The sequence below is a fragment of the Castor canadensis genome, chromosome 13 (genome assembly GCF_047511655.1).
Source record: "Castor canadensis chromosome 13, mCasCan1.hap1v2, whole genome shotgun sequence".
NCBI lineage: Eukaryota > Metazoa > Chordata > Mammalia > Rodentia > Castoridae > Castor > Castor canadensis.
The window spans coordinates 69,930,032-70,191,543 of NC_133398.1; the positions used below are offsets into that span (position 1 = coordinate 69,930,032).

Below are 261,512 nucleotides of genomic sequence, written 5' to 3' on the forward strand. Positions count from 1 at the left end.
TCAACAGTTACAATGTCTCCTACTTCAACTACTCACTACTAATTCAGACTTTAGACTCCCTAGGCTTCCTTTTTTAAATCCTTGTAAAATATTTTTAAAGATCTAGAAAAAAGATAATACATGAATGCTCACAAAAATTTCTAATGAAGTAGAGTAGATGAAATAAAGAGGGAACATTTTCATTCAACCTTCTTCTCTATATCCAATCCCACTCCCAGTGAAACTACTATTAATAGATTGACACATATTCTCCCAGCCCTTTTGTGTATTCATAGGCACTCTAGACATGCATTGGATTGTATTGGAATTTGCCTTTTTCACTTATAATGCCTTAGAGACTTTCTATTTTTGTACAAATAGAACCACTTCTTTCTTTTCATCTGTACATTGAAATCCAAAGGACACATGTGCCACAATTTATTTAAATATATCAGCTGGTTCTAATATTTGACTCATACAAGCAGTCTTCTACAAACTACTTAAAATGAGCACTTGTACATTTATTTTGTCTACATATGTGGGTTCAGCATATGAGTTTTTCTAAAATCCTTGATATGGATTTTCAATCTTAGCCCCCATCAAGTTGAACTCCAAAAAGGATATATGCCAATTTAGAGTTCTATAAAATGTGTATAAGATTTCCCATTTCCCCAAAACAGTTGCCATCTGATAGACATATGGTAGGCACCTCATTGCTTCTGACATATCTCTCCTAAGTTGTTACTTTTTTTTTCCTATTGGTTTGTAGGAGTTCCTTATTATGTCAGCTCATTGTATCACATAAAGAACCTCAGGGATTTTAAAACTTCCCTTGGACAGAATGAACATCTGTATCTATAGAGTATTCTCATCTAGAAATGTATCTTCTTGCTATTATGAATACTTTTTTCTATTCACCTTATTAGTTACTGTTAAAATATAAGACTGCTAAGAGTTTATGCATATTATTCTTATGTTTGGACACTCTCCTAAATTCCTTTTTCATTCATTCTCATAAACTTCCAATTTATAGACCAGGGTTTTCATGCTATAGAATTAGCTCATATATTAGTAACTGTAGTTTTTTCTTTCTTATTGTTTTCACTCATTGCATTGGCTACCACCTTCAAATGTTGAAGAATGTTGGCTCCTTGCCTCATTCTTGGCATTAATGGGAATGCTTCTAATATTTCATTGTTAAGTATGTAACCAATCACAAGTTTTTTATGTATTATCTTTTTCCACCTTAAGAACCTTGCTTCTACTCTTAGATTGCTACATATTTGTTGCAATGGGAATGGGTTTTGGATTTTACCAAATGCTTACTTTATGTCCATTGGGATGATATTGTGGGGAGGGAGAACACAATGAATTACATCAAGAGGTTTCCTAATAATGAGAACTCCTTACATTCCTGGGATATATTTGCATTGGCTTCTGATGCAATGCAGATGTCAGTACAGGACAGACTTGAAAAGAGGGGAGATTTGGAGAAGAACTTGGGAAAAAAATGCATTCTTCTGGGCCCAAGAGAGGAGCAGGCTTTAGTTAGTTTGCCTGAACTACATTGATAGTCAGGATTCTTTGTCCTGGAGTAATACAGCTCACAGGCTTAGTCAGTAAAATTAGGTCATGGACCTAGTTTACTATCACACAGCATTATGTAGGGGGAAATGGGAAAATAATAAAGCCCATGGAAAATGTAAACCAGCACAAATCCTACCCAAGGAAAGACACCACTCAACTTAGAATACCACTTGCAGAGCTGCCTCAGTATTGTGACGTTCCCGGAAACATTCTGTCCATTTCAAGGTTCCCAATTAGATCTCTTCTCAGCATCAAGATCTCAAGGGACTTAGGTCAAATTCAAACTGAGAGAAATCAAAATGTAAGTTATAATTGATGCTTTCAGTTTCAAGTTGTGATGATATCAGAGAAATTCAGCAGAAAGTTAACCCTAGCATGCTTCTTTGTAAAGCCAAAGAGACGAAACAAACATGGGAGAAATAACCTTGAAATAGCTTGTGCTGAAGTGGACATATTTGGCAAATGAATGTACAGGATGTTCCATTAAATTTGAATTATCTCCTGCAGTATCTGGCACATACTTATAATTTTAAAAATACATGTTCCTCATCTGAAATTCAAATGTAACTGAGTGTCCTATATCTCCTAGGTTGAGTTCCCAGTTAACTTGCTTTAATTTCTACCCTGATCTCATCTCTTAGCAGCCATGTAACCCTCATGTTAGGGACACCTCTAAGCCCAGTTTTCTTGATGGTGAAATAAGCTACTTTTAGTATTAAGTAACTTGAAGCATGTAAAGTGCTTAGTACATAGGAAACAATAAATAGTAGATGAACCCTAGGATTGAAGTAATGGTAGAGGGCTCAGGGAATAGACAAAAGAGTACTGGACTGAGAATTACAGAGACATGTGTTTTCATTCTTGACCATGTTTGGAACTAGCTATGTGCCCATGAGCAAGAACCTTAACCTCCCTGTCTCAATTTTGTTATCTATAAAATAAAGAGGTTGAATTAAATGGTCTCTTTTCACTCTTAAGAGTCTCTGATTCCAGGAACCCCTATTGCTAGAACTTTGGAGAAATACATAAAAGTGTTGTCAATTCCCCTTAAGTAAATTCTTTCCATGGAGCAGGGTATGATTAATATGTTCTGAATACTATTGAGAGTAAAGGTATGCTGAGTTGAGATTTTAGTAGCAGTTACTTTGAGGAATACAGGTGCAATTGGTCATACTTATTTTCAGGCAACAGTCCATGTGGTTTCATGGTTTCACCTCAAGCTATAAATCAAATCCTGGAGTCTGAGCCCAATCCAACACCCTGCATGTGAGTTACAGCATCTTCATCTTTAACACAATAAGCAATATGGTATCCTTGTTGTCACAGCACAGTGGTTTATGACAGTCAGAGGAATAAATTGTAAGGTTTCCACATAAATACATGCAATGTGCCTTTCAAATTAAACAAATACCTTCCACAAACTTCATTTTAATTTAACTGAGGATAAATTTTGGGGTTCTCCTTCCATAAACTACTAAAAAGCTCTTGATTTTTATGGTGATCATTTCTACCATTGTCCAGTAGGACAGAAGAAATAACCAGATCAGCCCATAAACAACTGGAGAGTCATTTAGACCCATATGCGCATCTGATTTTCAGAACCTTAAAACCACTTTCCCATCTATCTACAGAATAAGTCAAATGCATACACACTCCCATCCAATGTCTCAATCAAAATTCCCATTATTGAAAAAATTTATGGATTTTTACCATATAATGTTAGCACAAGAGGAAACTTAATTATCTAGTCTGCTCCCTTGTCAGATGAGGAAACTCAGCCTAGAGGAGTTAGATGAACTCTCCAAGATCAAAAAGCAGCAAGGCCATTTTTCCTCTGATATTCTCTTTATCCTGATGTACTCTGTCAATAGTATGTTGCCTAATCAAAGCATTTAAGGTGAGTGAAATTATAACAGATAACTCTGGGAATGCCTTTGGAAGCTACCAGCAAGAGTTTCTGAGCAGCTACTTATACTGGGAACTATAGTAAGTACTGGGATATTAACAGTGAGTAAGATTACAGCTTACCTTTGGGAAGATAGTTGTTCTTCCCATCAACAGAAGAACTGACAAGCCATGCTACCTGTCCATTTCATATCCACAGCAATCCCATGACAAGAATCCAAAGGTACTGTGTTATCACGTGCCAGAGTCCCTGAGATAATTGGAAGCAGCTTCCAAAAACACTATGTGACAACCTATTCCTGAAAACCCAGTTTATATTTCAAGAATTTCTCCTGACAGTTTATAATTTATGCTACAGGTATGTATCCAGGTAGCATGGTACCATGGAAAGAAATATGAACTCTACTCCCAGACCTGCCACTAACACATTGGATTGCTAGGAATCAGTGACTAATTTCCAATTCCCAGTTTCCCCATCTGTGCCATGAGGAGCTAGACACCAGGACTCAAACTCTCCTAGAGTTATAACATTCCAAGGTTCTATTTGGGATATAGTATACACAATCAGCACAAGTCATCAAATAGTGGAGAGGGTTCAGAAGAATTTTGAGTGGAACTGAGACTGGACTTGCCAACCTAAAGTTCCAAGGTAGGACATTAAAGATAGGATACATAATTCCTTCCAAGTCTCATTCCAGAGTGAGCCCAACAATGGAAAAATGTTCTTAGGTATAAGCAACTTTCTCTACCTCTGTTCAGGGTCTCATAAGTAGCCAGAGCCTTGTTAATTGATGCTGTTAATTAGATATAATGGGAGACTGTTGGTGCTAAGCAGTTGGTAAAGTACCCTGGAGTATAACAAATATATCCTTTTAGGAGAGGACTGTTTGGCAGACCATTTTCTTCTTTGTGCTACTATTCCAGGAAGGTACATGATTTTCTCAGCTCTTATGCTTCCCACCCCCAACCCAAGTACTTCACATCTGACCTCAAACAACCAAAAGCAAAGCTCATTGCATCAATTGCTACAGATTCGGCAAGAAGAGACAACCACACTTCAAGATGAGGAGCTGGATTTCTTGTTGATTATGGCCAGAGGCAGGCTAGGAAATCTTGCCAATGAACTCCAATTTCATTTGCATCGTAATAAATTTCATCCTCTAAAAAAAACTGGTAAGCATAAATATTAGGCCACTGACACTTCTTGTCAAGAGCAAAAAGAAAAACCACCACTCTGAGTTTACAATATAAAGTGGTATGCAAATGTCCAATGAACTCTTTGCTATAAGATATATGGTCATTTTAATAGGAAAAGGGGAACAGGTACTAGAGAAAAGGTTAGATCAAAAAGAATTAACCTAGAAGGTAACACCCACGCACAGGAAATCAATGTGAGTCAATGCCCTGTATAGCTATCCTTATCTCAACCAGCAAAAACCCTTGTTCCTTGCTATTATTGCTTATACTCTCTCTACAACAAAATTAGAAATAAGGGCAAAATAGTTTCTGCTGGGTATTGGGGGGGGAGAGGGAGGGGGCGGAGCGGGTGGTAAGGGAGGGGGTGGGGGCAGTGGGGAGAAATGAACCAAGCCTTGTATGCACATATGAATAATAAAAGAAAAATGAAAAAAAAAAAGATATATGGTCATTTTTATAAGAGATTGGAATCGGAAGGAGAACTAGACAAGCATTAGCCTTGAGATCAGAGAATCTGGGTCAAGTCCAGCCCTGGAAGAAGTAGCTGTGTGACTAAGTGAGCACTACGCCTCTAGAGCTTCAGGTGCTTCCTCAGTTAAGAGCTGGACTGTATGATTTCCAAGAACCCTCTCACCCACCTCGTATCTTCTGAGCCCATATTCTTTTCTCTCAGTCGTTGGCTAGTAAATTACTGCTTTGGAAGATGCATTAACTTTCCTAGACCACTAGGGTCTGATTTAACTCATTCCTGATACAATAAATCAGCAGTCCTCTTTTCCCTTTGCATTAGCCTTGTGCTTTTGATGTTTCTCTGGCCATGGAGGATTATTAAAGAACAGACGCCTCTGGAGTTAACAGCGGGGTGAGTCCTGGAGCTGGGACTTCTGACACTGGCTCCCTTACCAGTTTTCCAGGTAAACTGGAATCATGACATAAGCCTTATCCGTGGCTAAAGCAGAAACTAACTCTGGCTCCTATGAAGTAATGAAAAATTATCTAATACCCAAATGGGAACAGGAAGATGTGACGGCATGGGGTCTTCATTCAGAGAGGGTTCCCTTGCATTCATTCACCATTCATTCACTAATTCATTCTCCATTCATCCCCAACCCCAGACTCAGGACTGACTGCATAATTTTCAGAACCCAATGCAAAATGAAAATGACAGGTACGTTGAGAGAGTAAAGAAGTGTCATTAAAAGTTCTGAAATAGAAAAGATTATGCTGATCCTGTCTTCTACAGTCTTCCTATTGACCTATCGTGCTTGATTTGGTTTTGTTTGTTTGTTTGCTATTTAATGTCATATTCCCTCAGGCACAAGGAAATATGAAAGAAGAGTTCTAGTCTATAGATTTTGGGTAAATCTGGCACATGTGGGGCCCCCTGGCTGCTAGTCTCTCTTCATCCAGTTCTGGGGCACTGCTACTGCTTCCCCAACCAACAGTGGATCACTAAATGCCAAGGACATTGCAACAAGTGTCTGGATGGGGCAGGGGCACAAGAGTTTCGGCCCCACCAAGTCGCCTGCAAGATGCACTGTGGTGCTGCCAACCTGGGGAAGAAAGACTTTACCATATCCTACTCAGGACAGACACAACCTACTCAATCCTCTGCACCCACACGCAGGCCCCCACTGAAGCAAAGGGAAGAAGCCATTACTGACCAGCGGAGGAAGACAGAAAGACAACGGAATGATGGGTAGAGCCTGTGGTTCCAGGACACAAGAAAAAAGAAGGAGGTAGCCAAGATACACTTTGAAGATCAACAATATGCGTTAAGTAAGGTGTCTTTAAAAAGAAACACAAAATAAAGCTGCGTATAGATTAGTTGGTGAAAATACTGTAACCAGAAATTCACAGAACTCACAGTTCAGGTAGCAATCATAACAGTAACTGTTGTAATTATCTATGGCTGCATAAAATCACCACCACCATATTACGCTTATGGATTCTGTGAGTCAGGAGCTCTGGCAGGCACATGGAGGGCCCAAGTCTCTCCTCCATGATATCTGGTTGCTTCTGCTTCCACCAAGAAACAAAGATCTGCTTAGGAGACCTGGTAACTGCCATCTTGTGAACATTTTTATCTAGGCCCAGAATTTTCCATGTGGTAGAGACTGGGCAATGACACACATAATACAAAGGAAAGGTTTGAAAGACAACAAAGGTACACATGATTTTGAATGAAAATGCAGGCATCGCTTTAGAAACATTGTTGTTTCTTTAATTTCAAAATCATCTATTGTGATCCTTCCTTGTGAAGAGGTAAGTGGCAGATTGGGACAGTCATGCTTCTGGAAAAAACTACTCTGAAACACACACATAAATGGACTCTCTTCCCATAAAGCCCAAAATAAAATGCCTCTTCTGCCAGGTGATGGATTAGAATATTCCAGCATGGACTCATGCTGTCAGCTCAGATCAGTGCAGCACAAATCAGAAAAGATTACTCTGGCATTGTCAAGATTCTTGTCCAACAATTACACTTTAAAACTTAAAAGTATGCTGTCTCACTCTGTATCAACATTGGTGTGCAGCAATGTTGAATAAATAGAGAATAAATTGTATACAGAGAATAATTTTTGACATGCGAGTTTAAATACAATAAAGGAAAACCTTTTAAGATGTCACTGCATTCAGATAAGAAAACATGTCTTTTCTCACCCTGACCATGTGCATGTGGATGCTTTTAAGTATTAAAAACCTCTAGGTAAAGATTCTAATTTTTAAAAAATAAAGGGATTGTTAGTTCACGAAGGGAAAAATTTCACCTTTCACCAACTTAATCCAATGTGCTTTAGAACGTTCGATACTTTGATTTGTGGTTTTCTTAGTGTCTCCTTCATAGAGCAAAACAAAATACATACCTATGCCAACAGAAATTGGGTATCTTGTTTCTGAAACTCCTGAACACCTTAAAGTTTCAGAAGTTGAACTCTGGCTCCTGGAAGCAGATTTGGATCATTTTACATACTTCTGTCCAGGTATAACCCCAAATAAAGTATCTCAAGCGAGAAAAGAGAAGAGACGTCCCTAGACTGCCAAAGTCCTGACAAAGAATCACTTGGGAATTCACCTGACTCAATAATTCTCAACTTAAAAAAATATCTCTAGTTCTCAAGGGCCCACAGGAAAGGGTCTAAATTCCTCACCCTGTTCCAGAAAGCCTCTTACAATCCAACCTCAGATTCCCAATTTTATCCCATAAGAAATCCTTTATTGCAGCCACAATTATACTGCAAACATCCCCATGGCCTTTTGGGAGAGTCTCAGTCTTGCTGATCTCTCTGCCTGGAGTTCCCTTCATTGATTTCTCCAGCACAAACATGATCTCCTCTGTGAGGACTTCCTTTTTTCACCTTTCTGATGAGCCCAGGCCCTCTCACCCCCCCAGGCAGTTCAAGGAAGTGTGCCCATTCTCTACACTGCCAAAGCCTTTGCCTCAAGCCTCTCATTTGAGTGTTTATCACACCGGTTATAATTGTTTGTCTCCGCCTCTCTGGAATCATGGCGTACTCACCTTCAACCCTCTGCTGCAGGACAGCACCCTTCAGCTGTTTATCCAGAAATATTTAGTGAGCATTCATATGAGGCACTGCTCAGCTCTCTGGGGATATCCTGAGGGCTATGGAGTCCAGAGTGCATCACGTGGTTCTCCTTCCCTTGACAACATCTGGAGGGAACATCTGCTTAAAATGAATAAGGGAAACCTTGGAATATTTTCACGGTTGAAAGGAACACTAGAAATAATCCAATATATCTTATTTTATAGACAAGGAAACTGAGGCCCAGAGAGAGGAAGCAATGTGCTTAAGATCAACACAATGGAGAGAGATGATGGGACCAATTTAACCCATACACGATATAAGACTATTTGGAATTGTGACAATGAATACCTCCACCCCATGCAATGAGTAGATCCTAATAAAAAAAAATTAAATAAAAAAAAAAAGATCAACACAGCGAATGAGTGGCAGTTCTGAGGCTACCACAGATACACCACTTGAATCCGACCAAGTTCAGTGTCTTTTTTTCTCATTTCATTATGATGCTTCTTCCCAACCACCTATAGACATCCAATCTGCCCTTACTGAGTGAAAATGTTCAGGAAATTTCAAAGAATGTGCCTCCAACTCTATAGTTTCCTCCAAACAGGACGGCAAAGAATAACAACATAACTGCCTATCAATTAGGACTACCGGTTGTAAGCAAAAGAACTGACCCTGACTGATTTGAGAAAAGAAATTGACAGGATTTAATGTAACTCATAGCATTCCCAGGACGTCTGGAGGATCAGGATCAGAAAATAGGAGGGAACAACATAGATTAGGAAGAGCCAGAATGGAGCCAAAATCACAAAACAGAAACCACTCAGGAAGGACACTGCTGCCAGCCCTAGAGGCTACACAAGGCAGCCAACTGCTGCTGCCCTGGACATTGGATGTCACTGCAGCCCCCACTTCCTCCATCTTCATCTTTGTTATTTATTCTAGATTTAAAGTCCTGGGCTGATTGAATGTTAGATAAGTCATGTAAACTGACTTTGTGGCCAGAAGGACAGATGCTGTTATCATCAATTGCTGCTTACAAACCACCCCCAAAACAGGATTCTTATATTTGAATGGTGGACTAGTTGGAGACCTAACACTCAGTCCCAGGATATCAGTTGTCATGGCTGTTGACCAGAGCAAATACACATGGCCTATTCATGGGCCAGGCCTGGGCTTCTCTCATGGTAGGGTGGCTGGACTCTGAGAGGAAGCATTCTGGAAGCAAGCCTTACCAGAGATGAAAGCAGAAGCTGTATGCCTGTGATGACATAGGAAGTCACATAGTGTCACTTCTATCACATTCTTCCTGTTGCTTACAAGTGAATCATGAGTCCAATCCAGATTCAAAGGGAAGGAACCACATAAGGATGATAAGTTAGTCAGGGTTTTCCAGAGAAAAATGACAAGTAGGAGGAGAGAGGAAGAGAAAAGAGAAAAGAAGAGATGGTAGATATATTGAGAGGGGGAGGGAAGAAGGGAGAGAGAGAAGAGAGAAGACATTTACCATCAGAATTAATTAGGTCTATTATAGAGACCAAAAATTCAGTCCTCTAGTTTGTAGTACTTTGTTATGGCAGCCCTAGAAAATGGTTACAACTTTCATTACCCAATATTTTATATCCTGGTGAGGATGAATTTTATTTCTCAACAAATAGCTATTTAGGAAGAATTTTGGGAAAACTATTTATTATGGTTGGAAATTAGAACAAGAAAGAGTGAATGAAACTACCATAAGAAAGGGACTGAGGTAGAATGAAGAAAATTAGAGGAGATAAACCAATTGAGGTTATAATATACACATACATGGAAATATCACAAGGAAACTCCCTGTGTAGATACCTTTATCTCAAGCTAAAATTTCATGTTTTTCATTTTATCTTTTCTCCTTTTTTCTCCTACAAAATCAGAGAACAGGAGGATGGAACAAGTCCTGCCCAGGAGGGTACCAGTGGGGAGGGGGTGTTGTGCAAAGGGGGTAGGAGGGTGAATATGGTGTAATAAAATGTGTACACATGTAAGTAAATGCAAAAATGATACCTATTGAAACTACTCCAGGAATTGGGGGAGAGGGGAATGAAGGAGAATGTTTGAGGAGGTGAATTCATGTATAATAAATTTGATACATTGTAAGAACCTGTGTAAATGCCACAGTGTACCACCACCCATCACAACAATTTTTCAAAAAAAGGTGAATAAACAAAGGAAGAATGGAAGGCCATGTGGTGGACAGAGTGCTCTGAGGGAAGGAGAACACACTTTGAAAAAGGCTACAAGAAGGAGTGTGACATCAATAATTAAATCTGCACTTTAGAAAACAAATCAATGTACAACATAGATAGATTAGAAAACAAGAGTAGAGATAGAGACCAGTTAGGAGACTGATAAAATGATCTCCACAAACCAGGAAAATGGCAACCCAAAGAAACTGAGGAGCAGTAGATGAGGATTAGTGATAATGGGGTGTGAGATTAATAAGACACAGTGATTGGGTCATTAAAATAAGTAAAATAAGCTAGACACAGACGGCAAATGCCACATAAAAATCAGGGAAATATCAGGTATAAATCTAAGCATATTAATAACATTAAATGGAATTAGATTCAACAACATAATCAAAAGTTAGATATTATTATTAATTTTTTCAAAACATCAAAAGCTCTCTATATTTTGAATAGGAAGATATACTTTATAGTCACAGATACAAATAGGATGAAAAACAAAAATGAAGGAAAAAGATATACCATGAAAACAGAAGATCTGGGAAAGCTGGAGTAAATATACCAATACCAAAGTGAGTTTAAAACAAAATTTAATTAAAGATAAATGAGAACATTTCAAAATGAAAATGGAGTTAATGTATCAGGGAGACACAATAGTTATTTTAATTATTAGATTATAATAAATAATAATAATTATTATAATAGTTAAAATAATGGCATGTGTACCTAACTATACAGATCAAAATGTGTGGAGAAAAAATTGACACAAATGAATGGAGAAATAGACAATTAAATAATAACAATACCTTACTTTTAATAATAGATGCAACAAGTAATAAGAGAAACATGCAAATGGAAGACTTTAAAAATCATAAATCAACTATACCAATAGACACCTATAGACATGCAGAGCACAATACCCAACAGCAGCAGAATCTAAGGTGTACATCAAACACAAGTCTCAATAAATATGAAAGGATTAAAATCATACAAAGTACCTTCTCTAACCACAATAGAATTAAATTAGAAAAACAGCAAAAACAAATTTGAGAAATTTATAAATATGTGAAAATTAAACACCACACTTCTAAACAATCTAGATCAAAAGAAGAATCACAAGGAAAAGGGAAATTTGAACATATTTGGGGATGAGTAAAAACAAAAATACAACATACAAAACAGACTGTTTTACAATGCATAGAAAGAAATATATAGTTGCAACAGACGGTATTTTAAAAAGGAAAAATCTCGAATTAACAACCTAACCATCCACCTCAAAAAACTAACACTAGCACAAACAAAACCTAAATCAAGCAGAATGAATACAATAACAAACACTGCAGTGAAAATGAATAAACTGGTGGATAGAGCAACAATTGGGAAAAATCAAAAGCAACCTTGGACTGAAACCTCTGAAACTGTGAGCCAAAATAAATCCTTCCTCAGTCAAGTTGTTCTCTCAGATATTTTAGTCATAGTGACAAAAAGTAACTAATAGACATTCAAAATCAAGAAATGCACTAAGCACATCAACAGTATAAAACCACAGGATTATCTCCATAAATGCAGAAAAGGCATGGACAAAATTCAATGTGCGTTCATGATAAAACCAGTCAAACTAGGAATACAACAAAATCTTCCTCAATCTGTTAAAAAGCCATCTACAAAAAACTCAGAGCTATAATCATGCATGATGATTTTAAAAGAAAAAGACTTTCACCTAAAATTAAGAACAAGACAAGAATGTCCACATTCTCTACTTCTAGTAAACATTGTACTGGAGATTCTAGCCAGGACAATTAGGCAATAAAATTAAATAACAATTTTTCACACTAGAAAGGAGAAGTAAAACTATCTGTAACCACAGAGGACATGGTCTTGTAGATAGAAAATCTTATATAATCCACTAAAAAACTGTTAGATCCAATGAATGAGTTCAGTAAGTATTGTAGTATACAAGATCAATATACAAAACCTGATTATATTTCTACATAATTGCAATGAGCAACTCAAACATGAAATAAAGGAAACAACTCTATCTAGAACAGTATCAAAAAATACTTATGCTGGGCACAGTGGCTCAAGCCTATAATCCTAGCCAAGTACTTGGGAGGCAAAGATTGGGAGGTTTGCCATTCAAGATGAGAGATGGAGTGTTAACAAGACCCCATCTCAACCAATGGCAGTGGCTTTCACCTGTCATCACAGCTATGCAGGGAAGCACAACTAGGAGGATCGTAATCCATGCCAGCTCAGGCATAGAAGGCGACCCTACCTCAGAAATAATCAATACAAAAAGGACTAGGAGCATGGCTCAAGTAGTAGAGTACCTACCTAACAACCTTCAGTACCACGAAAAAAAAAAAAACCTATGAATAAATTTAACAAAATAAGTATAAGGCTTATGTTCTGAAAACTTTAAAACACTAGTGAAAGAAACTTTAAAAAGACCTAAATAAATGGAAAGACATCCCATGTTCATAAATCAGAAAACTTAATGTTGTAAGATGGCAATACTCTCCAGACCGAAGGGCAGTCTCAACAAAATGTCTATCAAAAGCCCAATCCAGGACAGAAATACTCATGAATCCAGTAAGCAAGAAAGAATAGTGGGAGAAAATGTTGAAAATATAAGGTAGCATCAGACTTGGAGGCCCTCAAAGACCAGGTGGAGATAGTTTGTGTAGTTCGCGGTTGATGCTGGGGACACGTGGATGTTACATTAGCTCTGCAACATTTCCTCCCCTAAATAAACACAGCAGTTTACTTTCCAAGGCAAACTAGAAGAAGCTGTGACCAGGGTTGAATCATCCTTCAGAAAAAGAGGACTTAGTAAAACAATCTCCCTGTTAAAAAGTCCATTCTCATAGTTATTTCAGGTTTATTTCCCCTTACACAGCTGACTACATTCTCCTAACTTATGCTTTCCCCATAAGGTTAAATACTGCAGAACCTATTGCTTTGAAAATAGTGGGTTTTACTTGCGCTGAAATTGAAGAAACACAATCACTAGGTGAGAGAAAAAGATTTGTTCCCTATCTTCCCTTTCTTCCCAGCCCCCAATACTAAGCTAAACTACATTGGCTTCATTTTCTTTTACCTCCCCTAAGAAATACCACTGGTCATAAATATTGTGGCTGTCCCCTAGACTCTGGCTGACATTTCATGCAAAATTCATTTTAGAGAACATCCACCTTTTAGTGATTTATAGCCAAAGTGTTAGGGATTTCAGAAAGCAAAAGACTTGAAATACAACCAAACAAAGACCTCACCTTGTCAGTCACTGTGTGCTCTTTTTCCGGTGGGTGGTGGTACATTGGAGACTTATTGTTCTGAAATTAGAAACAGAACAGAACAAAACCTTTCTGTTCTTGAGGAAGGGATTTCACGGTCATTATATGAAAGACAGAAAGGAAAATGCCTGCCTGCCATGCTATCAACATAAGAGATGAACATTTCAGTATGGCAGAAACACCACCTCTGAAGGGGACCCCAATTATAACTGAAGACAAGACCCAACTACAGCATACTTAGTGGGAATTTGCTCAACTTTTGTTTTACTAGGGAAGTCAAGGTGAAAGGGCAAGGCTGAAATATAGAGACAGAGCCTGGAAACTGAAGCCCAAAGACCTCTTGTTTCCACTTTGGACACTAAACCAAGTAACTTTGGTCTATCAGCTTCACCAGACCATAGTCCTCACCTGTGGAATGCAAGTCATCACCAAACTAACCTATCATATGTTGCATAGAATAATTTAGAGAGAAGGACAGAAAGGTACCAACATCCAGCAATCTAGAGAAAGAGGCGATGTGCTATGGGGAAGCTCTGAGCAATGCTAATGTACACTTCAAGAGCAGTTTGAGAGCGGGGTGCCAGTGGCTCACGCCTATAATCCTAGCTACTCGGAAGGCAGAGATCAGGAGGATGGTGGTTCAAAGCCAGCCTGGGCAAAGACCCTATATCGAAAAAACCCATCACAAAAAAGAGCTGGTGGAATGGTTCAAGGTGTGGGCCCTGAGTTCAAACCCCAGTACCACAAAAAAAAAAGCAGTTTGAGGAATATTTATATTTTCATACACACATATACATACCCACTCTAACTCTGAAAAGTTATATTGAGGACATTCAGAAATCCCTAGCTATGAAAATCCATTTATGTAACCTTCTTAACCTTGACTTGACTGTCACTTTAAATACTTAGCCATTAAAAAAGCACTTGAACACCTGCAGTACAGAGGCATGTTTGATTTCCCTACTAGAAAAACAATCAAGCAAATTTAAATAAATCACCTTAGTGTATCGCCAGCCGTGGACCAGCTGCCTGGTTATTTGTCCCTGACATGCCATTACCCTTAATGTATCCCTGCCCAGAAGATTTATCTAACAAAATTACAATATGTCATTGATATTCTTTGGCATAAGGAAGACACTGGGAAAAACATAGCAGGAAAGAGGAAAAGTGACTTGCTATCTGAGAGAGAATCTCTGCTTATACTGATTACAGTGTGTCTTCCTACTGTCTCCACACCATTTTCTCTCTTCCATCTACAACAGAATGCTGATGTACTGTGGTTCTTTAAGTGAGGTCACCAGACAAGCAGCAGCATCATTTAGAAACTTCTAGAGGTATAAATACCGCTCCCAGCACATTCTAAATCACAAACTCTGTGGTTTAACAATCCCTCTAGGTGATTCGGACCCACAATCAAATTTGAGAGTCACCTGGGCAATGAAAGATCATCATATATCACTCCAATTTTCTTTCCAGGAATGTCACAACGTTGGTTGTAGCTATCAGAGGGTGCCTTAGCTTGGGAAATTTTGTTTGCATTTGTACAGTGGTGATGATTCTTCCCAGAAATCTAAAGCTGTTAAGGTTTTGCAGGGTTTGGGAGGGGTTCCTTTTAAAATTCATTCGTCTCATATACTGTGTAGAAATATCAGGATTCCCTATCAAAAGAAAGGAGGTCATCACTTGCCCTGACTCTGAGCATGGACACAAAAGATTCTCTCCAGGATCACGGCCTCTTAAGCATCTTCTAGCCTAGATGTGGGCCTGAGGAGGAAGGAGAAGCCTGCTCCATTCACAGGCGTCACCTAGTGGGCATTGCGGAGAGGGAAGGGCCTGGGAGCAGTCACCACAGCCTGATGTGCGCAGATGCAGCTGTGACTGCTGAGACCTGACTTAGCAGCAAATCATCATGAGGCAGGGAGGGCCGGCCAGGCTGACTACAGAGGGAAGCTGCGATTCTAACCAGGCAGTGCAAAATTTCCCTGAAGTAAGCTGGGCAGGTTTGAAAGAGTATCTCTAAAGAGGAGTGCACTTAAAATAACATGTTTTAAATGCTATATTTAAACCAAAATCTGAGACATTCATTACACACTAACTTTTCAGTGTCAGAAGCAAGGACTATCAAAATACAGACATGAGTTGGTCTGGCTTGAGTCAACTGACACAGCCATGGCTTTGTATCAGTGTTTGTCATGTAAGGATGGTCAGATTGGTCTGCTTACTTGGCTCTTAATGTGTTTAGGATACCATGGTTCCCCAGGGGTCCTGGATGTGGGTATCATTTCATGACACCCAAGCCCCTGTGACTCTTAAACTGAGATCCCCATCTGGCGTTTTCCTCTTTATGTCTGTTGCTGGGTCCAGCTCCTGCCCAGGTCTCTCCGTCTCCCTGACTCATCAGTGCTATAAACCAGATTTTACAGTACCACCCAGACTCAGCCCCAGTCGTGTGAAGGAGGGCAGAACATTCTTGGATGATATTGCAACTGTTTTATGTGAAACTCTGGGGAACTCCCACACAGGTAATGAGGGAACTCCCACACAGTAAGATTCACACTGATGAAGTGCGAGGTTTCCCTGCATGTACCACAGTTCGTGTCACCAGACATGGCCGTGGGAATTAGGAGGGTGACATTTTATACTACCAAATTCAATTTTCAGTGCCTGCAAAAGCCTATTCCCTATTCTCCAAATTTGCAGATTAGAGTGAAAGTGAATTGACATTAATGTTTGAGAAATCTTTACTTTTTTTTACTATCAATAAAAAACTTTCCTAAAGAATTGGCTGAAATTTATCATATAATATTAGCATTATTAAAAAAATAAGTATTGGAAGACAGGGTGAGCCCCTCTGTGGAAAAAATAACTCCAGCAAAGACCAGGAAGAGACCTGGGCAACGACTTGTGACCTTCATTGCCTCGCACTTTAATGAAAAGAACGCAGGCCTAGAAGACAGATGGAACCAAGCACAGATTCCTGCACGCTACTTTCTTGAGCAACTAATTTTCTCTCTCCTGGCTTCTGTTTCCTTATTTCTAGCGTGAGAAGAAAATCTACTTTGCAACACTGCTGGTAGTAACTAGTGCCATCAATGACCTTTTTAATTTATGCTAAATGTTGACTAGTACAGAAGAACATAAGTTATTTATTATAAGTATTTAAAAAACAGGACAGGTGTAGTGATGCAGGCCTGTAGTACCAGCTACTAGGGAGGTGGAGGTAGAAGGATCAGATTGCCATCCAAGGCTAGCCCCAGGCAAAAGTGCCAGACCCTATCTGGAAAATTATAAACTGAAAGCAAAAGAACTGTGAGCATGGCTCAAGTGGCTTGCCTAGCAAGCATGAGGCCCTGAGTTCAATACCCTATACTGGGAAAAAAAAAAGTGCACCTTTGAAATGCCCTATGTGCCCTTCTCTGTCCACCTTGGGTACCTAGAAGCTGTTCTCTCTGCCCTGAGTGTGCCCAGTCATCTGGACTAACCAGTTCTGTACTTTGGGGCAGGCACCTGTAGTAAGAGGAGTCAGTCTCACTTCAGTTTTGAGCTCTCTCATTCCTGGACACCTCATTTCATTCCAATTGTTTTCCCAACCTTTGACCTGCTTGCTGACCCACTGCCTTCTTGTGAGCACAAAGGTCAATGTGTTCCCTGCTTTCTTCTGAGCACTTCCTGGTCTCCGCATTCCTGGGGCTGGACCCTGACCACTCACTTCCACCCTTGCCTCCATTCTCCCTTGCTGAACCCAGCCACCATCTCTGTCCCAGGTTTCAGTATGCCACCTATCAGAGGTGAGTAAGCTCCACCCTCAACCTGTCGATCAGAGATGGGCACAGTGGGAGAAATGGCCCTTGGAGGAAAAGAAAGGTTATGAAGTCAGGGACACAGGAGATAATCTCCCTCTTTGGGGCCTGTTAGTGTGAGGACCGTGAAAAGTTAACTTGAGCCCAACACCAGTAAGACATTGGGTCAGATTTCAAGTCCACCATTCCAAAATGGAACGCCACCCACTTATTTAAAAAGTGCAAAGCTATACATAGATGTGTTGTTTTCAGAAGGAGGGGGCCTATGTCTTAAGGACAACAAACATGGCTGTTTTCTTTCCACATTTACTTGCCCCATCTCTCCATCAAGCCACAACTCACTCATATGTCCTTGTAGCCATTTATATGGTGCCAAGTCCACACAGTCAAATGAAACCATCTGGTCCACAGGAATGAAGACAGCTTGTCTTCAGCACCACAGGACCAGCTAGGGGAAGGAGGAGTCCTGGCCTATACCCAAGAGATGGTTGCAATATGCAAGAGAGTAATGGTTGACCTAATCAAATATGACTGAGAGTACAACATACAGCACTGAAACATATATGAGACCAGTTATGACTGTGTAGCTATTAAACCCTGTGGCAAATGTTCTCAAAGTGTGGTCCCCAAACCAGGAGCATGAAAAGCACTTGAGAACTTATTTAAAAGGCAAATCGTCACCTCTTTCTAGACCTACTAACTCAGAAATTGAGGGAGGGGAAAGGAGAGAGTGAATAATCTGTGCTTTAATAAGCCTTCTAGGTGATTCTGATGATGTCTATGGGTGGAACTCACTGTTCCAAAAGGGGGGTTCTCAATCTTGAGACCACTGACACCTGGCATCAGACAGTTGTGGGTGCTGTCCTGTGCCTTGTACCATGTTTGGCAGCATCGCTGGCCTCTATCCACCAGATGCCAGTAGCCACCCATCCCCAGTCATGACACAAAAAATTTCTCCAAACATTGTGAAATGTCCCCCAAAGGGCAAAATCGCCCCAGTTGAGAACTATTGCTTTATGATATAATGTTCCCTGGTGTGACTGGAATTCTTATGGACAATATAGATATAGATCAGCAATGACACATAAAACAAAAGTTGGGCTTTTTTACCATACCCAAGAAAGACAAAGTTCAGTAAAGATCTTCAAAAGATATTAACTCAATCACCCTCTTGGGAAAATCCCTGGGTAATAAGGTCACAGGTGACTGTCATCTTCTTGGTAACCTTTTAAGTTTTTGTTTACTAAATGTTACACTCTATATATGCATTACAAACATAACAGAGCAGATGAATTAAAAGAAAGAAAAGAAAAATGACTGTAATAAGCAGATACTTTTTTTCACCCAAGTATTTTTCCCTTTACTTCAATCTATAAGAAGATGATAAGATGCAAATATACACATGCCTTCTCACAAATCTGCCAAAATCTAAATAGATAACACTTGTACATAGTGCTGTACAAATTATCACTTGCTTTCATATGTGGCCTCTTTGATTATTGCAACAACCTTTTTTAAAAACTGGATCACCAGGCTCCTGTCACTAGTAAGTTTCAGACCTTTAAACGTCGAAGTCAGGTGATGGGTCCTGGCATTTTCTGGGCCTAAAATCATAACCATCTTTCCCATTATAACAACTAAGAAGCTTGATGTTCTTGGTAGCCCACAACAGATCTAGCTTGCTAAACAAAGCATGGTCCCCAGACTGGCAGAATCACATCACCAGAGAACTGGTTAGAGACATAGGATCTCAGGCCCACCCCAGACCTACTTAATCAGACTCTGCACTAGGAAGACTCTCCCCAGCTCATTTCCATGCATAACAAGGCTTGAAGAACACTTGTCTTGAACTTCTGGGCTGGGAAAGGTTGGAATCAAATCTTATTCATCTTCATATTTACTAATCTAATATACCATTTAGTACTTGCTCAGTGTATTAGTTCCTTGCAGACGGTATAACAAATTACTACATACTTACTGACTTAAAAGAAAACAAGTATACCTTAGAGTTCTGGTAATCATAAATCAAAACTTGCTTTCACTGGGCTAAAATCAAGGTGTTATCAGGGCCCTGATCCTTCTAGAGGCTGTAGGAAAAAATCCACTTTCTTTCCCACTTAGTTTATAGAGTCCACCTACATTTCTTGGCTTACCCTTTCTCCAGTTTCAAAGCCAGCAATACAGCATCTTCGTGTCAAATCTCATGCTTCCACTCTCTCCTTTTCTCTCTCCCTCTTTTACTTACAAAGACACTTGGAATTATGGTGGGCTCACCTGGATAATCCAAAATAATCTGTCCACCCCAAAATCACTAATTTAATTAGGCCTTCAACGTCCCTTTTGCCAAGTGAGGCAACAATTCACAGCTTTCAGGGGATAAAGCATGGACATTTCTATATATGACACTTCACAGATGTTCGCTGAACTTAAATGGGTAAGCTCATGTACAGTGGCTTTTTCAGGGACATCATCTGTTATAGACACTCAGTACTTCCTAAAGTCAGTCATCTTCCTGTCATTGTCTCCTTTTCCATTTTCATGTCTGCACCACAGCACCCAGTACTGGCTCCCTTCTGCTGCCTGCCATTCAGACCTCTCAACTCTATATTGGTGTGCACTCATTTCCTCCCACTCCCATCTCATCTTCCCACACCTGTCCACTAGCTACCACCTATGCCTCTTCTGCTCTTTCCCTTCCACTGCCTTCCCCAGGCCATCCATGCTCAAGGCCACCTGACAGCCATCACCTGTTGGCCAAGCGAACATCCCCCCTTCTTTCAAATCTCCCTGAACATTCGCTTTTTCAAAGGAGGCTTTTAATATTACTTTCTTGGTAAGACATCATTGCTTTCTCCACTCCCCCTCAAGCTCATAAGAAAAGTGGAAAAGGAGAAACCACAAATCAATGCACTATTTTGTGACTATGGCACATCTCCAAGGTGATTCTCAGGAACATGTGCACAGAACTTCATTAGTGCCTCTACTTTCTGGTGAGTGGATTAAGGGGCTAAGAAAACCGTTAGCCATTAATCTCTGATTGAAAACAGAGACCAAAAAAAATTGTCCATACAGTGATGGTCAAGGGGTATTTTCTATTTTCTTTTCTCTTTTTTTTTTTCTTTTTTCTTTTGCTTTTTGGCTGTAAAACTGAGGCTTGAACTCAGGGCCTTAAGCTTGTTAGCTAAGTGGCAAGCCCCCAGTCCATTTGCTTTTAGTTTGCTTTTCAGAAAGGTCTTACGTTATTGCCTGGGCCAGACTCAGACCACAATCCTCCTGCCTCCACCTCCTGAGCAGCTGGGATGCCAAGCTGTACTACCACATCCAGCCCCAGGGTATGTTTCCAAGTTTAAGCTCCTCATATATTTTTTCCATCAATCATCAGTTCATCTGATTTCCTGGGTCACCACATAGTGCCTGGAGACAATGGGACATGGGAAAGGCTAGGATATTAACTGGGAAATTTGAAAAGCACTGCCATTTTCTGAGAGGGGGCAAATGTGATGTGGTTTGGGGTGGCAAGGGACCCAGATGAAATACTTCTTAGCCATGCTTGAAACTAGAAGTGGCTAAAAGATAGCTCTGGACATTGAAGCATAAGCAGAAAATGCTGAGAACTTCTGGGAAAGTTCCGCTACCCTAACATAAATACTGAATTGTTTTCTTTTTTTTTTTCTCCTTCAAGGAAAACAGATGTAATGGCTGGAACTGAAGTAGCTATGTTGTACACAGGAAAGCCAAGAAAACTGCAAATCTCAGTACTGAATTTTTAAGCAACTGAACCAACGCTGTATTATGACCTTGGACCTCTAGGATTCTTGCTACAGGAGAAAAAAATGAAGACCCTAGTTATCTAGAGATGTACTATTGGGCCTGTTCATTGAGTTTTTTTCCTCCCTTGTAGCCAAACAAAAATCCTTACCAAAGCTTCAAAGAAGAGTCAGAACTATTCCTTGCCAAGCTCATGCCTTGGGTAAACTGAACTTTTCCTTCCTAGCTTCACTTCCAAAATTTATCTCCTTCTTGATACACACTCCTCATTCGCCCTCTGCTCAGACCACCAAGCCCAGGAGAGTCTAGTAGGGAAAAACGTGTTTTGTGAAACACTTTGTAAGACAGTTGTTCCCATTCCAAGGCATTCATGTTTTTATGTTAGGACTAAACTCAGAGAGAAATGCTTCTTTGACTTTAAATGTCCAGTTGACTCTGAGTTCTGGAGTCGTTATTGAAGCCATCGTGATGGGTGCTATTCACACATCTGCAATGGTTCAGTGTCTACCACGTGGTTTACTTTCAAACCTCATTACTGATAACCTTGCCAAGAGCCACCGTGCACACCACAAGAAGGTATTTTACCATCCTGCATTAACACTGCTGTAGGAGCAATGTTTATGAAATGTTAGGTTATTCTTTTGTGCTGTCAATTGCAATAACTGTTATGTAGTTACCTTCTGGATGAGTCTTTTGTTTCCTCAAGAAAGCCCTCAGACTGTGTATTAAATTTCCACATTCTGAATATTATAATGCTGTGTCTGTTCCCACAGAAAAATCATTTGCAAGTGTGTGTCTTGAAAATATCTTCTTGTGTTTGTGTGTTCATGTGGGTTCTGTCTGAGATCAGATAAGCTCTGGAAGCTTCCTTGGGAATACCTGCATGTGACTACACCTAGGTTACCTGGGCAGGTCATAGGGAATCTGCCCTTAGATGAGGTGGCTAGAAGCTAAAGGTTCCTGGACTCCACTTGCTGTGTGTGTACTACATCTGTACTTGAGAGAAGTGGGGTGTTCCCACACCCCTGCATTTCTTGTGGTTGTGCTATTACTGGTGTAAAATCAAGTGCCTTCAATGCTAAGCACTTAGAAATTTTTCTTAAACTGACTTCATGTCCTATGCGAATGTTTTCTACAATCTGTATAACCGGTACTTTGTAAAACTTGTTCACACTTCAATTGTACAGGGAGAGAGAGAAAGAGGGAGAGAGAGAGAAAGAGAATTCGTCTATGTGGAGCATTGTAAAATGAAATGAAACATCTCTCTTTTGAGCACCATAACAGCTGAACAGAGGTTTTCACTGATTCTGTTTTTCTACTGTTATGATAAGCATGTCACACTGACTTTATCCTACATATAGCTTGCATTTCAAATGGTTTGTATAGAAAAAAAAGAAAGCATGGCCAAAGGTTGACTGCCAAGACTCAACAATATTGTCGATAAAGAGCCACACTGATTTTTTCCCAATTTTCTTCAATTCTAAAATAATTTCATACTTGCTGAAAAGATGTAAAAATAATAGAGACCTTTCATTTCCCCTTTATTCAACTTCACTAATTTTCGCCATTCTGAGACATTTGTGTTCTTGTTCTTCTATCTATATGCTTCTTTTCTTAGTCCCTTGAGAAAGCCCCTTTTCCTCTCAACTCTTCAGCATACATTTCTCAAGAATAAGGGTATAATTTTGCATTATTAAAGTAGTCCTCAATCTGGGAAATTTAACATAGATACACTAGTTTAATCTACAACCCAGAGTCCAATTCTATCAACTATACAATAATGTCTTTTAAAATGTTTCCCTCTCCATTACATGATCCTATCAAGAACCACACAGTGGGTTTTAGATGTCATATCATTTTCCTGTTTTTAAACCTGGAACATTTCCTCAGTCTTTCAGTAGAGGTCGACTATTCTATAGAATGTTCCTCACTTGAGGCTTGGTGGATGTTTGCTTTCAATTGACTTCGGTTTACATATGTCCTTCCAGATGCTACATAAAGTGACGTAGTATCATTCTCAAAGCATCACATCTGGAGGCACAGGAGCCCATCACTGGTGATAGCAGTTTTTATTACAAGGTCAAAGTGTTGTCCAGTTCCTCCAATGTATGCTTACTGCTTTCCTTCCTTGCACCTAAAAAGTAATCAATGAGGAAATATTTTGAGACCATGAAAATATGATCTGCATCTAAATTTATACCCTCTATGGAATATTCATTGATGAGTCAAGCCAAAGACCATCTTTGTTTTCCGACTACCTCACTCCCTCCACATTTGGCAGTCGATAGTCTACCTTCATGAAGAACCTTTTGTTCTCTGTTTTCATTTATTTCTTTATTCTCAGTATAGAATCAGAGATTCTCATTTCATCCAGTGAATTTTAATGAATTACTGTTCTTATTTCTTTCCATGATCAAATTTTTCTAGATTTGGCCAGCCGGAGGTCCTTCTAGCTGGTTCCTGTAATTCTTTTCACAAGTCTCCGTTACTTTATATGAGGACCTCTTTACTTTCTGGCATAACTAAACTCATCTCTTGTTTTTTAGATTTTTTTTAAACTAAAATTTATTCAAATTAATTTATAAAAATTCTCTATTTCAGGTAAGATAAAGATCATGTTCCTGAACATTTTTTATAACTTTTCCAAATCTAATTTTTATTGTGTTGTGATTTTTAATTGTGTTTTATATGAAGGAACTGTCATTTCTACAACTGTATATAATTACATTTTCTCTCTCTTCTGGGTAAAAAAAGGAAAAAATCTACGAATGCTCACCTGCAGCATGCAAGTTACAGATAATTTCATTATTTTTAATTGTGCTTAGTCGCAGGGACCACCTGCATCAACCAAGCCCATCTTGTGTCTTCTTGGTTCTAGTCCTGGAAACACTCATTTCTCAGAGGAGCTCTGGTTCTTTTTCTTTATCCCAAGTTGGTAAAATATTGAGATGTCACTGTTTTTGCTTTGTTTTGCTTTGCTTTGCTTTAGGTTTTGATGACTTGACTAGTTTTCATTTTCACATCTTAGTCATCTAAGGTGTCACCATCATTGGACATCTAAGGACGATAATATGACATGGGAGGAAACCTTGAGCTTGGGAAAGAGATCTGAGTTTGAACATTAGCTCTGTCGCTTGGTAACTACAAGAACTTGGGCAAGTTGCTGAACATCCGTAAGCCTTTGTTTCCTCATCTTAAAATGCATGAAATAATGTCCACATCACAGGCTTGTTATGAGGCTTAAGATCAATAGCTTTCAAATCTCTCAACACAGCCTAGCACGTAATAAATAATAAATTTACATTACTTTTTCCTCCTTTAATCAAAGCATTACACAACTGTAATGTGATTTTTCTCTCTCATAATGCCTTCAACTGCTTCCCATGAAGTCCCTATCTGTTCATTCCTTGTTGAAATCTTCCCGTTATCTCCAATTGGCATGTTAGATTCCCAGGATTCTTTGGTATAGTATATAATATTAAAAAGTGTTCAAACTCTTTAACAAACAAAAACACTCAAAAGAAAAAAAGGCCAGTAGAATGTAAAAAGTTAAAAGATGGAATTTCAGAGATGGCAGAATGTATCAAGATGGGAAATGTGGTATACTATTGAGGACACTTGTTCTAGAAAGCAATGTATGCTCTTTCTCTCTAAAATCATTCTGAGTCTCTATGTCAGAGAAATTCATAAGGATTTCACAACTTCATAAGGAGATCTGTGGGAGATCATTAGTTGTGGTGTAGTTTGTGGTAGTGGGTCTTGAAGACAACATCAGTGTCCATCAGTAGGGGAATAGTAAAATACAGAGGATGCAATGGTGATTTCCCAGGGCTGGAGGTGAGGAGGAATGAGGAGTCTAGTGTGCAATAATTAGAAGTTCAGTTTGGGAAGATTAAGAAGTTCTGGAGATGGATGGAGGTGATGGTTGCAGAACAATGTGAAGGTATTTAATGCCAAGGACTCTACACAGAAAAGTGGTTAAAATGGTAACTTTTTATTGTGTGTATTTCACCACAATTTTTAAAAGATTTTTAAAATGCACACTATGGAATACTTTACAAGAGCTAAAAATAATGAGCTAACTCTAGTTATTGCAACATCAATCTTAAAAATCAGATTGGCTGTTAAATGAAAAACAGAAACATGTTCTAAACAACACTCAACAGTTTACCAGGACACATGCATTTTTAAAGGTTCATTATCAGCACATTACCTTGGAAACACAGGGACAGGGGACTAGGAATGGAGTTGAGGGATAAGGGAAAAATATAAGAATGAGAAGGGTATTCCATAGTGAATGACAATGACAATGATGAATGGCAATAAGGTATTATGAACTGAGAAGTTTCCACTTTGGACTAAAAAGAAATGACATCATGCACACTAAAAACCCTTTGAAAGGATATAAAGTTTTACAGTTTATAGTTTGTTATTTCCTTCATTTAAAGTGGAGTTAAAGAACCAAAATAGATTTTATTCCTAAAATTTTGGATCTTCAGCATATTCTGACGAATGGTGATTTACACACTGGCTAAGCATCACACTTTGGAAGTTTATCTGTTTTATGAGCCTTTAAATATCTCTAGTGGCCTCTCATTACCACAAATGTCTTTGTTCCCCTTTTTTTACACTTTGCTCCATGCAGATCCAGATTAAAGGGTGGGTCAGACAAGAGTTGCCTGGAGTCCTACTATTTAAGAGGTGCTAAAAATATCACCAGAATTATATAGCAAGATGGAAAACTTATTTTTTCTAGCACTCCTATTACAGAGAACACTTTGTAAGGTTAAAGAATCTGGTAATAAATTGCGTGAGGTGGGTCCCTGTGTGTCCCCTTTCCCAGGAAATATATGAATAATAATAAGAGTTTTTGAAATTTATGGCCACAAGGGCCAGTGTAGAACTGTACACAACTCCAGCAGAGGTCCTTAGTGACACCATAAACTGCCTCACGATGAGGGTGACTTAAGCATTTCAGTGAACAAATACCCGCCTCAAGCAGAATGCAGAGCATTTATTTCATGCATTGAATAATCAGGTTTGAGACTGTAGTTAAATTGTTTGGAGGAAAAGCAGAGAAGCTGAAGGTCACTGCTCATCCTCCCCCAGGACAACCTAACTAAATATGGAGTTCACATGCAAAGACTACCAAGGCGTCAAGTTCTTATGCTGCCTGGGGAGCTGCCTGTTTCTGTCTGGTTCTGCTTCCAAACAAGACAGGACAGAATTACAGAAGTTCCCTCATCCTAGAATGGTGAGGCCCAACTGTCAATGTGTGGAGGCCCTCCAGCATCTCACTATGCCCATCATTCTGCCAGCCTAACTTAAATGGAAAGAAGAAGTAGGAGTAATGGATGGCGGTGAAGAGGTTCTCTGTAGATTTCATTTGCTAACAGACCAAAGCTATTCCTGCCTAAAACCAGGGCAGGAATCTTGTCCTCACTCTACAAAAGGGTATTTTTAAAAAGAGGTACAAGTCTTTTTTATATTATTAGGAAAATTAAATGGACTATTAAAATCTGAAGAGCAATTTGAGACTATCAAGAGAATTGTTGTGTCTGGCTGAGGTGGCATATTCCTATAATCCCAGCTAATTAGGAGATGGAGAGAGAAATTATCTTCTGTTTGTTGAGAAAATTCTGTGGGTCTAGCAACCCATGATTCTGTAACTGCTGTCCTCCACTCATCTAACTCATTTGACACAACTTCATCCAAGGTGTAAAGTGGGCATCTAAAAAAGTGTTTTCTGATTGCTGATAGTGAATAGGGTCCCAGCTGTATTCTCATACATCAATTTGTAGTTTTCCTTAATATGCCAATTTTTTTCACTCACTTCACATATTAAGCTGCTTAATAACCTGTATTGTGCATTAATCAGCTCACAATATTATATTCATTGACTCTTTGGAAGAACTTAGAAGCTGAAATACAGAGCAAAAAAAAAAAATTTCTGGTGACATGTCTAGCATGCCTCTGTTTTATTTCCCTACTGAACAAATCAGCATTGAGTGTCAGGCACTGTAGCAGGGGCTGAGTATACCTTCGGGGGCCCTGCCCTGGTGGCACTGGAGCAGCAGTAGTGTGGTTTCCTGGAAGGAACAGAGTTAGGACTGGAACATGCAGATATCTTGGGCTACTCTGCCCATCCTCTCCTGAGAAACCCATCTCAAAATGAAGGCATTGGACTACCTGGTTCCAAAGATCCTTTCCAGTTGTTAAATTTGAAATTTTCAATGGCACTTTAATAAATACTTTACTATCTTTCTTATATGTAATGAATTCTAATTGTAGTTTTAAAAATACCTTAATTGGAGCAATGGGCTAAGCATTTTCCAGGCAGTATTTTCTCTTTTATCCTCTCAACAGGCCTCTGAAGTCAGCACTTGTATCCCTAGGTTTCAGAGCAGAGAACCATAAAATACCTTCTCTACGATCACAGAAGGAAGGTGGAGCACAACCAGGTCCTCTGAAACCAAATTCAAGACCTCACTTACTCTGTCTTTGCCTTTTCTCTGAGATGCGTTCCTAATTATCAACAGTATCTTCTCTAGGCCACTGCTGCGTCCAGGCCGTTTATCTTCCTCCCTATGAAACACATGGCCTCCTATGGAGGATTCCTTTGCACCTCCAGCCAACAGAGCCAGCCAACCTAGAGGAAGGACTATTCCCAAGATGGATGGAGCACAGGATGGTCAACGGTAGGACCCCGCATGCTTCTGAAGGCGTGCTCATACTTTCCATGCTCCATTTGAAATATGGATGCTGAAGCACCAGAATTATACATCTGTTCTCTTGACTTCTTAACCAAAGAGTGCTAGTTTATTGCTGAGATTAAGGATAAAAGAAGAAAGAAATGAAAGTTGGGTTTGTTTTTTTCAAGTTTCCTCCCCACTAAGTACAATCAGATGTTGGATTCTCAGCCCACTGCTGGGCGGATGCTCACTTTGCTTTGCCTCTCAGTTTATCTACTCATTTTTTTGAGGTAAGGCTTTTCATCACAAAAGAAAGGAGAAGGGCCCTATACAAATATTTTCAGTTAAATGCATCAAACAGCCCAATGTTGTGGTGCCAGAAAAAAATAAAATAGGAATGATATCTCAACTGATTTATGAGGCTTTGTGAGGAAACAACTGTCCTTTCATCTCTGGATACACAGTTTATCTTTGACCCTGGAGTACTTGCTGGAATGCTGGACGAAGGGCACCTACTCAGAAATAATCTATCCAAGACCTGAGTTCCATCATGGGCCAGAGATCAAACGCCTTTTATGTTCCTTCTGGTCCAAGGTTAAAACTGCAGACCTATTATATTTTAATACGCAAATAAAGAACCAATTGGGGAAATCTGCTGCCTCAGCAAACACTTGCATCCAAAAGAACAAGTTATTTGTGACATAAAGCCCAGTGAGTGTCTCTGTTGTGGATCTCAAAGATGAAGAGAAGAGATGAGACTTTTCTGAAGGATAGTAAGGTACATGTATGAGTTAGTGGTTTGACATGTCTTTCATGAGCAACAGAAAATGTCAGAGTGCTCATGTTTGCCCCTGGCTCTAAGAAATGTGTGTTCCTTTGGGATTCATGGCATAGGAAACTTCTCTACACCTTTCCCACACTTTCTCCTTTAGCCAAGAAAATCTTCCTCAGGGCCAGAGACTTAAGAGTTCCTCCAGGTCTCCACTCAGAGATCAGCCCACAAGGATATCACATAAGGTACACATAGTTTTTACAGGAAATGTGAAAAGACACTGGTGCATCTGGATAGAGCTAGGACCAGCACACTATGGTGGTCACCAAATTGGGATCTACCTGGCATGAGAGTCTCTTTTGTGGTCTCCAGCAGTCTTGCCTATGTCTTGTGTCTTTATCTTCCTAATGAAGGTTGATTGGTCCAAGGATGCTACTTTACCCACACCTGACCAATCAGAGTTCTTTACCAGGATTTTTAACAAGTATCAGAGCAGAAATCAGTATTCTCAGAGGTGCTCACTATTAAATATGATGATTGGGAAGGAGTCGGTCTACAATGAAAAAGAATAATGGAAAACCAGACCAAAGAAGGTGACAGGTAGCAGGTGAGAACAATTCCTGAACAGAGATAAATGTTCAGCTTTCAGAAGTTTCTTTGCCTTTTCTCAGATTCCATTTCCACATCTTTCTTTAATTATATTTTTGAACCCCTTATATTCCAAACATTCTTCATTTTTCCTTAAGCTATATGCTTAACAGTTGAGTTTCTGTCACTTGCAACCCAAAGTATTCTAACATTGCATTCAATACAGAATCCTATTGGCAGGAAATGGAATGGTTATTCTTCCTAGCTCACATCAACTTATGGAGGGTGGTGATGCTGCCACAAACCTGAACTTCCAATATGCACTGTGATAGTAACATTTTCCTAAATCCGCAGGATCACAGTCAGAATTATTCAAGATAGACAGGTTTTTGAGGACCAGCGTAAACGGGTTATAACCATGCCTTCCTCACATCCCGTCCCCCTCCCTCAATGTGTCCTAGATTATTTTATATTATCAGAGTTTAAGTCTGTCCATGAATTTAAAAAAAAAACTAAAGATTATAGGAGCAGTCTGGATAAAAAGTCTATTTCCATCATGTCCTGATTTGGCAATACTTAATTTCTGACATTCTCAGATTGTAACCCATTTTCAATCATTAATTCATTAGCAGAAATTTAGATATCGAAAGAATAGAATTGTTCTGTTCTTAGAAATCCAAGATTTTCTAGTAATAAATTATGGGAAATTGTCATTCTATATTTTTTTCCTGGACAGAGATTGAAAAAAGTCAGGGTTGAATTTTTTTAAAAGACAAAAATAATATAGTATGGGAAAATGTATCCTGCTTAAAAATCAGTAGTAGGTTTGGATTTGAGCTGTAAACCTATTCATTATGAAAATGTTATAAAAGGATCTCTTGAACAAAAATGGGTTACAAGCTAAAAAAATTATTACAAATAGAAAAAGCAGGTTAGAAGACAGACTATAACTGCTAGGAAAATCTCTTGGAAAATGACAGACATGGAAATCAGCAAATATTCAAAGTTAGCAAGTATTTATTGAGTCCATGCAATACAAGTCCTAATTTAATCTGAATATAAGGATTTCAATTTGTTGACAAAAACAAAAAAGAGTATGTGATACTAGAAGTTTGCACAAAATCATACAGGAACTGTGTGCAGCACAGTGTATCCAAAGGCCCTGTACAAAACAAAAGCTTCCTGGAAGACTCTGAAACCTTCTCAAAGGCCTGGAACCCAAACCACATTTCTCTGATTCATTTTTGGATTTAAGCAGGAGTTTAAGGTATGCTAGTGCTTAAAGAAAATTGAAGGGCCAGGTGCAGTGGTTCACACCTATAATCCCCACTACTTAGGAGGTGGAAATAGGAGGGTCACAGTTCAAGGCCAATCTAGACAAAAAGTTAGCAAGACCCTATCTCAAAGAACAAGCTGGGCATATTGTGTATGCCTGTAATCCTAGCTATGAAGGAAAGGAGAGGCAGTTCAACGCCAGACCCTGGCAGAAGCAGCTATCTGAAAAAAATAACTAAAGCAAAAAGGGCTGGGAGTGTGGCTGAAATGGTAGGGCCCTGCCTAGCAAGCATACAACCCTGAGCTTAAACCCCAGGACCACCAAAAAGGAAAATCGATATAACCAAAATAATGATTGAAAACAAAAATTTATGAAACTTTTCCTGGAATGTTTGTTTCTTAAAATCTTGCTCGTTTTTGAAATTGCATTAATAAATTATTTCATTTTAAAAAATAAAATAATAAAAATTATGATTTCATAAAGAGCTTAATTGGAGGGTGGGGAGCTGGTAGAATGGCTCAAATAGTAAAGCGCCTGCCCAGCAAGCCTGAGCCTCTAAGTCCAATCCCCTGTGCCTAAAAAAAAAAAAAAACAAGAAAAGTGATTCAGTTGATTTCATGAGCACAAAAGTACTGAAGATATTTAATGTCAGAAGAGTAAGAACACACTAAGCAGGCCAACCAGACCTGGCCAACTTAACCCTTCATCCTGAGTGAGGGGTAGAGCTGCCACCAGCAAGCAGCTCTGTGGCTACAAAATTATAAAACCAGAAAGAAGTTTCTGTGGTGCCAGCACCTTGATCACTCTCTACAAAGCTGTCACATGAGGAGGATCTAGCCCTCTTCTTCATGGATGGGAGGCATCTCTACAGTGTGTGTGTTCCATGAGACTAAAGACTTTTTTCGGGGGGTGGTACTGGAATTTGAACTCAGGGCCTCAAGCTTACTAGGCAGGCGCTCTACCACTTAAACCATTATGCCAGCCCTTTTTTGTGTTGGGTATTTACAAGATAGGGTCTCAAGAACTATTTCCCAAGGCTGGCTTTGAACCACAATCCTGATCTCTGCCTCCAGAGTAGCTAGGATTACAGGCATGAGCCACCAGTGCCTGGCTGAGACTGAAGACTTAATATTGATAAAAGCAGTTTTGTAGAGTGGAAAGCATGTTAATTGACGTTCCCAGCAGCTATTTGATCCACCAGACCTTAGCAGTCACCCCTACCTGGTAGCAGGTGGTGGTGGAAAGTCAATAAAAGTTGTAAGTTATGAGGACCCCAATTTGTAGCGGAGTCAATGGTAGAATTAAACTTTAAAATGGCCGTGTATCTGAACAGGAGTGTCAGGACCAGGTACTAGCTTTTGGAATGTTGTCCATCACCTTCCACTCTAAAGTCCAGTGGTGGTATGCCTATTCATTGCTATGTTGCAGGACAGAACTATCTCAAAGGAGAACTGGGCAGCTCGTACTTTTGATGGGGTTTGGGGGAAAAAAAAAGCCAGCCACCTATTATTCCTGACAAATTTATCTTTAATTCACCCCAATGGGAAAGAACTAAGCATGCTTTTTTTTTTTTTTTGAGGTATTGGGGTTTGAACTCAGGGCTTCTCGCTTCTCCCTACCGCCTGAGTCACACCTCCAGCCCTTTTTGCTCTGGTTATTTTGGAGACAGGATCTTGCTTTTTGCCCAGGCCACCCCGGACTGCCATCCTCCTGCCAACAGTGGGATGACAGTCATGTGCCATCACACCCAGCTTTTTTCTGTTGAAATGGGGTCTCATGAACTTTTTGGCCCAGGCTCGTCTCCAACCATAGTCCTCCCCATCTCAGCCTTCTGGGACACTTCGGATAATAGGTACAGGCCACCAGCACTAAGCTCTAAGTATCCTTCTTCTTAAACCAGGTTTTTTTCAAGGTGTCCTTTACATACAATAAAAATTTTACTAATTTTAGTGTACAATGTATAGGTTTTTTAATGTGACCTTCTTTAAATTTTACTGAGCTATGATTGACATAAAAAACTGAACAGGTTTAATGTACTACAACTGAGTACAGGTATATACCTGTCCTCAGATTCCTAAAATCCACATACACTTATCCTCAGAGAAAGTGCATTCTCCTCTACAGATTCCCCAAACCTGCAAATTATTTCATAGTTTGCATAAACCACCTATGCCATGAACCTAGCCAGCACCTCCAAAAGCTTCCTCCCACCTTCTTACTTATTATTATTGTTGCTATTATAATTTTGTGATAATATTTAAGATAAAATCTACCCTTGGCAAATTTGAAGTATACGAAACTATTGCAAACTATCCACAGTAGCTGTACAGATCTCTGAGACTTCATCTTCTGGTATAGCTGAAACTTTGTGCCCTTTGACATATACCTCTCGATTTCCCCCTCTCTCCAGTCCCTGGCGCATATATGTATGTATGTATGTATGCATATAAATAAATAATCAACTTTATATTTACTATTACAATCATCATATACACAATTCATGCCCTTTACAGTCAATCAGCAATCCCCCATCCTTGACCCCTGGCAACCACTGATCTATTTTTTGTTCCTGTAGTTTTGCCCACAAGCTACATAAGCAACAGCTAACATCTAGTAACCTGCCTGCTCTTTCAGAAAGATGAATGATTTTTTTTGAGTTTAGTGAATCAGGACCCCTGTGGAACTTGTATCCACTTAATGTTTCTCCTAGGATAACTATATAATAAGTATATGTGGATTTTAGGAATCTGAAGGAATCTGTATACTTATTCACCGAGTGTATGACATTACACATGTATGGTTTTCATAGGTCTTTTTACGGTTTTAAATGTGATATTGATTCCCAGTTTGAAAGATGAGGGCACAGCAATTGGAGATCCAGCCAGTTGTTGAGGAATACATTGATTATTCAGTAAAAAATGCCAACAATTTATACTTCCATCCACAGTGGACCATGTAAGTCATGGTACTTTCAAATAAAAGAACGAATACATTTTATATACTAACGTGAGTGTTCTCAAAGATATGCTGTTAAATGAGAAAACACGATGAGGGAGGATCATTTTCTTTCATTTTCATTAAAGAGGAGTAAGAAGAATAGAAGTATTTTATATGTGCACTGAAAACTCGTCTGGAAGAATGTCTGCACCTGGGCAGATAAACCAGGTAGCCAAGAAAGACGGGTAGGAAATGAACTTTTTTTTGTTTTTTTGTTTTGTTTTGTTTTTGGTTTTTTGTAGAACTAGGGTTTGAACTCAGGTCTTTGCACTTGTGTTCTACCACTTAAGCCACACCTCCAGTCCATTTTGCTCTGGTTATTTTGGAGGAGGGATTTCATGAACTATTTCCCTAGGCTGAGCAACCTTGAATTGTAATCATACTGGTATCAGCCTCCCAAGTAGCAAGGATTACAGGTGTGAGCCACTAGTGCCCAGCCAGGAAGGTGAACTTTCATCGTATACACTTTCATATGCTTTGGAGTTTGAACTATAGAAATGTATTATTTGTTCAAAAGTGTTTGGTTAAGTACAAATAAAAGAATATATTGTGTAACTGTGGCATACCAATTGTTAGCTTAGAACTTACTGAGATGGTTGGTCTATTTGAATTGTTTCCCAATTTTTATAGCACATTTTGCCCCTACTGTTTATTAAGCTGTTCATCATGTTTTATTTCATATCTTTAATTTTCCAGAAGTAAGTGCTTAAGAAATTTACTATTTTTTTATTTTGTCTTATCTATTAAAATAAGTTATTGATTCCTAAAATAGATGTACTATTTAAAATTTTATGTTTTGGTTTGGGTCAAACTTGTATCTATTTTTTAAGTTAGTTCTAAATTATACAAGTAATGTGCTAATACTTTACCCTTATAAAATAAGTGATGTCACATTCAAGGTAAAAATTCCCCTCTACTGCTTTGTCATCTTCCCCCAGGATAAGATGAGGTCATTACCACCAGGTTAGGGGGCTTTTCTATCTGTACACATGCTCTCTGCCAACACATAGCATTATGCAGGCGGTTTTTCTTTTGCCTAATATTATAATGTATGCCTTATTACATAGCACTTTCACTCAATGGTATTTTTCCACATTTGTCAATCTCAAATTTTTAAGTCCACATGTTATTTTATAGCTTAAGCTATTTTACTCATCTATTTCTTATTTATGGACTTGTAGACTTTTTCTCAATTATTTGGCTTTTATGAACAACCTTTCAATAAGCATCTTAGGTATGCCTACATTCCTGAGTACACTTCTTTCTAAATTCCGTAGTACCTAGTCTAGTGTCCTCTAAATAGTAGCTTTTCAACATCTTTTGACTGATTTCCTGACATACCAATGACATATTGATCTGACCTTAAGTGCAAAACAAGTGGCCAATACCTGTGTGTGTTAGGTGGTGATGTATTTTCCATTTCTGTGTCATTCTGCATTTTATGCGGTGTTACTATGATGTGTGATCTCAGTTATATTCTAATATTTTCTTCAGAGAAAACAGAATTTCAGATACAGGTAGTTTACATGTTGAATATTAACCACAACATTAAGTGTTGAAATGGATTTGATTTTTCTCACATTATTCCTAATAAAATGTACTGTTGCTTTGAAAAGTTTCTTGTGAGGTTTCATCAGAACACTTTTTTTTTTTTTAACTCCCTTTTTTTTTCATTTTTCTTTTATTATTCATATGTGCATACAAGGCTTGGTTCATTTCTCCCCCTTGCCCCCACCCCCTCCCTTACCACCCACTCCACCCCCTCCCGCTCCCCCCCTCAATACCCCGCAGAAACTATTTTGCCCTTATCTCTAATTTTGTTGTAGAGAGAGTATAAGCAATAATAGGAAGGAACAAGGGGTTTTGCTGGTTGAGATAAGGATAGCTATACAGGGCATTGACTCACATTGATTTCCTGTGCGTGGGTGTTACCTTCTAGGTTAATTCTTTTTGATCTAACCTTTTCTCTAGTTCCTGGTCCCCTTTTCCTATTGGCCTCAGTTGCTTTAAGGTATCTGCTTTAGTTTCTCTGCATTAAGGGCAACAAATGCTAGCTAGTTTTTTAGGTGTCTTACCTATCCTCACCCCTCCCTTGTGTGCTAAAGCTTTTATCATGTGCTCATAGTCCAATCCCCTTGTTGTGTTTGCCCTTGATCTAATGTCCACATATGAGGGAGAACATACGATTTTTGGTCTTTTGAGCCAGGCTAACCTCACTCAGAATGATGTTCTCCAATTCCATCCATTTACCAGCAAATGATAACATTTCGTTCTTCTTCATGGCTGCATAAAATTCCATTGTGTATAGATACCACATTTTCTTAATCCATTCGTCAGTGCTGGGGCATCTTGGCTGTTTCCATAACTTGGCTATTGTGAATAGTGCCGCAATAAACATGGATGTGCAGGTGCCTCTGGAGTAACAGTCTTTTGGGTATATCCCCAAGAGTGGTATTGCTGGATCAAATGGTAGATCGATGTCCAGCTTTTTAAGTAGCCTCCAAATTTTTTTCCAGAGTGGTTGTACTAGTCTACATTCCCACCAACAGTGTAAGAGGGTTCCTTTTTCCCCGCATCCTCGCCAACACCTGTTGTTGGTGGTGTTGCTGATGATGGCTATTCTAACAGGGGTGAGGTGGAATCTTAGTGTGGTTTTAATTTGCATTTCTTTTATTGCTAGAGATGGTGAGCATTTTTTCATGTGTTTTCTGGCCATTTGAATTTCCTCTTTTGAGAAAGTTCTGTTTAGTTCACATGCCCATTTCTTTATTGGTTCATTAGTTTTGGGAGAATTTAGTTTTTTAAGTTCCCTGTATATTCTGGTTATCAGTCCTTTGTCTGATGTATAATTGGCAAATATTTTCTCCCACTCTGTGGGTGTTCTCTTCAGTTTAGAGAACATTTCTTTTGATGAACAGAAGCTTTTTAGTTTTATGAGGTCCCATTTATCTATGCTATCTCTTAGTTGCTGTGCTGCTGGGGTTTCATTGAGAAAGTTCTTACCTATACCTACTAACTCCAGAGTATTTCCTACTCTTTCTTGTATCAACTTAAGAGTTTGGGGTCTGATATTAAGATCCTTGATCCATTTTGAGTTAATCTTGGTATAGGGTGATATACATGGATCTAGTTTCAGTTTTTTGCAGACTGCTAACCAGTTTTCCCAGCAGTTTTTGTTGAAGAGGCTGCTATTTCTCCATCGTATATTTTTAGCTCCTTTGTCAAAGATAAGTTGCTCATAGTTGTGTGGCTTCATATCTGGATCCTCTATTCTGTTCCACTGGTCTTCACGTCTGTTTTTGTGCCAGTACCATGCTGTTTTTATTGTTATTGCTTTGTAATATAGTTTGAAGTCAGGTATCGTGATACCTCCTGCATTGTTCTTTTGACTGAGTATTGCCTTGGCTATTCGTGGCCTCTTGTGTTTCCATATAAATTTAACAGTAGATTTTTCAATCTCTTTAATGAATGTCATTGGAATTTTGATGGGAATTGCATTAAACATGTAGATTACTTTGGGGAGTATCGACATTTTTACTATGTTGATTCTACCAATCCATGAGCATGGGAGATCTCTCCACTTTCTATAGTCTTCCTCAATCTCTTTCCTCAGAAGTGTATAGTTTTCCTTGTAGAGGTCTTTCACATCTTTTGTTAGATTTACACCTAGGTATTTGATTCTTTTTGAGGCTATTGTAAATGGAATTGTTTTCATACATTCTTTTTCCGTTTGCTCATTGTTAGTGTATAGAAATGCTAATGATTTTTCTATGTTGATTTTATATCCTGCTACCTTGCTATAGCTATTGATGATGTCTAGAAGCTTCTGAGTAGAGTTTTTTGGGTCTTTAAGGTATAGGATCATGTTGTCTGCAAATAGGGATATTTTGACAGTTTCTTTACCTATTTGTATTCCTTTTATTCCTTCTTCTTGCCTAATTGCTCTGGCTAGGAATTCCAGTACTATGTTGAATAGGAGTAGAGATAGTGGGCATCCTTGTCTGGTTCCTGATTTTAGAGGGAATGGTTTCAGTTTTTCTCCGTTAAGTATGATGCTGGCTGTAGGTTTGTCATATATAGCTTTTATAATGTTGAGGAACTTTCCTTCTATTCCTAGTTTTCTTAGAGCTTTTATCATGAAATGATGTTGGATCTTATGAAAGGCTTTTTCTGCATCTATTGAGATGATCAAGTGGTTTTTGTCTTTGCTTCTGTTAATGTGGTTTATTACGTTTATTGATTTTCGTATGTTGAACCACCCCTGCATCCCTGGGATGAAGCCTACTTGGTCGTGGTGAATAATCTTTTTGATGTGTTGCTGAATTCGGTTTGCCATTATTTTGTTGAGGATTTTTGCATCAATGTTCATTAAGGAGATTGGCCTATAGTTCTCCTTTTTGGAGGTGTCTTTGCCTGGTTTTGGGATAAGTGTAATACTGGCTTCATAAAGTGTGTTTGGCAGTTTTCCTTCCCTTTCTATTTCATGGAACAGTTTAAGGAGGGTTGGTATCAGTTCTTCTTTAAAGGTCTGATAGAATTCAGCAGAGAATCCATCAGGTCCTGGACTTTTCTTTTTGGGGAGACTCTTGATTGCTGCTTCAATTTCATTTTGTGTTATAGTTCTATTCAGGTGATTAATTTCCTCTTGGTTCAGTTTTGGATGATCATATGTATCTAGAAATCTGTCCATTTCTTTTAGATTTTCAAATTTATTTGAATATAGGTTCTCAAAGTAGTCTCTGATGATTTCCTGGACTTCCATGGTGTTTGTTGTTATCTCCCCTTTTGCATTCCTAATTCTACTAATTTGGGTTTTTTCTCTCCTTGTTTTAGTCAGGTTTGCCAGGGGTCTATCGATCTTGTTTATTTTTTCAAAGAACCAACTTTTTGTTTCATTAATTCTTTGTATGGTTTTTTTGGTTTCTATTTCGTTGATTTCAGCTCTTATTTTTATTATTTCTCTTCTTCTATTTGTTTTGGGATTTGCTTGTTCTTGTTTTTCTAGGAGTTTGAGATGTATCATTAGGTCATTGATTTGGGATCTTTTAATCTTTTTAATATATGCACTCATGGCTATAAACTTTCCTCTCAAGACTGCCTTAGCTGTGTCCCATAGGTTCCGGTAGGTTGTGTTTTCATTTTCATTGACTTCTAGGAACTTTTTAATTTCCTCTTTTATTGCATCGATGATCCATTCTTCATTAAGTAATGAGTTATTTAGTTTCCAGCTGTTTGCATGTTTTTTGTCTTTACTTTTGTTGTTGAGTTCTACTTTTACTGCATTGTGGTCAGATAGTATGCACGGTATTATTTCTATTTTCTTATATTTGCTGAGGCTTGCTTTGTGCCCTAGGATATGATCTATTTTGGGGAAGGTTCCATGGGCTGCTAAGAAGAATGTATATTGTGTAGAGGTTGGATGAAATGTTCTGTAGACATCTACTAGGTCCATTTGATCTATTGCATATTTTAGATCTTGGATTTCTTTATTGAGTTTTTGTTTGGATGACCTATCTATTGATGATAATGGAGTGTTAAAGTCTCCCACAACCACTGTGTTGGCGTTTATATATGCTTTTAGGTCTTTCAGGGTATGTTTGATGAAATTGGGTGCGTTGACATTGGGTGCGTACAGATTGATGATTATTATTTCCTTTTGGTCTATTTCCCCTTTTATTAGTATGGAATGTCCTTCTTTATCTCGTTTGATCAATGTAGGTTTGAAGTCTACTTTGTCAGAGATAAGTATTGCTACTCCTGCTTGTTTTCGTGGGCCATTGGCTTGGTAAATCTTCTTCCAGCCTTTCATCCTAAGCATATGCTTATTTCTGTCAGTGAGATGAGTCTCCTGTAAGCAACAAATTGTTGGATCTTCTTTTTTAATCCATTTTGTCAAACGGTGTCTTTTGATGGGTGAATTAAGTCCATTAACATTAAGTGTTAGTACTGATAGGTATGTGGTGATTCCTGCCATTTAGTTATCTTAGTTGTTTGAAGGTTTGATTGTGTGTACCTAACTTGATGTTACTCTCTACTGTCTTGCTTTTTCTTATCCTGTGGTTTGGTGCTGCCTACCTTTTCATGGTTAAGTTGGGTGTCACTTTCTGTGTGCAGGATCCCTTGCAGAATCTTTTGTAATGGTGGCTTTGTGGTCACATATTGTTTTAGTTTCTGCTTATCATGGAAGACTTTTATTGCTCCATCTATTTTGAATGATAGCTTTGCTGGGTAGAGTATCCTGGGGTTGAAGTTATTTTCATTCAGTGCCCGGAAGATCTCACCCCACGCTCTTCTTGCTTTTAATGTTTCTGTTGAGAAGTCTGCTGTGATTTTGATGAGTTTACCTTTGTATGTTACTTGTTTTTTCTTACAGCCTTCAATATTCTTTCCTTAGTTTCTGAACTTGTTGTTTTAATGATGATATGTCGTGGAGTAGTTCTATTTTGATCTGGTCTGTTTGGTGTCCTGGAGGCCTCTTGCATTTGTATGGGAATATCTTTGTCTAGATTTGGGAAATTTTCCGTTATTATTTTGTTGAATATATTACGCATTCCCTTTACTTGCACCTCTTCTCCTTCTTCGATGCCCATGATTCTCAAGTTTGGTCTTTTGATGGAGTCAGTGAGTTCTTGCATTTTCTTTTCACAGGTCTTGAGTTGTTTAATTAATAGTTCTTCAGTTTTTCCTTTAATTACCATTTCATCTTCAAGTTCTGAGATTCTGTCTTCTGTTTGTTCTATTCTGCTGGATTGGCCTTCCGTTTTGTTTTGCAGTTCTGTTTCATTCTTTTTTCTGAGGTTTTCCATATCCTGGCTGTTTTCTTCTTTATTGTTGTCTATTTTTGTCCTGAGTTCATTTATCCATTTATTCATTGTGTTCTCTCTTTCACTTTGGTGTTTATACAGTGCTTCTATGGTTTCCTTTATTTCTTCTTTTGCTTTTTCAAATTCTCTATTTTTATTGTCTTGGAATTTCTTGAGTGTCTCCTGTACATTTTGGTTGACCCTATCCAGTATCATCTCTATAAAATTCTCATTGAGTACTTGTAGTATGTCTTCTTTTAAATTATTCTTGTGGGCTTCATTGGGTCCTTTGGCATAGTTTATCTTCATTTTGTTGGAGTCTGGATCTGAGTTTCTGTTCTCTTCATTCCCCTCTGGTTCCTGTACTAATTTTTTGCTGTGGGGAAACTGGTTTCCCTGTTTTTTCTGTCTTCCCGTCATTGTCCTTGGTGTTGTTACTGTCCCTGTACTGTGTATAATTAAGTATTTTCTAGCTTGTAATAATAACAATGGTAATATTGAGAATGGAATAGTGAGCTGAGATGGAAAGCAAGAAGTTAAAGAAAAGGGGAAAACAAATATACAGACAAGAGGGAGAAAGCAGAACAAGGTATCAGACAAGAGAGTTTCAAAGGTATAAACAGGGAGTGTTAGTGTACTAATCGACAGTAAGCTGAACAGACAATAGAGAGACAGAGAGAGGATTGAAAATCAAAGATAAAAAAATAAAAAATAAGTATATGAAAGTAATATCTATATATAAAAATGAATTAAAATAAAATGGAAATAGAAAATTAAAAAAAGAAAAAAAAAAAAACTTCCAAGTTTATATGCAATGCAATTTCAGTCTTAATAATTTGGATGTCCGTCTCAATCTCCAGTCCTGGAGTTGGTGCCTCAGATGTTGTTCTGTAGTTGTCTCATCAAAGGTGATGCATAAAGTAGAACAAAACTACACTCACACACACACAGAAGAAAAAAAAAAAAAAGCCCCACCAAGTGTCCCCAGTTCAAATGCAATACAGTTTCAGTAAGTTTTTCGGCTTGCAGGTGTAATTCGGTTGTTCTCTCATCAAAGGTAGGGAGAAAAAGAAAAAAAAAGCGTCTGGAGGCAGTTCTGAGAGTGGTATCTGCAACTGTGGCTTGCCTGCCTGCTGCTCTCCGCCTGTAGCTGGCGGCGTTATTTATGCAGATCTCTGGGGTGAGCTAGCACTCACCTGGTCCCACAGGCTTTGTTTGCTCAGAGTTCTCCTGTGTGGGAGCCTCTGCTACAGGCTTTCCCCTTTCCAAGCACTGGGAAAGGTGACACTGCCCCACGTTGTCAGGCCTGCGTGTTTATTTACAGTTCACGTGGGAAGTGGGTCTTCCCTCCTCTCACACGCGTCCCCGCTCCTGGTTGCTGGGCGTGCGCCCCGCTCCTGCCAGAGCCTCTCCGGCCTGCCTGGCTTGTTTATTTACAGACCCAGGAAGGATTCCCTTCCCCCAATCTTCAGTGCTCAGGGCGCCCCACCCTCTTGCAGCGTGTCTTAACTGTTCTTATTGCTTAGTACTCAGTTTCTTTTTTTTACCCGGGTGGAGGTCAGTCTGTCCAGGGGGCTATGCTGCTCTGGCCCAGGCTTGTCTGTGGGGCTACCGCGGTACCGCGAAGCTCACCTGGTCCACGTCTTCCCAAGCCGTATGGGCGCCGGCCACTGGTGGCCCCGGGGGCCCTCCTTGGTTCTCCGTTTAACGTGAAGTGGAGATTCTCTGTGCCGGCTCTAGCCGCCATCTTGGAATTCTCTCTCATAAGAACACTTTCAATCATAGGACTCCTAATGGGGAATATATTTTTTTAGAATCTAAGTGCTTGCCAGAATATTCCCCAAAGTCCTTTAGCATTTGCATTCATTTGCAAATAAACTAGTACACACTCCCAATCCTCATTCGAGGTTTCCCCATTTTCCCAGCGTGTGTTCTGTTCTGTTACGCATTGTAACATAAGAATCATCAAAGCTATTTGCAAAATGCAGATTCCTGGGCCAGGTATACACCTGCTGAATCCAAATGTTGGGGAGCTGCGTGCCAGAAACCGCATCACAAACACAAATATGAGGTGGTTTTTATCTATCTGAAACAATCTGTGATTTAAGGATTCTAGGGGGGTGCTGAGGGGTAAGGCACCGTGTCGCTTTCCAACTCCCCTGTTTTTCCACTGACTTTCAGCTATGGATCAGTACTGTTAACTCATTGGAAGTTCAGCTGGACGTAGGATGGAAATCTACCTCTTTATCCTAGCTCAGATACTACATATACAGGCTGATGTGTGTCCATTTATTTTAAAGACCTGGGAATAATAAGAAGGAGTGGAGCAGTAAGGGCAGTCATACAGAATAGGTGACAACTTCCGGCTAAACATTAGCTATCTTCCATTGACTGGCTTTCTCCACTGGTGGTAGATTAGATCACTGTTTACCAGATGTTGACTTCCTCCTCCTGTCCTTCCTCCTGCTCCTTCGGAGGCTTTTCACACAGGCCCCCTGAGTTTGGACTTGACCATGATTTGCTTTAGACAATAATATGCAAATAATTCCCAAAATCATCAAGCAGAAAATAAATCAGTTTGGAAAACAAAAACTTTGGGTTTTAACTCTAACTCTGCTATTAATCAGCTTTGTAACCTTAATGGTATGGTTTGAGTCACATGACACATCTAAGGTCCCTTCAAGTTCTGACATTGAATGAGGCTATATGTAATGCCTATGATATCACGGGGAGAATTTCCCACTGGAATGGGGGTAGAATCATCACTACAGCATAAGGACTAACCGGGACGAAGTGTGCAGTCTAACACAGGACTGCTTTAGACTGCTGTCAGCTTAGCTCTTGAATTTTTTTCTAAGGAACCAGTTTTTCCCTCTACCTTGTAGCAAGCATGCTTCCTTCAGCTCAGGGGAAGAACCAAGACCAGTATCAGGAAAAGCACCTCTTTCCTGTTCTTCATGGCATTACCTCCACCTCCCGAGTGTGCTGGCTCTCAGCCTCCTTCCTTTACCTTCTCTCAGTACTGTACGTCTAGGTCTTCATTCACTGTAGGCTGACGCTTAGGGGAACCAGAGACCTATCAGAAACTTTATGTCCTGGTCCCTGATCTTCTATGTCAGAAAGTTCTAGAGGGAGTCCCACAAATAAGAGTTTTGAAAAGTTTCTTGGCAGTGCTGATGATTGGCAGGCTCTAAGGACTGACTTCCCTCCTCGAGCAGAAGTCCAGCCCAGCATGAACTCACTTTGATCGGCCCAACTATCCCGTTTTTGGAAGTCAGAAAGTTCTTCCAAAAACTGAGTTTCTCTGGAAGTTCAACCCACTCCTTCCAATTCCATTCTGTGACTCCACAGAAAGAAAAGTTATTTCTGCTTCCAGAGAAACTCTTCAGATATGAGAAGGCTGTTGCCATGTTCTTTCTCACTTGCAACAAGATTTCTAGGTCTTTTTTGGTGTACTTCTCCCCTGGATTTGCCCGGTTGGCCAGGGTTCCCTTTAAAATGTTTTGCTTGGTACAAAATGGTATCTCAAAAAATAGAGTGTAGTAGACAGTGCCAAGTTTCACTCTTCTTAGAGATGCTAAACTTTACACTAAAGCTAGAGGTGAAAGTTCAGAAACTAGAGAAAACAGAAAATTTGAGAATTAGGTTGACATTTCCAGTGCCTCCCCAGATTATGCAGGGTTGGTAGGGGACCTCTATCTGAGCCAAGACATGCCCAAAGTTATGCCACCTTCCTGGAAGCCTGCCTCACCAATTCCTAACTTCATTATAGGAAATAGCAGGAAGCACTGAAGCAGTTCAACCGAGGCTCTTTGTTCTGTCTCCAGACTATCCAGAGGGAAGCCCATCTCCTCCATAATTCACAAGACATGGAGATGACAACTCTATCAAAACAGAGGCAAGAAGAAAACAGCAAGATCTCAGGGTCATGAAAGGCAAAGAAGAGCCTCAATCTCAACCGCTGAAAGTCTCACCATGGCAGCTCCGGATGGCCTAAGACAGCTTCGTGCTTGTTCTAATTCCCAAACACTCACCTGAAGGAAGGCCATTTATCACTGTGTGATGTACAAAGATGCCTGACACTGTCTTTCATTAAAGAGGTAAGATATCAGTGGCAATAAATTTAATACAACCATGGGTGGCATGTTCTGGGGTCTAAAAAGAGAAAATGGGATACCAGCCAAACTAACAGGCAAGATGAGTCTTTATAGAAGCAAAGCCAGTTAATATCACAGTGAGAATACTTACAAGACTGGGCCTGCAGCATGAAGTCATATGTTATCACCACATCTGGAAGCTGCTTTTGACCAATATCCCCATGGGTCAATCTTTCCAGCTAACCTTGGACCTCCCAAAACACCATAATGTGTTCTTCTGTCCAAAAAGTCAACAAAGTAATCTGTTTTAGAGTCAGATAATAAAAATCCTTAGGAAATCACTTAACTATTCAAGCCTCACTCTCTTCACTTATATCCATTACACTTGTTATAAATTCTAAATGAAATTTGGTGTATTGTGAGCATTAAATAAATATTAGCTAACTCGTCAGCCCAAGGTGCTCACACACAATTGCATGTGCACACACATCCACTCATACACAGCATGATGACATGGAAAGCTCATTGGAATAAAAATCAAGAGACCTGAAACCTTGAGCAATTCACACCTCCATAAAGGGCCTCTGTGTTCTCATCTTCTCAATCAAGATTGTACAAAGTCATCTCTAAGAACCGATCCAGGACAAAGAGTCCAACATTCTGAGCCCACAATAAAGCAGCTCATCGAACTGGTAGGGAATATGCAAGAAATTAAGATGCAGAACTGTGCCCAGAATAGACTCTCATTCATGTAGAAAGAAGAGGCTAAGTGAGCTACATGTTCACAGCCTGTCTCAAGAGGTACAGAGGAGGAATTGGCAACCACCAGTGGTTGCTTCTGCAGAGAGGATTCAGGGCACAGGAGGCAAGAGACTTATTTTGCTCTGTATACAATTTGTATACATTAGCTCTCACTCTTAGATTTGAAGGAAGGATTCAGAGTATGAGAGGACAATAGATAGTAGAGCAGAAGTCAAAAGATGTACACAGAGAATATAGTGAAGAGAAGCTACAAAGGGAAGGAAAGTAGAGAAGAGTGAATAGAGACCACGGGAAAGGCAGGTAGAGTCAGTAGAAGCCCCTTTAGTTTTCAACTGCTTGTAACCAAGGCCCAATGGCAGTGACTTCTGTATATAGAGTTATTTGTCTCCTATAAAACATGAAGGAGCAGAGGAAAGAAATCCAAGGCTGATTTGGAAAATCCTCAAAGTTCTTAGGCATCCAGCTTCCTCTGATTTCTCTGCTCCAACTGTTTTAAACATGGCTGCCAACCTCAAGGTCAGAAGGTGCTAGAAGAATTCCAATTCCAGGAAGAAACAAAGCAAAACAGAAACAAGTCAAAAGATGTTCCTCCTTATTTAGGTCTCCTTAGAGAGGTTTCCTGGAGTCTCACCCACGTCTGTCCACCTGCATCACACTGGCCACACCTAAATGCAAACTAGGCTGAGAAATGCTCCCTTTCACCTGGGCACATCGCCAGTTCAAATAAAAGTAGCACTCTGTTACTAACAAAGAGGAGAGTGGATACTGAATAGGCAACTAGCAGTTTCTGGTACTCTCTCCTGGGCAAGTGTTTAAGCTGCCAAGGGACAACAAGGAAGCAAGTTTGCTGGACCTGTACTGAGTCATCTTTTAGTGCCCAGACCAAGTTCTAGCCTTGGTCCTGCTAAGTGTTGAAATTCCTTTTCCTTATTTCTGTCTCGCCCTTAAACCTTGGGGTTTTTTTTTTTTCTACTTAAAACAATCTAAGCAACACATAGACGCAGTTTTGAGCATGTATATGGCACACAGTTTCTTAATAAATACTCATTAAACTGAACTGAATTCCAGGAGCAATCACAAAGCTAGCTCTATTACTCCCCTTCCTGCCTTCTGCCTGCCCTGGGCCTTCAGACTCATTGCCTCAGAACACTATGCTGGTAGTTTTATGGTTATTTTCCACTGGGATTTTGCAAGTGTTTCACGTAAAAATCATCATTATTAGCAAGCATTTAGGTGTCTTCTGGCTTATAGATCACATTCCATCCCAAATGCATTAATGTATGGGTCGAAGGATGACATTTGTTGATTTTATGACCCTTGTCACCAACCTTGAGTTTCATAGCAAATTGGGGAAACTGAAGCTAAATCTACTACTTCTCTGTAGGGAACTCCCAAATTCATAAGTTTCATTGAAAAAGCTCTGAGCACAACAAAACACAGAGAGAAAAGCAGAGTGCAAGAGAGCTGAGTCACATCCAAACAAGTCATGCCTAAAATAACAGGAAATAACTGTGGGCGTCTTCAAGCTGGATTTTTTTCTTTTTTTTTTTCTTTTGGCAGTAATGGTATTTGAAATCAGGGCCTTACACTTACAAGGCAAGCACTCCTACCATCTGGGCCACTCCACAGTCCTCAAATAAGATAGAGATAGAGAAAGATGGGTAGCAGAAATGCTCCCTATAATTCTAAAGGGTATGGACGGAAAAATGATCACTGTAATCTCCATTAGCTTTCCAGATTATAAATTTTGAAGGCCATATCTCAGCTGCACAACTTTACAGAGCTTAACATTGCCCAGCCTTGTTAATAAATATTTATGGAATTAAATGACAACAGTCACTCAAATTTAAAAAATCAGATTTGCAGATTTATCTAAACAACTACAAATAGAATTGAATTTTAACTTCACATGCTTGAATAGTCTCAGACTTTACCTAAAGTGAAGGTAAACTAGAGTGGCTAAAATGGAAGAGAAGACATTTTTAGAATTCAGTATTATATGAACACTGATCTTAATCTAATTAATCCCAAAAATTCATGTATAAAGTTAATTTTATTCAAAAGCAAACCAATGGCTAATATATAAATAGAACCTTTCATGCCACTAAACCCCAAGAATATCACAAGGGGAAATGTCAACAAAGGGCATTTGTCCAGCTAGATATTTGGGAAATTTTTATTACTTAAATTGGAAATCTATGCAAGAAAGAGGCACTGTTCTTATTCATAGTGATGCCTGATTTAAGATCTTAAATGAGTTGTTCTTTATGGCACATTTAAATTAAAAGTTTTATGGTAAAACACCTAAAATCTACTCTTAGCAAAATTTCCAGTAGGCAATACAATATTACTAGTTATAATAATCATGCTATAATTAGATATCTCAATTTATTTCTACTACATAGCTGCATTTCACCACCTTCCCCTCTCTAGCTCTATGATCTTGAGATTTTTTTTTATATTCCACATATAAGTGAGATCTATGCAAAAGGATAGTGTTAATTTGCTTAACTCTGTGTATTTCAAAATATCATGCTGAATGCCTTAATGTACAGCATTAAATATATACAACTTTTTTTAAAGTAAAAATTTAAAAATAAGAGGAATAAACTGGTGGTGTGGTCCTCCTGAGCAGTTTGTCTAGGAAGAAAAGAAGTCCTTCATCTAAAATTTGTCATGTAATTAGGAATTATAGGAGTTGAAGAAGATTCCTCATTTAGCAAACACTTCTTGACACCAGGTGTGTGCTGGGACACGAGGAGGGAAGATAACAAGAGCAGCCTCTGCTTGCTACTTAATCTCATGCTCAGTGCAAGACTGTCTTCTTTGTTACACATACATTCTTCCACAAGTCATGTATGAACAAGTTGAAAGATAGTCCTCCTTTTATTGTGTTTATCTGCCACCACTCCCCACCCCCACCCCTTACATCCTCTTCTTAGCTGTGTAGTTTCTTTTAGAGACTCTCAAAGGACCTTAATTCCCCCTTCAAAATGACATTTCAAATATACAAAGACACAAATCAGGCTCTTTCTCTAAAGCTATCACTTCTCGGGGCCACATCTCCATCCCCCTCAACCATGTGGTTAGACATGACTTACAGTTCCTCCACCATTCTCATTGCCAAATCCATCCATCCATGACCTATTAAAAATGTAGTGTTCAGAGCCAGTCACCATCCATCTATGATCTGAAGCTAGGCATTCAAACAGCTACAAGTCCCCTTCACTTTACTGTTATCTGTTTGAAAATTCCCTATTATGAAAGACTCTGTTAAGCCTTACTAAGTTGGGATATAACTTATCTATGGCATCCTCCCGATACCTCTGCAGTAAATCTATCAGAAAAGAAAATGTTTGACTTCTCAGCCTCACCGTATCTCAGGTGCCTCCCTGTGATGACCTTTTATGGTAACTTTCCATGAAAATGATTTGCTAGTGACTGGGAGAGGTAGAATACCCTCTGAGGCCATGCTACTTAATAGCATCAAGTGATGTACTCATGGAACAATACTTCAGAGCTTACCAACTTGCTATCTTGAATGTCTGAGTTTCAACTGGGATAAATGATGTCATTTCTCCAGGTTCCTTTTTTATTCTAAAAAATGAACATAATCTTCAAACTAGTTAGCACATCTAAGTTAATCATGCCATTCTCTGTGTCCTAGCTTGCATCTTCAGCAATGACTTACATACTCATCGCAATCATCAAATTTATGTATATTGAGTCTTTGGCTGGACCTCAATTTGGAGAAAAAAAAAAAACAGTAGCATACATATTAAATAAAAGGATGGAAGAAGAGAAACTTACCTAAAAAGGACATAGGTAGCTCTTCCTCTTCCTTTGTCCTTCCTTTCAAGAACCAAACTGTGTACAGAAAATGCAGGCTGCATTACTCTTCACATCATGGAAGGTGAGGGGAACAGGTTTCTAGGTAGAGATCTATGTAATTTGGGGATTTGGTATTAGAAAGTTCCCTTGCTCCTAAATATAAGTCACCTTCTCCAATGTAATGGTAATCAGTAATAGAATACATAGGAATATTCCAGTCTCCAAATGTCTTGTGTCTTGATTGATGGTCACCCCTGTCCATCTCAGACGTGGAACAAAGGTGCTAATTTTCAGCCTCACCAAACATCTATAATAGCATACTTGGATGAGGAGTTCCTCAGTTAAGGATACCTCATAGAGGTTTCCCATGACCCAGCAGAAATGGTTCTTTGCTAGCAACCCCACTCTACTCAGTCATCTGCTGGAATGCAACAGTGGATCCAGAGCTGTGACAAGCTGGGGCTGTCAGTCAACAGCGTTTCTTAGGTAGGTTCGCTTTCTCATTCCTTATCTCGGTTGGTCTTTCAATCCTATAAGACTGGGGTATGTGTGTGTGTGTGTGTGTGTGTGTGTGTGTGTGTGTCTGTCTGCCTGTCTGTGTGTAATTTAGTGGAGATAGAATGAGTATGCACATGTTTTTACATTCAGAGATAAGTAGTTGTACAAAGTAAAATTATGCATAGATAGTGTATCTAATGTGTTTTATATATTTATAAATATACAGTACATTTACATACAAAAGTTTAGAGGTAGAGTAGGCCACATTCATGAATGTTGTACATGGGAAAATCTTCAAATTTATGGAGAGAGAGATTGATTCAACTCAATACAGCCAAATTTCTATAGAATTTATCTGATTAATATGAGACAATAAATGTGAAGGTGACTTATACATTGGAAGACAGTAAACGCGTTAATTATTCTTTTTTTTCTGTTTTTTTTTATTTATTCATATGTGCATACAATGATTGGGTCATTACTACCCCCTCTCCCTCCACCTCCCCACCCACCCCCTCACTTCCAGGCAGAAACTGCTCTGCCCTTATCTCAATTTTGTTGAAGAGAGAATAAACATTAATAAGGAGGACCAGGGGTTTTTGCTAGTTGAGGTGAGGATAGCTATACAGGGAGATTCCTAGTATTGCCTCCATGTACATATGTGTTACTTTCTAAATTGATTCTTCTCGAACTAACCATTTCTCTAGTTCTTGGTCCCCTTCTCCTATTGACCTCTGTTGCTTTAAAGTTTCTGCATTAGTTCCTTTGCATTGAAGACTTTCTTATTACACATCTTTACACCATCCCAACCTATTTCCAGGTGTATCTTCTAAGTATATTTAGACCTAACAAGTTAGTAAGCCAAAAGAACCAAAGGGAGCTGGGTGCCGGTGGCTCACACCTGTAATCCTAGCTACTTGGGAGGCTGTGAATGGAGGAGTGTGGTTCAAGGACAACACAGGCAAATAGTTCTCGAGACCCCACCTCCAAAATAACCAGAGCAAAAAGGACTAGAGGGGTGGCTCAAGAGGTACAGTGCCTTCTCTGCAAGAATGAAGCCCTGAGTTCCAACCCCAGTCCCACCAAAACTAAATAAATAAAACAACCAAAGGACCAAGCAGGATAAAAGTGTAGTCATTAAATTAACAATTACTCTAGTTATTAAAATAAATATAAGTGGGTGCCACAGGCCTAAGTTTATATCATGCAGGGTCCAGTCATCTCAAGAACTATCAGCCCTACAAATTGGACCCTAGTTATGAAAATAAGCCTAAGTGGTAGACCTAGAACAGAAACTAAGAAAATTAATCCAAAACTAATGAAATCAGATGAACTGTAATAATTCAAGTCCCAATTGAAAACCCAGCCTTGACATTAAGTGATGTCTTTAGTATTCTTCAAGGACTTGTGAATTCTTCATATTTCTTCATCTTGACCTTCAGCCATTTCTTTGCTCTTTAGCTCTTCTGAGACTCTACTTAAGGAATTCTGGAACATTTCTTAATACCAGTTACAGTCTTTCATTACACAACTGGAATTTAACATCTAAGTGCAGATGACCTGATAACACACTTACGCTCATAGTTAAAGGTACACAACTGGTATTGGAGCCTCTCTGGATGACACCAATGTCGAGTGGAAATGTCTCACATGCTGAGGGAGAGAGAGCGTAGGAAGGATGTGTACCTGTGAAAATTCAGTTCCTAAAGATAGGAAGCAGGTAAAATGGGCAGTGAGGATTGAGTGAGGAAAAGGGGACCACATATACCCAAATAAGTTGAAAGTAGCATTTCAAAGATATGTCTGCACACTGCTATGGTTTGGATATGGTTTTACAGTTTGAATGTGTCCCCTGAAGGTTCATGTGCTGGGAACTTGCTTCCCAGTGTGTTGGTGTTAAGGTGTAGGCTCCACTTTAAGAGGTGGAGCCTAATGGAAGTTGGTTAGGTCACTGGGGTCACCATCTTCAGAAGATAGTTCTCATGGCCTCCAGTCAGTTCATCATGAGAGCAGTTTGTTATAACATGAATAAGCCTGTTCCCTGTAGTTCTTTTGTCATTTGACTTCTCCCTTCCTCTTGCATGTGCTTCTACCATGATACTGCACACCATGTTGTAAAATAGTCAAAGGCTGACCAATCTTCGACTTCCAGTCTCCAAAATATGAGATAAATGAATCTTTTTTCCTTGTACATTACCAGTCTCAGGTATTTTGTTATAACAACAGAAAACACATTAATACACTCATTTTCATAGTAGCACTTTTTACAATGGCCAAAATTTGGAAGCAACCCTAGTATCTTTTAATAGATAAATGAATACACAAAATGTGGCATTGTATGGATGTGTGATGTGTGTGTGTGTGTATGTGTGTGTGTCTGCAATGGAACATTATTCAACCTTTAAAAGGAAGGAAATTCTGACACATGCTACAACATAGATAAACCCTGAGGACATTATGCTAACTGAAATAAACCAGTCACAAAGAGACAAATACATTATTCCACTTACATGAGGCACTTAGAATAGTCATATATATACATATTCTACATTAGGGAAAAAAGGAAGACAACAGTGGAGAAAAGCTTGTGTACTGTATGTGTTTGCCAGGTCTTATCCTACTTCAGCTACCAAAGGGTTAGGAGAAAGGGAATTCTTTTAATATTCATGCATATTAAATTATTCATGCTAATAATATTGTTACTGGATTAGAACCCCAAATCCACAGCAGATTGCACTAACATGCATTAAAATAACAGAAATGTAAATGTTTGCTACTTGAAGTGTGGTCTGAAGACTGGCAGCATCAAGAGCTAGAGTTTGTTATGCACACAGAATCCCAGACTCATCAGTCCTAGGGAATCAGAATCTGCATTTTACCAGGATTCCCAGGAAAGCTGATTGTCCTTCAAGTGTGAGAAGTACTGACGTCAACTTTTGAGACCCTCAAATAGAGCAAAAAATAACAATCAATTGAAATGGGAGGAACCCAAGTCATTTAAGCTGCATTATTGTATTATGAGTTAAATTAAGGAAAAGGTGCATGTTTTTGCTATCACTTATATTCTCAAAAATGATTAAAGCCAAGTCCATGTACTGCCTTTAGCATAGAAAATACTTAAATTGAACCACAATTTGATTTAATATGTAAATGATAGCGTTCTTTGAAGATTTTCAAAGTCTTTCATGGAAATACCACAATTTTAAAAAGCAAAGGGTCAAGTACAAAACTCTTATGAAGTGCCTGATGGTAGTTCTGATAGGTTTGAAATTTCAAGAATTCATTATTACAGCAGAACTAATGCATAGTATATTAATGCATAGTTTATGAGGGATGAACTCTCATAAATGTTCAAGAACAATAAAATTCAGGTCACCAGTAATGTGAGAAAAAACAGCTAACTGGATTCACTAAATGGAATTAAAATTATACAGAAACAGGACAGAAAACAGGTCTCAATATATTCACTGAATACAAAAGGGAAAATCCGACAAATACAAGTATACAAAAAAAAGGAGTAAGAAAGCACACAAAAAGTGGAGTAACACGTTTGTTTTAAGAACACCTTCTCACTGGGATTTTTTAAATTTGTTTATTTGTTTGTTTGTTTGCTTGCTTGCTTGTTTTGACCAAACTGGGCTTTACACTTGCTAGGTAGGTGCTCTACTACTTGAGCCACACCTCCAGTCCTTTTTGCTCCAGTTGTTTTGGAGATAGGGTCTCACTCTTTGCCCCAAACACCCTGGAATGCAATTCTACTATTTCAAGCTTTCTGCCATCATAGGGATGACAGGCACATGCCACCATGCCCATCTCCATTGAGATGGGGTGTAGCAAATTGTTTTGCTCCCCTTCCCCAGATGAGGCACACTCAATTATTGGTTGAGATGGAGTCTTATGAACTCACTGCCCCAAGTAGCCTTGAACTGTGATTCTCCCAATCTCAGCCTTCCAAGTAGCTAGAATTACAGGTATGAGCCACCAGCACCCAGCTTTTTTATGTGGTTTTATTCTAATGTGTTTCCCCTCATTATTTCTGAAGTAGTGTGACTCAATGCTAAGCTTATATTTAACACTTAACACAATAGATAAATTTCCTACACAAAGACAAAAATTAGTGACTATACAGATAAAGCAGAAATGACTGGGAGGGAAAACTGGAGTTAGATTTTTGTCTCTAATGCCAGGGTATGCTTGGCTGGAAAACACTTTTTCCACTTAATGATAATCTTCTAGCTATTGGAATCTCTGTCTGCTTTCATTTTCTTTTCCTCTGGCAAACTTCCATTCCCTTGGCTCTTGCAATAGTAAAAATAAGTAAATTTGACTCAACAAAACCAAGTATTATTTTACAAGTACAAACTGAAAATCAACCTAAGTTTTGGCTTGTTGGTTTTGAAATTGATGCTAATTTTAAGCAACAATTCAGAAAACCCCTGGAGGTTTACATGAGCTCATCAGTAGCAAACCCATCTTAAAATAATTTTAAGTGCTTTCAAGAGCAAGAAAGAAAATCCTTAAACTGCTAAATAACTTGGCACATTCCACACACCCCCACTCTAGTGTTCTGGTTACCCAGACCTCCCCCATGACAGCACTAAAGGTGAGATATTTGGCTCTTTGTTTTCTATATTGAGATGAATATCACATCTTAGAACTTTATTTGGGGTCCACAGGTGAGATTTTTCTTGTGGTACTTGGGTTTAAACTCAGGGTCTTGTGCTTGCTTGGCAAGCACTTTGCCACTTGAGCCCTAACTCCAGCCCTAGAGATGTTTGTTTGTGGAGTAGGAGGTAGGATTAAGTTGCTCCAAGGTTGGTTTGGTTTGATTTGGTTTTGTTTTGTTTTGTTTTGTTTGAGAAAGGGCCTTGCTATGTAGCCCAAACTATCCTCAAACTCCAGATCCTTCTGCCTCTACCTCTGAGAATAGGATTAAAGGCATGGACCACCATGCTGGGCCTCACAAGTGAGATCTTAAGGAATGAATTTAATACTCTTATAAATGTCTTATTTTATGTAACAACAGTTAACATTTCATTGAGCAAAACAAGAGGGTAACAGGAGCTTAAAAACAGGGGAGAAAGAGGTTAAGACTCCCTCATGCTGTGATGAGCATCTGCATGCTTCAGCAACTGTCAGCTAAAGCCATTTGGATAAGAAATATTTTTCTCTCAGAAGAAAGCTACATTGAAAACCTTGACAATGGTACAAACGTGAGAGGCATAAACTGGTACTCAAGGACTAGCTGAGAATTGTGACTTGGCCTGCATCTAAATGCCTGCTGTCACCAGCCCTTCTGAAACAGTAAACTAACACAAGAGCACGCTGGCACCACTGTGATCTGAACCAACAAGGGAACCTACTTAGTGACTTCCACCAACCTAAAGTCATAGAATTCTCAAAGGAAGTAGAAATGTTCAAAGGGATGTTCCTCTTCCAAGAAGAAGGCTTGAGGGCATCCGTACTCAGCCCTACCAGAGGAAGAAACTGGGCCCCAGAGAGTTAAAAGAAATCTATGCCAAGAACATATGAATGAGATGTTACATTTGATTTCCCTCCAAATTAATTCAGCTTTGTCCAACAACATGAAATTATGATTCTATAAACACGCAAACAGCCCCAACAGTCTTCTTAAAGCTTTTTGTTTTGTTTGTTTGTTTTTGCCTCTAAGTCCTTCAAAATGCAAAAGGAGGACTGTGGATATAGCTCAGTGACAGAATGCTTACTCTATCTATGCTACCGCACCCACACCACTGCAAAGGGAAAAAAAAGTGCAAAACTAAAGCATTTTAAGAGTTATCCTATGACCCCAGTGACCATTAAGATCACTTGAAAATACATAGAATTATAGAAAAATAAAGAACATTTCAAGGACATTAACCTTTTCATCTAGACAGAGACATGTATTTGCTTCAGCAAATCCTGGGTCATTAGAAGATAGTGCTGAATTTATTGCTTTTTGAAATGCTGTGTAAAGCATGGAACTTTACAATTTGCACATTAAGCAATTTCTAACTTTAAATATATTTATGTGATAAGAAAAGGTACATGCAGGTGAATACATAGAATTTGTAGGAATCATCATCATTTACATTAGAAATTTCTTTATACAAACATCTTAACTTTAAAAAAATAAGCATATGGCAGGAATTCTCTGAGTCTACAGAAAATCCAGCTTCCCATGTAAGCAGCAATTCACTGAGAGACATGAGTGATGGCAGATGAAGGCCTCTTAAGAATAGACTCAACAGAAAATGACAGCGGTTCATTCACAGAGAGTTTTGTTCCAACTTGTTTGGCTACAAAAAGGTCTTTTGCACATCTATCTATTGTAAATGTGTATTTCTGGTTCTCCTTGACCAAACACTCTCTGTGTTTCTTTGGGGTCTCTTCAAAGGCCTCTTTGACAAATGGTGTTTTCATCTCAGGACCTGATTTGTCATTAAGCGTTTGCTGGAATAGTGAGTGGAATGGATTATGTTTAAGTGGCAGGGGGTGCCTGGTGTTTTCTTTGCTGATCTTGGTTAAGACGTGCCCTTGAGCTGCCAGAGAGTCCGTGTCAACAATGGGAGAGAAATTCTGTCCGGGTGGGGAGAAAGCAGACCTCTCTGGGACAGCCTGGTGACCCTGAAGGTCACTTCTCGAGGTCTGGACCTCGGGAGTGTGAGGCAGCACCAAGGAACCTTCCAGTTTCGGAGACATCATGTCATGTTCTGCACTGAGCCCCTCCTGGACTCGGGTTCCCTTCAAGTCCCAGCTGGCCCCAGGTTTCAGGGCCTGAACTGAGGTGGTGGCATTGAGCAGACACTGCTGGTAGAGAAGGGTATCACTAATGGGGTTGCACTTAGGCCAAACTAAAAATCTTGAGGACAATGGATATTGTCTATAAGTCGTGGCCACACTGACATTAGAAGAAATCAGTTCCATATTCCCAGACCCTGAATACTGCATGGTGAAATCAAGACAGGTGGGCAAAAAATTGCAGAAATCCTTGCTTGGCTCCCCTGGTGTGGGGCTGTAGGCACTTTTATAGGAGTTGTATTCAGATCCAGGTACCATTCGGTTGGGCAGGAAGAAGGCAGCAGCTTGGGAAGTCTCCAACATCTCCCTCTCTTTATATTCTCTCTCCAGCATAATGTTCTCCAACTCTTTGTCGGCAAAGGCCCTTCTTTTCCTCATCCTGTCACTAACTGGGGGAGGGAGAGGTAAGGTCCCTCCCAGGTAAGTCTCCGCTGTTATGGGGCGATAGCCTAAAATAAGCAAACATTGCATAGGAAAGATGTTAACATCAAGGGAAGAAAAATCTAAAAACCCAGCAGGCAAAAAAAAAAAAATCACAAAGAGATTGAACAATTGTTTACAATTCTATAACACTAATATTTTTTATACAGAAAGAAAAATATAGGCTCAATTCATGATGGTTTCCTTTGGAGGAAAGATATCCATATTTTAATTTTTTTGTTACTATTGTTTTTATTGGTATAGTTTTGTTTGCTTGCCTGCTTTGACAGGTGTACTTTATTGACTGATTTAATAACAGGCTACCCATCTGGCTCAGTCAATGTTTTATTATCCATGTCAACTTTTTTCAGTATTAAAAAAGATAGCTATACCTAGAGCTGATGTCACTTTTATTTTCTAAAGGTGCGTCATTATGTACAGATTGTTACAGTTGTAGAATAATCCAAGGAGAACTAGGAAAAAAAGAAAAAGAAAGTTAAAGGAGTTTAGTGGAGGAGAAAAAGAAAAAAGACTTAAGGAAACAGAGAAGCACAGAAAATTGAAAAGAGCTGTTAACTAGTCAAACACACTCTGAAATGAACAATTTAACCAGGCCTTCCTCTGACTACCAGTACAAATAAAGCAAAACAGAACAAAATGTGGAGGGAAGGTTCCCTGCTCTATTGAAAATAACAGATTTAAAGCATCTTTTTCCCAAGCTCCAACCATGTTGGCCAGATACCATAATGGTTAAACAAGCAATCATTAGACCAAAGATTAAATCGTCACACATTTCATGAATAGAGATGAAGTCAAAAACAAAGATTAGTGTAACATAAATAGAATTTCTGGTGGCACAAAATACTTTGAGTATTTCATCATTCCCAAACACTCACCACTATCAAATTTGTTTAAAGGATCCATTATGATATTTGTGTTTATATAGTGACAAACCCATTGTACTCATTTGCAAATAAAATAAAATTTGAAAATTAATGTTTCCATTTCTATGCCAAGTGTTCGCCAGGAAGTTATTTACTTGAATTTACTATTCATTTAGTCCTCAACCTTCTCAAATTGCTTTGGCAAAATTTCAATTTATCAACGTGGTTCCTATGGCTATAAATCTGCTTACCCGGTTTGTAACCAAACTCATTTTAAATTTATGAGAACCCTCTCCAAGGTCAGAAGTGCACAGAATGGGGTGAGACACAAACTTTAAAACCTATCCAGAACCAACTTAATTCAGAACCACATAAGAAAAAACAGAACTCAAATGTCCACTTTAAGAAAAAAAATCTACTTTTCAATCTGAACTTTATGAAGTGGCAGTGATTAAAGCAAATATAAACTTTCTTTTAGATGAATGTAAAAAAAACTTAAAGAAGTCAAAAGAAAATGTATTGAAAATACATTCAATATATTACTTAGTAGGTCAATAAATAAATTCCATACCTAAACTGAGATGTTTAGAAAATCAGTAATGTATTAAGAAAAATTAACAGAACAGGCTTTCCAGAAAGTGAAAACGTGGAGAGAATTAGACTTCACCCAGCTCAAATTAACCTCTACCTTGCTTATTTTATTTAAAGTCGTTTTCAGATTCTACAACCTTGACTGTCAAAGATGGCAAACAAAGTAAAATAATAGCAATTATCTAATTATTGAGGAAGGAAAACAGTACAATGAAAAAGGGTGGAGTCTGAAGTTGAGCCCCCAGACTAGAAGTGTTCGTTGATCTTGGGTAGCTGTTACCTCCTGGCTTGACTTTTACTCCCACTACAACTAAGGAAAGTGCATATGCCTAGCTAGGTTAGGGTTTTAATTAATTTCTTTCATTCCAAAACATTTGCTCTAGGATCACTTGGTAGTGTACAATATGTCCTTCTCAAAGGAGCAAATTTCACATGCACTCTGTCTTAACCCATTAACTAGGAAGACAACAAAATTATCAAGATTCTTAATGGTGACAAAAACTTTAGCAGGCAAAAGAGATGCATTTTCCTGAATCATAGTTTCCTTCCTAGAGGAAAACTTTCTAATAAAAATTACTTTCCCCTAAAGACAACCCCTTCACAGTTTAATAAATACAGCATGTGCCCAAATGAGTGTTACTCAGCTTGATTTAAAGGCTAAGGAATAATTTGGCGTTGTTTTACCTTCCAAAATGCTTTTGGCCAGCAAACTGGGTGTCCTGACTTGCCTCTGGTACACTGCTTTGCGTTCGAAATTATTCTGTTTCCCAGAAAGTCCCTTTTTGTCCTGTAAATACAAGAAACATAATTAATAAAGCCCTGAAAAAGGTGTGAGAAAGAAGGAAGGGGCATTGGTAAAGTATCTAGAACCCTCCTCAGCCTAAATGTATTTATTTCGCCATCCCATGTGAAAAATTATTCCAACCAAATTAATATGAGCACCCCCATTTAATCACAGGGCAAACAGCTGGTGGCTCCCTTGGAAGTCTGTCACTGGTGAGCAGGGTCCCTGGCTTTCTCTAGCAGTAACCCTATAGCCTCCCAACAGAAAACCTGTGGTGAAAAATAAGGTGACATCAGGAGAGAAGACCTAGGACCTGCCTTTAGGCAGTAAGACAGGATGGGTTTCTTCCAAAATAAGACAGAGATGATGGTGTGCTGGGGAGTGAGCAGAAGCTGGTCCTCCTGTGTGTGCATGTAAAATCCAATGGAACTCAGAATAAGGGGCCCCCCTTCTCCACCCACCCACCAGTGCTCCTGTCACCACCAGGTCAGCAGGCTACTGGGACCTTCCACATCCAGGTCCAACCCAGTGGGCTGCAAGAAAGCTTAGGAGCGCAGGGCATGTGACACCTAACTCCTCATGCCCAACACTGGACCAGGGCCACTTTGGGGTTTTGCTTGCTCTCTGGGGCCCTCAGGAAACTTTCATTTGGAGACACTTACTTTGTTATATATAGTGACCTACTTCCCAGCCCCTCGGTGCCAAAAAGGTAAAATCAAAAGCTTCTCCCTGGGGCTGGGTAAGTAACTCAGTGTCAGAGAGTTTGCCTAGCATGCAAGAAGCTCTGGGTTCCATCCCCAACACCTACCTGGAATTTAAAAATAAAAAATAAAAATCTTCCCTGAGTCTGGGGGAGGCTCTGCGAAGCCTTCCTGACCAAAGAATTCCTTGTGCAAGAACGCACGGAAATATAAACTCCCAGCCTCTCTAATGAAGATAACCTTACAACCAAAGCCCCAGATGGAGGCGGCAGAGGGTCCCCCACGCGGGTTCTTTGGCGGTGCGCATGGACGGTAGCGCTTGACCTCGAACGCCTAGCTTCTCACGCACTTTTTGTCTCATCTCTAAAAGGGGCAGGCGACAGTGGACTACTGAAGGCACCGAATGCCGCGTGCGGCTTTTTCGCGATGCAGTGACCAGGCTCGATCTGGATGCTTCAAACTGTGCCAACCACTCTCCTCGGCCCCTGCCTCCACAAAAATTAACTTTGAAATATGTATTTTTAAAAATGACCTTCTCATCCGTCCCAAGTGAGCCTTTCCCTCCCTCCTGATGTTGCAGGTCTGCATGGGCACAGAAGACAACGCACCACCCTTCTCAGGAAGTGCCAGGCGCCGCGAGACTCTAAGCCACCGAGGAGCTGGGGTAAGCTGCCCCATCCAGTCATTTGCAGCTCCGCACACCCACTGTGGCCCAGGACGCACGGGCGCGGCGCACCCCGGGTCTGGGGCGGGTACGCACCTCGGTGGCCTGCTGCCTCCGGAGCGCCACCTGGGCGGCCATGACGCGCTGGCGCTCCACCACGAGTAGGCAGTTAGCGCACTGGCAGTCTCGCCAGCGGCAGAAGCGCTTGTGGCCCTTGAGACAGGACACCACGCCGTGGTTGCGGCACCGAGCGCACTTCGGCGTGCGGCTCAGCTTGCGCGGTTCCGCGCTGCTGGCCGCGATGACCCCGCGCTCTGGGGGACCCGCTGTGGCTGGCAGCGCCAGAGGCGTTGGCGATGGCCTCGGCGGCAGTCCTCCTTGCTGCTCTGGCTCGCCTGGCACCCCTGGCGACGCGCCCGCCTCCTCGCGATCGCCCTCCTCCTCTGCGTCCTCATCCTCGTCGTCGTCCTCCTCCTCGTCCTCGCCATCCTCCTCCGCAGCCGGTGGGCTGGGTCCGGGAGGCGATGGCAGCGGCGGCGCCCCGCAGCATTCCTCCTCCAGCTCCAGGCTCTCCACGTCGATCTCCCAGTCCCCGGCTCCCGGGCCTGCCAGCCGGTCGGCCATGGCGCGAGGTGCCTCGTTCGACTCAGCTGCCCACGCTGTGGGGAGACACAAAGACGCTCAAAGACCCGCCCGCCGCCGTCAGGACGGTCCCTGAGTCTTGGGCCCAGAACTTCTAGTATGCCCGCTTCCTGCCTTGACTTACCCTGTTCTCTACATGTCCCTCCCCTCCAGGCCACACGCGTCTTTCTTGTATCTCTAGGGACCCCAGGAATCCACAAGCCAACAAGAGTTTTATTTTATTAATTCCAAGTGTTCTGTGAGCACCTGACCTCAAGTCCCGAGTAACTTACTGACTTCCCGTACAAAAGTACTGTGTCCTCCTGAGCCGGCCTAGGCTACTTGTCAAGCCTCCCCATACCCAACTAGTATGGACATGATGAATATAACGACATAAATGCTTCTGATTACAAAGGATCCTTCAGACCATGTTTCCCGAAAGCTCCATTTGCCAACACTACCACAAGGATCCTGACGAGGTCTTTTCATAATCCCCCTCCCCCCAAATAGTCAATTGAAAACCAACGTACTGCTGTTCATTAAAGCCCCAGAGGGACACTAGGCATAAAGCCACAGACGCCCACGGCAGCATCAGGGACTTGGGCAGCATAGGGCTGAGTCGCGCGGGCTCTGTGTACATGGAGCTTGTTTTCATCTTTTTTAAGCAAGGCATCCATGTCAAACAAAAATAATAAAGAAAGATGATTCAAACCCTTTGCCCTCCCTGACACCCCAGAGACATCACAGCACTCACCAAGACTTTGAGGCCCAGTCTAGCAGCTGAGTAAAAAGATATCCAGCTTTGGGATCTGGCTCTCAGGCTGCAAACTGTGCATGCAAACAGAAATCGGGATCGCCACCCCGTGCCAGAAAATCGGGGGCTGACAGTAGGAGACCCAGAGCCCACTGAATTGGGGTGGGAGGTAAGGGGCAAGGAGGAGGAGGTGGATCAAGTCCTGGTCCGGCACATCCCGAACTCTGCCAAGTTCTGTTCTGTCCTCTGCAGCCTGGGGCGTTTCACGTCGCTGAGGCCGCTTTGGACTTCCTGTGACCCAAGCTGTACGGGAAGGGTCCGGCAGCCCAGGCCTAGAACAGATCGCGGATTCTTGCAGCTGAAAGACGCTGCCAGCCGCACGCAGGGCGCAGAGACACTCGCTGCAGTTTCCAGCCTCTGTTCCCCTTCCCAGTATTATCCACTCGCCCCGCCCCAGCTCCGCGCCCTCTAATTGGCGGGTTGTCAGGCGGTGTGCACGCTGATTGGCCGAAGCAAGCAGGCTGGGCGCCCCCGCCCCCCCCACTCCGGGTCTCTGCGCGCCTCCCTGCTGCGCTCGGCTAGAGTGCCGGCGGGGCCTTCGATGCAGCGGGGTCCCTTGGTCCAGAATCTAAAACTGAACTGTGATGGCGCCTGCGGAGGAGAAGTCGCAATTTATCTCGCGGACTAGGTAACAAGCAAGGACACATTCTTATGAGTCACGTTATCCACAAGAGAAGGTAATCAATGATGAGGCAGAGATCAGAAAGGCTAGTATGGGTCTCTGTTATTATGATCCATCGCCATTATTTCTGCGACTCAATCATTGCAAAGCTGGGCGTCGAGATGAGGCCACTAAAGCGGCGCACAGCGGCGTCCTTCCCTCTGCAAGAATAAATCGATGTTGTCTTGCACCACAACGCCTAGTTAGGGTGCAAATGACCTGTAGGTGTTTTTGTGGATAGCACCCCTTATCCTGTAAATACAAAGTAGTTCCCGGTTAACTTTCACCGAGCTTGTGAGGCAGGTGGCCAAGTCAACTACAAGTCACTGACATTTTTCTGCTATGTCAACAGCTATCACAATTAATTTGGGAAAGCATGGAAATGCACGCCGGTAACAAATGTAGGTACAATATATTCACTCTAAACATGCATTTGAACAAGGCTCTTTTAGAGGGGGGAAAAGGATGATTGCATTTTAGTGTGCATGAGTTTATTTACAAAGAAAAAGAACTTTCTTCCGTCTTCCTCAGAAATCCTTCACACACAAAAAAAAATGTTTAAAAACAAAGTTAAATTTCCAACAAATCGAAAAAAAGGAGTTAGTTCCCTAATTAAGCGCTGCATCTATTTGTTTAGTAATCTTTTTAATTTAGTTTTTCTACTTGCATCTTTTAAGACATCATGCCCTCTCAGGTAGGATCGAACGAGGAAACATTAGGAAATTGAATATCAATTTACTGAGCACATAGTAGGACGGCAATGAATATTTGTTAAGGAAGAAAATTGCTGAACCGATGCTCACGTTACTTTTCTTCGGGCCCGTCAGAATGTTAGAAGTTAGCCAGGCTCAGAGATGTGGGAACAAAGACAGCTGAGGAATTACCGCAAATCTAAGGCTACCAGCCGGAAGCGCAGGTATTTTCAAGTTCTTGGTGATGTTGGGAAGTTTTTCCCTTGGTGACCAGGCACCGGATTCTCCCCAGAACCAGTGGCAATGCTGTCCGTGAAGGAAATGAACAGCCCTGCATAAACCTGCACACTGCTCTAGGGAATTCAGAGGGTGATTTGGGGACACACCAAAGTCGCAGGAACCATTGGATGGTTCTGCCTTGGCACTACCCTAGTAACACCAGTAAGTTTTACTTTTTGTATAGTTTCTTATGTCATCAAAGCGCGGTTTTTTCACCGCCATTGGAGCGTTTGGATTCTTGACCACAGCAGAAATGTGATTTTATCCCGTGTGTGTGTGTGTGTGTGTGTGTGTGTGTTGCTTTTGAGATAATTTATTATGTAGTAGCCCAGGCTGGCCTCAAACTCCTGTCTTTGCCTTTGAGTGCTGGGATTACAAACGCACACCACCACACCCGGCTTATCCCCGTTTCTTCAATGATAAAATGGGTTCAGAGAGGAGCCCGAGTCATCCAGTACTTCTGCAGGGAGAGCACCTAGGTCCTAGGTCGGCCTCTGCTCTGAGGTCTCAGAACCAGTCTCAGCTCCCAACCGGAAACACTAGCAAGTGGGTTTTCCTGGCTTTTTTATTTTTTCCAAACTCTCCTGCACCCTTCTGATTTTAGTACCTGGAGTTGGGAGCGGTTCCACCACAACAGAATCCAGCACTTTTTGTTGTTGTTGTTGTCAAATCATTCTGGGATTTTTTTTTTCCCCAGCATCTCCCTCTGCTAGCTACATTTTACCTTTGCAAACAGGCATTTTGGTGCTTCTGACCCAGGACTGCAGACAAACTATAAACCCCCATGGCCACTGGCTGTGTTTCATTTGTTGCTCTTCCAGCAAGGAGGAGTGAGGAGATGAAATCATTAGTAATTTTAAATATTAACAAAGTCAATGAAACAGGTTTCCTACCTTTGGATAACTTAGATTGAGAGGAAGGGGGAACAGAAGGAAACAGAAGAGGGGAAAAGGGTGTAAGCAGCTGTTTCCTAAACTGAAAGTAAACTAGATCCGAGCAGCCCTTAAACTAGCTCGAGCTTTAAAAACTATCTATGGAGGAAACACGTAGCACTGGTGTATGGTAAGCCACGCTGAAGCCCAGACAGGAGCTGGGGCTGGAGGGGGGACCCCAGGACAGAAGAACTGGCTTCTGAAGCTTGGGGCCTAAGGAGGCAAGGAGGCCATGACAGGTTCTGGCAGGGGCCAGCTGGCCGTTCCCTTAAGTTCACTCCGTGAGACCCGGACATGGCAAAGGTGGTGCCCTAGAGCCTCCAGGGGGAGTTGGACCCCCGGATTCAAGGTGGATGGGTCCAGGATCAGTTCTGCTCCTGCACTCCCTCAACCCTACCTTCAACAAAAACCGCATTGGTCTCTCCTGATGTCCTGCCTACCTCCATGCGCCTCCTCCCGACCTGTCCTTTCCTCTCTCCACCCCCAACTGTGCACTTGGGGACACGCAGCTGCAGTCTTGGTCCTGTTGAATTACACTCCAACCCTGAAGGCCTGCAGAGTACCCGCTCCCACCAATGGCTGGGAAGTGAGGGGTGGGGGGAGAGAGAAGTTGCTTATCCTGGGACAAACCTCAGGAAGTCTGAGAAGCTCTCATACTAAACACGAAATTATGTGGACTTTTCCAGGGGGGAAATGATCATACCTTTGATTGCATTGTCAAAGGACTCTAAATATTCAGAGGAATCGAAGGTCGGACAGCATGGGCTCCAGCTGTTTGTCCACTGGCTATGGGACCTTGGTCAGTTATTTTTCTGAGCCTCAATCACCTCATCTGTAAAAGGGAAAGAGTCGCGGGTTTTGGCATGCTCCTAGTGAAAACTCAGTAATAATGAAGTCTTCATTTAATAGGAGCTGCGTAGCGACACTCTTTTTCCTCCTTAGTGGCAGCGCTTGCAGTCCGGGAGGGCCTGGCCTCAGAGCCTTTCCCAGCTTGGCTGAAAGACTTGGGCACAAAGAATCCAGCTCCCCTCTCGAGGTCCCCTTCTTAAAAGGGGTCAGGCTGTGACTGAGGATCTGTTCGGTGAGGAAACAGAAGTCCTTTTGGCTTGTAAACTGACACCAAATTACAAAGTGTAATTCGGAGTTCTTCTTGTAAATTACAAAGCAAAGGGGCCGCTGTTGATTCTGCCCAGAGAGCTCCACCGGGGCGCCTAGGGGATTGGTGGAGGTAGCTTCTCTCCCAGCTGGCCGGGTGGGCGAGGGTTGGGGTTCCCTTCCAACCTCAGCCATACCTCGCTCTCTCTTTTCCCCCAAATCTCTCTCACCCTGCACCCCTTCCAGTCCCTGCGCTGCTCAGACCCACCGCGTGAGAAGCAACCTTTAGCGAATCCAGCAAGGAAACCTGAAATAATAAGAAAGGTGTGAAGGCGTTTTTCTTCTATGGTAAGAGTGGCTTGTTTTCTCCAAACACCTGCCCGAAATTTTTTAATTAAATTAGAATATATTAAATAAAAAGAAAAGAGTGTTTCAAATTAGCTCCGGCTCCTTGGCCCCGGAGCCAAGCAGCTCGGCTGCCTCCCTCCCGCGTGGCCACCTGGGCTCCGATTGTCTCACTCAAGGACATCTGGCTTCTCCAACCGGGCCTGCCACCTCCCTGGAGCCACACCGGCCTTCCGTGGGCTGGTGTCCCCGCCGAGGTCCACGCGGGCAACGCTCCTGCAGGCGGTGCGCATTGGGACCTCGGAGCAGTTCACGAGGTTACAGCCCGGGATCTGCCACCCCCTTAGCTGGGGCATCCGGAGAAGAACACTCAGCCTTCCTTGTGTCACCTTCCTCAACTGCAAAATGGAGTTAACCACCCTGGCTTGGTGCCCCGCCCATGGCGAGTATTCAGAACTTGAGAATTATTTGTATTATTTTACTGTTATCATTTATCTCGACGCACTGGCCCATAGGGAGCTCGCTCCAGGTTGGGGAAAATTCGAAGGCTGCTTTCCTCCTGAACCCGCCCAACTTCCCAGCCCGCTGGCCTATAGGTGAGGAAGGGGTCCTGGGTGCCCGCTCCACCACCAGCTTAAACCTCCTCCTGGCTAAATCAACCTCCTGCGTGCCCAGGATGGTGACAGGTTTGGACCTTCCTGGGCATCTTGATCGAAGGGCTGTCATAGGGCTAGTTCTAGCCCTGGTTTCTCCAGAGATGACCTCGAACCCACCTCCTCTCGTGGAAAGCTACTCTTAACACTGTACTGTCTCGCGACTTTGACCGGCTGTGGACACGGAGAAATAAATAATCCCAGATGGGACTGCGAAGATACGATTTCCCAATTTACTTTGCGTAATCAAATATACGACCTGTCACAATCAATGAGGGTGGAAGTGAGGGAGAGGAGCTTTCTGGAGATAACTGTTCTCCACCAGGCTGTCAGAATTCTGCCTTTCCCTGCTCTGCAAAGGACAGGGGTGGTTCTCCTGCTCTGTGGGAACCAGGTTTTAAAGCAGAGTCATTTAAGACACAAAGAGAGGCGCTTAGTCCACACCCCTGCTTTTAGAAAAGAAGGGAAAATTGAGAGAGAAGTTAATGGAGCTCTTACTAGGCAACACACAGCTCCATAGTGGCTGTACTGAACCAGAGTGGTCATTCACTTCTCCAGCTCAGTGCCTCCATATAGTTTTTTGGGGGGTTGGGTTTTGGAGGTTTTGTATTGTTTTTAATGTGCCCTTTGCAGTGGGAGACAGAGTCAGAAACACAAACTGTGACACAATCTGCCTACATATCAGCAGGATCCATCTGCCAGCCTGCCTGACTCAACCCCCAGGCAGCTTCCATTCTCCAAGCTGGGAGTCATGGCTCAATTCTCTTAGGGGTCATCTATTAACCAGGATATGAGGCAACTGCAGCTTCCTTGTCTCTCAGTACCCATTCCAAATGGTCCTCAGGGGAGGTAGAGGCTAGGATTGTACTCAGACCTGCGTTCCACCCCAAGGGTGGTGGCTTTGCTGTAAAAGGCAGCCATGAGCGAGTATGTGGCTTGTTGTCACATGAAGAGACACAGAGGGGGAGTTTCCTTGCAGGCCTCAGGACTTAGAGAAACAGTAAACCCCTTACCCTACTCTCATCCCATATTGGAATTTGACATTTGCAGAGGCAAACTTTATCCACGCTTGAATCATATTTTCACAGCAGTCAGCAGTCCAACCTCTCCACCAGGGAGAGGAATCGAGAGAGGGAGGAGGAATCAAAGTGTTGGTGAGACTGGCAGAGGTGAAAATATAACTTCTTTCTTGTGTATGAGCCATTGAGCAAATCTTTGCTCCTTCCTGTGCCTCCAGGAATAAAATTCAATGATTTCTACTTTCTTTTAAACATTAAAATTTTTAAAGTCATCTCTTGGACTACCATTAATGGCATGAAGAAAGTCAAAGAAGGACAAAAGGAGGAAGAGAAAAAGGAGGAAGAAGAATAGAAACAAGCTTTGGCAATGATTTTGACATTTTTGTGACAATTTCTCCTCCATACTTCTGCTAGTGGTCCTCTCCAGTCAAAAGCCTCAGTCAAATATGTGAAAAAACAAATATGTCAACTAGTGAAAGGGTAGATAAGTGGAAGTTTCACAAAGATGAAGTTCCCTGGAGCTTAGACGCAAGGAGACTTCATTCAAGTGACAAAAAATGTCCCCACAAATCACAAAGGCCAATGATCCCAGGGCTTTTAAATTAGGTCTATCTTGGCTGAATTTTAAGCAAAAAAAAAAAAAAAGTTACCAAGTCAATTAACTCTCTAACCCCATCCCCATCCTGTGTGTTCCTCACTCTGGAATCTGAGTTTAGGCTTTGGGGAGGATCAAAATATTTTCCTTGCCATTAGACCCAGGAAGTGTCTCAGAAAAGTGTTCTCCCTGAGAGAAAGGGCTTCCTCCCATTTTCTGTCAGAAACATCCCCATGCTCAACTTTTGCTCCAGTCTAAGGCATGGACTCATCGCTCTCATCATGATGAGGTGGGTGGGAGAGGGTATTAGAAGAAGAGATCAAACTGTACGCAAGTGACTGTCCATGATATCAGAGTGACTGAAGTGTGATCCTGGGTCTTGAGGCCAAGACACAGGATCCAACTGGCAAAACTTCAGACCCTTTAAAGAGTACTGACCTGCCTAAAAGTGATTCCTTCCATCCAAGAGAAAAAGAAGAAAGAGGAGGAGGAGAGAGAGAAAGAGAAAGAAAAGAAGAGGGAAAGGGGAAAAAAAGGGAAGGAAGGGAGGGAAGAAGAAAGGAAACCCCTCTAGATGTTCTTCTATTCTCTTCCTGGTTTTGCCAAATAAAACAGCCCTTGACCTTGGACCATTTTTCTCAACTTCTTTTATAGCTTCTGCAAAATGAAGTGGTTAAGTGGAACCAAATCATCTCTAAAGTCTTTTCCTAGTTTTTTAATCTGCTAGGTGGGATGAAAAACGGAAAAGGCTTGCGTGAGTGTTTTCCCCTGGGGATTACAGGGAGGAGACAGAGGAGAGACCAAAGCCAGCTGGAGCGTGCGCCCTTACAACAAGGCTCTACATAAACTTTAAGAGCCAGAGGAAATAATCTCTTTGAAAGCGCTGACCCCAGAGAGCAAGCGGGCGTTCCAAAGGAGGTGACGAGCCCTTGGAAAGGGGAGGGCTAAGGGGAGATGTCACTGGCTTCACGCTGATTTAACGCATCAGGAGCGCAGGTGCAAGGAACTCCCGGCCCCTTCTCCAGGCCACGAAGAGCCCCTGAACCCTCCACCCCTGCCTCTCCTTTTGCAGAAAATTTATTGACGAGGTGAAGCCAGGCTAACAAAACTCCAACCTCAGAGCTTCGGGCTCTACAAGAATGCTTTGATCCCCCTCCAGTGTCTAGTAGTCCCCCAGCCGATTGGTTGCCAAAAGCCAGGGATCCCTGCGGCGGGTAGTGGCTCGTGGATCCAGCTTACTGGAACCCAGCGGCCTTGGCGCAGCCTGAGAAGGCCGCGCGGGGGCGCTGTGGGGCGCGCGCCGGGCCGCTCACTAGAGTCCCTTGTCACTCGCACTGCCTCGGGGTTAAATCCTTGCCCTCTCTGGACCGCTTTTCCAGGCAGGGTTGGAGGAGGGAGGGAGGGGAGGAACGACGAATCTGATCACTGCTCCTTCCAGCCCTGAAGCATGTAACGTGGAGGGCTACTTCTTGCGTTGATTCCTTTTTGGTTTTTGTTTTGTTTTTGTAATACTGGGGTTTGTGCTGCTAGACAGGCGCTGTACCACGCTTTTTGCTCAGGCCAGCTTGGACATCTGTCTTCCTATTGATGCTTCCCTTGTAGCTGAGATGACAGGCATGCGCCACCACACCCAGTTATTGCTTGAGATGAGGTCTCACTATCTTTTTGTCCAGGCTGGTCTTGAACCTCTCTCCTCCTGATTTCTGCTTCCTAGGATTACAGATGTGAACTACTACCTTGTATTGATTGGGGGGATGATTTTGCCAAGAAGGAAAAGGGCAAGAAGGAATTACAATTATTATGGGCCCACATTTTGTCAGCTTCTGTGTCCGATCCTTCCAGCTTTATTAAATCTTCACAACCCTTTATTTTCACAGCTAGGAAAGCAGGTTCCAAGACGCCCTCTTGTTCAGGCCACAGGACAAGGAACAACAGAACGCAAGTCTAACTTTGAGGTTATCACATTCCAGCACACTTCCCAGCAGGAGTTAACGAGAGTGGCCCTGAGGAAAACAAGCCTTGGTCCCTACCCGCTTCTGCATGAAACCTATCCACAACCTTCCCCACCTCTAGGTTTTTCTTCCAGAAAAAGCTAACTTGATCCCCTGGACACTAATTCATCAGGCTTTCTTCTCAGATCTGCCACTGTCTACCACCATATCCCTTTCCCAGCCACACACTCCACTCCTGCAAATCTCTCCAGCACAGACTTCCCTGAGGAGCAGAAGGAAATTTCAGTGGGAAACAGATTGTCAGAATTTTGCTTTGTAACCAATGAGGAAGACTAAAGATTGGTTGTAGGGAAAAACTTAATGACGAATCCATCCAAAGAACAGATCATAGGAACCTGTGTACACCAGCCTGGGCTCTTAAATGTACAGGAGACCCCAGATCATTTCTGGGGCCTCTGAATAGGTCTGCACAATTCACTTAACCTCTCTCTGTCTCCATTCCCTCATTTACAAAATGAAGATAACATTTTTCCTTGGCTATATCAGTGGTTTCCCAAGACCACAATAAAAAAAAACACAAAAAAGTGACTGAAATTCTTCAAAAATCAGAAAGCATTCTGAGTATAAGGTATTAATGAGGTCTCCCTTGCCTTATTTTGCTTGTTTTCAATTAGGAATGGCATGTCTTGATTAACAAGTTGATAAGCTGAAAGAAGACAAAGTCTGTGATGTGCCATAGAGGGAAATATAGGTGCTGTTTTATTAATGATTGCTCAAGCAATGCTTGCCTCTCAAACAAAGCTGCCATTACATTCTTTCATCAGCCAATTAAAAACCCAGAAATTTACCTCTTTTGTGGCCAATGGGAAACAAGACTGTCCAAAGCTCATATAGATTTTCATATCCTTTTTACATTAAGAAAGGAAACGAAGAAGCTGATGAGTCCAGATGCTTTACATTTCTCTCCCAAAGAAACTTCATTTTACTGTGCGGGAAGAGATGGTCTGGCTTCAACTTTTTTGTCTCAGTCACCAAGACTGGTTTCCCACTAAAATTATAAGCTGGACTCTTCTTTTCCTTTCTTATACTTATTCCTTAATTATGGAAAAATTTAACAATACTCAATGCTAGGCCAAATTGCATAAGGTCCATCAATATAATCCACTAGAAAAATCTGTGATATCCATATATCTAGATGGATAAATGTTGTCTATATATTCATTAGCCAAATTCAATATATATCAAGGGCAATTCTCCTGATCTCCCCACTTCAGGAAGTTCACTGCATTTCTGTCCTTCAAAACCTGTAGCCTTGTTGACCAAGTGGGTAAATTTTAATTATACCAATTAAACAAGATTTCTAGGGCCCCAGGTATGACGCTTTCTGGAATTTGCAACCTTTCAATAAATCATTTGGGCAAGATACTCATTATCTGAGCACTCAACTTGATGCCAGTGCACTGGGGACAGAGATGCATGTAGCAGAAGTGAATTATTTGCCTAGAGTGTAGAAACTGAATTCTGCTCAACATGGTTTTCTAAAACGACTTGGGAGGTGCCCTTGTCAGATACACAGTCATGAGTCATTCATATGGATTAGGATTGCTACCCTCTATGGCACTAGAATTTGTTCCTTAGACTTGATCTCAGCTCCGCCTTTACAACTGTGAACCTGTTGAACTCCTCCCCACCGAGTGGCTTCAAATCTGCCCAGAAGTAAAAATACCTTTGTGAGGCCAGCAGACTTCTTCAATTCCATTGCATTCAGAGCAACAGACACCTCCCAGAATCTCAAAGATCAGCATTTCCATTGCTTTCTTTGCTTCTTGTTTTTTTTTTTCATTTTTCTTGATCTCAGTTTGCACAATACATGCAGACATCTGTACGCTTAACTTTCATCCACTTACGAATTACAAAGCCAGTAGACTTGGCTTATCTTTTCCAAAAGAACCAGTTCTGGCGTCAGTGTGCAGTCCAATACATGAAAGCACATAATCAAATCTCCAGTTATGGCGTTCTCTGTAGTATTCCCAGATGCGCTGTGTTGTTTGGCAAATCTATAATGTAATAAATATTAATGGTCCCCTCACATGTGGTGTTAAGATTTGCTCAGCCAAAAAAACAAAGTGGTTTTTTTTTTTTTTCTGCACTTTCTTTTAAAAATATGTCAGTGTTGTTGTCCTGAAATTGGTTTGTACTCTGGCAGCTTTATTTAAATGTCAACCAGATGCAAAGTTTCATTATAATGTTTTTCTATTTTTTTTTTTTAGTTTTTATTTGTCCCTGTGGATCGTTGGTGTTTTAAAACATTTTTCTTTAAAAGTCTTTGTCTGTTCTCAACTGAAAGATAAAATCGTTTAGAAGTCAGTGAACTTTCTCACATAACACATGTTTTAATTTTCCTTTCGGCTTACAGGATCACGGTTCCTGAATTTCAAACGCTTCTCTAGTCAAGGCACAAGTGGAGGAACAGCCTAATTGAGTGTAGCTTAACATTACTGTAATGGTGTCTTTTGCACCACAGACGGGACCTGTCAGTTACAGCCTTTTTGCCCTGCAATTGCAGTCACACACACGCTTCCATTCAAAGCTCCTGTTTGCGTTCCTTTCCAAAAATATTATCCTTCTGGGGTGAAATTTTTCACGCGTAAACTCAGCACAACCAGTGATATTTTTCTTAAGAAAGTTTGTGAAAACTACTTCTTAGCTCTTTAAAAATGTTCATTCACTGGTTTTTAAACCTAGATTTGTGCATGTTGGTCATTAAAAATTGAAAGAGAAGAGTCCATGTGTTTAGATTGCAGTGAGAAAGATTCCCAAGTTCTTTGGAAGTTACCAAATACTTAGTAAAAGCAAATATGGTTTATAAATCATTTTAGATTGCAGATTCTATATTCATTGAAAGTTTAACATGACAGATTTATTTCCATTTCTCTGAAGGGCCATAATTACAATAAGCATTCATTGCTACATGAGTATATGTATTTGGTAACTCAGATAAACAAATATAATTTTATTATCACAGCTATAGGAAAGGTTTTGGTTGCTGTTTTTTAAGCAACTCCTCTATTTTTTTTAAAGTAGAAAAATAAATGCAGTTTTAATCCTGTGCTGTAAACATGAAAAAGGAACCGGTTATTTAAGGGTGAGAACACAGCTCACAGCCTGGCATGTGTGAGACCCAGCGTTCAAGGTTCAACTTCAGCACTGTGTGTGTGTGTGTGTGTGTGTGTGTGTGTTTGTATCCAGAAATTTTACAATATTCACTGAAAAACTTACATTGTGAATACATGGCATTTCTGGGAAGATATTCTTTAAAAAAATTTTTTTTGATGGTTTTGTGCTTGCTAGGAAGATGCTCTAAGGTTTCATACAAATTTTTGATGAATTAACATCAGAATGGGATTGACCTCACCTTTTCTTTAACTATATATTTGTAAAGCATGAAAATTTTATTTATCAAATTTCTCATATTTAATATAAATCAGAAAGACAACTTAAAGACTTTTTAAAAGTACAATTACTTGTACGTTAATTAGAAAGTAAAAAAAAATTAACTACAATTACCTCTTTTTTTTTTTTTTTTTCTACAGTGCTGGGAATGGAACCCAAGGCTTTTGAGCATGCTGGGCAAGTACTCCACCACTGAGCCCACCCCCCAGTTCAATCCCCCAATTAAACTGACATTAAAAATACTAAGTCAATGATACCTAGTTTGGGGAAAGAGAACTCTCAGTAGAGCCAGCCATTTAATTTCTACATTTTATTAACTATTTGCAAGTTTTTTAATGATGACAGCCAAAATAGACTATTTTAAAAGTTATTCAATAATTACAACATTCTAACAAAGGAACTTGGGAGAGCAATTCATCATGTGCACTGGAGTGGCACAGGAGTGACAGGCAAGGATCGCGTGGGATGCTGCTTTCTTTGTGCTACTGTGTCATCTGATATCCTCCAGCAGAGACTCCAGTTTCAGTCCTACCTTCGTTTGGAGTCTCATCCAACCAAGAAGTAATTAATCTCAATGCAGGTCAGCCCTACTAAGCTTCAGCAGAGTCATGTTGAAATGTGGGACAGCTGCCTACGGAAAAACCAGAATGGAGAGAAAAGCTACACATAATACATTACCACTCATTTCCTCAGTGAACAGGGATTTATCCTAATGGTGTTTAACAGCATTTCTATGAAAGTGTTTCTTTTTCTTCTTTCTTGTGTTATCACCTCTATCTACATAATAGTGAAAGCACTGACGGAACTTCCTTCCTTTGTATGCAATGAGGATTTTTTTTTTCCAGAAGTAAACTATCAAAGAAATTTTTAAAGCCAAATTTAATGGCAGTTCAAGATTCTATCCAAGTCTTTCTAATGTCTTTGAGAAATTAAGTTCACATCCACCACATAGGCTGTTACCAGAACACCCAGAAGGCTGTTGAGGCAACAAGCTAGGCAATTCAGATTCAGGCTACTCTGCCTCTATCACTTGGCTTTTGGAAACTGGGGCACAGGCCAAGTCTTCATACAGGCATGAAGAATTCTTACAGGCATAAACAGAACTCCACTGACCTGATAGGGCCTCAGAGTCCAGCCACACGTTTAACTAGGTCTTGCCAGTGGAGTAGTTTCTAAGCAAAACATACTTGTAACATGTATTGTTACAAGACTGCTAACATAGTATAAGGAACAGAGTCTTTGTCTCTGGCTCTGGTATTTGGGACTCATACAGGCAGCTGGTTTGAACTAGCCTTGCAAAGCACAAAGTCTGCTGTAATTAATGTTTATAAAATATTACAAAATTTCATCAAAGTAATGTTTAGAATGTTTGTTTTTTATTTCTTTATTTTTTCTGGGACTGGGGTTTGAACTCAGGGCCTTGCTCTTGCTAAGCAGCCACTCTTCCATTAGAGCCACACCCCAATCCTAGAATGTTTATTTTTTCAATGTTTATAAAAATCACTACATGCAAATCTTCCCTCTACAAACCAATTTTAAAATGGGAGTTGGGAAAGAGTCTAAAAACTAGGGGTTTTTTTCCCTCATTTTAATTTTTTTTCATTTTTCTTAGCATATATTCTTTGTATAGGGGGAATTCACTGTGCCATTTCCTAATAAACTTACATTATTTTTTTAGTTGTTTGGTTTGGTTTGGGGGGGCTTTTTGGTGATGCTAGAAATGGAACCCAGGATCTCATGTATGCTAGGCAAGTGCTCTACCACTGAGCTACATCCCCAGCCCAGTTTCATCCTCTCTATCTGATTAAAGGCACCATGAACCATGAAATGACCAAAAAATTAAACATTGCTATAAGAATGATGAGAGAGAGACAGAGAGAGAGAGAGAGACAGAGAGAGAGAATGACAATAGACAATAGTTCAGCATAGGTTCCAAATTCTCTCACCAGCCTATATGTAATCAAGTTCATTTCAAAGTCAACCTTCCTCTCTGGTGTTTGGCTCGGTATCTCAGACCCTCAACTTGGCCAATTGCCATAGCCTGATCTGTTAGCAAGCCTCTCCCATTTTTGCTGTCCTATACATATCAGTCAGGTACATCATCCAAGATATCACTATCGTTCTCCCTCCAACCCTATCACCATGCCAGTGTCACCAGTCCAGGGCCACCAGCCCTAACTCTTATCTAGCTTGCAAAGCCATCGACAACCTCATTTCCCACTTTTGTCTGTGGGAAGCACCCGCCCTAGGCTGGGATGCCCTCTAGCACCCCTGCAGATTTTTACCGACATCTCATCTATACCCTTCCACCACTGCCAGCCCCCAGTTCTCCACCAGTCACAGTCTGCTATCTCTTAGAGATTTGCTCAGATCTCATGCCAAACCCTCTCTGCCCACCCCTTCCAGGGAACACCTTCCTCCTTTGACCTCTGCTTTGTCCGTCTTAATGTCTGGACTCTCTATAATCTACCATCTGGGTTCTGAGGTATTTACATATTGTCTTATTTGGTCTTTTTCATTTTGGCAAGTCATTCTTCCAAATCTAGGTTGTTAGTTTATTAAAATCCTCCATGTTCCAACAGCATCTATAACACTATCTTGAAAATATATGTTATCAGTGAATGTCTGCTGACTAAATGAGTAAGTCATTTAATCTGTGAGTGATACATCAAGGTCTTCCATTCATTAACCCAACAGACATTTGTTAAGCACTTACTACATGGTGAGTCTAGTTCTAAGTTCACTGGGGACTTAGCAGTGAACAACACAAAGTCTCTCCACCTTATAAAGGGAAGGCAGACAATAAACAAATAAACAAGAAAGTGTAAAATATGTCAAATGGTGATAAGTACCATAGAGAAAAATCTGAGGGCGGGGGATATGGCTCAAGTGGTAGAGAACCTGCCTAGTAACCATGAAGCCCTGAGTTCAAACCCCATCCTACAAAAAGAAACAGGAGGAGAGGGAGGGGAGGGGAGGAGAAAGAGGAGGAGGAAAAAGGAGAGAGAGAGGGGGAGGGGGAAGGGGAGAAAGAACTTGACTGTGACTCAAGCAGTAGGGCACCTGCTTTGCAATCATGAAGTCCTGAGTTCAAACCCCAGTACCATTAAAAAAAAAAAAGAGTGGAGGAGGTTGAGGAAGAGAGACTATGGAGGCAATGTAACTAATGTACAATATAAATCTGATCAGAATTGTCACTATGAATCCCCCCTCCATATAATAAATATATCCTAATTTTTTAAAAAAGCAAAAAAAAGAAAATGAAGAAGAAAAAACCTGATGGGGGGGTATTTTATATAGAGTGACCTCGTCGTTAAGGAGACCTTTGAGCAAAGACTTAAAAGAGGAGTTGACATCTGATGGATGAGTAGTCTAGTCAGAAAAAAAAATAGCAGGTGCAAAGGCCCTGAGATAGATATATGCCTGGTATGAGCAGAAAACAGAAGTGGCAAATGCCGCTGGATTAGAGTGAGAAGGGAGACATGGTGGTGAGCATGTATTTGGGGGCAGGGATAGACAGATCATATAGAGCATAGAACTTTTGCTCTGAAGGAGCTTGAGAGCCACAGGAGGGCTAAGGCACAGCAGTATAATGTCACTTTTCACATCAACAATCTCCAACATTCAGTACAAACACCAATGTCTAAGACCAAACCAGGACTCAAGCTATTTGTGTCAAAAGAAAATACTTCAATATGTAGAGAGTACTTTCCTAGGCCAGATACATGAATAGATTAACCGATCTGTCTCTCAAAACAGTACGTGTGAGACCCTGGGTTCAATTCCCAGCACTGAAAAAAAAAAACCACAATGCTCTGAGTCAAGTATTATGTCCATTTTGTAGATGAATGGACAGTTGCTCAAGGTCATGAAACTGATCAGCCTGGAGCTCAGACCCAAGTAGATTTTACTCCAGGGCCCATTCTCTTAACCACTGTGCGTGGAATGGCAGCTACCCTCTTCCATCTGAGTGATCTAGTTCAACGTAGATGGCTGCATTCACCTCTGCTTCATCGTTATCCCTTGTGAATATGGATATAGATTGTTGACAGGTAGCTCTACACAGATAGTGGTAAACTGACACCAACTTATTTCTAGGAATTCTCTCATGCAACTGAGCTGAATGGAGGCCGGGCTCCTACAGCAGCCTGTTACTGCAGACTCTGTGCTAGCCTCCTCAGTTCCCAATGGGGCAAATACTGCATCCACCACCCCCACTACATTTGGTACATATGGAAACCACCTATGAATTTCTGTCTCCCCCTGCCCCCCAAAAATATGCTCAGACGCACACACACAGGATGTACAGATCTGAAGTGGGAAGCTGGCTTTAATGCCCATCAAAATTAGAAATCACAAAGCCAGTGAGTTCAGATGTCTGGTAAGGTCATGGTATCTAGGGAGTTTATTCAACTTGGACTTAATAGCTGAAAGACTCACTAGATAAATATCTGACAATTTATTTTTTTCCTTTTTTTATTTTAGAACCATAAAATATTGCACCAGCTAAATGAACTTCTAACTCCGTATTTGGATCTAGATTGTAAAAGGAGCAAACACTAACAAGTACTCTAGCCAGGCATGGTGGCTCATGTCTGTAATCCTACCTGTGTGGGTGGGGGAGGTTGGGAGAATCATGGTTCAAGGCCAACAAAGCAAAAAGTTTGTGAGACCCCATCTCAACTAATAGCTGGACATGGTGGCTCACACCTGTCATCCCAACTACCAGGGAAGTGTAAATAGGAGCATTGTGACCCAGGTCAGCCCAGGCATAAACTCAAGATCCTATCTCAAAAATAACCAAAGAAAAAAACACTAGAGGCATGGCTCAAGTGATAGAACACCTGCCCAGCAAGCACAAAGCCCTAAGTTCTAACTTCAGTACCAAAGTTCAAACCTAGAGCACCAAAGTATTCTAATAAATGAAATGTGAGCAGAAAGTGTTATCATTGCAAAGAAAGTGACCCACTGTCAACTGGATCCTTGAATCAGAAAGCAGTGATGGCCAGTGGCAGAATGGCAAATGGATTTCAGTGCCTGTACCAACCTAGATTGACAGTGGTGGCCACTGGAGCGACCATGTTGTGGAAAGGATTCTGAAGCTGGGCAGGGAGACTGGGGATCGACCAGCAATGTGTGCCTGGATGTGCAGAAAAAGCAACACCGAGAGTAAAGTGGGAATTATCGTGCTTCAGGAACACATCCTGCCTGATTTAAAAAATTAAGTGACCAAAAACATCGAAATTTATATTTAACAGGTAAAGTTCCATCTGTTCTCTCTGCAACCACAGGACATTCAGATAGGATCTCAATAGAAAGCCCACTCTTTGTCGTTTGTTTTTGTTTTGTTTTGTTTTGTTTTTTTGTGGGACAGATGTTCGAACTCAGGGATTCTCACTTGCAAAGCAGGTGCTCTATCGCTTGAGCCAAACTTCCAGTCCATTTTTCTCTGGTTATTTTGGAGATGGCGCCTTGTGGACTATTTGCCTGGGCTGGCCTAGAGCCAAGATCCTCCCAATCAGCTAAGATTACAGGCATGAGCCACCAGCACCCAGCTGAAAGTCCGGTCTTATGTAATTATTTGTTAACTAACCTAAACAATGCTAATAAGTAAGAGGAGGGATAAATGTCATTGTCACGCAATTTATCAAGCTTATCGTGGTTCAAGTATATCATGACTCAGGTCTTCCGTAATTAGCTAATCCTCCAATAGTGCATGTACTGACACTGTTATTCTTAATCTAATGGGCTATTTATTCAACTTCTGACTGCTTCTCTACTATGAGCTTTTACCCTTTTTTTTTTTTTTTGAGCCTGCAAGTTCAACGTTTTTTTTTTTCGTTGTTCCTAAGGCCTGTTTTTGGTTGGTTTTAATATTCATTTGAAGTGCCTATTTGGGGTACAGGTCAATAAACAGATTCTTTGATGAAGAATATGTTAAAAAGAAGCCATCATCTACCAAAGTCCCAATCTTTAAAAATATTTAGACAGGGAAGGACTCATGCAACACAACTCCTACAACTGTTTTCATTTTTCTCCTATTTTTTCTAACTATCATATAATTTTTAAATATTGGTCAGGTGCCAGTGACTCACGCCTATAATCCTAAGTACTTGGGAGGCTGAGATCAGGAGAATCAAAGTTAGAGGCCAGCATGGTTAATAGTTCTTGAGAACCCATCTCCAAAATAATGAGAGCACAAGGAACTGTAGGTGTGGTATAACCAGTAGAGCACCTGCTTTGTAAGCATGAAGCCCTGGGTTCAAACCCCAGTACCACCAAAAAAAAATTTTTTTTTACTACTGTAATATTGTAGACAGATATCATTTCCTATTTCTTTTTTTTTTCTTTTTTATGGTGTTAGGGATTGAATTCAAGCTTGGCAAGTGCTACACCACTGGGCTACACTCCAGCCCTCTGATTTCCTATTTCATATAACTCTTTAGTACACAATTTTTTTAAATATTACAATATCTTACAAACTATGATTTTTTTCCCTACAGGACATGCTTCAGTGTGAAAAGATTTATCATTCTGGAAATATAGTAATGAACATCTCACATGATAGCGTGTACTCCTGCAAACACATCCCAAAGATAGACACATAAAATTGAGATTTGGGGAGGAGGCATTGGAGACCATTGACTCAAGAGACTTTAACAGTATTTAACTCAAGAGCCCTTTCTACAGAATGCATCACAGAAGGTCCCAATACGCAACAGTTAAATCTGAGTCTCCCTGATCAAAATAGAAATGAGGATCCCGGGCCACTCAGCTTCTGGCCTCTCCCTGCGCAGCTCCACCCAGCACAGTGGTCCACCCCTTAAGTCAAGGACACTGATTTAAGAAAGTGAGGCTTAGTCACACACAATATTACACATCATTTGTTTGTGAACATTTTAACCCCAGACTGCAGACACTTTACTATGTGTCCCTGGAATCATCCCTCCATAAGAGGCCTCAAAACAGAAATTTTTAATATTTTATTAACAACCCTTGCTAGAATGTATCTCTCCAGCCTGAATGGGCTTTGAACATGCACTTTTTTAGTTTTAAAAATAAACTCTAAGTTCATATCCGTAATCATTTACATTAATGAGAATAATGACCAGAACTTCTGACACACAGGATTCTGAGTGTTATATTTGCCTCAGTATCTATTGCTACATTATCATTTCTTTTTCTTTTTCTTTTTTTTTGGTGGGACTCAGTTTGAACTCCAGGCTTCTCACTTGCAAAACAGGTGCTCAAAACATGGCTTGAGCCATGCCTCTGGTCTATTTTCTTCTGGTTATTTTGGAGCTGGGGTCTCACGAACTATTTGAACAGGCTGGCCTCGAACTCCACGGATCCTCTCAATCTCAGCTGCCCAAGTAGCTAGGATTACAGATGTGAGCTCTTTAACTATAAGACATTCAGAAACTCCTGGTTTATTCAGACAGGTAGCTGCAAAAGGTCATTTTGAAGTGCCTTTATTAAGGAAAAGGTTACATACAATGAAAAGCCCAGGTGTCAGTTACCATCCAGCAATTTTCAACAAGTGCATATAATCACATAACAAATATTCCAACGAAGATATAGCTGAGTGTATTGCTGCTTGGCTGAATTTGGGATGGGAGATAAACACTTGCTGTAGAGTGTGGGTAAGCTAGTTCTCGCTCCAACAGACGGCCTTCCTGGGAGCCTTGTTTAAGAGCTGGGAACCGGGCAAGCCCTGAAATCCCAATGGGAACAGTAGCCCGGTAGCCTCAGGGGTCAGAGAAATATCCTGACTCCCACCCAAGCACAGCTGGGATGCTGCTGCCCCAGCCACAGCCCTGGGAACTCAGCACCACCCCAGAGCACAGACACCACACTGAGTGGGCACCCGATCGGTGGTGCACAACAGTACTTTTTATGTGTTTGGTGGTGGGGAGGCAGGTCAAGCCAGGGAGAAGGGCCGGAGCTGCTTTTCCCAAAGTGTGCTCCGTTGGGGCACTAGCAAGATTGTTATGAGAGCGAAACCAGAGCTGGGTAATGTGTGTAGGATCTGTGGCTTTCTTGTGTCCCTGCTATGTTAATTAGTATTAGGAGCATGATGGATTGGCAACACGTGTGCGCTCTGAGTCTTAAACCAGCCCTGAGAGTTTAGCACTCCATTAGTTACACATCGCAGAAACCCAGGGGATGTTTACTCAAAAAGAGGATCACTTACAGGAGGAAAACATGTTAATTCATTCCTGATACTGTCTGGGGAGAGGGACACCCCATCCGTTGCTCGGTGAGCAGTATAACCCGTCATCCAAGACAGAGATGGAATTAGAGTCCCAGCGGGAAACTACAGAAAACCCTGGCCCCCTGGCCTGGGAACCCTGAAATCTCAAATCCTCAGTTGTTCCTGTGTGAATCCCTCTAAGACAGAAGTTCAGAGAAGGCTCTGTGCTGACATTTCAATTCACAGCCCTATAGCAGAAGCAGGGCGCACACAAGGCCCACGCTCCCATACCCAAGCCAGGCCACAGAGAAGGTGACCCTGTGGTCCTCCCCAGTCTTCCAGCAACTGCTGCATCTCAGACTTGGACCAGCTGTATGTCCCCCACCACCGTGCAGGAGTGCCAAGAGGGCCCCTGTGGGATTGTCTAAAATCTAGGAACTCCTTGGACACAGGTGATTGCTACTGACTTATTTATTAAAAATTAAAATCATTAAAACTCTTATTTGTTTATGAACTGACAGGGCCTCTGAGAAGATAAGCCTCCAAGCCCCCTTCTGATTCCAAGTTCTGGAGTTTTCATGTTGTCAAAGCAAATTTGTAGACATGAGAAAATACAGATATGGCTTCGTGAGTGGCTCTGCACTTGAATGGTTTTAAATGAGCAGTATACTTTGTGTGTAATATCTACTAAAATGTATAATGTATATCTATGGATTCACATTAAACAGCGGTGTGCTGGTCAGTGTTTAACAATGGCTGAAGCCATAGGGAGCGGGCAGAGCCCTGGCTGCAGTTTTCTAGTCCCTGGTGTAAATATTCCCACCATGGAAGAGTTGCACCTCCCAACGTGACATTGTGGAACACAGAATTGGGTAAAGAAGATGTTTACAACTGGCCCTGGCAAGCCAGCAGGCACAGGACCAGCACAGCAACACAAGTCAGAAAACTGAAGTGAAATAAAAATTACCCTGTTCCTTTCTTATCTGCAAAGTGTAACTTCCCCCTCTTTCCTCTTATCTTCGGCCTTAAGATCAACTATGCTACTCTATCAAGTAATTATTTTTCGTTAATACACATCATATAAGCCACATCCTGGAGTCAGGCCAGAGGGTAATTGTAACTTAATGCTTAAAATAACACAAGAAAAAGTAGGCTCACCAGCTGAAGAAGATGAGTTTTGTATCCCTCAAATTCCCATGTGAATTGCCTAGACAGTAGTTCCCAGCCACTGGGGAGTTAAGACAAGTGCCCTGTTTGATTAGGTGGCAGCCAGCACCATTCGTGCCCTGCACGCGGTGACCACAGGAAACACTGGAGCCCCATGGAGAACTGAAAGCCAGGTGGGAAGCCCAGGGGACCCAGGCCCTCCAGATTTCCATGGACCTGAGTTGTTCAAGTCCCTGTGTTCTGCTTTTTAGGTACAGCCCAAAAAGGACTAGCCTAACATTTCCATCTTGCTTTAATGACTTTCTTCCCTTTCATGTAATAAGTTCCACACTGGTGCCAGCACAAACATTCCCACTGTGTAAGACCCCCTGACTCAACCCTCTCAGTCTTGCTATGCCAGAGCCAAGAAATACTGACTCCATCCTTCCTCTTTCCCATATTTTCATTTAGAAAGTTCTTCCAAAGGCAATTCACTATGATAGTCCCCTTCCTTCCTGCAAACACTCCAAGCAGCTGCCTTTCTCCTCTCCTGCCTTCTTCATAGCTCCACAAAGTGAGTATGGAAGGAGGCAGAACAGCGAGCCTATTGCCTCTTTACCCATTGATCCCACAAAACAAAGGCGCAACGCTAGAAATATTGGCACTGTATCATTTGCTTTACGCTATGAACTAATCAAACTACTGAGAAACCCCTAATGTAAATAGGGAGCAAGGTATAATCTAGCCAGTAATCTAAAACCAGAGAAATCCTCCTACTCATATTTTAATTCCAACTTTCCTGGTATTCACATTCATGGTTTATAAACAAAAAGTAAAAGAGCAAATCACAAGAAACTACATGAACATCCAAACAACTGAAGGAAAGAAGAAAGGGAGAAAGAGAGGGAGGAAGGATAAAGAAAGAAGAAAGGAGAAATAGAGTAGAGCAAACATTCGCAGGAAATGGGATAAAAAGTTAATGGGATGAGTTGGTCAACTGATAGCTGAGAACAAATGAACAGAACTTGCAAAATAATAAACACAAATAGTAATCAAGTAAGAAAAACAGCCAGCCTCATTGGAAATCAAGGATTGCAAAGTTAAAATACCAAGATATCATCATTCACCTATCAAAGTAGCAAAAAAAAGAATAGTATATGAATATCTAAAGCCAGTAAAGGTAGGGTGAAAGTGGCAGTCAATATGACTGGGGACTCTAGCAATCGGGACAATCCCTGAGCAAAGCAGTTTAGAAATCCATATCAAGCACCATAAACTTGTTCATACCCTTTAACCTAGAAATCCTAATTCTGGAAGAGGAAATAACCCAAAAGAAAGAAGAAGCTTTCCACAGAAATATATTCAAGATGACATTATTTATGTATTTTTTAGTGGAAGCAACCTAAAAGTCAAATGTTAAAGAATATCTAAATAAAGTGAGTCCCATTTGTCCTTTCATTTATCAACCAATATTTACCAATTGACTCTCAATGCATTAGCCACACCTTCTAAGGGTTATCACTGACAGGAGAGATAAAATATACATTTAAACTTTCCTTCATTTAAATCAAGAAGTGGCAGCTTTCAGTGGTAAAAATGCCACTCCCAAATCACCAGTGAATAAAATGCCAAGTGTCAATAACAAGGAAATTGATGGCAATTTGTGCTGGAGGCCCACTTAACAATTTAAGGCATCTGAGCTACCTTAGGAAAATCATGACAGACAGACAGCTTTGCCAAGGGCTCCCAGTAGCCCAGAATTCACCTTCCAGTGTTTTAAGAGACTTCGACTCAGGTGTCCTGGAGTCCTAAAGCCTGATCAACCAGTGACCTTCAAAGAGTTCCATAAATGTTTACATGAAGCCTGATCTCTGGGGCAGGTGACAGGCAGAAGCAGGTGATTAAATGGTCTGGCTCCCCAGTGGGGGTCCCTTCCTCCAAACACACTCCCTTGGCCCAGACTCTGTGCCAAACCCAGTACTGTTAGCTCTCCGGAGACCCCACTGACTGTCCAGAAAGGTCAGCAGACACAGGGCAGCTGATCTGCCTTAGGGCCACTGGCTGCTTGAGTCCACCTTGCCAGAGTCAGGGCTTCCACTGCACCCACCACCACTCACTCTGAGAACAGCCTACTCTCCAAGACTGGGTGCCCAGTCACTGACATTGGACATAGATGCTTGCTCCAGGAAACAAATCAAGGTACCAGCTAAGATGCATCTCTCTAAAGAAACCACTCTCCACTTCTCCCTAAAACTTAGGCACCTTTGAGAGGAAATAACCCTTCATTTCATAATTAAAAACCAAACTTAAGACCAGCCCTCCCTGAGATGGGCAAGGTATGCTGTAATTCTAGTCCTTAGGAGGCCAAGTCAGGAGGACCATGAATTCATGGTTAGCTGGACTACACAGCAAGACCCTGACTCTAAAACAGCAAAATAAATTACCCCACCCCTGGCAAAGATAAGAATTCTTTATCATCACTACAATTTAAGTATTAGAATAATAGTTGCTATGTGCCAGATATTATTCTAATTACATGTAGAATTCATTTATACAAACCTGTGAGCAAAGTACTATTATTTTCAATCTCGTTTTATAGATGAGGAAACTTTTGACTCAGTGATTCCACTTCTGGGAATAAATTAACCCATAAGAGTAAGAAATCTCCATATGCAAATATACTTACAATGGCATTACTTACCAAGGGGAAAAATAGAAGTAACCTAAAAAGAGCAATGAGTGAGAATGGCTAAGTAAATGCATTCATTTATCTATACCAGGCACTGGCCTCTCTCCAACCTTCTCCACAACTTTCTGAATAATGATTTTTCTGAGGCACAAACTTAAATCAGACTCACCTCGCAGCTGGTGTGGACAGGAGTCCTAGTCTCTTAATTTCAGCCCCTACTTGAGCGCCCTGTGGGTGCCTCTGAACCCTCATCGTGGCTCCCTTCTCCAGATCTTGAATGCATTGGATGAATCAAGGGAGGATATTTATACACAGGCTCTCATGAAGGTCAAAGGTTGTACCTTCAGATGCTATCAGGCAGCTTCTTCAGTTTTTCACTGTAACAAAGGAACCAGGGCCTATGTCCTCATTTCTTGTGTTTGGTATGGGTGGAGATAAGGGATTTGGTGTTGTGAACTCTGTTCCCAGCACTACCTGTGTGGATCGCTCTATAAATGCCTGCAAACCAGGGACTCTGGGCTAAGGAAAAGAGTTCAAAAGAGCAATGGGTGACTCAGGATCAGCAAAGCAAAGGCAGTCAGAAAGGAAAAAGAAAGTGCAAGCCAGTAACAGTGATGGACTCCTTGATTTGAGGACAGAAGTGGGCCACAGTCATCTGTAGAGAAAGGTTTCTATTATACCACAAAGCACAGATGTGATGACAAACATCTCAGCTCTGTTATTGGTTATAGCATCTCTCTAAGCCTCAGTCTCCTTATCTGAAAATGGGAATGAGAAAAGTGCCTTCCTCACTGGATTATTATGAGGGCTCAATGAAAAATGTGCGTGAACCATTTAACACAGTGCCTGGAAACTAGTAAGTACTCAGCTAACATCAAATAGCATTTTTATGATCTTACTATGGGTTAGAGAAAGATGAAAATTAGAAATTTTGGCTGGACACCTGGGGCTCACGCCTGTAATCCTAGAGTTGTTACTGCAGCATCACCTAGACTAGCCTAACGTGCCCCCACCTCAATATCCTTAGTGACTCCAAAGGTGCAGTGGAGGCCTGATAGTATTTTCTGTAGGCTATATAAGCTTAAGAAATGTTTTTCCTTTTGGAGGAATCTGACCCATGTGGTATGGTGCCACTACTCAGCTTTCAGACTGCTCTGGTGTCACAGGCTGGTTGTAGTATATGTCACCCTCTTGGGTAGACACGAGATTTCAAAATTTTGGATCCACCAGGAGGCTCACACCTGTAATCCTTGTTACTCAGGAAGCTGAGATCAGGAGGATCATAGTTTGAGGCCAGCCTCGGCAAATAGTTCACGAAACCCCATCTCCAAAATAACCAGAGCAAAATGGACTGGAGGTGTGCCTCAAGCAGTAGAGTCCCTGCTTTGCAAGCATAAAGCCATGAGTTCAAATTCCAGCCCCACCAAAAAAAAAGAAAAAGAAAGCTATTTCCTTGCTACTTAAATGACCACTTTGTCCTTTGGCTGCTTTTGGTTTAAAGGTCTATTTTCTCTCTCTGATAAATGCCTCTGCGACGCTACTCCTATGGAGCCAGAGTGACCTCCAGTGTCCATTCTCTAAGCCTACAGCAATAAGCAGGACCTACCTTGAGGATATTAAATAATTTTAATCTTTTGCGGGGGGCAGTGCTGGGGTTTTAACTCAGAGTCTTGTGCTTACTAGGCACCCCACCACTTGAGCTATGCCCTCAACCTTTTTTGCTTTAGTTGTTTTTCAGGTGTGTGTATTTTGCCACTGTTCAGCCTCACACTGTGATTCTCCTATCTATGGCTTCCCAAATAACTGGGATCACAGTTACTCACCACCAGGCCCAGTTTAATTGATTGAGATGGGGTCTCATCAACTTTTTGCTTAGACTAACTCAAACTGCAATCCTCCTGATCTCTGCTTCCCAAGTAGCTGGGATTATAGATGTGAGCCACCATATTTACCAATTTTAGTCTTTGCTGGAAGAGAATGTAAGGGCCAGGGAGGACTAATCTCTTGGCAGATGGCTCACTAATAAAAACCAGGATGCTTCGGAAGGGACAACCCAGAAACATGGCAGACCCTCCTCCTGCATCTGGGAACCGTTTTTGTAATAGTATTAGCTGGAATGCTGTCTCTCTCCTCACAAAGAGTGTCTTTTCAAGTCCAAATAAAAATATTTAGCTCCAAAATTAGAAGAAATACTAGGTTTCAGAAGTAATTACATAGTGTTTTCTTTAAGGGATCTCCAGTGTGGGACCAATTGCTAGTAAGTGAAGTCTTGATCAATATCCCATATATACACTGAAAGGAGCAAAGCTTTTAAAACCCAGACTGGTTCATCTGAGAGAAAATAATCACAATGTATATATTGGCCAAAGGGCTTGTGAACCTTGCAACTCAATAATAACCAGGCAAGTCATCCAATTTAAGGAAAAAGTGATAGATTTTAAGAGAAATGTTATCAAAGATACACAGCCCGTGAAAAGATGCTTAACATGCGCCACAGGCAATAAAATGGCTAAGGTTTACTTTTTAAAACTGACCATACCAAGTGTTGATGAAGATGTGGAGCAACTAGAATGCTTACGCACTTTGGGGGAGAATTAAAAATGAAAACACTGCTTTGGTAAATTTATGGGGACTTACTTATAAGTAAAATACATACTAGCATACAGCTAGATGTTGCCCCAAACTGGAAATAAAACAAATGTCCATCAACAGGTGAATTGATGTCTTAGTCCAGTTCATGATGTTACAACAGAATACCTGAAGCTGGGTGTTTTGTAAAGAGGTTTTTTTTTTTTTTAGCTTATAATTTGAGTGGCTGGAAAATCCAACCAGCATGGATCCAACATCCACAGTGGCAAGATCCCTGCTGCATCACAAACATGATGGTGAAAAGGAATTCAAAAGAATCAGAAGGGATCAAGCACAGGGGGTAGCCTTGCTTGAACACAACCCAATCTCTAGAGAACTAATCCAGTCTTGCAAAAACTACATTATTCCTTCTGAGTAGTGTTTTCATAACCTGACACCTTCTACCAGACCCCACCTTTTAAAGACCTCTGAATACATTTGGGACCAAGTTTCCAGCACATAACCTTTGAAGACAAACCGACCATATCCAGATCATAACAATGAATAAACAAATATAATATGGAGATGTCTCTGCTGTGGAACACTACTCAGCAAAAAACAAGCTGGTATACCCAACAACATAGTTGAATCAAAAAACCATTATGTTGACCAAAACAATCCAGACACAGAAGACTATGTGCCATATTCTTCCATTTATATGACACCCTAGAAGACAGCTCTAATGGACAGTGACAGCGGTTGCATGAGGCTGGAATGGGAGAAACTGACCAGGAAGGAGCACAAGAAGCCTAGTGATTCTCAGTACATATGTTTCTTTAGCTTTGAACATATGCATCATTATTCCTTATCAAAACACTTCCTAGCAAGTTATAAATGTGAAGACATTGCTAGTGAGAAGTTAGTCTAAGAAAAGATTTTTCCTATTGTCCAAAATGAAATAATAATAGAGAAAATGTACATGATACTTAACTTTGTGGCAAGACCCTTTCTAGACAATTCAGGCATTTTCTCCTCTCTGGAACCTGTGAGGAAACTGAGGTACAGTGACTCTGCCTCAAGTCTAAGTGTCTTGGCAGCTCGATGGCAGAAAGAGGATTAAGGTCCCGGCAGTGTGACTCCAGGAGTCTGCTTCCTTAACAAGTGTGAGGCCCTGAGTTCAAACCCCAATACCACCAAAAAAAAAGAGGTTTCTAAAAAAAGAAGAGTTCTGCATGCCAGAAGGGTGGGGGGTTTCCTAACGAGGACAAGCAGATTTTCCTAATAAGAAGACTTCCAAAGGGGGCTTTCAACTCTCTGCAGAGGTCATTTTTTTGGGAGGCAGGAGAATGGCTTGAAATAGCCTCCAAAATCCCCTACCCATTCCTTGCCTCCACTAGAGTTTAGAAGAAGGTTTATCTGTGTCCTGGGTAAAAGAGACACGCAGCTGAGCAAATATGTTGATTCCTAAACTAACTAATCCAACAAAGGACATGAAAAGAAACTTGAGGAAAATATAGCGAGAAAAGAAGAGTCCACCCAGTCCAGGGGATGGGAAACACAGCCCATTCCTATGAAGAGGCATCTGGTTATTTGTGCACAGGGGACTAAGTGGGAAGACAATAAAATGTCAATGCCACTTTTGTAGAGCATATAAAGCTTGTCCTTGGCTGCTTCCTAGGGACAGGGATCACAGGAGGCTCACAACTGGTGCCCGGCCTCATTCCAAATATCCACTAAAATCACCTGACCACAGACATCTTCCTAAAGAAATCAAGCCTGAGGATGAACCAGCCCCTTCCCAATGCACACAAGGAGGAGGAACTCCAGGGAACCCCAGTTACCAAAAGTCTTGACTCACAATTACCTTAACAGCCTCCTCCCCAAAAACCTGAGGTGCCCCTGGCTGTAAACTCTTTTTTTTACAATCTGATTCTGTCTTGCACACATATTCTACTTTTCATTTCCCACGGGAATAAAAACTCTTTTAAGGCAGGGACCCTACCCCAGCGTCTCCTATACATTAGCTAATGGAACGTATTTGGCAAAAGAAGGAAGGAAGGAAGACAGGCAGGCAGGAAGGAAGGAAGGAAAGAAGGAAGGAGAGGGAGGGAGGGAAGGGGGAGGGAGCAAATGAGTGAATAAATGAAAAACAAAATATATATATATACACATATTAGTGGTACTGAGGTTTGAACTCAGGGCCTTATGTTTGCTAGGCAAGCACCCTACCGCTGAGCCATGCCTCCAGCCCCTTTTGCTCTGATTATTTTTCAGATAGGGTCATGTATTTTGGCTGGGGCTAGCCTCAAACTGTAATCCTCCTACTCTACCTCCTGAGCAGCTGGGTTAATGGTACATACCACCATACCCAGTTTATTGAATGAGATCGGGGGGTCTCACATTGGTTGGATCACAATCCTCCCAGTCTCCACCTCTTGACATATTTTCTTAGAATTCAGCAGTAACCTGTGATACTGAGAAGCAAGCTTCCCCAGCTGCCAGTGTCCCACAGAGTTCATGAAGTTGAAACACCGCTATGACTTCACGTCCTCCAGAGGCCCCATCACTTCAGGACAGATGACGACTTCTGTTCTTGTGTTGTTAGTCTGCCACCCCAACCCTGGCTAACAGATAACTCTTTGGATTGTCATTGGTGAGTAATACTTTCCAGGTGCCAAATGTTGGATAAATACATTTGTCTTCCTAGAATACTCAAGAGGGTTGGTTTGGATTTTTTGTTTGTTTGTTTTTGGGTTTTTTTTGGTTTTTTTAATGGGAAACTGTAAAACTCCAAATGGATTTGCTTCCACCATGTCTGTCCTGGTCTCGGAGCATCCTTAGCCCGGTCTGAGTAACAAGATCCAGATGAACTGTAATGTTAGTTCATTTCTCTCTGGACCCTGGTTTCCTATGAGACAGAAGGTGAGTGACATTTCAAAAGAGCTGTCTGTGATTTATGTCCTGGTATTCTCGGAGGTCTTATAACCTGCGAAAGCTCCTTTTGTCTGCCTTTGAACCTGTTTATTAGCCGAATAATTTTTGTAGGCAAATTGAAAAAAGAAATAGTCTTCAAGGAGAAATACAGAGAAGCTAGAAAAACGAATAAATGATTTATGGGTTTGCAATGGTAAGAAATGGTCTCACTTGAAATATACATGCACACAAATATACATAGATGTGTTATGATAGGCATATGTGCATGTGTGTATAACGTGTGTGTATGTGTGTGCGCGTGTAGGAAGAGACCCTAGTTGTACCATACTGTGTTACAGAGAACACAGATAAAACAAACCAAAAATGAATTGAACCAAAACTTAACTCCTACATAAATCACACCTTGCCAGGCCCTGTGATATCATGGCACAATGCTGGTGGCTCTGATGAGAACACGAAGAAGCCTGGTGCCCTCCCTTCTCTGAAGCATCCACTGTCTTCATGGAGACACTCAACACACGCATAGAATTACCTGATCATATCATTCCTCCACTGAAAGTCCTAGAATGCTTTTTTCCACGGGAAAGAAAAAACATTTAGCTCACCAAATCTTTCAGTCTCAACTTAATGCTCCCTCCGTGTTCACCACACACTTTAGACTCTTCAGTGTCTTAAGGGCACCAAGCTCTCTGTGACCCCAGGCCCTTAGCACCTGCTGTTCTCCCTCCAGCCTTCTTCTACCCACTCTACTCCCTTCAAATCTGTGCTTAAATGTCCCATACTCAGAAAAGCCTTCTCTCAATAAATCAGTCCTCTATCATTATCTTACTGCACTCTTTGGTTATTTTTTTCCCTTCAGAAGTTTTTTTTTTTCTTCAAAATTGCCAGTTTGTAATTTATCTTTATTCAGATTTATATCCAGATTTATGTTTACTTGCTGGTTTTCCCCATTGGACAGTAAGATCCATGACCCCTGAATTCCTTTGTTCCTTGCTGTCTCAAATTCCTAGCACCATGCCAGACACACAGTAGGTGCATACTAAATATTTGTTGATTGAATTAATAACAGATGACTTTGGAAGTTCACTAGCTAAAGGCTAAATGCTGGGAAATTCCCTGAAAGGTACAGGTCAGCCACAGTTTCTCACTTTGTCATGCGTGCTTTATCTAGCTTTCTTAGTATTTTTCCTTTTTGTGTTCTTAGGGAATGTAATGATGTGGGATACAGACCCCACTGCTCAGGTCACATGGCTGTGTGTGCAGCTCCCCACCTGCAAAGTGTCAGGCTCAACTCATGGCCAGAAGTCTTCCCTCTAGTGGCTAAACACTCCCTACTAGCACCCATTCTGCTTTTTGCTCCTTAACTGGGGCACAGTGTAGCAGAAGAGTGGCTGAGAGCCCCCTAATCAGCAGACGAAAAGCCGTTATGGTTGTAAGTGACTACTGAAACACAGGTCCAGGAAAGACACTCCTAGGAACATCATTCTTCCTATTCATTAGGGTAGTGGTATTTTTGTCTTGTTATGCTTAAAGACAGAGACTATAAATACCCATTTTACAGAAAGAAATAGAAGTGACACATGCTCAAAGCTACACAAGAAGTCTACAGAGTATTTAAGAACAGCCCTCCTGGTGGATGAACATGGGGCCGTACTCATGATGTCTCCTTTGGGGAAGGAAAAAGCCATTTTGCTTTAATGACCCTGGAGCAAGTGACACCCCATTAGAACCCAAGGTGGGGGGTGGGGAGGGTTAGCTCTGGGGCTTCAGCAGAACCACTGGAGTTGGAGCAGAGCAACTGCAGCCTGCCAGGCCAGTGTTCCCTTCTGCCACAGAAAACCAGGACCTGACCACTCCCCAACTCCTGGTCCTCCCCAAAATTAAATATATTTCAGATCAAACTCTTATATTCCTATCTGGGTAGGGAGTCATGAAGAGGCAGTGTGTGACCACAACTCCTGAGTGAGGTAATGTCTAGTTCAGAGAATCCAAGCCCTGGGGGGTAGGTCAGAACCAGTCATTTTAGGAAGGAGACATCTCAGCGATGAGCAGTCCACGGGAAAGTGTGGGTCGTGTATGAGTAGGGGTCCTGGGGTCACAGAGGAGAATGCTCTGAAGGGGCTATGGTAGACCCTTGGTATCCGAAGAGCCCACCATCAGGAAACCCATGCATGCTCAGGCTACTTAGAGTTCTGCACTGCATTGAGAACGCTGGATTCCCTTTTCCCATAATGCCACCCAACTGCCACTAAACACTTTCAACAAATCTTAAATTAAATCTAAAATTGAAATCTTAACTCTTTAATTAAACTAGTTAGATTAATCTTAAATGAATCTTTACATTATGTGCTCTTTTTAGTTTGGGAGGAGTAACATAACTTTTACCTGACTTTTGGGGCACCATCTGCTTTTTTGGGAAGCAGATTTTCACAAAATTAAGAGCAGGGAAATGCAAAGCAGATCCTACAAAGATTTAAACACAACTGGTGACAATGGGGGACTGACAGAGCTTCTCCATATCAGCTGAGATGCGTTTAAAAGTTAGGGGTTTGAAATTTCTTTTGATTTTTTTTTTATTTATTATTTTTTTCACTGTGCTTAGCCAAAAACCATGTGTAACAAATCTGCAAATGCTGCAGGCTTAATGTATTTAAAATGTGGAACTAATGGTGCTGAGACACCTAGATACGTATATGCAAATGAATGGAGCTAAACACCTGTATTTAAACCATGCACAAAAATTAACACTAAAGGTGTAAAAGCTAAAACAGTAAAGTCCTTAAAAGAAAACACAGGAGTAAACCTTTACAGCCTAGAATGAGACATAACCTTAAATACAACACCAAAAGCACAATCAAGAAAAGAAAAAATAAACCAACAAATTGGACTTTGTCAAAACTAGAAACTTTGTGCTACAAACAAAACAATAAATAAAGTGAAAAGAAAACACATAGAAGCTGGGCGTGGTGATGAATGTACGTAATTCCAGCACTTGGGTAGCTGAGGCAGGAGAATCACAAGTTCAAGGCCAGCCTGGGCTCCAGCGCAAAAACCTGGCTCAAAAAATTAAAAAGAAGAAAAAACAAGGCCCATAGAATGGGAGAGAATGTTTGCAAATTATATACCTGATAAAGTATTGGTATCCAGAATATATAAAGAACTCTCACAAGTCGATGATTTAAGTAAATAAATAAATAAACAACACAACTTCAGAACAGACAAAAGATTGAAATAGATATTTCTCCAAAGAATATATACAAATGGCCAATAAGCAAAAAAAAGACACTCACCATCACTAGCCATTAAATAAATGAAAATCAAAGTCACAATATCACTTCACACTCATTAAGATGGCCATAAATGAAGAAAAACTAAAAAGAAAGTCAAAAAAGAAAAAAGAAGGGCAGCAGTTATTTCTGGAGTCGAGATCCCAGAAAAACCTGCATGGAGAGGTGGTTGTGACATTTACCACGGTCTCCAATGTGACATTTCACATATTTTCCAATATATAACTGGTGACTGAGACTGAGGCACTGAGCAGAGCTTTTCGGAGCTGGGAGACAAAATTGGGGTTTAGGAGGAGAGGCCCTGTGAAACACCCAAGCTTTTTGCTGGGTCTCCTGAAACTACTACTCTACAGGAAGGACAGTGAACAGTACAGACACACAGAAATCCAGGGCCCAATTAGCCCATGGGGGTCTGGACTGGATAAAGTCATGCACCCCCACCCAGCCCAGCAGCTGGCAGAATCAGATGGCATGGCTGTGGAAGTTAAATACCCAGAAAAACAACAGGTAAACCATCAGGATTAATAAGTGAATTTAGATGGCTAGGCATGGTGGCTTCTGTAATCCCAGCTACTCAGAAGGTGGAGATCAGGAGAATAGAGGTACGAGGCCAACTTAGACAAAAAAAAATAGTGAGACCCCCCATCTCAATAAAACAAGCAGGGCATGGTGTCTTGTATCTGTGATCCCAGCTATGCTGATGGCATAGGTAGGAGGATCATAGTCAAATATCCTGGGGAAAAAATGTGAGAACCTATCTGAAGAGTAATCTAAGACATGGCTCAAGTGGTAGAGTGCTTGCCTAGCAAGTACAAGGCCCTGAGTTCAAACCCCAATACTCTTCACCCCCCAAAAAAGTGAATTTAGCAAGGTCGCTGGATAAAAGGGCAACCTCCAAGAATCAGTTGTATTTCTGCATATATCAGTCAGGAAACATTTTTAAATGAAAAAATATTAAACTGGACCATTCACAGTAGCATCAAAAAAGTCAAACATATAAGAATAAATCTGGCAAAATATAAGACTTCTCTAGAAAACAACAAAACATATTAAGATAAAGAAGATTTAAATAACAAGAGATACATCCTGAGTTGGGAGATTCAACATCATAAAGATATCAGTCCCCCCCTCTTTTGATACATAAATACTACTTATTTCCAATCAAAACCCCAGCATAGGACTGGGGGTGTAGCTCAGTTGGAAGGGCAGTGCTTGCCTAAGGCCCTGGGTTGGATTCCCAGGACCCCATTTTAAAAACCGGAGAGAGAAAAGAAAAACAGCAGATTCTGTTTTTCTGATGGAATTGGTAACTTAAATCTGAAACTTATAGAGATACACAAATTACCAAGAAAAGTCAATAAAAACTTGTGATTGTTTACTTGTTTGTCAGAACTGGAGTTTGAACTCAGCTCAAAGACTTGAGCTTATACCTCTGGTCCATTTTGGTCTGGATATTTTGGAGATGGGGGTCTCATGAACTATTTTCCCAGGGCTGCCCTGGAACCACGATCCTCCTGATCTCAACCTCCCAAATAGCCAGGATGACAGGAAGAAGAAATAAAAGGAATTCAAATAGGAAAGGAAGAAGTTAAATTATCCCAGTTGAAAAGTGAATAAGCTGGTGAAGTGGCTCAAGCAGTAAAAGCGTCTGCCTAGCAAGCATGAGGCCCTGAGTTTAAACTCCAGTGCCACAAAAAAAAAAAAAGAGAGAGAGAAGTCAATAAAATCTTAAAGAACAAAACTGAAGGACTTACATGGCAAGATATCAAGACAACTGTCTGAAGGGAAATTGTAGTAACTAAAGACCATATAGTATTGCAGAAGGATAGAACAATTAAGCCATGGACCTAAAATTGTCCAGAAACAAACCTTCAAGTAGTGACTGGATTTCTGACAGTAGTGCAATTCACTGGATGAAAAATGGTCACTTCAATAAGCAATATTGGTTAAATTTGAAATCTATACAGAGAAAAAATGAATTTTGAACCTGCCTCACCCCTCACACTCAAAAATCATTCCCAGATGGACAGCAAATCAAAATGTGAAATAGAAAACTTCTAGATGAAAACATAAGGGGTATCTTCATAGCCCTGGACTCCATTAAAATTAAGAACTTCCATTATTAATACACCCAGCAACAGACTTGAACTCACAACCCATAGAAACTAATACTGATCATTAAGAAAAGAAGGATAGCCAATTTTAATGGGAAAGAGAGAATATGTAACGGGTTAATCGTCATGTGAGAGAAAGAGTGATGAACGGCATTAGTCTTCAGGGAAATACACATAAAATCGCACTGAGCTAATCACTAAACACCCACTGGAATGGACAAAATTACAAAGACTGACAGTAGCAACTGTTGGCAAGAAAAGGGAATGTCTGCAGCTTTCGTGCACTGCTGGTGGAAGCATAAACTGCTAGGGACTTTTGGAGAACCCTTTAGCAGTATCTATTTAATAAGCTGAACAAACATATATCTGCCTGAGCCATTCTACTTCTATGAATATACATAACAGATATTGTTCACCAAAAGCCACCTGTAAGAATGTTCACAAGAGCAGTGTTTTTGCAGCCAAAACCCAGAAACAGCTCAAAAGTCCATTTTCAGTAGCCTGAGGAAACTATGCTAAATTAGTATGCAGAGTACTACCCAAAAATAAACACAAAGGGAACTGGATGCAACCATATGAACAAGCATGTTGCAGGGATGATGATGAGTGAAAGAAGCCAGTCACAAAGGGAGGCCAGCTGCATAATTCCATTTTTATAAAGTTCAAAAAAAAAGGCAAAACTAGCCTTGTGTAGGTGGCTCACACCTATAATCCTAGCTACTCAAGAGGCAGAGATCAGGAGGATCACAGTTTGAAGCCAGCCCCCAGCAAATAGTTCCTGAGATGCTATCTCAGAAAAAAAAAACTCACCTCACCAAAAAGGGCTGACAGAGTGGCTCAAGTGGTTAAGAGCTCCTTCCTAGCAAGCGTGAGACCCTGAGTTCAAACCCCAGTGCAACCAAAAATAATAATAATAATAATAGGCAAAAACAACCTATGGTGTTAGAAATCAGACAGTGAGAGTTTGGTGATGCAGCTCAGTGATACAGCGCTTGCTTGGCATGAGTGAGGCTTTGGGTTCCATCCTCAACACTCAAAAAAGAAAAAAAAAAGAAATCAGCGAGCCATGGTTGCTCATATCTGTAATCCCAGATAATTGTGAGGCAGAGATAAGATTGTGGTCAGAGGCTGGCCCTGTTTTTGTTTAGTTTTCATAAAACTAAAAAGCTTCTGTTCATCAAAAGAAATGGTCTCTAAACTGAAGAGAACATCACAGAGTAGAAGAAAATATTTGCCAGCTACACATCAAAGGACTGATAACCAGAATATATAGGGAACTTAAAAAACTAAATTCTCCGAAAACTAATGAACCAATAAAGAAATGGGCAAGTGAACTAAACAGAACTTTCTCAAAAGAAGAAATTCAAATGGCCAAAAAACACATGAAAAAATGCTCACCATCTGTAACAACAAAGGAAATGCAAATTAAAAGCACACTAAGATTCCACCTCACCCCTGTTAGAATAGCCATCATTAGCAACACCACCACCAACAGGTGTTGGCGAGGATGCGGGGGGAAAAAGGAACCCTCTTACACTGTTGGTGGGAATGTAGACTAGTACAACCACTCTGGAAAAAAATTTGGAGACTACTTAAAAAGCTAAACATTGATCTACCATTTGATCCAGCAATACCACTCTTGGGGATATACCCAAAAGACTGTGACACAGGTTACTCTAGAGGCACCTGCACACCCATGTTTATTGCGGCACTATTCACAATAGCCAAGTTATGGAAACAGCCAAGACGCCCCACCACTGACGAGTGGATTAAGAAAATGTGGTATCTATACTCAATGGAATTTTATGCACCCATGAAGAAGAATTAAATGTTATCATTTGCTGGTAAATGGACGGAATTGGAGAACATCATTCTGAGTGAGGTTAGCCTGGCCCGAAAGACCAAAAATCGTATGTTCTCCCTCGTATGTGGACATTAGATCAAGGGCAAACACAACAAGGGGATTGGACTTTGAGCACATGATAAAAGCGAGAGCACACAAGGGAGGGGTGAGGATAGGTAAGACACCTAAAAAACTAGCTAGCATTTGTTGTCCTCAACGCAAAGAAACTAAAGTAGATACCTTAAAAGCAACTTAGGCCAATAGGAAAAGGGGACCAGGAACTAGAGAAAAGGTGAGATCAAAAAGAATTAACCTAGAAGGTAACACCCACGCACAGGAAATTAATGTGAGTCAACTCCCTGTACAGCTATCCTTATCTCAACCAGCAAAAACCCTTGTTCCTTCCTATTATTGCTGACACTCTCTCTACAACAAAATTAGAAATAAGGGCAAAATAGTTTCTGCCGGGTATTGAGGGGATGGGGGGGAGAGGGAGGGGGCGGAGTGGGTGGTAAGGGAGGGGGTGGGGGCAAGGGGGGAGAAATGACCCAAGCATTGTATGCACATATGAATAATAAAACAATAAAAATTTTTTAAAAACTACTTAAGTCTACAGAAAACTGAAACTGTGGAAAGGGAAAGCATAAATAAGGGGACAGAATTTTGGTATGCACTTTTGCTATAATGGTATGGACTTTTGTCTTTTGTCAGTTAGGGACTTAAAGGAATATGCTAATGTATCTCACTGCTATTGTTTAGATCTTTTTCTGTACACATTACAAATAGTTTTTGCATTATAGTTGTTATTTGATGCATATAATTTTACTACAGTTATTTATTGAAGCTTACGAGTCAACAATGAAACAGTAAATCTCTTTGACCTATTTGTTGATTTTTATAAGAGTATAAACCATTCCTATGTTAAAATTGGAACTGTAATTTTTTTGTATGTATTTGCACAGCATATTTCTGCTAATTCTTTTATTATTAACCCAGCATCTAGAACAGTGCCTACACATGGTAGGTACTCAATAATTCAGTTGATTTTCTGAATCAATAAATACTGATCAAACTTTCTTCATTAAAAAAAATAAAAAATTAAGTGTTGCTAATCTGAATTTTACTGGTTTGTTTATACTTGCAAAAGAACTATGATGATATAAAAATCATATCTACTTATGTTAGCAACACTTAAATCACATTATAAGAAAATAATTAAAGAAGATAAGGAGTGGAAAACATTAGTATGGAACCAACTTTTAACTCCTTGATTAAATTTTTAAAATGTTGAATGAGGTTAAGTATAAAAATCAGGAAATTAAACTTCCTAAACTTCCTTACCCCAAACTTCTGTTTTTGTTGTGCTGTTCGTTACTAGTTTTGTCTTACTTTGCCATCTTGTAACATGTATGTCCTAATGAGTAATCATAAATCTCACGGTTGTTTATTCTAACTTCTAATTTACCTTACTTCTCATCTGATGAAACTGTTGCTGATTGTTTGGGGGAGGCTTTACTGGAGGTAACCCCTCCTTGACTGGTTGAATTTTGGAAGGGAGGTGCTAGCACTGATTGGTTGGCTCATTAAAGCAGGTTAACTCAGTTGCAATGTTCTTGATATTTTAAAGGATTTAAAATCAGGATGCATCTCAAATGTGTTTAAGATATCACCACTGTATTTTCTTGACATTATAACATCTCATTTTTGGACTGTTTTTTTTCCTTTGGGTGTTTTTTCCTCTAACACCAAATTATTAATCTATCTTTAAGTGATTGGTCCTTCTCGCTTCTTTTCTGTGGTATTTTATACACTTATGTCTTTTCATCATTTTCATGCTGCATATGGGTCATGTCATCTAGACATTCTGTGTGAAAGATCACAAAACTGATGTTCACAAAATATTTATTCTGTGTGGTCTAGAGGTTTATTTTCCTTTCTTCTTTTACAAAATTCACATTTGCTGCCAACATTTAAAAATTGAAAAGTTTCACATAAAATTTCAGAAGTGCAGCTTCCATTAAAAAATATCAGAAAGCATGACAATATAGGACCTCCATTCTCAGATAGCAACAATTAGCTAAAGACCTTTTTACATTGGCAGTTCCTAAACTTCAGCAAGCATTATTACCATCTGAAGGCCATGTTAAAAACAGCTTTTCCTGGGCTCCATCCCAGTGGGGTGTGTGTGTGTGTGTGTGTGTGTGTGTGTGTTAAGAAATCTGTTGTTGTTTTTTTTTTAGTGTGTTAAGGTGAACACTTTATTTCACTCTCTTCCATCTACCCAAGAAAAAGAAAAGACACTCAGATATTTGGCTCTAAATCTCTTCATTTGTCATGCTTGGGTTTAGCTGTTGATTTTTATAGCTATTGGGAGGGCAAGAAAGCGGAACCACATGAGTCAGGGTGGAAAGAGGCACACTAGGAAAGGATCAATAAGGGCTCAGAGTCCCATTTGCAGACCTCAGGGGACAGAAGGGTATGGTGCTGAGGGGTGGGCTGAGGCAAGGCGTCCACTCTGCTGATGGGGCAGTCCTGGGGGCAGAAGTCCTTGGCCAGCCGCCCCTCCTTCTTCAATGAGCAGGCCTCCTGGCAGGGGGGCAAGATGGGAGAACTGTAGCGGAGGAGTGTTCATGTACCTAGATAACTGAGGTCTGAGTCAGAGTCATAGGTACTCAGGTCCCCACAGTTCATAAAAGGCACAATGATGCCGGTGGGACCATCCAATTGGTTGAGATTGTAGGAGTGGTAAAGGAGGGGTTTGTTCAGGTCTGCCACAATGCCCTGAAGGGGGCCATAACCCCAACAGACAGCAAAGGCCTCGATGCTGGCTTCCTGCTGCTTGTGAGCTCTGCACAAAGCACGTTGGAGAAGAAGACATGCAGCTGGCTGTAGAGCAGTGTCACATCCCGGCCTCAGAATATCTTGGCCAGAAAGCAGCCTCCTGACCTCAAGGCATGGGTAGCAATGTTCAAAGCAGCTAGGAGGAGCTGGACCTGCATATACTTGTCCACATCACGAGGTCGGCAGGGCAGCACTCAAGGTGCTGGATGATCTTCTTGGTGATGGAAAGCTGTGTGATATCCCTCTAGATCTGTATCACACCTGGTAATGGAGCTATCGCCTGCAAGTCCACAGCCACCAAGTGGCCAGACCCCTGACCCCTGATCTTCTGGCTCAGAACCTGGCTCCAGCTGCCCAGGGGGCACACAGGTCAACTGCCCGGGTCATACCGTGGAAGAACTGAAATTCCTCATTGAGTTGTAGCAGCTAGAAGGCACTCTGGGCTCGCCAGCCATTCTCCTTGGCCAGGCAGTAGTAGACATCATGCTTGTCCTTCGATGACTGTCCCATCTCACGCACTGTTGGCCTAGCAACCTGCCAGCAGCCAGTGGACACCGTCCTGGATCAACAGCCAGAGAAGGAGGCCACCACCTACCTTAGCTCCTGGGGACAGAGAGGTACAGGAGGAAAAGGCCAGCAGCCCGAGCCTCGGCCAGAGGTCAAACCAGTGAGAAATGACAGGTGTCTGTAGTTGACTGTAGTTGACTCGAGAGGCCTATCATGCATGCCTAACGGTCATCGCTTGGTGTGGCAAACACTCAGGCTGGAGGAGGTTTCAATCCCACCTGAATGAGCACATGACTCCCGTCATCTTGTGTAGACAAATCTGTTTCACTCAAAGCTCTCTGCAGTTCTTATAAATTCCTTCTGCTGTTGATCCAGGGACCACATCAGAAGAGCCATTGCTTGAGACAGAGCTGTTAGCCTCAGTTTACCAGGGACCCTACACTCCCTATGGTTGCACAGCTAGCCAGCATCACTAATGTATATAGCACCTGGCTGGCTCCTGCAGGTAACTGTTTATAACACCTGTGACCATAATTTTCCTTGTTGGCCTGAAACTTGGTTGTTTGCAGTGTCCACTGCTGTTTGAAGACTGCTGTAGTGTGTGTCTCCCATGTTCCCCAGCCTAAGGGTGCAGAGAGCTCTGCTGGGCTGCACAGGTCCTTGTTGAAAGTCCCAAACTCCCTGTCAATGCCACTGTTTATGCAGATCCCATGGAGAAGAATCTATGTCTAGGAGAGGATTTTTCAGAGACCTTTACCCAGTTCCAGTACATTTGTAGAAAAGCACCCAGGTCTCCAGAACTCACAATATACTTAACTGTTCCCTTACGCTGCCTGTTGCTCTCCGAACTTCTTCCCCTTGCATCAGTGGAGATTAATGAGAATTCTTGGATTCTGTCACCAAAAGCAGAAATTCTTACATTCTGCTTTCTGGGGGAACACCCTCTGGTGGGCAGAATGGGGTAAGGCAGTGCCTCAATCTGGATTCTGAATCAGGAGGACCAAGGTGCCAAGAGTCTGCATTTCTGAGCAGCTCCCAGTGCTGGTGCTGCTGGTTCTGAGACCACACTGGCAGGAAGGGCGTGGAGCTAACATGACTGATGCTCTTGCTCCCATACTCTTGATCCCTCATGGCCTCAGACTGACAAAGTGGCCTCATGCCATCCCCTCTGAGGGGATGCCTGACACAAATACAGTAATGGATTTAGATTGCACTTTTTGAAAATTGCTCGGGATTTGTCTGGAGCATAAGAGAAGAGAAAAATCTCACATTGGGTCCTGTTGTTGACTAGTTTGAATTAGAGAGACCAGAAATTCACAAAATTTTTTGGTAATACTGGGGTTTGAACTCAGGTCCTCACTCTTGCTGGGCAGGCACTCTACCACTTCAGCCACTCTGCCAGCCCTTTTTTGTGTTGAATATTCTCCAGGTAGGGGCTCACAAACTATTTTCCTAAGCTGGCTTTGAACCATGATCCTCCTGATCTCTGCCTCACAAGTAGCTAGGATTACAGGCATCACAAATTCTTTGGGTTCCAGGAAGGATATATAAAAGAAGTATCACCTTAAATCCTACTTTAGAACAGATTTGTGTGGTTTTTAGCTGGGTACCTGGCATTTGTCATTACTTGCTGTATTGATACATAGTCACACAAAGAAAAACAGCATTTTCCGTGTGGCACCAACTGCCACAGTGGCAGACACAGGAGTGAGGGGGTGCCAGGAAAAAAGGAACAGGAAAAATATTCCATCATTTGAGAAGCTGATAGGAGCCCAGGCACCCGACTGCACTTTCTCCAGTAAGCATGAAGGACTAGAACAGGTCACTGAAACAGAAGTCCTGGGAACACTGTGCAGTCTGTAGATACAAATCTGAGACCAGGGCCAAAATGTGTTAGCGCTATAAAGCCACAAGATGGCGCCATTGACTTAAGGACCACGCAGTGTCTGCCCTGCTGCTGGTTGTGGATGTTGCACCCTTACTTTTTGGAACCAATCAAATCTTTGACAAGGGGAAAGATTCAAGGACTGAAAAAAGCAGGACTGCTTGAAGCTACTTTTCATCTGGCAAGAAACCGTTCACATTTAGAACAACTTTACCAATGTCTAGAGGGCACTCAGTGCTGGGGGCCAACCAGCTCACTCGTGTTTGCAAAACACAAGAACCCTGGATTAGTAAGGATGGAATCTTTTCTGCCGACAGTAGGAGAATCCTTTTGTGAAGTGAAAAAAATTCTTCCTTTTTTTTGTTTTTACTCTTACTTGAAGTTTTTATATATTGAGGGCTTTTGTGAGTAGAAATGAGTTAAGTATTTAAGTCCATTATGTCACTTAATCATCACAACAATCTGTGGCCTTATTAATTACCCCCACGTCATAGGTGGAGAAACTGAGGACTGACGAGCTTAAAGCAGCTCACCCAAATGATCAAGCCTGTTTGGTCTGTCTCCAAAGCCTGTGAATTTAACCACCACACTCTATTCCCTCCCAATCAAGCTTATTTATAAATATGCATGTCCATTCTGTGACTTGCAGCAATACAGTGTGATATGGGAAGAATGGGTACTTTATGTGTCTGTGATAGAACCACCTAACTCATCTCGAGCAGTAAAAACTTCCCACAACATCTTTGTCTCTCTCCCTCCTCCTCCTATTGCCTCCTTAAAGCACAAAATGCTGTCAGCTGCCTCTACTAAGCAAAAACAGTCTTCTCACCACCACACAGGCAGTGCCTTGCACTTGCTCTGCTTGCTGCTTCTTTCCCAGGCTGGTCTCTTTCCTCAACCAACTCCTAAACAAATACATTTATACTCAACAGCCTAATCTATGAAATGGAAAGCAAGCTGTGTACATTAATTGTCATTGAAGTATACATGACTTATAGTCACTGTAATATGTTATGCAGTAATATTCAAATGGGAAGTGTTTGACTTCATAGCTAAAGGAATATTTAGTGATAGTTTGGTCAATATGCTTGCTTGTATCTCAGTACTTTGCTTATTTGAGGAGAAAGATGCTGAAGGACAAAAGGGTAGTAGTTTAAAAGAATCAATCAGTAGTTACGAAATTCCACAAACATCTGGTGCCAAACATTCAGTGATAATTAAAAAACTAACACAAACATTATCTCTTTCCTAGACTAGTTCCATGGTCTGAACATGAATGGTTCCCTTCAAATTTTAATTTTTAGATCTTTCTAGGCTAGTTAAGAAACATGAAGAAATCAAAGGCCATTTTAAGAATGGGGCTGGAGGCATGGCTCAAGTGATAGAGTACTTGCTTTAAGCACTGATTTCAAACCCAGTGTCACCAAAAAAAATAATATAAATTATTCCAGTGTAATCAAAGCCCTAGTTTTCTTTATCTAAAGAAAAATCATCTAATAAATGTGGAAGGAATGACAGAATTAGAAAACCCTCATTTTTCACCCCTAAAGAAATAACAGATGTAGGCAACATAGTCAGTAGCTAAAGTCATGTGAGAGGCTGACAGGAAAGACTGAAGTAGGGTATGACAGTGGAGGAGCCTAGAGGACATTACTGACCCCACCAAGCTTGCTCGGTAGAATAAAACACTCTCTCTGCCCCTCCTAAAGTGATATGGTAGGAAGGGGCTAGCATGTCCTGTGATGAGCTCTCACTCAAACCTTTGAACCCATGTCAAATAGGCCTCTAGATGTAGTCCCCCAACCAAGAACCCAGGACAGGGGGCACAGAAGCAAACTGACCCCACAGGTGCAGAATGGATTGCGTCCTATGCAGCAGCTTCCTCAGAGAGGTGGAGTCTGCTCTGAAACAGACTGAAGAACTACAGCCGAGTCAGGGTGTGGACCCTGAATCCCACAAACCAGTGGGAAAGGAAGAAGGAGACTTGAGACACCTAGTGACATTACTTGCTTCAACATAAAGGAAGAAAAAAAAATAGAACTGATGAATCAAGTGTAGCATAAATTCCATAATTACTTAATGTTAGTGGTGACACATATACTGAGGTGTGTGCACTGTTCTCCATATTTGTGTTATAATTTTTTTCAGAAAAAGTGTGTAATAGTCAAAAGAAGACATATGCTAACTTCAGTGACATCCAGTAGAACAAAAGAGAATTCTATGGACCAATGAGGTCCTTTGCCTTTGACAGGACACATTCACAGCCCGCAGAATAGCTCCTCAGATCAGATCCCAGTGTCCCCTTACCAAGTCACATTGAATATATCATCTCAGAAAGATAGATGGCGCCATCAGCCTGGCTAGGCATAGAAGCAACCCACGACAACATTTCAAACAAGAATACATTACAGAGACAGGTAAGGTCCTCCTAAGACATTCAGACACCAATTCTCGTGGTCAATGGCTGTGGGCTCTACCAGTCTGAGCCTGGTCAGGGACTGTCCAAAGCCAAGAAAGCCAGGCAGGAATGCTGTTGAGGTGGGGACACTAAAATCTGAAGACACTTAGCCTCATTCATAGTGAGAGGACATATAGAGTAACATACTGCTAGCTGAGTGGTAGAGCACTTGTCCAGCATATGTGAAGCCCTGGGTTCAACTCCCACCACTGCCATAAAGAAAAGAAAACATCCTGAGGGGTTCCGGTTGTGGTCATCAGGGATGTGGATATTCACAGACAGTTTTGTAGGAGTACAAAGAAGAACATAACTGTAGGGGGACAGCTTGACCAATGTATATGTCCTTTTGCCTGGAAATTTCTCTTTTATGAATTTATGCAGCTCACATCTGCTCCTACCTCAAAGCATATTCAACTAAGGTTATTCATCGCTATATTGTTTGTAACAGATGACTTGAAAACATAACATCCTAATCAGAAGGGGACTGCTAAAGAAATTATGAGACAGCACACACCATACAATGCTGTGTACATGTTTTTAAGTGAGGAAACTATTTCAATAATTATATCAAACTATCTTTAAGACATAGTTAAGTGGGTGAGGGGAAAACACACTAAAGCAACTGTGTACTATCCAGGCACTAGTGAATCAAAGAGACAAAAAACACTGACGTTTGCATATGCATAAACTTTTTCTGGAAGTGTCCCCAAGGCATTAACAACATTGGGTGCTTTCAGTTGCTGGGAAGAATTTTCAGGAAGCTGGAGAATTTTCACCCTGAACCTTTGTTTTTTTTTTCCATTTCCCTTAGAAACTCTGTAAGTGCATGACCTGTTCAAAAAGTAAAGGTGAAAAATTTCCTAACCAAAATAAGGAAGTCAGTTATTTTTTAATTCAGGTAGAGTCTGAGCTGGGGCAAGTGCCTGGAGGAATGTAGGCGTGGTGCTGAAAAGCTCCCTGTAGGGGCGCTCTAATCTACTTTACATCACATTAAAACTGGGTCACCATAGCTGGTCTAGCCAATGCCAGCGCCACGTTGCACTCCGGCTTAGCTCTCCAGATGCGCTGGTCTCTGTGATCATGAGGAGCCCCTGGAAGCTGTGCCCGTAAGCCTGGAGATCCAGACTCAGTCTCCACAAAGCCTTGCAGAGCCAGGTTCTGTCATACATTTCGGGGGAGGAAGTCCATTCCAACACCAACTACCCATGACCCTGAAGTGACTTAATGAGTGAGCCTTCTTCCAGGTGATACACAAACAAGGAATGAGTCACCGAGACAGTGTGCACTGTATGAAGCTCATTTTTCAAATGGGTCATTTCAAATAAAAACACCCTGGTTTTTATGTCTCTAAAAATACTTCCTCCAAAAACTACAGCATAGAAAAAAAAAAAAAAAGCCTACCTTGTAGGGCTGTTGTGAGGATAAATGAGTCAGTACCTGCTCATGGTGAGACTTAACGGTTAGCTATTGGTACTGGGAAGGAGATGTTCAAAGACCAGAATAAGCTGTGCTATCCTTTCTACTACATGGCTATCAGTCATCCCAAATCAGGAGCCAGTGCTTCCACAAATCACACCTACAACTGCTCTGAAGAGTGACAGAATGTAGGATTTGGGAGCTGAAATGGCCCTTAGGCCATCACATGTCCTCTGGTGGGGACTCTTCTGTACACTCTGCTTTTCTCTTCTCCTTCCCAGGCACAGCCAAAACTACTTGCTTTTAAGTGAAGCCACGTGACTGGATCCAGCCAATGGAATGTGAGCAGAGGTAAGACCTGGAAAAGGCCTTGACCACTCTTCCCCTGCCTGAAAGCCACAGGTAGAGATGTCAGCCACAGGAGAGAGGAAAACTGAATCCTGTGTCACTGCCTACAGCACTGCCAAACCCATGACCGATTCTGCATTGGGCTTAAAATAAACTGTCATATGTAAAGTCACTGAAATTTGGGAGTCTGTCATGCAGCATCCCCTAGACTAGCCTGACATGTCCCCACCTCAACCCTTAGTGGCTCTAAAGGTGCAGTGGGAGCCCTGAAAGTATTTTCCATAAGCTGTATGGGCTTACAAAATGTTTTTCCTTTTGGAGGAAATCTGACTCATGTTTCATATATATATGAACGTCATACTATGACTATCAGATAACGTCATACTAAATAGGGAAAAACAAACAATTTACTCTAGTGTCAGGAACAAGACGAGGGTGTCTACTCTTCCCACTCTGATTCAATATAGTCTTTTTTTGGAATTCCTAGCCACAACAAGAAGATAGGAGGAAGAAATAAAAGGAATTCAAATAGGGAAGGAAGAAGTCAAATTATCCCTATTCGCAAATGATATAATCTTATACCAAAGCCCCTAAAAAATCCACCAAAAAACTCTTAGACATCATGAACACTTTCAGCAAAGTAGTGGGATACAAAATCAATATACAAAAGTCAGCAGCTTTTCTATACACCAGCAATGAACAGACTGAGAAAAAAGTTAGGAAAACAATTCCATTTACAATAGCTCCAAAAAACACCTAAGAATAAATTTAAAGAAGGAAGTGAAAGACCTCCATCCACAATGAAAACTGTGAATCACTGAAGAAAGAAGATATCAGAAGATGAAGATCGCCCATGCTGCAGAATCAATATTGTGAAAATGGTTATACTACTAAAAGCAATACATGTTCGATGCAACACCCATCAAAACCCTCACAGAGGTAGAAAGATCAATACTAAAGTTCATATGGGAACACAAAAGACTTCAACTAGTCAAGGCAAGACAATACCTAACTTCAAATTATACTCCAGAGCTATAGCAATAACAATAGAATGGTATTGGCCCAAAAACAGACACAAAGGCTAATGGGACAGAGTAGAAGACCCAGACATAACTCCATGCAGCTGCAATCATCTGGTTTTTGACAAAGGAGCCCCAAACATACGATGGAGATAAGGTAGCCTCTTCAATAAATGGTGCTTGGAAAAAATGGATATATGCACGTAGAAAACTGAAATTGGATCCCTGTCTCTCACCCTGTACTAACATCAATTCAAAGTGGATCAAAGACCTTAATATAAGGCCTCAAACTTTGAAACCAATGCAGGAAAGATGAGGGAAAACACTGGAACATACAGGCATAAGTAATAACTTCCTTAATAGAACTCCAACAGCGCAGCAACTAAGAGAAAAGATTAACAAGTGGGAATACACGATACAGAAAAGCTACTGCACAGCAAAGGAAATGGTCACCAGACTAAAGAGGCAGCCCACAGAATGGGAGAAAAATCTTCTCCAGCTACACATCTGACAAGGGATTAATAACCCAAATTTATAGGGAACCCAAAAAACTCCCCAAAGAATCAATGACCCAATGAAGAAATGGACAAATGGACTGAACAGAAATTTTTCAAAGAAGAAGTACAAATAGTAAATGCTATTTAACATCCCTGTCCATAAAGGAAATGCAAATCAAAACCACATTAAGATTTCACCTCACTCCAATCAGAACAGCTATTATCAAAAACACAATAACAAATGTTGGTAAGGATGGGGGGGAGGAACCTTTATACACTGCTGGTGGGGATGAAATTAGTATAACCACCCTGGAAAACAGTGCAGAGTTTCCTCAAAAAACTAAAACAAGAATTGCCAGGTGATCCAGGCTCACCACTCCTGAGCATATAGATGAAAGGATGTAAGTCAGGATACAATAAAGACACCTGCACGTCCATGTTTATTGCAGCACTATTCACAATAGCCAAGCTACGGAAACAGCCCAGTGTCCTACAAATATAAATATAGATAGATGATAGATAGATAGATTGATATTTATATAGATTACATATACATATATATATATATATATACATAATGGAATATTATTCAGCCATAAAGAAGAATAAAATTATGTTGTTTGCAGGTAAGTGAATGGAACTAGAGACCATCATGTTAAGCTAAGTTAGCAAGGTTCAGAAAAACAAAGGTCATGTTTTTTCTCATCTGTGAAGATAGACCCAAAATATAAAAGTATACACCAATACAAGCATGATCATTCATATATCTATATGAATACATATATATTTCCAATATATTATATATATGCTCCCAATATATTTTGCGTGTGTGTGTGTGTATAAGATTTCCAATAGTGGAACTGTTTGACTAGAAGGAGGAAGGAGAGGAAGTGATAGAGTGAATAATAGTGAAATGCATTGCATGTGTAGGAAGGAGGCATAAGGAAATGCTCTGAAAGCTGATGAACAATATGAGTTAGGGGAAAGGGTAGAGAAGAGCAATAGAGGGGTAGACTAATTAAAGTGCAATGTATTCACAGGTGAAACCCCAAGGCAAAACCCCTTCGAACAATGAACATACATTTCCACATAAAGGACAAGAATGAAAACTAGGTTAGGGCAGGGTACTAGTAGCGGAAGGGGAATGGAGAGGGTAAAGGATGGTGAAGATGGCTGAAGTACTTTATATCCTCGTATGAAAGTATAATATTGAAACCTGTCAAAATCACTTTAAGTAAGGAGAGGGGGATGAGGGAGAAGGATAGGGGGGTAAATCTAACTAAGATACATTGAAAGCATATACGGAAATGTCATAATGAAACCCCCTGTACAACTAATATATGCTAATAAAAGTGTTTTTAAAAGAAAGAAAAGCATGAATCAAAACTGATTAAAATGGTCAAATTTTCGGGCAATTTGATTACTTGCAGTCAGAGAAGTGATTTTAATTACTAGTGAAGTTTTAAAAAATTGAAAATATTTTCAGAAACTTTTTTTAATGTCACATGCTAATTCTTTTTACTTGGGATTTTGTAATTTTAGCTCAAGATAGAAATATCTTCACAAACAGTCATGAGACTCCTGAAATTATTTGTATTATTTTATTGCTAAAGTCATTGTGGCATGATTTTTGTATTTGTGCAATCCTATTACAACTCAAAAAAAAAATTCACAAAATTAGATTTTAAAAAATAACCAGAGCGAAAAGGGCTGGTGGTGTGACTCAAGCGGTAGAGGACTTGCTCAGCAAGCGGGAAGACTTGAGTTCAAACCCCAATATCCAAAAAAAAAAAAAAGCAAACAAAAAAATCTTTGGCTCCACAGAGGCACGAGACTTGTCCCAGGCTGCATACAAACCCGTATAAAGAACACTGTACTAAGTAGAAAGTCACCCTGGGATTTTCAGCACCGATAAAAATTCCTCCCTCACCTGGGATGAAATTCAGGAAGTCAGATGCTTTAGACTCTTCCTTCCCAAATTCTGCACAGGCAGGGACGTGCAGGGACGTGACTGTTGTCCCAGCTACGGTCAGGCCACAGAGACCGTGCCTCTCCCGGGAGCAATACAAGAATTAGCAGTAAAAAACACAGTTTTACTGATGTCAGATAAACAATGAATAACTTTTTAATATAAGTACCTATAGGCGATAACTTACATTGTAGAATGTAAATGAAACTGACCCATAAAATGGCAACTTCTTCATTCCTAAAAAGTATTCAAGCATTTTTTCAGGACATAGGCAGGCACAGAACCCTAGGACTGAACCTAAAATGTCCTTGAGAGCCAGTTGGAACCAAAAGTGTGGAACCTGAAGAACAAGAACAAGGCTTAAGGACATAGATTAGAAGCAAGCAGTGCCATCAAATGCTACAGGATTAAGAGTCGGGTGTGGTGGTATATGTCCGTAATCCGATGCTAAGACAAGGAGGATCATGAGTTAGAGGCCAGCCTGGGATACACAAAAGACCCTATCTCAAAAGAGAGAAAGAGAAGGATCAGAATAATGGAGAAGCTGGAAACTTCCCAATTATAAGCATCTCCTCCCCACCCCACCCCCACCCCCCAACCCCACACTCTTGTACCTGGTGCTGTTTCCCTTTACTATGAGCTGCTTAAACACCTGCCTACCATACAGCTGGGGAGACAGATGTAAGCATGCTTCCTGGTCAATCGACCCGCAATAAAGCTCTTTGTTTCTGCAAAACACGGTGCTGAGTGTTGCCTTCTGTGTGCATTGGGGAGCAGTTGTATGTCCAGGCAGTATATAACGTTCTTCTGCCCTACAAAGACCTATACATACATGTATATACATATCACACACCCATATATGCTTATACCAATATTGCCTGGGACATATTACACTAAAAAAAGATTCATTGCTTATCTAAAATTCAAGTTCAGCTGGCATTATATATGTGAACCAAGACAGCTCATTAACGAGCTCTCCTTTCTTTGGCCCTAATTAGCCAAGAAATCTGGAAAAGGATGGTGTTTGGGAGCAGGTCGGCTCAGAGAAGTAGCCAAAGCTCTTAAGTGTGACTGACTGTCTGGGACGGTACAGGAAGTACCCAATCCCACCCTCAGAACAGCAAGTGACTGCTGGGACTGACTATCTGGTAGGGCTCGCTGAGCAAGCTGGTTTCCCCACAGATGGATGGACTATGCTTTCCTCTCTCCATCCCTTCCATCCACTGCCCGTGTGAGGTTCCTCCCAATGCTGCATGGCTCCGCCAGTGTGGGGATGGTTGCAGTGTGATTCTCAGATCCCAGGGCACAGGTGCTCATCTCAGCTGCCTCCTAGCCCTCATCACAGCCACGAGACCTGATGCGAGCTGGTGCTATGACTCTCCAGGACCCCTACTCCCTGGGAGAGTGGCATCTTTCCTGATTGCTGCAGCCTGAGATATCTCACATTGCCTCTGCTGTCCACTGGTGGAACAAAGATCCCAGACCTACCGCCCCAACCTAGCTACCATGGCACAGCCACTCCCACAGTTGGGCACGACTGGAAGTGCACTGCCACAAAATAGAAGCCAGATCTGTACTAGAGCCTCAGTCTTCACTGCCTCTCCCCTCTCCCTCCTGCTCCCAGCTTCACAGGTAACCTCCTGTAAGGCAACTGGGTCCCCCACCTATCTTTCAAAACACTCTGGGTTTAAAAAAAAAAAAACTAGCAATTTTCTCTTAAATTTTTCTCGTAGTTAATCAACCTAATCCCTAACTGTGAAGGTCAAATCACTGTCTTTTCAGCCCAGGCACATGGAAGTGATTTACTTAGTCCGGAAGGTTGCTTCTGAGCCTTGATGGTTCCTTGAACTCACACCTTACAAATGTAGTTTGGACAAATTCACAAGTGCCCTTACCCTGAGAGAGTCTCTCATTCACCTAGGTAGGTACTTTAAAGATGCGCTCGCTATGCAGTGTGATTAAATATTATGATGAATAGACTTGCTGTTTCCTACCTTACCAGAGGGCTGCATTGGGGTTTTCAAAAACCTTGAGGGCTATTGTCTGGACAGGAGTGGGCTTCAGAGGCTCTCTTGGCAGATGTGGGTTCCTGGAGGGTGGGGGATGTCCATTCCCAGAGGTTCTGATTTTGAAATCTTGCATCTAGGTGCATTAACAGACTCTTTAGGGAGATTCCAAGTCCAGGGAGGCATACACTACACTTTGAGAAATTTGGGTAAAATGGTCTTCCTGATTTTCTACCTATGATCCAGCAGGTTTAATAAACTCTCGGCTTAAAATTATATTTCTTTCCTGGTGGCCTTAGAGAATTCATACTTTAATTTAATCCAGGAACCATTTTACTGGATATCTCTACAGTCAGCATGCATATCCATCCATCCAAGAGGCAGAAACTCGTAGGTGGAACTGTTTGCTGTCAATGGGGTGGGGCCTCTCAGACTTTCATTGAGTTCTCCTATGGGACTGACATGTGTGAATGCCATGTCTGTAGTCACAGTCATCCTGGAAGACAGATCCTTGAGTTCAAATGAAAGAGAATATAGCAAAGATATTTTCTAAATAGCCTCACACCTTCCTTGTTTGGCCATGGGATTATGACCAGCAGAGAAAATACTGGTTTCACACATTCACCTCCACTGACCTCGAGGGGGCAGCAGAGCCAGGAAAAACAATAAACCCAGGCGGTTGTGACCAATCCTGCAGTACTTGACTGGCTGTGATACACAAGGAGGATTGTGGTTGCTCTAATGCCCAGAATTCTGCAGTCACATCCTGTCAGGCTCCCTGCGTCTGTCCCCAATAGTCACACTGCAATTGCCACCTCAAATGGAGAAAATGAGGTGGTTGGACAAAGGCCCAGGAGTGCTCATGAAGTCCAACCCTGTAACAGAGCCACACTGCTGAGACTAAAGCCCATATCCACCACTTTCAGGTAGTGGACCTTTGGCAAGTGATTTCTTTCCTTCTTCATCTGTGAGATGGGAATAGAAAATTACCAATGTCATGGTCATTGAGAGGACTAAATGAGTTAATAGATGTTAGTAACTTAGAACAATGGCTAGTGCAGAAAAGGTACTTTCTAAATGCTTGTTCCTGGGTCACACAATGCCAAACCACTTGGGAGAAATACAGTGTTCTGTGTAGAACTGGTTTTCAATAAATTAATTTGCATTTGGATTGGATTTGCATTATTAGATGTTTCAAAATAATAATATTGGGAGGTACTTTGAGTTGCTAACTTGAATAAATCAGTGTTAGATGGGTCAGATTTTCTCTAAGGGTATAAGCAGCCCTATATAAAGCATGTCTCTAACTTTCAAAACTCTAGATGTAATATTTTCAGACCTAAGTCATAGACATTAGACATAGTGTTCCTTGAAAATGCAGGATCTGCAGTGACTCACAGATGGATTGGCTCACAGAGCTCTCTTTGAGACTGGAAACTAAAACTACATACACTGCAGGCATTTTCATACAGCCACCCCAAATGACATCTGGCCAACTGAGCTGGTTTTAGGGCCCAGGCCATACCAAGTTCAGAATGAAGAACTAATCTGGGCTGGGACTGTAGCTCAGTGGCAGAGTGCTTGCCTAGCATGCATGAGGCCCTGGGTTCGATTCACACCTTTGCGAAAGGAAAAACAAATGGAAGGATAACAGCAGATGCAAACACTCGGTGCTCAATAAAGATTAGTACTCAATTCCCTTTCCAACATTTCCCTGCATTTCTAACCTCAACTCCATGTAGTGAGGTTTTTTGAAACTCTAAATTGACTGATACTATTTCCCATTTCCTCAAAGGGGACAGGCCAAGGGACATGGGGTGACAAAGATTTATTTACCCATGGCTTCCATAACTATTCCTCTCAATGTTCAACTATTCTCTTTTAGGTCATTCATTATTCTTTGTCATGCTTCCTATGTTTCCTTAGAGCTTCCACTAGGCTTTAGTGTACCTTGATGAAAAGTAGAAAAAGACTCCACAGCTGAGCATGGTTGCCTGTGTCTATAATCTCAGCACTTGGGAAGCAGAAGCAGGAAGATGGAGAGTTCTGGGCCAGTCTAGGATAACAGAACAAGATAGGGACATAACAAGTCCCTATCTCAAAAGAAGAAAAAAGAAAGGAAGGAAGGAAAGAAAGGCAAGCCTTTTCCCCAACTAGCACCTTCTCTGGTCTGACAAATTTGAAAGACACCCACTTGGGACTGGAGCCCCACTTGCCCCTGCCATGGGCTCCTTGATGCAACACACAGAATCCATAACCACCACAGCAGCCTATGGCCCCCAGCAATCCCCATGGCAGAAGCCAATCAGATGAGAAAGGCAGCTTCATGGAGAGCCAGCAGCCTGCTAGGGAAGACAGAGCCCACGGCTATCTCCCTAGCAGTTCTGGGGCTGAGGAGGGTGCCCAGACTAACTCTCCTGCCCTTCTCCATAGCAACCATCAGACATCTGGTTCTGCCATATTTGGCCAGGAAGCAATGGTTCCTTCTTTACTCCCCCCACAATAGCCCCCAAAAAACTTTCCACAGACCTTTGGAACCTTTCACGTAAATCTCAGTGTAAGTGTGAGGTCGTGGGTCTAAAACCACCAGGCAGTGACTCAAGTCTTCTAAAGGGACAATTTGCCTCAACAACTGCTGAGTTTACTTTTGGTGAGGTCCAGTGGCTTTGCCTGTGGGATATATGAAACTCCTGACATAACCCAGCAACCCCAGCAAACTCTCAGAAGCCAATTATCAATGAACTCCATTGTAATGTAAGGAAAAACCACTACCCTTGCTGTTTACCCTTGACACTGAAATAGTAAATGATACTGTGGGAACACTGGAGCACATCCTGACCAGACCACCAGCAAAAGGCATGATGGCCTCTTCTGAAACTCCTCTGCCCTCTAAGATTGGAGTCTGGGGAGGATGCATTCGGAAATGATTTTTTTTTCCCAGTAATGACAACGCTCACTACCACGTAAGAAATGAAATTGAAGCATTGATCTTATTCTTCAAATATAAGATAGCTTCAATATTAAAATTAACATATAAATTTAGCATCCATCTTATTTTCGACTTGCTTCTGCTGAGTAAATGCTCATATAAAGAATGAATCACTGAAACAGTATGCAGTGAAATCAAGTTCATTTTTCAAATATGTCAGCTTGAATGCAGTCAGAGCCTGTTTTCTGGGCACCCAACAAATGTTCCCAACATTCCCCCCTCCCGTTGCCTTTGGCCTGATCTATCCATGGGGCAAGCTGGGAACCTTGGGAGTGAGTCCCCAAAGAGCAAATCCTGTAATATCTGACTGCTACTCTTCACCTTCCTTAGACCTATTTCTTTTCATATATTTTATGTTCTTTGGCTCTTAAAAGCCTGCCGATTAACTTAACAGCCTGGACCAGCGTTCCAAAATCACTGCCCCGTTCCTTGGTACCTGTTACTTGCCTAGTCACTCTCCTATTTTCTACCTCAGTCATTTACCCGACTAACACATGCCTTGCTTCTGGATTCATCTATGAAACTACTTCCCCCCCCTGCCCCCGCCACCATCACCACCATAAAGAGTATTGATATTCCTTAAATCTCAGAGCTCCTGGGCAAAACTCATTCTCAGATGTCAGTAACAAACTGGGAATCATAGAACAGGTAGAAGGTCCGGCAGCACCAAAAATCCCAGCCCTTCCCTTGAGGTAGAGGTTGCATATCTGTGCTATCTCTGGTCCTTTACCAACCAGAAATTTCCAGAAACAGGCATTTCTGTTCCCAAATGTGTACTCAACCTAATAACTGACCCCGATGCCAAAGTCAGAGGCACTAGATGTAGGGTATGTGCTAAGATTGCTTACATGGTGAAATTTACCTTGCCATATAAAAGTAGGTAGGAGTATAGGGATGATTTAGAAATTCCAGCATTAGTTTCTATCCCTCAGTTCTTTTGCTTGGCATAGATCTGAGAAGCAAACCAGACACATGATAAAGAGGGAGTCATTCTCTAATGACCTTGTTTACAAATTATCTGACGAGAATTATAAAAAGCTACCAGGAATTCTGACTGCAGAAGTGGGGCCCAGGAATCTGCACTAGAACGTTAGCATCTGGACTCCTGACCCACTCATAGCCAGAATGATCTAGAACATAACTAGCTCACCCCATGCTCATAGCATTTTAGATAATCAAAATAGGTAACTGCTGGGTGCCTGTAGCTCATGCCTGTAATCCTGGCTACCCAGGAGGCAGCGATCAGGAGGATCTCCGTTCAAAGCCAATCCCAGGCAAATCATTCTCGAGACCCTATCTTGAAAAACCCTTCACAAAAAAAAGGTTGGTGGAGAGGCTCATCGTGTAGGCCCTGAGTTCAAGCCCCAGCACTGAAAACAAAAATTAACTAAGACTAGTAGTTAGCACTTCCTTATAAAAGGGAAGTACTGTAGTTTAATGTGAATTCACTTCTGTGAGACTGGACTGACTCCCAGGTCAAACACGAATCCATGAAAATTGGAAGCATACAGCCAAGCACCTGGAAGTTTTGTCTGTGTGGCAGCTGTCATTTAACTTGGAGTTGGGAGATTTTGTTCCCTGTGCATCCAGGTGTTCGGTTCCATGTGAGGAAGTAACAGAGTGCCTGCAGGCAGATGAGTATTCACTTCCCTTGACTTCTACAGGCTGTGGCAGGATGTCTTTGAGAGCTGTTAGAATCTAAGAGTTTGGGCCACAGAAAAACCAGAGAGAGATCAGCCATCAGGCCTACAGAGGTACCAAACCTGGGGTGCTGGTGGCAGGACGTAGAATCTGAGCACCTGATTTCTTACTTCAGACCCCTGATCCCTCTGATCCCACCAAAGTGAATCTTTCTTCAGAAGATGATATTTAAGAGCAAGCACACCTGCACTACCTCTAGCTCACAAGTAGACTAATCACCAATAATTCCATTCCATCATGAAAAGTCAAGGACATCAGTGATCTCCAGGTGAAGCCAAGCTTCCAGGACACACATCAGTCAAGTCTTGCTCAGTCTGGGTCATTCAACCAAGAGAAGTGACCTCTAGATGTAGACTTTGTATCAGCTTGGTTCACACCCTAGGTTATCACTGCTGATTGTCAAATAAGTGTGAGCAAATATGGAGATGAAAATGCCCTAGGTAGGCCCAAACGTGGCCACATCTTTGTCACATAATGTCCTTAAAATGAGGGGAGGAGGGGAGAAAATTATTCTCTACTTCCATTTCTCCTTTACATAAACATTAAAGTTTACATATAACTTCACCTACAACCATATACTTACTTTTAAACTCTGGTATGTAATTATGTCAATTAAGTAGATATTAATCCAACTAATGCAAGGTATTTTTCCCCTCAAAGATTTCTCATTCTGGAAGTGCCCTTTGGAAACAAAACTGAGAAGGTTTTTTAAGACCCTCTTTCCCCTGGGGCTAAACTAGACTGGGCAGTATGTCGGGGTCAGAGCTTGCCCCTTTCCCTTGAGGTACTCCCAATTCCTTCAAGACTTATTCTTGTACTGGGAGCTCTCTCTGTATCTTTATCATGTAGAGGCTTTTACTTATTTGCTTATTTACTTCCCTTTCCACATGTATGTTACTGCCTGACCTACGCAGTCATCACACCTTTCAAGCATGTTGAAGAATGCAAACAGTAAGTCAGAGAAGTGGTTGGAGTAAGCACCACTGAGTACTACTGTTTGAAAATTCTCTCTAAAAAGCTGTCAAGTTTGCCATATACAGAACCCCCAAGAATGCCTTGCCAGTAAAGGAAAAAGTCCTCAATGGTTTGCCTCAAACTAGAAGGCATGGTATCCAGGTGAGAACGAGGAAATTCACATCTATATTCTGAATGCAAAGTTGCTGAAATTACAGGAGTGATAGCTTTCATGAATCTAGCACTTTCTAGGTCAGTTACCCTGCTAAGAACCTTACTTCCTTCTCCCACTCAACTATACTCTAGTTTCTGGGGGTTTTTTTGGGGGGGTGGGGGGTTGATGTTGTTTTTCAATTTTTTTGGTTGGCTGGCTGGTTGTTTTTTGGTGCTAGGGATTGGATTGAACCCATGGCTCACACATGCTAAGCACTCACTCTACCACTAAGCTACACCCCCAGCCCTTCACTCTTTTTTTAATGGGATTCTCCATTATAATCACTGCTTATCTTGGACAATACATGTTCTCTTATACCTAGCAGATGCACTCTGTACATATCTGTTAAGGAAATGAATGGCTGGATAGAGAAAATGAATAAACTCTATTCTTGACCAAATTTTCAGTCTTTCTGATGGCAGCCCTAAAACTTGGCCATTCGTATTTCTCAAGGAATGTGTCATTTAATCGGTATCTTGGTTCCTGACGGGCATTAGTAAGTAGCTTTTATATCAAGGTCCTATTTTTAGACATCCTCTTTCCACAAGTAGAAAAGACATAAACCAAGATCATCTCCTTAGTTTATTTTTTTTCTAGAGTCCTTAGCATGCTACATTAACCTGACAGCTTAATCTTGTGTTCATTTCACAATACATTTCATGCAGTTCACAGCTGTGATTGGTTTTACATTGACATTACACATGTTTCGATTCAGCCATGTGAAAAGAATAACTCTGAATGGAGTTTGTCTCTGAAAACTGTCCAAGCTTACGCAGCATCTGAGCAGTTCGCTATTCTGAAGTGCAGTCTCTCTTTAAAATGCAAGACGGAACTTTTTAGAGTAAGAATACAATGTCCCTGTTTAGAGTTCATCAGCAACCAAACCACTTCCTTTCGGTTTCACATATCCTGAGGAATCCTCTCTTTACAAAACTGCATTCAAGTATATTATTTGATTTAACATTCCAGGTTGAGTTTAGGGGCAAGGCTGACCTTCAGCTTTCCCTTCCCAGCTAACTCTCCAGGGACCCCGCCTTCCCAAGACTATTCATAGCATGAGACTCTCTATACAATAAGCAATCAGCACGAAAGCCACAGAGTAGAGCTATTTGGCATTTTCCAGTGAAGTGCAAGAAATTAAATAAGTTATGTTTTTATTGCTAATGTATAGAACATCAAGCACAGTCACTTTGTCAAATAGAAGGAAAGAGTATACAGTAGAAGTGGCCTGTCCTGGGGTGTTCCCAGGGTTCAAATGCCCAGAAAGTGTCACCTAGTCACGGCCCATCCAGTATCACTTTAAGATGATGTGTTGAGTATTCGAGAGTCCGAGGAGTCAGACCTCTCATCATAGTCATCCTCAGTGTAAATGGACTGCTTTGTCACAATGGGACACCCATCCTCAGGGATGGAGATCCGAGGGTCTTCCGTGGTGCGGGTGGGGAGGACAGGCGAGCTCCTGAAGACACTGGTGGAGTTACTGGGGAAGGGACTGACATACTGTGACCTCAGCTGGTACTGCTGCTGCAGGGTCATGGTGTTCCACAAGGTGACATCGTTGGGCAAAAAGGGGCTTGACTGGTTTCTCGCCAAAGTATTCCTCAGCATCAGCGGGTACCGGGGTGGCTGGGGGAAAGGGTGCTGCAGAGGGACGGCCAGGGGACTGGGGACAACATTACTAGAGTCGGCAGAGAACCGCAAGGTGTCTGGGACTCGGAAGGCTGAGCCCACGGACCACTTGGATGAGGAAATGGGGTAGGAGCTCAAGGTGTGTTCAAAGATGTGCCCGTTGGAGGGGAGCACGAGGCTCTCTGCTTCTGCAGAAGTTCGCTCAGCTGTGCTCACCGATGACCGGCTGGACAGAAGGACTTCCACGGCACTCACCAGGTCGCCCCCACAGCCCTTCAGGATGAGCTCAAGCACCGTGGGCTTCTGGTTGGGGAAGATTTTCTTCAGCACTTCCAGGGGCGGTCTGTTAGCTTTCAAACTGAAGGGAAGAGAAACTGTCCCCGACGGGCCCTCGATCAGGAGGTGGTTCTGCTCTGTGTGGAACTTGGGGCTGTCAGGACGGCTCTCCGGGTTGCCTCCATTTTTCTGGATCGCATACCCCCCTTCATCCACAGACACTACCTCAGGGCTCTCAGGAGTGAAGCAGCTCTTACTTTTGCCCACATCCGGGGAGCTCCTCTGGTCAGCATCTTTGTCACTGAAAGCCTCTGCATTGTCTGCTGAACTGACATCCCCAAGTCGTTCTTCAGTCAAATCTGAAAGGCAGAGAACAGCTGGGTTAATCCTTTCCTGGTGTGCATAACAAGAAACAGATGTGCTCACAAGACTTCTTGGAAGAGGAAATGCAGCCAGTGGGTTATAACATACTGTCAGCCTTAACAAAAAGAACTCCAAACTATGTCATTGGCAAATGGGAAGAAACAGAAACCAAAAAAAGGATAAATGAAGATCTAGAATGTTGTGTGCATGAATGCAGAATGGCTACACAATCCTATAACCACAAAAGACCTGGCTTTCATAGCAGTAACAGTCACACAGGGCCTATATGAGGCTGGGGTCTCATAGGGGAGTACAGCCAGGGAAAACCAGGGAAATGAGCTCTGGCTTGTTTTCCAGCAATTCTGCAACGAGGTACACCACCATCAGGGGTGCACAGCCCTCATACCCACAGGACATGTTAATATTTTAAATCGGCTCACCGATTTTGTGTGAAGTACATCTTGTAAACCAGACAATGTGTTTCATCAGGTGACCATGTATAGCAGCTAGCTGAGATAATTTTCAGAGAGAAAGAAAGACACCTCCATAGGTTGAAATCTTATGTAAAAAGTCACCCAAGGGCCTAGCAAACTCAGTGCCTGTGACTTGCACTAGAGGGCAAACAAAACCAGCTGTGAATTCTGGACAGCAGGACAGGTTGCTGGAGAAGAGAAAGAAAATGGCCAGAAAAGGTTTGTGAAACTGCACAGGGAGTCTTGTCCATCAATGAAACATGTCAGCAGCTCAGGACCATGGGTAGCAAGAGGTGGATATGTTTGTGTGAACTGTAGAATTTTTCAGAAAGACCTCAAGAGAGCTTTTCAAATTATAGTAAAAAGAGGAAGACAAAAGCTTCCCAAATAAAGCTGAGACTTGCTATGAAACAAACCAGTTGCAAATTTGACATTGACCTAAGACATTATCCCCAAAAAATTAGTATCACTAACCCTCAGTCATTAGTACTAAGCAGGCAGAAAGAAGTAGGTAAGAGTGGTTTGCAGTTGTAAATTCCAACAGACCTTTATAATAAAGGAACTTTTTTTTACAAGAAAGCTATAAGTAAATAGATTTTTATCTTTAAAAAAAATGTACTAGTTGTGTCTGCTCAGTCCAGAGTAAATGATCTGAAAACGAAAACTCTTAATGATGTAGTTGTCAGATTGTCAGCAATCGCAGGCCTGTGTTTTCTACTGCCCTACCTGAATAGCCTCATTGTGGCCCTCTCTGTGAGCACACCTGATTAGGTACAGATAGCCAGCGGTGAAATTTCATCAAAGTAGCTTCTAGAAACCATCTCCTCCTGCTTGTTGTTGTTTACTTTAAAAGCCTTCAACAAAGGCCCATTTATGAACGTTCTTCCAATACAGTGTGTATCTTAAGTATAACTGAAAAACCAAACCTCAGCTCTTCACAAAGCAAAGCAGTGTTGCCAAACATAAGTAAATATGTTTTTAAATACTCTTAAATTAGATCAGAGCAACTATCAATCATAAATCTGATATAAATTATACTTATTCCAAGTTTGCACTTTAATTAAACTGCTTCATTTTTCAATACAAAATATAAGTTTCCAATGTGTGGTCATAGCATCCAGAAGATGAAGCCATCTTTGCTTTCTTTAAAGTACACAAAAGACCTATTTTTATAAGAAAATTTGACATACTCTCTCCTACAACTTCGTAGGACAGGGAACCCAGCTTTTGCATTCTAGGTATTGTGGTATTTGAACTCCATGTCAAATACTCCTTGAACCAATAACAGCAACAAAAAAACTTGTACAGATTCACATCCTAATCAGACCTATTTAGGGTTCCCTGACTCCCGGCCCCATATGTACCTCTCGGCTGCTACTCTGTTCTTAACTGCTTGAAAATGTTAGCCAGACAGTATGTTAACTCAGCGCTGGAATAGTCACACCATAACCCTCGTTCAGTGAAGCTTGGGAACACAAATCAAATACTCTCCCCATGTAAATATGGACATAAAATGTTTTAACCACTACCACCTCTAAATGCTTTTCTCATTTAAATTTAGCTACTATTACCTATTACCAGCATCAAGTATTTATATGCTGTAGTATTCAACACACCAAGAGAAACAGAATAAAGGGCAGAAAATGTCAGGAAGAGTAAGACCCAGCCCTAAGGTGTGGGACTTGTTATCTTCTTGGTGAAATAAGATGTACATGGGCAGGTGTGGGTGTGGGTGGGGAGCAGGCCGAGGCATCCAGGCAGGATTTGCTAAGCTTCATATATGATGAGTCTTGTACATCAGTGTTCTAGCAGTGCTATTCAGAATAGCCTGAAGGTGGAAAACCCAAATGTCCTTTAATTAATAAATGGATAAATAACATGTTTCATATACATACAATGAGTATTACTCAGCCTCAAAAGCAATGACATTCTGATAAATGCTGCAACATGAATGAACCTTGAAAACATAACGCTAACTGAAATAAGCTAGATGCAAAAACAAACCATCAAAACCAGTTATATGAGAAACCTAGAACTGACAAATTCATAAGACAGAAAGCTTATGAATCTGTGGAGGGCAGAAAAGGAATGGGGAATTATTGTTTAATGGATATGAAGTTTCAGTTGGCAGATGGAAACCTTCTGGAAATGGAGTGGTGATGTTTGTACATTGTCATTGTCCTTAATATCACCTAATTATACACTAAAATGGTAAATTTATGTATATTTTACTATAATATAGAAGAAAAATATGATACACAGTGCCAAAACAATGTAGGAGACATGAAGAATTTTTTAGCAAGAGGAATGACTAACCCTTGGGAATAAAGGGTACGTCAGAATAGATAGACGGCTCAAAACTTAGTTTTTTTTAAAAGAAATGTGTGAACCTAAAAATAACTTCATGTTTTAAAAGGTAAATTTTGGAACTGGACGCATGTCTCAAGTGCTAGAGTGCCTACTTTGCAAGTGCAAAGCCCTGAGTTCAAATCCCAGTCGCACCAAAAAGGAAAAAAAAAAAAGAAAGAAAGAAAAGAAATTTTAAAAGGTAAATTTTATTCAAACACTGAAATTATTTCAGGAAAACTTTTTGAGCTCTATTAACCAAATTTACTCTTCTACAGCACACTTGGGGCTCCAGAAGAAAATTATTCAAAGGGCAGAAGGTTAGTGAAGGAGAATTAGGGAACAATGTTCTGATTAACGTATCTACATTATAAAAATGCAGTATTTTTTCAGCGTGACAAAAGATATATTTGTCCCAATCCACTGCACACTGAATGGCAGAATTCTAAGTCTGACAGCATGAAATTCCACTTTGGTACCTAATTTCCTATGTTCTGCAGAACACCTATCAGTGGAAATTTAAATGGCTGCCATCTTGTTTAGCAACTGTGAGGCCCCAGACAGCAAAGCCACATTCCCATCTGGTGTGCTACCCTTTGTCCCTGTACTCAGACAGGCCAGTGTACCCTGCACTGTGGTTACTCCTTAAGGCTGGTGATGGAGTGTGCTGACTCATCCACACTCTCTCTGCAGGCTTCTGGGCTGCTCAGCCTCTCCACCTGGATGTCCAGGCTAGGGCCAAATAGAAATGCTCACAGGATGTCACAGAAATCAAATATACAAATTCAGGGCATTCCAACCAACCGAGCTCAGTACTGTGTTCAAAGAAGAAACAGAAGCCTGTGAAAGAAGCAAGGTTTATGCACCTGGGCAGCACAGAAAGTCCTTCTAAGATGTGTGTGGTGAACAGAATCCCCACAACATCCAAGACTGCTGGGGGTTCAAATGTGAGCAAAGCAAGGAAGACTGGCCTCTGAATTTACACCAAGACCAACTCTTGACCCAAAAGTAATTTCTGAAGAGCAGACGTACACTTCCTGCAATTGTGTGGTACTATGATATCTAGCGCGGGTTGTGTTGTTATCCCTAAACTAGATGCATTGTAAATTATTCTGTTATAAATGCAGACTGTCATAAGTAATTACAGAGGGTGAGTTTTAAGATCCGTGCTAAAGTGTAATTTAATGACAGGTGTTTCTTTACATCTCTAGATTTTTCTTAAATGAACTTTACAGATCATTCATGTTGGTTTAAAACACAAAGGCCTTTCTAGATATAGAAATATGAAACTGCCAACTAACAAAACGAAACAGGAAATATTCCCGAAATACTTTATCCCCTTTCTTCTTGAAACTGAGACTCTAATTCCTAGAACATAAGGAACAAGAGTGTATTTCAACTGATAATATTTTTAACTCTATATGGGTATAGAAAGTCAAAACTACTAATCAAAAAGCAGAAAGAAATCATTTTTATTTGATATTACCAACCAGCAATTGAATGTGCTGTTTCTAATGTAAAATGTCTAACTAGTTTAAAATATTACTAAATATTCATGCTTCAGTTTCATATTCATGAAGCAGAAATACCTATAACTATTTCTGAAATAAACCTCCCACAAGGGTAAAGGTTTTTTTTTTTTAAAGAAATAGATGTTTGATTATCGAGGAAATTTTTTCCATGAATAACAATGCTACCAATTCCAAAAAATACTTGCCATAAGTCTTTTTATCCTGAAGAACTTTTAACTAAAGGGAAAAAATGAACAGAACATACAGAAAAATGAAGTAAGAGTTTTTGAAATCTTTCTCTGGATTTTTTTTCATATGAAAATGCAGCTTAGTTTAAAAAAAAATCTACATTCATTTCAAATATTTTGAGAAAGTCTACCACATATGTGAAACTCCAAACACATAAAAATGGAAAAATCTTTCTGACTAAGATGTCATGGGTTTTATAAATTCTGCCCAATTATATCTACAAAACCAAAATATAGCTAACATCCACCATGAAAACATAAGAACTCTGGCAGAGAAGAAATTCTTGGCTCAGAAATCACGGGACATGCCCCCCCCACCACCACCCAGTCCTTTCAAAATCATGGCATGCATTTTGAAACGCAGATTGTCATGTCCTCCTCTGTTCACTTGAGCTTTGGGGAACACACCTCTCAGCAAGACCCTAGGGGTTAGTTTTCAAAGCACACCAATCTTAGGGCAGTGACAGGAAGAGCCCAGGCAAGAGGAGGGGTCTTCCTGCAGACACCACTGCCAGTCACAATTCTAAAAGAAGCTTTCTGTTGTTAACCTTTATTTTACTCTAGAAGTGATGAATCATAAAAGACAGAATGGTTAGAAATCTTAAGTATACCAGGGAATGTACTTTGCTCTAAAACTTTTCTTCCTGGGGTTGGGGGCTATGAAAGTAACTAGTTATGCTTTGCTTTTTAAAATCATTAACAACTGGTATTGATAATGTATGAAGTAACCAAAATGGTTCCTTGTGCCTGGCATTGTGGCACTTGCTTGTAATCCCAGCACTCAGGAGAATAAGGCAGGAGGATCAGCAGTCTGAGGGTCTCTGGGACCAATATTTCTGAGAGACACTGGTATAGAAAGGGCTGAGCTTACGGAAGTATACTTTGCAACAGTGAACTTCATATGTCTTGCAAAATTTTAATTTTGATCTCTTGAGTCAGAAGGAAGCATTTTCAAAAGGTTGAGGAGGAATGATCTACAAATCTACCTGTTTATTTGGTATTTACAAAAATACAGCTGGCTACTCATTTATCCATCGACTTAACAAATACTCTCAAATTCCTTCCTTTGCAACCAGGTACTATGCTAAGTAAGATTAATCCACAGATGACTGAAGCACTGCCTCCCAGTCACTAAGGCTTAGTTTATGAATTACTGCAAAGTCTTAGTTATCTGCTCAGTTGTTCATATTTCACAGTGCAGCCCAGCAAAAATTCAGAGGCCAGCAGATTGGCAAACTCTGGGGTCTTCACAGGAGGGAATATGGTTATAAACATTCACACACATAGAACTATGGGTGCTACAGATAGGCACTGAACTGAACAAAGTAGTCATCAGTGGAAGAAAAGATGTTGATTTCACCTTGAAATTTACATCTGCCTAGTAACCATAATCAAGAGATGATACATTCTATAAACAACTGCTGTTCTGAGTTGTTTTTCCTGATACACTATGCTATTTGGCAGTTAATTTTGTTTTATAGCTGTTTAATTCTATAATAAAATGGAAAAGCCCACCTACTTACATTTTCGATTTCCTTCTGAGAACAGTAGTGTGTGTTGCACAGGCAGGGGGTAGCTCACAAGGTAATTGGTCTGTGATAACCAGAGGTCCCCTGTACCATCTGGTCCAAGGACACCAAGTGGCTAATAGGTAAGTTGGCTGCAACAGGTTAAAGGATGAAAGAAAGGAAGAGAAGGAAAGAGAAAGCAGGCAGGCAGGCAAATGGATTTTCACTGGGCTCAGTCTTCCTCCCTGGCAGGGAGAGTGCAACATTTCCAGAAGGGGCTCCAAGTCCTCTGGGGACTTTGATTTATGAAGATTTACTCCCTCTCCCTTTGTGAAGCTGTTAGCAGAAAATGCTGACTGGCTGCAGCAAAGAATTTCTCATCAATGCTCTTTGATTGTATTTTGCAAACAAAATGCCTGTTGCTTGGTAACATTTCACTTGAGCCTGACCTTCTCTGAAAGTTATTGCTATAAGATTCGATTTACACTGTCCTCCTGTGATTACTGTAATCTTTTAAACCTGGGAGTTCATCCATCAGGGAAAGGAAAAGTTGGTTGTATAAGTGGAGAGCAGGGCCATCCTCCAGATTTACAGCACCCACAGTATGCTGGGGATTCTCTCCCAGAGGGCCATGGACTCTGGGTCCTAGTCCCCAGTCCTCAGCTGCACAAGAGGACCCCAGCGACATCCCACACTCCTCCCTGCAGCTGGCTCCTCACAGAGAACCGAGCCATCAGGCAAACAGGAGCCCAGGTCTAGCGTGGCCAGATCAAATGACGGACATCCAGTTAAACTTGAGCTTCAGAAAAATAACGAAGGGGTTTCAGTATAAGGATGGCCCCTGCTATATTTGGCACCCCTGTTTTGTGGTTTTGCTAAAGCTAATAACTCACATCGCAGAGCTCCTGCCTTTGGAAGCTCCGGGAGAGCAAGGAGGGAGCTGTGGCCCAAAAGCCCAGGAGGAAGGGCTCCTGCCACCTGCTCCGTGCCCAGTGGCAGGTAATGCTGGCCCCAGTGGTAAGCCCCCGGACGGAGGAGCAAAGGGACCACCGACCACCCACGCTGTGGCCCCAGCCTCTCCTGAGGTCCCCATCAGTCCATCTAGGGAGAGGAAAGGTCTGTGCCTAGTGGCCAGGGTCCCCCGACCTGGGTCACCAGCTCCTGGTACCCGTCCCAGCGTAAATTGCCCCCTCAAGGCCCAGGTTGACTACCCCCACATCCCACTCCCAGAGCCAGCTCTGGACCAAGGTTTGGCGGTGACAGCATTGCCATTTCTTTTTATCTGTTCTTGTTTAAACCGCCCCCCCCTAAATCAAGCCATCTTAAAATCAGACTAGTTTTTCACTTCCTAGGTACACTTTACAGATGACTTTTAATTCTACCCCATTCCCTCCTACCCAGTCATAGATGGTTTCCCTTCCTGGCTTGGATGAGTACAACCCTAATACCGAGGAGCACGTTTTTCTCTTTAGGAAAAAAAGAATGAAGCAAAATTAAAAATAAGGAAGAAGACCGTGAAGATGCATTCACGATGGAGCTGAAAACTCCAGAGCAAACAGGAAGATGCCAGAGGTAAACAATAACATAAAATAAAGGCAGATTTCCAAAATCTCCCACCTCCTCCCCTTGTTCCTACCTTGTTTGCCCCTTTCATTAAATATGAGGTCCTATTTTCTTATTCAATCCAGCAGTCTGTTATGTTTTCCATTTACTTTTCCTTCAAGGACATTGAAAAGAAATTGCACAGATATTTATTTTGATGGCAGATGCTGACCCAGGAAGAATGTACAGCCACCATAGCCTGTGGCCACTCAGGATACTCTTCTGCAGGAAAAGTCTGGGGGAAGGAAGGGGGCCACAACACAGGAATTCAACTGCAGCTTCTCACCTTGGCCGTGACCCTTAACTTCCCTCAACTCTAGAGCCCAGGGTCCTGAAAGGCTGGCTGGGCTGGTGGAGAATGCTGATTCAGACACACCAACAGCTGAAAGATGTCTGTGCTTCCTACGCTGTTTCCGTCAGGGAAGGGGTATGAGAAGATTGAGGGAATTTAGAAGAAGAAAATTCCATAGTATATATAGAGAAGATCAAGTTAGAATTTGGGGCTCAATCAACAAAATCCAACAATTCCAACTCAATCACAGATAGTTATCAAGGAGCAGGAGAAAGCTACAAAAAATAATTCAATCCATAGCTAGAAGTAATAACCAATAAGCTATGGAAATTCTTAAAATCACAATGGAATGGATGCTCAATGATGCTACATCTTTACATAAAATAACTGCTGTCCCTTTAAAGAATCTGAAGTGGAATTTGGGAAAGATTTCTTCCAAGCACAAAACTGAGTTTGGCATGAATGTGTTTTCCTTCAATCTGTGTTTTTGTTTTGTTTCTCCACAACCCTCCCCCACCCCACCCTGCCTGGGATGCGCAGTGAACATCCTTCCTAAGCCATGTGCTTTTCTCAAAGATTTCTTGAGGAAAAGACGCCATGTGCTGATGCACCTGCATTTGTATCCAAGGGGGAAAAAAACTTTCCATTGCTATGTACTAAAGGGACCTTTTGCCCTACAAAAAGTCCAATCAGGTTTTAAAAATCAAATTCGCAAAGAAGTAGACCTACACAATTTGCCAGCAGACATTTAGAGATTCCTGATGGTCTGAGCATTTACTGTTCACATGGACCTACCCGTCAAACAGAGCTTCCTTTACTCTCCACACACAGTGAGCTTCTTCTGCAGAAGTATATTATAAGAACAACAACAGAAAAGGTATCAGGCATTCTGCAACAGGCAGCCTCAACCAAGAGTCTTCTTTAATTTAAACTTCAAACAGACTTTCTCCTTACATAGAACCGATACACTTATATGCACAGATTCCTAGTGGGAAACAATGATCTGTTCTTTTCTGATCCCCCTCCCCCATCACTGGATTGGTGACTGCTAATTTTTTTAAGAATGGAATTATGAGGAGGGGTAATCAAATCAATTGAAAAAAAAACCCTTGTGTAAATGAATTTACAAGTGGTATGACTACTGCTAAAACTGAGCCCTGTTCCTTCACAGAACTGCCACTCGAAGCCTAGTCCTGCTCTAGTCCTGGAGGAAGTAGAGGCAGAGAAACTGGAAATGGGAAACGAAGAAAAGACTCCTAGTATGGTGGCTGGTGGTGCACGTCTGCAATCCCAGCACTTAGGAGACTGAGACAGGAGGAACTCAAGTTTGAGGCTGGCCTGAGCTATGCACCATGTCTCAGGGCAGCCCAGGATACATAGCAAGACCCTGTCTTAAAAAAAAAAAAAGAAAGAAAGAAAGAAAGAAAAGGTATTAGCACAGAATCCATTTTAGAGCTGAGACCAAAACTCTCCTAGTTACTTTTCTGTTCCAAGTTGGGGGGGCGGTAGTGGTACAAAACACAAAACTAGAAAATCCTCTTTTCCCCTGTAGCAAATCCATAAATATAAGGATATGAGAGACAAAAGGGGTAACTGGGGGTATGCCTCAGAGAAATGTTTGTATGTTCCCCTGTACTAAATATCCACAAAACCTATGTTCAGCAAATTCTTCTGTTCTTAAAACACCAGTGCTGCCTCTCACATCTGCTGTTCTCAGTGCTTCAGGCCTAGAGAGCAGAACTGAGTTCCCAATTAACTCACCCCAAATCCAGTGAGTGAGTTTCTCCAGTGCTCATGAAAGCCACTGCTCTCCAGAAGTCAGGGGTACTGTCTTTTGGTGGGGAGGAAGAGCGGGTGTGGGCAGCAGCTCTACCTCAGGAAGGCCCACTTCCCACCTGTACCTCATGAAAGGAAAACACCAAGTTCAATAAATTCCAAGAGCCATCAGGGGACTGTTTGGGCTGGGCAGGATCAGGACAGAAGCTAGAGGTTTCCCAAGAAGAAAGAGTCTTAAGACTCAACTGAGGTGAGCCCACCTCAGGAGGCCCTAAGGAAGAGATCGATGGAAGGGAGGCGAATACCCACCTCCAGGGCTCAGAACAGACCCTTCTTCCTAAAGCACTGCGGAGGAGGAGAGAAGAGAGAAGAGGGGAGAGGAGAGCAGAGGGCAAGAAAACCCGTGTTCCAGACCTTGGCTTTGCAGCTGAGGCCCAAGCCCTAACCTAGTATAAAGGGCTTGCCAGGATTCCTCAACCAACTTTTGTTTTTATTTCTTCCAACCACAACGACAGCAGAGATGGCCTAGGGAACTGTATCCTGGGCAGGCTAGGTTCTCGGTCCTGCTATCAGCTTAGAAGACTTTCGAGACCTTTTAACCAAATTGTAAGTCTTGGTAGCCAATGAATACAACTAAAAACTTTACAGCTGCTCCCAAGTTGGAGAAAACGCATCCTGGCTCCAAAGTCTCTGACACGAGGCAAGAAGCAAGTCCCAACCCCAAGTCAGTCAAGCATTGGGCCTTGTCTCTTAACTGGCACCCACCTACTCCAACCCCAAATGTGGGGCCTCTAAAACGCGCAGCCAGGAAAACCCGATCGACAGAGTTTGTGAGAGTGAGAATTAAAATTTGGTGGTGTCCGGGCCTCTTTTACGGCTCAATTTGACACGTTCCACTTAACCAGGAGAAGGCACCCAGCAATCTCGCCACTCAGTCTCGCCTTTTAGCTCGCCTTTCCCATGGGCACCTACGTCCCAGCTGCGCCAAGTCGGGATTCAAGGTTGACTTTTCCCGGGAAAGAAAGAACCAGATTTATAAGGGTTGGGGAGGTAGGCCTGGCCAGGCCAACTTCCCAAACACCTGCCTCTGGCAAGCACTCAAAGTTCTCCAGTCGCCTGGCCGAGTTCAGGCACTGCAGACGCTCTTACCTGGCTTGGCAAGCTGCGCCTGCAGCGCCCCGGGCTGGGGCTCAGTGGCCCAGCGCAGCGCGGCGGCTGCAGCCAACTCGACGGCTGGGCGAGGCGGTGGTGGCTGAGGCTGAGACGGCTGCGAGGCTGGCGGCGGCTGAGGGGTGACAGAGGCATCTCCAGGCGGCGGGGGCCCGGGCAGAGCGCGCAGCGAGTCGGGGATGAGACTCTCCAGGCTCTCGTTGGCTTGCTGCCGGCGCAGCGCCACCTGTGCCGCCATGACCCGCTGCCGCTCGATGATCAGGATGCACTTCTCGCAGGTGCAGTCCTTGAAGCGGCAGTAGCGCTTGTGGCCCTTGAGCCAGGACAGCACGCCGTGGTTACGGCAACGCGCACACTTTGGCGTGCGCTGCAGGGGCGCTCGCGGCGGCTGCGACACGGGGCCGCCCATGTACAGGTAGGGAGAGCCGTAGCCGTTCATGCCCAGGGCTCCCGGAAGAGTTGGCGGGTCGCAGGCGGGAGCAGGCCAGAGGGCGCTGGACCGCGGGGCTGGGAGGCCCGCTCGGGGGCGGCCTGCGAGTGGCGCGGCCCCTGGTCCCGCAGCCCCAGCGGCAGCGTGCGTTCCGGGACGGCCGGAGGTACAGCTGCAGTCTCTCCAGCTCCGGAGGCGATCACTGCCTCGGCTCCCGGCTGGTGCCCAGCCAATCCCCACGAGGGCCGCGTCTCTGCGGGCTGCTGCTTTGGGCACACAGCCCTACCGGCACGTCCTCCTACGCCGAGGCGCTGCGACCGCTGCCAGGAGCCGGCGGGAGCTCTGATTGCGGTCTGAGCTAGCTAGTCTGCAGCTCGCGTCGCGTCTTCGCTGGCCGGGCCCAGCACCTCCTCCGCCGCCCTCCCCCAGCCCCTCCTCCCTCCCACCGCCACCCCCACCCCCGGGGTCTCGGTCTCCTTGCACTCGCTGCCCCACTCCTTCCTTCTTCCTTGCACCCTTCGGCTCCGTGCACTTCACTTTCCTTGCCACCTGCAGCCAAGCCACTCTCGCGGGGGCGCTCACGGCCCCCTCCGCCGAGCCCTCTCCGCTACCCCTTCCCGCGGCAGGGGACTGCGGCGCTTGGAACACCGAGAGACTCAAGGGGCGGGGAAGGGGAGGACCGGTGGAGTGAGGGTGGGGGTGCCATCCGGAGGCTGGTCTCCGTTCTCATCTCCCTCCAGGCCCGATCTGGAGGCACTGCGCTCCAGGCCACTTTTATCCCAACATTTGGCCACAGAAACTCGGCTTCTCAAGGACCGGAGCTTGCGAGAGCGTTGCGGGTGCACCCAGGACCCGGCGCGGGCTAACCAGGTTTCAAGTTAGAGGCGAGTCAGCCACCGCGGCCACTGGCGGGTGGAGTTGGGGGAAAGGGGTTGGTATGGATTCGGGAAATTTTGGGCTGTTTTCTTGATTTCATTTGCAACGTATTTTTTTTTTCCTCTATTGTGGCTGCAGAAGAAAATGAGTATTTTTGAAAACCTGCCCGCCTAAGAAAACCCATTTTGAAGGCAAATTTTGTTTTTCTACCCTATTCCCTCCGTTTTTAAATTAAAAAGTCTCTGCCTTGTAAGGCCGGGGAAGCGCTTGAGTTTTGCTTGGGCACGGGAGTCTAAACTTTCAGAGAGCGGATGCAGAGGCCACTTTAGTATCCCTCCAAATTACCGATATGGTCTCCTCGTCCTCCCCATCCCCAATGGAGGTCTCGCATTACCCAATTCAAATCCCCACGGACGCGGCGATGGAGCCAGCCCCAGGCCATAGACCCCATCCAGAAGTGAGATGCGAAGGGACTATTGCACGAGTGACAACATAAAACTTTTTTTTTCCTATACAGACTAAAACTTTGTTTACACTGTTATTTTGCCTGTTTCCAGTCGCTGTGAGTACGGGTTTGGTCTAATGCAGGCCACATGCCTATAGGAATGGCCAAAGTCCCCCCCCCCCACCTTCAACAAACTGGTGTATACTTTAGGCGCTGGGCAGTAAATGGCTCTGGACGAAGGGGAAGGCGGCAGTTCTGGACTCGTTTGTTCGAAGCCCTTGGGGGCCTGTGCTAAACTCGTCTTCTGGCGGTGTGGGCGAACCCAATGATAGATGAAAGCATACAGAGAGTGTTACAACGCCAGATCCCTGGGCTTCGCAGAGGCCCTTGTCCTCTCGGGAGGCCGCTTTTCCCTGCGTTGGGAGCCAGCAAGCAACACATGTTCCTCCCAGTTCGCTGTGAATTCAAGTACTGCACGGTCTAGAAGGGCGATTTAGGAAGGGAAGAAGTTAAAAGGGAAACCCGGGTGTGTGCGTTTTCCTTGAAGCCCTTAGCCTTTAGGGTTTCAGACGTGTAGGGAATTGGGGTTTGCCGAAGGCTGACCTGGTGGGGCGTGGGCAAGAAACGCTTGCAGAAGTGCTAACCCTGGGACAACTTTCCCGAAGCCTCCTCCGGCAGGGACCCCTGGGCCTTGCCCCTTCCCCCACCCTGTTAATCCCTCCTCTCCTCCCACCTTTCGCTAGGAAAACAAGCCCTAAAACCCTACAACTGGAAGGAATTTCGTAAGCTCTCCAGACTGGAGGCAGAGGTCACCGCGGCCCGGTGGGCCTAAGGCAGGGAAGTGGGAGTGACAGCGAGTCAGTTCACGTGACGAGAGGTATAGAGGTCTGCGAATGCCCGAGAATCTGGGAACTTTGGCCCTGAATTCCCCGGTCTCTTGGAAATTCGGTAACCTGTCTTTTTACAAAGCCAAATTTCTCCAAATGGTTAGAGAAACGGATAAGAAAGTGGGAATAAGTAGTTATTGTTGTTTTGTTTTGTTTTAAAAGGAACACAGCAGAGTTCTGCACCATTTGTGGGGACATTTTCACTCTCAAGGCAGCCCCCTGGCCTTCCTTGGTCACCTAGCCACCCTATCCGATGCCACTCACACAGTATGGCATTATTTGGTCCCGGGGCCCCGTTTCACTCCAGTGCACATCGGGGGCTGAGATCTAAATACTCATTTGATATAGCGCAGTAATCCTTGTCTCATATTTGATGGGAATGTTTTCCATATCCCAGTATTTGACAACATCTCCCTATAGGGACAGGTTTGTATTTATGTTGGTAAAATGTCCCCTGCCTCAAAGTCTATTGTAACCCAACACCTGACAACCCCGAGTCCCATTTCTGTTTGCAGAAAGGGTTTATTCAAGCACATAATGGGATCCCAGCAGAAAGCCTTTCAGAACAGGGGACTATGGTAAACTTCACCACATGAACTCCGTTTCCAGGGCTATTAAGCTTTTAATTGGAAAATAGCAGAGGAAATTTCAAGGTGACTATAACGTGTTAGCAGTTAGTGCAGAGAAGAAAAGCCGATGCGGGAATGAATGTAGAAAGCATATGGTCCAAATCACACTTAGGACAAGCGGCTCGCTTCTGCTAAGTCTCGGCAGCTTATGCACTTATGGGAAAAAATCATCAAAGACATGGGGAAGGGAGGAGGGCGGGTTACAAGTAAATGTAACCTCGCTTGAGCAGACCACTTGAGCTCTCATCTGGGTGGTGTGATTGTGTTTTCACACCACAGTTAACTGGGTAGGATTGTGGCAGGTATTTCATAGTGACAGGGTGAACGCTAATGTGCACATCCACATGGTGCGTGTGTTTCTGAAGCAGGTGCCCTTGATGAGAAAGTGAGAACGTCTGACTCCAAATCTGCAAGTCCTGGTCCCCCAAGCAACGAAGTAATCAAAAGGACAGTTTCAGGTTGTCCAGGATGTATGACATATCAAGAAAATTTCTGCTTTGCTGGATTCTCCTGGAGGGGAAGTCGGGGGTTCTTATTTTGTTGTGTATATCGCGACCTTTGTGACGTTGGTGTGCAGAAAGCCACGTAAAGACTGAAAAACGTGTCCCCTCTCGCTGAGTGGGAACATAGGAAGCGCGACTAGGCACTCGCCCAGTCCCGGCCTCATGGCATCGCCCTTTGGCTAGCTCCAAATTGAAAGGTGGTGTGGGGGTGGGGGGGCGGGGAATGTCTAGCCCGGCGGTAGAGCGACCAGCAATCGATTTCTGGAGGTGGCAGTAATGTCCTTGGTCTCCCTCTGCTAGTGTGTATGTGGGGGGGAGAGGCTCGAGTGCACCCATCATGGGATCCCTGAAGCCTCCCTCTGGCACGCGAGGTAGAGGGCGACTGAACCCGTGTCGGGCAGGTCTGCGTGTCATCACTGGACAGTCATGTCCCCACAGCATTTTGGAAGAGAAGGAGACAGGTTAAAGTGGGAAGCCAGCTCCGGATGTTCAGGAGCAGAGGCCGTGTAGATCAAATCGCCTGTGACCCCTCTGGTCCCTGCAGGTGCTGCTAGGTCCTTCAAGTACTAAACTTACTAGAACTGTCTTGTCAAGACCCACAGAGGCTCAGCCTGGAAGCACGCTCGACCCAGCCTGGACTCAGACCGTGCCACTAACACCTGGGGCTGGGGTCGCTCCTGTGTAGCTTTCTCAACCCTGTGCTTTCCAAGAGACAGAAAAGCGACCACTTGCTCCCAAAGCCGGCGGCCTCCCCTGCCTATTTGGAGAGGGGGAACCTGCTTGATTTATGAGAGAGAAGTAAGGAGAGGAGAGGAGAGGAGGGAGAAAGGGAGAGAGACTTTTCTTTTGCAAGGTGAAAGCAGTACCGACTTTAAAACTGTTCGCTTATATAACCTTTCTCCTGCGACTTAAAAACAAAAGGCTGGCGGGTCATGATTCCTTTAATGAAGCGAAGAGGACGAGACAGGAGGATCACGAGTTCCAGACCAGCCTGGCTACTCTTGGGCTGGAAGTGTCTCAAGCTGTAGAGCATCTGCCTAGCAAGTACCGAAACAAAACCCAGTACCGAAAAAAAAAAAAAAAAACCTAGGAAATCGTGTTAGGTAGTTTGAGCAACATTGAAGGGGCTAAGAAGAAGGTTTCTTTTCCCCAAAGCCTTCGATGGGGCGCTGAGTACACTACCCCAAGAACACCCACTTTTTCTAGAAAACTCTCCAGCCTGCTCCCTCCCTTGCTGTTTCTGCGGGAACGGCGCACGCACGTGAGCAACAGAGGAAAAGAGTCCCTGGACTCGCGATCGAGGTGAAAGGACGAGCGGCGGGAATCCGCCGCGCTGCCAGCATCCTAGGGAGAATGGGTGCAAGCTCGAGGCGGGAAAGCTACGCAGCTTGGCTATGTCTGGATGTGGGGACAAACGGTAAGGGGGGGACAAACGGTAAGGGAGGCCCACGCCGGACGAAAGCAGGCCGGCAGCCCGCCCAGGATTGCGCTCCCAGCTCTGGAGCCGCCTGGGCGGGGCGACCTTCCGGAGCGCTCTCGCCCCGCCTACGCAGGACGACACGCCCACTGCCCTGCTCGCCCCGCCCACCCCGGCCTCGGGGCCAGCAATTTGGAAGAGTAAAAAAGTTTACTGGTTGTTTTGGGCGGGGTGGGCTCGGGTGGCTGAGTGGGGACCCGAGCCTCTTCCATCAGGTGGGGGGAGGGGTGTATTTTCCAAGGCGTGAATCGCGTGTTCTTGGTGGCGGCTGAACTTCAAAGGACAGGGCGCAGTGGGCAGCGGGTCCCAGGCCTTGTCCGCGTGTGCGTGGAGGGCGAAAGGACAGCGCGGGCATCGTGCCAGTTTCCTGTACAAATTTCCCAGACCGAGTCCAGCCGGCCTGGCGGACAAGCCAAGGGAGCTAAGGACTGTCCCCCAAGCCCTGCCCTTGACTGGTGGCCCTTCAGATTTCTTTGTAACGTAAAAAATGGCATATTCCAAAAAGCAATGTTAGCGTGACTCCATGCACCGCGTGGAGATGCGGTACAACTTGCGTGTGCATGGGAAGCCGACCTAGCACTGGTGTTTCAGGTGTGGGAGGGAGCCTTGTTTTCCCGGGGGAGAAGACAGTGTCTGCCTGGCGGGTTTGGCCCACGCCCCCTGCTACAGACTGCTAAGTGCGTGGAGGCTGTCGGTATGACGGTGGTTGTGGCAAACTCCGGTGCCAGGTCTGCAGGACACTAGTGGCGTGAGAGCCAGGCCTGATCCCTGGGGCAGGCGCGCGAATCCAGCGGCCCCGGCCTGGTGGGTCGCTGGCCCTCATGCCGAGCGCAACCGCTGGAACCTGGGATGGTCACCTGCGCCCTGGCCACTGCCTTTTCCCTGGCAGCCTTGGGAAAAGGCCTGCACTTCTTTTGCTCTGTGCACCTAGTGGCATGGTGGGACTGGAAGACCAGGCGAGCCTGCCTCGATTTCCCAGCGCCAGAGCAGCAGGTTCATAAGGGCCTTGCGGGCCGCCGGGGTACAGACCGCCCGACGCGCCCACGATGGCGCCCACGTGCCACGCGCACTCACACCCTACACACGCAGCAAAGCCCTTTGGCCCGCAGGAGGAAGTGGCCTTGCCTGCTCGAGGGCAGAGCTTGGAAAAACTGCTTCTCGAATGTTTATTAAAAAGACAGCTAAAATCCAGCAGTCAAGATTTACTATGTTCCACCCTGTGTCCAAAACTAGGTAAGTTCATAACGCGGTCCCCTGGCCAGGCCTCTGGCAGCCTTCTCCTTAGCCACTTGGGCGTCACTCCACCCCCCACGGGGATATTTCGCAGAGAGAACTGCCAGGCTGCAGCTCAGCATGGCCCGTCACGTCATGGCCTCTCCCCCGCTGGGAGTGGAGAGGTCTTTCTGGGACCGAACCCCGATAGGTGCCTCTGTGCCGTTGCCGGGTGCGCATCAGACGGGCAGGTGGACGTCGAGGCGCCTTTCTGAAAGATGGGCGCTGCCCCTCTACAGACCCGGCTTCGGGGCTTACCTGGAGTCTAAGGGTGCAAAGTCAAGGCTAAGCGTGCTGGCATGCTTGCCCCGGCTCTGCCTGCCTAGCTCTCCGTAAGTGCTGGATCCCCGAGCCGTCAGGGCTAGGAGGGTCACTGCCCCATTGCAGGCTGCTCGAGCTTCTGCAACTACAGAACCGCAGAGCTGCAAGATTCCTGGACCCTCAGAACCCAGGATTACTCAAAGGGAGGGGCCTGGGCAGTGGGCAGGTGCCGCGAGCACGGGTGAGCCAGAGACCCTCATCTCTGAGAAGGCCACCAGTAACCCCTTAGAGGTGGTGGCTCCGCGGCCCGGTTCCCTTCCGTGTGCCGCTGTCACAACAGCTACAGCCGCGGGAAGGGCACACCGCTGCAGTAGCAGCAGCCTGACAAGTGTGATAAAATGATCTTCCTTAACTAAACTCGTAAAGCACTGGGCAATAAAACTCAATCTTCTGTAAAATCCAATTAAGTCATTATCTGACTGATTGTATCTTTAATTGAAAACAGAAGTGACAGTAAATTTCTGTGATATATCAGGATCAATCGATACCGCTATACGATTCAGCCCCAAGAAGTGATTTATAATGTCAAACCTATATAGGTAACTCCACATTATTCTCTCTAAAACCACTGGTGGATGAAATTAAGAGTAAGTGCATTTAATAAAAAACAAGATGGTCAGGTTATTGATTACAACAGATGGGGGTGAAATCAAATAGATGTTTTCAAAGCACAGAGCGAAGAAAATACAAGTAATTTCTTTTTTTTCCTGTTTAATACTGCTCACCAAATATACACACAAGAAAATTCAGTCATCAATAACATTTTTATTTCAGGTACAGCTGCAGCGACACAGAACAATGAATTTTTTAAGACTAGTTTCATTTCAGGATGGCTTCTGTTACATAAGGAAGTACTCCATACCCCATTTTTTTTTAAACAAAATAATGAACTCAGAAATCTGTAGTAACTTTTAAAGATGTACTTATTTCCAAATCAGATTACATCCTAAGGTTACAAAATAGTGTAAATTGCATCCATTTTTTTCCTGTAGTAGAAAGAATGTGTATGTTAAACTCATATTATTCTAGACACACACATAGGAGTGTTGCCTGACTGGGTTACTTTCAGTTGTATTGTTTCAAATTACCCTTTCAGGAAAAGTAGCGATTCAGAAGGGCTTTAGTTTTTTTCTCACTATATTTCAGTTGTTTTGTATTGGGGGGGTGGTAATGGCTATTTCCATCAGCAACATAAACACACAGTATTTCCACTTACTTTGACCTCCTAAATAATCGATAATTTTGCCTGCTCTTTTTCTTCTCACTGGTCAAGTATTTGGCTAAATTTATATTTTTTGCAGTTTTATTAAAACACTAAAAAATTTAAGACTCTTAAGGCACCTAAGATTTCATTTTAAAACTAAAAGTAACATCTAATTATAACTCTAATTGAGAAGCAAATATATGGCTTTACTTCAGTGAATTATTGTATTTCTTGAAAACTGATGTTGTAAAACAAAGGGGGGGGTACTAGTAAACTTCATGAGCAAGGCACTTACTTCCTACAGATGATAGTCACAAACCCTAAACTATGATAAGTGTGTTTCAGCCTCTGGACTAAACTCTTAAGGAATATCAACCAAACACGTTCTCAACAGTGAAGTCAGCAAAATAACAACAAACCCTGTGGATAATGGAATCAGCCTGCTATTCCAAGTGACCTGCCAGCAGCAGCCAGCGTGCTCACTCATCCTCCTCCTCTTCCTCGATGACAGGAGTGACCGTGAAGCTGCTGGGCTCCGAGGCAGGCTCACATTCCAGAACCCCCTTTGTGCTCTCATTACTCATAGGAGAGCTGCTGGAGAGGGAAACCAAGCCAGAATCTTGACTGCTGGGCGGCGAGAATACTGGGAAGTGGGGAGAAAGAAAGGGAGAAAAGGATCCGTTAAAGGTGGCTGCTCTTTCTGCATTCCACAGATACATGATGAGGTTCCAACAAAGAGAGAAGCACTTGCCATTTCTATTCTGAGTTGCAAGCGTTTTGTTTGTTTTTGTTTTTCAACAGATACTCATTAAAATCTCCAGTGCTTCTTTAGAATTAAAAAGAAAAACATTCTACACAGTGCATCTCCTTAACTGGAAGAGAAAGGAAGGAGAGTTCTAGCTTTATGTTCATTTACAAACAACACAAAACCAAAAAAAGTCTGCCCCACCCTCTTTGGGAGACTTTTTCCCTCTCCCCTTTGTGTAAAGGATGCTAAAATGAAACTTGTCTGGTCAAGTGCTCCAGCCCAGAGAAATTATCCCCAAGCAAGACTCCACCCCTGTATGTCCAGCACTGGACAGGTAAGATCTAGCAGGTGAGGTTGATATTAGTATTATCAACTTTATTATTTCTCTTGGCTACACAACGAATGTGGGGGGTGTCACCTTACATAACTTTTAAAAAGTAAAAAGGCAGTAAACAGGAAAGTTTTTTAAAACTGAAGATGAATTAGATCACACTAAAACAGAAGTCAAAGAGTTTGAAAACAAACCTATGAACATAAAAACTCCACTGGGAAACAGACATTAAATATGAAGAAAGCTAAAGCAGTATGTGCTGAACAATTTTTTTTTGCAAGCTTAGAACCCACAGTAGATACAAAATTTAAGCAAAAGGGTCTCTGACCTTCTTAACCTTAGCTGAGTTTAGATCCACCCCCAGAACTCCCTTCATGCCTAGTGTGAATGTAATTAAGGCGAAGCTGCAGTGGTAATTTCTCTCCTCATTAACTTCCTGATTGGTTTCAGCCTCAGGATTCTGCAGGGCAGTAGTTTGTCACCAATTCCAAATGGCCAATCGTTAATACTAATGTTTGTGTAACTACTGCCAGCCTCTGCCACGGCTTCTTGTACAACAATAATGGTGAAAGGGTACATTAGTGCTCCTGTGTTAATTCAGCCTGTGTTCATCAATAGGGAAATCTATGATGTAATTAGCAAAATGCATTGGGAGCTGAGTGCTGAAGTCATTTGTAGAGAACTAAATCATAGTAGAGGCTGTACTGGGTCCTGATGTGTTTGCCATCAATACTTATTATGTTTGGAATTTAATAAGGTATATTATGCTGAAAAGAGACCTTTTTACAACAGAACACTATTTACACTTGTTATGGGTTTGGAAAAGGTTTGTTGCAGCTAGTGGAACCACACAGAAATAAAAGAGCAGAGCTGCTATTTAAGAAGTGGACCTTTAGCCACTCCATTGGACCAAATTATTTCCACATCTATATTCTGACATAGAGACAGACAGATGGGTAGTTTTGTATAGCTACCTCAATAGCCAATAAGGAAAGGATTGATCAGAAAACTTAGTAAGTAAATGAATTTGAAAAGCAATTTAGGCAAGTTGTACTGGTGATGGTATTTGTTAGTTAACTTAAATAAAAAGGAATGAGTCTGTAAGTTTTTAAAAAGAAGGGGGGTCATTAAATAGTGTTTTAAAGATACAAAAAAAGAATATGCAGATGCATACATAAACATAACCAAAAAAAAAATCAAAACCTGGGAGCCTGAAGTCTTTATCTTATTGCAGGACACAATGACTTCTTACTAAATTTGAGTTGTTACATGGATTTCAAATTCCCTACAAATCCAAAGTGACGTATGAATTGTGTGTACATGCTACCTGGAAATACAAGAAGAGACAAATGTTCAAAAGGCAGTTGGCTTTGCTCTGACATCTTGCTACTATACAGATCTGGAGCAGACTGGAGAGTCTGAATTAATCTGCATACCCTCAACTCCATCCCAAACCAGTGACAGAAGCTTCCTCTGTATACAAGCTGTGAGGAAGGGAGGGAACATTTTCTGTCTGTTCTCTGTGTGCCAAACTGTATGCCACTGGTTGAGAGAATTACTCTCCTGATTCTATACACGGGATCCTGACTCTCTGACATCCTGTTGCCTGTGTGCCATCCCCACCCCTAGTCACCACACTTAGAAACTGGCCCCTGCACCTTCCCAGTCCCTGTGTAAGATTAAGCGGGCAGTGTAACCAACCCTGTCGGACAGATGCAAAGGCTATGTAGGAAGAAGCAAGTGTTCTCCTGACATGTTCTAGGCCTGGGTCTGCCTTCTGCCTACAATTACAGGCTGAAGGAGGAGATCCCCCTCACCACTCACCAATATAGCCAATTCTGGACTAAAAGGGGGTGAGTGGGAATTTTGCAAAAGAAAGGAATTTGGGAATAGCCCCGTTTGCTCTCATTTGCCTTGTATTTTCTTGGAAAGGGCCTGTGTCACTTGGGGCGACATGTGCAGAACGTGTTACCTGCATAGCTCCAGGCACACTTAATGCATGACTGAGCTCCAGAGAAGAGCCAAATAAATGAACTCAACCTATTTTGAAAAGCACCTGAATTTTTTTTTAAAGTGTTTCTCCACTCAAAATTTAAATCCATGTTGTTTTTACCTTTGTTCAAGGCTTAGTATTGTCTTTGCATAATAGGCTGTTGAAATTAGGGAAGGTATCTGTTTAGCACATTTTGTATAGCACCTCATAAAAGTTCTAAGTGCCTACAATGATTTAGTAGGTTTTTTTTTTAAGTGACTAATGCTCAAAGTCTATTTTCCTACCATCCTTAAATGTTGTCCTTCAACATACCTCATCTATTTTAATGCAATTTCATTAAACTTTTTCTGGGGACAAGAATAGCAATTATCAATTATTTAATGTCAATTAGAAATTCAAAACCTCAAAATAATTTTTTTTCCTTTTTAAGGTGACGCTAATGGGTCCTGCATGGTGCTAATTTCAACTCATAAGGTTTGTCTAAATCATTTTGTAAAAAAGGCTAACTCTTGGTGTCAATGGCACTATGGGGAAACAGATAGTACTGGTCTCACTAGAAATTGGTTCAATCTTTCTGGACAGCAATCTAGTGACATGTAATAAGAACCGCAGAAACTGTTCAGCCCCTCTGACCTGGTAATTCCACTCTGGGGAATAACCCCAAAGAAAGAAAGAATAATTGGCCCAGAGATGCTCAACACCCGGCTTATTGGCCTCAGTGAAGATGTTAGCGTGGTGCTCTGGGGCTTGGAGGAGGAGAGGGGGGCAGCTGCACTGGAAAGGGGCAGGAAGCATTCACAGGCAATAACCAATTAAGGATTATGCTACCCTATAATCACTGCTAGCCTCCCGGCATTTACAGAAATAGAAGAAATGCTTCTGGAGACTAGAATAGAGACTGAACAGCAAATGAAAAGGAAAACTTGCTCATCTGACTTTTTCTTGTTTTACAAGGAAAGGTGGTAAGCCAGGGTCTGACCCTTTTTTGAACCAGCAAGTCTGGTACCCATTTTCTCTCAAGTAGCCTATAGCAACTAAAGGATGTTCCTTTTATTATTACTGAAAAACAAACAAAAAAGCCTTACACATTACATTCTTACCAATGTGGCAGGGAAACACATTAGGTGATTTTGGTAAAGATCTAACCATCTTATTCTTTCTTAAAAAATACTATATACTGCCAAAAGGAAAAAGAAAAACTTTTAAAAATTAAAAAAGAAAAAAAAAACTACTCTAACTGCTCAATCTTTTGACACTGCAGAGACCCCTGACTTTTAACTTGAATGATCTGTTGGAAGTCAATGGACTAGAAGAAATAATTCTCTTCCAGTGATGTGAGAAAACACAATATTCATGCTTGAGGAAAAAAAATGTTCTTCCTCTATCTGTTAAACACTATTAAACTCCTACTAAGGAACCATTTAAAATGAAACTCGAGTAGCATTCTCCAGGGGTTAGCAGCACTTCGCCTGGGTGCCCTGCCTAGGAAGACGTTTCTAGTGGCAAAAAGCTGTGAACATTTCTTAAAACAAATTCTTCCGCTTCACAATAACCATAGTGTTTGGAAATAAAATCACATCCAATCAATACCACTTAGCAGATATTTAATGTTTCACAATAGAACGCTTTTCCAGAGTGGAACTGCCGCCCTTCTCACTAACATGGAAAATAATTAGGATTATCTCAGCTGCCGAGGCTTGGCAGGTTCAACTTGTACTTTCAAACAGTGTTAATTCTTGGCACTCAGCACAAGGGATAAAAGGCAAAGATATGAATGGAGAACTTTATTCCACCTGATCTATCATGGATTAGCTCATTCTCTTCCAGTTCATGCCTGCACTCTAGTTAAGAGAAAGGCTGAGCTGTAACTGATGTAATTAGAAACCTCAAACTGAGAAAAAAATAGGCCCCTTTAAATCTCCCCCATTTACTATAAATTTACTAAAAAAGTAATAACCTTTGAAACAATTAAATGTGTTTTTTCCCTCTAAGTGGAACTAAAGCGTAGTGACAAGAGACAGAGGGACTGTATTGGATAGTGCTTTCCTTAAATCCATATCTTAATTGTCAGTTCTAAAATCTAACACGTTTTGTAAGGAGTCAGCTCTGCACTTGGCATACTGAAAAACGAAGCAGCAGTGCCATGGTAAATGACAGCTAGAATCAGGGAGTTTATCAGTGCTCTCCTCTCCATGCAACTATACCACCACCTTTGCAAGCACAGGGAAATACAGTATTTTAAAAACCGGGTGGATATAGAACAGGAAGTATATATTTATGCAGTATTGACGCATGTCTTTCCCTCCAAATTTCACGTTACACGAACATGCATACACAATTCACAACATGATAGAACAACTTTTTAATTTGAAAACAAGCAGTCCTCCCAAAGGGCACCATCCTGGGAGTCTGCAACCTGGGCTCACAGCCTGGGCAGCTGTGCTGCAGACTGGTTTTCCTGCAGCTTGAGAAGCTAAGAGAAACTCCACTTGCTCCTTACCCACCTGCGGAGTTCAACTGAAGCAAAGGAAAGATGCTTTCTTAGTTTGTTTTAGCACAGTACACAAAAAAGGGAAAGAGAGAGAAGGGATGTCAGTAAGCCTTCCACCCCACCTAGACCCAGGCATTCCTTCTCCACCTCCACCTTCCCAATCCATCCAGGACAGACCCTCCAGGATCACAGCATGGTAGCTTCTGGGTCCCCCATTCCTTCCTTGTCACCACAATCAATGTGAGTCTCTAAGCCTGCAGGTAATCTATGTGCCTCTTGGCACAGCTTTACCTTGATGGGCTCTCAGCACCCAGTTTAACCATGCACCTCCAAAACACCCTCTTGTCATCAGCAGTGGAGGTGCTCAAGTGTTCTCTAGCTCTCCTGCCGCCACCACGACCACCAAAGTTATTATCAGTACTGGGGACTTTCCTCTCAATGACATTTTTTCCTAGACCCTATTAGAAGTAAGCAGATGTACAGGAGAGGGGTTAACTCATTATTATTGATTCAATTGCCTTATCTCATCAGGAAGACAGCATTTGGTGACACGCAACTCAAACATTCAAGGCTGCTCTAAAACTACATTGTAGTCAAGATATTCTCAGTCTTAGAACCCAAACATGCAGTGGTTTTTACATCTCTTTGGTAACATCACACTGTGGTACCCCACCTTGGCTAACTCTTCTCCACTCTTCTCTACCATGATGTAACCACACTCCAGACTTGGAAGAGGTCCCCTGTACTATCTGGGAAACCAAGCCTGTTTCATCCTCTGTGAAATGGAGCTAATGACAGATGGTTGTCAAGATTACTGGATTTACTCAGTAAATAGTATTGTTCTTACATCCTTTGTCAGTCATTTACATCTCAGAGTCTTACGTTAGAAAATTTCTGCTTTTGAAGGTGCCAGAATCAAATTAAGATTTGGTATAAGGTCTGTTTACACTGGGGATGTATCTCAGTGGTAGAGTGCTCGCCTATCATGTGGAAGACCCTGGGTTCGATCCCCAGTACTGCCAAAAAAAAAACAAGTCTATTTGTTCCAGGATACATAGGCATGGCCTTTTTGAGGGAACTAGGGACTGGGTGTTCACGTGGAGACTACATAACAGCCAGGTGTCACATCCAGGTGGCATAACAACCTATGCCTCGTTTGGACAACAGGTCCATTGTTAACATAAGCTCTCATGAGCTTTTTTCATTTTGAGGGAGGAGGTAGAAAATGGCTCGCATCAAGTCCAATCAAACAGCAGAATGTGGACATTCTTTGTCATTTTTTTTAAATGGTACTGGAGGTTGAACTCAGGGCCTCCTAATTGCTAGGCAGGGGTTCTACCACTTGAGCCACTTTGCCAGCTCCATGCTTTGTAAATTATATAGAAAATAGTATTACCATTGATCAAGGAGACCATCCCTTCCTTACTAGTATTTGGAGGAAGAATCTCTTGTTTTTGAACCTAAGTTTAGTCTAAGACTTGGAAACTCTAGCCACAGGTGTTCCAAAAGAAGTAAGAGTTTTATCAGTTCCTATTCCACAATTACTGGCTACCTGGGAGCCCTGGCAGATGAGACTCAGAAGCTGTCCCTTGGGTTAGGTGAGTGAACTTTGGAGGTGGATCATCTCTCTCTTAAAATGTGAAGATCTTGGACAAGTCCTTCAGCCTATCCATGCTCAGTCTCATCTATAACATGGGGACAGAATAAAGCACAGGGGATGGTTTCTATGTAACTGCTGCAGCTGAAGAGCCTACCTACAGTACAGTACAGCTTCCCCACTGGGTCCCACTGGGTCCCACTGGGTCCTGCACTGGTGACTGCTCTAACTCCCAGCCAGGAACCACAGCCATGTGCAAAGACCAGCTCTGCTGCCAGACCCTGGCACCTCAGCAAATGCCTTAGGCCTCATTTCCTTCAATTGTAAAAGGACAACTCAAGAGGATCACAGTTCAAAGCCAGCCTGGGCAAACAGTTTACAAGACCCTAGCTCGAAGAAACCCTCACAAAAAATGACTGATGGAGTGGCTCAAGGTATAGGTCCTGAGTTCAAACGCCAGTACCACAAAAATAAATAAACAAACAAATAAATATGTTTGTATTGAACCTGTATATGCTGTTATTATTCCTTAAACAGTAACAGCTGTTTAAATAAAATTTTCACTATATTAGGTATTGTAAATAACATAGAGATGAATGAAAGAAGCATGTGTGTAAGATATAGACAAATAGGACACCATTTTATGGAAGGGACTTGGGTATCCAAGAATTTTTGTGTCCTGTGAGGAGGGATGTGTGTCCTGGAACCGATCCCCTGAGGATTCTGAGAGATGACTGTAATTATTTGCTCTGAGGTTCAACGAGACAAAACGGTTTGCAAACTCTAAGGCCCCACACATTTGCTAGTCATTGTTTTCTGTCCTCTCTCCTCTAGCACAACCTGCACTCTTCTCTAAGGAAGAACTGTGAGTTAGTATCTGTACCTCACTGTTTAACACAGGACCAAGAAATTAAGATTTTAATTAAGCACTGGATGGGAAAGATGGCAACACAGCTCAAACCTCCCTGAATGTTCTCAGACAAGTTTCAAATCTGATGTTCAGAGAATGTGACTTTTAATTCCTTTATCCTTCTTCACACACTAGAAGACTGATAGTTAACATGAATTTCAAACTGAACCCCCAGCCTACGATTTATGCTTTTTATAGCATCATGTAGAAAATTTCAGTTACATTTAAGAATTCCTAAGGCTGAGCCAACAGGGTAAGAAGATTTGAAGTGGGCTAGGGCAAAGAGCCATGAGAACACCTTATGGCAGAAGAGAATGAAAAGTCTGTCTGCAATCACAATACAGGGCTAAGTCACTCAATGGCAGGCATACTTGACTGGTTTTAGTCAAGTCTAAAACCAGTTCTGAGGCTCTGAAAGCGTCACCTTTATTTACCGCACAGTGACCCTATGCAAAGCCTGAAGAGTGAGGCTCTTAATGAGCATGGGAGGCGGTCACGCTCCCTGGGGACTCTGTGCAATGCAAACAAGTCTCAAGTCACGTATACATACCATGACTGGTTGGTCACATACATACAACTACACTTGAAAACAGTGAAACATACACTTGATCATCACAGTCACTACAGCAGGCTGGGCAAAGACGTCACAAGTCTACAAGTCACCTGGAAGAGGTTTGCCATTTGATTCTGGGAAAGCTGTTTTCTTAAGTCCAAAAGGAATTGAATCCATAAAGCAAGCTGTGACATTTGCCTTTCTAGAAAGTAGGTTGGCTCTGTCCAGGTAGTCTGCCACAAAAGGAAATTTTAGAGTAAGCTTGCAAAAGAAAGAATTATAGATGGTTCAACCTTAAAGGTAAGACAGGATGGAAACCCCAATCTGATGGGCAGCTGCTATGGCTAAAACAAAGGATTAAAATTTTGGGGCAACACCACTGCCACAGGAGCTGGTCACAATGACGTGAGTACTGCCCTCTAACATAGGGCCCCAAATGGGCTGGGCTTCTGTTTAATCCACATGAAAGGCTCCTTGTCCTCTCATCTCCTTTGAATTTACATCATCTTTGAGAAAACACACTAACAAAACATTTAAGATGTGAAGCTTAGGATTTTAGGAAGTTTTTCATTGAAAAATATTCTGACACTTTCCAATTAAGTGGGTATGAGAACATTCACAAGCCATTTTTCAAGTGGAACGTGTATAGAATTTGCAGTTTATAAATTGAAAATAAATATTGTGGCCCAGGAGATATAAGAGTAAGCAGGGTAGAGGACTGCATGAGACTTTTTTTTTTTTAATACTAGGAGACTCTCCTTTGGAAAAAGCAATTAGTATTTCTGGTGGATGCTACTGTATGATGTATTTGGCTATCATTCTATGCCAAGTGGTTCTAACTAGTATTACTGGAAATGTCAGATTAGTAATTATTGATATTTTTCTCTAGTACAGACAAAGGAAGCAAACACTAGAGCACATCTAAATAAAACATACACCAATTGAAATCTGGACAGAAAATCTCAGGCATTCCCAGACAGGAGAATACATGCCTAATCAAAGTCACACATGTTATTTTGCCAACTAAATACAACACAGACATCATGGATGGGTAAGGCGGTTCAGATTACAGGGGCAAGCACACACTTCTTTGGAATGGCTTGAGTTAAGGGTGAACAGAAATATGAAAATAATAGTAGAGATTCTACATTTTTTCCCAAAAGAGTATTTCTACATTTTGTATAAGACCCTAGTCACAAAAGTATTTTAATATACATAGTCTTACTTGGTTTTTTTGTTTCAAATGCTTTCTGTCCAATTAGCTGCCAAGAAAGGCCTCCAACCCTAAAGAGGTTTAATCCTGGGCAATAGAAAGCATTCAGAGAATGTTGTCCGTTCCCCTCCCCAGGTGTTTGTGATTTTTTTTTTTTTTAACTGTTTCTGGAGAGGACAGTTCTTGTATTTTAGTTTGCCTTCAAAAAAAAAAAATAGGAGAAAATAACTTAGTAGTAAATGACTAGCCTAGCATGCATACAGCCCAGGGTTTGATCCTCAGAACTGCAAAGAAAAAAAAAAAAAAAAGCTCACTTTTCTTTCCCAACTGCAGCCCATCTGAAGCCAAACTTAACTATGGCCTTCCCTTGAGGGACTTCTCAGAATGACCGTCTCTGGGTTAGAAGCTCCCAGACAAGGCCTATGGGTGCCTGGTCAGTGGAGCTTGGCTCTTCACTCAAGGAAGAAAACCAAGGTGTGAAGGAATTTAACTACAGCATGAGACAAAAGTTTTATTTCTTCCTTCCCTTGGTCAACAATTTGGTTTCCCTTTTAGGATTCAGTTTTCTGAAGGTGGGGGTTGGGGTTTCGGTATCTTTTATTGTGGTAAAATGCACTTAACAAAATTTATCATCTTAACTATTTTTTTTGTTTGGAGGTGCTGAAGTTTGAATTCAGGGCCTCACACTTGCTAAGTGGGTGCTGTACCACGTGAGCCACTTCACCAGCCCTGTTTTGTGTTGGATATTTTTGAGATAGTATCTCTCAAACTATTTGCCCAGGCTGGCTTCCAAGCTTGATCTTCTTGATCTCTGTCTCCTGAGTAGCTAGGATTACAGTGTGAGCCACTGCCACCCAGCATCTTAACCATTTTTAAGCTGTGTAGCAGAAATACATTCATCCTATGGTATAACCATAACCAGCACCCAACTCCACAACTTTTTCATCTTTAGAAATGAAAGTCTGTATTCACTGATCACTAGCTTCCTGTCCTCTCTAGCCCCTGGCAAACACCATTCTTTCCTCTGTCTCTGTAATTCTGCTCCTCTAGGCACCCACATAAATGGAATCATATGAGTTTTCTTTTGTGCCTGGCTTATTTCACGTAGCATTATTGTCCACAAGGCTCATCCATGTTGTAGCATGTGTCAGAATTTTATTTCTTTTGAAGGCTAAATAACATTCTACTGTTTTGTAGGTAGCACGGTTTCTTTATCAAGTCACTTGATGGCCACTCGAATTGTGTCCACCACTTGGCTACTGTGAATAACACTGCAAACAGGAGTGTGTATTTGTATCTCCTCAAGAACCTCCTTTCAACTCTTAGGGGTAGATGTCCAGAAAGGGACCTGCTGGCTCATGGGGTCATTCTATGCCAGACAGTGTGACACAGAAGCCATGCCATCTCACACTTCCACCAGCAACATAGGGTTGCAACATCTTCACATTCTTGGTCACACTTGTCATTTTCTGCCTCTTGTTTAATAATAGCCATCATCGTGTAATACACAGAATTTAGGCTTTTGATCTTTTGATTTCAACCCTTTCCTTCACTTCTTCTCACTCTCCTCCAACCCTGACCTACTACGTCCTACCTCTATTTCTTACCCCCAAATTCAACTGAAAAATCGGCCTTGACACCAGTCACGCCACAAAGCCTGGCACACTGGTCTAATTCCCAGAAGAGTATCCTTAAGCCCACCCATGACCTGCTGGTTACCATAGCCAATAGCCTGCTCTGGTCTCTTCCTCCCCTCCCACACCCTCTCCCCCATCCTCCAGCCACGGGACCCTAGAGTCTCCCTTCCCCAACCTAACCTTAAACACAGATCTTCTTCAGGCTTTGGGACTCAGTCCTCTTTTGTCATGAGGCTTTGGTATCACTTCAATAGAGATGGCTTTATATGTGCTATTGCTTGCTCTGACTGCTGTGTGTTAAAACATTTGCTGGCCAGGCCCAGCTGGATGGGCTTCCCACAGTGCCAACTCAGCTTAAAAGGGAGCCTGCCATCCTCCTCCTTCTCCTCCAAAAACAATCCTGATCCTTGCTGGTCTCCTTGATCTTGAACTCACCTACCAGCTTGCTTAGGTCCAGCCTGTGCATTCTTAGGCCACCTACTCCCTCCTGATGCTAAGTCCTGTTCTCTGTCTTTCCTGCTCACTCTTTGGCACCGAAACCCATCTGATTTTGGGCCCCAGTTATCTTATACCTCATCTGCTAGTACTAGTCACTCTATCTAGCTTCTTGTCTTTCTGCTTCAGTTTCCCCAGGATGGCCATTACTCTTCCAAAAGTGTCTCTAACATCTTTCCACCTTTGGTGGCTTCAGAAAAAGGTGCAAACTCCTTGGCCTGGCATTTGAGAAACAGCCTGACTTCCATTCCTCCCTACACCTAAGCCCAATTCTAGCCTCGCTCCTGCTCTGGATCCCAGCACAACCTATAGATCCCCTGCCTCACCAGCTGCCACAGGACCACACCTGCCAGCCTCTCCTAACCTCTTCAAGCAGGAACAACCTGCTCCTTCCCCAATGCCCAGAGTCCTGCACCTTCCTTGTGCCACTATTACTTTCACCCTTCTATCATAGACCAGTGACTCTCCTATAAGCCAGGAGGGACCCTGTCATATTTGCCTCTAAAGCCCTGTGGTGACCACCAGTGAAAAGCCTTACATGTGGCCAACACTCAGTAAGTAGCAGTCAATGACTAAACAAGAAGTAACTGTCAATGGACAAAGCCAGCTGGTCTGCTTCCCAGATCAGTTATGATCACACATTAGCGGAATGCTGGACAGGCAGCTCCAGTGAGAAGAGAGATACCAACCCCACATCAAGGAAAAGGTGAGGTACACTAAGAGCCAGGAATACAATAATCCAAATGACAATTAACCTGAAGCCTCCAGAGAGCATCAGCATCCTGAGGGCAAGTAAGAAGAGAATGGCAGGTTGCTACACACACCTGTAATCCCAGCTACTCAGGAGGCAGAGACCAGGAGGATCGTGGTTGGAAGTCAACTCTGGCAAATAGTTTAAGAGACCCTATTTTGAAAAAAATAAGGACTGGTGGAGTGGCTCAAGCAGTACGAGCTCCTATGTAGCAAGGATGAAGTCCTGAGTTCAAATCCCAGTGTTGCCAGAAAAGAAAAAAAAGAAGAGAATCCACTTAATACAAGGGGTGTAGGTGTGGGAGTCTTTGGCAATGGTACAAGAAATTTTCAGTTATTTAGAAATTGATTTATTCAAAATAGATTATTTTTCAATGATGTGAATTAATGAATCGATTTCTGAACTCATCTTTGCATGGGTATTGTTATAAAATGACTGAGGCTAGAGACTGAAAAGATACAGATATTTTTTCCCCGTAATAAAGGAGCTTATTAACATTACTACCTTGAAAAAACAGGTCATGTGGCCATCAGTTTAGGTTTTAGACAGAATGCTTTTATAGCTGATTGATCAAAGATGTGAACAACATAATAGCTGAGCTTGGTTTTATAGATGTCTAGAACTCTGTACCCAACAATGAGCAAATCTACATTCTATGCAAGCTCACATAAGATGCTTATGCAAACTGATCAGGTGTCAGTCCACAAAGTAATTTTCCACAAATGACAAAGACTGTACCTTTCAAAACCTTACAGGTCCTAGAGATGTAAGTCTATTTAAGTCTTACTATCAGAAGAGGAGGGAAAAAAATTCAGCTTTGAAAAATTATCAACAACAAGGATATAAATCCCACTGCCTCTGACTAACCAACAGGACAGCATTTGGTCACAATATAATTAATTTCACCCTTAATGCTACTGTTGAAAGTATTAAATGCCCAGGCACTGAATCCGACCCCCACACTCCTCCCCAGCCCCACATTCCCAGCAGATCAGGTATTTTCACACTTGGTTCATCTTCACTGAAGACTGTAATTAAATCTTTAATTTGAAAACAAGAGTGAAAGTCCAGCACTCGCTGCATTATTGGCTGCCCTCAAGCTCAGGGCAAAGAACAGTCAAATAACAAATGGCGACCTGAGCTCCTTCAAGCTTAAGTAATCTGCTAATTTCGGAAAGTACAGCTCATCTCAGAAGTGACCAACAGACATGGGAAAGTGCTGTCTGCAGTTGTCTGCAAGCTTCCTGGGAACCACAAATGTTATATGAGTTGCACAAACTACCAAGTTTATGCTCTGGTTGGCCTTTTGGTTGCACCATAGTTCTTAAAGTATAAATTTGAGAATGTTTTATTTCACGTTGAAGGTATTGGAAACTGAGTACTCTGTTAGGAAACCAAGTATTCTCAGGAACCCGATATCTACTATGGTCCTCTTTGTTTCTTTATCAACTCTTCCTAGGAAAGCAGCACTGACTACTTAACTCCCAGAACTGTTCCTGAGCATCTCTTCTGTGGCCAGCATTGTTCTGTACGTATGAACAGAACAAGTCTGTTCTCATCGGGAAACACCTGTAATCAGATACACCTGAGATCAAAATCTGACTGGGTGACTTACTAGTGACGTGCCCCAGCCAATCATGTACCTGAGATCAAAATCTGACTGGGTGACTTACTAGTGACGTGCCCCAGCCAATCATGTAACAGCTCTGAACCTCAGTTCCTCATCCATGAAAGGAAACAGCAATGTTAAAGGCTGTTGTAATTAAAAATAGAGCATATTAGCCTGTTGGCTCAATTGACACCAGTCCCTTCCCCCTGCTTGTCTTTTCTGAGCAGGGTCAGAAAATGTTTCCAGCATACATCAGGAACCCCAAAGCAATGGCAAATAGAAGGTGTTACATATGCATTGTTCTGTGTTGAGGGGGATCCTTTGCAACTCCCTCACCTCTGTACTTCTGTCCTGTTCTTAGATATGCTGTGTCCCCTTGTTCCCTCCCAAGTTCCCCGCTCTCCCTCCTGCCAGAGTACATCTTACTCTTCCCTTCACTCTGCTCCAGAAACTGTCTGAGTGTCTGGTGTGGAGCTCTTTGAAGGAAAGCATCCAATTAAATGAATTCACCTAAGAGACACATGTAGGTAGGCTTCCCGCTGCTGCCCCTTTGGCTGAAATTTTCATGTTGAAGAGAAAGCTGCCAGACACGCAGAGATATCAACTTTGGAGCCAAGGCAAACTCCTGAAGTGTCATCTTCGTCTCTCAGTACAGAAAGCACTGCCACAAGTGGACAAATCACTGAGCTTCACTTCTACTATGTCAGGAAAGCACTGCCACAAGTGGACAAATCACTGAGCTTCACTTCTACCATGTCAGGCTTTCAGACTTTAGAGAAAAGGCACGTCCTTGCAGACTGAGGTTGGAGTCCATGTCTGGTCCATCTCCACTCTAGGACAGTGGCCACTTTTTCAAGTGACTTACCAGTGAGATCATCGCACTGATGAGATGATAATGAATTTCCCTTTCCCTCTGCCTTCCAGGGGCTTAGTTAGAATACAGTCCTCCCAGCCAGACAAAAATGGACTGGGATTTCAAGAAGAACAAACACTAAAATAAATTTATTTTTCTGCCAACAGCAACTCTCAAGCTGTGTAGTGCTTTCATGAGGCTTCAGCTCTAAGCATTTGTGACAGAACTGAACAAAATGAACCTTCAATTATTTCCATTAGGAAACACGACTAGTTGCAATACAGCACCAGATCAAACTGAGAGGAAAGGAAGATACACAAATATTACCATTAGCTAACTAATGTGGTTGGTATTGCAGGGGAAATTTTCTTCATGTTAAAACCAAGGTCATCTAGTTAAAAAACACTTAAACCTCTATGTCAAACAACGAAAGAACAAAGAACAAAACATTATTATTTTGTAGTCATCAAAAGTGGCATAAGGAGGGCTGGTAGAGTGGCTAAAATGGTAGAGTATCTGCCTAGCAAGCATGAGGTTCTGAGTTCAAACCCAGTGACACCAAAAAAAAAAAAAAAGTGGCATAAGAAGATGGAAAGCAAGGAGAAAGAGAAATCAAAGGCAACAGAACCCACTGCCGAGCTCTTCACTGGAACTGTAGGAGTGCGTGGCTTCTGTGATGAGTGGATGCTGGTGGACACTGGGGAAGAGAAACAGGTTCATGGAAGGCTGGGTCAGCAGCCCTGGGCAGGAGCTGTAAGTGCTGACTTAGGGAAGCAGGCTTGCAAAGGAGGCTCAGCCCACATTATTTATTAGCCCCATTATCGGTCATGGTTGCCATCATTCACTGAGCCCCTATGGTGTTCTAGGTATTGTGCTTTACCTACCATCTTCCCCACAACCCTTTGGGGAAGCAGATATTAACATCCCCCTTTGACAGGCTTCAAAAATCGAGGTTCAGACAAGACATTGAAGGAGAAGGACACACAACTGCTGAGTGGCAGAGCCAGGACTGTGTACTCAGGACTCAAATGTGAAACGGTCCACCACGGGGCCACAGGACCCTGCAACAGGTTTGCTAGCTTTATCCACAAGCTGCCTGTTGATGTCAGAGAGTCCTCTGCAATCAGCTCTCCTCTCCACCTTTGCAAAGTTGCCGGCCAAGGACTTAGCCAGACAGCTGTGGTTCTACTGCAAAAGACAGCATTAAAATCCAAGGCATTGCCTGAGTTGCAGGTCTGTCTTCTAGAAATGAAACTAGGGGGCAGCTACCCAAGGGACCCCAATTCCCACATCATTCAAATCCACTCTCCAAGCAGAAAGAGACACTAAGACTAGAACTACCGTATGATCCAGCAATGCCACTGCCAGGCATACATCCAAAGGAATTGAAATCAGGACCTTGAAGTAGTATGTGCACACCCAAATTCACTGCAGCATTCTTTACAACAGCCAAGGCACTGAAGCAACTTAACATCCTTCAACACACAAACGGATGAAGAACGCCTGATGTTAAACACTGGCAAATCATTCCATCTTACAAGAGAAAGGACTTTTGCCATTGTCAACAACGTACATGAACCTGGAGCACGTAAGCCAGACATAGGACAAATACTGAATGATCTCACTTATCCAAGGACTCTAAAATCGCCAGACTCACAGAAGCAGAGATAGAGCAACGGCTGCCAGGGGTGGGAGGGAAGGGTGTGGAAACGTTCAAAGGGCACAAAGTTTCTTCTACCCAAGATGAGTGGTAGCATAGCGTCTATAAGAACTTTATGTCAAATGTTCTTATTTTTAACAGTAGGAGGGGCTAGAGTTGGTGCCTCACACCAATAATTCCATACTTAGAAGGCAGAGATCAGAAGGATTGTGGTTTGAGGCCAGCTCTGGCAAAAAGTTAGCAAGGTCCCATCTCAGCCAGTAAGTTGGGGATGGTGTCACTCATCTGTCATACCAGATACACAGGAAACATAGGTAGGAGGATCATGGTCCAAAGCTGGCCCCAGGCAAAAACTGTGAGACCCTATCTGAAAACTTACAAAAGCAAACAGGCATTGCTCAGGTTGCAGAGCACCTGCCTAGCAAGTGCGAAGCTGAGTTTAAACCCCCAATACTGCAAAAGGAAAAAAAAAAAGTGTAAGTAATAAAATACAAATAAATAAGTACAGAGGAGAGGATGGTAGTGGACAGGTTTGTGCCAATGACATTACAGGCAGTTTCATGAGTATATACTTATCTCCAAACTCATCAAGGTGTGTACATTAAATAGGTACAGCTTTTTGTATGCCAATTGTACCTCACTGAAGTGGTTTCGTTTGTTTGTTTGTTTGTTTAAAGGGAGACACTTCAGTGATCATCGTATGACTGGATGGAGTGAGGTTGGGGGGACACTAACTGTGTGCTGCCTATCAGATTCCAGGGATTTCAGAAAATAAACTAGAAGTTGCTTGTCAGAACCTTAGATTCTTTGAGAACCACTCTATCCTAGAGCTGCAGAGCACAGACGAGGACAACCTGTTCTGGGCCAGCAGGGAGACTGTCCAATGGCCATGGAGAAGAGGCTGATCTCTGTGGAGACACCTAAGCACCTGGTAGGAGGGTCAGAAATGGAACTATAGAACGTGAAGATCTGAGAGCCATCATGGTGTCAAGAAAGAGTAGTACAGTTGCTGTAGTTTTCATGGTAGTTGCATGTCCATGAGAGATGAGAGGAAAAGGGGACAAAAACCAAACAACTCCTCTCCAACCCCTCCTCCTTAAAATGTAAAAAGCTTTGTTTCCCTTCATTGGACTCAGGATAATGACAAGGCAATCATTCGGCACAGCACACCTCTGATAGAAGGGAAGAAAGGAACCACCGAGCAAGCGGGGACTGGGTGGGCACAGGGCAGGACCTGGCCCCCAGGCCTCACGCTCCCCATCATGTTCCCAAAGCACAAAGAGCACAAAGGACCAATTCTGCACAAATCCATCCAGGTGTTGTTTTCTGAGTAGATAAGTAATTACCCAACTCCACCTCATGTGACCTTCCATGAGCCAGGGTGGAGGCAATGAAAAATGAACCAATTCACCCCAGCGAGCTCCAGCACGTCCCGGTCAGCAGTATCAGGGCTCCTGATACATCTAACAGAAATGCAGCAGTGGCTGGCAGGGTCTACAGTGTGGACAAATCTATTAATCAAAGAGGCTAACACCAGAATCCAGCTCATGCCAAAATCTAAAACCCAAGTGACAGGAAGTAGGTAACAGCACCATAAGGAAATCTTGGATAGAGAGGGCCTCAGTTTCCAGATCAGTAAAGTGAAGGAGCTGGGCTTAGTGTAATTTCTCTCTTCTAGAACTTAAATTCTAGCATTGTGTTATGATTTCTCAAATTCTCCATTTCTTTAAGCACTAGTGGTTTAAGTGCCTGCTCAAAGTCAGAATTAATGGAGTACAAAAGAGAGTTGGGTAATTTAACATCAAGTGATTACTCCCAAAGCGAGAAATTAAGACCTTCCCATCCCTAATAGAGACATTAACAACTTCTGTCAATAACAGACTAAGCTCTTTCCAATCACTGGGACTTGCCTGCTAAGTGGGACGAGGTTCAATTCCTCCATCCTTAGGCTGCCCTGGAAGAGTTGTTCCCAGTGACATATGACAGCCTCGGCCTCATAGCAACAGGCCAATCATGTACCAGCTCAGCTGAAATCAGATCGTTAGCTGACTGCACCATGAATTGCCTAACGTCATTGGTTCTTCGAGGTCTTGTTGGGCTCGGTTAGTCTATGAATCCTGTCCTGACAAAGGTGTCAAACACAGCTCTTTTGAAAGTCTCAGCTGTGTCCCATGTAACTTCACAGACCTAATCTCACACCCCCATCAGCACACAAAGGACATATCCCGCCCCATCTTCCCTACAAAGGAGAGGCCTAGAAACATAGCTGCCCCACACCAGGTCAACAGAGAGCAGGGTTGGACTGTCTTCTCCATTCTGCTTCTTTGTTTTTTCTTTTTGATCTAGATCATCCAATAATGACAGCAGCTGCAGGATGAAAAGTGCTATGCTCTATAACAACACCTCTGCTGTACACAGCTGGCATTTTTACTCGGAGATGGATTAGGATTTAGTGCAAGGAGGCTGTTAGGCAGAGATGGACTGTGCTGGAGGAGCTTGTCTTGTAACCCGTGACCCACTCTTCTACTTTTCTTGCCAGGAAAGGAGGGTGCAGTGGTGGAGGACATGGTCCAGTTATCAGACATCACTGGTGCTGCCCAGCTGCTGGGGGCAGGCACCCTGCTCATACCCTAATGGTTCTGATGGGAACTGAAGTGAAAAACAGCACTGGACTCCACTTTCCAACCACCAAACAGACATAAAGGTAGATGCTGGGAACACCACATTGCCAAGGATGCAAACTGGTCCCAGGATTCATTTGGCAGGATTCCATACAATCTAAAATGCTGTCTTACTGTCTCCCCAGAAAAGCACCTTTGTCCTTTGTGCAAGGAGAAGGCAGCATTGGTTTGCAGTATCACAAAGGAAATGATAGGGCTATCAATAAATGATGAGCCATCCAAATTCTGGAACAGTATTAGGCCAGTTAAAAAAAAAATAAGACCTACATATCTACCATGAGTTGAGAGACAATATATTTTCTATCACACAACTGAAGTTAACAAGCCAAGTGAATATGAGTTTCTAGAGAAACACCTGTCTGTATGTGATCTCATGATAGAAAGTCTGTGATGACATACACCAAGAATTTAGTTCTTTAGACAACTGTTAAATTAGGGGAAAATAAGAGCTGGGTGTAGTGGCTAGCGCCTATAATTCCAGCTATTCGAGAAGTGAAGATAGAGAGGATCATAGTTTGAGGCCAGCCCCAGCAAAAAGTTAGTGAGACCCTATCTCAAAGAACCAGGACTGGTGGTATGAGTCTGTCATCCAGTTCTGGGGGAGGCTGTAGGGAGAAGGATGGTGGTTCAGGCCTGTCCGACAAAATAATGAAAGCAAAAAGGGCTAGAGGCATGGCTCAAGTGGTAGAGCACCTGCCTAGCAAGTGTAAGGCCCTGAGTTCAAACCTCAGTTACCACCAACCTACCTTCTCCCAAAGAAAGAAGGGTAAATGGGCCATAGCACCAAAACTACAACTCAAAAAAATGTTTCTTAAAAAGTTGTAGGAAGTAGAAAAAACCCAGCAGTGTTCTGTAAATTTGAGCAAAATAAAACTGTCATAACTATGCACTCAGAAACATGTTCTGAAAAAGGTTTTCCAGTTATTTTTGACTGATCTTTTAAATCTTTTATTTAAAATGCACTTCTTAGATGAGCAAATTGTGTAAGATAGCAGTATTGCAAGTTTCATCATGATAGAAATAAGGAATGTCTGATTACAAAATATGAAGAAAGATAAAAACATTAACTAGAGACTAGTTTTGTTCTTTAAACTTTTGGTGTTACCTTTCCAAAGATCTAATGATCAAGTGTGCAGTGGATTTCATTATTATGACTGAATTGTTTGAATACAGTCAGCCTGCATCCAACCCAGGTCTGGACAATTCCTTAGGTTAAATTAGCTGTTTGGGTGTGACTTTAGTCAACAATCATCTTAACAAATGGTCATGCACCTTCTAAAGCCAACAACTGACAAGCAGAATAAAAATATACTGTAATAATATCTGATTGAAACACCATAGAAGAGGAGTAGTTTATGACACACAGCTGAGTATTGTAAGCCTGTGATATTACAGCAGGGGCATAAATTGAGGATTTGGAAAAAAGCGAAATTTAATGGACTCCAAAAACCAAGAAACAGGTTTGGCTTCAGGTATGAAAAGAGGTGGTTGCTTATAACTTGATGACTTAAGGACACAAGAGATTATGTCCTCAAATTGCGCCTGCCACCCCAGGACTCAAACACCTGAAATTCCATCACTCAACATTCATTTCTTCAGAACCCATGCTATTTACCAAATTGTTTTCTCTCAAAGGAAGGGGGAAAGAAGAGTGTAAGCTACTGAAGATCAGGAAAGGCTGTGTGTATGCCTGTGCACCACTAGTGTGAGGACGATGGAGAAGAAACTAGAGTGAGCCCACCTTACTAACCACTCATTGTCTTTCCTGGAATTGGTCTCCACTGGAGCCCTTTCAACTCTGATCTTTTAAAGAATTTTGGCAGGCTCCAGCTCAATACACTGTAAAGTAGATCATGGAATTCCTGCAGCCAATAAAAGGAACGAAAACATTGTAAGCACTGCCAGGTGCAGTCAAACCCTTTGACACACACTGCTTCACTTATTTCACTCAAAAAGAAGTGAAATGTATACTGTCACCTCCAACTTACAGTCAGGAAAACCAGGGTGCAGAGAGAAAGCAACTTGCCCAAGGTCAAGTCTACTACGTGCCAGGTCTGGTAAGACTCCAAACTCAATACTCTAAACCATTATGCAAGACTGCCTGACTCAGACAAAGGAAAACTATTTGGTCACCAATCAGCTTTTATGCCCAAGAAGAGGCAAAATTCTCTCAAGGTCCCCAATACTGTCCAATTCGTCTCTTCCTTAAGTAGATATATTTTTTGCATAAGTAAAAATAACTTCTTTTCCATGATGTCTCTTTCCCCAAAACAAATCCTCTCTAGAAAATGGTCCTACACAATCAAATTGAAATCTGCCAGCTGATCTTCAATACACTTTTCATCCAATCCTCCCTGTTTCCAGGTAGAAAAGGAAGTCCATCAGGCAAAGAACACGTATCTCACAATCTCGATGACCTTCAGACTTAAAGGAAATTAAAAAAAAAAAAAAAAAGGCACCCAAATCCAGGATATAAGTCATGTGTGAGACTGCTGTTTGCTATTGTCATAGAAAACAGAGTCGGGTAAAACATACAGGTGTGAACTGCAAGGTTATTCCTAAAAAGAGACTGACTAGATGTGCTCGTGCCCAGATCTCATTCTCTTGGCAACACCTCTGTGCCAGGCAGGAACTCACTTGCTTGTGACAGCACCATCAAGGGTAGACCACAAGCCACTTATTTCCTGCCCTAGAGCTCTTCCAACTTCCTTCCTCAAGCACACCTCATTAAGGGTGGGGGCTGGGCAGGAGCCCCTGGGTAAACATGACTTTTGCTTTATCCTCAGGTGGATGAGTCTGAGCGGCTTTCTGAGAGCTCTACAGAAGACCTACATCCAACACCTGCTGTCCTCACATCTTCACATTGGCTTTACTCCCTTCCATCCTTCCTTCTTGCTTCCTGGAGCAATCCACTATCTGCACGCAAGTCTTTGTTTTGCCTCTGCCTTTGTGTGGTCAGCTGCTATACCTGACAGAGCAGTGCACACAGAGTTGGGTAGAGTCATGGAGGGTAGCTTTAAAGTCAGATGTGGACTTAAATCTCAGGTTTGTCACTTATCTGCCACATTTATGGGGAGTAATTTTTATAAGTCAACTGGCTTAAATAATACCCACTGTTTTGTGGGACTGGAAGAACAAATGAGGGCTAAGGCTGTAGCCCAAATGGTAGAGTTCTTGCTTAGCAAGTGAGAGGCCCTGGCTTCAATTCCAGTACCTAAAAAATAAAAAACTGTAAGTTATGTCGCCAAAATCTACATATGAACAAAGAAACTCATATGATGGTGCTATGAACTCACCAATAAAATCAACAAACCCTTAGAAAATAGGACTATAAACACAAGAAAATAGACATACAGAGAGAATAGCAACAGACTTGTGGAAGTAAGTACTCCAGAAGCACAGGCATCGTGTTTTTAAAAATTTCAGAGATGATTACAATTTTATATCATTAAGTTGAAAAATTAAGATGAAATGGGTATTTCTTCAAAGAAGGACAAACTGACAAAACTAAGAGATGAAAAAGCTCTTAAAAAAAGATTACCATAAAAGAAATACAAAAGTTAATCAAAATTCTTTCTCTCCATTTCTAAAATGACCGAGGTTTGGATGGTTTTGTGGCAATTTTATTCAAACACCAAGACGTGGTAGTTCTTATGTCACTTAATAAAGGAAGGTGAATGGCTTCAACTTTATACTATGAGCTTACTTGGCATTTTTTTTTTTTGGTGGTATGGGGGTTTGAAGTCAGGGTCTCACACATGCTAGGCAGGCACTCTACCACTTGAGCCACTCTGCCAGCCTCATTCCTATAAGTTTCTTATTTATAAGCTGTGATGATATAAAAACGTAACAAATATGACAAGGTAGGATTTGCTCCAGGAAGATAAGAATGGTTCCACATTAGGAAACCCATTAATGTGACTTGCTGCATTAGTAAGAAAAAAATATGGTCATTTTGAGAGATGTAAAAAAGACATTTCAGGCTGATACCAGTGTCTCACGCCTATAATCCTAGCTACTTTGGAGGCTGAGATGGGGAAGATGGCGGTTCAAGGCCAGGCCAGGCAAATAGTTCAAAAGACTCCATTTCCAAAACAACCAGAGCAAAACGGATTGGAGGTATGGCTCAAGTGGTACAGCACCTACTTTGCAAGTATGAAGCCCTGAGTTCAAACCCCAGTCCCATCAAAAAAAAAAGACATTTGATGAGAATAGAATGTCCATGCATTTTTCAAAACTTTATTATGGTAAAAATATATACAATATAAATTTTACCATTTTAGCCATTGTATATGCACAATTCAGTGGCAATAAGTACATTTTTATTGTTGTGCCATCACCACCTTCCATTTCCTGAATTTTTTCATCTTCCTACCTGAAACTCTACCCATCAACAACTCTCCCCCTCTCTCCTCTCATCAGTCCCCAGCAACCACCACCATTCTACTTTCTATCTCTATGATTTTGACTAAGTACCTCCGGTAAATGAAACAAACAGTTTTTGTCTTTTTGCAATTGGCTTATTGCACTGAGCAGAGTGTCCCTGAGGCTTATCCATGTTGTCTTGTATGTTAGAATTTCCTTCGCTTTGAAGGTTGAATGGAATTCCATTGTACCTACTGTACACATGGAAGATACCTACCGTTATCATGCTTAGCCATTGTCTGTAGATGGACATGGGTTATTTCCCATTTCCACTATTTTACAGAACACCAGAACATGGATTTACAAATATCTTTTCAAGACCCTGCTATCATATTGGTTTTCTACAAAATTTAGGAAGTTATTTTTAATAAGTGATAGAGGTATCTAATGAAGTGATACCTAAAGAAATAGAGAAAAGAATTATTTGTACAATCTAGATATAGAGTTCTAATTTGAAGAAACTCGAAGATCATCTACTGTAGTGTTTCGTAAGATGTTGCATCTCTTCAGTGGTGTCCTTGTTGAAAGCATTCTGTGATAAGAGTAGAGAAACATATAGCCTTGGGAGCCCAGTGGACCAGGCCTTAAATATCTGTCCCATCACTCCCTGGCTATTTGTTCTAGGTCAAGTTATTTATCTTCTTTAAGACTCAATTTTCTTATCTATCAATAACTGGTGCGTAAGGCCTACCCTATAAATTGTTACTAAGGGTTAAATGAAGTTATACATATATGAAACAAACAGTATTTGTCTTTTTGCAATTGGCAAATGTATTTATTTTTACACATATAATTGGCCTATATATAAATAAACCACTTAGCACTGTTAGTCTGTGCTATGAAAAAATGCCATAAAAGTACTTAGTCATAGTAAGTGCTGAATAAAGGCAAAACCATACAAAAAGAAGACCCTCCTATCAATTCTTTAGAGGTATATACCTAAAAGTGGAATTGCTGAATCATATGGCAACTGCACTGTTTCCCAGAGGTGACACCACTTTATATTTCCACCCACAGTGCACAAAGGTTCCACTTACTGCACATCCTTGTCAACACTTGTTATTTTCTATTTGTTTTTCTTACAGCAACTATCCTAATGGATATTAAGGCTTTATTTCATTGTAGTTCTGAGTTGCATTTCCCTAATTAGTGGTATAGCCATTTGGGAGGATGTATGGGTGAAATGAAGTTCTGATATGTGCTACAACATGGATGAACCCTGAAAACATACTAAGTGAAATAAGTCAAATGCAGGACAGATTGTTTTCTATGATCCACTCCTAGGAGATTATCGAGAATTTGGCAAATTTATAGACAAAAATTTAAGTAGCGATTACCAGGGGCTAGAGGAAGGAGAAAATGGGCAGAGCTTCCTGTTGAGGACGATGAAAATGTTCTCCAGATAGATAGTGGTGATGGCCCCAAAACACAGTGTTTAACACCACTGAATTGTGTGCACTTACAACTATTAGAATGACAAGTTTTATGTGTATGTTAGCACAGAAGGAAAAAGTATGGTAAAGATTATTAGTGCTTCATCGAGGCAGACATTATTAAAATGGTTCAGCAAGCCGTAGGGAAAAAGATCAGTAAAAGACGACAATAACCCACCTAAAAAAAAAGAGAGAAGGGAAAGGAAGAAAAATCATGTGATGGTTCTTTAAGGTAATACTAAGTGTGAAGCGAATGTTTACAGTCAAACTGGAATACCTGCCTCCTCCCACGAAGGACCACGCCACTGCTCAGTAATTAGCAAAAGGAATGCAGCTATTTCAACAGTTTTCTGTTTTAACTCCCGAAGAAAACAAATACCAGACAGCACATATTCTTCATAAAGTAGAGCCAGGCAATCCAGAGGGAGAAACAGAGTTTCCAAAATTTAGTTTCTTTGGCTAGAAACTATTGGCACAAGAATGGTGTTCTGTTTTTAGAGCTCATGTTAAGCAGAGATCTGAGGCAGGCTGACATCAGGGTTGGTAGAAACACAACAGTGCCTCCAGCCTTGAAAATGACTTTGGGATAACTTTACTTACCAGGGGCGGGGGAATGACTTTCCCACCTAACAATATTTAGAATTTCCTCTCTGGTTTAACATCAGCAGAGTGCTATTCACAGAATTAAAAAAAAAAATAGACAAATAATTTGCCTTCATTTCCTGGAGACAAACATTTGATTTGATAAATCAACAAAAAAGTCATTTATACTCAAAAGATCCCTTGGATGGATGTAAGCAGTTCTGATTTACTTCAAAGGGTCTGGAGGGTGTCATCTATTACAGTCCACTTAGTGCTGTAACACTAAGTGTAACTACTTTTCAAAACCCGGCATTGATTCATGAGAATGAACATACAGACTCTCTCTGCAGCATAAACCCTCACTGCCTCAGGCAAGTGCTAATAGAAATGTGGTACAAGGCGAGAGCGTATGCCGAAGGAGCAATTATGCCTGCATTTAACCCAATCTATCGCTCATCAGAAAAGTGCTTAGCACTGGAGTCAGACCCAGACAGGCTGACAAGGAGTACAGCCACTTAACTGTCCCCTCCAGCGATTACACTCTCTCAACCTGAAAGAGTGTGTCAAATTAAAACAACTACACATTGACTTTTCACTTCTGTAAACATTAAGGGGTAATTGACAACTTCAGGCTGTGACCAGGCTGCATTCATTGTTACCAGCCCCTCTTTGCTGATCTCTGAACTCAGGTCATGGGTTTCCTTAGCAATTTTCTACTGGACAGAGGACTTCAGGTGTCGGCCGCTGGGGCTCATAGAAGGAGGTTGTGCCCTATTTGCACATCAGCAGATATGGATGACTCTAAATACTGGGATTTTATAAAGCTACCTTTTGTTGCTTTCAAATAGAAAAACTCTAGTCACTTCCCACTAGAAAACTAGAAAATCAGCCAGTCTTTTATACACATTACTATTCTCACTGCTCTACTATAAATCCTGATTTTTTAAAGGATTGCTCTATTCTCTTTTATCTCAGAAGAAAAGATATGGCTCAGATGGCTAGCAGAGACAAGTAGACTAAAAAAGATAACCGAGAAAATGTCCAGCAGAGATGGGCTAGATCTTAACTGGCAACTTCACAGGCATGTGCTTCAAATTCAACACTCAATGCCTCGTGTTCTCTGATGCTCTCAGAAAAAGGCCACAGGCAAGTGCCAAGATTTAACCCTTCTGCCATGTTTCCCTTTTAGTGTCAAGGCCATTCAGTGAGGGAAAGGACTGTTTTGTCTACAAATGGTGCTAGGCAAACTGGACATCCACACGATAAAGAATGAGGGGGGACTGCTACCCAACACTATATACAACTATCAACTCAAAATCGATCAAAGACCTGCTTGAAACGAAAGAGCTAAAACTCTTAAAGCTAAGACGACACAGAGGAAAAAGTTTCATGACAGTGGATTTTGCATTTCTTGGCTGTGACACCAAAAGCACAGGCAACAGATGAAAAGTTAGCAAACCAGACTTTATTAAACCTTTAAAATTTTTGTGTATCAAAGAACTCAGTCAACAGAATGAAAAGACAACACACAGAATGGAAGCAACATATATGTCAATCATACATTTGAGAGGGATGAATGCCATTTTCTCTATCTTGGTGTTAAATACCAGCAATCCTTGCCAAGTCCCCAACCTATCGCTCTTGGACTGAGATCAACCACATTTTACTTTAGTTACTCACCTCCATCTATTTAAAAAAAAAAAAAGTGTGCATCAAGAGTTAGTTCCAAGGATCAGCTAGTTTGTCATCATTCACTCACAAGTCCATCAGTAACACCACTCAGCCTGACAGGTTATTTGAATAAGGTCTGAAGTGCCCACAAAAGTTAGACATGGAAAATGGTATTTGTTGAGGGTAGGGTCTTTGTGCTCACTCCTCTGTTCTCAGCAATAAACACTGATCTGTCCCTTCCTTCAATATAAAAGTCCCAAAGTGCTGTCAAATGGAACATTCACTGATGATGGAAATGACCTACTTCTGCACTCTCTAATACGGTTGTCTCTAGTCACAAGTAGCTACTGAGCACCTGAAATGTGACAGGCACAACAGAGGAACTGGGTCTTTAATTTTAAGTAACATTTAAGTAGCCCTGTGTGTCTGGCAGCTACTGTCCTGGATGGAACAGGGCAAAGACAACAGGCTGAAGACAGAAGCTTCAATATGGGAGCCTGAGGTTGCAAAGTGTCTATGAGAGCTAAGATCACCGGGCTCATCTTAGTCTGTTTTCTGCAGCTATCACAGAACACTTGAGTCTGGGTAGTTTATTTTGCTCACAGATGTGGAGGCTGGGAAGTTGAAGAGCACGGTACAGACATCGGAGGAGGACCTCTGTGCTATGTTGTCCTATAGCAGAAAGTAGAAGGGCAAGAGGCTGACAGGGAATGGGAGCAAAACTCATCCTTTGGCCAGGAGCCCACTTCCAAGATAATAACCCAGTCCTGCAGTAACAGACTTAATCCATTCTTCACTGGATTAAGAAGTGACCTAATCGGTTCTTAAAGGTTCCACCTCTTAATGCTGTTATTTAATGCATTTAAATTTCAACCTAAGTTCTGAAGGGGATTTCCACGCCATAGCCCTGCTCCTCTCCCCACTGCTCATCCCAGCAGTGTGCTCATCTGTAAAGCAGGGTCAATGATTTTTGCTATTTCCGCATTGTACCTCATTTCACAGAGTTGCTAAACTTCTGGAAAATTCCTGAGTGACAGGATGACAGGAGCCTCTTTTGTTCTAAGAAGGTGACTCGTGGAGGGTCCCTGCAGAGCTTCAGGATGGCTACCATTCTGAAGAAACCCAAAGCTTCATTAGAAGCTTGGAACTTTCAGGAGGCATGGAGGCTCTGGGCTCCCAGCCTCCAGCTCACTCCCCGTGCCTGTCCTATGCAGCTCTCCACTCTACTGTGCCCAAGTTGAAAAACCCTAACAGAAGGGAAGGCATTTTCCAAGTTCTATAAGTTGTTCTCGTGAATTATGCAGCCCAAGTATTCAGTCAGGTAGAAATGTGCCAGAGTCATTCTAGTTGTGGCTTGAGTCTGAAATGGGGGCAGTTTTGTGGTTACCAGAAGGAAAAATACCTCATCCTACCTTATAAGACTGTTGTTAGGATTAAACAAAATGATCCACATATTGTCTGGTTTTATTTATACAAAATGTTTAAGCTAGGGATGTAGCTTAATGGTAAACACTTGCCTAGCATGCACAAAGCCCTGGGGTTCAATTCCCAACACTGAGAAAGACAATGTCCAGAACAGGAAAATTCATAGAAAGTAGGCAGTGATTGCTAGGGGCAGGGAGGGAGAGAAATGGGGTGTGACTGCTAATGGGTGTGAGGATCTTTCTGGGATGACAGAAATGTTTTGGAACTAGATAGTGGTGATGAGGGCACAACTTTGTCAATATACTAAAACCCACTGAATTGTACATTTTTAGAAGGTAAATTTTATGGTATGTGAATTATATCTCAATAAAGCTACTACAAACACACAAATCAATCAAGCCTCATCCCACCTCCATAGCCATGTAACAAAAGTGAAGTACTCCTGGAAAAGGCTTCATATTTGGAGCATTTACCCAGAGTTTGGCTGTAGTCCTGGTTTCTCTAGGAAGAGATGGAGACAACCACAACCAAGTCTTGAGTCAGATCAAGCCAGCCGGGCACAGCACTTCTCAATTCCACACCCTACAGAGGCCTGGAGGCAAGGCTGCTCTTCTGTGGACAAGACAGGAAGAGACGTGTCCCTAAGTTCTGTTGACATTTAGTGACCATTACAGCCATGCCTTGCTATGGTTCACTCCCTGGAACATAATGCTAGGCACACAGACACACAATAAGCACTCAAGGAATTTCTTTCTTTTACTGACTGAGCCATCAGTCAGATCCTGTTGGGATAACGAGAGAGACACTGAGAACCTCCACCATGATGCCAGGCAAAACTACAAAATGAGAACCAACAAAATGCAGGGAAAGTACAAATTTCCATTTTAATGCTGAGAAGCAGTGGATTAATTTTTATTTTCTGTTTTACTAATGTGTCAACCTATAAAATATGAAGGAAGACCTATGATTCTCTGGACCTTTCTGGGCCTATGAATTACCTAAACAGAAGAAAGAATACAGTTAATATGGTCAGGGAAAACGAACTACTTTTTACTGAGAACCCCATGAAAGGACTTCAACCCAGTAAGGAAACCATTCCAGGCGTGACTGCCGCCGCCCCTTGAGCAACTCTTGTAGAAATAAAAATGCTGCAATTCTTGAAACTGCTGGAAATCTTAGAGAAGGCTCTGCTCCTCTTCACCCTCTTTCCACTTCTGCCCTCCACCTGAGGGTGGTTCACAGAGAACTCTAAGGCACAAGGTGACCAGATTTAGCAAATAAATATAATAGATGCTGAATGAAGTTTAACCTTCAGAAACAACAAATGATTTTTAGCCTAGTAAAAGACTTACAACATACTTATACTAAATTTTTTTTTACCATTTATCTGAAATTTCAACTTAACTGGGCATTCTGTTTTCTCTCAAAAATCTATAGAAAGTGATTGCACCTGTTGACCCAACCAACTAGGCAAAAGTGGATGGAACTGATTTGTGGTCATTCTCCCTCCTCGGGAGTGAAAGTGATAGCTGGCCGTGGGCTCCTCTACCGCCCCTGGTGGCCAGCACAGGGTGGGGGGGGGATGGTTCCCGAGGCTGCTTCCGGAAGCTCAGGTATCTTGAGTAAGACTTTGCAACTGGGAGGAAACAACCAGAAAAGGCAGAGGGCATAGGGGTGAAGTCTGTGTTTACTTCTGCATTTAAAGTGTGGGTGGCTGTATGTGGGGGGATTACCTAAACTTTATATAGGTGTCAGTGGGAAAGACTGAAATTCAATTAGAGCCAGGTTTACAACTGGTTTTCCTAATAACCCTGCTACACGTAACAGAGAATTTAAAAATATGTGCGTTAAGCAGATGATCCAGGGAACTGCAGAGCCTGCTGTTATCTCTGAATATTATCTTTTTATGGAGCTCATTTTTAATGTCGGTGTTTTTAGAGTGAAATGTAAATAAACCTGATCATGCTATAAATTCAGCATGTTCTTTTATTTTGCAGATTTAAGCTTAAACACCATAAATCTCTTCTTGGAAGCAGCATCTTTCAAGATAACAGAGGAAGCACTAGGGTTTTGATACCCATTTAAAGAATTATCAAATAGCTGCTGACTTCAAAGACCTCCCCAATTGCATGTGCTCAATAGGACAGGTGAGGTGAGCAAAGGCTGGGGGGGGGGGTAGAACCGGTCCCAGGGCGTTTCTTGTCTTCACCCTCATATCAAAAGGATCACTCTACTGCTCAACAATAATTTCAGGAGAGAGGGTTCCTTGTTTTTGTAAGAAAGGATGGCAAACATGATCACTTTACACACAGCAAGTTCAAGTCCACTTCTGTGATGGAATAGCCATTGACTCTAGTTCCCACCAAAGATTCTATTTACGCCAGTTTCAATGAACAACAGTTTGGAAGGGACATAAAATCTAGCCACCATTCTTCACACCAGAAGCCCATTTAGAACCTGACCTCAGCCTATATTGTATACCCTGTGTATATGTGCACAATGGGAAGTATATGCCTATATATAAATATAAATACATATAAAGCTAACTTTCAGTGTTCAGAAAACAAAAGCTATCCCCATATAACAGCCAAATTCTGACATAACTCAATTTGGACACCTCATCTGGTGTGCACTGCAGTCATTCCTAGTGTAAACCCCACTGCGCCGGGCAATGATATACTGTAATGTCACATCGCAATCTGGATTTACTATAAAGGGCCGCTGACGAGCTTCAGAGCAGTAAACATTGCAGCGAGGTGTATTTCACACTGAGCTGGTTTTTATGAAGAACACTTCACCGCCCAGGCACGGCACCTGGATGATGAATGGCGAAAGATGCATGACAAGCTTCATCATTGTTTGTAAATCTTAACTGTTCCCGCTCACTAACTCTGGAGGCAATTTTCAAAGACAGCGGCAGACAGAAGGACAGCACAGCTTTCCTGAAGGTTATTCAAGTTGTACTTGGCCTGGGCCGTGCCTCTGAAGAGCTAGGCAGGGAAAATAAACTCCTGAGTTACTCTACACTGTGCCTGAGAAAAAGCAGAGAGGCCCAGTGGATTCAAGTGATTCAAAGCAGGAAATCTGCAGAGTTGTGGTGCTGGATGCTCTAACCTGGGTGGCTACTGTCCCATCCAAGTGAGTCCCACACTGATGCTGGCTCTCTAGGATTTTTAAAAAGTGAGTCCCTGGCTCAGTAACAATGCAGGCAAACTCGATGATGCGTGAGGTGCTGCGTAGCTGCTCTGTGCACTGAATTGATAGCTTTTAAAAACAAGTTGCAGATGCAAAAAGCAATCTCATGACATGCCACTGGCAGAGGAAGTACAGAGTATAAACCAAGTATCTTTTCCACAAATCATCTAGGGAAAACTAGCAGACCTTTCATTCACACTAATTTAAAAATAAAGTATCAAACAAGATATGTGACCACTTACAAGATAATGATCAGGGAAAAACAAGGTGGAAAAGAGACTATTTAAAAGAACCTGATGGCCAGGTGTGGTGGGAGACACCTGTAATCACAAGTTCAAAGCCAGTCTGGGCTAAACAGGAAGTTAGTTCTAGGCCAGCCTGGGCTACATGGTAAGACCTTATCTCAAAAAAACGAAAACAGAAAAGGAAAACAACAACAAAAGTACCTATCTGGGGCAGTCGCTCACAATCATAATCCCAGCTACTCAGGAGGATCACTGTTCAAGGACAGCCCCAGCAAAAAAAGTTACCAAGACAGTCCTTTGTTTAGTCTGAGAATGCCATAGGCCAATGAGGCCTTGCACAAATGTCACCACTGTGCCTCAGCGACTCCCCCTGCCACATGAAAACCAGAGCCCCTTCTCTCCCCTACCTCACAACCATGTCTCTATGCCTCAGTGTCACCATCTGTGAAATGGGGTTATAATATGAGAATTAAGTAAGTTGCGCCTATAAAGTGCACACAAGACAATGTCTTACAGACACTGCAAGAGCTGCGTAAGTGTTTGTAAAGGAAGGAAAAGTTAAGGAAGGGAAAAACACACAGAGCAGAAAGAACACCCAGAGGAAGTGACTTAGGAGCGTGAGTTCTTACACCAGATCTTCCTCTTAAACACGAAGAATGCAGCCCGGAGGAATCCAAAGCACTCTGCCTGTCCCTCTCGTTGAGGGGGCTGTGATCTTAAATCTAAAACCAACCTTACGTTAAAAAAAAAATTAAGTCCTTAAAATTCTAGTTTCCAAAAGGAAAGACTCTACGTGATTCTACGTGATGTTTGTGACCTGAAGGCTGCACCCATGTTTGCACAGGTTGATTACTTTCCCCGAGTGCTTTACCACGATGCAGAAAGCATCCAATAGTTGGTTTCTTATTCATTCGAGAGACCATAAACTATGGCAGAAGTCCTCGAGGACACAGCCCGGAGCTGGGTACCTATAAAACACAAAGCTGGCCTTCCATGGGAGCACACACCCTGATCATTCTTGCTCAAGTGCTGTGCTGACTAAACCAGCGCCTTACGTGAGCAACCCTGACCCCCTGCAGTAGGGCCCTGGGAAGCACATACTATTTCCAGATGACAGCCTGGTGGTGGCCTTGTCCAAATGGCACCACCAGAGGTGGTAGAGAGCCTACCAACTCTCAATCTTGCCCAGTTCACCTAGTAGAGTGCTCTTTTCATGGAAAAAGAAACAAGATTTGAAAAGAAAGAAAAGCACTCTGCTTGCCCTCATCAAACAGTGTGTCAGCTTGCTTCTTTACTATTCGTTAGGACCTGCTGCTGCCCTTGCATAGCCCCCTCCCCGGCTGGTTTTCTTTGCATTCTCTGTAAATCGCCATTGTGCTTTATTGAACAAACTTGTGTGTGATACATTAAAAATAAATCTTCAAAGCTACCATTTCTAAATGCTTATGTACTCAAAGTTAGTATCCTCTGTCTCCCTCATTCAACAGATCATGCTGTCTAATTAATTTTGAGAATCATAGTTCACAAACGCTTAGTTCCATCAGGGTCGCACTGAACTGAAACTAAGTCCTCTTCATGGCAGGAATACTGTCATTTGCATGGCTCACTGCCAGGCACCTCCTGAAATAGAAAGATATGTAAGACCTGGCCCTGGGTCCCTCATGCCAGCAGGAGAGTGTCACATGAGAACTGCAGTGTTGCCTGCCCTCAACTTTCCAGATGAGGGAATGGAATGCGTGCTCTAAGACGTTAAACGAGCATCTTGCTATAGGGCCAAACCTCCTTCCCCAGAGAGGATCTGTTCCCTGGCACACACTACCTCCAGCACCTGCCACTGAATGCTCCACTCACCTCTCTCAGCTGAAGCTGAGAATCAAAAGGTCACATAAGGAAAATTGGTTTACCAGTCCAGTGCTCTTTTCTTTGAAATTTAGCAAATGATAAGTCATTTCCTAAAGTGTCAAGTTTAAATTAAAATCAACATCTATGCAATGTTGCATAAAATGCAGTCAACTGTTCTTAAAGCTGGAAAGGACGAGGGTCAGTGTGCTTCACCCCTGCAGGCTCACCACACAACCCACAGCAGCCACACAACTCAAGGCAGAACACGCATGACAAAAGCAGCCCTCGTTCCCTAGCCTAGTCTCCCCCTCCTGTGTAAGCAACACTCAGACACATTTCCAGAATCTTCTTCTCCCTTACAAGAAGAACCACCGCAATGCCACCACCACCCTTGCGGGAAGGAATGGAGTCACGACAAGACCTGCCATCTCTTTCTGCATTTGTGCTTTACTCTGGACACCATTCAACCTCATGACATCATGTGGCCGCTACAGAGCCCACGTCCTCATCCTGTGTAGCAGGTAAGGAAACAGGTCCTAAGGCAAGTGTCTGTCTAAGATCCCTAAGTACACAGCTGCTAACTAAGATCCATTCTGACCCTAAACACAGAATGTTCTACCACCCCCAGCCACTCCTCACAGAATGTCACCCCACCTCACACTGCAGGTGGCTTTGGCAAGATCTGCCAGTGCTTGCAGATGGCAGCGGTGCCTCAGTGTTCTTCACCTACCAAGTTGGGAGGTTCTGCCAGGTGAATTTTTCCTCCAAAGTTCATCTCTAGTTTGTAGTATCAAGCAAGTCCCGTCACTGAGGTGAGAGCTTAACCATTCTGAGTAGAGCCCTGGCCATCGTGGAGGGAGGGGCACATGCTGTCTGCGAAATCAGACACTTCTAGATTCATTGACTGACAAAATTGCTGTCATTGAGTGGATGCACAAAAACCTGTTTGGGAGCACAGAGGTCTCTGCACGTCACTCAGATGAAAGAGAGGAGGCACACAGCCTCCAACTCAGAAGCCCTGTCCATACCCTGGCCTTCTGACTCCTGAGTAAAGGGTGAAGACACATGGCTGTGGATTTCCTGTGTATGTTAAGTGACTAGCACATGAGCACTTCAAAACTCTTAAGGAGCTCCTCACATCACTTTCTCCTGGGAAGAGTGCAGGCTGGATGTGCAGAAGAGAGAGGCTTCATGGTAGATGCCTCTGCCTCTGAGGCAGGTGAAGCCAAAAAGCAAAAGAAACCAGATGCACGGATTCTCACATCTACTCTGAGACTGCAAAGAAGTCTCACTTAAAGGAAGGTTTAAGTGTGTTCATCTGCACTTGCTGGCTAGAAATCGTGTTGCAGGTGTTACACAGACCTTCACCCCCTGACTTGTTTATGCTCAAGAGCTGACCTGTAGGAAAAGGTGCCTAGTTACAGATATCAAATGCTACCCACTGTGGCCACTGCACATCCACTGTGTCTTCATCCACAGTTGAGGCGCCATTTCCTAGGTTTTCCAGCTGCTACTTCCCAAACAGCCCAATCTGACCCTAGAAGTGGCCACACTTACATGAGTCCATCCTCCCTTGGGAAGATCAATGATTTTCCAACTATCTGTGGAGAGGGACCTAAGTTTGGCTTGATGTTATTTTTTTTCAGTTTGTAATCCACCCTGATTGGTTACTTTTGTTATATACAATAAAATGAATTACTGGAGCCATAATTTAAAAAAAAAAAAAGGGTAACAGTGTTGGCAAGGAGATGGGAAATGAGACGTTGTGGTAGGATATAAAGTGGTTCAGCCACTGGGGAGAACACTTTGGTGCTCCTCAAAAAGTCAAATATAGAACTAGCAAATGGCCTAGCAATTCCACACTGCTATAGTTTGGATATGTCCAGGTGCTAAAGGCCTGATCCCCAAGGTGGCACTACTGCGAGACGGTGCAACTGTTAAGAGGTGGTGCCTAGTGGGAGGTCCTTAGGTATCTGGGGGCATGTCCTTGAATGAGATAATACAATTTCAGTCTCTTCCTCTTTCTTTTTGCTTCCTGCCTCATGAGGTAAGTGGTTTTGCTTTACCATGTGTTCCGTGCCTTTGCCATCTGGCACTCCCCCGAGAGGCCCAAAGTAATGGGGCTACTCGATCATGGACTGGAATCTCCAAAACCGTAAGCCAAAATCAACCTTTCCTCTTTATAAGTTTATTATCTCAGGTATTTTGTTATAGTGACAAAAAGCTAGCATGCACTGCTAGGTAGAATTGAAAACAGATAGTCAAACAAAGGCTTACAAATCACTGTTATGCCAGTGCTATTCATAATAGCCAAGCAGGAAACAGCCCAAATGCCCATCAACTGACAAACAGATGAACTAAATCTATACCATGGAACATTATTCAGCTATAAAAAGGAGCAAAGTGCTGATCTGTGGTACAATGTGGCCGAACCATGAAAACATTAGACTTAGAGAAAGAAGCCAGACACAAAAGGCCACATATCATATGATTCCATTTACATGAAACATCCAGAACAGGCAAATCCACAGAGACAGAGAGTGGATTAGTGGTTACGAGGGGCTCAGGAAGGGGAGGACAGGGAGTGATGGCTTAATTGGGTATGGAGTTTCCTCTTGGGGTAATGAAAATAACTAGAACTAGACAGAAGTGATGGTTACCCCACACTGTGAATGTGCACTTTAAAACGGTTAATATTATTTAATGTTAGAGGCATCCTTTCTCAATAAAACAATGAATAACTAGAAAAATGAAAGATAAAACAATATGAGCCCCAATTTTTCACTAGGCTCAAGGGACATAAAATTCCCCTGTCAAATAACTGTGAAGTTTCCGTTTCTTCTCCACTTCTTTCTTTATCTCTGCTCTTAGACCAGTAACAAAGCATCCACAGACTCCCCCTAGCCTGTACCCTTCACTGCCCTGGGTCCCTGGGTCTTGCTCACTCAGGGACACTACCGTAACAATTGTACCCCATACATACCCTGTACCAGCAAATTTTACCCTATTGAATCACTCCCATCAACACACAGACATAGCATAACTCCTCCCTTCTATACCAAAGAGAAAAGACTTCTCCTTGATCTCCACTCCCCTCTAAGGAAGGCCTCATCTCACTACCTCCCTTGTGACAAAACTCCCTGAAGAGCTGGCTGTACTCACTGTCTGATTCTTCTCTCCCAAGCACTACTGGATACACAGTCAGGCTTTGGTTCCCACTTTCCCGCCAGGAGGGCCACTCAGCAAGGTCATCCATCATTTCTATCTGGCAACAGCCAATGGTCAATTCCAGGGCCCATCTCATTTGCCTTGTCAGCACTGTTTCGCTCTGTTCATTGAGATACTCTCTTTACTTAGCTTTCAAGACAGTATTCACCCGCAGTAATTCTCCCACTCAACTGGCTGTTCCTCATTGCTCTCTCATTGCTGGGCCTCCCCATCTATCAGAACTCTGACCACTGAGTGCCCCAGGGCTCAGGCCTTAGTCCCTTATTCTTCAAAAACATTCATCTACATTCATTTCTCTAAGAGAGCTCATCATTCTGAGAACAGTAATATCTGTTCTTTGAACTCTCAAATTTTCATTTCTAGCAAGGATATTTCTCCTCAACTTCAGATTTCCTTCATCCAACTCCTACTCGACATTCTACTTGAATGACTCATGAACATCACAGATCTAACATGTTCAAAATTAATGTAGCTCAGAGAGCACTTGTCTAACACGTGTAAGGCTCAGAGTTTGATTCCCAGCACCATACACAGACAAAATTAATCTCCTATTTCCCAGCAACCCATTTTCTCCTACTTTTCTTTACATCAATACATCCCCCCCCCCAATCTTTTACTTAGTCAGGTCAAAAATTATGGCATCATCCTTCTCTCCTTTCTTTCTGCTGCATATCAAACCAAATCTTGTTGGTTCTATCTTCAAAATATATCCAGAATTTTACACTTGCCATCACTACCATGTCCCCATGCTAAACTGCTCTCATTAAAGCTCAGCTATCGTAAGACTGCTTTCCCTGTTTCTATGTCTGCATCTCTACAAAAATAGAGATTCCATTCTTTAACAGTCCTACATAAGAAAACCTAAAAGAAGAGCACGTTATCTTTTGCTAAAAACCCTACAATAGCTTCCCATCTCTCTTGAAATAAAAGCCAAAGTGTTTGCAATGGCTTACGATGACATGAAGCAGTGACCCAGTCCCGCCATCTCTCTCATCTACTCCCTGACCCTTTTCAGGGTATGGACAGCAAATGGCTTTTTTTTTTTTTCAAAGAAAACATTAAATAGAAGCAACATGATGAAAGGAAAATGTCTGTGGTTCTTTTCTCCAACATTCTTTTTTCATCTTGCCATCTTCAGCAAAACCAGAGGAAAACACTGATTTCTTCAGATGCTAAAGAGAGGCTGAGTTTAAATTTTAAGAAACGAAAAAAAACAAACACGGATTTAATGAATGAATTTCAAGTAAGACTTAAAAGAAAACAGTAAGTTCAACTATAACACTATTCCTCAAATCATTTACAAGTCCCCCCTTAGAATAACTGATGTATTATTTAGAAATCCTAACTGATCTATCAAAGCGACCAACCAAAGGAACTCACCCTCGATAGGACAGCACTTGGTAAACAGAACTGGAGATCAGCCAGCCTTTGTCGGTTTCTCACAAATAATAAAATGATGTCTTCACTACATTCTGCGCCCCCCCACCTCAACCCCAATTACAAGGGCCTAACTTGCCCCAAAGTGCTCCCCACTGTGCCAGTGCTGAAGTGATAACTAAGGATCACATGTCCCAAAAGATGACCTTGGGTGTCCTTGCTCTCACACACAATCTTCCTTCTTCCCACTTGCTTTATAATGATTTCATGCACTGCCCCTCAAGACAGCACACACTGGGAAGTCTTAAAGCCACCTCTCTCACGAATTAGGTGGGATCAGGATTTTCTACTGATTCATATTCCTCTTCTCCATGATAATTCCAAAGTAAGTATTACTCCAGTTTACCATCATTCTTCCTGGCTAACTCTCTCATTCCCGCAGCTTGAGCTACTAATTAATTGTGAGTGACTTAAGAGAGTCCAGGAAGTTAAGCCTCAGGCCTCCTCACACCCGTGTATCTTCAATAAGGACATCTGTAAAAAACACTGTAAGAAATTCTAGTCTCTCTCTCAACTTATGAATACACTCATGACCCTGGCCTTGCTGTCTTGGACTGTAACCTCTTTCCTTTTGAGTTAATTCCTTCTCTGCCATAAATTCAAGTCCACATTGCTCCTCTCCAAATTCATTCCTCTCTGCTCTAATAAACTGCCTCTTATATTTCTGTCTTATTGTTCTGCTCTGAATGTACACCTTTGTCTCAAGAATGCCAGTGTTTCTAAAAGTATTCCAATTATTCCTTGAGTAAGAAGCTCCGGCAATCTCTTCCTGCAAGTGAGTTTCATTCCTAATTTTCTGTATGAACAAATGTCTCTTTAACCATTTCATCCCCAAATTGTGCACCGATTCTGAGGCAAGCAAGAATCAGGGAAAGTCCAGAACTCTTAGAAAATATATGACTTAATATGGTATTCCAGACTGAACATTCTTCTCTTTCTCTGAGCCTTCTCTTCAATTGCAAATGTGTGTAGGTTATCCCCACCCTAGCAGAAGGACAACTAAAACCACCTTCACTGGGCCCAGGAACCACTCATGCCCCTCCCCACTTATCAATTACTAGCTGGGAATCACCAGGCTCTTCCCTTCCCATAGGTTAGCACAAGTTTTAAAAGCACCTGGAGAAGAGGAGCATGCTCTTTCTGCTTCCAGTTTCCACCTGGGCCCACCAAACTCCTTTCTGCAATTCCCTTCCCTAACTTTTAATAAACTTCATTACATCCATCTATCCTGCAATGGATTCTTCCACATAGGACACAAAGAACTTGGAAATCTGATTAGAGACTACACCACTGCCATTAACAGCTCCATTAGATAACAGTGAGTTAGGACACTGACCTTTCATGCTTGTGAAAGTTTCCTTACAGGGCAAACTCACTTAAAAATGTACCATACCATATTCATTCATTCATTCATTCATTCACTCACTCACTCAACCAGCAAAGAGCAAACAGAAGTCATCTGTTGTGTCCTCTGTCCTTAAAGGAGCTTAAAATTCAGATTATACATCCACTCAAAGGCCCCACATATAGTATGGATATTTACGAACTAGAAGAGCCTGTCCGCTCCGGACAGAACAATGTGTACTTCAGTCTCTTCAGCTCAAACTGGTTAGTTCCCTCCCATGACCAATGAATCCCATATTAATGGAAGCGTAACCTTCCCGGCTTTTAAAAATTTGATTGTTCTCAATGTGGAAATCAAGGCATGGTTCTGATTCTCTAAACATTCACTTTGCAAAGAAATTCTCTACAGTCAACTTCTTTAGAAAACCAACTTGTTTAGAACAGGGTAAGCTTTAGGTCAGAGTCTTTTCCAAATCACTCACGATGGCCCTGCTTCCTCCTGCTGCCTTGACTGTGTTGCTTCTCATTTTCCTGAATCAAAAGATGCTTGCATATAAAGAATGTAAATACGGGATCTGGAAACACAGTGGCCATAAAAGACCTGCCAATCACCACAGTGTAAATGTTGGGGAGAAGGTTAAAACTGAAGTTGAGGAATTGTGTATTTCAAAGTGCTTTGGTTCATTAAACAGTCATTTTTCACCTCAAAGCCATTATATCACGGTTATTTGCATTGCTACTGCATAAGCTCTGAGATCTACTGTATTAAAAATGTTTTATTATGTTATTTTATTTCTCCTCCCCAAAGATGAATACACCTTCAATTTTAAAATGAAAATCTTTTGGAAACAAATATTTAGTATATAGAAATTCTCTTCACAAAAAAATAACCCAGACAAGCCATTGGGTTAAAGTGCCTCTGGTAGATGGGAGGTAATGCCAGAGAATTTGCCCAGCATATGCAAAGCTTAGGGTTTGACCCCCAGGAGGGCAAAAAAAAAGTGTTCCTGTCTTTTTCACTGATTCTCCAGAAAATAAATTTAATACATTTTTAGCTTCTGAATGAGAGCATTGTTGTCACTGTAGGTATCCAGAAAGGAAATGATATCTATTAAGAATCAAGCAAAGAGCCATGTGTGGTGGATTACATCTGTAATCCCAGCACTTGGAAGGCTCGAGCAGGAGAGCTGTGGATCAGGAGTTCGAGGCAAGCCTGGGACTACACTTTGAGACCCTATCTCCAAAAAAAAAAAAAAATCAAGTAAAGCAAAACCACCCTATAGTTAAATATTTTAAAGAATATAGATCTAAGTGTCACACACAGTAAGTTTTCCAACAGCTCCTAAGGGATAAGCTGTCAGTGCAGGCTAGTGACCCAGTGCTGGTTACCATCATCCCCGTTCCAAAGCCTGTCCCGACCAGCCACCTACCACTCGCTTTGGCTTCCGAGTAGGAAGGACCATCCTCAAAAGTGAAGATCTGGGACACGCTCTGGCCCAGGTAGGAGGGAGGCCCGTAGTAGGAATGCATCCTGTACTGGGAGCTCACTGCATGACGGTTCTCCGAGTTTTTCATCTGCTTGAGAAAAAAAGAAAGGACACTGTTAGCGTTTGAATGTGAAATGTCCCCCACAGGCTCATGAGTTGCAGGCTTTGTCCTTGGCTGGTGGCACTGCTGGGGGGAGGTGATAGAAACTTCAGGAGGTGGGGTGTAGCTGAAGGAAGTAGGTCACTGGGTGGGTCTTTGGGCATATCTTGTCCCTGGCCCTTTCTGGTCTGTGTCTCTCCTTCCTGTCCCTCATAAGGTGAGCTGCTTTGCTCCACCACACATGCTCTGAGGTGCTACCTCACCAGCTTCCATGATATTCAGCTTCTTCACGGCCCAGAAACAAGAGACCCAGCCAACTTGGTACTGAAACCTCCAAAACCATAAGCAGAAATAAATCTTTTCTCCTTCTACATTTTTTCCTCTCAGGTATCTGTCCCAGCGACAAAAGCTCTGACTAACACAGAATGAGACAAAGGTTGTATTTTACAATTACTACAAGAAAAGCTAGAACTGTGGATGCCCAAGGTGCCTATTCTAGCTTGAAGTGCCGGCAACAGCATCCCTGACAACCCCTCTGGTTGGGAACGATGCTCAGCAAGCAAGTGCTAAGGAGAGCTGGGCAGAGAGGGAGAGGGGTGCTTAGGGGACAACAGGCTGCTAGAAGGCTGCCTTGCCTGTTTGGGTTGCCCCCCAAAATACACTGTAAATGTCAATATGCAAACCATGTGTATGAATAAGCTACTGTCATTAATGGGATGCTTAACTGGCTCCTGTCACTTGGTGTCCCATCCCCACCTCTTATGCTTTTCCTGCAGCAAGGCAGGGAAGTCTGGGGTCTAGCTTCTGAAGGTGACCTGGATTCTGCTGGAGGGCATGTGAACTGGGATAGGACAGCAGTGGGGAGGGATGTGCATGTCATCCTTCCAGCAGCAGTGGCAGCTGACACATGGGCCTGGCAGTTATGAGACACAGGTAGCTTTTATGCAAAGAGCAGTGTTACGTTGCTTTCTGACCTCTCACTCAAAGCTCAGAACATGTGCTCCCCCTCCCCCGGCTCAGAAGGGGTCCCACCCTCATGTTTCCCAGCCCTTCTGATGATGGTGGAAGGGCTGCTTCTAGAGATGTCTATGATTGTTGATTTCTGCCTGGACCCTGGCACAGACATTAAGCGTTTCGCTTGTGATCACATCTCATGGCAAGAGCAGAGCTGAACTTTAGATATTGACAAAGCCTTTAAAAAATTAAACTGGTATGCTAGGGTTCCCCACCCCCGCCCCAAACCCAAGGCCTCACGCATGGTAGGCAAGCTTTCTATGGCTAAGCCACACCCCCAGATTTTTGGAGAGTATTGTTTGTTAAAAATAGTTTTATTGTATTTTTAATTAGTAGACATTAATAACATGAGGATATGCAGTTTTAAGTATAAGCTATTCTAAGGGAATGTAAGCCATTTATGAGTCTGGGGCTGAAACTCAGAGGTACAATACTTGCCTAGCATGTACAAGACTGTGTTCAATCCCCAGCACTGCAAAAAAAAAAAAAAAATTAATGAAAACATGGCTGCATTTCCTCCTGTAATAGTTGATTTGGAAATCCCATGTTTAAAAAGGAAAAAAAAGTAAAGCCAATTATAATCAGAGTTAAGGCATAATTTCAAAATCATGTTTTTCAACCAAATGTTTAGAATGCTGTGTGACAAAGAAAATGGTGCTAACTTGACAGCACTTGGCAGGGAAAGTGAAGTACCTCCTCAATGTTTTCTATGAACGTAGAAAACCCACACAATTTGAATATTATGGCATCACTTGGTGGAAAGGCCTAAATCGCTGATTTCCATGATACTGTGAGCCTCTCAAAGAACTGTACCCTGGTGACTCACTCCTATAATCCTAGCTACTCAAGAGATCAGGAAGCAACCAGAGAATAAAATCAAGCCAGACGGGGCAAAGAGTTCTCCAAACCCTATCTCAAAAATACATGGCAGAGTGGCTCAAGATGAAGGCCTTGAGTTCAAGCCCCAGTACCGCCAAAGGAAAAAGGAAAAAAAAATTGGTTTTAGATCCTCCCCACTTCAGATGTCTGCTCTGAGAGGTGGATTGTTGTCTGTTGGAAAAGCAAAGCTGACTCCATTACAGGCGATTATTTCAAGTGAGGTTTACCTGGACAAGTTCTCTTTTTCCTTTCAAGCTTGTTTTTCAAAATATATACAATGGTATGTGTTCCAGGTCAATCATCCTGATTTTGTTTTCAACCATGACATAAATCTGTACTAAGTAAGAGGTCAAGCTAGCTGTTCTTAGAAAATTGCCCAAGGGAAAGAACTGGTTGCTACCCTCCAGAGAGAGCCTGAGGTCAGGAGGGCCCATTAGGGAGCCGTGAAATCATTTAAGTAGTAGTAACTACAACAGCAGTACGGTTACCAATTAGACCAGTGCTTCCCCTGCTCCCTTTACAGACACACAAATAGCCCCAGGATCTGTTCAATGGAGAGTCCTTTATGGTAAGGCTGGGGGAGGGGGTGCTGAGAATCTGGCAGGATCCCCAGAGATGCTGAATCTGCTGGTTCCCAAACCTTGCTCTGGGGATGAGCTGAAATAAGCAATCTTTTCTCTCACACTTAGGAGCTCATGACCAATCTTCTAGAAGATTCTTCAGCAACTGTTCACAACCATCAAGTTTCCAAAAGGGTGGAAGTTATGCAAATAGCAAATGTTTTATTTTCATTATTTTCTTTCTTTATCCGTACAATTCCCCACAGCTCACAGATTCTTTTTCCCAGGCCTGCTGACTTCTGGAAGTGCTGCCATGGTAACAGCAAACTCCTAGCACCCTTCTAAGTGAGGAATGGGTTGGGCCTCCATCCTGGAGTCTAACACAGTCTTGAGTAAGGAGCACTGGATTAGCAGCAAGGGGCCAACTTTCAGAGTCAGAATGCCTAACATGACTAATGGGGCCTCCCCGCTCTGGGTGCTGACCCAGTCACATCTCCCTCAGGTGGGACAGTATCTGCAAGTCAGTTCTTCACAGAAAATTCTTTTATTTTTCCCTGTGTGCAAGGAAACTGACAGGACTAGAGTGTGCAGGCTCTGCAAAATCCAGATTTTTCTTTCATTATGAAAATTTATACAAACATCTTTTTTGAAATATTTGACAATAAACGTTCACTATGACTCCTCAGCAGGACTAAGCAAGCTTTTTGCTATAAGTGACTATTTCAGGGATCTCTAGGCTACTGGAAAAGGAATGTGCATGGCTGTGTCCTAAAAAACTTTATTTATAAATATGTGCACTGGTTCTCAATCTTGACTCTCACTGGAGTAAGGGAAGTAGGAGACTCAGCTTTGAGGCCTGGCTCCACCCCTAGAAAATCTGATTTAACTAGTCTGGGATGTGGCCTAGACCATGGGTAATTCTTACATGTCACTGTGCTTATCTAAAATTACCAACCCATCTCTACGCACCTGAGAAATGAGATCCCAACATTCCCCAGATCAATGAAAAAATGCAAAAGTCAAGTCTGACAAGTAGACTGGTCAATTGTTACCAACCCCAATATGTATTAGAGCACCTGAAAATTTTTCAGATAAATGGCAAGTTTTCTTAAGTAAAGCCTACTGGAAAATAAACACAATCTCACAAGCATTCCTATGCTTATTGCTCCCCTTCAATTCATTATTTGGAACTAGGAATTGAGTTACTTGTACTCATTTGGTTTCTCCTATGAGTTCCCAGGATCACTGCGCTACAAAAGACTTCCAGCAAAAGAAGAAAAAATACGAAAGGTCAGACTCCATTTGCGATAATGAAAATGTGAACTTGTCCATTAATCAGCTACATCCAACTCAAAGAAGACTCCACAAATAGCCACGCTATTTGAGCAGACGAAGAGGAGGTCCTCCGTGTTTCTAAAAGCACGAAGCTAAAATGGAATTGCGGTTCACCCAGGAAGCCCCCAAGAAGGTTGGTAGGATGAGATTTACTACTCTAAATCAACTCCTGATCCCTTCTAACTTAAAAAAAATCGTAATGCTGGTACTTTAAGCTTAGACAAAATGGACAAATAGTGAATGCTTTTAAACTCCTTATTGTAAACTAGCAGCTCTCAATTGTGGGCAGTTTGATCCCTTGAGATGCTTTCTACTGTCACAAGTAGGAGAAGGACTGCTATTGGCACCTAGTCGTAAAGGCCAGGGAAGTTTGCCATCCTCCTGTGATGCACGGGACAGTCCCCTCATACAGCCAGGTTCGAGGCCAACATGTCAGCAGTGCCAAGGTCGAAAAACCCTGCCTTAAACTAGCCTACTGCCCTTGGCTCAACCCCTCACCTCCAGCTAAAAGGAAACAGCCATATTTACTGAGGGACAGAAGTTATACAAACAAATTAGAGGAACCAGTCAGTTCTGCTAAAGGAACATATTTTTTCCCTTTATACAACGCTATTGTTTCTTCTCAAGATTTTTTTAGTCCTTTATATCAAACAAATAAGCAAACCAAGGAAGAACTTAAACCCTAGGATTCTACTGAATTATGACTGTCATTATTAATAGCATGTGGTATCTGACTACCAAGAGGCACACTCTATAATCTTATTACCTGTCCTAGTCTCTGAAGGAGAGTACGACCCACAGATGAGCTGGATGGGCCGAGAACGTGCTGCTGTCGGTGTTAACCCCAGAGGAAACCTAAGAGCTCAGGGGGTTGTTTTATTTGTTGAGAAACTGCATCACAATAAATCTGAATCATGTATTTCCTTTCATATATCTTAACCACTCTATTTTATAATTACAATAATATACCAGCAAAACGTAACAATGTTCGACCTCATTTCCTTATAAAAAAAATTCCTGAATCCTATTCTCTGGTTGTCTGTTAATGTTTCAGATAGGAAGAGTGTCTGATCTTACACTGAACTGAACTGAACTTTCCTTCCAGGTGAGGGGCTAAAAGGCAGTGAATATTCTAGTTGTTCATTCAGTGCACCTCAGCTATGTAAGATCAGAGTTGAGGGAGAAAGGGAACAGCTGTCGTGAGAAGAGTCCTACTGGAGAACAACTGATCCTAACTGCAAAGGTCCCACTGGCGCAGATATGTGGCTTACAGTTTTTCAAATTTTAAAAAAGCACCTTTTGGGTGACCCTTTGGGTTTTCTGATTGGGAACCTTTCCATAAAAGAAGGCAGGACTCTTCACAGACTGTGGAATTCCAGGTCTTCTTGTTGGGGCTGACTTTCATCTTCATTAAATGATTTCTTTGTTGTTCACAGAAGCTTCTTTTCAATCCATCTGAATAGGATGCCTGTTCCCATGTTCACCTAATTACACATGTGCTGTCCCAGCCTGCCAACCTTACCTGTGCAAGGTGCTTTACCCCCAAGGCCACATTCACCTACTAAAATACACACCTCATTCACCGTCTGTCTTCAAACACTTCCCAGCTGGAAAGATTTATTTTAAATATACAGGCTAAAAGGGAGAGCTATTATGCACACATTTCAGAGATTACTGAACCACCAAAGGCCAAACACGGAGTCCTGTGACGTGGAAGATTCCCCACACTCCAACACACAGCTCCCTACTTGATTTCTCTTTCTACTCAGCCCTCAAAGGATGAGTTTAGGCTCTCCTGAGGTGTTGCCTTCCTGTGCTGCACTGACCTCATCTTCTCTAGGGTGGTCATGCTACAGAATGGCAGTGTACTTCAGTGGATCCACAAGAGAGGAAGGGCTGATCCTTCTGGAACAATCTCCGGCTGGGACAAAGTCAGTGTCCTCCTCATCTTTAGAAATCTATGCAGAATCTTCTAGCCCCTAGGTCAGAATCTAAACTTCAGATCCTGAGTTCTCAACAGAACTCATGCACAGCCAGACATAAACACAAGTTACCATTAACGAGTAAATCAACAGGAGACGAGAGAATGAGCAAAACAGCTGGAGAAAAGAGACAGGAAAAAGTTTGTATCTTGAAAACCTGGTTAGTAATTATCCAGACATAGGACTCCCCACTCTGGCTCACCCATCAAGTCACCAAAGGCATTATACAGCGTCTCTTCAGATCGGTGAAGGGGGCTGGGCTGGGGACATTCCTCATATGATTTTCCTGAGAACACGTTATTTATTGACCAGAAGAAAAAGGCAATTTCAGAGGAAGAAAATGGACATTTACCGTGAAGTACCCGAGACTCGTCTGTTATCTCATGAGTCCTCAATTGAGTAACTGTCAACACAGGAAGCAACTGCTCAGAGGGGGCCAGTAACACAGGGCTGCTCCAAAGGCACTAGGTACAGGAGGACTCAGAGCAAAGTCCTGGACACTCCTGATGGGTCTCTCTACCCACACCAAGCCATCTTTCTCATTTAAATGACAAAATCTGCATATTATAAAGAGTTACCACCCACTGCCCCCGCCTCTTAACAGCCCAACTCTTCACATTTTTTTCTGCTTCTGCAGCAAATAAGAAACTTAGAGGAGGGAATGCAAAAAGGAAAAGATGCCTATAACCACACATTCAGGAACTTTGACTTTAGGACCAGAAGCATCAAGAGGCATCCATATCTGTTCCCACCTTGATGGACAAACTTAATTAACCTTTGCTACTCTGTTCCAACCTGCTGTTTTAGACAAAGCTAGTGACCCAGAAACAATATGTTACCATCAGAACCTCCACGGCAGCGACACCAAGAGATATAGCCCTATCAGCAGTATGGAGAAATAAGCCACTAGAATTAGCTGCTCTAAGAAATATGGATTATATTCATGTCACACATGAGCTGTCAGAAACATTAAGATACTTTTAGCATAAATCAGCAGTGTGAAGGGTATCTTATATGAGTCCTGAACATGATAGACTGTCTGGAGGGCAAGGTGAGGCCATCTGGAGCTGCCTTCCAAGTGGGAGCACAGCACATTCTCACATATTCCCCCAAACTATCAAAAGATTCATATGCAGGCTGGTGACCACTGGTAGACACGGCTAACTCACGGGTGGCACAAAAATGCCCATCCCACTCCAAGACCATGATGGAAAGAGGCTAGCCACCTCCATGTAATTCAATGACACAACAGTGATGGAAAACAGGTTTCCCTAAGGCACACAGAAGTAAGTGTGTGTGTGTGTGTGTGAGTGTATGTGTATGCATGCCCTTGTACAGAAACAGGCCTGAGAGGCAGGATGGGTAAGAGATTCTCCAGAATTTTCAGGTCTCATACAAAGACCAAGAAATGTGATCTGGCCTACACGGAAGGCATCCTGGGAAAAAGGGGCCTCTGCAATAGGCAAACCTTGGCTCACACTGCAGCTCTCCTTACCAGTTGTGTGATAATGCCAAGTGATTACGTCTCCCTGAGCCTTGCCCACACAGGAGGCTGACAACTGGTGACAGGGCTGGCTCAAATGCTGAGATAGACTAGGTGAACTGAAGAGCCTGGTACTGCAGGGCTGCCCAACTCCTGTCCTGCTCGCTCCTTCCCTTCCCCTCCGGGATAGTCAGTCACACTCAAGGGCCCTCTTCTGAGTACGCTATCAAATGATTCGGACCAAAAAATCTTCCAGTTCCATACAAATTATTTTATCAAGTACATACGCAGTTTGGTATTTGAAAGAAAAATCAGTTCTCTAAAATTTTTCTATGTTTCAAATTTTTAAGAGTTGAAAAAACAACTCAAGATCCTACTTTTGTCACTATTAAACACACATGCATATAGGGGAAAAAGTTCCAGGTCTTCATTGTTTTCTGGCTTTGTTCAAATATTCAAGATTCAACTTGAGGCTGTCTGCCTTTCTTCTCCCATTATCAGTTGAGAAAACTTGGAAATGGCCAAAAAGAATGTTTGTGAGAAGGAATGTGATGAAAAAAATAAGCCGGGTGCCTGTGGCTCACACCTGTAATCCTAGCTACTCAGGAGGCAGCGATCAGGAGGATCACAGTTCGAAGCCAGCCTGGGCAAATAGTTTAAAAGACCTTATCTCAAAAAAACCCTTCACACAAAAGGACTGGTAGAGTAAATCAAGGACTGGTGGAGTAACTCCCCAGGACTGCAAAAAAAAAAAAGGGTATTAAAAATAAAATGGGTTGGGCACAGTGGCTCACACTTATAATCCTAGTCCCTCAGCGGGAAGAGATCTGGGAGATTCCAGTTGCAGACCAGCCAGGGCAAAAAGTTCTTGAGACCCCATCTCAACCAATGGCTGGGTGCTGTGGTGCACTTCCATCAGCCCAGCTACAAACATAAATAGGAGGATTGAGGTCCAGACAGACCACGTGAGACCCTATTTCAAAAATAACCAACACAAACACACACATACAAAAGGACTAGGGGGGCTTGGTTTAAGTGGTAGAGTGAAGCACTGAGTTCAAGCCCCAATACCACCCAAAATAAAATAAAATAAAAAAGAAAAAATAACACCATTTTTCCTTGATCCTCAATCTCCTTTGAACCCCCTCCCAGGAGGTTGTTTATCTCAAGGGTGACATCTCCAGGGCCAATACTAAGCTAAGGGCAGGGTGCTGATCTCATCCTATTCCCAGCGCAGGCACTAAGGGTACATGGTCTGTAGAGAATATTTTAATTACAAAACTCACTGAAAGTCAACCTACTTTCCATTGTCAACACACACTGGCAATGCTGAACAGCAGTGGGGGTACAATATTCCTCGTCACCCTGCCTTTGCTACATGCTGTACACAGCCCGTCTTTCTACAAGCTGTCATAATTCTCTGAGGAACCCTGCAGACTGACAGCAACATGACTACAGGATCGTGTGTGTCCTCTGTTCCTTCTCAATTGTTCCACTGTACGCTAGCCCTTGAAGGTCCACCACAGCACCAGGCCTGGAGTGGGAGCTGATTAATGAAGGAAGGAAGGAAGGAAGGAACTGGAGATTCTTTTTATAACTATTCTTTCTTTCTCTTGTATTTCTAATATGGTATTTAAAACCAGGGCAAACTTGTCTCTGTTATGCATTCCTTTGATTTGGGTCTTTATTCAATAATGAAGAGCACTTAACAGACCATACAAATGTGGCCCCCCGAGGAATTTGAGAATCACTCATCCATGTGCTTAAACATTCTGAAAAGCAACTAATTTTATATCATGTTCATATCTGCTTAGCAGGGAAGAAAAGGTAAGCTAAAAGGGCAAACGTAAATACATAAGATTTTAGCCACAGCCCAACCAAATCAAATCTGAAAGCGTTCACAAACTGCGATAGAATTAGCTCACGTTCAAACAGATTACAGAATTCCCAAAATACTGTATTATTTACTAACTGATGCTGCTGTGGCCCAGCATAGGTAATGCAAGAACCTGACAACAGACTGGTAATAGACTTCTCTCCGCCTCTAGTTCTAGGTCACTGCAGTATACCAGCCCTTCTTCACAAGGGGTTCAGAGTTGATCCAAATCAAACGGAACTCACATTAAGAACAGAATTGAATCTGTAGAACAGCCTAGAACTGATGCACATCTCCCAAAGGTTCCAGAAGATCTCAGGTTACACTTTGTCTGGATCTCCCAGGATGCTCCTGGACCACTTTAAGCCAGTCTGAGACGACTATCCCTTAGGCTGCCCCAGGCCTGGTTCCTGCCCCTGTTCTCTTGAGACAGGGCTGTGTGTTCCCCAGGGAACAGAGGCCAGTTCAACCTTCTGGAATCCACTTATGTTTAACTAAAATACTCTATAAAAATGTCTGTCTCGTGTAAAGCTGTAGCTAAGAGATATCCCTCAGCCCCACCTTTCATCATTGGGCCCAGCATCTGAAACACCCAACACCTCTCCTCCTTGGCTTTGGCTCCAGACAAAGAGCACAAGACAGTGATACCTTCGCCTGCCCTTGTTACACAAGCGGAGTAAAGTACTAAGAACATATGTCAGAAGGAAGGCGTTGACAGAGGAAGAAAATGTCAGGATTAATACATTACCATGAAACAATTGCCTACTTAGAAACTCCAAAATAAGCAACTACAGAATTATTAGTATTACTGAGTTTTAAAAAGTGGCCAGATATAAAAAATGCACATGGTAATAACAGAACAGGTATTAAAAGAAACCCTTCAGGCATCCACAGAAGTATATGCCTCTGTGCTTCACCTTTAAGAAACCAAATTATGGTTGTTAGCCCAAACAGCCCAAATAGCCTTACCTATTTTCCACCCTTTTCCTGAGAAGTTGCTTTAAAAAGGTTTAAAACTGGATGTCTTTAGAAATTCCTCTGATGGCTGTGTGCAAATGCTGTCACTTTCTCCTTCTGGAGGAAAAAGCCAGTGATGTCTAGGTACCAGCAGAGTAGCCAATCGCCAGTCTGCTGTAGGAAGGGAAGCCCGTGCAAGAGCAACTTGCACACGATGACTATGTGTGCTGTGGATGGACACGCAGCCTCGTGGACCACAAGATCATAAAGCGAGCACCTAGTGGCCAAGGGAGGAAGACCAGGTCGATTTGTCAGTCAGGTCACTTCTACCTTCTCAGGCCAGAACTTCTTGGGAGCTGAGTGACCAGAGTTGTGTCATCCTGAGGATTTGTTGGTGGAACTGAGTGGCCTGAGGTGGCACAAACACTGATCTGATGTCTCCTTTTTTTTCTTAAAAACTGAAGTGGGTTTTCCATCCTACTGCTTCTCCCTTCCATCTCATTTCTTAAAATTAAAGAGTATGTGCCAGTTAACCATGGCGGCACACACCTATAATCCCAACACTTGGGAAGTAAAGGCAGGAGGATGCAGAGTTCAATGCTAGCCTGGGCTAATAAGACTCTCCAAAAAAACAAGCAAGAGAATATTTGCAAATAATGATGGCGAATTTCAAATGTTTCCATGGAAATGGAGTCAGATTTAAGCCTTAGCTGCAGTCCCTATGGGACAAACACAGCACAGCTGTGGACAGGGCCCCTGTCACCTCCATACATGCCATGCTGGGGAAGTCACTTGTTCTGGCCATTCTTCTTCCTAACAGGTTGTCTCAGTGCTAAGCCACATTAAAGAAGGAGGAGACAGCATGACAATAAAGGCCCACTCTGGCTGTTGGATCGAGGTTTGAGAATACAGCAGTCAGGCAAGCAGTCAAAGGCAGTGGCTTTGTCAAGTGCCAAGCCTGGCCTTTGGCCCTCAGAAGATTTAGGGTTCTGGCATGCCATTCCAGAAATGGCCATAAGGGGCGCCTGTTCTGTGCCAGGCTAGGATTTGCTTCTTTCCTGTCTGTATCTCAGTTCAAACACAGGACTGCACGGGTGACCCCTAGCTTCCCTCCACCTCTTCTAAGTGATAACAGCAGCTTTCCCCCAAGCTACTTCCCACAGTTCCTTTTTACCATTTTTATTTTAATTGATACATAATTGTACATATTTATAAGTACCATGTGATGTTTGCACACATGTCCACATTGTGCAATGGTCAAATCAGGATAACTGGTGTATCCATCATGCCAAGCCCATGTCAGCTTTTGAAGTGAGAACATCCAGCATCCTCTCCTGCAGCTATTATAAAATACACAACAACATACTGTGAATAACGGCCACCTGTGCCTTTCTCAGATTCTGTTTTGTTCAGGGGCTGATCCTAGCACATACCTTGCTGTTGGTTCATGCTTATTTAACAAATGAATGCATTTCAGTGAGGTGCATAATCAATGGGGAACCATATCCAGGGACATCTCGGACTGTAACCAAAGTAACCAACCACCAGGAAGAAGGAATGAAATCACCTAAGCTGCCATCTGGCCATGCCCTGACCAGACAGGAATGGAAGTGTAGATATCTGGTGGCACAAGCTTCAGGAAAACCAGCAAGAGGACGCCTGCTGCAGACGGAAGGCGATCCCAGGCACAGCTCGGAGTCCTCCCGTATTTATTTCTGCTCACTTGATATGCACCTCTCCCTTGTCAACCTGGTACAACATGTTTATTTAAGAGATAATATTGCTGTGGAGGAGCGCACAAGGCAATAAACAGCTTTTGCAGGCAATTATTGAGCTTCTGGTCAGCGGAACCAGCCATTCATCGTGAGTTTGTTCTAGTGTCACAAATGTTATTCCTGTTTCACAACAGGACAGGAATCTATGATTGAGTCACAAATCTCAACAGGCTGGAGGCAGACCAGAAGCGATTAAAGCAGCTCTCAACGTGCAGGGATTCACACGAAAGCACGCTGGGATTCTGGAATGCTGTCCTAAAAGATCTCGCTCCCTTTCTTTTTTCCTCTGACTCTCTTCCCATCCCCTTTTCCTTCTCCCTCTCCTCCTTTCTCCCTTTCCCTTTTTCTTAAAATGTTTTGCTCTTAGTAGGTGCTAGGTGGCTTGTTTGATTTTTTTTAGGGAGACTTGCAGGAAGTTTCAACTCTATTTAAAAAAAAACCAAAATCCATGGATTCTTTATGCCAATAATTTAATGTCCCAGCTACTTACCGTTGAGAGTGTAGCTTATAAAATTAATCGCCTCTACTAGTCAGTATTTTCTAGGAATCAGAAAGGAGCTCTTTGTTAAGAAACATTTACACTTCTCCTCCCCTGCCCTCGCCTCACACAAAATGGCCAGGGAAGGGGGATAAAGCATAAAAGGAAGACTCCGTCCAGCCAAGTTAGGAGGCAAGTTGGGTTATAACAACAGAGGTGTCTTGCAAAAGAAGTGGTTTCCAATTCCAATCCCTGGGCTGAACATGGGGAGACCAAGGACACCAGGGCCACAGAGAGGAGTATGCCCAGGTCAGCTGAGGGGAACCTCCCACAAAGGAAACAGAAAACCAGGGCACAACCTTGAGAGCATCCCACCCACCCTCCCAATGGCCAAAGAGAAGGGTCAGAGCACTTTCCAGAAACAAAGAGCAAGGTGAGGGACCCTCTCCCTCCCATCCTGTTCTTAGCACCTCTACTTAGCTACATGCTGGTTATAAAGTGACCTGCCACTCCTGTCCCTTCAACATTAGCTAAACACGTCATCTAGTAAGTCTTTACTATTTACTTAATGCATCTTTATGACGTATGTCTTAATGAACACATTTTATACTATTATTATAATCCGTCTGAGGGGGTAGCAGGTAGTCAGGCCTGGCACTTACTGGGTCGGCGCTCTACCTCTTGAGCCACTCCACCAGTCCTCTTTATTACAATTGCTATCTATGCTTTACAAGTTCTGTCTCCTAAGTGAATCAAATTCTTCCCCAAAGATGTAAAAATCATTCCATATACATTCCTACTTGGTCCATATTTGTGTCACAGTTTCTAAGTAGTAACTAAAATGCACATTATTTATACCCTATCTTGTGATGAGGGACCTGAAGTAGCTAACTAAAATATGCATGAACAGATGGCAAAGGATTAAATAGATTTTAAAACAGCATGACCAAGTGGAAATAATGAGAACTGAAATAAATTCATTGCAGTTAATATCAGCATAGCACTGCATGGTTTACGAAGACACTCTCATATACTATAAACCATCTCACTTTTGTTATCACACTGTCTCATGTATCCATGTAATAACTCAATGAAGGTGATACTATACCCACTTTACAGGTGAGAAAACTGAGGTTTGGAGGACCAAGCATTTTTTCTCAGTGTTCCATAATTAAAGGGCAAGTTAGAGCTGAATACGACCTCCTAGTGCTAGAACGTAGGCTCCTTAGTACATGCCATGTTGTTCCCCCGAAACAATAGACCTTGCCAGCAAATAACTGGGTGTTGGGCAAATCCCTTCAGCTCTGGGCCCCATTTTTCTCTGCAGCACAATAGGAGTGAATTAGAACTCTTAGAATCCATTCTGTTGATTAGAATCAACACTGCACTGATTCCCATCTGTTACTTTGAACACTGATGGCTAATCTCTATGTTTTCTCTTGTTTTAACGTAAAAATTTATTCCCAATAGAACTAATTTTGTGGGCATGACTGAAAGTTTTTTAAGCAAAGCTTGTGTTTACACTGAGTTACAAGATTAACCCACAGACTCATAAAATGCTAGATTTAGAAAGGATGGGGAGGCTACATGATGGCGTCCCTTCATCCAAACTATTAGAACCATTTTTTTGTTACACACACATTGCAGGTGAGCCTACATGTGCTTTACTGATAATCACACTCGCAGAAAATTCCAAGAGGAATTTCAAACAATGAAGAAATTCGTCATATTCTAAATACTGATGGCCAAAGCTACACATTTCAGGAAAGCATGGGGGTTCTGTGTGAAACCACCTGAAGTAATCATGCATAGCACTATTCTAGAACTTTCTGCTTATTTCTGATTTCCCCAAGTGAAGAAAAACAGAAAAAAATTCCAAGATCTCCAAAGGAAAACAGAAGGGCTTGGATAGCAATTCCGCCCCCTGAAGAACTAAAGAAGGCCTGAGGATTTGGATGGAGTGCATCCTACAGTCTCTGGAGGTCCCTCGAACAGAGGTCTTCTGGGAGGCAAGCTCCCCAGCCCAGAGTTTGTTGTAGACCCAGAGGTAACAAGATAGGGCTGACACACACTTCAGGGCCAGACGTGTGTGGATTCGAACCCTGGCTATTCTCCTTGGTGGTTACATAATCTTGGATAGGTCAGCCCTCTGAGTGTCAATATCCTTACCTATAAAAAGGCCAAAACCATTTGCCTCTTAGGTTAGTGAGAAGGACTGACTGCTTAATAAATGACAGCTCTCATTGCTGATGTTATAAACTGAGAGCTATAGTAAAACAGAGGGCCAACAAAGCAACTTGTTCTTGTGCCTACCTAGGGAATGAAAGCTTAAGCCTGGGCATCTGGGAAAACAAACTGTCATATGAAATGATGCCCCGTGTCTCTCCTGGGGCTCTAACTGAGATGCCTCTCTTCAGTCTGGTAACCTATAGGAAGGCACTAAGCACCAAAACTGTGTGTCTCCCACAGGACTAAGAAAGTTCAGCCAAGGTTTTACCTCCTACTCTGGCCAGCACTTACTCTAGTCTGAGCAGACTCACCCAGGAATCTCTCCCAGGATGCAGCAGGAGGCAGCTCTCCTGGACCAGGCAAGGGGCTACTAGATAGCATCTGTCTCCCCAGGCTGTCCCTTACCAAGGGACACCCAAGAGAATCCAAAACCTCAGGCATACCTTCACCAGGCCTTCCAGAAGAGTGAGAATAAATGCCACTGTGTCAGGCATCAGCTGCTGTCTCAAAGGTTCTGCCAGGAGGAAGGGGAACAGATGGCTTAGGAGATTTCAGGCTCTGCTGTAGAGTTGATTTGAGATGGCTGTCTTTCCTTCAGAAAAACATCTAGATTGTTCTTTCTCATCCTTCATCAACTAAGCCAACAGGTTCATGGACTCTGCCATCTACTTTATCCTCAAGATCTGGAAGCAGCTAGAAGATTGGGACTCTCCAATAGCAGATGCTTGTCCCCAAGACTCAGAAACTCATCAGCTGGGGTATTGTTTGTTTAATCTTTAAGATGCTTCTTTCTCCTTCCTGGAGGACAGTGTCCAATAGAATTCAAACTAAATCCTGCCCCAAACCATAAAATCCACTGCATTTTGAAAGACCAACTTAAAAGTCCAAAAATCACTGCATTTCCCTAATGCCTATAACAGCTGTATAATGTCTGTCAATTCTACTACCCATGCACTTTAAGTCCCCTTCAAAGTATGATTCCAAAAGAAGAACATTCAGGAAAGTTAAGGAAGTTTGTAGCTCCAGGGATGAAAGCTGACATTTTAATATGCTCAAGAAGTCAGATTCCTGAACATAGCAAGAGAACCCAAAACAGGGGTCACTTGAATTATTAACAACCTCCCCATACATAAAAACAAAAAAGCAAAATTAAATAGAATTGCCTAGAGGAAAATTTTCATTCATACTTTTTTTTTCAAATACTAAAAAAAAAAAAAAAAACCCTGAACTCTCAGGAGGAGAAAGTAGAATAGCGGTTGCCAGAGGCTGGAGGGTGGAGGAAGTAGGGAGATGCTGGTCAAAGGTTACAAACGTCCAGCTACAAAATGAGTAAGTCCTGGAAATCTAATGTACAGCTCAGTGATCATAATTAATAGATATATACTTGAAGAATGCCAAGAGACCAAATCTTCATTTTCTCACCACACGCACAAAATGGAGGTGATGAGCACGTCAACTGGCTTGATTGTGGTAAGTGTTGCACAATGTTTACACACATCAAATCATCACACTATATAACTTAAATATATATATATAGATAGATAATTTATTTGTCAATTATATCTCAATAAATCTGGGGAAACAGAAAAAGGGAAAAAAAGGAAGTCAAAAGACTTGCACTGACTCCCAAATATACATTGCATTGTTTTGGAATCAAATCCCAGCTGATAAAGCCTGCTGGGATCCACACTGGGGACAGTCCTCATGGTCAGAGCATCTTTTGGAGCCTGGCAGTGGGAGTCTAACCTCTCCTGAATACACATTCCAGGACACACGCATCTGTGGCCATCAAGCCTCTGAGTGCTTTTGGTGCCTTGAATCTGCTAACACACCAGCCTGGTGGAAATAGTTATAGCCGAGGAAGCAGAACAGGTCTAGACAAGCTCTTTCCCTGATAAAGCAAAATGCTCTTGTTTTACTCCAAACATTAAAAGCTCCTGACAGCATACTCTTAATAACAGTATGAAAGACTAACCTCCATTCGTAGCACAAAATGCACCCAAGTTAGCCTGGCTCAGCAGTGACCTAGTTCCTTTTCTTACCTTTCTTCCATGCAAATACGCAGATCATAACACTTTACCTTCCTGAGGTGCAAATTTGTCAGGAAGATTACTGCCACCAGAAGGCTGCACCTAGCTTTTTTTTTTTTTTTTTTGACAGTACTAGGATTTGAACTCAGGGCCTCATGCTTGCTAGGCATGAGGTAGGTAGATGCTCTACCATTGGAGTCATTCTTCCAGCCCTTTTATGTGTTGGGTAATTTCGAGATAGGGTCTTTCAGAACTATTTGCCTGAGCTGGCTTCAAACCATGATCTTTCTGATCTATGCCTCCTGAGTATCTAGGATTACAAGCGTGAGCCACCAGCGCCTGGCCTGCACCTACCAGTTTCTAAAACTGTTCAATGACAGGCAAGGCCAGAGGAGGTGGGCCCCGTTCAGTAAGCTGTTTGTGCATCTAATTCTACCCACCTAGATATTTATGCAACAGAAGAAAAGTAAACCTTGAAAATGAACCCAAAGATATGTCTATTTCCTTACAATTCCCTGCAGCCAACCTCTGGGGTTAAATGTTATGATGAGCAGAGCAAAAACTTCTTTACATGTTTTGCATACTGTGTATGTGCATGTGTGCTGAATCAGGCACGCACCTGGTTCATGTGTGTGCACGTGTGAGTATGTGTATTTACCTGTGTGTGAGTGTGTGTATGGTTCACATATTCTGTTAACGTCTGGGTATTGTCATACCTGCCACTGGTTTCCTGCCTGACCAGGCACATAGGGTGCTGGAAGGCTCCGAAGGCTGTTCTTCACAGGGGATCCCCCAAGGGGACTTCCCACATCCCCAGAAGAGGAATCAGCAGACAAGGCCATGGAGTACTGCGGGTAGTTGTACAGATTGTTGTAATATGGGAACAGAGACGGCTGGTAAAAGCTGCTGTAGTAAGTGGAGTCGGACACCAGGTCAGGTGCGTTCTCCACGTGCCCTCTGCTGGTGACAGCAGGAATATCCTGGATGACCATGCGTCCCTCTAAAAGGGAAAAAAAAAAAAAAGACAACACAGTTTTAACATACAGGTCCACAAAACTTGCCCTCTAAACCTTGGCAAGAGAATCATTTTGCTCCTCAATATGTGCACATCAATACATCTGGACATGCCAGGGGCAAAGCCATCTCCTGCTTCTGCAGCCAAAATGGGAGAGGGTGCTAAGGTCACTCCGGAGGCACAGCTGAAAGACCTTGCTGAGTATTTTTACTCAGAAGACCAAATCATTTTAGCAGTAGTTTTAATTTCAGTCCGACAGTGTAATTTCGACCCAGAAATGTCCATCCTAATGTTAAGAAACTAGAGATCAAATCTAGTTGAACTGTCTATGCATTCTTACCACAAAATTGTAATTCACTTTAAATAAAGTAGATAAATATCCAGGTACCCTAACTCTGTCATCTGCATAGATCCATTGGACAGTCAAAGCCAGAGGCTGAGAACTTAAGCACACATTGTTTCCTTCATTTCCTTCCATAGCTGACACTGTATCCTTCACAAGTCTGGACCATGGTATGGACCAGGGGTAGACAAACTTGTTCAACAAAAAGTCAGTTAGTAACTATTTGAGGTTTTGTGGACTAGTCTATGTTGCAGAGTAGTTATGTTGCAATAAAACTTTTTTCATATAAATGGGAAGAGAACTGATTTGACCCAAAGATTGTAGCTTGCCAACCCCTGGCATAAGCCTTAAGATTGAAAGAATGCCTCAGTCGTCCATCCAATGGACGTTTAGTGAACAATGCTCTAAGGGGTGAGCCAGGTACAGGAAATGGCTGCCATGTGTCCCCTGTCCTGCCCGCAGGGAAGTCTACCATCTAGGATGAAAGATGGCTTGTGATTACAAAACAGACCACTTCCCATTATCACAGGAATGCCTATAAACTGTTATGGACGTTCAGAGGAAGAAATGATGACTTGCAGACTAGGAAGCAATTAGAGACCTTCACAGAAAACTGTAACTGAGCTGTACCTTAAAAGAGAAGCAAAAGGACTGGTGGTGTAGCTCAGTGGTAGAGTACTGACTGGGATGCATGAGGCCCTGAATTTGATTTTCAGCACTGAACAGGTGGAAGAGGAGGAGGAGGAGTGGGAAAAAGAGAAAAAGAGAGGGCAGAGGAGAAAAAGACAGTGAGGACAGAGTGGGATTGTGGGGTGATGGGTGGGGCATCTTCCCATTGGGAAGAACTGAGTGAAAACAGGGACACAGGTCTGTCCTGAAAGGTGGTCTGGAGCCAGGTGAGGGAAGTCTTTGTGGAGCTGTTTTCAGGCTCTCTGGGCTGTGGCAGGAACCACAAAAGCTGAAGATCCCTGAGCAAGGGGGTTACATGGAGAGCTATGTGAGAGGTTTGTCTAAGTGACACTCTTAACATAAGGGCAGGAGGAGGGACTGGAAGCAGGGAGACATGCTGGGGAGCCCCAGGGTGGTTCATGCAGAGACCATAGAAGACTGCAAATATAAGGGGGCCAGTACCAGGGATGGGAGGCTTGTAGCCCAACAAACCAGAAGAATGAAGATGCAGTGGGGAAGCAAAGAGCCTAGATGTGGCGAAAAGAAGGAGGAGGATCTTCTGCTTAACCTAGACACAAGAGAGCCCAGGTGGGGGACCAAGGGAGACGGAGTGAGCCGGAGGAGGGAGCTTCTGAGACTGGAAGCTGAGATCCAGGTGTCACCAAGGGGCAACGGCTGCATTCAGGGGACAGAAGGAGGGAGCAGAGGCAGACGCAGACATCAACATCAGAGGCCAAAGGTAACACAGATCTATCTCAGACCACAAAGGGGACAGGCTATAGTATCAACTGCTGCTCGGGTAACAAGCAAACTCAGTTCTGGAAAAGAATGAGAGACGACCAGGTCCTTAGGACCTCGTGTTTCGGCATGGTGGAAGGAGCAGAATGCAGGGAGAGAGTTTGGGGCAACCAAGCAAGGAATAGACGAGTGCTGTGGACCCCCTGATCCTGACCTCCAGACCCTCGTGTCCCCTATACTAAGCACACCAGACCCAGAAGAGCTCCTGACCTTGACCTCCAGGCTCTTGTGACCCCTGTGCTAAACACACCATATCCAGAGCATTGAGTATTTGCTGAAGGGATCAATGGATAATGGTTTTTCAAATAGTGTGGCATCTGAAATAAATGAGGTGAAAGAGAAACCCCAGGGAGTCATAAGATCTTGTTTCATTTTCAAAACAGAAGGTTTAAGCATCCCTAAAGCAGGGAGAGAAGGCCCATGGAGAGAAATTCCCAGAACAATGTGTGGCCTAAAGAAGGAGCTCAGAAAGCATCCCCTGGCTGAATGAGTGGAAGGAGAAAGACATATGCAAGGACAGGCGTAGTCAACTCTCCAGCTCTGGAAGGTGAGTGAAATGTACAAGAAAACATTTGGAAGGCCTTATTTCAAAGTCAGCACTGGATTCTCTTTTGTGTGAAACAATGGGGGGTCCACTTACCTTAGGATCCTGTAATCATATTGCCTGTTTTATTCTATTTCTTTCCTTTCTTCTCCTGAACTTCCCCACTGGACCTTTTTCTTACTTAGAACACCAATTTGTTGGCATAATTGGTGGTTTTCCATATCTGATTCCTTCGTTTGTAATGTGGGATCTTTATTGCTTATCTGATTACAGAAACAATACAAACTTCTCAAAAATGACAGATTTTACAGATATCTAAATCAGAGAAGGAATGAATAACATAGTTCTACCACTCAGTCATAAGTATTGGTGGTTTGTTCCTGTACCCTAGACACGTAAAAGGCAAGTTAGATGCGTATTCCTGTTGGTGCAGTGGAGGGCTGGAGGTGTGGCTCCAGCCACAGAGCACCTGCCTGTCAAGCATGAAGCCTTGAGTTCAAACTCCAGTACCACCAAAAGAAAAAAAAAAGAACTTTCCATACAGTGGAAAAACTGGAGACTTCACAGGGCCTGCCCTGCTCTTCAGAAGCAATGTTCACATTAAAGAAAACAAAACACAGCAGCAGGCAAAGAGTTAAGGAGAAACCTACGGACTCCAGCCTTGTAAGACTAGGGCACAACACAGCTCTGTAGCACAACCTTGGTCAGAATCTCCCTTCGGGCCTCAGTTTATCAAGAAACAAAATGATGGCAGTAATAACTCTCAAGATAACAAGAAAACAGCTTCCATAACCTGCACAGTAAACCTCAAATAAAATGCCAGGACAGGTCAAAGCAATAATCTGCTTTGTCAGAGCTGCCAGTAATTAGTCAACACCATCACTTTCACACTTACCTCTATTTTACTTCCTCTTTCCACTTCCATTGAGCTTTAATCACAAACTGAGCAATATTGGAAAAGTTCAGTTTTTACACCAGTGTTTAAATAATAAAAGCATTTGAGCTTTGCGAAAGTACTGCCTACAAACTTATACTCATAAAATGATTAAGCACTCTTAAAAGTGAGATTTTTTTTAAAAGCGCTGTTTATAAGCCACCAACTTTTTATTTTAAATTTTTTTGGCATTGTTATAGATAGAACACAGGACCTTAGCCAATGCTAAACAGACACTCTACCACTGGGCCACACCCCCAGTCCGGCTCTGTATTTCGAAGTTCCAAATTAAAACTCTTGGTCTATGCTAAACACAACTGTGTGACTGCCAGCTTTTATGAGTACACTATAAGCACATGAAAACTTCCCAAGGCAGAACTCAGTATCCAAGGAACACGTGTCTGATGCTATGGTTTAGCAGTGTGGTCCCTGAATCAGTGGCACCCACATCGCCTGGGAACTTGTAGAAATGCAAATTCTTGAATCCCACATAGACCTACCAAGCCAGACCCTTTAAGGGCAGGCCCAGAGATCTGAGCCCTGATAAACTCTAAGGAAATGCTGACCTGCTCCAAAAGTTCAGATCCACTGATCGCTAAAGACTCACAGCAACCAACCCACAACTTATCCCTACAAAGATGACACACCAGGATGCCCTGACTGCATTACTGTGACCATCCTGACTGCTGATCAAATAAGAGCCTACAAATGAATCCCACTGTATAAGTAGGGTTTCTATCTAAGTCAGTACAGAGCTCAGCTCATAAACTCTACACGCTGTGTGTTTTGCCAAATGGTTCCAAACTTCCTGGCATACATCCAGACTTTCTTCTTTTATTCTAACCACAAAAACTTAATTCATTATTCAAGCACTTATTCCATTTGACAAATAATAAGCACTTACTATTTGCCAGGCACTTAATTAGGGGCAACCCTACAAAGTCAAGCTATATTAACCCTCGAGGGCTTTGGGATAATCCAGAGGAGTGGGTCATAAAGAAATCACTTATTCTTGACCTTAAATTTTATCTTAGCAGTGATACTTAATCCATGCCTGGGTCTTTGTACTTTCTAGGCAGATGCTCTCCCACCTACCCACTCCACTAGCCCCTTAATTTTCAATCTGTTTTAGAAAATTAGGCAGAGGCTGAAAAATCTCCAAAGAAATAATCTAAGTGCCATGATGACAGGATAGAAAGACATTGCCAAGTGACTTCATAGTGGGGTGTCAGCAAGACCTCTGTGAGTGGTGAGCTGGGATGGAAGTGATTTAGAGACACCAGGGAAATAGTCAAAAGAAGAGGAAAATATCAACACGGCCCCGAAGGAAGAAAAGGGGCTCCAGGGAGAATGGCTAGCTGAGCCTGGCTGGAGCATAATGTTCGTATCAAGAGAAAATAGATAACAAGAAAGGAATGTTACACTGGCTCCATGTAGAAGGCCTGAGGCTGATGTTCTATGAAGTCCCTTCAAATAAGCAAGCTACACTGTTAATACCAGCCATCCAGGGACCAGGAAAGCCATCGATTTCCCTTAAGACCTTTATTCAATGCTGAGTGGTCATACAATACTCGCTCCAGCCTAAGAAGGACACACAGCTAGCTCCTAGCCCAGATTGACTGGATAAGAACATAAGCAATCTATGTTCCCTATCAGCCTCTGCTACAGAACAGATCAGGGCACAAGTCCCCAACACTGGGATGTCATCCAAGTTAGTGAGGCAGATAAATATCCCAATTTATTCATGATAAACCTGAAAGTAAGATTTCCAACTCCTAAGAACTGCAAAACATATTAACCAACCCAACAACAGTCGTGTGTGTGTGTGCACACGCACACATGTAAGAGAACGTGGTGACTTTCTTAACCAGTGAGATTTCATAGCATTAACAACCTATGTATCCTCTGCCAAGATGCAAAGGAAAACATGAAGTTAGGGTTTTTTGGTTTCTTTTAATTTCTTGAGATTAGAGTTCACTGTGTAGCCTTTGGCCTCAAACTTGTAATGCCTCCTGCCTCTGCCTCCCACATGCTGGGATTACAAGCATCCACTGCCACAGCCAGCAAGTTTTAAGTGTATAGTCCTAATTTGTCAGATAAGGAAGAAAGATCAGCAGGACTAGATTCAATAGCTAAGAGCAGCAGGACCTAGAAAAAAACATGTCTGGAGAAATTACCAACAACATTTGCTCCACAGGCCCTCACAGAGCCCACTGTCTGCCTTAGGCCCCGCTGCAGCCTGCCGTTTCTAATGCTAGCAGCTGTGACTTTGCACACACATCTCTGAACACCCAGTTCTTCAACAGGGCTTCACAACCTTTCTGCTACTTTTTTTTTCTTCACTCTAACATATGCAGCATGAAATATGATTCATTCCTTCCTGAGAAATCAATACCCACACATGATAAACACCCTTATTGATCTTGGAGTGTTATATGCTGGTCTCCAGGCCATGGCATATTAATAGTAGTTAACCAGTAATTCATCTGAAGGCCAGTGAAGGCTTTCCCCTCTCTTCTTCAGTGTCATGATTCCCACAGTTGTTGCACTTTGAGTTCGTTATAGTCAGTTAGAATTAAATACCCTTCAGTGACAAAAGCAAACCCTAGTTTCCTCAATGAAGAAAAAAAAAGATCACAAATGAACCCAAAATTTAGCATTACAATCTGTAAGATGTGATTTACAACACTCCCTATAAACTATTATTGTGTATCTTATATTTTGTCTTTGTAACCTTCTACCTTGCATGGCACCTGTCTGCCCTACTCAGCTTCTGAGTTTTAGGAGCTGCCAGTCAAGCCAAATTGTTCACCAGTAAATCTGAGACCTCAAAATTATCTGTCAACTAATAGGTACGCAGCCCTGCAGAGGTACAGAAAATGTCCAAGTTGCTTTCCCCATTTTTCTTTTTAGAAAAATTAATGTCTTTTAAGAAGACTATGTCACCTGAGGAAGTTGTGTCATAGAATCTGGAGAATGACACTGGCATGAATGCTTCTCACCTCTCAGTTGTCTACTGTAATATTCTCTGCAGGCCAACCCTGCATCCAGACTAATCAGTGTGGAATGTCTTACACTTAGGAACTGAGCTGTAATGCCTCAGGACTCTCTTCCCCTACAAGGCAGAGGACCTGCAGGGATACATGACAGTCGTGACAGGAGCTGACTCAGGGCTCTCGAAGCACGCAATTTGGAGAAGAAAAGGTGAGCATTGTGGCGAAGGGAATGGATTGGTTTTCTGAGATAACCCAGAGCTGGCTGGAGAGACCTGAGTGAGGTGTGGTACTTCCTTTTCTCTACCATTCCCTCATTACAGTGATAATAAATAAAGATGACCATGATCTTCCACCTGCGCTTGTTGGAAAAACAATTCATGTCTAAGGCCACAACCTTTACTGAGCATTGACTGCATAAAAGATGGCTTCTTGGGAACCCTAAGAAACAAAGGATGTAGCTCCTGATCTCAAAGAACTTACCAGTAATGGGAAGATTCCAAAATACAGACACATGGACACACACACTCACACAAGACTGTCCAAAGCTATGAGAAAATACAAAAACATGTGTGGAGGGAAGAGAGAAGTTCACACCGATGTTCAAAGTATCAGTTCTGCTGATGTTGGCTTTGGAACTTGCACCTGCTAGGTAGGCTGTCTACCACTCGAGCCCTACTAATGTCACTTGTGTAGCACAAGGTATGGGTATAGTAGAGTCTACTTCTCCTTTTTTCCCAAGGAGAGGTGTTTTGGTCTTGGTTTTTTAGTGTAATTTGGTCCTGGAGGAATCTGTCAGTTCTCTTTTCTTCTTGGGGGTGAAGGTTTTCATGACAGTGAACTTGATGTTGTCTTTTACAGACAGGGGCAGGCCTGGTTCACACGGGCACCACCGTGGGATGGATGGGAGGCTATGTGGATGGGATCTACATGAGACAGAAAGGAGGAGGTTGGGAGACTGCTGAGCAACATCACATCAAACATATCAGACACATAAGGGAAGGTGGAAAAAATTCCAAGAAGAAAAACAGGCATAGGCTTCAAGATGAGCCCTGGGAGTAACAGCTGTGTTCTCTGTGAGCAGCAAGTTGGGAAAAACTGGTGAAAAGGAACGCAAAGAACAAGCAAAGGCAGAGCCCTACTTCAAAGCTCTCTTGTGCTGAGGAACCAAGCAAAGAAGAACTTAGGGGGTGAAACAAGGTTTCACAGAATTTAAGAAAGAGAAGGTTCTGGATGTGCAAAGAATGACAAAGGAGTTCCAAGTTAAGGAAAAAGAAAAGAGCTTAAGAAAAACTGGGGCCATAAGAAGTGTAATAGAAGTGTGCCTCGCAGTGATTCACTCCTGTAATCTAAGCACTAGGGAGGCTGAGGAAGGGAGATTTTGAGTTCAAGGCCAGCCTGGGCTACATAGAGAGACCCTGTCTCAAAAACAAAGTGTGGGATAACAGCCTGCAGATCAGAGCAGGTGGGGCACAGGACCCATGACACGGTAAGATTGGGTGTGCTGTGAGCACAGTCATACAGCATTCAGGATCTCCCTCCCTCAAGGCAAACTTAACTTAGCCTAACAAGATTGGTACCTCAGACACACACTTGGTGGCATGCTAATTCTGAGGCCACTCCAGGTACCTGGATCTTTGCCTCTCCCTTCCCTGACTCCTGCTCTCTGAATCGACTCCTGTCTTCCACTCCTCTGCCTCTGCCTTAGAACTACCTGGGGTCACCAGGTAAACTGTTAATCCAACAGTGAGAGGCAAGTTGGAGAAAATTCCATTTCTCTGACCCTCCTAGAAAATGACTCACTGCCACAGAGGAGATTTTCTTTCTTTCAGACAAGTCAGAATGTCTTATCAATTAAAAGTTGACAGTTTGGGACCCTGTCAACACCCAGGAGATTGGCAGGCAGACAAGGCCACAAACAGGCCAGTGGCAAGGCTTGAGTTTAGAAGTAGATGACAAGAAGACAGTGAAGACCCCGCCAGTTCCTCTCTATCGAGATCCTGTGTACAACCCCTTCTCCCGTTTCTTATACTGAGGAAATTTTAAATCAAGATCACTGCTGACTGTGCACGCACATTTAGGTCTCCACAGAAAACGTCTCCTTTGAACTTAAAATGTGTCAGGGTCTTTTATCTAGGTTATGAAGGGCACTGGACAGAGGCCTCAGGGGAACACATTGCTCAGGGCCAGTCCCACATAGATTTAGGGTTTAGATCTCCTTTCCACAATTCTCTTTTTAAAAATAAGGTTTTAGGTGTCTGCCTTTGTTCCTGCAGGTCCCAGAGGGGGATCTGGAGTGAGAAGTCGGGCCCTCCTTAAAAGTGAAGAGAGAAAACACTGAGTTATAGGTCTAGAGGTGTGGCTCAAGTAGTAGCACACCTGTCTAGCAAGCGTGAAGCTCTCAATTCAAACCCAGTACTGCCAAAACACAAACAAAACCCTGAGTCATACTTCATATGGCTTCACATGGCTTTTACTCAACTCAAGATTTTACCCAGTTCAATTTAATACTGCCAGTTTTCAATCAGGTCTTTGTCCTGCCAAACGTTTCAAGTTGTCATATCAAGAATGTATCCAGTTCCTGAAAAGAACTGGAAGGTTCCCCAAAGAATGCTCCAGAACCTACCTCTAACTTAGCTGCTCTCAATCTAGGCCATACAGGAGAATTGGGATGGGGTGAAGCTCGCTGTGACCAGACCATGCCCCAGACCCTGACATGAGATGCTCAGGATGGCACCCAGGCAACAAAGCCAATCCACACCCTAGGTGAGTACAGGAGCCACAGGTGGAGACCTGTGTTAATCCCAGTACAGGCCAGGGTCTAATGTCAAGGTCACACTCTTACATCCACCCCAGCAGTTGTCTAAATGTGGCTGGAGGCTCCTGCCCACAACTGCCTTCCAAGGACCCACGTTATTTGCCGTTGTCAAATAGGACACATGGGAGTTGGGCAGTAAATGTTAGCTATTTATACTGATGGTACAGAGGGAAGGTCAGGAAAACTACTGATGCCTTAGTACCACCCAAGGTATCCCATCCTACAGTACAAATGGTTACTGTATTCCTTATGGCTATGAAGTAAAACAATAAATTTTTTTAATTTTATGTCAAGTTTGCTGGAGATGCCCTCAAAGCAGGAAATCTCGTAACTTCATTAGCTCTCCACCTTCAAGTACACACATGGTTGTTTGGGTTTTTTTTTTTTTTTTTTGGTTATTTAGTTTTCTTTTTTTCTTGGGGTGCAAGGGATTGAACCCAAGTTTTAAGTATGCTAGGCAAGACTCCACTGCTGAGCTACATCCCCAACAAGATGGGAGATGTCTTTTATTTTTATTTTTTGGAGAGCAGTACTGGGGTTTGAACTCGGGGCCTCATGCTTGCTAAGCAGGCACTTTATCATTTGAGCCATTCCACCAACCCTCTTTTGTGTTAGGTATTTTTGAGATAGGGTCGCAAACTATTTGCCAGAGCTGGCCTCGAACCACAATCTTCCTGATCTCTGCCTCCCTAGAGCTAGGATTATAGGTGTGAGTCACTGGTGTCTAGCAAACACATCTTCTTAACTCTGTGTGACTCATCTGGAAGGACTCACAGCATTTCTACTTCCCTCAACCACAGGGTAAGGCTGTCTCAAAAAAGGCCTACATGCAACTGAAAAGCTAAATTCACAACTCACTGCCTTGTTTTTCAAAAGGAACACCACAACCTTGAAAGACTGGTTGTCAGTCTCAGGTGACTGCAGAGATTTCCTTGAAAATGAGCAAAGTGAGCCTGTCACTTTTAAGAAAACAGCTCACAGTATTTATTATCAAAATTTGAGTTTTCAAGTAAAAGTTAAAATTATGAGAAATATTGTCCACAACTGTGTGGACAGTCTCCCAACTTAAAGACTTCTCTGACTAGATCAATAGTGACATTAATGGATGGGATTTCCTGATGTTTGGTAATGAAATGTGTCATTGTTGGACAATCTGCCTAATTCAATGAAATAATATATTCCAATGCAATGATGTTACAAAGTCACATACAGATTAAAGATCCATTCAAAGTGCAAGACACACCAATAGATTTTGATTAAACAGTTACAAAAAGTTCATTAACGTGGTCTCAGCCTCTATGATACAAGTAATCATTAGGAAATTATCAAAGTCAGACATAGTGGTACATGCCTATAATCACAGCACTTGGGAGACTGAGACAGAAAGATTGAGAGTTCAAGGCCAGTCTGGACTATACATAATGAGAACCTGTCTCAGAAAATGAAAAACAAAACAAGAACAACAACAAAAAAAATGACCATTTGTCAAGTTTTGGTCTAAAATCAAAGGATAGTCACATCATTTGAAAAGGCTATTAAAATACTTTTCTCCCATTTCCAAAGATTTATCTTTGTGAAGCTGATGTTTTGTCATGTCTTTACAAATCCCAACAGCAGCCTGAAGTAGCAGCTGTGCAAACCCGGCTGCATCCTACTAACCCAACATAGAGAAGATATGCAAAAATGTCACACAGCACTGCTCTTAACACCATTTTTTTTGTTTTGGAAAGACGGAGTTATTTTTCATTAAGCTATTTTACTTATGCTAACCTAACGTGTTATTATTATTAATTTTAAGAAAATATTTTTTAATTTCCCAATTTGAGTTTCTAGTATGGTATCAACAGACAGGACCCATATAAACGAAAGCTCTTGAGGTGCTCAGTAATTCCCAAGACTGTAACTGGTCCTGCAACTGAAGTTTGCGAACTTCTGTCTTACAGGCTCTTCTCTTTCCAGGACGACTGATTTCAGGGCAGGTGGAGCCCCGTGTCTCATTCTGAGCTGGCTCTCTGAGCAATAAAGTCCTCACCAAGCATGTCTGACTTCATCTCTTAAGCTGAATCATTACAGTGACTACAGTCACGGCAGGTAGCAAAGCCTCAGGGTAGAGTATCAGCTCCTAGGTCAAACTGCTTAATCAGACCTGGAATCTACTATCCTGGGACCACAGGGCAGATCACTTGACTTCTGCCTGTCCCAGCACCTATTCGTAACATGGGGATAACTTTATCTGAAGAATATGAGAGAGAACACATGTCAAGCAAGTATTTAGGCTCTGACCCTTGGGAAGTGCTCTGTAAATGGGAGCCATTACTGTCATCCAGACCTCGGCACAGTGATAACACTGTCTGCCATCAGGCAAGAGAGTCACCAAACAACCCTGAGGCAAGTCACCCTGCTCCAAGTGCTCATTGGTAGGGGACTGCAGAAGGGCTGAGCTGCACCTGGCAGGGCTTCCCAGATGCAAGTGGACTTGGAAAGGAGCAGAATCCTCCACTGCCGGTTTTCTCGGAGGTCAGACAGTAGCCTTGAATGCAGTCGGTGTGGTGTCACTCCCTAAGCCACAATCAGGAGACGCGGGAACGGTATGTTTCTCCCACAAGGCAATCACGACAGGGCTATTTTAAACGTCAAACCCAAACCTGGTGCCAGGAAAGCAACAACCGCTTACTGTGCGCTCCTAGAAGCCAGGAACCGCCTGCACTCAGTGAGGCAAATCCATCCAGGTGGAGAGCGCCCACCATTCTCCCTCTTTCCAAAACCCTGTCCCTCCCTGTTCCATCCCCTCCCTTCTCCAGTTCTGCTTTTGAGAAGTGTGGCCACCTCAGGGCTTCCCCTAAGTCAGAGATTTTATTTATTTGGTCTGGGGATGGGGGACAGTATGCTGCAGTCCCAGGGCTGAACTTTTAGCTTGCTATAAAGTTAATGTGCTATTCAATGTTCACTCCAGCCAAGCCTGTGGGGAGGTGCATTTTCTGCCACCCCCAGAAGGCCATTATCTGTAATTGCCCATTACCATGCATAATTATTTCTCCTAGCTTGGTCTGTGACCTCCAGGCTTACAGTTATAGCTAACTGCTCCATCTTGCCAAATTTGTGAAAGAAGCATTTCTGACCTTTAGGACTGTAACAGCGTACTCCAAAGTCTACATTAGATTACAGGTGCATGTTCCAGGCACACTAACTGCAACCTGGAATACCTCAGACCTCGCTCAGATGTATTTTTCCACCTCCATGGTTTTACCTCCTCTCAAATAGAGGGAAAATAAAGTATGATCAACTCTCCATTATGTGGGAGCTGGTAACCCCAACAGGGAGTTATCTGGAGCCCTTGATACGCCCTTTTCTTTGAATTTGCTGTTTAGTTGTAAGGCAATTTTTAAAGATAGCCACTGAGGAAAGGTAGAGATAGGGAAGGGAAGGGAAGATAGAAACTTTAAATATTAAACTCAATACAGACGCTCCCTGTTTTTGGTTTTGTTTTATTGAGAGGGAAGAGGAATTATGAAGTTACTGATTAAAATGAGATTTGGGGATTTTGTGTGAATTTAAAATATTTGAGAACTGGTATCTAGCGCCACATCCCAGAGTATATCTTCATATTTAGCCCACTGCTTAACAGTAGCAGGGAAAGGACACAGGAGTGGGGGTTGCCAGCTGTACCCATGGGGGCCAAATGCTTAGCTATCATTGGCATTTCTTTTTCTCCTCTTCTGTCGCCTCCTTCAGAAGGCCGGCTGCACCCTGCAGGTGAAGGATGTGCCTCTAAGCTATGAAGGAATTCAGAAAAAATCCAAATGAGTGTTCGCTGTGGGAATGAGGCAACCCAATCTTTGTTTGGCTCCCCAATGTGTTTTCTTCTGCTTTTCCTTCCTTGGTAATAATTCTCTCAAATGAAAAACAGTTGCCTCTTTCAATAAAAACTTATCCATTCTTTCATTTTCATCAAATCGTCTTAGGCAAACCACAAAGAAATCTAATAGCTTTTCATAGAACAGGGCAAAAAGGAAGCCTTGGAAGTGATTTTATTCCATTTTAACACACTTCAAGTTCAAGTGTCAAGTCTAGTGACACACATGCCACAGTGGAGGATCTCTGGCACTCATCCACCATGCTGTGGTGTGGCCAGTGCACACTGGCCGGTAAGCTGGTTGCTAAGCTTCCTGAAGGGTGTTGAGTGACTCCTAATTGCTGAGCATGGACACTGAGGTGTGACATGGTAGCCAAGAGGATTCTCAAGCTCCCAATTCAGACTGGATGGTTAGGGCCTTCTCAAGATTCAATCCTAGGGCCAACTGGGCCCAAAGCCCTGACAGTGGCTCTCTGTCCCTTTCTCCAAGCAGAGGCATCCATTTTCCAGCAGTTAAAGGTCCTGAAAGCTCTGGCAGTTTGTAATGTGTACACACACACACACACACACACACACACACACACTTACACTTCAATACCTCTTTGCTGCTTCGGTGTGTTTCAGTACTGGGGATTGAACCCTGGACTTTGCACATGATGGCAAGCACTCCACCACTGAGCTACATCCTCACCCCTTGCTTTTGTTTTGGATCTGACTGTGTTGCCCGGGCTGGTGTTGAACTCCTGGACTCAAGCAATCCTCCTGCCTCAACCTCCAAGTATGCCACAACATCAAGCAAAAATCGTTCTCCTCTTTCTTTCTTTCTTCTCTCTCTCTCTCTTCTTTTTTTTTTTTTTTTTTTTTGTGGCGTTGGGGATCGAACACAGAGCTTCATGATTTCTTGGCAAGTGTCCTTCTACCCTGACCAAAATCTTAGTGGAAAAGATGATCAAATCTTAACTGAAAGAAATGATTTCTAAGAGCCAACCTGGGTCTGTCCAATAAACTATCACGGAAACAAGGAAATAAGGAACATGACAAACAGCCTTGTAACTGGCCACCAACTAGTCACCTGCATCACACCTGTCTTCATGCACAGCACAGGTTTCATACACCTGGGCACTGGAAACCTGACATTCGCTTTCAGCAATCCAATCTCACAAGCTTACAATTACCGAGCACTACTTGGTGGTAGACCCAGGCCCCAAGTGGACTCTGGCAGGGGCTACAGCCTGTGTCGGAGGAGGACACAAACTCTAAGCCATCAGGCCCAGGCACAAAGGGAGCCCTATCTGTGGCACAGTTTGCCAAGTCTGTGGGCAGCACCTGGTATCAACCCAACTGCGTCAACGGCTAAGCGTCCGGGAGACTCAAGGTTTAGTCCACCTTGGATAAGAAACAATACCGGCTTCTTCTCAACAGAAGCAATCCCAGCTGGAAGAGGAGAATCAAGTGCTGTGTTACGTTTTGTTTTTCATTAGCTGCGAGGCAAGGGTCATGACCTGGAAAAGAACACATACTCCTACCCGCACAGGTTTTAAGATTATGATGTTGGTTTTCACAAAGGACTACAAAAATAAAATATTATGGGACATCCCAAGAACGGGAGAAAGGGAAGTCAAGACACACAGACAGCCCAGAAAGAAGTTCCTTGTGTGATGGACGGGAATGTGTGCTGAAGTATCACAGCATTTTCACAGCTGTGATACTTCGAGGGACCCCTCTGAACACTGACTTTGGAGTAGCAAATGAAAGACGGGACTATGAAATAGGTAGAGCGTGTGGGGGACGGGGAGGGTGAATGGAGGGATGAAGGTGAGGGAATATGGATAATGGGCTTCACATTCATATATGAAACAGAATAATGAAACCTCTTGCAATTCCTTCAGGTGGGGAGAGGGGAGATGGAGGAGGCGAGATAATCAACGTACAATGTAAGGCTATTCAGCATTGGCACAATGAATCCCCCTGTATAATGAATACATGCTAATAAAAATGAAAAAAGGGAAAAAAAAGATTCAAAGCAAAGGATGCTACCTGGCTCAAATTCTTTAAAGGCACCATAGCCCTTTCGGTTGTGGGGAACAGCTTATGGGAAGTCACCGCTACTAGTAAGAACACATGATTTAGAACTACAGACATGTATTTAAAGCTTTAATGAGTCTCATGTACACTGTGTGTATTCAGATTGTATGTAATTAAAAAAAAACTCACAGGGCTGCAGATATAGCTCAGTAGTGCAGCTGCTGTGTAGCATGAGGTCCTGAGTTCCATCCTCAGCACAAAATAAATTTTAAAAAATAGATGAAAAGACTTACCAAAAATGTTAAAAATAAAAAAAGAAAGACTGAAAATGGCCTCAAAGCACGAGCAAATCAAGAACTAGACCTAGAAATGGAAACAGACCCACCTAAAGCCAGGCAGGTGGCTCATGCCTGTAACCACAGGTACTCAGGAGGTGGACATCAGGAAGATTGTGGTTGGAGGCCGGTCAAGGATCCATTTCAACCCAGGTGTGACAGTGCACACCTGTTATCCCAGCTAGGAGGTAAGCATAGGTAGGAGGATCTCAGGTAAGAAGAGCTCAGTCTCAAGCCAGCCAGAGCAAAAAAAAAAAAAAAAAAAGTGAGACACTATGAAAAATAACTAAAGCAAGAAAGTATGGAGGCATGGCTCAAGTGGCAGAGCACTTGCCTAGAAAGTTTGAAACCCTGAGTTCAAATTCCAGTACTCCCAGGGATCCATATATAATGCCTTAACTATAAAAAAATTGATGTAGATTAGGAGGATCTCAGGTAAGAAGAGCTCAGTCTCAAGCCAGCCAGAGCAAAAAAAAAAAAAAAAAAAGTGAGACACTATGAAAAATAACTAAAGCAAGAAAGTATGGAGGCATGGCTCAAGTGGCAGAGCACTTGCCTAGAAAGTTTGAAACCCTGAGTTCAAATTCCAGTACTCCCAGGGATCCATATATAATGCCTTAACTATAAAAAAATTGATGTAGATTCTATGATCTTTCTGAGAACTATTCAAATCACACTGTGTTCCCATAAACTCATCAAAACTTACAGAACTTTCAAACAGAAAACAGAATCACTTAACAGAACCTGAGATGGGGAAAGACTTCTAGACTCACTCAGTTTGTCTTACCCATTGTCATTGCCAGTTTGTCATTGCCTTCGGATCTGATCAAAACTCAAGGAGAAGTGAGCTGCTATTCTCTAGTCAAAGAGAGAGGGTACCAAACCAAGGTCAAACTCGAGCCAGGAGGAATGCATTTTAAATTTGTTTCTTCATTAATGTTTACAAATATAAAATACGTGGTACCACACCATGTAAGAATAATTCATTTCCTTGAAAGCTTTTAGGCATTTTCCACCTTGAGGCTGAAAATGCCCTCTGTATTTCATTCCCCCCAATAATCGAATTACTTTTGGGGGAGTACCAAAAGCAACTTATCTCCCATTCTTTTCCTTTCCTTGCTTCCAAATCTGTGCAATGTCTAGTCTCTGTAGGCCATCGTTGACCTTAACCTCTAAAAGGACAATATTTAACAGGCATTAGAGTCAGGTAAGGTGGCTAAAGCCTGCAACCCTAGCTACTTGGGAAGCTGAGACCAGAAAAATAGAGATTTAGGCCAGGAGAGGGAGGGTGAGGTGGCACAATGACAAATGACAGGACAGGATGGGGGACTTCATGAGACCCCAGCTCAACAGACCAGAGCTGGGGATGGTAGAGGCAGGTCTGTCATCCCAGCTATTGCAGGAAGCCTGTAACAGGGGGGTCATGGTCCAGACCAGCCTGGGCAGAAAGAAACAAGAACCTATCTCCAAAGTACCTAGAGAAAAAAGGGCTGGGGGTGTGGCTCAGGTGGAAGAGGACCAGCAAGTGTTAATCCCTGAGTTCAAGCCCCAGTACCACCAGAAAATAAATAAATAAAAGGCATTAGAAAGTCATCCTTCATTTACTAACCCCCCCAAGTCTTTCACCTTTTCCACCGTTTCCACAGCTAAGATAACGGGCTTCCTTCATTTCATGCACTCCATTTGCCTAAATGAGTTACCTTATGTTAACGTTCCTAGCACAGAACCTAAAGCCATTCCTCCCTCCCCACACCTAACCATACCTAAGAACCGAAAGGGCATATAAAATTGTATTTAAAAACTCAACAACAACAAGACAAAAATAAGCCAAGTTAAAAACGGGCAAAGGATTTGAATAGATGTTTCTTCAAAGGAGGTATCCAAGTGGCCAATGAGCACTTAAGATGGTCACATCATCAGCTATGAGCAAAACACAGACCAAAGCAATGTAATATCACTCACTGCCATTGGCATGGCTATTATTTCCTAACAATAGCAAAATATGTCACATCTGTGTATGAGCAAGACAGAATGAACCACACTGAAAACTGATGGATGACACAGGATGTGGGGAAAAGGTGTGGAAGAGCAGTGTCGAGGGGTGACATTGACTTAAGCAATACAGTGACAGTACATTTACAGGAAAAATACCAAGGCAATTATCCCAGTGAACAACAAACAGACAACTAAACAGTGAAGAACAAGAATGTAAAACAGGCCACGCAAAGGGGAGGGCACTAATGAGAGGGGGAGGGTAAAAGAAGGTGAACATGGTTGATGTGCTTTCTATACAATATGGATACGGAACATTCAAACTTGTTGAAATCACCATAAGAAAGGGACTAAGATAGAAAGAATAATAGAGGGGATAGACCAATTTGGGGTTTAATACATACCTATATATATGTAAACGTCACAATGAAATTCCCTGTATGACCATCATAAGCAAACAAAAATGTCTTTTTTTTTTTTCAATGAAGGACAGGAAGGTAAAATAATTCCTGCCTGGGAGATTGGCACCAGAGGGATGTGGGAGGGCATAAGAAAGGGCGCAGGAGGGTGAATATGATGAAAATAGTATGTAATCATGTATGAAGATGGAAAAATGAGACCTGCTGAAACTGCTCTAAGAAGGGAGGGAGATGAAGAAAGATAGAGGGAGTGAATCTAAGATATATTGTCAGCCCTTTTGGAAATGTCACAATGTGCCTCTGGTACCACTATAATACGCTACTAAATAAATTTTTAAAAAGACAAATGAAATCTATATAAATAGAAGAAATGTTATTGAAGTGAAGAACTTGGAGTCCTCCTTTCCACTGCTGCTGGGAATGTAAAATGGGGCTGCCTGACATCATGTGACCTGGCAAATCCACTCCTACATTTTCTACTCAAGAGAAGAAAATGAACATTCACACAACAATCTGCGTATGAATGTTCTCCATTAACTAATGAGTAAGTAACTGTAGGTCCATTCATATAATGGAATACTAATAGATAATAAAATAAAATCATTGAAGTATGGATGTATGATTTGACAGGAGTGAGCCTTGAAAGCATCAGGGTAAGGGTAAAAAGCCAAACACAAAAGATGGCATATTGTATGATTCCATTCATGTGAAATGTCCTGAGTGGCAAGCCTACCATGACAGCAAGGATGGCGGTGGTTGCCAGAGGCTGGGGGACTAAAGAAATGGGGAAAAGGAGCTGCTAAGGAGTATGGATGTGGGGGGAGGTGTGTAAAAACACTTTAGAATTAAATGATGTTTGCACAAGTCCGTGAATACATTGAACAAAACTTTAAGAGGGTCAATTTTATGGTATGTAAATTACACTTCAATAAAGCTGTTCTTTTAAAAAGTACCCTAAGTAATAGAATTTGCACCTTTTACTTACACAGAAATAGACAATAAAAGGCAAACAGGTAGGCAGAGAAGCAGGAAATACAAGACGAGAAATGGAGTTTTTGGGGAAAGACTTAAGAACAGCAGTTCTGATTACTTCTTAGGTCACAGACCCCTTGAAGAACCAGATAAAAATGCGGACAGAACTTCTAAGAGAAATGCAGACTTAAGAGTTCAGAGACCCCCTGAAGCCCACCATGGACTCCAGTTAAAAAAGCCTTAAAGAGCGTAGGGATATGGCCGAAGGTGTGGCTCAATGGCAGACCACCTACCTAACAAGCACGAGGTCCTGAGTTCTAGCCTCAGTACCACCAAAAAGAGAGAGAAAGAGAGAGAGAGGCTGGGATGTAGCATAGTGGTAGAGGGCTTACCTAGCGAAGATCCTGGGTTAGATCCCAGGCACCCCCCCCCCCAAAAAAAGGCTCAAAAAGTCAAGAAAAGATGAGAAATTTGGGGTCTTGAGACTAAACAACAAAATAGGCAGAGCCTTGATACTCCCCTGGGTCCATTCCTGAGCCAGGCGGGAGTCAGAAAAGCAGACCACCAGAGAAGAGACTTCAGTGCTGTGGGTAGAAGGATCTCAGATCTGTGGGGCTGAGCATAGGAGAAATATTATCATGGATGTGGTCACAGGAAGGAGTCACCCAAGTCACCAAAAAGTCAACCACAGAAGACTTAACAGCTGCTCTTTCTTAATGATGACCAGTCTCAGTAATTTGCCCCAGAAAGGACAACTTGCAAGAAAAGCTCTTGTAACAAATTCAGTCATCATTCAAATTTTCCTGGTATGAACATGGTGCTCAGCTGTTTGTTCAGCTCGTTCCCTCACATTACTATCTAACAAGCAAATCCAGCCGTAACTAGGAAGTCACCACGTCCACAGACCGTGAGATTTTGTTTATTACAAATGAAACACAGACAACAATGCAAGCCTGCAGTATGAACTAAAATGGGTAGACAAGGAAAAAAGACTCACCAGTGCCACAGAATATATGACACCATAAAAATACTAGAAAATAAGAAATGTTATTAAATTCTCAGCGGCTGAAAAAGCAAAAATAGGGAGGAGAAACAAAGTCACTGCAGATTAACTATGGAGAGTTTTAAGCCAATTATAAAAGATCAAAGAGAACATGAGAGGGAGGAGTAGCCCTCCAAGCTACCCAGATAGGAGACCTTGGGAGAAATACGGCCAGAGGCAAATCATTACAGTTTACAGCAAAAGTAATCTAGGGGTGACTTTAGTGAGGAATTCACTGGAGACCACTACTGTGAGCAACTGCACAGGCACAAAAAACAAAAAGCTCTTTATTTTTAAAAAGGCACACTATTCCAAAGGGAGGAACAGGCCTGGCACACGCAAAATTATAAATGAAAAATGCCAGTGTCTTCACCACATTTTGGAAATCCTTGCCATCGACTTCTGGCTAGGAATTCAGCGTGGTCTTTATTGCACAACATCATCATTTAAAAGGGAGGAAGAGGCAAAGACTGTGGTATTAATAAGATAATACACTGTTCTGCCCGTAATGAAAACCTGACACTAGAGCCGGGCACGGTGGCACATATGTGTAGTATCAGCCACTTGGGGAACTGAGGCAGAAAGCTTGAGCCCAGGAGTTTGAGACCAGACTGGGTAATACAGCAAGACCCCATCTTTAAAAAAACAAAAACAACCAAAAGTGGACACTGTCCTCTGAATAATGACTTCTTGAAAAGTCTCAACCATCACTAACAGTATCATAGAGTCTCTTAGCTGTGCTCAAAGAACAGCTGTTGATACAAATGATGCTAACTTCTAGTATTTTTCCTTTACATCATACTCCACAATTTACAAATAGCAATTTGCATATATTCTTTTGGTGGCCATCCACAATAACCCACAATAGCAGGAGGGTGAGAACATGAGCCACTATGCTGCCCAAAGGGGCCAGCTGCAGTTTAGAAAGGTGCCAGGCACAAGAGGATAGTAGCTGGAGTCTGCATTAACTCCCAGGCATTTGATTCCAACACTGGAAATGTCTTACAATGACATGAAGAATCAGACATTGCTTTTCTTCTTTTCTTGTCTGGGGACTGAACAAGGGCCTTGCACGTGCTAAGTATGCTAGAGATCCTCCCCCAGCCCCCCAGCGGTTCGCCTTCACTGTGAGTAGTTAATTCTACCTACTTTGTTTTGGTTTTTAGACATTGTAGTCTAGACAATGAAAGCAGAGTCAGAAAGGCAAAGTAAGTACAGAATACTGCTAAGGGAAGTTCTTTACACGTGTATGTGACATCCAGGATGATGCCTGCCTTATAAAATAAATTCTTTCCTAAATGTGATGGTACAGATTACTTTAGAACTATAAGGATGACAAAAAACCCATGGCATAGCTGAATTTACAGAATGAGAAAATGTTAATATATTAATACATAAATGTATTAATAAATCTAATATATTAGATTTTCATTAAGGAAAATTTAATTTATTAATAACATAGCACTTACTAACAAAGTCTCTCTCAAGAAAGGAAAAGAAACAGAGAAAAGAAAAGCAAAGAGAGCCCTGAACACCAACTATTTTACTTACCCCTGCACCTGAATACAAATTATTTACCTGATCACCTACTGGGTCCCAACTGCTGTCACGGCCTCCGTATCTGGGGTCAAGGGGGCTGTGAGTCACAAACCTTGATTTGAAGCCCAACCCTGCCATTCAATAGTTGGGTCTCAATTTCCTTTTAAGTGGAAAAAATAGTCTCGGTTTTACAAATGACTAAATGCAAAAACTGAATGAAAACATGAACCACAAAGCAGCTGAGACCATACCCGCCACAAGGCAGATACTCAGTAAAAGAGGGCTGGTTGTAGGAGAATTCTTACTGAAGAGACAGAAATTAAGCAAACTTCACACTTAGGAGGCAAGGAGTAAAGCACCGGGAGGAATTAGGACATGAGTCACAATCACGTGTGGGTCCTGGGTTTGAAGATCCTCGCTTACCCTGCCATTCTTGCTCGTGGCAGAATAAACTAATGTGAGAATTACACTTCTTTGGCTTCATCTCCCTTATTATGCTTTTTTTTTTTTCAGCCCTTCCCAGTTTTCCCCTGCTGCTGGATGCAAGCTGTCAAATGCCCCTCCACTGCTACAAATAATCTCTCTCCCTCTTTTATATTACCTTTCAAATATTTATAGACTGTATTCTCCTTCTCTCCAGGTCATACATCATTTTTGTTGCCCTTCCCCTGGATTCTCTCTAGTTTATCTACATCTTTAAACCAAAACAAACCCCAGGTGCTTCACGATGAAGGAGGACACCCAAAGCTAACAACCCCAAGCCAATACAGGCCCCTCATTCAAAGCCACAAAAACCCTTTGATGTGCCTCTCACTCCTTTCCCCTATAACTCATAATTCCATCTCACAGATAAAAATGGGGGGAAGAGAATGATAAGGAAATTAACTCCTCCCTCATCAAGTGGAAGATGGGGCTGTGCGAGGTAGCATCTCCCGGCATGGGGTGCTGGGCGATAATCTCAGACCCCCTCAAACTGGCTAATGGGGAATTACGTAACTGTACATTGCTGCTCCTCGCTAACTCCTTACCTACTGCATTCGGTGTCTGCATTAGCTGGGGAGTGTCCTTGACACACTATCGCTCTGTTTTGCCCCTCATGAAAAAACTCTAACATTGTATTTTCAAATAAACACAGGTTTGGGAGCTTTTTTTTTTCTTTTAAAGGAAAACTCCTAAAATGAAGCACTTAAAACTAGAGTGCTCGTTTCCACGTAAATGACTCCCTTTCACAGTGAACAGGGAGACACACCCAGTTCCGTTTCTGCACGTTTCTTGACGGTGGTGATGTCCAAGTGTGGGAAAATCATGACACTCCCTTGTCCCCAGCAGGTCTGCGCTGACACCCCTGCTTCTTAACCTCAGGCACACGTTCTGGTAGTTTCCAAATGTGTGCCTTCTGACACTCCTGTGAGGAGCAGCATGGTATCGATGGTGCTCAACTCTGCTTTGCTGAAGGTATCACCTCCAAACCCCAGAGTCCTGAGTATGGCGTGTCACATAACACTGTTCACTGCATATGCCACTCCTCCAGGGAAGCCCGGCACTGTCACACGGTACTAATTGATAATGCTCGCTCTACATGGATGCAACCAGTAACACGTCTTTCAAACGGTTGAAGAGCAACATGCATTTTGATATCAAGCAACTTGACATGACCGGTAAGAAAAGATAAGTCTCTTAACCAGAATATCTAACTAGACAGTCAGCTCCTCCCTATTCTCAGGTTCTGCATCTGAGAATTCAATCAACTATCACCAAATATATTCCAAAGAAAATCTCAGAAAAGATCCAAAAGGTAAGACATGAACCATACTGAGTTCGTATGAATGAGGTGATGTGTAGGCCTACCCTGTTGTCACCTCCTCTGCCTCACAGACCCTCTCTCTCCAGCACTCGTGGTTTGAGCACTGTTCACTTCCTCCATGTGCTATACAGATAGGCCTCCCAGGGTTGTGTCTGCACTGAACTACTGAGCATGTGAAGGCCAGTTTTTTTCTTGTCATTGTTCCCTAAACAATAGAATATATGTTGGTGGTGGTGCTGGGGATCAACCCCAGGGCCTTTTGCATGCTAGGCAAGTCCTCTACCACTGAGCTATATTCCCAGTCCATTATAACACTATTTACACAGTATTTACATGGAATCAGTTATTATAAGTGATCTACAGATGATTTAAAACACACAGGAGGAAGTGCATAGGCTGTAATGAAAACTATGGCACTTGGTGTAAAAGATTTGAGCTTCCTAGGGTTTTCAAACCAGTCCCTGGATAATGGCCTAACGGGAACTGGAAGAGCTGCAGCTTTTGGTCCTCTGCTTGCCCTCTGGAGTGCAGTGATCAGGACTCAGTCCTGTGGCTCCTCTTGTCTCTGTAGGCTGTCTGCAGTCAGATTCATATAGTTAACCATTTAAAACACCAAGCACCTGGGTGCGGTGGTGCATGCCTATACCCCAGCTACTCAGGAGGCAGAGGTAGGAGAATCACTGGTCCAAGGCCAGTCCAGGCAAAAAGTTAGTGCAAGACCCTATCTGAAAATCAAAGTAAAAACAAAAAGAATGGAGGTGTTGCTCAAGTGGTAGAGTGCTTGCCTAGCGAGTGTGAGGCCGAGTTCAAAACTCAGTACCACACACACAAGTAAAACAAAGTAGTAGGGCCATACATTCATGTTTATTGCAGCACTATTCACAATAGCCAAGTTGTGGAAACCAAGCCAAGATGCCCCGCCATGAAGAAGAGCGAAATGTTATCATTCGCAAGTAAATGGATGGAATTGGAGAACATCACTCTGAGTGAGGTTAGCCTGGCCCAAAAGACCAAAAATCGTATGTTCTCCCTCATATGCAGACATTAGGTCAAGGGCAAACACAACAAGGGGATTGGACTTTGATCACATGATAAAAGCGAGAGCACACAAGGGAGGTTTGAGGATAGGTAAGACACCTAAAAAATTAGCTAGCATTTGTTGCCCTCAACACAGAGAAACTAAAGCAGGTACTTTAAAACGACAGAGGCCAATAGGAGAAGGGGATCAGGAACTAGAGAAAAGATTAGATCAAGAAGAATTAAATTAGAAGGTAACACACACACACAGGAAATCAATGTGAGTCAACCCCCTGTATAGCTATCCTTATCTCAACTAGCAAAAACCCTTGGTCTTTCCTATTGTTGCTTATACTCTCTCTTCAACAAAATTAGAGATAAGGGCAAAAGAGTTTCTGCTGGGTAGGGAGGGGGCGGGGGGGGAGAGGGAGGGGGCGGGGGGGGGAGAGGGAGGGGGCGGGGGGGTAAGAGGGAGCAAAGGGGGAGAAATGACCCACTGTATGCACATATGAATAAAATAAAAAATAAAAACACAAAGTAGTAGGGCCAATCTCAGTGATAAATACAGAACTCCTGGAGGTTGGAAGGGACACACTCAACTGGTGTTCACTGAAAAAGTTACCTGACACATAGAAAACTATATTCGACCTCACCAACAAGGGAACTGTGGATTCTAAACTATGCCCACTGCATTAATTCTCTCACTGCCACAAATCTGGTGGCTTAAATCACACAATTTTATGATTTTCAGCTCTATGGGCCCACAGTATGAAACAGGTCTGCAGAGCAGGGAGATCTCTTTCTCTGTTCATGAAGATTGCTGGTTAGAACTCAGGTCCTTGTGTTTGTAGGACTGAGGCCCTATTTGCCTGCTCTCAGATGAAGGTTGTTCTAAGCCACTGGAGACTCCTGCCTTCCTTGGAGTGAGCAAGGGGACTTCCTCCACCTTTAAAGCCAGTAGCAAGTTGCTAGTAGCTCACATCTGTAATCCTAGCTACCCAGGAAGCAAAGATCAGGAGGATCATGGTTCAAAGCCAGCCCCATGCAAATAGTTCCCAAGACCCTATCTTGAAAAAACCCATCACACAAAAATGGCTGGCAGAGTAGGGGCTGGCAAAGTAGCTCAAGTGGTAAGAGCACCTGCCTAGCAAGTGTGAGGCCCTGAGTCCAAACCCCAATGCTGCCAAAAAAAAAAAAAAGGCAACAGCAGTGGGTCAATTCTCTTAGGCTATGTCACCTTGTGCCATGGCATCTCTGGGACAGCTAGGAAGGTTCTCCACTTTTAAGGATTCATGCCGTTAGATCCCAGAAAATCCAGGATCAACTCAAGATCTTTGACTCAATGACATGTGCAAAGTTGCATCTAAAGTAACATCTTCATAGGCTTCAGGATTTGGAGCATGTACCTTTTATGGGGGGGGGGAGAACGGATTTGGACTCAGGACTTCACACCTGCTAGGCAAGCATTCTGCCACTTGAGCCACGTTCCCAGTTTTTTGGGGGTTTTAAAAATTTTTTTAATGGGGTTTCATGATGTAGCACAGGATATCCTTAAACACTCATTTCTTCTGCCTCAGCCTCCCAAACAGCTGGGATTACAGATGTGCACCACCATGCTGGGCTTCAGAGCTTACACTTCTTTCAGAGGCCATCATTCTGCTGACAATACCAATAAAAAACTCCTCACCCAGCAAACCCCCAACAAGGTCCTCGTCCCGATAATGCTGTGGCAATTGCTCTGTGGAGGGAAAGCCACTAACAGTATCTACCAAGATGATACCAAACCTTACCTCCGAAATAGACCATATGTCCCACCCTTTCTTCCCATCTGTACTGCCACCACCCCATCCAAGGAACGTGACCTTTATATTAATCTCCACTCCCACTTGGGTCCTTTAAACCACACAGCACACAGCCACAGAGAGATCTTTGACAAAAGTAAACCAGGTCACACCGTTCACACCAATAACTTTCCAAGGCACGCTAATAAAATCCCAACTCCTTCCCTGATCTACACTGCCCGCGTGATGCAGCCCCGACAGATGTCACCTGCTCACAGCCTCCAGATAACTGGCTGCCTGCCTGTTGTAAGCAGTCTTACCTTGCTCCTCCACAGACCCTGACCAAAAAAGTTCATTATCATTCAGGTCTAGTTCCAGTTTATAATAGTCTTCTGAGGGGCCTTCCTTCCAGGACCATCCTATTTAAACCATCCACTGTGCCACCAGTCACATCTATCCTCTCACTTGGTTTTTCTTCATAATACCACTTCCTTCCTTGTTTGTTTATTTATCAGCTGTCTCCATCCCCTAGAAATAGGACATTCATGAGACATGTTTTATGCACTGCTGTATATCACACACCTAGCTAGAGTCTGGCCCAAGGCAATTGTACAATGAATATGTTAAATAAATAAATAAAATGGGAAACTAGAAAGAAGAAAGATAAGAAAGAAGGGAGGGACTCCTGCTCCAAGATCGGACTCGCTGGCAGAGATGAACTCAATTCAGTTCAGCAAACATTTATGGGTGTTTGATGAATGCAATCTGCTCCACTGAATTAATGCATGCTCCATATATTTTAGATAAGCTACCGAAACCTTGAGACTAGAATGAAGGGGAAGTTCAAAAAGAGGGGACAGCTTTGTAAGTGCAGAAATCAATACTGTAAGTCATCTGTTAGTGTACAGTGAAGTGAACTGACTTTGGATGGCTAAAGCCGATACCTACTAGTTCTTACTGCCAATAAACCTTAGAAAATCTGCAATTACTGTAACACCAAATCAATATTTACTTCTGACAACCCACAGCTAGCTATAGTCTACTTTAAAAGTCTCTTACTCGTTTGTTTTTTTTCTGGAAAGCATGCCTCATAGTCTGGTCAGTAAAACCAGATTAGCCATTATGAAGTCTGCCTACCTACAGATTCAAGGAACTAGAGTAAACTTGGTTTGAAATGTAATTTGTCCAGCAACAGTAATCAATATTTGTGTGAATCTTCACAGAGGAGTCAAAAACAGTTCTGTGAATTGAATTTTTTTTGTCAATTGAAAAGTAAAGGGCTAGAGGTATGGCTCAAGTGGTAGAGTGCCTGCCTAGCAAAGAGGGAAGCTCTGAGTTCAAATTCCAGTACCACAAAAGAAAGTAAGACGTCAGACGGAGAGAAAAGCAGAAATGCTCTTGCATGGTTGGGGGTAAAAGCTGCCAAAGGATCTGACAAATGAAGAACCAGCAGCTAGAGCCTGGGAAGGACACTTCTGTCCCCGCTGCTCTTCCCTTCCTCCCTGGGACAACCGAGGACTCCTAAGCTCACAGTCCAGATCATCTGGCAAAGGTGTGACATGTTTCCTGAATAAGGTGCTCATGTGTATTTCCTTGTGCCCTTGCCCTACAAACCTGTGCCTTGACAGATGCTAGTCTCCATTACCCAGAGGAATAGAGTAGACCGGTGCTGAAAACAAAAACAGAAGTCAACAATACAGTACAATGTTGGGGGCTGGGAGGAAGGACAAAAGGAAGGATGCTGGCAGAGATAAAAGGAATCATCTTAGCAAAAGTGCGTCTCCAGGTGATTTCAAAGGCCTGGAAGCTTTGAAGACAGCAGAGCAGACAGGAGGCTGCCCTCAGTCAAAAGTTAGTTACTGTAGGGGAGCGGGGGAGTTGCTGCTGAATGGGAACAGAGTTTCAGTTTGGAAAGTTCTGGAAATGGATGGTGGTGGTGATGGCTGCCTAACTTGAAAGCACTTAATTCCATACTTAAAAACAGTTAAAGCAGTATATTTCAAATGCTGTGTACATTTTATCACAATAAAGGAAAGTTTAAAAATAATTTAGTTAATAAAGCAAATAAGACAAAAACAGTGAAAGAGAAATAGGAGGCTGAGGGTGGGGGGCAGTGAGCAGGGTCCTTAAGCCAGCAGACAAGCAGGAATACATGGCTTGAGGACTCCTGGGGCAGTCAAGGGAAATTGTTGACACAGAAAGCCTTTTGACATTCCTAGAGCTTCCTACAGCAGCAAATGGAAGGCTGCAACTCACAAGAACAGCACCTAGTGTCCCCATCCATGGACGTCCCCCACTGCTGTGACCAACTATTGGCGATAGATAAACTTTAAGAGTCCTTGTGAACTAACCTCGCCCAGTGGTAACATGAAGGACAGCTGCCCGTTTGCATCAACTCTCAGGTCATCAAGGAGACCCCAACCGGTTTTAACTTTCTGAGAGTTTGACTGGATCTTATCTCTTACACTTAAATCTTTATTTTAAAAAGTTAAGTATGAATTTTCTGGATCTTTCATATGCCATTGGTGGGAATGCAAAATAGTGCAGCCTCTTTGGAGAACAGTCAGGCAATTCCTCAAAATGTTAGCCATAGGGTTACCATCACTCAGCAATGCCCATCCCTGGGATAGAAAATGAAACATACATTTACACAAAACTTGTGCAAATGTTCACAGCAGTATTACCCGTAAAGGCTGAAAAGTTTAAGCAACCCTGATGTCCACCAAGTGATGAATGGAAAACGAAACGTGGTCTATCTATACGGTAGGACATTAACTGGTAATAAAAAGAGTTAATAATAAATAATAAATCCATGTGACAACATGGTTAAACCTGGGCCAGCAGGCTAAGCGAAGTAAGCCAGACACAAAAAGCTACGCATCTTATTTCACTTATGTGAAATGCCTAATACATAAAATGTCCAGAACAGGCAAATCTGTAGAGACAGAAGTACACTGGTGGATGCCTAGAGCTGGCGTGGGGAGTGGATGGGGAGTGACCACTAATAGATACAGTTTCTTTTAGAGAAAGAGACAAAAATGTTCCAAAACTAGATTCTGGTGATTATGACACAACCCTATGAATTCACTAAAAACACTGAATTGTGAATTGTACATTTTAACAGATGAGTTGAATAATATATGGATTATACCATAAGCAGTTAAGAACTGACATTTGAATTTTCAGCCATTTTAAAAATTCAAATACTTTTTAAAAATATATGAGATGTGCACTAACATCAATGATTTTTCTCTATGACATCTGCAGATGTGCTCATGATCACTTACCTAGTGTTTTTAAACACAACTGCAAATTTAACCGCCACTTCTTCACTCATTCCACAAAGGTTTATTACCCATCAACTATAAAGCACTATGCACAGATGAATAAAATGAAGAATGAAAATTAATCTTTTCCCTTAAGATTTCTCAGAAAGGAGACAGATATAAACAAATCAATTTTTTACGTTTTCATGTGTACTGGCATAAAACTTAGTTGTGACTTTAAACTCTGTATTTGTTTTTTCATGGCTCTACCTGATGTCCTTTTTAGTCAAAGGTAGGCTAACTGGTAAGCTACTATCTCTGGACTTTGCTGTTAAAAAAGTACAGTTTACTAAGATACAACCACAGAGAATTTCTATCAGGCCAATTAAACTGTTGTATTTGATATGTAAGCAGACTGACCTTGAATAAGCAAAACAGACTGAGCCATTATTTAAAACAGTAGGCTATGAAAACCATCACTATCATCTAGTTTTCTTTCCTTTGAGCCTCCAAGTATAGCCTCAATTTAAGGAATTTTGCTTTGTTGGAAAACAGAAATTTCTTTGACCCTGAAAGTAAAATTTGGACATGCTTTTACCTGAAGATTTAAAAAAAAAAAAACCCTAGGCTTTACCTGCTTGAGAGCTGTCTCAAATCAAATAGAACCCATCTCTCTTACGTGGCAAGAATCCTTTGAAAATAAATTTCTAATCCAATTTGTCTAAAATGCTTTTTATTATTCACTTGAATAAAATGCTTCCTTCCTCCCAGTGTTGGAAAACTGCACAGATAAAAACTGAACTTTCATTTTAAATTTAATAACCCCACAAGGAGGTTAGGACAGTGGAAGTAGTCTATACAATACTGTGATGATGGGCACATCTCATTATACATTTGTACAACACCAGCAATGAACCTGAGTTACACCAAGAACTCTGTGTGATAATTCAAGTTCACCAACAATAGCAAATGTACTACTGTAGTGGACAATTTAGCTGACAGTGGGGGAAGCTCTATCTGTGTGGGGCCAGGGTTATAAGGGAAATCTCTACCTTCCTCTCAATTTTGTTGTAAACCTGAAGTCTTTTTTTTTTTTCTTTTTCTAAAAATGTAATTCGGTATTGTCAGTTGTTAATTCATCAACCTTCTCTCACTGGTAAAACTGCACAGGTACACTGCTGCATTTTCAAACTGCCACAGTTCATGTCTGTAATATATTTAAACATGTAAGACACACAACGAATGTGCTCCCCACTGGTGTGTCCTCTCAAAGTGAATTACTAGAGACGAGTGAAGGAGGGGGTCTCTCCACTATTAGGCAAAGACCTGAGTGACCCTTCTAGCAGAAGGGAAAGGCTGCCATTGGGCCCCAGGGGAGGCAGGAGTGCCAGGGAAAGCCATAGACGGTGGGAGGTGGCTTGATCCAGGGGAGGGTGGATGTGCGTGTGGATGGAAGTCCAGGGTGCTCCAGAAGGGAGGGACCACGAGTGATAACATTCAGGTCCTCACAAAGGACATGCATGCAGAAACGAATGGTCTACAATGCAGCCCTTCATCTGGCAGTTTCTGTGCAGAAAAGGAGAGGCAAAGAACTATGAAGACCTCAGTGAACAGCAATCTAGCACACAGAAGAGGCTAAAAGAGAGCTAGAATATAAAAGAGGAGCCCAAATTCACAGAGGAAGAATGCCTGAAATTAAAAAAAAAGTTAGCTGGTAACCTTTGAACTAAAAAAAATTACATTTTATGCTAAAATTCAAAAGATGAAGCCAGAGAAGAAATGCTGAAATTGTTAAGTCATTGTCCTGTATAACCCAAAAATACCCACCTTTCTTATGTGCCCCAAAAATGGCTGGGAAGAAACTATTTGCTAATCAATAGTGTACCTGCTAACATGGGGTTCTTGCTGGTATGGGAGCCAGCAATGAGCAGACAATTGCTTTTTTTTTTTCACACTAACACCCACACTCAGAAGAAAATAACAACCCATTACCCATATTTAGTCAATCCTTAGTCAATCTGAGCCAGTATCTGACTAAGGATTGCAGACTGTCTTCTAATGTGAGTTATCCTACTCAGAGGCCTTGGTTCTCCAACAAATGAAACACAGCTTGGTAAATCCAATTTCCTTCGAAGTGTCCCTAGAATTTAGCCAATAACCTCAGCAATAATTTTTACACATTTCTGTCACTTCTGGACTTCAAGGACATAAAAATCTACTAAATTTCACCAAGCCACTGGCCTGGAACACACTAGAGACACTAGGCAACAGGTACCAGGAAGCAGAAGGCTAGCGGTGTCTCCAGGTAAGACACATTAGCGGATTTACTGCCCCATGACAGTGCCTGTGATTCCTGACTTTCACTGAGTTGTTTTAAATCCTGTCCTTCTACACCTGTACAATGGAATTCTAGGCTAGTAAAAAATTTCAAGCTGTGTTAAATTAAAAAACACTATTTGCAACAAGTGGGACCGTTATACCCCATTATATTAAATATGTGAATAGTGCAGGTATGTCTGTATATGTATGAAAAGGATAAACAGACACACAGTCCTCACACGCAGTACATCAGAGAACTACACGCTAGCATTAGAACAATAATCTTTCATTGAATGCATTTATGCTTGTTAAAAATGTTTACCATTTACCTGTACAAGTTAAATGTTACTTTAGATAAATCTCTGAAATATGAATAGAAGCTATGTATTTGTTACTAGCGAGCTATCTAAAGTGTTGGCCTCTCTTTGCTCCCTAAAAGCTTCAGGACTCTCTTCTAGCTCTGATTTTCACTCTCTCTCTTTCCCCCTCCCTCTTTCTTTTTCTGTCTCTGTATTTTGTAGTTTAATTCTATTGGCATCTCCCAGTTCCCTCTTGTTCACAACCTCATTCAGTCTAGAAGTCTGGGATGGACAACCACCTGTGCTCCTGGCCCCCAGGGCTAAGTCAGCCAGTGGACAGCCCATCTTCCTGTGGAAGGCACAGTGAGCCTCCCAGGGCAATGCCTCCCCACCTGTGCCTCAGCAAATAACCACAACACACACTGTGACATTCCCCTTCCTTTTCAGTGCTGGTTCCAGAAGTCAGGATAACTCTAAAGTATGGCTCCAGAGGCAGACGGGGATCTGGTTACACCCTCCTGGAGCCTGAATCCAGTCTTGTGGCTCCTTTGTGGCTCCTTTCTGTCCCCCTCCCCAGGGCCACTCTGGCATACCCTGCCAGAACCTCTTCTGTCCTATGAAGAGCAAAGTTTGCAAACTGTTCTAAGTATACACTACAAGCAACCAATCAAAAAAGAAAAAAAAAAAGAGAGAGAGAAAGAGAGAGAGAGAAGAGGACCAGAGTTCAGCACATGATTTTTCAACTTTATGATGGTACAAAGCTGGTGGAAAATGATGTACTTCTACTAGAAATGACATGTTGAACTCTGATCATTTCCCAAGCTAGCAATAGGAGGTATGATCACCTGCACAGCAACAGAGACAGTCACAGCTCCCTTTTTAGCCACAGGATCACGAAGATAAATCACCAATGTGTTACAAGATCCTGTGTTGCTAAGTTATTATGTTCAGTAGCCTAGGTGTAGAGACTGCATTTCCACTAAGGACATTTCAATTTACCCTCGGTTTCTCAGCAAAGTCCAGGAGCCTCTGTATCTTGTCCTTATAGGATCCATAGCTCCAGTAATACAGAGACAGACACACAGACACAGCTACCTGCTTTCTTGTTGAGTACTTAACCTACTCCTTCTTTACAACGGCCAGGACTCATAGGATCTTTTAAGATGCCTCCCCAGGAACGCCCCCCTCTCATTTTTGAAAAGTGGAAATAAAAGACCCAGAGAGCTTAAGTGATTTATCCAAAGTTGCACAGCTAGTTACTGAAGTGCAGTTGAGCCAAATTTAGTCAGTGGTTCAGCCCAGCAAACTGAATAGTTCATGAGAACTTAGCTAAGGTGGTACCAAATGGCAAGGCTGTAGTTCGGGGAGCTGTGGCAGACCCTAAGACATTCTGAGACTCTCAGTATGTGTACAGTTCCCTAACGCAGAGTTCCTCTTTCTGCAATTTTCCTTACCTGGGGTCAAGTACAGTCCAGGAATATTAAATGGAAAATTGCAGGGATAAGCAGTCTGTAAGTTTTAGGTAACTGTTGCTACATATAATGCTATAATTATTCTATTTTACTATTAGTTATTATTAATCTCTTGTACCTCATTTACAAATTAAACTATCACAGATAAAGATACAGGAATAGGAAAAAACATACTTCAAACTGGGTATACATGTATATATGTAGGGTATACATTAAATGCTATTTCAAATACATATAGAATGTATGTATATATGTATATACACTTTTGTGGTACTGGGGTTTGAAGTCAGGGTCTACACCTTGAGCTACTCCACCAACCCTTTTTTGTGATACATTTTTCGAGATAGGGTCTTGCTGAACTATTTCCCCAGGCTGGCTTTGAACCTTGATCCTCCTGGTCTCTGCCTCCTGAGTAGCTAGGATTACAGGTGTGAGCCACTGGAGCCCAGCTGTACACACTTTTATAGGGTTCAGGAGTAATCTAAGTTTCAGGCGTTTGTTGGAGCCTTAAAGTTTATTCCCCTCATGTAAGGAGGACTACAGTATTCAGTTGTGGTATTTTTGGGCAGATTCAACAGATATTTGGTGGATTCCCTACAGCCCCTGCATTTTAGGCCACCACCATCAAATGAGTTTCTGAGAGATGGAAATGCATTTTTCAATATGGCAGCCCTCAGCTATATGTGGCTACTGAGCACTCAAAATGTGGCTAGCACATTGGAGGAAGGGAATGTTTTCATTATACTTCACTGAAATGTCTTTAAACTTAAATAACCACCTGGGACTGGGGCTTGCAGAGTGGGCAGCAAGCTTCACAGCGCTGTGGTCCTGGGCAGTTTGGAGGCCCAGTACAGAAAGCACTGGGGTTGGGTTCTGGAGGCAGATGGACAAGTTCATAGACTTTCTCGTTCAGGCAACTTGACCAGTCACCTGGCTTCCTACACGTCCGTTTTCATGTGTGCTAAAAGGGATCACTATCTCCTGCCTGACAGAGAGTGACTCTTAGAATGAAGTGAGATGAGTACACATGTGTCACCCCCGGAACAGCACTCAGCACCCAGGACAGGAACCTTCCCAGACTCATACAGACTTGACATCTAGGATTTGGCCTTTTCAGACACTATCCCAAAGCAATTCAGTCCTTGCTGGAGAAAGGGACTTCCAATTCTGAGACAAGGATCTTTAGTCCCCCCACCGCATCCCTACCCAAGAGAACCACAAAACAGAGTCATGGACTGAGGTGAGGTGTGAACAATGTCACTCTGCCTTCACACTGTGATTCTGACTCCTGCCTAATAACCAGCAGGCAAGGAAGGCTGCTGAACCTTCACTTTTAGAGGTCATGGCCTTGTGAGGCCGCCAAAGCAGACCTTCAGAGGCAGAATCCTTCAAGAAAGTCCTAGAAGCTCTAGATATTCTGGGTGGCTCAGAAGGGTCTTCAGACTTTTTTAGTGACTGCAGTCCTTCTACCTCCCTCGTGCTAGCCGGCATAGGAACTCCAGTACGCCGCCCCCCCAAGGTTACCTGAGGCCACAGTGGTGGGAGTGCTGGCCGGTGGAGGCTGCGAGGAGCCACTGCCCTCGGTCATGAGGCACTGGTTGCCACCATTGCTCTCTCTCTTGACCAGCAGCTCGGCCGCACTGGGCAGTGGGATGGGGTGGCTGATGCCCAATTCCTCCTCTTGTGCCTGCTGCCTTCTCAGAGCCACCTGAAAGCAAGGAACACCGAGTCACCCTCCAACACTACAGTCTCCTGTGTGGCTTTGCCAAAACACCCCCACCCCCATTCACTCGTGTGTCTGTCCCCCTCCACCCCCATGAGATCTGAACAGCTCTCATTTCTCATTTCTTTGATCTGTCTTGCCCAGGAACGTACAATATGCAACCAAAGCTAGAAAATGGTTTGGAGTCAGGGTATCGGACCAAAACTGCTTGCTACAGATTTCAGTGTGTAGACATATCAGGACGTAAGGGAAAGCTGTAGAATCACAAAGGAAGGCAGTTCAATCTCAAGAACAGAATAAGCTGATTAGCTGGGCGTGGTGGTGCACAACTGTAGTCACAGCACTCAGGAGCTAAGGCAGGAGGATCTCAAGTTTGAAGTCAGCCTAAGCTATAAGGTGAGAGCCTGTCTCAAAACAAAAAAGGAACAGGGAGAAAAGAAAAAGCCAGGTGCCAGTGGTGTACACCTATAATTCTAGCCATTTGGGAGACTGAGATCAGGAAGACCATTGTTCCAGACCAGCTAGGGCAAGAAAAGACCATGAGGCGCCATCTCAACCAGGGGGGAAAAAGCTGGGTGCACACCTGTCATTCCAGTTACTGCAGGAAGCCTAAATAGGAGGATCACAGTCCAGGTTGGCCTGGGCGAAAAAGCAAGACCCTAAAATAACCATAGCAAAAAGGGCTAGAGGCATGGCTCAAGCTCTAGAGGGCCTGCCTAGCAAGCAGGAAGCCCTGAGTTCAAACCCCAGCACCACTAAAAAAAGAAAAGGCTCTGAAAGACCAGGAAGGAGAATGGTCACCCACCCCTTCATTCCTGTACTGGGAACATGAACCAGTGAGATTAGATCAGACCCCAAGTTCCTCACTGACCTCGCTATTTAAAAGGAAGCAAAGCAAGTCTGTGATTGTAAGACAAAGTGTGAGAAACACCACGAGAGAGGTATACACCATCCTACACAAGAAATTCAGATCTAAGTTTCTTTAAAATGTAAAAACTCAGTCAAGGTAGGATACCAGCAGATCCTTGAAGAATGGGATGAGTAAGACCTGATCCGGCCAGGAGGAAGGAGGAGAACTATCTGGAACAAGGTGGACAGGAAAGGCAACAGCTGCTTAGGAAACTCTGCAGAATTTCCCAGGGCTTGGGGGGCTCCTGAGAAGCAGTGGGCTGTTGAACCCCCTGAAAGAGGCAGAGGTTGGCCGTAAGGAGACAGGGAGAGGCCAGGTGTGTGATATTTGGGGTAGGAGTTAAAGGTGAACCATAACCAGACAGGAAAGAACCTGACTAGCTTAGAAACTCTTCAACTTATCCTCTTTTAAATAACATTGTTAAAAGTTGGGGGGAAAAGGCTCAAGGAAAATAAAATTGTTTTTGTTTACTACGTGTAACTTTTGCTGAAACTGACTATTAGTGATTAGGAGAAAGTTAAGTGCCTATACCTCAGAGGCCCCAAAAGAAGCTAAAAGGTAAAATCAAATGGTAAGTCAGAAATACAACTACAATCTAAATATTGCTTTAGTAAAACTAAAGTTCAAGCTTAGCTGACTCATTTGGAGTTAACATTTACTCATAACCAAAAAAGTCTTTAACTCAGAAAAGATAACCTTTAAATAATCTACTCAAGACTAAAATTAAGCTTCAATCTTGAATTTTCTATTACTAACCCAGAGCCTTAAAAACAGAATCTCAATGACTTTAACCAGAAATGAGTTTTTAAAAAAAAAAAAAACCTGCAAAACTCTAAAGCATATAACAATACAGTTATACCCCAATTTACACAAATTCCACCCACGCATACCCAAAACACTTAGGTTATCTATTCCATAAACTCAGAACACTTTTACAAAGACCTTCCCTCCGGGTTTGTTCCGGAAATGTTATTTAAACCGGGAAGGGGGGTGGCAATTGATTAAAAATGCAATGATTTTATATATATGAGATCAATTTCAAAACTACTTTAGAACGACTAAAAAGTAGTTCTGTGCATTTTCAAGGATGGCACGCTTCTGGTGTGAAAAAATCCTCAATTTCACATCCTAAAAGTAACTATGATTTGCTTTTGTTTTTAACTCAGCAAACAACCTCCTCCAAATTCATCCTCCTGGTAAAGATTATTCAAAATTAATATCCCCACCAGAATAAATGTTCTATTACATTTTGAGGAAAATTCCCTCCAACTAGGCTACTTGTAAGTCAACTTCTGCGTCCATCTTCTTCCCTACAAGTCTAATTTAGAAGTTCCTAAGCTTTTTTCGGTACCCTCACTGCAATCATTTTGAGATTACACCTAGTTCTATTCTTCTCACCACTATAGATTAAGCTAAAATCTACAAAGAAAATAAGGGAAACTGCCTATACGTCCATCGGCTGCCCTTGCAGTAGGTAAAGCTAGAACAGATGTAATTTAAGACACATCCTTAAAAACCCATGCACATAGTATATCATCTTTAAGCATTGGTGCAGTCCCGTTCAGCTTTCTCATCTAAATCACTTTCAAAAGGTTTCAAACGCGTTCCTAATCAAAAGTAGCATATCGTTACCAAACATTTCTTTGATATCTTTTCGTTTTAAATAACCTGTCTTAAAAAGATGAAACACCTCAGCTGGAAAGAATGTATATTATTGCCGTCTAAAAAAAAATCCTTTTAGGATACCAAAGACATTTTTTCCGTTAAAATGTTCAATTACTAGCCTGCTGTTGGAGCTTTAAAAAGAAAAAAAAAAACCGACAAAAATTTCAACACGCACATTTTCCCCTGCATTTTTTTAAACACATCCTTAAGCATAATTAAAACATATAGTAATTTGCATTTGAGTACCCAGGGTCGGGACCACAAATTTTTAAACGGTAATATTTCCCCAGCTCAAAATGGCCTCGACCCGCGGAGGGCGAACACGCCAAGAGCCGGGAAGACCACGCCGCGTGGCGTCCTGTGCGGGGACTTTTCCATCCCGCCACCAGGGGAAGGGCGCCCCGGGGTCTCCCTTTCCCCCGACCACGGAACCCGGGGAAAGCGGACCACGGAACCCGGGGAAAGCGGACCCCGCAACTTTCAGCCGATAGAACGAGGCCCGCGCGGTGGGAAACCCCCCCCCCCCGCAACGGAGAGCACCGCGCAACTTCGCTGGGCGCAGCATCTGAGATCCCCGAGACTCCCGCAAAGGCGAACCCCGCAACTCTCTTTTCACTGGCCTGAGTCAGAGATCCTGGGGAACTCCCGCAAGGGGCGAACCCCGAAACACTTCTTAGCAGCCAGGATCAAAAATCCTGGGGACTATCTTAGGGGCAACTCTGCTCGGCGTGCAAGGTCGGTAGTCGGGGGACTCGTTAGTCAAAAGAACCTGGGATTAAAGGTCGTGGGATACCCCCAACGCTGAGCGAACCCCGCAACTACACTGCAGGACGAGGTTAAAGATCGTGGGAAACCCTAAGCCAAGCGCACTCCGCAACTCTGCTCCAAGAGTGACCGGGGTCCCAGAGACTCCAAAAGGAGAGAACCCCACGTCTTTACTCGACGAGCGGGATCCGAGACGTGTCCCCGACCCTTCCTGAGCGCGTCGCCACGTGGCGGGGAATTCCCGCCCGACGCCGCCGCGACAGTCTGCGGACACCGCCGCGTCCTTCCCGATCCCCGGACCCCGTGTGGCACCGGCCACGCTTGAGAGGTTTTGTTTGTAAAACTCAGTCGAACCCCGGGTCCCAGCCGCCCCCACTCACCTGCGCGGCCATCACGCGCTGCCTCTCGGCGATCAGGTTGCACTTCTTGCACTGGCAGTCCCGCCACATGCAGAAGCGCTTGTGCCCCTTGAGCGGCGATGCGTAGCCGTGGTTCCTGCAGCGAGCGCACTTGGGCAGCCGCGGCGACTTCTTGCTCACGGCGCCCAGGCCCGACGCCCCGGAGCCGGAGCCGGAGCCGCCTCCGCTGCCCCCAGCTCCCCCTAACAGTGCCCCGGCCGCTTTGCTGAAGCCTCCGGCTTTGCCCTGCGGCGGTGCCCCGGGGGCGTGGGGGGCCTCCGACGGGGCGGAGGGCTTGCCAAATGCGTCGTCGTTGGGCATGGTGCCCCTAAAGAGCAGCGCAAGGCTGCCTCCCGTTCCTGGTGACGGCTGCAAAAGAAGCCACCCAACCAGCCGACCGCTGAGGTGGGCAAGGAGGAGGCGCACAAGACGTGTGCGCCGCAACCGGAGGTGCAGCCCGAGTGGCGAGGTCGGGACACGCAAAGCCAGAAGTGGTGGGGGGTTGTGCCCTTTTTTTTTTTTTTTTTTTTTTTTTTGGCGCGCGCGGCGCAGAACTTTTGGATACTTTTCAGAACGTTCCCGGGATTGCAGAGGCGGGAGACGGCGGGAGGGAGCGCGGCCACGCCCACTGTCCCCCAACTCCAGCCATGGCGCTCCCGCTGCGTGCAAGCTTGCACCAGCTGCAAGCTCTCAGGGCTCTGGTTGCAGCAGGATCGCTGCAAAAGCTCGCTGCAAAGGCTCGGACGTGCAGAGCTCCGAGCTCTCCAAGGTGCAGAGGCCTGGCTGCTAGAGCTCGCTGCACCATGGAAGTGCAAGCCAGGCCAAGCCGGAGCCTTGCAGCTGCTTGGAAGAGGTGCAAGACACCCCCCCCCCGTGGGGTCCTCTAGCTCCCTTCCCCCACCCGTCTTGGTGAGGTGATTCTCCAATTCGATTGGGCAGGCTTTGGCAGCAGACAACTCAGAAAGTGGTTTCTTTGTCGCTTAGGAGTTGAAAGTCTGGGAAAAGACGTGTCTAGATTTATGTTGGCGAATAAGAACCTCAGTGTTGGGGGCGCGAGTGCTCCCCAAGATGCCAAAGGTTAGGGCTTTCTCACCCCTTATTTATTTCCTTCTGCACCTAGTCACAGGATTTTCTACCTCCTGGCTTGCATAACTTTCTAGTACATATATTCCAGTCCGTGTTTCTTCTCTCTTCAGGTGCACATAAGCTTCTTGTCTTTGAATCCGCTTCCCTTAGACCCTGCAGGCACGTGAAACTCAGTTTAAAAACTGAATTTGGTGCACGCCTGTGGTCCCAGCACTGGGAAATAGACATGAGTTTGAAGCCAGCCTGGGCTACATAGGAGACCCTGTCTCAATAAACAAAACAAAACAAAACTCCCTGAATTTGGGGGAGGGATTTCATACAGATATTTCTCAAAACTCATTCTACATTTTACTGTATATAAATTTTACTGCATATAAATATACCTCTAGAGGTCGAGGAGTGGCTCAAGTGCCTGCCTAGGAAGCGTGAGCCCTGAGTTCAAGTGTCGTGCGGCCAGAAAAAAAAAATCCTCCAGCCCCACCCCCCCACCCCGACATCTCACACCCTTTCCCAAGGTTTGCTCTTTGAACCCCCTCATACACACACCCGTGCCAAGTCTGTCTCCTCTCTGCAGTTGCCCAGCAAATCAGTCCCTAAGGACTTCTGATCGTTCTTCCCACACCCCTACTTGTCTCCCTCAAGCCAGTCCTCACCTCAGGTCCAAATGTCTGCACCAGCTTCCAGCTGGTCTCTTCCTCTCTCAGTTTTCCAGTAGGTTCTGTGCACACATCCTCAGGGCTCTTACAGGGGCCTGGTATTGTTTCCATGTGCAAAACAAAAGTGACCTGGAGCAAAGTCTTAAAGCACAAGTGAACCATGTAACCTCTGCATTTCCTAGCCTCTTACTCCTAGCCGCTGGGATGGGCTGGTTGTTGACCCTCTCCATCCTTCTCCACCTTTAGTGGCAATTGTCCAAGGAGGGTTAGTTCTGCAAAGGGGCACAGCCACCCCCCAACCTGGCTTCTAATTGGAAGGACTCTCCAGCTGCCATCTTTCTGGTATACTCTGGGCTGAGCTCTGAAACCCTCTAAATTGCTTTTCCCAAGCTAATTCTGAGGCCCCTGGCACAAGCCCTTCTCAGTGTGGATTTTCTCCTCCCTTAGTGTTCGTTGTCTGAAAATTATTTCCTGAAGAAGCTTCTAACTTTACATAACACCTAACATGTTACCCAGGAAGCCAGGGAAGCTCTACTCCTGACAGGCGCCAAGATGCAATTGTCACCCATTTTGAAACCTCTTAAGGACAGACACTTCTGTTCAGGAATATCCCAGTATCTTAAAGCCTTCCAAAAACCATACATGTCAATTGCTATAGCCACTATTTACTTTTTGAATATATATATTTACACTTTTATACATAAACTGAGCCATTCCAAAACTCAGTCCACTTTTTTTTTTTTTTCTATTTTGGGTAGTACTGGGCTTTGAGCTCAGGGCTTCATGCTTACCAGGCAGGCACTGTACCACTTGAGCCATACACCCAGGCCTTTTTGCTTTAGTTATTTTTTCAAACAGGGTCACACATTTATGTCCTGGCTGTTGATCTTCCTATCTACATTTCCCACGTGGCTAGGATGGCAGATGGGCACCACCACATCCAGCTTGCAGGTCTTGATAACTTTTTGCCCAGCTGGCCTCAAACTATGATCTTACCAGTCTCTGCCTCCCCAGGAACGAGGATTGCAGGTTTGGGCCACCACACCTCACCAGTCCAGCTTTTGAAAATGAAATAGATGGAGGAAGAAGCAGCGGCAAATCTTAAATTATGGGGAAATACATGTTTCTTATAAGCATCACACACTAGAATCTGTGCTGACAGGATTTAACTCTACAGAAAATCTGGGGGTAGAAACCTATGTAACCAAGGTACTGAAACATAAAATGCTGTGATGAGTTAGTAGCCAAGGGAAGTTTTAATTCACAAGCCACAGAAGAGGGATCACACAGGAGATGACCCAAGAGTGAGGTAGGAGGACCCCCAAAAGGAAGAGGGACCTACTGGACATTTTGAATAGCTTGGTCCTGTAGTCTTTCTTCCTTTTCCTCTTTCCAGAAACCAAAGCCCCAAAATAATGATGTAGATGTGTATATATTGACAGAGAAACATGTCCACGACATACTCATAAGTGGGAGAGAGGTAGCTTTTCTAAAACATGTTTTAAAAGGGGCTAAACATGTCTTAGATAAAACTTGTTAGATATGAGACCAAAAGCACAGATGATAAAAGAAAACAGGAAAAGTTGGCAAATTGGACTTCATCAAAATTCAATGTTTGTAGCTGAGTGTGGTGGCTCACACCTGGAATTCTAGCTCCTTTGGATGCTGAGATCTGGAGGATTGTGGTTCTTGGCCAGCCTTGGCAAAAAAAAGTTTGCAAGAACCCATCTCCATGGAAAAAAAGCTGGGCATGGTGGCATTCCCCTATCATCCCAGCTCCTGGAGATAAAATAGGAGGATTGCAGTCTAAGCCAGCCTGGGCAAAAAGCCAGACCCTATCTCCAAAATAACCAGAGCAAAAGGGCTGGAGGCATTGTTCAAGCTATAGAGCACCTGCCTGGCAATGGAGAAGCCTGAGTTCAAATCCTAGTACCACCAAAAAAAGAAAAAAGGTTGTGCTGTAAAAGACAACTTAAGAAAGTGAAAAGAGGGCTCAAGTGGTAGAGCACTTGCCTAGCAAGTGTGAGGGTCCGAGTTCAAAGCCCAGTACTGCCACAACAATGAAAAAGAGTGAAAAGATAAGTCACACACTTTGAGAAAATATTTAGCTATTATATATCTGATAAGGGTCTCATATCTAAAATGTACAAAGAATGATTCTGATTCGATAATTTAAAGTAGGGACTGGAGATGGAGCTCAGTGGTGGAACACCTGGTTAGCACAACAAACAAAAAACCAAAACAAAACCAAAAAAATAGTCCAACTGGAAAATGGACACAAGAGTTGAACAGACATTTGATCATGGAAAATACGTGAACATCCAGTCAGCACATGAAAAGGTATTTGATACCATTAATTACTAGAAATGCAAATCAAAATCACAATGAGGCATCACTTCACATTCACTAGCATAGCTATAACCAAAATGATAGACAATGGCCAGTGTTGGCTAGGGTGTGGAAAAATCAGAACTCTATATTTCTGATGGGAATGTAAAATTATATAGCCATTTTGAATATCTAGCATATGACTCAACAATTCTACTCCCGTGTGTTTATGCCCCAGAAAAATGAAAATTCATAGCAGTATTGTATTTATTTGAAATAATACCCATCAGTGGGTAAATAAACAAAAATGTGGTATACCTATGTATGAAATATTATTCGGCCGTCAAAAGGAATGAAGTAGTGATACATGCTACAGCACAGATGAAAATTGAAAACATGCTAAAAGAAGCCAGATTCAAAAGACCACCTACTTATATGAAATGTCCAGAAGAGGCAAGTCGATATAGATAGAAAATAGATTAATAATTACTAAGGTTAGGGGTAGGAACTGGGAGTGAGTGCAAATGGGTATATAGGAGTTTTGTGAGGTGATGGAATGGCCTAAAATTCTAAAAGTGTCTAGCCAGGAACAGATGGCTCACATCTGTAATCCCAGCTACTTGAGAGGCTGAGATCTGGAGGATCGAGGTTTAAGGTCAACCCAGGCAAATAGTTTGAGAGACCTCCCCATCTCCAAAATAACCAGAACAAAATGGAATGGAGGTGTGGATCAAGTAGAGTGCCTGCTTTGCAAGCACAAAACCGTGAGTTCAAACCCCAGTCCCAGCAAAAAAAAAAAAATAAAAAATATGTATATATGAGCTTCAAGATTTTATATACTAAAAATTAGTTGAATGACTAAAACAGGTAAATTTTCTGTTATATATTGTAATACATATCTTATATATTATACTTCAATGAAGCTATTTAAAGTCTTTTTTTTTTTTTTTGCAGTATTACCGTGGAACTCAGGTCCTCTTGCATACTAGGTAAAGGTTCACCACCAAACAGTGCTCCCACATGCTCTTATTTTTTTGTAAACACTTGACAGACACTATTTTCACTGTCAGAAAAAACATACATCATTTTATTGGCAAGGAAGTAGGTAGCATAGAAGCGGATTGCTTAGCTTTGACTCCCGGCTGTGAGACCTGGAGCGATTACTTCATTGCTCCGTGACTCAGTTTCCTCCTCCGTAGAAGGGAAGGGGTAAAAACAATGCCTACCCCCGAGGGTCTGTAGGAAGACTTAGTTAACACCTGCAAAGTGCTCAGAAAAGTAACTGGCTCGTAGTAATGTGTCTGTTGTTGCTTCCAGACTGAAAAAAAAAGAGTGGGGTGAATGCAGTGTACACATACGTGTACACCTTCTGCTGTGGGTGAAACGGGTGGGGCAGGGGGAAGGGCATGGGAAGGGGGAGGGTTACATTTGAAGGCAACAATGATTCATTCATCTACCCTCCATTTTGTCTGTGGAAAGCTGTTTTTGCCTCAGGTCTTGGAACAACAGATCAAGGGGAAATTCTCTGGGCTGGGCTGGCTCTGACCATAGCATACGACGTGAGATACTGTAGGCATCAAAATATTCCCTTCCCCGTGTCCAGGGTGCAGCCGGGAGCCAGGTGGCCTGGGTGCTGTGCAGCTTTGTGCACCATGCCCCATGACTGGCACGACCAGCAGGAACCAGGGGAGAAGTGAGGAGGACCTGGTGTGAGACGGAAGACACTAGACCTAAGCCCAGGGGTCCTGCAGAGGCACAAGGGAGAAAACAAGACCCGCTGAGTGGTGGGAATGATGGATGGACCGCAGGTTGTAGGAAAGGGCCCACAACCTTATCTCCCAGCAGGAGATAAGGTCAGAAAGAGCACCCAGCACCTGGCCTCCCAGGGGGCCATTGGCCTTCCATCCTAGAGGCCAGTAGAGAAGGATGGGCTGTTCTTGAGCTGATGGAGGAATGAAAGTGTGGGTTCCACTGATCCCTGGGATTTGAACAAACCACTAAGTGCATTTGAGCCTTCTGTCCTTATTCAGGGATCCTAGTATAGAGGTGCTTGCAAAATACCCAGAATGTGCCTGCCACACAGAAAATGCTCAAGTATGCTGTCACCAGGACCTCAGATGCTTAAACTGGAGGAGCGGGAGGAACTCAAGCAGATCACACTGGTAGGGACCCAGGTGTCCAGAACAATGGCTGTGCCTGAGGTGGCAGTCACCAGCCCCCTTCCTGCATGCATCGGGTTCCTCCACACATTCACAGAGCTGGAGGACGGCATGTGTATCATGGCAGTGAGAATGCCAGTCTTGCAATCAGACTGCCGGGGAGGGAGGCCCATCTTTGCCACTTTCTAGATACATCCCTGTGGGCAAGTTGCTTGCCGGCTTTGCGTTTCCCTTTCCTCACCTGAGATTGGAAACAACCTAAGAATTGCTGTGAAATGCAATCTTACAAAAGCGCCCTCGAGAGAACGAGCACCATTGAAGGTTGCTGTTCTCAGATTCTGTTAGAGGAAATTTTTTTTTTGGTAGTATCAGAATTTGAACTCGGGGCCTCACATTGCTAGGTAGGCACTCTATCACTTAAGCCAATGCTCCAGTGCTTTTTTGCTTTAGTTATTTTTCAGGTAGGGTCTTGTTTTTTTTGTCCAGGGCCACCAGCCTCAGACTGCAATTCTCCTACCTATGGTGGCCCACATGGCTGAGACCACTGGCATATAACACCATGTCGGTCTTATTGATTGAGATGGGGTCTTGCCAACTTTTTACCTAGGCTGGCCTTGGCCCTTGATTCTCCCACTGTCAGTCTCCTCAGTAGCTGGGATTACAGGCATGTGTGAGAGGAATTTTGAAGTACAGAACAAAGACGAGAGGAGCTAGGAGGTGGGCTTTAGAATCTGAGCAATTTGCTAGTTCTTCTGAAGTAAGATGTTCCCAAGAAGGACAGGAAAAGGAACCAAACTTGGAGCTGGACGTCATGACAAAGGCTCTGGGTAGCAAACACCTCTCACACGATCAGAACATATGCAGCCAGTCTCGGGCTCACAGCAAGGCAGGAGATATACCAGATGGCACAGCATCTACAACTCCCTGGTGGCTAGCAAAGAGGAAGGAGACGGCACAGTCACAAAGCAGGGAAGCCTGTTGGGGTCACTCAAGGTGGCCATCACTGTTTTATAAGACTGCAATGATCTTTGGGCACGGTGGCTTATTCCTATACTCCTAGCTACTTGGGAGGCAAAGATTGGGATGATCTTGGTTCAAGGCCAGCCCCAGCCAAAAGTTCACAAGACCCCATCTCAACCAATAAAAAGCTGGGCATGTTGACACAGGACTGTCATCTCAGCTAGGCCGGAAGTGTACATAGGAGGGTTGTGACTCAGGTCTCCCCAGGCGTAAATGTGAGACACTATTTGAAAAATAATTAAACCAAAAGGGGTGTGAGTCAAGTGTAAGAGCACCTGCCTAGCAAGAGAGAGGTCCTGAGTTCAACCTCCAGCACCACCAAAATAATAACTGTACAATGACTGATTTTCACAAAGAGTGCCCCGTGAGCTGTCATTCAAAGATTAAATCATGTTCTCTTCATTTCTCTGTCTGAATACAACCATGCTTTAGATGTCCCCAAGAAAAGTTGTTAAAATATAAAAGTTTTCCTATGTAAAAGAAAAAGGTTGTCATGTAGAAAAATCACTGGCCACATTACAAATTAAATAAAATGATTTGTTCATATTCCAAACAAATTTAGAAATGTACTTGAAGATAATTGTAAATGACTTTTCAGTATTAACTGCTGCTTCAAAAATTTCAGTACACTGATTTCCATTAGCCTAAAGAAAAAGAAGTAGGTTGCCATCATAAGTGTTTTTCATAGACTCAATTGCCTAAAACTTCAAGAAGAAATCTAGTTTTAAAATCCTGATTTTAGAGCACTTGCCTAGCATGCTTGAGGCCCTGAGTTCGATTCTCAGCACCAAGCAAAAAAAACCTTATTTTACAAAGTTGAATTTGATGGGGGGAATAATAACAATATACATTTATTGTTTGATGTTTGTGAAGTGTAAACAAATGTCAAATTGTTATCTTAGATTTTGGCTTATAACTATTCACAATAGCCAAGTTATGAAAACAACCAAGATGCCCCACCACTGACGAATGGATTAAGAAAATGTGGTATCTATACACAATGGAATTTTATGCAGCCATGAAGAAGAACAAAATGTTATCATTCGCTGGTAAATGGATGGAATTGGAGAACATCATTCTGAGTGAGGTTAGCCTAGCCCAAAAGACCAAAAATCATATGTTCTCCCTCATATGCGGACATTAGATCAAGGGCAAACACAACAAGGGGATTGGACTTTGAGCACATGATAAAAGCGAGAGCACACAAGGGAGGGGTGAGGATAGGTAAGACACCTAAAAAACTAGCTAGCGTTTGTTGCCCTCAACAAAGAGAAACTAAAGCAGATACCTTAAAAGCAACTGAGGCCAATAGGAGAAGGGGACCAGGAACTAGAGAAAAGGTTAGATCAAAAAGAATTAACCTAGAAGGTAACACACACGCACAGGAAATCAATGTGAGTCAACTCCCTGTATAGCTATCCTTATCTCAACTAGCAAAAACCCTTGTTCCTTCCTATTATTGCTTATACTCTCTCTACAACAAAATTAGAGATAAGGGCAAAATAGTTTCTGCCGGGTATTGAGGGGGTGGGGGGAGAGGGAGGGGGAGGGGTGGGTGGTAAGGGAGGGGGTGGGGACGGGGGGGGGGGGGAGAAATGACCCAAGCATTGTATGCACATATGAATAATAAAGCAATAAAAATTTTAAAGTAAATAAATAAATAAAAATTAAAAAAATAAAAGATTTTGGCTTATAAATGCCATAACCAACTACTTAAAAAATGAAGATAATTGCTTTTTAAATTTAAAAATCCACCTCCAGTTGCCATCTGTTTACCTAAGTCCTTTCTCACACAGTTGACAGACAGTCTGATAAATCAAGAGTGCCTCAAGGATCCTCCTGTGCCATTTGCTGTAAAAGACTGGAAAGAATGGTGAAAACATAGACTGAAATAAAATGGTGTTTCAAGATGCATTGGGAATTCAACCATGACAGCCAAGGTGGTCACATTTACCCCCCCCCTCCCCCCGGCCCTGCCACTGTGTTCAAGGGCCACCTCATCCTGGCTTCTCCTCTTATAAACAAAGTAAGAACCAGGCAGATTAGCAGAGCAGACACTTGGAGGGTCAATAACAGAGTTAACTGAACCCACAATTATTATTTTTTTAATCACAGACTACTGACATGGGGCAGAGGGCTGGGAATAGTAAAATATTTGGTGACTAATTCAAAGTTTTAAAATTGAAATCTTAAATAGACAAATGCATATCAGCTATTATGTATTTTATCGAGCTTTTTTTTTTAAACAAAGGCCTTGCTAAATTTCCACTTTTCCACCTACACTGCATTTTTGAGATGTGTTATAAAACAAAAATTTGCCCAATTTCAGAAGAAAGAATAATGAACCAAAGGAAGCAAAATAGTGAGAATAGTAAGGACGGGTACAGTGTCTGATGCAGGATTAAGGGTAATGGTTAGCACTGTGATTACTGACACAAATTATTAAAAAGCCTCCTACAACTATCAAATGACAAAATTAGTTCTATGCTACTATTGACAAATATTGCTTGAGTTGATCATGTGACTGCTGAGACTTGAGGGGTCAAAGGTTCCTAAGCAAACACACCCACCTTACAGCAAATGTCCTGGCTCAGTGACAGTGCAGTTCAAGGGGCGTGGTGACTTACTGCAGGCTTCACTGCCAGTGCAGCCGGTGCCACGAGTTCAAAACCCCTGAGGACTGAGTGGGGTGGAGGCTGCCTGCGAGACTCAAGCTTCAGGAGAGGAGGGCCGGGAACTGATACAAATTAGAATTAGACCCTGGAAGAAGGGACTGTCTGAGGTGGGTACATTCATGCAGCCCCAGCTCTGGCCTTGCCATTGGCATGGTCCCCATCCTCCAGCAGTCTTTGTTGCCTTACACCGTCCTTACCTTCACAAGCCCAGTAGGAAGACAAAGCCTTTCCTTTGCTTCTGAGAGCCTTTGGAGACAGAACTGGAGCACTTTTATTATTACTATTTATGAATACTGGCCTTTATTTGTTTATTGATGGGTTGATTTATAGCCCATGCTGGTCTCCAACTTAACACCCTCCTGCCTCAGCATCCCTTGTGCTGGGATTACAGATGTGCATTGCCACACTCTGCTGCTGGCCATTATCGGTAAAAGCTGGAAACAGTGCGGAAGTAATCACAAAAGAGTGTCATGAATCCACACACTGCGGTTTGCAAGGAATAACCTTCTATTCCTCTTCCTGGGAAACCCAAGAAGAAGGCATCTCAATTGGGGCTCTCCCAGCTCCCAGCCAGGTTTGACAGATGGCAGCGCCATTTTGGTCGCCGTCCACTGCCCAGTCGGTGCCCACGTGGCTGGCGCCATCTTCTACCGACTGGGGGAGGCGGGGCAATGAGGAGTCACCCCGCCCCTTTTCTGTCCCTATTTCCTGTTCCGAAGCCCCACCCCTCCCCGTGATTGACGTGTGTGTGTGTGTGTGTGTGTGTGTGTGTGTGTGTGTGTGTGTGTATTGGGGCTAGTTTTGGGGAAGGGGGGTAGAGGATGAGATTGGTACCCCTTACATCTAGAGAAGACCATAATTCTTGCTCTGGTTATTTTGGAGATGGGAGAGCCTCAAGAACTGTTTGCACAGGCTGGTCTCAAACCACTATCTTCCTGATCTCAGCCTCCCTAGTAGCTAGGATTACAGGCATGAACCACTGATGGGGACCATAATTTTTGAAGTAGGCATATCAGATAATTTTTGAAGTAGGCATGAATTTAACCATTCTGCAATTTTACTTTCTACATCTGGGAGCTCTGCCTTTTTGTGTGAGTGAGTGGGTGCTGGGGATTGAACTCAGGGCTTTGCCAATGTTAAGCAAGCACTTTACCACTAGCTTCATCCCCAACCCTGGCAACCCTACTTTTAGAGATCTTAAGAACACCATATCCCTTTTTTCTAACAATAGAAAAAAGGCCCTTTAGACCAGAGGTCTGTAGCGGACTGATCTTGGACTGAAACCATAAGCTAAAATAAATATTTCCTCCTTTTAAATAATTTCTCTCAGGTTGGCTGTGAAAAGCTAACCTACTGTGAAAAGCTGGATCTACTGCAGGATGTGCCACTTTTCATCCAGTTCCCTGCACTGATCCCGGAGTTTCTCCCTTCCCAGTTAGAAACTGGGTTATGCTGGGCAATGAGGACGTGTTGAATGAGGAGCCTCTGGACGAGAGAAGCAAAGTGCCTTCATGCACAGTGACTACTGCTATTTAAATTGGCTGGAAGCTCCTGCCACCCATGCACAGGACGCAGTCGTGGCCTGAGTCCAACAGCTCCATGGGCAGGCCCAGTGTATAGAGACGCTGGGCTTTGGGACCAGACAAAGGGTCATTCCCATCCTTGTTTTGCTGTTTATGTCCACCATTCCTGTGGAAAAGCTACTAGATTCCCCTCTGGCATTTCACATCTGAATCGAGGATGAAGATCAAGTTAAATGACGTAACAGATAGAAATAGGATGCTTAGGCTTGTGGTACCTAGGAGGGAATTAGTTCTTGCCTGATCTCATGGTGGTGTTATGTTGTAACGCTCAGAATTCTCTTTCTCGTTCTTCTGTCTGTCCTTTTCTTCCTCTCCTTGACAAGAACAACTTGATCTGCAGGGCGACGGCACTGTGTTGAATGGAGAAAGCCAGTCACAGAGGACCAAGTATTGGAGTGAGAAGCACTGCTAATGGATGCAGGGTTCTGTCTTTGGTGATGAAGATGTTTTAAAAATGGAAAGATTACATAATACTCAACATACTGACACTTACAGAGCTGCATGCTGTGAACGGATAAATTTTGTGACATGTGAATTATACCTGAGGAAAGTCATTATGACAAGTGCTCTGGCAAAGGAGGAGGGAGAGATAGAAGGACCCAGGAGAGCAGAGGCAAGACTGGACACAAATGCAGTCTGGGCCGGCATTGGGGGTAGTTAGGCCAAATCTTTACTCCCAGCCCGGCTTCCATCTGGCTGTGTGACCTTGGAAAGCCTCTTCACCTCTCTATGCTTCCCTTGCCTCCTTAAGAAATGAAATGAATTAAAAACAGGAGATAGGTCTTGATGACCTGAGGTCTCTTTTGGACTAGTTGCCTCCTGCCTAGGCTGGGGGAGGGAAGGCAGGGGGAAGCCAGAGATAGATAGGCAAAGAGGCCTTTCCCCTCCTCTCTTTGCTCTGTCCTACACCCTGCCCTCCCCTTGAACCCTAGGTCTTTGTTCAGCTTCCCTCAACCCTGGAAGTCCATGCATGCAGGGGAGAGTGTGAGGGTTGGATCAGGTCAAGGTCATGAGGAGGCCCGGACAGGAGCCCCACTGAAAAGGATTATTCCATTTTCTAGTAGAGATTATAGACTTTGGGAAGGAAGAACTTGGGAAAATGAGTGAAGACCTCAAGGAGACTCTCCAGTTGAGAGGTGGTTTTTCTGTCTAATTATAAGAATAACTTTCCCATTATGAAGGTTAATTACCATCTTTTAATATATAGTAGTGAATCTGTACTCCGTGAACTTACACGCTTAAATTTTTGATGATGGTAAAATATCTATAAATATTTCCATTTTAAGCTTTTTAAGTGTACCATTCCGTGGTATTAAATATATTCACACCGTTGCAACCATCACCAGCATCCAGCCCTGTTTTTAAATTTCTATAATGAGATATGATACAAAAAACTGTTCAACTCCATGAGGTTTTACATTTGTTTGTACCCATATAACTGCCAGCCAGATCTCCTAGTCCTCCTCAGCAACTGTATTCTAGAAATTGGCTTTTGCTAAATGTAAGCCTTTGCTTGGGGTGTGGAGACAAAGCATAAAAATCAGAGCACCGTTCTTTAGCGAGTGACTTAGGTGCTTTTGCAAATTGCACAGTCAATAACTCAATGTTTCATTCCTAAAGGTTCAAGTCCACGTTCTTGGGCAGGAAGGCACTGTACTAGGGACAGCGAACACAGTGCTCCACAGATCTGCTCTTGTCTAGCTGGCTGGAAGCCCTGTGTCCCACATCCCAGGGCCAGTTCATGATTTGAAAAGTTCTCATTGGAATGAGATTCTGAGAGGAATGAAATTCTCACTGCAGACAGGACAATGGTGACAGCCTTCTGCTGAACAGAACACAGAAGATATTTCCTACTTCTTGCCAGGTCATTTGTTAGGGAAGAAAGTCACACCTGCAAGGCACAGTGACTCACACCTGTAATCCTAGCTACTTGGTAGACTGAGATAGGGAGGATCAAGGTTCGAGGTCAACCAGGGCAAATAGTTCAACAAGACCCTATCTCTAAAACGACCAGAGCAAAATGCTCTGGAGGTGTGGCTCAAGCAATAGAGCGTCTGCTTTGCAGGTGCGAGGCCCTGAGTTCAAACCCCAGTTCTGCCAAAAAAAAAAAAAAAGAAAGAAAGAAATCCACAACTGGGCTCCATCAGTGACTTCAAAATGTTTTCTGGTTTTATAGCTGGATTCGAAATGCATGAGCTCTTTTTATCATTGTGTAGTAGAAACTGAAAGTGGTTAACAGGAGCCTGTGAATTTTTTTTCTTTTCAGTATTGAAATCTGGGCCGGCTGGAGGTGAAGGGACAGAATAGGAGTGAGAGTATAATTGATCAGGTGAAAAAGAAGCTGAGGAGAAACCAGGGAACGTATGTAATGAAGCTCACTTGGAGGAGGAAAAATGTTGAAGATGAATCATAGTAATCGAGAGGGGGAGGTGGTCCAGTTTCATTCAAGAAATACAGAAGAAGGCAAACATAAACAGAACCCCAGGGACCTTCCTTCCATTCCAGTTTATCGCCCCCACTCCACTACTTCCTTCCTTCGGTGGGTGCTGAGAATTGGAGCTCCAACTTTTCTACCTGCAAATGGGCTCTCTGAGGTGTTTTCTTTTTTCTTTTCTTTTCTTTTTTAATTGGACTGGAGTTTGAACCCAGGGCCAGTCCATTTTCCTCTGGTTATTTTGGAGAGGAGTCTAGTGAACTATTTGCCTGGGTTGGCCTCAAACCACGATCCTCCCAAATTCAACCTCCCAAGTAGTATAGATTATAAGCATGAGCTACTAGTGCCCAGCGGCCCCTTGCATTTTAACCTCACCCAGAAACCCTGGAGAGCTCCATGTGTACCTACATTTTATTCACCATCATCTCCCTAAAGCTCCCTGGAGCTACCTGGCAGATAGCAAACGTCAAAAAACCAGGAAGATCTAGATAGAAAGACCTAGCTTCTAACTGGAGAAAATGGCCAGGGCAGGGGAGAAGGAGACAAGGAGGAAAGTGACAACGGGGAGCCAGTCACCTAATTCAGAGTGAAATTCAGTTAGTGCTGATGCTTTCAAGTACAAGTATCTAGGGAAGGAAGAAAAGAAACCTTAGGGGAAATTAATAATAACTAATTTCAGTTCTGGAGCAGAACTGCCCAGAAAATATGAAAGAAAAGCATTTTCTTCAACTCAATAGGAATGAGGCAAAAAACAAAACAAAACAAAACCCTAAGAAAAGTAAAGAAAGAGAATTTGAGATTTTAAATTCTTAGCTTTCTTAGCAGAAACGGAGGAGTAATTGTAACCGTACACATAAATGCTGAATTTATTTGGCAAATCAAAACCATGGAGGCTTAAGACAGAGGATCAGAGGATTTTTCCAAGTGAATGCTGCGGACTTTCCAACAGCAGCAAAACACATAGAATTTTGTTTATTTGTTTATCTATATTTATTTATTGGTGGTGGCACATGCTAGGCAAGTGCTCCTCTTCAGAGATCTGTCCCCAGGCTGGGATATTTAAAATGGCCTGGGCTTTTCTGTGTGACTAAATACACCATCAATTTGGGAGCGTGCTCTACGGTTATTTTTAAAAAGCCTGTGTATCTCTGAAAGGCTAAACTTTCATTTATACACACATATGAATTTTGTTTTCAAATACTCCCTGTCTACTTGATCTGTTGGTTTCTGAGATAAGTGTGTCAGTGTCCCAGGGACTCCAATCTGCTTGGTTTTTCTCTTGTATTAATGGGATTTGCCCTGGATAATTTGAATGCCTACTATCAGGGACATAAAAACTGACGATTAGTTTGTTTTCTCAGTCGATTTTGCCTTTTATGTAGAGTGTAATGTTCCTTCTTTTCACTTTTAATGATTTTTTTCTTAAATTTTATTTTTTCTGGATCAATACTTTTTATGCTTCATTTTGTCTTTATCTTCCACACGCAATTCTTTCATTACTGTTTTGCAAGGCAAGTTGAACTAACTTTATAAAAATATAAAACCTTTCACTTTGCATTAATTATTTAAAAACCTAGGCAAAAATTTCACAGGCCAGCAGGACAGATCCTGATTTTTAAAAAGAACTGCGTTAAGGAACACCTTACGAGTCATAAAATTCACCTGTTTCAAGTATGCGACTGAATGATTGGTAGCAAATAGACACGTTGTGCAAGCATCACTGTAATCCAGTCTTAAGAGCACTGCCATTATCCTAAAGAGATCCCTGGTGCGCACTTAAAATCACTCACCCCTTCCACCCCCAGCCCAGGGCAGCCACTAATCTACCTCCTATCTCTATGGATTTGCCTTTCATGGACATGTCACAAAAATGGAATCCTAACTGGAGAAGTATTTTAGATCTGCCTTCTTCTCCTTAATATAGTGGTGCTGTGGCTCAGCCTTGCAAACCTCTTCTACTGCATCGGTTTCACATGCTTCTTTGTTAGCTAGTGTTGAACACCTGGGTTACTTTCATTTTTTAAATATTATGAGTGGTGCTGCATGAACATCCCTCTACAAGTCCTTGTAAAGACATATGGCTTCATTTCTTTTGGGTAGGTACATAGGACTGAAATTGCTGGATTATATGGGAATTTTATTATGTTTAACTTTGTAAGAACTGACAAATGCTTCCCAAAATGGCTATACTATTTTACATCCCTACCAGCAATATATAAAGGATATAGCTTCCTTCCTCCTTCCGTCCCCTCCTCCCCCCTCCCTCCCTCCTTCCTTCCTTCTTTCCTTCCCCTCTCTTTCTCTCTCTCTCACCTTTCCTCTCTCTCTTTCTTTTTTCATTGAAGGGACTATTGGGCCCAGGGCCTTACACATGCTAGGCAAGCAATCTACTACTGAGCTACACCCAGCCCCGATTTGCTCCCAGGGGTACAAGAGTTTGAACTCAGGGCCTCACGCTTGCAGTGCTTTACCACTCGAGCCACACCCCTCCCCCCCAACTATTTTTGCATTACTTATTTTTCAGGTAGAGTTTCATGTTTCTGCCTGGGGCTGGTCTGGGCTGCAATTCTCCTACCTATGGCCTCACAGAGGTGTAGCTACGCCCACAGGTGCACACCACACAACTGGCTTATTGATCAATATGGGGTCTAGCTAGCTTTTTTTCTGGGCTAGATCCTCCTAATCTCCACCTCCTGAGTAGCTTGGATTACAGTTGTGAGTCACTACACCCAGCCTCATTTGCTCATTTTCAAATAGGATTGCCTGCCTTATTATTGATCTTTAAAAGTTCCTATTCTGAAGAAAGTTCTTTATCAAACCCATTATTTACAAATATTTTTTCCCAGTCTGTGGCATGTCTTTTCATTTTCTTAATTGTGTCTTGTAGAAGGGTAAAAATTTTTAATTTTGATCAAGTTCAATTTATCTTTTTTTTTTTTTTCTGTTATGGATTGTGCTTGGGGCATTATGGCCAAGAAATTTTTGCCCAAGGGAAGGCCTGGAGAAGAAAGAATATGTTGCTTGCTTTAAGACGTGACACTTCTGTGGTAGATGTTGTTTCACACTGGATTTCTGATTGCTTTTTGAGAGTATTTGAAGGCATCTGCTATAGATGAGAAATAATTCAGAATCAGAAATCTGTAGAGAACCAGTATTTACTGAAAACTATTTACCAGCTTCCCATTATTGTGACAAAACACCTGAGAAAATCAGTTTAAAGATGGAAAGACATTTTTGCTCATGGTTCCAGAGCTTTCAGGTCATGGTCACTTGGCTCTGTTATTTCTGGGCCTGTGGTGAGGCAGAACATCATGATGGGGGTGCATAGTGGAGCAGAGTGGCTGTTCTGATAGTGGACAGGAAGTAGAGAGAAGGGAGGGGGCCAGGGATAAAATATACCCTTCAAGGGCATGTCCCCTGTCACCTATTTCCTCCAAATAGGCCCCAGTTTCTAAAGTTTTTACCACCTCCTAATATGCCATTAAAGTTATAAATCCATCAGTGGATTAATCCATTGATGAGGTCAGAACCCTTGTAACTCAATCACCTCCCAAAGGCCTCTCCTCTAAAGACATTGGGGACCACACCTTCAGCACATGAGCATTGGAGGACATCTGAGATCCAAACCTTAACAAAGTCTAAATAAATGAGGTTCAACTATCATACCAAACCTATAAAGTAAGCTCTGTTATGATCATCATAATTATTATTATCAAGGTAGGGAAACTGAGGCACCAGGAGAATGCGTGAGCAGCAGGGTAAGACAGTATTCGTCCAGAGAGGCACTCTCAATCACTGTGATACCCTCACTCCAGAGTGGATAGGGCTTAAGCATCTGGTTCTGGAATTCAACTGGGCCTTGACCGTGAACCTCGTCTCATTGTACAAGCCCTGGCCTCCTGATTTTATGCTACCTGCTGGGAGCTACCTGTGGAGCCAGCAAGTTGTAAATACTTTTTAAGAACATATAAGAGGTCTTGCCTATACAAAAGTGTTCTTCACCCGCTCTCTGAGGTACTTGGAATTTCTGCCTTTGAGAGTCCTATGTTTGGGGATGAAGCATCAGCTGCGGAAATCTTTGGTGAAATTAACCTCAGCCTAACATTTCATTGAGTGTGAATATGTGCCTGGTCTTTGGAAATGGTTGCAAACTCCAAGATGGCTATAATCATGTCCTTGTTTTGCATGCATTTTTAAATCTGGGCTCTGGGCTCCCAGTTTAGGGTAACCTGTGGGAAAGGCAACCCAGGCTGAGATGTGTTCCTCCAGGAATGTTTTGTATTCACTTCTGCTGGATGCCACCAGGGGTCATAACAGCCCAGAACTTTCCAATTATTACTATCTCTGTGTGGGACCCCAGCCCTCCCTGAGTTAAATTGCACCCCCACACACTCTGCCAGGACAGGGTTGTGGTGATCCATGCTCACAGAAGGTGTCATCTGCACACCATGCCCACACTCCCAAGCTGAGGCCCAGGCAACAGGCAGCTTTGTCATATTTCCTGGTCAATGGGTGGGATTTTCTAGTCTACGCTTTCATTCACCGAATGAATGAATTCACCCTCGGTTTTTAGGGGAAGCCAAAGGCCTTATGTCCTAGCCCTGTGAGACACTTAAAACCTCAGCCCCTTGATCACCAAAACGGTACACCCCATTACAGTACCCACTATGTTCATTCATTTTTAACTGCTTCTTTGTTTTTTTGTTTTACTTCTGGTGATTTTCCAGTTTTCCTGTGATATCTGCTATGAATTTAGAGGATATTTATAATATTTTATCAAGAATGTATAGGTCTTTTGTTGTGGGAAGTTGTTCAAAGTATCTATTCTGCCATTTTGTTGGAAATCAAAGTTAGTTCCAAGCCATATTTTTATGTCTACATTTTCCTCAGTACCTAACACCATATTGTACATAGATCGATTGCTTTATTATTTATTGAATAATAATTGAATGCCTGTGCTATTCCTAGGGGTAACGTATTATTGTAGGAAAATGGATTTGACCAGCATACTTTAATTTTGAACTCAGGTGAACTTCAGCAGGGACTAGGGAAGAAATGGAGGACCAGCAAGATTCAAGAACAGTGAGAGGTGCTCAAGACAGTCATTCCCAGGCAGCTCCCCCATGGACCCCAGGAAAGGGGTCATCTGGAGGCACTCTCTATAGTGTCATTCAAAGGAGGGGTTTCTGGGAATTTTGTAAATTGTAAGGAGGGCAGTAGTGTCTTGGATATCACTTTTCCACTGATAAGCTACTTAACGTTTGACAAGAAGGATGTAGCATTGTATGAACATAAGTGAAACTTACATTTCTCAATTTTTTTTCCCCGCAGTGCTGACATTTGAACTCAAGCATTCTATACTTGAGAATTCTACTACACTCCTGGCCCTCTCAACATCTTTTTTAAGAAAAAAAGAATCCAGGGTGGGGTGTGGTGGTTCACGTCTGTAATCCCAGCTACTTGGAAAGTGAAAATAGGAGTATTTTGGTCTGAGGCAAGCCCAGGGAAAAACATAAGACCCTATCTGGAAAAAAAAAACAACAATAAATGAAAGCAAAAAGGGCCAAGGGCATGGCTCAATTGGTAGAGCACTAGCTAAACTGAGCACTAGCTAAGCAAGAGGCCCCGAGTTCAAGCTCCAATACTGCCAAAAAAAAGAAAAAGGAAGAAAAAAAGAGGAAGGGAGGAAGGGAGGGAGGGAGGAAGGAAGGAAGGGAAGGAAAGAAAGGAAGAAGGGAGGAAAGGAAGGTAGGTCGTTCAGAGGATGTTAAGATCCCCCAACATGTTTACCCAAATCCATGGATGCGCCAATCTCGTATATAAAATGTCAAGAATGTGCCCATGACCTCTACATCCTAGCACACACTCTAATTCATCTCTAGATTACCAACAATACTTAATTCCGTGTAATGCTGTGTAAGTAGTTGTGAGACCATATTGTTTAGGGACTAATGCCATGGTAAGATCTACTTATCCAGTACAGATGCAAGGTTTTTTTTTTTTTTTCAGTGCTGGAGTCAGATCCAGAGCTGTGCACATGCTAGGCAAGCACTCTACTACTGGGTGACACCTGCAGCCTTGAGGTGCAATTTTTTTTTTTAAATATTGCCTTTGGTGGTATGGGGTTTGGACTCAGAGTCTCGTGCTTGCTAGGCAAGTGCTCTACCACTTGAGTCATGCCTTCAACCCTTTTTGCTTTAGTTATTTTTCAGGCAGGGTCTCAAACTTTTCCCCTTGTGCCAGCCTCATACTATATCTGGGATTATGACAAAAGCCACCATGTTCAGCATGTTTGTTGAAATGGGGGGGGGGGGCGGTTCCTTGCTAACTTCTCTTTTTCTTTTCTTTCCTTTTTTTTTTTTTTCTTTGACCTGGACTAGCCTGGAATCCTCCCATGTCAGCATGAGCCACCATACTTGGCTCAAATATTTTGACTTTTGGATGTGGAGTACGAGCATGTACATGGTGAGGAGTGCTAGGAATGAGTTCTTTAAAGGCTGTGGTGAAAGGTCAGAGCAGTGGCTGAAGGGACCAAGGAGCATCATAGGGTCTCTCTGAGGAAGTAGCTCCATGAACAGCCTTGAAGGACAGGCTCTTGTTAGTCTGGCCAAGAGTGTGCAGAAGAAACGACCAGAGGGAACAGTGTGCGTGCTGTCTCTCATTAGTCACAACTTATCTGCAGATGCTAGACCTGTTGCTTCATTGTCACGATGCCTGCATTTGGTGGCACTTCGATTGTTTTCCTGTTTCTGTTCTCAGATTCACAATGAAGATACCAAGGCTCACAGTTGTCAATTTACCTGCACAGGTAAGTAATGGAGCCAGGCATTGTGGCTCACACCTGTAATCCTGGCTATTAGACAAGCTAGGAGGATCATGGTCTCTAGCCGGCCTGGGCAAAAAAGCACAAGACCATATCTGAAAAATAACTAAAGCCATAAAGGACTGGTGGAGTGGTTCAAGTGGTAGAGTATCCACCTAGCAAGTGTGAGGCCCTGGGTTCAAACCCTAGTACTACCAAAAAAGAAAAATAAAAACCTAATGGAGCCTGGGCTTGTGTTGATCGTTTAAGTAGCTCATGTGCACAGGAAGCACGGAAAGTCCCAGGCAGCATAGAGTGGTTGTATTTCAGGTAGCAGTGTGACAGCTCATTGGACAGTCAGCAGCAAGAACTAGCCATCTTTGGAAATCAATGGCATTTTGAGTAGGACAGAGGATCGGGAGGAAGAGGTCCTGGCTGTAGATTTAACTGTGAGCCGTCATCATCAATAAAACTTGCCTCATCGGAGCTGTAATGAGGTTCCTGTGGGCACCGTGGAGTGTGCTGGTTTGCTGTCAGAAATTGAGTAATGCAGTGTTAGTGCTCCGGCTATCGACAACAGAACAAATTTCCATGGAAATTACTTTTAATATTGAGTTACTACAACTTAATGGCCACATTTTTAAAAAGACTGGCTAAATCAAAGAACACTAATGCCTCTCATCATTCATAAAATTAAAGATAGAACAGTGAAGAGGCTTGGAAACCCATCCCAGTCGGTGAAAACCACTGCAGTACTTCCCTTCTGCTGCTACATGGTTCAGGCTGGCTCTGCCCAAGGGCCTGAAGCAGGGTTTCTTCCCCTGTGTGTGTGTGTGTGTGCGCGCGTTTACCCATCTGCTGTGCTCAAGTTGCTGTCATACACTATTGTAGACAAACAACAAATAACAAACTTAAACAACAAACTTTTCTTCCTCCCAGTTCTGGAAGCTGGAAGTTTAGGTCAGGGTGCCAGCATGGTGGGGTTCTGGCAAGGGCTGTCTTCTCAGTTATGGACTAGCAATTTCCTCTTTATCCTCACATAGAGGAAAGGGCAAGAGAGCTCAGGAGTCTCTTATAAGGCAATGACTTCATTCATGAGGCTCTGTCCTTATGATCTGATCACCTCCAAAGGCCTCGCCTCTATTACTATCACACTGGGCGGCGGGTGGGGCGAGGGCTCTCTCTCTCTCTCTCTCTCTCTCTCTCTCTCTCTCTCTCTCGTCTTTCCTTTCTTTCTTCTTTTTTCTTTCTTTCTTCCTTCTTTCCTTTCTTTCTCTCTCTTCTCTCCTCCCCTCTTCTCCCTCTTTCGTTTTCTGTTCTGGAGATCAAACCCAGGGCCTTGTGCACATTGGGTGAGCATTCTACCACTGAGCTGCAAATCCCCTAGCCAGAGATTTCAACATGTGAGTTTTAGGGGCACAAACAATCGGTCTATAACACAGGAGAAAACATGTTAATTTTGTCCATCTAAACTAATTAATTAGTGTTAAATAAGGTTCTATAATATGAAATGTATAGCATACACATATAACTTAGTTTAATTTCTTACAGAGAGAAATTAACTGCTGAAGAATAAGACTTTATCAGATTGGTTTGACTTTGAAGGCACACACACACACAATTGCAAAATATCTAAGGTTTTTGACCTCAAGAGCCAATTTTTTTTTTCAGTACTAGGGTTTGAACTCAGGGTCTACACCTTGAGCCATTCCATCAGTCCCTTTTTGTTATGGTTTTTTTCGAGATAGGGGCTTGCAAACTGTTTGCCTGGGCTGGCTTCGAACTACAGTCCTCCTGATCTCTGTCTCCTGAGTAGATAGGATTACAGGTGTGAGCCAGCGGTGCCTGGCCCAATTTGTTTTTGATGGTACTGGGTTTTGAACTCAGGACCTCATGCTTACTAGGCAGACACTTTATTCCTTGAGCCCTAATTTTTTGCTGTGGGGAAACTGGTTTCCCTGTTTTTTCTCTCTTCCCATCATTGTCCACTAGCCCTACGAGCTGATTTTTAATCTCTTATCTTTCTGAGAATTCATAGCCTAAAAGAAAATACTCATAAACACTCAGATTATAGAGTTGCATTATCTTTCAGTCTTTAAAGGATTATCTTAAATGGAACCCAAATGGTCATTGTGAT

The 261,512-nt window shown here is 42.6% G+C and overlaps 3 protein-coding genes and 1 pseudogene across 5 annotated transcripts; all 4 read right to left on the reverse strand.

The window, feature by feature from the left end:
- Positions 1–55,587: 55,587 nt before the first annotated feature.
- Dmrt2 (doublesex and mab-3 related transcription factor 2) lies at positions 55,588–62,230 on the reverse strand. 3 transcript variants are annotated; one of them, XM_020186526.2, is made up of 5 exons: positions 61,836–62,230; positions 60,557–61,119; positions 58,996–59,098; positions 57,229–57,309; positions 56,736–56,865 (listed from the first exon to the last, which is right to left on the reverse strand). In XM_020186526.2, the coding sequence occupies exons 2-4, from the start codon at positions 61,082–61,084 to the stop codon at positions 57,254–57,256; spliced, it is 687 nt and encodes a 228-aa protein (XP_020042115.2). In that variant the 5' UTR covers positions 61,085–61,119; positions 61,836–62,230; the 3' UTR covers positions 56,736–56,865; positions 57,229–57,253. The 3 variants fall into 3 exon arrangements, with proteins under 3 accessions (XP_073908071.1, XP_020042114.1, XP_020042115.2); XM_074051970.1 differs by lacking the exon at positions 57,229–57,309 and having other exon boundaries at positions 55,588–56,865; XM_020186525.2 differs by lacking the exons at positions 58,996–59,098; positions 60,557–61,119; positions 61,836–62,230 and having other exon boundaries at positions 55,588–56,865; positions 57,229–57,304.
- Positions 62,231–100,590: 38,360 nt separating this feature from the next.
- Positions 100,591–101,697, reverse strand: LOC109701124 (tRNA (cytidine(32)/guanosine(34)-2'-O)-methyltransferase-like; annotated as a pseudogene).
- An 18,651-nt stretch (positions 101,698–120,348) lies between these two features.
- Positions 120,349–132,783, reverse strand: Dmrt3 (doublesex and mab-3 related transcription factor 3). The gene is made up of 2 exons (XM_020186527.2): positions 132,324–132,783; positions 120,349–121,414 (listed from the first exon to the last, which is right to left on the reverse strand). The coding sequence occupies exons 1-2, from the start codon at positions 132,781–132,783 to the stop codon at positions 120,450–120,452; spliced, it is 1,425 nt and encodes a 474-aa protein (XP_020042116.1). The 3' UTR covers positions 120,349–120,449.
- Positions 132,784–140,166: 7,383 nt separating this feature from the next.
- Dmrt1 (doublesex and mab-3 related transcription factor 1) lies at positions 140,167–238,953 on the reverse strand. Its single transcript, XM_074052644.1, has 5 exons — positions 238,615–238,953; positions 234,696–234,879; positions 199,639–199,922; positions 182,168–182,312; positions 140,167–141,031 (listed from the first exon to the last, which is right to left on the reverse strand). The coding sequence occupies exons 1-5, from the start codon at positions 238,951–238,953 to the stop codon at positions 140,868–140,870; spliced, it is 1,116 nt and encodes a 371-aa protein (XP_073908745.1). The 3' UTR covers positions 140,167–140,867.
- Positions 238,954–261,512: the final 22,559 nt, after the last annotated feature.

Coding starts and splice junctions, on each gene's coding strand:
- Dmrt2 (XM_074051970.1), bottom strand. CDS start 61,084: ATGGCCGACCGGCTGGCAGGCCCGGGAGCCGGGGACTGGGAGATCGAC. Junction 59,099..60,556: donor GGAGGCAGCAGGCCACCGAG/GTGCGTACCCGC, acceptor TTGTATTTACAG/GACAAAAAGGGACTTTCTGG. Junction 56,866..58,995: donor GGCCAAAAGCATTTTGGAAG/GTAAAACAACGC, acceptor TGCTTATTTTAG/GCTATCGCCCCATAACAGCG.
- Dmrt3 (XM_020186527.2), bottom strand. CDS start 132,783: ATGAACGGCTACGGCTCTCCCTACCTGTACATGGGCGGCCCCGTGTCG. Junction 121,415..132,323: donor GGCGCAGCTTGCCAAGCCAG/GTAAGAGCGTCT, acceptor TCTGCCTTTCAG/ATTTGACTGAAGAACGACTT.
- Dmrt1 (XM_074052644.1), bottom strand. CDS start 238,953: ATGCCCAACGACGACGCATTTGGCAAGCCCTCCGCCCCGTCGGAGGCC. Junction 234,880..238,614: donor AGCGCGTGATGGCCGCGCAG/GTGAGTGGGGGC, acceptor CCTTGCTTTCAG/GTGGCTCTGAGAAGGCAGCA. Junction 141,032..182,167: donor CTCGGAAGCCAAAGCGAGTG/GTAGGTGGCTGG, acceptor CCCACTTCCCAG/TATTCTCGCCGCCCAGCAGT.